This window comes from Balearica regulorum, chromosome 12, assembly GCF_011004875.1.
Source record: "Balearica regulorum gibbericeps isolate bBalReg1 chromosome 12, bBalReg1.pri, whole genome shotgun sequence".
Lineage (NCBI taxonomy): Eukaryota > Metazoa > Chordata > Aves > Gruiformes > Gruidae > Balearica > Balearica regulorum.
The window spans coordinates 23,857,407-24,096,099 of NC_046195.1; the positions used below are offsets into that span (position 1 = coordinate 23,857,407).

The window sequence follows — 238,693 nt, forward strand, 5'->3', positions numbered from 1 at the left end:
TGGTGTCTCTCTGTTTCTGATGCTGACTTGCACAGCAGCGTGTGTGTGCTAGAGCTTGCAGGTGCCGGGGACAGCAAGCCCTGCTCGTTCTCCACCATCCTGGAAGAGGAACTGTGGCTGAAGTCACAACTGAAGCGAGTGCACAGGCATTGGGCTTTGCTCAAGGAGGCCAGATACCTCTTCTTTTCTCCACAGAAGAACTGATCACACTGGGGAAGAGGTCCTGGCTTCCCAGGTCCTAGGGCAGTTTGTGGTAGAACAAAGACACTGGGGCAGCGCGTTGGGCTCCTTTCACTTGGTCCACACCTCCTCCTGAGTTCGAAGCACGTCCTGGGTACTGAGTTCGAAGCACGTCCTGGGTACTGTGTCTCCTTCCTCATGCCTGATAATTCCTAGCTGCCAGTTTGGGTATTTAAGAAAGGTCATTTACTTGCACTTGAAATGCAGCAGTTGTACAGCTGCCTCGAGTGCAGCGCTGTGCTAGGAAGCAGCCTGGCCCCCCTCTCCCAGAGGGCTGGGCCAGCCTGCTCTCTTGAGAATGTGTGCTGGGCTCTGGGAGAAAGGCCTGCCTCGTCCTGGCTGTATGGAAGCCCTCTGGCTTTCAGTGGCAGCTCTGCATTAAAGACCTGAAGAACAGATACCCTGGCTGGTGCCTGCTGGGCCAAGGCTGCGTGCCCCTGCCCTGAGAGCTGGCTGCGGGAACACGGGAGGCAGAGCAGCACTAGATCCTGCTTGTGCCCCTCCAGCAATGCTGGTGTCCCTGATCCCGCCGTCCTGCTGGCACCCTCCCAGGGTCAGCAGAGCATCCACCAGCCCCTGCCAGCACCACTGCTGCAGCAGCAGGGTGCCTGCTGGACACAAGAGCTGCATCTCCTGCCAGAATCTGCCTGTTTCTGTCTGGGGGAGAGAGCACTCACCTCTGCACCCACAGAGCGGAGACTGCGGCCCAGGCCTGGGCAGGGTGGCTGCCATGATGGACCCAGCATTGCCTGCTGCAAGCTGTCACTGCTGAGTGGGGCACAGCTGCTTCAGCGGTGGCACAAGTGGGTCACGGAGCAGGGTCTTGTGGAGTGAGGGCCTGGCTCTCAGGTGCTCACCCCCATACAGCTGTGAGCTCATCCTTTTTAGGGCCCTGGAGCCTGCTGGTGGGATGGCTTTACTGTGTACAAATGCCCAGCAGATCTCCTGCCTGTCTGCTCCCCCTGCGCTGCAAGAAAACAGCCAGGGGATTCTCTCGGTACCAGCTGCCCTCCTGCCATACAGCCAAGCAGCGCAGGAGACAGATTGGACTCTGGGTGCCAGGCCAGCCTGGAGGTGCTTTGTAGTCAAGAACCCTTTCCTCCCAGAGAAAGTGGCTACCGGCTGCAGCGTCCTTGTGCTTGGCAGGGGCAGCACAAGTGCTGCGGTAGCACTGCCCAAGAGCTGCTGCTGCGGCATGTGCCATGTCATTCGAATACAAAAGTGGCCTTTCTTGCAAGGCTCTGAAGGCCACGTTCTGCAAGAAGGGGGGGGCTGAATGCTGCAGTAGTTGAATTCCTGGGTAGATTGCTGCCACTCACAAGAACCACTGTTATTTATAATGTTCCCCAGTCTTCAACCCATTTCTTCACCTGGAAATGAAAAGGGAATGACCCTTGGGAAGCAGCTCGCAGCTGTGACACTGCTGTGGCTCTACAGCTTAGTGAGAGCTCAGACCCAGGAGAGAGGCCGGAAGGGTTTTTGTTCTGAGGAAAAATATGAACCTCCATATTCCTAAATTGAGACTATTTCTACAAATTCTAATTAGTGTCTAATTTTGGCTTCTGAATGTATCTTTTAGTTGCTGGAGTCCTCTAGCCAGAAATTATCTAGCTGCATTGGTACTTTGCATACCTGTAATTCTGTGTTGTTCCGCAGATAGTTTGCAGGATCAGGGCTTCCTGATGCAGGGCAGAGTAACAGGGAGACAGCCTGGTTACTTGTGGCTAGTAGTGCTTATGCTGTGGAAGCAAATGTCCTGAATTCAAAGGTATTGTCCAAGCAGAAAGCTGGGCTGCCTGCAATGGTGCAAGAACTGGGTTCTAGTCTATGTCTGCTCTCTTTGAAACATAGGCCAAGAAGGGATGGTGCCCTTTATTTTAAAAGAGCTGCTTAGTAGCTGCTGCTGTCAAGAAGTTTGTGGTCTTTTATGATGCGCTAACACTTCTAAATCAACACCTGCAGACTGTGTTGTGAAATCTGAGCACTGACTATCTGCTCTTACCTAGTGTCTTTACCGTGGTTTTTTTTGGCTTAGCAGCAGCGATTAATGACAAAGCTCTTTCCAAACAGAAGGGTGGTGTAAGGAAGTGCTGTGAGTCACAGAGGAAAAAAGTCAAGGAGCATTGCACAATTTCTGGATACAATGGCAGGAGCCAATATTTTTGGCTTAATCCTGCCAAAGCCAGTTCTGGCTCCTCAAATCTGTGCTGATGCATAAGCTGCACTTTCAAATGCTTTTTGGGCTGCATAAGTAGTGATAGGCACAAATAGCTGCTGCGTGGTCCTGAGTCTTTGTCTGGGTGTAGCTACAACCTTTGCCTAGTCTAGCAAGGATAGTTTGGATCAGGCTTGTCAAAGCCTTTGCAGATGCAGCCAAGCAAAACTCTTTTTTTTTTCTGAATTGTTGTCACTGTGTGCAATGGGAAAGCAAAATAGAGAAATGGGTCCAGGTTGGTATGGCAGAACAGGCAGGAAACTGTCTGTACCAAGTAGCTAGCGTATGGCAATGTCTTGTGTAGGCTGTGGAGAGTGTCAGGTCCTCTATCAGCATGTACGAGCAATGACCTTGGCGCTGGAGGAACAGTCAGGTTGTACTGTATTTGCAGGTTTTGGGCCTTCAGCGTGGCAAGGTCCAGGCAGCCCTGATTGTTGAAGCAAGACCAAACTCAGTGTTGCTGCTATTGCCTTGGACACTCCTGGCTCATCAGTTTGCAAATACTGAAGGAGCTGATTAAGGGAGGGCCATGTCATTGCCTTACTGAGCCCTGTCTTATCCATTCTGTTTTTTCAGAGCCATGCCACTTCTTCACAAATTACTAACCCTTACCTCCCCAAGTCCTCTGCAGCAAGTGATGGACACAGCTGACCAGCAGAGGACAGCTGGCTTCTGCCCTTGGTGTGAGAGTCCTATTCCCCCCACCCCCACCCCACCCACCTCCCCATGGTCCAGGACTGTTGGCTCCAGTGCTGCCCAGCTGATGCCGGCTCCGCTGTCCATAAGGGGACAACAGGCCCAGGAGTTTGAAGGATTGCTGCTTGCCTCTTCTTGCTTGAGTTAAGTCCAATTGGTCACTGAACTGTAGCCCTGGCAAAGCCAAGGCCTGCTTTGGAGGTCTGGGCTGCTCCAGTTCCTCCTTGCAGACACTTACCCATGGATCACACTAATGCTTCTATGCAAGTTTCAAGGACACTTGAAAGCTTCCCAGTCTCAGTGTACTCTTGCTCATTGCTGGAGGAGCATTGCTTCCTCAGGACATGCTTATGTGACTCAAACCACTTCCCTGCATGCTGCTGCTTGTGTTTTCTGCTACGGTAACCTGATTTTGCCTCCCTTCTCCTGCAGAACAGCCTGTAGTATATGTGTTCACCACAGCCTGCGTGGTCCATCTCAACAGCTGGCCGGGGAGCTCTGCCCTGCAGGATGGTGCTCAACAGGTCCTCAGACTCCCAACACTGTACACCTTTGCAAAATGCATGTATGGTCACAGCCTCTCAGTTAGCAGGAGCATGGCCATATCCGTTATGCTTGTTTAGCTGGAAAGCATCTGTGGAAATTGTTCCTGGTTTATGGTAACGGTTTGTGGTCCCTCCCGTCAGTAACAGCTTTGGCAGCTACCCTGAGCTCTCCATTACATGCGGCACAAGGTGTGGCATGCTCTGTGGCCACACTGACTTCTCTTCTGAGGGTTGTAGCCCAGTACTTGCTTTCCTTTTCTCTTCCATTCAACTGTGCCATTGGTTCCTCCTTGAGGACACTCAGGCAGGAGCAGAGCTGACTGGGCGTCAACCTCTCCTGACTGCTATCCAGCACCAGCAGAGCAGAGGGCTGCTGTCCTAGTTTTCTGCTGAGTAGCTAAAAGAACTGATATAAAGTGACTTCCCCTTCAGAGGTCAGTTTGGAGTTCTGCAGAGGTACAAAGGCCCACTGTTGCAATAGGGATAGGCAGCCTGTGGTGCCTCATCAGTGCCTGGCTGCCCACAGGCCCTGAGCCGAGCCCCTCATGCTGGTGCACTGCCTGGCTGGCTGGCAGCAGGCTCCTGGCCCTGCTCTGCAGTGGTCTGCCTCCCCCAGGACCAGAGATGTTTCCAGTTCAAGGAATAGAGCTGCCATTCCCAAGGAGTGCAGGGACAGGCAGAGGGCCGCAATAGAGAGTGTGATTCAGGAACTGTGAGGAGCTGCGGTGGCAGCAGGACAGGCCGTGCTGGGCTCCACATTGGAGCATCCGGGGCTGCATCCCCACCTGGGCCCTTGGCCAGCTGCGCAAGGGCCCGAAACTTCCTCTGGAGGGGAGGGAGCTGGAACTGTAAATCACCCCGCTGGGGCTGGGAGGGTGGGATGCCTTTCCCAGGTAGGCTCCATGCCCCTGATGTGCGTGTCCCTTCCCTGGGGCCGCAGGAAGTTTCAGCAGCTGTGAGTGGAGGTGTGGTGTTCATGGAACAGCCAGTACTCACCTGAACTCATCGGCTGGGAGGCAGCTGGCCGGGACTGGAGGGAAGGTGTGTTAGCAGTGTCTGTGTGCCCCCTGCCTACAGTATGGACTCACTCAAAGAAGAGTTTGAAACAGCTGGAAGTGCTCTTGTTCGCAATTAATGTGGCTTTATTATTAATGTGTTGGGCTCCTCTCTTGACAGCAGTTAGTTACAGAGTGTTTCACATGGAAATGGGCAAAAGGACAGAACGCAAGGAACTAAATTCAAATAGAAACATGATGCTGAAGAAAAGAATCAGGGCTCTGTTCTTAAAACATTAAGCATAGAAGAAGCTAGGAGCACAAGTTGCCATTTCAATACAGTTAAGACGTTCACTTTTTTTAATTACAGGTTTAAAATAGTATTTTGTACCTATTACATACAGGAAGATTACGCGTTGTTGCCCACATGCAGAAACAAGCAAAAGCAGAGTTTAACTGTTTCTCTCTATACCGTTGTATTACCTCTGGCTCTGGATGGATTCTGCTGGCTCCTGCAGGCTAAGCAGGGTCAGACTCTTTACAAATTGGCATTTTTACAAGTCTTTTTCCCCGTATTTTTTTTTAAGGGGCAGTAGGGAGGGAAGGGAACAAGAGGAGGGAGGACAGGGCCGGGGGGGGGGGGGGGGCACTAAGACAGGGAGGGAGAGAAGCTGAAGGCAGAACAGACTGCCACAAAAGACTAAAAAAAAGTTTGGAGCCTTGAGGACAGGAAAGCGAACTGATGTAGGATAAAGCTGTCTAAGCAGCACAGCTGCGGAATGCAGGAGCACAGCATGTGGAGGGCAGGTGTTTCTACTGGAACACATGCCAATGACCACACTCCTGCCTGGAGGATGCAGGCACCTTGCAAAGCCTTACTATTACTGCTGCTTAGTCAGAATTGCTTCAAGTTTAAAATTGAGAAAACATTCATGTGTGGGTCTATCTAAAGTTAGTGCATTAGCTTTTACATCTAGCCACGCTTAGGGATCCAGGGAGCCAGCAATGTGGGTCCCGTTTGTTCCTCTCATATCTGGCAACCTGCGTCGCACTGGCTGGCAGCCAGTCCCATTGGCAGGTGAGCCAGGATCTCCCCAACGCACTGAAGGCAACACCCCCCCCCCCCAGCAGTATCGGGGGGGCAGGAGCAGGTGTGTTACTGCCTGCAATTGCTTGCCATAACCAACATTCATAGACGCTGACCCCATTGGGTTACAGAGAATGACATTAATTCTTCTGGCAGACACACCATGACTCCATGGTTAAAATGAATACAGCACAGGGCAGGGATTTGCTAAATCCCTGAGTAAGCTCACATGCTCCTAACAAGGGCTGTGTCAAAAAGGCTGGCTGCTCCTAGGGGAGGGGTTGCTAGCCTCAGGCTTTGTCCTGCACCTGCTGGGTTTTAGACACAGCCTTGCAGGCTGCAAGCAGAGACCCCTTTTACTGCCAGCAAGTTCTCTATCATCTTTTTTTATGTTGCTGTTGTTGTTTAAATTGCAGCATCTAGGTATTTGTACTGAGAAACCTCTACACTGACACTAAGAGCACATGGTGTCATGTTAACATGTATAAATTAAAATATTAAATCCACACAAAATGCAGCTTAACATAAAAAAAATAAATATATAAATTAAATGCAAAATAAACCATTTCCCTAGAAACTCCATTTTAGTCCTCGGAGCAGGTTTCTAAGCAGCAGTTGCTTTATGTCAGCTGCCAGAAAATTAGCACTGAGACTGCAGTGTCTCAGGCAAGCACAACACAGGGTCCTAGGATGCTTATTATGGAGTCAGATCTTGGCTCAGGGCCAAGCACAGTGGGTGACACAGCAGATGGAAATACCTTTGAGTTGTATGTCAAGCCTTGCAGCATTGCTTTCTAGCTCACCTCTCCTTCCTCAGAGCACACCCTACTGCCACTCTCTTTGTCTTACAGAAAGATAAAAGCCATCTTTGTGATAAGACCCTCTTGCAATGCTCTCAGATGTAGCAAAGGTTCACCAGTGCTGCAGGCTCAGCACACCTGAGCACTAACATTTCTGAAGCTGCTCTCCCTACAGGGGCTGGGAGCCCACAGCTGGAATGGGTTTGCATGCCAAGGAGGCTCTGGGTGACCGTTCAGTAGCAATGATGCACTCACACCATACAACTACACTTCTGCCAGGATGGCCAGAGAGCAAGGACACACGCCCACAATAGGTGTGCTAGCAATGGGCTGCCAGCTGCAGGGTGTGCACAACACAGCACCTCATCTACGCTGGCAACACCAGTCTGCATGTCCCTGCCATGGGTGTGGAGGAACGAAGAGCAACTATACTTACTAAACTATTTTCCCCAAGTGTTTTTGGAAGGGGGTTCTCTTTCCTAACACCACAGGTTCTGTTCCCCACATCCTGGACACTTTTACAGGGGCAACGAAAAGCTTGAACATAGCTGAGAGGCTTGGACCACCGGCATACAGGCAGCGATGAAACTGCTGCTGCTTGTAGATCTAGCACACATCAGCTTCACCAGCCAGACGCTAGCCTCTCTCAGTATAGCATGCGGGTTCCTCAGCTGCCTCACCACAATCTTCAAGAAAGCCTTTGGTTTACAAGGACAGGGAGGTTTCACGTACAGCTTAGGCCAACGGTGGCCAGGGTTGTTTCAGCCCTTCTGCTTTAGAAGGGGCTGTAGTTGTGCGTTTGGATACTCTTTTTGTGTGACTGTTCATGCAACAGCCCCTCTCTGCCTCCTACTGTCCCACTGCTGACGTGCAGGAGTAAGTTGGCCACTCTGTGTGTGCAAAGCTCAAGTTAGCAGGGTAGGAACGTGCTCTTTGTAGCAAAGAACAACAAGCTGAACCCTCCCCTCCCGCTGCCACCCCCAAACAAACATGTCCTTTATCCCAGCTCCTTAAGCATAGTGAGCAGATGTTGCAGGATGCCACAACCAAATATTGGGACAGAAGCCTGCAGAGCTGGCAAACGGTGGGCCTGCCTAGTTGGAGTACAGGTCTCCTTGCTCAGAACACCACCTGTATGTTCAGGATGGGAGATGGAAGGATGGCCTTCACGGTCATGTTACAGTTGGAGGGTGTCGCCTTCCCTCATCTCCTAGGTGCATTTTTGTTGCAAATTAGTTTTCTTCTCTGCCCCCCCATGCCCCCCATGCACTGTCTACATGCAGCAGCAGCACTTCAGCCCTCACCAGAAAGATGAGGTTCATGGTGCTACAAGTTAAATGGCAAGGCAGCCAGGAAGAGAGTAGAACAAGCTCTCACAGCAGCAAGGCAGCCAAGATAGTCTACAGAAACTGTACAGGCAGCAGAATAAAGCAGGGAAAGTGAAAGTGCCCCTGGCCTGCAACTGCTCTTGCACAAACTCTTAGCTCAGTCCAGAATATTACAGAGCCCTGCACTTCTTTCTCATGGCATCCAGTGCTGAGCTAGATGGATACCCGATTGCCTGACAAATGGGAACCATGTAGAGGACTAAACCAGAGAAGAACTGGACTGTGATTAGATGGTGTCTCTGATGTTGCATTGGTGATTGGAGAGTCAATGGATGAACGCAAAGTGTGGGAGATTTAGAATTCGATCTTACAGGCTGGAAAAGATTCATCCTGCATCACAACAGTGCTGCTGCTTGCCAGTACCATGATGTTTAGCTCCTGCTGTTTCTCATGGGTCTGTTGGTACCATTCTCGTGTCACCTCAGTATCATGTGTTGGGATCAATGTCACCTGGGAAAAGAAAGCAGCAGGGATGATTGTCTGAGAACAACTGCAGTGACAAACAATGCCCATAGGAGCTGAGGCTAAAATTTCCCATTAATTTTGGAACACTGTACCCTTGGTACTGCTTGTTCTATTTAATGTCTTTCAGATGTCAGGTTCTCTATGGCAGAGCTGGTGCTTTATTTTATGCAGTACCAGCACAATGGTGCTCTGAGCTGGCTGCAAACTGGCAGTACTAACACCGTAACGATGAAAATGGCTGCAGTGCAGGGCAGAGCATCTCTCTGTGGAGCTCCGGAAACAGCCTTAGAACGATCCCTCAGTATGAAAAGGAACAATGCTGACAGTGTCACTGTTAATGGCCTGATATTAGACTTTGCATGTCTATTGACCCAATGTGCAACTTGGACACCTTGAAATCTGAGGCTGCTTCATCTGAAAGAACATACACACTTTCCTGTACCTGTCTTCAGAAAGTGTGCCCACCTAGGATGTCCTGCAAACCTGACTTAGCAAACACTATGTGTAAGAACTCTGGTTTAAAAGCACTAATAAAAAATTGCTATTGGAAAGATCTTCAGCAAGCAAGACTAGCAACAAATGCCACTGTGTTTGGGATACTGTGATGAAATTTCAGACTGTGATGGTGCTTGTTTTTGCTTGAGGATAGGCTCGTCCTGCAGCAGATAAGGAGGAGTGTATGATCTCTAAATGCTTCCTCCCCTCAAAAGGATGTGGAAAGGAAGACATATCTGCTTCCACTCACACTATTTTGCAGGTGTCCTCCTCTTCCTCATGGGTGCAAACAGTTACTCTTCTAAGACTGCAGAGCAGTACATGCCCAGTACCATTTGCTTCCTCTTAGTGTACTCCCTGTGGGTATGCTTGTGACATACACCTTCTCCCCAGCACTTGTGACACAAGGAGCATCACACACACACTCCTTGGCATTTCCATGACCTACCTGCAGGTTCTCCCCCCACTGAGACTTCCCTTCCAGGAGCGCATCCAACACTGCACGGCTTGGCTCTCCATTGGCTGCATCATTCCCACTCACAACATAATATGATGCTCGAACCCGCTTGAAGAACTCCGGATCTGTGTTCTTTCCACTGCAATGGTTGGGGATGTATGCCAAGTCCACATAGACAGGCGGACCCATGGGTACAGGCAAACTGCTCTTAGGACTATTGGAAGCTTTGGAAAAAAGAAAACAGAGGCTATCAAAACCCTTCTGGAAAGGACAAACACTCAAATTAACACTGAATTACTTGAATCCCAGAAAGGCTTTTCCCTGCAGCTGCAGCAACAAAGTTAAGATTTATCCAGGCTCTGCTGCTCAGAAGTGACCTGGGTGGATTTCTGGGCCAGACCTGTCACAGCTGTTGGGAGGAAAAGGGAGTTCTGCTGTTCTTTGGGGAGGGACTGGAAGGCTGCAGGCTCAGAAGCCTTTCCTGGGGAAGGAAATAAAAAAAAAAATCTCCATTATTACCTTTTGCAGAGCTGTCATCCCAATCAATATTTAGTCCTAATTTTTGTTGTTTAATAACCTACATTTGCTAAAGAAACCTGTTCTGATGGTCTTTATATGCTATCCTAGGGTATTACAGTAGTCTTTCTGGAAGCTCCACCGTGGCTTTCTGCCATTCCTGTGAATCACTGCTATTCCAAGGACTCTATTGCTCTTTCCTGTCAACCTTTTGTACCTCTTTTTTTCATTTGCTGCTGCTTACATTTATGAGATAAGAGATGGTAAACCAAGAGTTGTTATACTCAGCAATATATATGCATATATACATACACACACACACAAAACCTGTAGAAGGACTGTCCCTTCTCTCCCTTTCCTTACATATACTATCTCTGAGTAGTCTCTTCTGTGACCAAAAAGCCACTAACTGCTGGCACGGACAACTCATTGTGCTGCCTAGCTGCTACACAAACAAACAAAAAAATCCCTACCTGTCTCAGCCAGTGTTACGGATGTCTAGCCCTCATCCCAAGTTTGATTTGGGCAACTCACAGCACTGCTCCACGCACATCTACATTCTATATCTTTGTCTCAGCCCTCCCTTCAGACTGACATATCCAGGCATTGCATCTTGCCAGTCCTTTCTGTGCAGCGCCTCTAAGACACGACTGTTCTGTACAGACACTCTGCTGATACCCTGGTGCAGCTCTCTCTTGACTGTACCGTATTTGCTTGTCAGCTGTTCATGAACATCAACTGGCTCAGTCCCTGTTCAGTCCCCAACCTTTGCAGAACCCTCCCTGGCCTGGCGCTGTGACCACCTCACTGGTCCCTCCACTGCTTTCCTCTCACTCCCTACTACACTGAGCAGACCCTTCATCAACTGCTCGGCCTGTCCATCGCCCTTGCTGTCAGTGACACCAGTTTCCCCCACCTGAGTTGTGTTTGCACTCACCCCCCACCCCCCCCCCCGGGCTCTTTTCAGGTCTTCCCCTTCAGCTGCTCTCACTCAAGAGTTCCCTGTAACACCTCTGCAAACCTTCCCCCACTTCTCCTACACCCTCTCTTTGCCACAATGTCTGCAATGGACATCTGCTGAGACCACATCTGCTGTGTTTCAGCTTTCTCCATTCTCCCTGGCACTACGCACCTGCTGGCTCTTATCTTACACTCCGCATCAATAATCTGGAGCAAAGGATTAGTATTTGCTCTGTGTCTGTAAAGTGAGCTGTACGCACACTTGTGGCCGAGTCCCTCTTTCACACCTTTATTTAGGAAAAAGAGAAGGCCTTAGTTTCCAACAGTCAGACTGCCTTTTCAGTGCCCTGTGTGTGGTACTCAGATGTGGGAGCTGTTCCCATCCATCTCTGCTTAACACTTCAGAGGAAAGCACATACCTGACCATGGTGGTGTCCTGTTATTCTAAATGACAGCTTTAGCTCAGTCTAGTGCAATGCATTTACCCCACTCACAGGCTGAGAGGTTACCACCTCTTTTTAACACACACACATATATTGTCCTTAAATTGCTGGCATTTCTTTGACAGCACCCACCTCTGAATACCTACAGATGTAGCCCCTCCACAGAGGTAGCCCCCTGGGTGGAACTGAATCTTGGCCTATGAAGTTCTGAATTAGGTCTCACAGGTCCGTCTCTCTTCAGAGGTGGTTGCATTTGGCTCTACAGAGGTTGAAAGTTTTCCTCAAGGCTTTGATCTTTTAAAGCGATTTGTGTGACAACCTCTCTACCTATCACTGCTGATAACTTTTTATGCCTGACTGGGAGGTCCTATTCTCTGTTCTGCTACATTTAACTCAGTGCTTTTTCTCTGTGTTGGACCTAAAGAGAAAATGCATGCTTAAGGAAGAATTTCTTACCAGGGTTTGTTTTGATGCCATTAACAAGGCTCTTGCCAGGGTTGCCGTGACTACTCCGGGATAACTCATCCTCTGTGTGAGGAGGCTGCACCAGCGTACTACGTGGTTTGGGCTTCTCTCCTCCATCTCTTTCTTTTTTGGCAGTGACAGATTTTGGCGATTTGTCCGATGGCTGTTTCACAGGAGTGGGTGATCGTTTTCCTTTCACATCTAATTTCCGGACAGGCGAGGAAGATTTGGGTTTGCTCAAAGGCTTCCTCACACCTTTGTTCTTTTCTTTTATGTCTTTCTTGGAAATTTTATCAGTTCTGCTCATGCTTTGCTCATTTACCAACATATCAGGGTCTACCATGCAGACATCAGGGTGAGGAGGATGGGGATGGGGATCTACCATTGGAACAGGCTGAGGATCATGGCTGGACCTAGAACTGGCATGATGAGCATTCCCAACAGCTTTGTCCACTGGGAGGAAATCGGCATCTTCATCCGAGTCCATGTTGGCATCTGCTGTGATAGACGGACATTCTTCTGTCTCAGGCGGGACATCCGAGTCTGACTGGGAGGTTCCAGAATCACTCACTGATGTTGGAGGGGTTTCCTCCACTGTGGCACTTTGCATGGGGCTACTACCAGTGTGGGGTGGTCTTCCTTGCACTGAAGGATGACCATCCTCCTGTGAGAGGTCACTATCTTCAGAGAGCTCATGAGGACTTGGGTTGATGAATGAGGGAGAGAGCTCTCCCTTCCTATGCTTGTAGTCACATGAGGAAAATTTCTGTCCACAATCAAAACTGCCTCCTAAATGTGGCTCCATGTCATGGGAAGCATCTCCATGGTCCTCTGTTTTTGCACCCCTCTGCACATCTGAGAAAAAGGGCTGGAAACTGTGTTCAGGGGACATCAGAGAGGAAGGACGGCTCTGCCTCTCTGTGTCCTCTTTGCCTGCGCATGGAGAAAAACTGCTGTCAGAATCAGGACATGATTTTTCATCCTTTGCCTCTGCTGCATGGTATGTACTTTGGAAAGCTTGCAGACTGGTGCTCACCTCTGTTGGACCATTGGCTGTGGTTTCATCTTCATGCTGATGATGAGGAAATGATGTCAACACATCAGGGAGAGATGTCAGTGTCATCAGCTGTTCTGCAAATGGTGCCTTCTGCTCTGGACTGCTTACACAGGGTTGCTGTTGTTTCTCCACAGAAAATGGTGTGGGCTGTGAGCTCTGGCACTCCTTTCTGCATGGTGAAATGCTGTCACCCATGCCACTTGTGAATGGAGAACCATGTTCTTCAGCAAACACAAAGTCTTTGGTTTCAGCTGTATGCATTTTCACAGCATTATCTGGAATCTGTGGAGACACATCCCAAAGACTCCTGGTACCTGGTTCTGTTCCTGCACCCGTGTATGTGGAAAGCATATGGGAGTAGAAACTTTCTGCTTTAGTCGGTATCACAGGAGTGGTAGCTTCAGATGAAGGTTCCTCTGACAGGCTGGAAGAGTCATCTTTCAGCTGCTGTTGGGGCACAGACTCTCTTTCCACAGCTTTGGAGAACAACTTGTCTTCTTCATATGGACTCAGTGGTGACAATTTAGTAAAAGATGAGTCAAGGCTACTGATTTTCTCAGAAACCTCCAAGTACTCATCTTTCTTCCCCTGGTCTGAGGGCAGAGCACAAGGAACCTTTAAAGGAAGAGAGATATCCCCTAACTGGCTTGCTAAGGTTTGCTGATGTCTGACCATACTGGATGTTTCACTCTTTCCTAGCAGGGAGCATTCAAATCCGGAAGAGCTAGCCATCACTCCACCCTCCATTGTTGGGCCCTTTTCGTATGCCTCTCTCTGTTTTCCAGAAGCAGATTTCAAGTATGTGGCTTGCTCTTGGCACTCTGAGACCACCGCTTCACTTGGATAATCCGTTGCACAGAAATGTGATTCCTTTGTGGATTTTTCAGCAAACTCTCTCTTTTGTGATGAATCATGTCTTAAATGGCACATTTCTGAAGCCTGCTCATCTCTGCCTATGTCTGGCAGGTCACTGTAACCAGCAACATATGTCCCCTCAACAGTGGCTGATGCAATTTTCCTACTTCCATATTCCTCTTTCCACCCTGGATCAGAAGGTGAAGAGGCAGTAGAACTGGGTGAAATGGACTCCTGATGCTTGCTTTGCAGAAGGGGTTCTGTTACATGAAACTTGTCCATTGCTGAGATGTGTGCATAGACTCTGCCTGCAGCTTCAACAGGGCTGTGCAGTTTAGACTCCTTTTCAGATTTCTCCCTAGCACCTTTTTCTAACTCTGAGTCACTCATGCTTTCTTCCCCTCGACCTGCTTTCTCATAGTATGTATCTTTGAGATTTGGACTTTCAGATTTCAGGGACAGAGATATCTGCTCCTGGCTAGACAAAATGATGTTCTCATCTCGACAAGTGGCATCAATATAGGCAGCTGATTTTTCTTGATAAAACATGTCAGTCATGTCTGTGGGAGAGGCAAATGCTGTGCTTGTAGATGATGGGTGCAGTTCAGAATCCAGTTCTTCTGGCAAAGCAGAAGACACCTTCAGTTTTTCCTGTCCATCAGATATCCTAGGCTTATCTGTTTCAGACAAGGGCAAGTATCTTTCATGGATGTCTGTATAGTCAAAGGCTGAATCTGCTTTATCTTTAGGGGATGTGTCTTTAGGGGATGCTGGAGATGACAGCTCCTTCTCAGCAGAGGTATAAAGGCAGGACTCTTCTTCCTTTGCAGAGACATGAAAACTTTGATCTTTTTGAGAGATCAGTGCTGTTGCTGGCACCTTGTCAGTGTCACCTGGCCTGTCTGCACCCCTGGGTGTGAAGGGGGAGGGTCCAACTCCAGACACAATCATCTTCTCATAGATGTCAGCATACTTGAAACTTCTTTCATCAGGGTAGGGAGTTGGTTCTCTTTCTTCTTGCTCTTGTCTTGCAGAACTGTCATCACCTCTGGGTCTGCAAACTCTTTCCTCATAAGAATAAGGCTCGGGGGAGCTCCTAGCATAGTCCTCTGGAGGATATGCCGCTCGGCTGGCAGAACCCACAGCCTCAGCTTGGCCCATGGCAGCACTGCTTTTTTGACAGAGGTCTTGTCCCAGAGGGGAGTGTGCACGCTGTCCTGAGATTGCAGCACTTTCTTCGGAGGACGCTGCTACATATTCATATTCCACTGGTCTTGTAGATTGCAACAGAGTAGATGCTGCTGCTATCTGCTCTTTTCTTCCTGTAGAGTCATAAAGATCTTCAGTGGATTTGCAGTCATCCTCTTGCTTTCTATCTGACTTGTATTTACAGTCTATTTCCTGATAGAAACCACTGATGTCTGATTTCTCCTCTGTGTCCTTCCGTGGGACTTCCTCCTGTAAAGGTGGCTTGCACTGATCTAACTTGTAAGGCCTTTCTGTTTCTGGTGGTGTGTCAATTTCCTTTTCCAAAGTCGTAGCCATTACAGATGGGGGAGATGCCGTCAGTGCTTGGTCTAGTGACTTTGCATAGATATCTAGGACAGCTTTCTCCTCATCATCTAAGTAGGAGTAATCTTGTTTAGATGACAACAACAATTCTTGCTTTTCTTTGTCTCCAGTAAATTCTTTGGCCTGATTTTCTTCACCGGAGACATACTGAGAAGACAGAGGAGAACTTTCCATTTGTGTTCTTTTTGGGAGAGTGACATCAGCAGGAACTATTTCCACTTTCTTTGTTTCTGATATAGGCTTGGCACTCTTCTGTGTGTCGTCTTTGTAATCACATGATTCCATCCTCAAACATTCTGCTTCTGCTTGCAGCAGCACAGGTTTGTCTTCAGCATGACAGAGCTCCTCATCCTCCTCACTGGGTAACTGCCCTCCTCTTCCAGTTTCTCTTCCTTCCTGAGGATACCCATACGCAGAGCCCCATGCTTTACTTTCTGCTCTTCTCCAGGTGTGACTGCCAGGCACTGCTGGAGACAGGATCTCCTCCTCTCCCATTTTAGGAAGGGATTTTGTCTCATATTCTGGTACCTCATCCAAGAATGTGCTCTCTCTCTCCTTATCATATCTCTGCCGCCTTCCCTGAACCGGGATCTCCTCCACCTCTTCTGGAAACCACACTTTCTTCTCATAACTTAAATCTTTCATGTAAAAGTCTTCCATTTCTGGAGATTTTTCTTCCTGAGCTTCCTTGAACCTGCAAGATTTTACACCTTCAGCAGAAATGTGTGAAGATGTTTTATCCTCAGTTGGGCTAGATTCTGTAAAGCGTAAGTCCTTCACATCTGGAGATACTTCCTGAGAGTCCAAGCCTGCAGTTCTTCCCCTAAATGGGCCCTTTTCTGCTGCAGAAAATAAACTGCTGTCATCTGGAGACATTTCTTCACTTGAAGTGTCTCTGGGTGACGTGTCTTTAACTGAGCTACTTTCCGGGGAAGGAAAAGATTTTGACACTTCTTTCGTGAGTTCTTTGGCAGAAATTTTCAGTGATTTTTCACATGTAGCTGCACTCAGCTCTGTGAAATCCATGGATTTCACAGCTTCTGAAGGGAATTTGTCAGCAAAGTCAGATATAGTTTTTTCTTTTGCAGTTATCTCTTCTGTGAAACTAAGAGATTTGATGTCTTCTGGAGAAATTCCTTTAACAAAGAGGTCTGAAGAGATTTCCTTGCTGGGACTCTCAGTGAGAGAAATGGATTTGGTCTCTTCTGGAGAAATGTCTTTAATGGAAGTATGAGAAGATTTTTCTTCTTCAGAGGTGTCTCCTGTGAAATACAGCAGTTTTCTTTCTTCAGCAGTCACTCCCTTAACAGAAATATCTGAGGATTTTTCTTTACCAATACTTTCTTCTGTAAAAGAAAGTGATTTGGTGTCATCTGGTGAAAATTGTGACGATTTGTCACTTTCAGATTTGCTTTGGCTTGTGAACTGTGGAGGATCTACACTTCCTAGAGATGCTTCTGTGGTAGAGAATGGCTCAAAGGACAAGTGTTTTGAAAATCCCATTAAGCTTTCTGTCATGGTTTTAGTTCCTTGTTCTTTTTCTGGCTCTGGAAATACATCTGTGCTGGGATGGGGCAGCACAAGATGCTCCTCCTCCTCCCCTATCACCACTGTGTCCTGCTTGTGGTAGGAGAGCCAGGGCAGCTCCTCCTTCCCCACCGGTGCTTCCTGCACCTCCTCCCCAGGAGACACTGGAACATCACTGCCCAAGACCAGCTTGTGCTGTACAGGTCCAGGCACTTCTTTTTCCTGTCTGTATTTAGCTGCAGATACCTCATCTTCTCTGAGAGGTTCACCCTTGGCTCCCTTCACCACAACAGAAGTTTGGCCTTCCAATTTCTTGACAGCAGCATCTGTTTGTTTTTCAAATAGATCTGAATCTACTGTTTCTAGTTTTTCCTCCACTGGAGACTGGTGGAAAGGTGTGTGTCCTGCACTAGTGGGGCCAGATGGGGTGGGAGAGGCCATTTTGACTGTACTATCATCAGGACTCATGCATCGTTCTTCAACCTCTGCAGAGTCAATCTGGGAAAATGTTGTTTCTTCAGTGGATAATGGCAGACCAGAAGTTTGCATCACTTCTGTGGGAACACTGATTAACACATTATCAGGACATCCTTCATGAGGAAACATGGGGGCATCATAATGCCCTCTGAGTTTCTCAGGCATTTCAATATTTGGAGTCCCATCTTCTTCTTCCTCTTCCTCTTCTGCCTCTTCGTGAAGATCCTTTTTTTGAGCTTCTAGTTTTCTCTCTCCTTCTGCTAATGCATGGAAATCTTCAGGGGGTGGAGATTTAAAACATTTGTCTTCTTCCAAGGATGATGTGGGAGAGATTGTGCCAGCAGAGGGAACATAGTCAAGACCTTGGGTTGCTTCAGTCCGAGAAGAGGGCATGCTGTTTACTGTGTCTAGAAGTAAAGAGCTTTTCCCAGTCTCTTCTGTTTGTGGTGCTGTTATAGATGCAACAGATTGATCTTCTGCTACTGAAGTTGCAAAAGATGAAAGCTTATCACATTCTGTAATGGAGGTAGCAGAGGATATATGTTCCTCCTCAGCTAAAGGTGCTGCCACAATGTTTGTAGGATATGCCAGGATTTCAGACTCCTGGCCAGCATAGCCCTTGGCTGAAAGGTCAGCAGTAGGCATGGCCTGTATTCCATGTATTGCTTCAAAAGAGCCTGGGTGGTCAGGAACAGAAATGTTGTAGGCATTGACATCGTACTTCAAGTGTGGGATCCTCTCTTCCTGTTCATCATGTATTTCTTCATCAGAAATGGTCTGCTCTGTTTCTGAGTAGCCTGGGATAGTTTCATCTTGGATATATGAAACATGTTCTGCTGTTGCTCCTGGTGGGACTGGTAGACTGCTCAGATACGACTCTTCCTTTGTTATGTCCTTTCCAAGTAACTTGTTTGTCTCACCCACATCACTAAATTCTTTTTCCTTTTCTGTAGTGGTAAATATCTTTTCCTCCCTCTCATCCTGATTCAGCTCATAGAAGTCTCTATTCTTTTCCACCTTCTCCTCTGTCTTCATGTGCTGTTCTTCCTTTTCTTCCAGTTCTGCTTTTTCTATCACATCCTCTCTCTTTTCCTTCTCACCCTCTTCCTGTGCCTCTGTCCCCTCGATATGCTTTTCACAAGTCTTTGTTTCTGCTTCCCTCTGCTTTCTGTCCAAAGAGATTTTCTCCTCTTCCTCCTTTTCTTCCTCTCTGAATGCTGATGACCAAACACCTTCTGCTAAGAGGTCTGTCTGTGATGGTACCTGTTCTTTGTCTGGAAACAGCTGAACTTCCTTGTCCTGCTCAGCTTTTCCCTCACAGTATTTCATGTCATGATTTTCATCTATTGTTCTTTCATCATCTATTTTTTCAGCATGACCTGCTCTCACTTCTAGCTGATGGATGGCCTTTTCCTCTGCTGGTGATTCTTTTTCCACATCAGTAGTAGTTATTCCTTGATCAGGAATGTTTGTTTTCAAAACCAGATCCACTTCAAGGCAACTCTGAGCAATCATGTCAGCAGAGTCTTTTATCTCTGTTTCAGGTACTCTCATAATCTTAACACCAACCTCAATATCAGACATTTCTTGAGTCACCTGCAAGGCCCCTTTCTCCTCATGCTTCAGTTCTTCAAAGTCCTTTGTGAGATCTTCTGGTGAAGACAGGACTAACCTCTGTTCAGCTAAGGAAGTCTCTCCTGGCTCCACCTGTACAGGTGCCTTCTCCATTGGTGACGTCTTCAGGTCAGCAGGTACTTCCTTTTCAGGTTTGACTTTGATCTTCTCAGTTTTGAGTCTGCCTGGAACTTTTGCCTTGTATAGTGTTTTTCTTACTTCTGGGGTAAATGGTTTTAAGTCTGGTTTAGAAATTTTTTTGGGCTCTGGTTTGGTTTCTTTCTTTTTATCCTCTTTCTTTGCATCTTTTTTTTCCTCTTTCTTTCCATCATCTTTTTTTAAATCCTTTTTCTCCTTCTTAATCTCTTTCTTTTCTTTGTCTTTCTTCTCCTCCAGTTTGGATACTTTCTCTTTGAGATGCTTTTTTCCAACCTTGTCTTTTGCTAATTTTCTTTTCTCAGCTTTGAGAGCATCACTTTCTGTCTTTATCTTTTCATGTTTAACAGGTTTCTCAGGAATTTTCTCTGAGTGTTCTTTAACCTTTTTCTCAATTTTAGCATCCTTTATGACTTCTGGTTTTACCTCCTTAATCCCCTCCTCAACTGCTTCTTCTTTCTTAGCTTGCTTTGTCACAGATGGCTTGGGGGAAGATTTAAGACTCTCTTTACTGTCAGTTCTTTGTTTAATTTTGGTCTGCTTCAGCACAGGTGGGGGTATTCCAGAAGTGATATCTTTCTGAGTAGCCACTGGGTACCTCAGAAAATCCAGGTGCTTGAGTTTCTCAAGACCTTCCAGTATCTTATTTTGAGGAGCATTTCCAGGAAACAAAACCCGTACAATTTTCTCTGTTGGGCTGGCTGGAAGCCACACCACCAGGGCTGTGATGGATGTGAGATAGGGAACAGAAATTTCACCTTCTTTCCCACTTGAGAGAATTATGCCAGTCTTTGCTTTACTATTACCAGCCCATTTCTGCATTAGAAACTGCATTTCTTTACTGTCCTTGACAGGATTCAGTATATACATGTCCAGCTTACCCACTCCCATTTTGTGGAAAAGTGTGATAGGTTCAATGGTGCTGCTCACCACCCTGTAGAGAGGCTCTGATTTAATGCCCAGTCTGTTGAGATACTGCAGTGTCAGACAGGCTTCTTCAATGCTCCTCTTTACTTTCATGGATGATTCAGGCATCTTCAGTTTTTCAGGAACATTAAAAAAAACCACCCCTAGCTCAGGAGAAATTAGGTTCTTCATCCAGTCACTGTAGTTGGTAGAGCCCTGGGATTGTTCCTCCTCTTGCTCAGCAACTTTCCTCTGCAGCAGTCCATTGATGCCAGGTAGGTTGTCTGCACCAATGTGGGTGAGCAGGATTGAGTCAATCCTATCCAGGTGCCTTACCAGCTTCCAGAAGCAAGATTTCCTGTCAGACCCACCATCCACAAGGATGTTAAACCCATTGACAGCAAAAAGAGCAGAATCACCTCTTCCCCCAGGGAATATGTAGCAGCAGGGTTTAGAAAGCTTCAAAAAGCCCCCTGAGGTGGGTGGCTCTAGGAGATCAAATGGAGATGGCACGTCAACTGTCTCAGAGATGTATTCTGCAAACTCAGACACTCCATCCATTGCTGGCAGAACTGGATCAGGATTCAGTTTCAGATTTATAATTTCCTGAAATCGAGGATGCCCAAGGTTGCTCCAGTCTCCTTCTCCAAAGCACGACACAGTAAGGGAGGCCTTGATATCTGAATCAGCGTTGCTAAGAATCTGGGTGACCTAATGAGACAAGCACAGACAAATAAAGGTCAAATAAAGCTCTGAGACCAATTCAGCACTTAAAAAAAAAAAAAAAAAAAAAGCCAGTTACTGCAGAAATACATGAGCACTTTGCTGACAGGAAACAATGGGGATAGATTAAATAGTCCAAAAGCCTCTTGCAAATAGATGTGTGTGGCTGTGTTCTGCTCTCTTTTCAAATTCTTAATGTTGATGAGCTGTTATGCTTCCTGACTGTTGGGAGTGCATGGTGACAAGATCCCCAGAAAGAAAATGAAAGCAGGAACCACCTTGTCCTCTTTCCTTACTTCTTCCTATTTAACCTGGGATATCAGTCCCTGGCTTGGACACAGAAGTAGCAGTCTTTTTTGATTTATGAATTCTAACCCTGAGACACCCTTTTCAATGCTAAGCATTATTGTCTGAACTTATCCTCACTCATTGGCTAGTGAATGGTCATATAGTACTTTGTGCAGTTTTAGTCCCATAGGACTTTCTTTTTCATTCAGATTCATTTTCTTTCCTGGGCCCTATTTTGAAAGTCACAACTCCATCTCTGATATACATACGGGGCTGGGGACATGCTACATGACTAATAAGTAGAACTAAGGTCAATATAATTTCCAAGGCTCCTTAGAACTATGCTGAACATATCCTGAGCAAAGAAGCATGAAACCTTAGACTTCCTAAGTATCTGGAATGAGATTAGTACACTTCTTTACACTGTGTTCTTTTGCTTAGACAGCCCTTAATCGACTAGTTAGTGTCCAAATAAATGGGTACCAGAAATAAATGAGAACAATCAGTTTAAAATAAATGAAGGCGGGCAGATTTGCTGATGTAATTACAGCAACAATGATATCAATTGTCAAAATATCACCCAGCCGTTCCTGCAGCAACTGTACATTCAATCAGACATAGACATTCTAAACATCTGGCACACAATGATCAGTGGAAGTAGGGCTTATCAAAAACTGATGCAGCATATCTGTATCAGTAATGAGCACCAACAGAAAGAGCCTCTGAGGTTCAGAGATGTCCTATAGGGTTTTCAAGACCCCACTGGACAAAGCCCTGAGCAATCTTGTCTAACTTTGGTGCTGACCCTGGTCTTTGCAGGAGGTTGGGCTACAGATCTCTCAAGTGCCCTTCCAACCTGAATGATTCTGCAATTTTACTATTAAATAATGACATCTGTAGTTATTTAATCATCATGTAGTTACGTCATCAGCATTTAGTCATCCCCTCATCATCATCTTTACACACCCCTAATGAACACTCTGAACCTTGTGAACAGCTTATGCTTGCTGGACTGACTGTGAAATGAAGAGAAATTCCCACATTTACTAGGGTGATGATGGCCTCAGCATTTTTTTGGAAGCTGCCCACAGATATTTTAAGATCTGCTTTAAGAAATTTTGAGTGTCTGCCTGCTGCAGAGCCAGTCTGGAAGGTTATTTCAAGCTGAACACTTAAAGGTGGAATCACCCATGCCTACCACCTTGGAAAACTTAAGCCAGGGAGTTAAAGCAAGATGCCCAAGACTATATTTATGGTGTGCAATTGTTTTGCTGGATTTCAAGCCCATCCCTCTGCAGATCTGCCACCCGAAGGAGCAGCACAGGCTGCATTGCTCTATTATGCACTCTCTTAACAGAAGGGGACATGTTAGCTTACTGTTCACACTCACCTCCGGGTCTGAAAGTATCTCAGCAAACTTCTGGTAAGTGAAGGTTCCCGTCTGCAGGATCAAGTCTCCTTCCTGGTCTGAGCTCTGACCACAGAAGATCAGTAGTTTGTGGGCTGATGAATCACACACCAGTGAGCGGACCTGTTACCATGAGACAGAGTGTTGCAATCAAAAAGTTACCCTCACCAGCACCCAGAAATCCAATCACATGGACAGGTGATACTTACGCATTATTCACAAATAGCCAAAGCATAAGTTTTCTACATACAACAGAGTAGGTCACTGAAGAGGGAAGACATTGCTACTGCCTGTCCAACACAGCTCCATGTCAAATCATAATTCACATTGAGAAACTAGGCCAATGCTAAGAGAAAACATTTGGCATTATACCACCATGTAAGAGGTCAGCACATTTAGACTCTCATCAAACTGGAATGCTCAAGGTTCAGAAGCCCTCCACCTTGTTTGTTAGGAAACTCTGCAAGCTTCTGAGAAGTCCTTAAAATCAGACAATTCTAAGGCACTAACTCTTCCAGTAAGGAGATCATTCCTAAAGGGCTAGCGCACAAGAAACCATACAGTCTTGTGTGTTACTTTGTACAGCATATATCTTGCTGGCATGACCAGAACACCTGGCCACCTGACCACACCTCGCAGCAGACTGGCAGCATGTTCAAACTCTCCAGAAGGTGCAAAGTGTGATGATCAGGACCTCTACGTCAAGCAAGGGCAGGAGACCTGATGTGGAGAAAACCCGCTGGCATCTGGTCCTTACCTCAGATACGATGCTGTCCACATTGGGATTTACCAGGATCACTGTTTCCAGGGTATCACTCCGGTGATGGAGGATTCTTTGGCCTGGGAAGAGGCAAGGGATTAGACAGGATGGGAGAAGCTGATGAGACAGTATCTGCCTACTGATGTTTTAGCCTCAAAAATTCCACTTCAGCATGGTTTTGATTGCAATACTTCCGCTTGCATTCTAGACCTAATTTAATACCTGGATCTCATAGAACAAAGCAAACTCTTTTCAGTAACAGGGAAAGAAAATCCTAGTTCTGGATCAGCACAATTTGCAACTCAACTCCAATGTCTTCTGAAGTCCACAGTGCCAGGCTTATCAAGCTGCCTGCTTGTGCCAGGCAGCTGTGCCTCATAAATGCTGGCACAGATCAATTATCCTCTCCAGACAGAAGTATCTTGCCTTGCCATGCTTGCTTGCAGCTACCATGGAGAGGTATCTCTGGATGTTGTCCAAGCCTTAGTCACCACAGGGCTTTGTGAGCCAGCTGGTGCATGCCAACTCACTCTTCATTAGAGTGGTGCAGTGCTAATAACGGATCTCTCGTCATTCTTGGTAAGTTTTTTTTTCTTACAAAGGGTTTTTCTTTAATCCAAACCTGCACTCCTCGAGGCAAACTGCTGCTATGGGAGCCACCTAGATGTTAAGAATGCTTGCTCTCCTGTCCCCCTCTTGTGAGAGTCAGAAACAGACACCCAGACAGGATTCTGCTCGCTCTATATATTTAGGCAAAAAGGGAAGAGCCAGCAAGAGCCTGGTAGTGCAAAAAAGCAGTCTGTGTGCTCACCTTGGGATGGGCATTACCTGGATATTTGGCAAAATACTGACATAATGCCTGGGCCCTATTAATTTATTAGAAAGAATAGTGGCAAGTGCCTGCCATCCTGAAAAGTGGGGCTAGAGCCATCCTTGTGTACCCACATCAAACTGCTCTGGGAAGTGGGATGATGTACAGGACCTTTCCCTTGACATTGCAAGCAGCACATAATTTTTTTGGATTCTGGTCTTTGCAAATACCTACCTCTGGACATTATATCCACTCTACAAGCCAAGCACTTAGAACTTAATTATTGGAATGTATAATTTATAGGGTTTAAATAATTCATAGGCTTTAACCCCTCATATAGACTGGAGGGCCATAGATCTTCACCGAAAACTGATGTCTATTTCTACTTTTCGTCTTCCAGGCAACTGCTGCTCTCTGACAATGTTGTTCTTTCTACCCTCGCTATTCCACAACCTGCCATCAGCTCTCTTTCTAGGCAGATCTCAATCCTTCTAAATTAGCTTGATCAAACTGGTATTTCAAAGACAGACACCAAAAGGACACAAAAAGAAAGAAGTCAGAGAAAGGTCAATACTCAGTATAGCTTTAATCAAACTCAGTTTACAGGGATATTTTACTCTGGCTGCCAGCAATTAAGTATAAACCAGACAGAAATGCCCAGAAGGCAACTTTCAGACCAAAATGAAAGTGGCTCTACGCTCTCACCAGAACTATTAATACTCTGCATCTCTAGCTGCTTTCTGAACTTGTGTTCTTTCAGTTTGTCTAAAAACAGTCCCTCTGGACTAAAACAAAACCATCACTGTGCAAAGGAAATTCTTGCACTGAGTTCAGTGGCATTTCTGCCACTTGGTGTGGGATGTGGTGCGTGGATGGGAGAGGCTGGGAACCAAGCCTCTGCACAAAGAAGGAATGCTGCAAGTGAGCCTGTGGGCAGCAGTGTGGGAGGGTGGCAGATGGTGCAGATGCAGAGGGCCCAGGAAGCATTCTGGGGCATGCGCTGCAGCCAAAATAAGCAAAACCCCACTCATCTTCAAGGCAATGGTAATTGTAAAGGCATTGCTGATACCTTGGCATTGCTTAGATCCCAGCAGCAAACACAAGGAGTACCTCGTTTCCTCACTGACTGCATTATCCAGTTACCACACAGCTCACCCCACACCAAGACCTCCACTCGCATGCTGCTCAGAGCATGCAGAACAGACGTGATCTGCTCCCATTTTTCAGCAGGTCTGGTACAAAGGGAAACCCAAACAATGCCATTCCCTAGGCTTCATCTTCTGCTACCTTTCTGCCTATACATCCCAGACAGACCTTTGTGGCAGTTGTTACCCACGTCGCCTGGAGAACACAGCTTGATGTACAAAACCAACATCAGCAGTCTCTTCCTTGTGCCATGTGAAAGGAGGGCTCTCAGGCTCAGTCTGGTCACTGGTGCCCAGCACGTGGGCATCCTTCCAGGCACCAGGTGCCAAGATGCTGCAGAGGCAACGCCAGCCTGAGGACTGCAGTCAGTGGACAATGCCAGCTGTACAGGGAAAGGGGCCTGTCTGCAGGACTAACAGGCATGAAAATACTGCTGCTCTTTGCCATTTCTGTGATTCAAGCCCAAGCAGCTGAGCTGTCACTGCTGAGACTGGTAAACAAAGCATGGCTGGTTAGCATTCTGCTTGCATCTTCTCCCCCCCTGGAGGGACTGTCCCCTTCATACTCGAAAGAAAGAGAAGGGTTCGAGCTGTGGGGCCAGCAGCTGCTGGCAGATGGAAGGTAGGAATGGTGAAGTACTGAGTCTTGTGAAGGGCTGAAGATGATTAAGGGACTGAAGCATTTTCATATGAGGCGAGGCTGAGTGTGCTAAGACTGTTTAGGCTGGAAAAGAGAAGGCTTGGGGTGGGGGAGGAATCCTATCAATATGTATCAATACCTGATGGGAGGGAATGAAGAAGAGGAAGTCAGACTCTCTTCTCAGAAGTGCCCAGTGACAGGACAAGAGGCACAAATTAAGTCACATACGATTCCATCTGAACACAAGAAAACACTTTATTTACTGTGCGGGTGGTCAAATACTGGAATAGGTTGTACAAAGAGGTTGTGAAGCATCCATCCTCAGAGGTACTCAAAACCCGACTGGACACATTCCTGGGAAACCTGCTCTAGCTCATTCTGCTTGAGCAGGTGGGATTGGACTAGACAATCTCAAGAGGTACCTTCCAACCTATGACTCGGTGCTTCTGTGATTCTGTGAAGCAGTGCTGTCCTCCAGAGCTTTGCTCCTGACCCGTTGTTGGACAGATTCCCTTTCCTCAGTTGCAGCACTTGGTTCTCAGAAGGATACAAGAGCACAGTCATACATTTCCTGAAACACTGAATCACTGCACACACACGCGCATGCCAAAACCCCAAACTGTTCCTTCAACTTAATTCAGAGATAAAGCAGAACAGCACACAAACTCCAGGCTAAACTGCAAACTGTGAGTGAGATGGCAACGTGGTGACTGAACCCAGCCTGTGAACTCAACAGGGCAAGTGCCCAGCCCCTGTTCACAGCTGGGCTGCTAGCAGCTGCCTCCCCCAGCTCAGTGACAGTAGCACCCATGTATGTGACAGAGCAAAGGCTGGGCTATGCCCAGCTGAGGAAATACTCATCATCCCAAAGTCTCTTTGAATCCAAGTGCTCATTGGGCTAAGAAGCCCTTTGCTGGCTGCTCCCTCTATACTGGCCTGCAGACAAAGGATTTAAACACAGACTGCAGCATCCTTCTTACTAGCAACAATTGCAACAGAAATGAGTTGCGGTGTGACTGACACTGCAGACACACTGATTGCAAGCACACTGCTCAGGTCATTGCCAGATATTTGTCCTTATAGAGCCCTATCACAGTGAAACGCATGCCTGGAAATATCACTGCAAATGACAAAATCCCTTAATTACATTTACCAGTATGAGCAATATCCTTCTCAAGCTCCTGAAGACTGCTGTCTTCAACTTACCTGGAACAAACCTCTGAACGTAGATCTCTGACCACAGATCTCCAGGTGCGTTCTGAACACAGATCCCTGACCCTGCTCAGCCCTCTCAAACTATGTTCACAAACTGCTACATTAAATGAAATCTCTCCCCCAGTAACTGTGGGAGTAAACTTCATTAGTATTGAAATTCTCATTTCGGTCACATCTTCACTTTGTGCGTTCAGGCACATTCTGATTACTGCAGCCACTGCAATGCCTGTGCACTTCCAGAGAACGTTTCCATCCATCATGTCCCCACCAAGACAGAAAGCCCCCTCTCTTTACCACCTGTTCCTTAAGAGGAGAGAATTTTTCTAGTCTCGCATAATCACTGTTGTCTATCCCTGAAACTCTTCTAGTTCTGCTATGGCCATTAGGATGAGTAAGAGCAGAAGTATACAAGATGAGAAGGAACACAGAAGATTCACAGGGTGGCATTACTGTATTTTCTGTATTATTCGCCATCCTATTTTTTTTATGTATCATATCATAACCTGACCTTGGCTTTGCACCAAATAAAGATCTTCATTTAGGGGTATACAGCGACATCCAAATTTCACCCTGCCAAGGCACTGCTAATTGAGCCCTTATAAGGAGTCTGGAAGGTTTAATTTTTCTAGTGTGCTTGATTTTGCATTTTTTGATAGTGAATTAAATGACGTCATGATGACTGTTCAATTTAGTTGCAGAAGTTCCTCACAGTCTTTTCTAGATATAAGTAACTGAGTCATCTACAAATTTAGCCACCTCCATGTTCATTCCAACCCCTTTCCTCGTAATTATGGTATTGATCAACTTTATATTTAGTAGGAAATCATGAAGCCCTTGCATTTTACATCTGGATGCTGCACAAACTTGACCACATATTTGTTTTCTGTCTCTTAGGTAGTTTTTGACTCATGGTATTAGATGCCTTTTACCCACACAAAGTGCTTGCTGCATAACATATGTAAAGATTTAATACAAATGCACCTTATTCATGACTTCACTGAAATTTCAGAAACTAGAGAGGGGCATTCTCTTTCTCCACATGGATCACATTACTTACCACTGTGCAGAAGTAATATCACCTTCATCCTAAAGGACCGCAGAGGGGACACATAAAGCCCTCTTCTACGGGGCAGCCACCTCTTGGATGGTAGTCAGCAAGAACTGAACACGGAGGCATTACACAAAAATGCCCCAGAAGTGATGAACAACAGCTTCTCTAGGCAATGCTAGAGGAACTTCCGGGGCTAATGCTAAGGGGGCATTTCAGGGTGCACAGACTGCACTCATGGATCATTAGTGGGGAGGGAGGAAAAGTCTGATTTATTTTTTTTCGAAGAGCATGTATAGCTTACCTACTAGAAAGGCTGAAGGGTGTCCTCATGGCAGTCCACAGCTTCCTGAAAGGGGGCAATGGAGGGGGAGATGCTGATCCCCTCTCTCTGGTGACCAGTGGTAGAACACGATGAAATGGAATGAAGCTGCACTGGGGGAAGTTCAGACTGGGCATTAGTTTCTTCACTGAGAGGGTGGCTGGTCACTGGAACAGGCTCCCCAGGGAAGCGGTCATGGCACCAAGCCTGTCAGAGTTCAAGGAGCATCTGGACGATGCTCTTAGTCATATGATTTAGTTTTAGGTAGTCCTGCAAGGAGCAGGGAGTTGGACTCGACGATCCTTATGGGTTCCTTCCAACTTGAGATATTCTGATTATATGGCCCACCAAGTGTAGAATTAATCTGGTTATGGTGGAGGATAGCACGTAACAAGCAAAGCCACATAGATTTTGAAGTCAGTGTGAATTAACCATCCAGCGCTGTCTACATGCACAGAGATAGAGGGTGAGAGAATGAAGGCCCAGACACTGTGTTTCTTAGCGATTAGCTGTCAAGCAGAGAGAACTTTGCGGACAGGTCAGTCTAGGCTAATACAAAGGACAGTGCTCTAGGGTAACTACGTGACAAACAGGATGCCCAAGAAAGAGATGATCCTCAAAGCAGATGATGGTTGTGGAGGCAGAAAGGGAGGTTGTGCTGCCAATACAGATCCTTGCATGCAATGTATTTTGCCACTCTAATTGAAAGCACCTAAAAACCCCGTAGCTGAATAATAAATTCTGGGCTGGTCCAAAGGGCTGGCAAGGATAGCTGCAAGAGCTGCTGCTTGTAATTTTTTGTAATCTTTCGGACCATCAGACCTCAGAGACCATATTATTCTGTTGATCAGAACTGGAAGAACCATGGTTACAACTCACTGTGCTGAAATCAGAGACGAGTTGTGAGGGCAGGGGACCCAGGTTCTCATCTTTGTGAAATATGATGATCTAGGCCAGAGCACTAACAAGTCATCTTTGGAAGGAAACTATGCTAAAGCCAGTCATGATGCTCTGATACACCAAATTGTAATGAACATAAGGGCCAGAAAGATGATTAAAGGACTGGCATATCTCTGAGGAGAGGAGAGCTGAGACGTGGGACTGCTTAGCCTGGAAAAGAAAAAGCTCGGGGAGGGATCTTACCAATGTTTGTACGTATCTGATGGCAGGGTGTAAAGTCTGGGCTGCAGAGCTCTCAGGACCTTGCCATACAGAGGATGGAGACTGTTCATTTGACCACTAAGAAACCAATCCTCTCCCCATCCAGCGAGCGTTCTTTAGTCCTAATTACCTCCCTTGTCATTCCCATACCTTTTGCCTCTGTTGTCCCTAAGAATATTTGGGCTTGTCAGGCCAGATTCTACCCATAAAGCAAATATCAATAGTACATTGATAAAAAATACCAGTGTTTCACAGTCTAGACATGTTATCAAGGCACGCAAGCCATAGTGATTAAAAAAATGACTCTTCCTAACTTTCTGATCTCTTACCTGATGTTATGAAGATATCTCTTCAGGGTGGCACTTCTGAAAAGACTCTTCTTACAAGAAGATCCTAGATATTGCTATGGTTCAGTACCTTTTGCTACACTTTAGCGAAGAGCTGAGCCTTGTATTACAAGGTCTTCCCGATGCTCTATTGAAAACAGTCCACCTCTGAAGACAGTCAAGCCATGCATGAGAGTTCTCAGAGTGCATATATTTGCATAATTAATATGAGCTAGTACAAGCTGAGAGACTGCCATTTCCTTTATTCTGAAATGACATCATAATACTGAGATAGTATCTGACACTTTCATTCTGAGGCTGTGAAGTCTCCAACTGTAGCTTCTTCAGTGCCAATGGAAGAAAAAGGATCCAGCCCCAAATGGTGTCCATTCAGAGAAAATGAAACAACGCATTCATTCACAAACACTCCAGGACTGTACCAAGTACAGCAAGCTACAGCTCCTTGGGAGAGAGATTATAAACACCAGAGGAAAGCGAGGAAAGGACCTGCACAGAATTCTGAGCAGGGTCCTGTCTCTTCGACCATTTGTGCAAATACACCTTCCTGTCTTCTACTGCAATATGGACCCACCCCTCTGAAAGACCAAGGAAGCCCTGTGTCGTTTAGCAGTGAGGGAGAGGAGTGAAGGTACTCTTGCTGGAAGCAATATCCTACACCCAGCACCTGAAGGGCACATGGCTGCTGAAGCTCCTTCTTCCAGCATGCAAACTGAACAGTGTACAGCCTGGTAGGACCGGCTCTGGCTGGTGGAGATTTGGAAGCTCTGCCAGCTAGTCAGACAGGCTAAGGAATTAAAAAATAAACACAAAGATTGCTTTGGCAGCCAGTACAGAAGCCAGCAACTGCAAATTTACCATTCAGCTCCTCCTTACCTACATACGCGTGCATCTCAGAAACCTCTCTTAGCTTCTCAGTACCTAGGCATCCTTGCTGTGCCACAAGAGTAACAGCCCTGTTACAATGGGTGAGAGGGATATATCAACCCTTGAGACATACTTAGGCAATTTCATAGCTGTGGGCAACCATCAGCAGTATGAACTGGAACGTGCTACAGAGCAACATGAGGAAAGTTTGCACACAACCTTCCTGCTGTCTGTGTGGTCAAACCATTCAAGAGGAGAATCCTTAATAAATTTAGAAAGAAACCCCTCCACAGAGGGTTGGGCTGAAGAGATTCTGAACAGTGTGTGGGCATTTGTGGTGGGTTCTAGAATGGAAAGATCCTGGGCAAATTCAATTTTAAAGAAATCTGTCATTTCCTTCTCTTGGCAGAGGGATGCAGCTGCCTTAAGCAGAGCACCCGTACAGGGCCAGGCCCTGTGCAAACAGCAGTAGCTGCCACTGCCACAAATGCAGCAGGAGAAGCAAACAGCTATGAATCACTCTGGCTTGACCTTAGAGGATAGCTCAGAGTCTAGAATGTGCTAGCATAGCCTCTGCTCTGACCGAGGGAAGCAGCCTGTCTCCACTTCTGGGAGCTTAGCCATGTAGGAGACAGCCACCATTGCATTCTGAGTTACAGCCACTTCCAAACGAGAGTGCCCAGCACAAGGAAAGCAGCGTGGCCAGTTCTTCAGACTCCAGAGACAGAGGATGACCCACAGTCTCAACTAGTTTCCACAAGCTGTAAATTAGATTCCAAAGCTGATGTAGTGCTTATATTCACTGCAATAGTAAATTGTTTTACTAACGAACTGTCCTTAAAAAAACCACTTATTTTTTATCTCAAAGCAAAATATTAAGGTTTTTAGATTACCACAGGACATCTTTGTTAGAGTGAAATAATGGCTAAAATTATTGATAAAAGCAATTAAAGATTTTTTCTTAAACTTGCAGCAACCCATCAGTTATTTTTACTTCTCTTTCTTTTCCCTAAAAACTTTGATAAAATTATTTTCAGGATACTCTATTTATTACATATACAGAATCCCAGGCTTCTAGTTCTTATTTTTTTTTCAGACAACAATGGCTGTATTGGGTTCAGCACATGTTTTGATTGATATAAGGTCACTGCACTTCCTCAGTTTAAATCTCTTTATTCTTTCTTGCCATGACCACTCTGCTCTTGGGATTATTTCTTCATTCATCTTGACTGTTTGAAACACCTTCTATTTTGTCATCATCCATGGCTATGGATCAACACGCTGTTTACATCCCAATCTTGGTCTGCCTTAAAGGAGTATTAAGGAAACTGGAAGAGTGTATTTCAGAGCAGCTCTCCTGGGAGGCGGAAGGCTTGGCTACCGGCTGCCACACAGCTCTCACGGCCCAGTCGCTGTCTTCTCGAGGATGACAGAGAACCCGAAAGAAGACAGCACAGCGGCCTGCTCATTGGCACGTTCTCTCAGGAGATGGGTGACCTCTAAGTCGCTCCCTGCCAGAGACAGAGCAGGATTGCTCTCAACCCCTCCAGCTGAAGCTTGTCTCTTTAACGTACAATTGAAACACCCACTAGCACAGAGATGTGAACAGGATCTTCACACATCTGCGTCCCAAACACCAGACTGTATAGTAAGTGTCTTTGCTCCCTCCCCCAACCACTCTAGGGAATAATTAGTTAATTATGCAAGCCACAGCTATCTCAACAGGGACACAAAGAAAGCCCTTGGACTGGCAGCGCCCTGTGGTTAGGGAGGCATCTTTGCTTTGATGCAGTCCTAAATCTGCATGTTGGTTCCAGCTCAGGAGTTCAAACATGATCTCTAACACCCCAGCAAACACACTTGGATGCCTTTACCACAACGACGGGACATTTCCCACTCTATTGCTCCTTACCTTTTAATGGTATCATTGCGTCAGATGAGACCTTCAGGCAAGATAAGCAGAGAAACACCAGGTGAGGATTACAGCTGGAGCGTGGTGTAAACTGCCCAGAAAAGACTAAGAGATATTTTGAGTGCTAGGTGGGAGGCTGCAGTGCAGACTGGTGCCTAACTGTTGGGTTCAGGTGCCTGAAGAGATGCAGCGATCCCAGCAATTCTGGGCACATCCAGCTCTTGTTTCTTTTCCAGATATGAGAAGAGCAAAAGGCACAGCCAGCGCACTGGGTGCTCACGGCTGCAAGGGCTGTCCCACAGCCTCCTCCCCCAACTTGTATTTGCAACATGTGACGGCTACTTATTATAATAAAAGCATTATTAGGAAAGTGGTGTAGTTTTAGCTTTCCAGTGTGATTCAACAGCTGAGAATGATGAGGAACTGGCTTCAGGCAGTGCTTTGTGGTCCACCAGCAAGTGTTCTGCCTCTCACGGACTGAAAAAGTCTACAGTAAAGATTTATTTCATATACTTTCTATTTTCAGGTCTTTAAACACTTTGCAAAAATAGATAAATAAGTATCTATTTATCAATGGCTAAATCTAAAGATCTATCTCCTTAGACATTTTCTTTAGTGATTTTCTCTTAGCTAAAAAAGAGAAAATAATTGTGTTCTAGCAAAGGGAATATATATTTTTAGAATATCAGCTGAAAATTGAGAGGCAAGAAGCTGTAGCAAAGCACTGAGAGTACTGAGTCCCTATGAGGGAAGACTAAGGCAGAGCTATGTGCTGTCCTGTGCAGCAATGGAAGGGACCGTACAAGTGATCACCAAACGGGTTACAGATGAAACTACACAGGACATAAAATGAGGGATTTTAAACTGCATCTAGAAAAGATGGGGAAGCCAACAGTGCCTGAGCAGGAAAGTATTCTTGTATGTATAACTTTTTTTATTTTTTACAGAAGTTTCAAAATAGTGTGTGATGACTTTTCATATTGGGATACTGAATCACACAGTTAAAATCATGGCACCACTGAAATAAAGCCCTGTGAATATACAACAGGAGACATGCCTTGTCTGGAGGAAGTGAACAGACAATTACAAAGGACAGGAAAACACAAAGCAGTGTGCAGAGAGAGTGAAGAAAATTCAAATATCTGTAGGAAGCAAAGCTTCCCCTAGGGACTGTAAACCTGAAAGCATACCCACATTGACTTCAGCCTCTGAACAAGGAGAAATCCCCAGGTACTGGTTTTAGCTTTAGTTAACACCCCAGCTACAGACAGATGGGAATTTTGGGTACATGTGGTATATTTACCACTATTACCCATATTCCAGTTAGACTGAATTTTGGGTGCACATGGTATATTTACCACTATTGCCCGTATTCTAGTTAGACTGAAGCTGGGTAGAGGGTAGAAGAGCTCCCACTCAGGAATACAACACCACATACACTAAAGCTCCCTTAAAGAGTTCAAGGGTTTGATGATATGTGGCTCTATACATGGAGAAAAGGGTGTAAGGCATTGCACCCAACCCTGACAGGAGGCTTGGCAGTACAGCACACAGAGGATTGAGTGGAGAAGGATGTAGCACGTACAAGAGCATTAGGTCAGCCAGAGCAGAGCCGGTGATACATTCTGTACTCCTTCAAGGGTTTCAGATAGAGAGTTTTCAACCAGAGTGTCTACCCAGTTATCTTCAGGAGGACAAACAGGACAACTGGTCACAGATATGCTTCCAGCAAACACCAGTACAACCTAACTCTCTCAATGTAAAAGGAGCCGTGAAGTGCTAAGATCAGGAAAGAAGAGAGCAGCTGATTTGGGATAGAATAGGCACTAACTTTAGAACAGCTCGGAGGCAGAGAAAAAGCCTTAAAAGCTGCAGAACTCTGCAAGTAGAGAACTTGGAGTAAAAAGGTACAGAAAGAAGACAGCATCAGCAAGACAACTCCAAGAAGGAGAGAAGTTTATCAACAGGAACAGAGTCAGAGAGTGAAACTGAGAACCACACCAGGCAGGACAGAGAAGGCAAAAACACAGCAGTAACCAGTCATTAGGGTCAAAAGAACAACATTTCTGGGAGGATCAGACAGCAACAGATTTTAAAGAATATGGGAAAGCACAACAGATTAAATTAATTGCTGTCAAACATAGTAGCGTTTGGTGTGGAGACCTACACAAAGCAGGAGGGACACAGAATGGTCTGGGGTGAAGAAAAACAAGGTCTCATTTCCAGAACCATTCCTGAGTTTGTCAGGATGGAGAGGACTGAGGTGTCTGAAGGCATGTTTAGGTTTCCGCTTGTGGATCTAGCTGGAGATATTTACCATATTGTTACAGCATGTCAGGAGAACTGATCGTGCTCTAAGGTAAGAACAGGCTCTGCAAAATGACTGACCACGTCTTGGGGAACTACTACAACGGTGAACCAGCAGCAAGGCAAGAGAAGGAGGTGAAATATTTTTTTAAGGTACGGGAGGTTGTGGGTACTTGCCTCATCGCAGGAGATACTCCTCCTAACCATTTGTCTGTGTCTTCCTATCTTCCCTCCTCCCTGTGATATTTTCATGCCATCTACAGCTCCTCTCCCAGGCAACTTCTATTTCTATACTGTGCCAAGCCTAGCAACCATCTTATTGCTTCCTAATTGCACATACTGTCTCACTTTTATGCTAAAGAGCAATTTGATAGCTCAGCCATTTTAGAACCGCTAATTGAAGACACAGATGTTCACTTTGGAAACAGCTGTATCTATTTCCAGAAGTTACTGTTCCTAACTGTTCATTAAATACCCCTCCAACTGGAAGTTACACCACCACTGAGCTACATTAATGGGTAAGATGAGCACTTCTATCTAGTTCACCAGGTGCAGAATCAGTCACGAGAGATTCTGCTCCCTTCAGCAGCTTTTCTGACTCAAGCTAGCCTTGCATCCTTTTGCTGTGAAACAGTGTATAGCATTCACATGAATCAAGAACACAGCTCTGCACAGGGGCGTTGTCTCCAGCTGGGAGGAGCTAGGGCTGTAACTTCTTAAATGCCTCCAGCTAAACCTACAAAATGAAGCCTAAACACACCTTAAGATACCCTCTTACCTGGTGCCCTCACTCCACCCCAACCCCTGGCAGACTTGTAGATGATCCCTTTGGAAACCAAATGAATCTTTCATGTTTTCCTTGTCAGTAGGACTTCAGCTGTGATTTGCTGCCGGTCCCTGAACAGAGGCTCCCACAAAACTATTCCTGTTGGCATTGAGGCAGATGCCCTCTTCCAGATTCCAGGACTGAAGACTCCTGTAGGTCACAGAGCTGGACAGCTTGTGATTTCTTCATTTTAATAAGAATATGCATCACAGGATACATGTTCTTACAACCAGAACATAGCACAGATTCAAGAAAACTGTGTGTTTCTCATAGTTTTGAAGTATCTGGGTAATGCTGATTTTGACTAACTTGGAGGTACAGCTCATGATCTGTCTTATTTCTCTCTGATTCCCCCTGACAACTGATTAATATGAAATGTGTAAGCAAGCTGCCTCAGGTGGAGAGAACTTAGTTGTATCAAGGAGGGGAGGGCTGTCACAAATAAGGAAATAATTCTGAGATTTCCGCCTGTTTGCCTACTGAGATGCCAAATTTCTGGCAAGAGGCTCCTGCCTCTGATTTCTAGCATCTATCTAGACTTCTCAAACCTCCTTCCTATTCCCTACTGCTAACAGTCTCATTCTAAGTAGCTTTTCTTCCCTCTCACCTGCTTGTTTTGAAGATGACCTGCTGAATAACATGTCTAAGATACAGATATTAAACCAACTGTGGACTCTGTTCTGGGGTGGTAAAGAACAGAAGGACTGTATTCTGCCAGCCCTTGAGAAAAAGCAGCTGTCCTCTGCCAGCATCTTTCTTTGCTACGTTTTGACTTTGCACTCTTGGGTCTAGTTGCCACTTAATATTCTCTGCATGGTCTGGATTACTGAGATTTGATTTACAGCATGGAGTACAGTTGACAATCAATGGGATATAGGAAGTTATTTCAAAGTGCCGGGCTTCAAGGCCTCCTGTCCCTTCTGCTAGCAAATGCAGGCCTTGTCTGTTCAGCATTAAACAGAGAGGTGTTTGGGAGAAGCCAAGGAGGTTTCTAGCAGAGTAGGGACATCATCTTCTCTCAATACTGGTGACAAGTCAGCTCAGCCACTGCCTCTCACCAGTTTGCCTTGCGCTGAGCTCACTGAAGTCTTACTTCATAACAGGAGGCCCTACTTCTCCATGCTACCCAGTCTAGCCAGGTCCCTTTCAGCTTGCAAATTACAGAATGGAATCAGGGACTGAACTTGCTGACTTGGGAGAATAAAAATGACTAGAAGAGGCCTCCACTGCCATGAACACTTTTGTTTCAGGGCTTCTCACTTGTTCAGCTCCCTCGCAGCCATGCAGGCACAGACCCCTTCCACATTCCCATGCCTCCCTCTTGACAATTGTCTTTGCCTTTGAATATGGGCCAACAGCAAGAAAGAAATTCCATAACAATTAAAACTCCCACGCCAATCTAGCAACCAGAAGGGGCCAAAACACATATTGTGCTCATACCTACCAGCCTGCAAGCTGGTTCTTCAAAAAAATGCCACACAGGTCAAAGCCACAGAGAACCACCCTATCCAATGTTTTCCTACCACGGAGTCATATTTGTTTGAAGCAGTTTACTTGTTATATGGCCCGGCCAGTGTTCGCATTTCTGTCCAAGTACTGCACCTTACCCCTCTTAAACCATTTTAGGAAGCTTTTTGGAACATAAATCTAGTCAAACAGAAGGTAAATCACTGGCTTCTTGCCCACTTCTCCTCTAAGATAGCTAGTAGCACCTTGAGTGCCTGATGACAGACTGACATTCCTCAGGCAACATTCAAAAGAGAGATACTAATGGCCTTTTCCTTCCAGTTTTCTCCTTAATTATTTAAGAATTTGGCACTGGAGCTTAATAGACAGTGTCACAGGAGAGATGGTTGGATCCCAGTGAAATAAAGGTTAGCTACTGCAAATGCAAAAACAATTAACTTAATCTCTTAACTTGAAAGTCAATAGAGGAAACAATCCAGACTCACCAGTTATGCTGCCATGCTTTTTTAGCACACTCTGTAGCTATAGCACGTTGTGAAAAACAGCACAAAGCTTTTACAGCCTTCATCTTTTCACTGGAAACCACCAAAAGGACTTTTCTCAAGACTACCAAAATACATGCAAAGCAGACCTAGCAAATGGCAGCCCACCCATGGAGTGGTACTGTGCAGCTTGTGGACAAGTCTCCAGGTAAAAGCTAAGGCTATAGCTTGTGCTGCTTATGTCATGCCAGCTGGTATTTCTATTTTCTTATCACGGCCAGTATTCCAGAGGCAGGAAGGGACTCTCCAACGTTAAAAGAGTTAATGTTTTAACTCTTAAAAAGTTAAAGTTTTAACTCTCTTTAAAAGAGCTACAACAGTTTCAAGTCAGGTATCCTATGAACATAGTCAATAACAACTGTTTATTAAGCCACTGCTGTCTGAGGCATTTAGCTGACTCCCAGGGGAGTCAGAAGAGGCTCAGCCTTTTGCCTGAAACTGTCTTGCTGTGCTTAAGCTCTGTGATTTGTTTTCACCTTTGCTTTGCACTAAAGACAAGGAGACGTGCCTGACTGGTGACTATAGATGAGTTCTCTTACTGTTGCACCTTATTCTCCAGGATCTCCAAAGTTAGTACAAATTTATAAAAGATTCCTTGTTTTGCAGAATGCCAGAGACACAAAGAACATTAAATACCTGGTCAAACTGTGAACCCAGGACCCTGAGGCAGGTTCTAGTAAATTGCCAGAGTCTTTGATGCTTCACAAAAAGGCTCACAAAAGACAATAATATGTGCAAAGAGACACACAAGTTATTCAGTAGGACGTACTGATAAGACATGCATATTAAATCCTACCCCCTCTGTGATTTACATGCCTCCTTTCATTTGAGATTCTCAACCTTCATTCTCTTAGAGGAAATATCCCAGCCTTTACTTTCAAAAGCAAAGAAAGGGCTCACTCATTTCTTTCAAAACACAGAAACTAGGACAATGATGCTTTTCAGAAAAGTAGAAGTGAATCAAAATTGCATTCCCCATTAAAAAAAAAAAAAAATCTGACCCAGTACTATTCTATACATTTGAGAGATTGGTCCAGCAAGACTTGAAGGCCTGTCTCTGGAGAACCAAGAACCTGCTGGGCAAGGACACCAGTGCTCAAGTTCATCTGTGAATAAAGCCTCAGAAGGACAGAGTTTTCCTGAAGAGCTGGATACACAACTAATTGTTACATTAGTACTAACTTTTGAGATCCTGGAGAGGGAAGGTGTGAGAGGAGGAGAACTATCTATAGTCACCAGTCATTGGAGGCAGAAATTTATCTCCATTTCTTTAGAGTGAAGCAAAGGTAAAAACAAGCCACAGAGCTCAGGGACAGCAAGGCATGGAATTAACAAAGAGTGCTTTTTCTGTGTCCACCCTGCACTGTCCCACTGCAATAATCCAAGCTCCCTCCGTGTTCCCTGCAGCCCACTGCAATATCCTCAGTTCCTCTCATCAGTCGTAACTACCAACTGGTCAAGCGGCAGCACGCTCGGAGACAGAAGTGCACTGTCTGTCAGGCGGTGCATAAGTGGTGACCGCCCAGTTGGCAGGCCAAACAAAATGGTGCCTTCACTGGGGCAGTACACAATTCTGATCACTCTACTGCCCCACCAGTTTTCATAAAACTGGGAGAAACTTGTTACTTTTAATGCTTTAGCAGAAGGGAAAGTGTTTATTCCAGACAAACACAAAGCATGTGTGTTTGTCAGAGGAATTCATATGACTCATCCAAGCACCTCTAAGGGGATGGAGAAAAAATTAGTATTACCTGAGAAGTTAGAGGCTCAATACTTTCTTTAGTTTTTCCTGTCAACAGCTACAAGGCTTGTCCTGAAGTCCAGAAAGACAAGGTCCTGTAGCTAATTCAGGATTTTTGAGGGGAAAGAAAAGTAAATCCTCTTTTTCCATCTCAGTAAATTCTCCCCATAATAATTTCTAAGCATTCATTTACACATAACTTACACTCTTTCCTCCCATACACAGTTACTGGGCTGATGGATAGTCTCTATCACCTCCCTTTCTTCCCCAGGTACTTTTGCCTAATGAACGCTTCACAGACTAGCAGATGCACCCTCCATTTTGAGCTAGCTACTACTATCAGGTCCCTGTACGCTAACCAGACAATCTCATCTTCTTTGGCCTCCCGTAGCATCTCCTTTCAAAGGCCTGGAGGTCTCTCTCTTCTACCCATCAATTACTAGTGGAAAGCCTGTGATAATGCACATAGCACACTTGGCTGTGCTAGCCAAGTGGCCAGAAGTAGCACCCACTAGGATCTCTATACTCAGATACCTATCACAAAGATATATTGCTGGATCCTTATTTGGCGCTCAGTTTCTTCTTCTTTTATGAGATGCAACCGTCCCAAGAGTTACCTAGGATGCTCTCTGTATGACATATACAAAGAGCACAAGACCATGTCCCATAGAAACTCATGCTGAGGAACCCCTCTTCCACCCTTACTCTGGTGTCCAGCCTTGCTCCTTTGAATGACATACACTGCACCTCTTGCTCACGTACACAAGGCTTTCTTGCCTTCACCAAAGACAGCATGTGCTGGCTATTGCTTGCCATACTCCAGTGCTCAAGCCCATCATATCTGCTGATGACATGACTCAGGTATGCCAATGACACAGAAATGAGGAAGAGTGGCAAAAAGACATGACAGGACATGGATTGTTTTGTCAGGAAAGAAACTACTGCAAAGCTGCACATCTCTCTGTCTGCAGAATGTGAGCAGGGCGGAGGATCTGACAGCCTGGCCATGTCAGATTGCAGGAAAGGAGGAGAAGAAAAAAACGGTTCCCGGCCTGTATACAATAGCTACTTGCTGGAGAAAATGTAAGGACAGACATGCAGTCTGAATACAGCCAACTAGTATGGAGCCATCAAGGAGACAGGAAGGGTACTGACCTTATGCAGCAAAAGGCCCCCTGCCCCCTCAGAAGAAAGAGGAATCCCTGTCATTCTGGAACAGTGCCCAGCCTGCAGGGCTTTTCACGGTGGAACCAGAGCTACTTGGAATAGAAACAGCCTCGTCTCTGAGATCAGAGAGTTTAAACCGGAGCTTGTTTTTTCTGCAGTCATAAGCCAGCAGGCACCAGCTGCAGAATTTGCCGCAGTGTGTGTGTGTGCGTGTTTCTGCATGTGTGAGTGTGCAGCAGCCACGCTCCTCCCCTCCAAGCTCACTGTGTGATAAATGTGTCCAGCTCCCTCCTTCTTCCCCTCCCTACATCACTGACAGTCCCGGTCTGATCGCTCTCGGCCCCCTCTCTTCTCTATTAAGAAAGCTTTTTTTGGCATCAGTAGTGACTTCTTTTCATTGTTCCCTTGCTGGCTAATGAGGTTTGTCTCTCCTCCTTCTCCCTCTCACCCAAAACACCAGTGTCTGACAGATATTCATCGTCACGTACCCTGGTCTGTGCAACGTGCCAAACCCTGCTCCAGCTCCTCTAGCTCTGGACCCTGGAGATAAAAGACCCTATTTTGAAATACTTCAACACATTTTAGCATTAGCGTATAGATGATTTAACACTTTTAACAAGATGTTTGCTGGTGGCAACACTAAAGGATGTCGAAGGTACGCTATGAAAATAGAACCCCGTGTGTCTCTGGACTGCAAAGGTGTCATCCTCACACTGTACCACTGGCAATGCAGGAGAGCTAATCATAAAGGAAGAGGCTGGCCCCTTATACCTCTGTGCTACATGGGAAATATAGCAGGGTAAGGGATGACAAAGGACCACTGCTAGGAAAAAGAAAGCACTTTGCTATTCTGCTATTCTCATTTCTAAAGCACAAAATCCCTCCCTATAGCTTACTGGGATGAAAGTCAGCTCCAAGCCTGGCTACATCTCCTCTCCTCTGCTGCCCTAGAAAGGCTGCATCACCCATTACAAGAACCTTCCCTTTTTCCTCCCCCACTAACTGGACACATTTGGATGCTTTTTGGCTTTCTGTAGTGGAAGAATGTAGTGTTGAGCAGCCCAAAGCCAGATTTCAGCTACTTCAAGACTACTCATGTGTGGGTGTGCAGCACCAAAGGAAAGAAAAATTGCAAAAGGAGCCCTGTATCTCTCTTCCATCTAATCAGCAGCATGACAGTCCACCTTAACAACCCTTCCCCCTCGTGACTGGCATTAGCCTCATTCCAGCATCAGCACTGAGCTGAACAGTGATACAGACATTAATACTGGCTTTCACCAAGCCTTGCCCAAAGGGAGCGTCTGTGAGATGCCTCGTGCCACCTCCTCCCTTCTCCAGTAGCACACCATCTTCAGGAAAGACTATACTGGGACAAATCATAATGCTGCAGGACGCCTTAAGTGCCTGACAGGCAGAATATCTTCTCCAGATTCTTCTCTAGACCCATCTTCATACATCCTTCTCTATGTCTGAGCTAATGACACAAGTGCAGTAAACAGCTGAGCAGCTAGGGAATTCGGTTTCTGTTCCTATACTCAGGACACAAGCAGCTGAGAAGGGGCGAGGTCCTCAGATCATAAAAAAATAAGCTCCATCTGCAGCCACCTTTCCCTCTTGTCACTAGCCCTTTCCCCCTCAACCACCAGTCCGTCACCACCCCTACTGCAATAGGATCAAATTCCAAGGAAAAAAAACCCGCATCTGCTATAGACCGCTCCGCAAAGATTTCCTCACCTGCTCCTCTGCAAGGACAGAGCAGACCCAGCAACTTGCCCCCTGAGACAAGGCAGAGGAGAGCAAGAGAGCCTGCTCAGGGCTACATCTGCTTGCCAGGTATCTAAATTTATAGTTACCTCCCCCAGAATAACCCATCCTCCCTTGGTCGACCACTTTCTTCAAAGCAACAAACAGCATCAGAACAAGAACAAAGCCAGTTCGGCTTGCCTCAGTCCTGCGTCCACCCCACCCCTCTGAACAGTATTAGGGGCTTGTCATTTCTGACCTCTACCAACACCCTCCACTGTCCGTTCAAAGTCTTGGAGCCTCCAGGTCGGGCTGACAGGGTAGGAAAGGAACGCACACATACCATCCTGTCCTGGGGTGAGCGACCCATGGAGCAGCAGCCGTTACAAGGGGTGCCTGGAGAGCCGCAGATGCACAGGCACAGCCCGGGCTGCAGAGCAGCTGCTGTGTCAACGCGAGCCGAGGGAGGAGCTCCAAGCGCCCCCCCCCCCCGCATCCACAGTGCGCAAGGCTGACTTAACCCTCTCCGGGCTGCAGGGTCCTGGAGCATCCCGGAGACGCGGCCCGTAGAGCATCCCTGCAGGCAAACGTAGCGCGCTCGTGGGCATCCGCCAACTCCCGGTGTACCGCAGCCAGCTCAGGGCTGCTCCCGCACTAAGGCAGGCTGATTTTGACGCAGAGTCTGGGCAACTGTGAACACTAGGACTCTGACCAGCGCTCCCAAATACGTGAAACTGGACAAACTCGGCAAACATATAGGTTCCCATGCTACGCGAACATTTTTTCCCAACACTCTACAGGCCAGAGGGCTACTGCCCATCTCATGAGGGGGACTTTGGTTTAAGTTACTCTTAAACTGGAACCTCATGCCTGGCTCCAACTGCAGAGCAACTCCTCCAATTAAAGAAAAGCAACATGAAATACCAGGCACAGCATCCGCAGCTTGGCTGGGGACAGTTGTGCCTAGTATCACATACCCAGCATCTGGCTGCTAGTAAACAGGGATGTGTCAATGATGATCTCAGATCCCATTAAACAGATAATAGAACTTAAACGAGCAATGCAAGAACACCAGCAACCTGACCTCTGGAGATCTATTTCCAGCACTGTTTTCAGATAAATGTTTAAATAATTTTCTAAGAACCTTGCAACTTGTTTCATAACCAGTATCAAATGTCTGGCTCATTCGACCTCCAAGACACTTGACAGAGGAGCATGCTTCCTTGGTCCTGCTCTGCTGGGCTAAGGCCTGTCAGTCCAATGTTGGAATATGTAGATTACTCCATGACATACTAGTTGCCAATAGTGATCTTTTATCATATCAAGCACTGAAACCACTACTGGTGCCCTGCTTGCCTTACACAAGATCCAAGATTACTTTTAGATTCCAGAATTAACTGTGAAAGCTGGAGATGTCCTGCCTGCCCTACAGTAAGTCTCCCTCTCAGTGATCTTTCAAGGGCTGTCAGAGACAATGGAATGCTCAGGAATAAAAATATCACAGAATTTTCATGAGTTTAAAAAAAAAAAATTGGAACCTTCTCTTCTGTAGTTTTCAGATGATGCCAATCAGTGGCAAATATCTGTGAATCTCAGGGAAAAGCAGCGCACTGGAATCAAACATCTTTGATTTCTGTATGTTTCAAACAGGTAACACATCCTTATCTTGACACCCTATTTAAAAAGGCCAAAGATTAAAAAATTCTCAAGGGACAAACTATTGAAAATAAACAGTTTCATGCTATGGGAGCTGCTGAACTGCTCCATTACATCTGTCACATCCCAGTCTTCTGCTTGACAGTTCCAACACACAGTAACACCAGCGACTTGATGATGCCTACTAACTAGTCTACTGCAGTGCCTGGGAACCACTCCCAATGGGCTGGAGCCTCTGTGGTGAGCACTGGGAGAAAACAGAGCTTTCTGGATTCTGCTTTCACCTCCAATGCAAAAGTCACTGCAGGGACCAGTTCTGTAGATCCACGCCCAGCTATTCACTTGACAGTCAAATCAGACCACTAACAGATGGTGAGGGGGACAGTTCCCTTCCAGTCACCAGAATCATCAGTACAGTATAACCTCCCAGCCACAGGAATACAGCAACAACTCCAATGAAGTGATCGACCGCTTCTTTTTAATATACATCTTTGGATTGTTAAATCCTGGGACAAAGTGTCGGAAAGTTCTCTGAAAGATATGCAGCAAGGCATACTGGCCTTCCAGCGACACAGTAGCTGGTTCTGGTCACCAATATAAACAAACACAGGTACTAGTCAACACTTTCAAGCATGTTACTCAACTGAGATACTTAAAAGGGTTTCTTTTCATCTTTGGAAAGAAAATGAGGGTTCAGCCTGAAGCCAGCTTTTTTTTGGGTGAAAAAGCCTCAGTTCTGAACGGGAGTACAAGGTTCCTGCTGCCTTCTTTGAAAGAGAGCAGACAGATGATATTAACTAAGTAGAGCTGACCTTTTTTCTGTTTTGGTGGAAAGTGAAAGGTTTTTATGAAATGTGTACTACATAATATGGAATGAGAATATATGGATTTACATTTGTTTAATTCAGGAACTAATGGATTGAGTCTACTGGAAACTACAAAGACTTCCTAAAGGTAAAAGCTCCTTTGGATTTATGTCAGTGCTGGGATTACAATAAAGAACAGTTCTATACATGCTGAAGAAGGGGCCGCAGTTGAACGGCTACAGCTACCCATTGACACTAGGATCTTAACATTCAGGTCAGTATCTATTGAGCACTACATGCAACTTCAGCAAAGTCTTGTCATCAAGGAATTAATGGATTCTGACAGTAGCCAGCACTGTGAAACAAACGATCATAGAAATGTGGAAAAGTAAATCACTGCATAGATCAGACTCGGAGTGTCCCATCTTTGGCTGCAGCAAGGCTCAGCTCCCCACCCTGCAGTCAGTCACGCAGAATAGAAGTGAAATTTGGAATTCTTCCATGAAATGTTTGCCTCAAAGAGCAGAAGCAAACCTGCTTGCTGGTCCTAGGCTTTCTCATGCTGCTGCTTCTTGGTGCTGTTACAACTAGTTGTGTTAGTTGTAAGGTAATGATCGATCATTTCAGTCGATTTGGTTTGACAGCTTTAATTAAAACTGTTGTGACAGTAGTCAGAACACAGCCCACTACACCTCCATGTATTCTTTATTCCTGCCTGTAAAGAGTGGAGAAAATCCCATTCCATAGCATACCTGTGCATCCCTACTCCCTCATCTGACAAAGTTTGGCCTCAAAAACCCCCTTATGACCCTTAATCCTTAAGAATTTTAGAATGGGAACGCTGGATCAGGCCATAAGCCCATCTCACCCACAGCCACGAGTGGACAGCTAGGGAAAAAGCATAAAATATATGATAGATTGATTACACCTCTCCGTTCCTGGCAGATGCCCTCACTCACCAACAAAGGTTGTTTCTGGATCTTTATGTAGAAATTTCACGAAAGGAAAGCACTTACTGAGCTTCAAGTCTCTACCAGTGCCTAAAGAGAGGGCACTGAGCTTCTAGTTTCCATTTCCTACAGCAAGGAAGACCTACAGAGCTATGTTCAAAAACATTTCTGTTTCTTCAGTCCTTCAGGAAATCAAGAGATTTGCCTGACAGTTATGGGATGTCACAAACCAAGTACCAGGACCATAGAAAAGGAGTATACAGAGGAAACAAACACCAAACCAACCCATGCCCCACCCCCGCAAACCAACAAAATAACCAAACCCAAGAGAAAAACAGTGCTCTTACCAGTATTGAGGTAAGGCTCCTTGATGTTCAATTCAAAGGACCACTCCAACGTTGATATTTAAAGACACTATTATCCTCTGACGCAAGGATAGATTTATTTCAACTATTGAATTGGAGAAGAGAGATGGAGTTTTTCCCAATTATGCTAACAAAATAAACTCTTCTCCAATTAGTCAAGCAGACAACAGTCACCGAATCACTATGATTTGAAACAAAGATCCTGTCTTTTGGCTGGGGAATTCTGTTCCCTGTCCATGGGGCTTTGAAAAGGCCTCAGAGCTTCCAGGGGTGTTAGGTGTAGTTCCCTTCTGACTATGATATGGAATTAAACATAGAATTAAACTGTTAACAATGTGAGCACTTATTTCATTGCTGCACACTTGAGTCAATATCACACTGACAGGAATGTTCTGGATCATAAATATTAAGCCGCCAGTGTGAACTACTGACTGCATCATAAATATTAAGAAGCCACAGACTGACTATTCCTCCAGACCTGCATAAATAACAATAGAGACTTCATAAAATGTTCTTCTGTTATTTTCAAATTTTAGGATGCAGCCAGGGTCACATCTCCATGCTTTTCTCTACCATGATGTTTAAAGCATTTTTATATAAGTGAAGACTGTGTGTCTTTATGAAATACGAGACCTCCAAGAACTACAGCTAAAGCACAGGGCTTACAATACCCATCGAGTCTGGAAAGGTTGTGCTGCTCTGAACAATAGCTCTGAGTTGCCCACTGTCTTATGCTCAAATACACTTGATTTTCTTTACAACTATAGGCCAAAGGCTTTAATGAGAACAGAGATTCTAATGAACTGTATACTAGTTTCTGAAAAAAGTTGGGACAAAGAATAACCATGGCCTGACCCAGCCACAGCCCTGATAGTGAGTTATATGCTTTTATTAGGAAGGACAGGTATTAGGCATTTATTTCTCTGCACTTCTGCATGAAAAGCATAGAGTTCTCAATGCACAGAACTCTGACCTCTGCATTAGTTCGTTAGTTGTAAGATGTCATTATGTGAGACTGTCAAAGTAATTGCAAGAGAAGAGGTAGCAGGCTATCACCACAGCATGCTGTACAGAGAAGACTGCAGGGAAGCGCAAGGATTTGTTTGCATCCATCCTCTTGGAAGATTTTTTTTTTCTTTGACTATCCAGTTACTGACTTTCACAGGCTATCTGCTTTCAGTAAACCAAAAAAAAGTTATTATTTGTTCAAGTCTTTGGGAAATCACTCCTAAAATCCTGTTGGCTATCCTCATTTCTGTCTAGGTATAGCAATTTTTACTCTTTTCTACAGGCTTTACCGGGATGTTTTCAAAGGATACTTGTTTTTGCTGAATATTTCCGCATCTTTCTGTGCAACTAATTAGTCTTCCCTACTTCCTTTCCCCTTTCTTATTTACAGCTATTTGTACCTTTTTATTCTGTATGGTTGCTTAAATTCTGACTAAAGATTTGTTTTCCACTTTTGTCAAGTTTCCTTATTTTTAAATAACCATTTCTGAAAAGAAGCGACACCTCATCAGTTGTTTGCATACGTCTGCTTCAAGGAACCTTTGATCCCTTAAGTATTTTATTCTTTCAGCTGCTTTTCAGGTCCAATACAGTTATATATTTAGGCTTCTCTTCCTTAATTTGAGAATAATCTTTTCATCTTCAGGGCCTAAGGAATGATTATCTGAGCTATTGAGAATTAGCTTCTCTCAACTTGCTGTGGTATTTGACTAGTTTACAAGTGGATAGCCCAAGTCATCCATTCCATTTAGCTTTTAATCATTTTCTTCACCAAGTAAGGTGTTACTTTTGTGTTAATGGCATCCCTAATGCAGGTCCAGAGAGACTGTCAGCACCTGTTACCAGCCTCTTTTCCAATTCCTACTTTAAACAAATTCATGAACCCTGTGAGTTTTCTGTGGCAACAGTCTGGTCTGTCTTGTCCCAGAAAATAAGGTTTTAAAAATGGTGATCCTAATTTAACTCAGCAACTCAAAAGCTTTAGGGAAAACAACAGAAGATGACCTGTCTAGAACTCTCAGTGGAAAGGATAAAGAGGTTTATAAATCAAGGCTGCGAAACTGGAGCAAACATGAGCAGTACTAAAAGACCAGAATTGAGATTGAGGCAAATACTGGGCCACAGTAAGAACAGCAATGTGTCCCCTGCGTGAATGCGGTATGGCTCCTTAGCACACAAAAGGGCGGCTTAATGCGGCAGAGGGGAAGGAGGGACTAGGATCAAATCCTAGTGATTTCTTAGTGACACTGGGAGCAAACCCTAGCGTTTTCCTAATAACAGTAACACTGAGTTCAAGGAAAGACTTCTCCAAAAGTGTTTCCAATACGCAGCATACCTCTACCTGAAGAAAACCCCATGCCCTCTACACAGTGTTCGGGTTGGCTGTACTCTCTCAGCAGCCTTTGCCAGCATTAGTACCTGAGTAGCACCCACAGGACTGCTCCAGCCAGAGGCACAGCAAAGCTTTCCACATGTCCCAACAGACATACAGAACGAAGGAGAAGGTTTAGCCAAGAAGCCAGGTCTAGCACGGAAAGTAAGAAAGAAATGCAACCACGGCAATGTGAGAGAAGCTACAAGAGCCAAAACATGGTGCAAGATTTTTCTGTAAGCAATGCAAAACAGCTCTGCCACATACCTTGAAGCTCCAGAACCCATAACCTGTCAGGTTCATACAGATTTAACTGGCATTGTATGCAGGCTTCTCTCACAATGAATCTAAGTCTGAAGACAAGCAAAAAATTCTAAGTAAAACCAACAGCCACAGAATCTAGTTGCTACTAAATGCAATGATACCGCAAGAAATAACCATATGCAATGATTACAGAACAGGAACTGTTCTTCCAGGCATATTTTAAATTTAAAGAGATAAAATGTTAGCCCCTCCAAAATAGTGCTAATAAATTGTGTGTATGTTTGGGATATTACAGTTACCAGCCATTTCCTGCTTATAAGGCCTACTAGTCAAGAAACAGAAACAAAAAATGCAAAATAAACACATGTTCTTTAGACATTGATCAAATAGGACATCCGATTTAGGCACTATTCCCTCCTGGGTTTATGCCCTCCTGTAGGATGAGATCAGTGCTGCAGCACATGATTTCTTGCAAGGATGTAGCTCAGATGAAACCAGAGATGAAAAACAAATGGAGGGGAAGAAAAAAAAAAACAACAAACTTTGAATTATTCATCTCCATGAAATAGGAATAAAAATGCTAGCAAAGTCCATCTTTAGAACAGTGATCCCAGGAGAATTTTCTTTACAGGAGTCAAACTGTCTACTGCAGATTTTCCTGCAGAATCATTGGCACTCATTAAATTTCAGAGACAAAGAGGTAGGATTAGGTCGAACCCAGACCATTCACCTACCTGAAGGCAAAGTAACATTGTGAATAGCCATAACCAATTTCCACAATAGCTACTATCAAAGCGAAGGCAGCCAAAATACAGAACAGGCCTCAGTTTACAAAAATATGAGTAAAACTACTGAGAACAGGTCATCTGAAAGACAAATATGGCCTTGTTTAACCATTTTTCCTGTCGTTCTTTTTTAACCACAAGAAATTAAGTCTTATCCAGCTTGTCTGTCCTAGAAAGTTCCACAGATAAAGACCAATATCACTGGGGAAAAAACCCCCACTGTTTTAAATGGATTAAAAATATATTCCACCAAATCCTATTAACAACGGACTGAGAAATCAAAATCATTGAGTTATTCACAAGCTACCATCTCAAGGGCAGACTAGCATAGATTTAGTATTTCTTTTAAAAAGAAAACAAACACAATAATACCCACATCTACCAGGACAGAAAGTACTACAGAAAACAAAACAACAAAATAAACTTCTTTTACTCTGTGTCCTGAAAAGAGGGCCAAACGTTCCCCAATCTCATCATTATTTTCCTTTTCTGTCAAATTAAAGGGTTAATCTTCTCTCAAGGTCCATTCAAACAGATCCTGACAGGTCAAATCTTTATATATGAAAGATAGTACAACGGAATGGTTCAGCACAATGCACTACATCCACTTTCCTTGAAGGATTTAAAAGACTGTTCCAGGACAAACCTAGTTTCTCTTTACTCTTTGCCTCTATATACACTTCAAGAATTTTAATTCCATGAACTGCCAACATCTTTTAACCACAATGTCTGGTTTTAGAAGCAAGAGTAATAATTTAGTAGGGCAAATTCTAACTTTAGAAAATCTACCAGTGACTTCATGACTGCAGTGATTTCAACTCTAGGAGCTTTGATCTAAGAAACTCACAAAATTGGAAAGTTAGTTATCTATGGGGATAAAATGCAGAAAACAAAGGAAAAAACCTCACCAGGCATTACTTTTTGTCTGTGTTTTGTATAAGGACTAATTCTGAGTAGAAAATACCTATATCAGTTTATTTCTAGTTAAATAATTATATCAACTCAATCTGGCTTGTGAAGACTTATTCTCAAATAAGTATGCCTGCACCAGTATTCTACCGCTAGCATTGTACTGACAGTCTCACTACTAGGCTTCCCATATACACCAGTCCTAAGTGATGACTAAAGAAAGGATGAGGAGTGGAGCACAAGTTACCTGTATTGGCTAGTCTTCTATCACAGCAGTGTCTTACTGCCTCTCTGCAGCAAATGAGCCCCACAAATAACACCTATGGCAGACAGCTCGTTCTCTACCATTTTCCCTCCAAGACAGCAGGAATCTTTGGTTGTACTGAACATTTTCTTCTAATGAACATGTATGCTCGTAGTACTCCATTTAGAGACAGGAGGTCAAAGAATCACAGTTACGTAAAAAAACCCAAGAAATGGGCTTGTGGTGACCACTGGGCCATGTAGGAACTCTTACACTACCAAATTTAGCCTCCAGGAAACCACATCTGCATGTGACATTTTTATGCGTGCACCACAGTGCTGCTCCCCATGAAGGTTTTTATTACAAACAATTTTAGGAGCCATCCTATCCCCGAACTCAAGTCATCCACCATCCTGAAGCAAGAATCGAGATCTGGACTATGACTCATGGTTCTGTGGGAAAGCCTATTCAGGCACCAAGGACAGGTCTGATGCATTTGTATTGTCAGGCAGAAAGAAAGCAGTTCCACGTTCTAGAAGACTGTTAGCTTATATTGGGAAGGTTAAAAATCATTTTAAAATGATGGACAGCTGATGAGCAGATATTGTTCAAGATATTTCTAGGGGAATCTCATATAACTGTTGTTATCAAGGAATCAATTACCTGCAAGAAAATACACTAGTTGTTAATGGAAACTCATGATTGGTACCAAAATAATTGATGTGTATACTGGACTAAACACATTACAGACAAGAGCAAGACATTTATACCATACTTGTGCAATGTTGGTTATATTTCAGAAAACAGTAACTTCACAGCTGAGAACAGTGCACATGAGCTCAGCTCAGTGTAGAGAGCTAGCTGTGGAAGTATTGCAGGCTATTTTTAAAGTGATAGAGTGATCAATAATGTGGTAATTACAGACAACACTTCAGGTTTTTTGTTTTCTTTTGGTCTAGGGTTTTAATTTTTGAAAGGCAGATTCTAAGATTCTAAAACTGAAAACATCCTAACAGAGTTACAAGTATTGTTTGAGGTCAAAACACCCCAAATTAGTCTGATTTATACAACTGAATGCATTGTGAGATGGGAAGACAGCGGCAGGTAGTAAGATTTCTTCCAGAAGAGAACTCAGACCTAGTGGACACAGGCAGAATGGAGTATAGCTGCTGGAAACCACAACAAACAAGTTCAACATAGAAGTGAGGTGCAGTTTTAACCACAGGTAATTAACTATTGAAATTAATTACTCATGGTTTATAGCAGACTGCTTGCAACCTAATGCATTCAAATAAAAAACAACACCTCACCTTAAAAAAGTCTGTGTAATACAAAAATCTTAACCACCCCCAAAACCCAAATGATAGTTAAAACATTTGCTCAGTTTAAAATAAAAATAGGACACTGTCTTCAGGCAGTGAATTTATTTTCTTTGTGGTGTTTTTAGTTTTCCAAAGCTTGAACACAGGAATTGACTCATTTTTTCCATTACTGCTTCATACAGGCTAGCAGGATAAAGCAAAAAGTAAAAAAGATTGCAGATGGAATAGGGATCTGGTGTGGATCCCCTGCAGTAGTACATTCACACTAGCAAGAAATCGGAAAAGCTGATTGCTTTTGCATACAATGCCCTAAAGTTTCCAAATCAAGCAGCAAGACATTCCATTACACAGAGTATAAACAAGTTGGTACTTCAAAAGCAAGATGCCTCTAGACACAAGCCCTCAATGATCCCTGTTAACCCCGCTTTAGAATTCATGATTTTATAGCACTAAGTCTATTATACTTTCTCAGTATTAAAGAGAAAGCACGTCATCTCAGATTCCCCAGGAAAGAAGCAACACCAGATCAGGAAAGAAAAACAGTGTCTCCAGTCTGCAGTTTTAGGCTCTTACAGAGGGAGGAAAAAGGCATATGTTCTAGCAATGCCATGGTTAACAGGGCAAGACAAAATCCTGGAAAAGAGCCAGTCAGACTGAGGGACATCTGTTTTCTAAGGAGGTAGGAATTATGGCATTAAAATTACAATAGCACATGACAACAATTAATCTCAAGGCAAAATAGGATTAACAGGCTCCTTCCACACTGTTTTTCACCCTTCTGAATCTGCACCTAGTGGGAGAATTTATTTCCTGAAATAGCAGCTAAGATCCTAGATGAGATGACTTCAGGGAAATTCTGCTCAGTTCCTTCGCCCAAGCTGGATGCAGCAGAGCACCAGAAGCAGTGTTATCTTCCTCAAGGCCGAGGGCCTGCCACCATTTCAGAGTGCTGCACATGCACCTTGGGCACCACTATACGGGAAGCTGATGACATAGCCCGTTTCTCTTGCGTCTAGCGCATTAATGCTGCCAGTTACTCCACTCTACACTGGAGCAGTGAGATAGTGCACATTTGCTGGCTGTAAGTGAAGAGGCTTCCCACTTCATGAGGCCACTCTGGGAAGTACTGCAGAAACTGACAGCCAAACCTTTCTCCGTGTAGCCATGAGCTCCTGCACAGTAACGGCTCAGCCCAGAAAGAGACCGGCACTGGAATACCCAAAGCCACTTACCTACAACTGTTTAAATGCAACACTCGAAGAAACAGGAATTGTGAACAGCTGGTCAGAGACTCCCTCCTCAAGCCCACACCAATACTAGGGATTCTTTAAAAGCAAAGGAAGAGAGTTGGGGAACTGCATTCATAGCACAGTAGAAGGAAGCAGACCAAGAAATCTGGACAGAAAATTATACACAGCTGTTGAAACTGTCACATGTTAAAGATTATTTTCCTACTTAATCCTCCTTCCCCTTTACTCATCTTGTTTGTCTTAGCAAGGTCCAGTTGACAAGGATCGGAAAAGCCTACTCTAAGCCACTGAAGCCAGGGACACTAGAGGAGAAAAGTGTACAGAGCCACAGTGAAATAATGATACACTAATAATACATTAACAAGGCTTTTGTTACCAATCTCTAGATAAGACTGATGCTAGAATCCCAGCAACATTCATTAAAAAAAAGTCACCCAAAGCTTGTATTAGCTTGTAATAAGTATCTCTAGTTTCAACACCTCTGCTAAATATGGAACAACAAGAAGACTCCAGAAGACGTGTGTATTAGAACTAGTTTTATTTACGAGGTCACTGTCATTGCAGCTGCCATGCTTACAATGCACATGACCAAGAGAATGCTGCCTTTGTCAAGTTAAAAAAAATGTCACTGCAACACTAAGAAAAAAGAAAACCAAAAACAAAACCACAAACACCAACACCCAACCCCACCCCCAGTTATTTTGTGTGCAACTCCTGTGATGGACAACATGGAATACTTATCAGAGCACTGCTTAAAGAACTTCTGCATCATACAGATCCTCCACAAGCTGTTATCCAGTAACCAAAAGCTGCTAATTTTACAACAGCTTTTGTTGTTTTTCTGCTGGCATTGAGTGGAACCACATGCCACTTTTTTTTTTTTGTTCTTAACTGGCTTGCTCAGAGCTATTGAACACTTCTTATTTAAAAAAAAAGATAAACAGCTTATCAAAAAAGTAGAGATAAGAGAATAAGGCCAGACAGTCAATGAAAGAAAAGAAAATGCTATTCTAGGCAAAAATTAGAAAGAATTAAAATGTGTTACACACTAAAAGGTGGCAGGTGTCTGCTGAGAAAAAAAAAATCTTATGTAAGGTGCTAAAAACAGTGCCTACAACCCTTGAAATGCCTGAGTTGTCAGAACAATGGAACGAGGTATTCACCAAGGTCATAAAAAGACACTGCTCGATGTACTCAAATGTTGAGTCCTAACAGCCACTTCAGCTTTCCAGCTGAAGTTTGGAGCACAGATAAGAGGGTTTATTTTGTGGTGATGTCAGTCATGAACAACAGCTGAGGGTGAGAATTGGAAATCTTGTATTATTTTCAAGTACTAAAGTAGTAATATAAGGGTCTACAATCATAGACAGGCAGTAACACTGAGTGTTCATTAAAATAGGGAATCTAGTATTTTGCTAAAGTTCTTATGTGATGGACCTTGTTCAAAGGTGATGTGTTTTTTTCATTCTTTAAAAGTACTGCTTCATGAACTATTATCTTTATGAGGGTAAAAGATAATCTGCATGGTGTTGCTGCTTATGAAGATAAGTGTGTGTCTATCAATTCAGGTTTAGCTTAGATAATCAAAATGATTAAGAGGTTTGAACAGTGGCATTATCATAAGAGTCTTTAAAGTCCAGAACTCTTCAATCTAAAAAGGAGGAAGGCTGAGGGTGTGAAATGCAATCAAAGCTTACTTTAAAAAAAAAAAAAAAAAAAGCAGCTAGTAGATCAGGTCATTACTCATCAAAACCTAAAATGGTAGAAACCGGGGAGCACTCAGTTAAGCTAAGTCAACTTAAAACAGAAAAGGAATTTCTTCTTTAGACAGCAGTCAGTGAATTTCAGGAACTTTCTGCTACACGTGACTGTGAAGGCAGACAGCATTTGTAGATTCAAGAGGGATTAAACAACTTTTACTAAAATGAGTTGTTCATGGTGTGTCCTTTAACATCCCTAATCCAAGCATTATGCATAGTGAGGGACCTATGAGGGGGGAAAAAGGGCAATCAAAAGCAGTTAGGCTCAGATACTTCCCTGAATTGCATCTCTTGTTGCTACTTCTGGAGACAATATTGGGCTAGATAGACCACTGATCTGATTCAGTAAGTATTTCCTTTGATCTCATTTGCTTTTAAAAAGCTGAACAGAATTTTCACCTGACTATTCAGTAGAGGAGCTTAACAGAACCAGAGCATCTGTGAAAAATTGTTTCTTTCATAGGAATTATGCTTCACAAAAGTAGATCCTATATAATTTCACTGAAGCCTCAGCAGTTTCAAATGTATAACGAATATGCACAGAAGTGTCAGTTGCAGAGGATCAGTTTAATGCTTACATGAATTTTGGAGAGAAGCACCATTTGCCCTTTCAGTCAGTAATCAACATTTGGACAGAACAGCATGAAAGCAAGAAACTGATGTTAAAGTATCCTCTGCTTAGCTGAACTGCGAACTAGCTTATTGGAGCTCTTATCTTCACCAAATAACATTTTAGGTATCACAGTGAGAACCATAATGTATACCTTATGAACAAAGGAACATTTTGAAATGGAACAAAGGAACAGAAGGAAAACAAAGATTAATTCTGATAATTTCCTAGCCTGGCCTACCAAAGAAGGTTCAGTATGCTGGCTTCAAATGCATAAAATGCAGCCCAATACTGTCAAAGAGAACTCTGAAGATGAGTAGTTTCTAGAGTTGTCTTAACATTAAAAACATCTGTTAAAGATGGTAAAAGCAGCATTTTGAAACAAAGTTTTATATAATCGTACAAGGTGGTTTTTTGTGCTATCTCTTGTTTTAAAGCTTAGCTCTGCAAGTCAAATAGAGCCAGAAATATTCAGTAAATATTTCTGTTCTGTATTTGGCAGAAATTAAGAATATATTTTAGATACAATGAAATTATTTGTATTTCAACAGTAATGGCAGTGGGAGATTACAGCAATCAGACTAAGTCTAAACAAACAGGTAATTTCTGTACAAGATCTAAGAGACTGACTAAGAAGCTCTCAGCTTCCAATCCAAGCTCCAGTGCTCTGGCATTTAAGTCCTAGAAGACTGGGAAACCCATCAGCAGTAAAGATTCAAATCGAGTACAAAATTAATGCCAATCAGCACAGCATTACAGAAAATATGACCTTACTTCTTAATAAAAACCAAATAAGCTTGTCAAAATCTCAAAGGTTCTATTGATATAGTGTAATTATTATTTCATAAGGCATATCATGTAAGCCTACACCAGGACTTGTGCTGTTCACCATATGCATAAACAACCTGAAAAGGAGGAAAGCAGACTGGTGGCAAAGCTTACGGTTATTAGCATGGCTGAGGATAAACTACTGAGGGACACTTCACAATGCTGAATTTCATTTGCCAGTTTGTTTATCAGTATAAATCACACATGAAATGACACTAACTATTGCTAACTAGAGCAAACTATTACCAGCGGGGAGAGATCTTAAGGTTATGATAGTCTTAGTTTTATTCAGAACTCACTGCTCAGCAGCAGTCAGAAAGTGAATAGGTATGTTAGAAATCAGAAAAATGAGAAAAAAATCTTGTAATACTGTGTAAATACATAGCTCTACCCCGCTTTGAACACTACACATTTCTGATCCAAGTGTCTCAAAGAGGTAGATCTGGAAGACAGTAATAAAACAAGAAAGATAAAAGGTATGGAATAGCTTCCCTGTAAGGAACAATTAGGTAAACCAGGCCTCTTAAATCTGGAGAAATAATGAGAAGGCAAACATGCCAAACCTATAACACAACTAGATTGGAGACAATTGTCCAATGTAGGACGGTACATCAAAATGAGAACAGACAGGAATGAGAATCCAAGGAACTAAGAAGAGGTTGCAGGTTGCTTCCTGCAGCACGTCCCTGAACTGTTCTACTCCTCGCCAGATTTTTTTACTTCTAGTAGGGAAGGACTGAAAATCTTTGTGGAAGTTGAAAAGTGCTAGGCGTTACTAAACACGTAGAAAGCATATCTCCCCATGAGCTGGAAAGAGATATGACCTAGGATAGTACAAGGAGGAAGTATTTTACACGCTCATCATACATTTTTGCCCATGCATTAATTTTTTTATCACTATGCTGGGTATACCTTTTGCTTGAACCAGAACAACTACCTATCCTAACATACAGCATTCCTACAGAATACATATTCCTACAAAACGCACAAGTAACTGATTAAGGTATGTCTAACTGCTAGTTCCTGGTGGCGTTTGCAAGTCCCACAGAGGTATTCTTTACCAGTTATCTGGGAGAAAAATCTAAAGCTGTTTGTGACAGAAGTCAGCTGAAAAGAGCAATGCTTGGGATTGCTGCAGACACGTGTAACAAGAAGAAACATGGGCTGCACTTACAGCATAGGAAACTGTATTTTGGGAGACTGCAATTCACGAGATCTTTGAGGTCATGCTCAGTATGGTTACTATGAGACCATACAGCCCTCAATCACATAAGGAAGAAGCACAGAAGCTGACAAGTGTTTGCTTTTATATTTCTTGTCAGAAGTATGTTGGCAGACAAATGGTGCAGGAAAGTAATTGCTTGAGGACTACAAATCACATCTAAATGTCCAAAGAATCATTATAGCATCTGTGAAAAAAAATGTTAACTACTGACTTTGCTACCTAAACATGCAAATTTAGGACATTGTAGTTCTTTTACTAACAGCCAAGAGCTGAACAAAATCCATGACGGATTATCTATGTTACAGAAGTCTCTCTAGCAAGACACCACAGCCATGGGAAATATACACTGTAATATAACTTCCACAAGCAATTGGTCTTTTGCCTCTTGTGTAGAACAGCTTTTCCTTGAACACACAAACTTGTCATCTGTACTATCTGCGAGCTATAATTTGAATAAACAAGGCAGCCTTTTTTACTGTCATGCACTTGAGATTGATCACTGAAAACTAAGCAGTGCAGTGGAAAAAAGTATGTGGCACAAGCTGACACTCAAAGTCATTCCAAGTTCCATGAAGAAGATGAGTCACTTGTACAAGTAAAAGCATTAACCTATGAGACATTTGTTACTGTAAAAGGAGGATCAAATGCAGACTTTGAAACTAAGATGTGCATAGTGGACTCATGCATTTGCCTTTGCTTTTCTTCTCAGGTTTACAGCTTAACATGACCTGATTTGTGCCACTAGTAAAACTCTGTTCTTTAACTGTTGCAAAGTTGAATTCATAGAAGCACAGGCTGGAAGAGACCTCAAAAGATTACCTGGTCCAACTTTTAATGGGAAAAGGAACATAGATACCTAGCACCCTGTCCAATCATATCTTGAAAACCTCTCGAAAACTTGTCAGTGGAGTAAGTGCCCTCTCTGTTCCCACAGAATACTGCAGTTACATTTTGCTTTCAGCTTCAAACTCTAAGCATTAACATAATGCAAATATAGCTTGGAACTAAGTACCGTAACCGAGTGAGAAATTGCAGATAGGAAAGTCTTGAAATATTCCGTTAGGTAGACTGCTTTACGTCATCATATTGTATTACCAGCCTTCATCTTTTGTTTCTTGCCAGTGGTTGTAAAACTTCTACTGGTTGCTATAAGTCTGTAGAGTGAGAAGCCTTTTGCACTAAATAGGTCAAAGAACTACTCTGGCTTTACAGGAACTGCTATGCTCCAGCTGACTTTTCCCTAATCACAGAGTGCAAACATCAACCATTAAGGGAATGATATTCTGAGATTAATGCATATACTTCAGAAAAGAATAATTTTATCCTCCAGAGACACTGCTAAGCATACCAGTGTGGAGGTACATGTCCCTCACACAAGCAAGACTAGGATTTTTCAAGTAGCATGGAATTGTAAAAACAGTAACTGGAAGGGAGTTTTCAGGAGATGTCTAGTACAGCCTTCTGCTCAGAGTAGCCAACACCAAGCTATGAATACTAAAAGGAAAATCAGTTGCAGCCACTCTTCTCTATGCTCACAGCAGGAACAAGAGGGCATGTACAGTGTAGAGTGGAACAACTCCTACTGTTAAAAAGTTTCTAGTTTTATTAATGTCCATCTGGAGCAGAATGGTGATGAACACACATCTTCATAGGGCTGTTACAGGATATGCAACAATGAATTTGCAGCAAGTCACACCAGAAGTTCAAAAATAAATTAGGAGGATTCTTAACCATGAAAGTAATCAGTATAGAATAACTGCTCAAGCAGAAGCAGCGTAGCTAAAAGAGCATTTGTTTAAGACTGCAGCTATCTTCCAAAGGTTATTATCTGATGGTACATATGGAGTGCAGTCAAGACTGTTACCAGTTTACATTTAGAGCCTCTTCTAGATTATATTACCAGTCGTGACCTGAAATTTCTCTTGCAGCAGTCCTTCCCACATCTTCCTCCTGAACCATGCCATAACCATAGCTTCTTGCTAACTGTCATGGGGAGAAACCTGTCTACGCTCAAGATCCACCACCATCAAGTAAATCCTGGGATTATAGCATAACTCCTCAGTTTAAGCCTTTCAGCACTCATCTCTAAGCTACACTATCTCCTGCTGCAATCTTCAGATGTATGGACTGTCATCATTTTGTACAGCTCTTGACAGCTGCTTAGTACATTTTAAATTGTGGCCATTATTCCCATGCTTACTCCTTTTGCCTCAGTATTCGTGAGTCCATGGACCCCTTTCTGAGGGATCACCTTGCTGCATTTCAAGATCCGTGCTTACTGAATCGGTCAACAGGAATATGCAAGTATCTAGTTTGAGGCAAACCTGCCTCTAGACTTTCCTAATCCGAAAGCCAATCTCTGCCTGCCTGGTCTTGCCTTAAGTGCTGCCAGGGGACTCTGTTAGAGAAATGACATATGCCAGCTGTACACAGTTGCCAGAAACCAAGTAGCCACCTATAGTAACTGATCTGCTCCAAAGGCCAATCCATGTTCCCTAGATTACCAGGCCAGAATATCTCACATCTATGCTGCTGACCACACCAGAAGCAGGAACAGCCGAGAGCCAGCTATGCTTTTTCTTTCCCAAAAAATTACTAGAGCAAAGAGATGTTTTGCAGAGTTAGCAGGAACGTGTAGTCCCACAGGAAATTCTGGAGATGTGTAATGATGGGGAGGGGCTCCGAGGAAGAGTGTCAGCATATCTAGTACCACATTGAGCTGCAAACCTCCAATTCAGGATGAAGTCACTATGGACAATTTCAACTCCCTTAGTGAAGTCAGGTGAGATGAATTTGCTCCAGAGAGAGAGTCATGCCAAACTGTTTAATATGGTTATGATCCTTAGTGATACCACAATATGAAAAAAAGTGGCATGGTAAGAAATTTTAGTAGTGTTAGCCACTGCTAGCAGAAAGACTGCAATAGCTCCAAGTCATACTGTCTTTTCTAAGGGAAAAGATTCTGACCACCACCCACTTCTCTCCCTGACTCTTCTCAATCAGGCAGCTTCCAAAGCTATTGAACTACTGAACACATTACTTCTGTTACACAAACTGTCTGCATCATCTTCCAGAAAACAAGCACATCTAGACACTTGTCCAAATAGCCACATTGAACCATCCTGAAGCATAAGGATACCTTTATTCAACAGACCCACAGAACAAACTCAAAGCACAAAGGCAAGACCTGCTAAGGGGCTTAGAGACTTGTCTCTTTGGGGGATGTCTGTGTAAATAAAAGGTGTAAGTTATGACAGAAAAAACAACCTTTTTTGACAGTGTGTCAGTCAAAACTTGCCTGCCTTACTCCAACTGATCAATGACATTAGCATGTCCTGTAGCTGTTGCCTAAGCTGTAACTAACTCATCACAGTGCTGTTCATACTAAATGGGGTTAGGAATTCATGCCAGGGGTTACTTTTACAGTGTATAGGAGAAGAGCCTCCTCCCTCAGATTAGTTTACTAAATTTGATAGAAAATAACTTCTTTGGGGCATCGCTTTTGAAGAGATAACAGTATCTAGGAAATGTCTTACGCTGCAAGAATTACACCTGCATAAACAAAACCTAATCTTGAATTGCAGCACCTCAAGAAGCCATATAAAGAGACTATTCTTCAATATACCCTGCATCAATATTTGCTATAGGATGAACTAGAATTGCACTTGATCCCAGGTAACAAACATTTTGTTGAACAGACACAGGGACAGACTGGTCAGGGACAGACTGGTCAGGGACAGTTTGCAGGCAAGTTTCTCCAGGAGAAGCTGGGAATTCTCCTAGAACACAGAGTGCATCCCACTGGTGTTTAAACTCTGTCACTTTTTCTCCACTGTGTTACTGAAGTACACCAGCACTAGAATCTTAAGGAACAACTTGACTGAGCCAACTCGAGAACTTTCTCCATCACACACTAGTTAATACACAGCAACATGTGAAATCCCTACATCAAGTAAGAGTGTAAACACACGCGTTTCTTCAGCTCTGCCAGATCCCGCAGATAGCTATGGCTGCTTAAAGTCTGCACTGTGGCACTAGAACCGTTACTGTAAAAAGGAGAATAGGTATCAATTTCCTACTTTGCACTATCAGAAGATAGAAAACAGACTTCCAGATCACAAACTGATTGACTAAAGTGAGAGGCTATTGTTCTGCTGCTTAGTTGAGACCACCAATATCTGTCAAATTAAAGTGTAATTATAACAATTAATCTGTGTTTCTATACAGGTGAGATAAAATTACTGCTACTGATCAGCAAGTTTGTCAGAGAAGTATGCAAACAGACCATAGAATTGTTCGTGTTACTGGAATGCTATCCATCCCTATACATGCCTTAGCTCTTTCCTGAGAAAATATTGAACACTTCTTATCACATGCTTGTCTAATGCTAAGGACTGTTGGGGGAAAAAAGGTCATAATCTTTAGACCCTAGTGTGATAAAGCAAGGATTTTTTCAGGTCCAGTGATACCACAGCACTTTTTAAAACAGATTAATGGTAGCCTAGCCATTATCTTACAAATGGAATGTTAGCAGTAAGAACCCAAGTCCTTAAGATCACAATGGGTGAATAGCAAGAAGCTACAATTCTTTAGGCCACATGACTAATATCTCACATTTTCCAGATAATTAGACCTGAGTGAGGAAGCCCACAGGAGGTTTCATGGAACCTTCTAAGACTCAACAGAAATAATTTCTGGGGAGAAGATAGGTAGTATTTGCAAATGTTTAATACATTAAATACTGGCAGTTATAGGGGAAAGCCTTCAGACAAGAAAACCGGCCATGCTTTACAGATAGTCAGAGTCTATCTAATGCAGTTTCCTACTTCACAGCCTGAGTCAAAATAATGCTTCAGGCTCCAGTTACCTTGCTCTAGACTAAGAGCTGTCCTGCCATACACAAATGGAGACGTGGTTGTAATCTTAAGTCACCTTTCAGGTCCTGTTCACCTACGGAACCACAAGGCCACAGCCATGACAGAGGCTTTTACAGAGCAGCTGTTTGCCAACTAATTTACGAAGAGCTTTAAAGTTACAACAGGCACAAAGAGAACTGGTAGCCAGAAGCCCTACAGGATAACACTGAACTGTCTACTATCTCCTACACAAGCGAGAGTCTTGTTATTTCTTGTTTTCAGACCTAAACCTAATGGGATGCAGAAGTCTAACCTGGAGGTGACAAACACACACATCACTGTGATCCCAGATAAAGACTAGATCACAAGAAAAAGCAAAACCAAGACAAAAATCAGAAATTTTATACTTTCAGCTACCAGTGGGTTTTGATTGTCCAAAGTTAGGGTTATGCCAGTCAAGAAAGGCTTCAATAGAAAGGGAGGTTATCGGCTCAGGTCATGGGTTTCTTCTTAACTAGCAATAATTATCATTTGCTCCTTCTAAAAAACCTGCCATCCACAAGCCATTCAACTGTTGCTCTAGTAGTCTCTTCCATACAGATATGAGAGCTTCCAGATCCACGTTATACCTAACAGAAACACAACCCTTCAACAGGAGCTAGTGATTGGTTTCAGTTAGTTATTTTCCTCTCCAGTTAGTTCCTTTCAGATTTGGGGGGTGTGTGTGTGTTGTGGGTTTTTGGTGGTGGTGGTTTTGGGGGTTTTTTTAATGCAAAATAGATCAGATCCGTGTTTGGATGTTGGATTCCTCTTTCAACTACCCCTTGCACTGGTATTCAGCTAGTGACAGCTACAAAATAGAAAACTCTTCATTACTTGCTACAGTAGTATAACATTGTAAAAGTCTGTATCAGACAGTTAGGGGCTGACAGGTTTAAACCCTCAGAATGCTTGCAGAAAACGGGGCATCAAACAAGTCGCTGTTTAACTGGTTGCAACAGCAGGAGACAACTTGAGCGAGATATGATTGCCTCATATATCGCTCTACCCTTTCCCAGTCCCACTAGAAAAGTCAACTAAGTTCTTCCACAAGTCATCTCTGTTTCTCAGAAGTGGCTGTGAATGGCTAGTAACAATAACATCCATGTCTGATGTTCTTCTAGAGATGAGATCAAGTCTGTCAGACCCAGATCATAGAATGGTTTGGGTTGGAAGGGACCTTAAAGATCATCTAGTTCCAACCCCCCCTGCTATAGGCAGGGACACCCTCCACTAGACCACGTTGCCCAAAGCCCCATCCTACCTGGCCTTGAACACTGCCAGGGATGGGGCCTCCACAACCTCTCTGGGCAACCTGTTCCAGTGCCTCACCGCTCTAACAGTAAAGAATTTCTTTCTAACATCTCATCTAAATCGACCCTCCTTCAGCTTAAACCCATTACCCCTTGTCCAGTCACTACACTCCCTCATAAACAGTTCCTCACCATCTTCCCTGTAGGCCCCTTCAGGTACTGGAAAGCCGCAATTAGATCTCCCCAGAGCTGCCTTTTCTCCAGGCTGAACCACCACAACTCTCTCAGCCTGTCCTCATAGCAGAGGTGCTCCATCCCTCTGATCAGCTTCAGGGCCTCCTCTGGACTCGCTCCAACAGCTCCATGTCTCTCCCATACTGGGCGCCCAAAGCTAGACGCAGTACTCCAGGTGGGGTCTCACAAGAGCGGAGCAGAGGGGCAGGATCACCTCCCTCGACCTGCTGGTCACACCTCTTTTGATGCAGCCCAGGACACGGTTGGCTTTCTGGGCTGCAAGCAGATTATAAGTCTGTGTTGGACATGCAACAAGATGCCAGCTGACCTATGTCATTAGCTACAGAAATTAACTAATCAGAACTAAATTTATGTAACTGCACACTGGAGAGACCCATCGATAGCTAAGGAAGGTCTGCGGATGCACAGATGAACAGAAATCTTTCATTTGTACTGTTCACTTCTGTACTTAATGTCTCCTTCTGTTCTGCCTCAGTCAAGATTTAATGGTTTGAAATACGCATCAAGTGTTCTGTAATAGACAGACTTAAGTAAGGCTAAAAGGGACAACAAAGTCTCCCTGGTTTGGCTCATCCATTCAGTAACTCCCCAAAGGGTGCGTCTCAAATATTTACCCAATTTCCTTCCTGAACCACACAAGCTTCTTTCCAAAGGATGTTGTGGAGATAAATTCTACAGCTCTGTTATTGGTTGAATGTGCAATCATGTCACCATATTTTCTTTTGAATGTAACTTCCACCAGTTTCACTTAATTCTCCCTAGTTCTTGTTCATCTCTTTAGTCAATTATTTCCCAAACTGAAGCATCTCAGCTTACATGATAATTTCTTGAAAGAAAGCTACTCCAGACCTCTGACCATCCTCATTACCCTTCTGAGCTTTACTGCAGTGCCACTGCATTTGAGATAAGGGGACCAAAACTGCACAGTATTCAAGATCTGGGATCTAGTATACAGTGCCATGATGCTCCTTGTCTTGTTCTCACCCAATAATTCCTAACATTTTCTCTGTTTTGTTTGCTGCCAAGTACTGAATTGATGTTTCCAGGAACTCTATCATAACTACAGGATTTCATTCCTCCATGATAATGGTCAGTTCAGAACCCACCATTATTTTCAATTTCAAGCTACATTTGGGAGCTGTTTTTGCATATGGGCATTTACCTTACACAACTTAAATCCTTCAGTCAGGACTCAGCACTACTGAGTCCTGAATGACTTTGGATTATCAAAGTTGCCTCACTGCTCACCTTTTAACATTTAAGTAGCTATGTCAAGCAACATGTACTTTGCTGAACCCAACTGGCAATCTACCTCCATTGATGGAGCTGGCTATTTACATCAGAACTTCTGTTTACCCACCCTTCTCTCAGTAACTTCTGCATACCAAAGCCTGGCCCCTAATTCTATCACCAATAGGCTTCCTTAAATAGACTTCATGGACTTAGATTCTAAAAACATATTTGGCTGTTAGACTAAATCACTCCTTTGTATGTTTGCTGATCTTTTCAAAGAACTTCCAAGACATTTGAAAAGCTTGGCTTCCCTTTGCAGAACCAATGGTGACTCTTCCCATATAGACACTAATTCTGCCTTTTATTATAATTACTACTGATTTGCCCAGTAGACCTGACAGTTGGTTAACAGACCTAAAATTCCCCAGATCCCTCACATTTATCACCCTTTGCTCCTCAGGAGCCAAGCAAGGGAAGTGAGGGGGATACATGTTGCTATTAACCCAGATGTTTCAACCCTGAGTTATAAGAATTCTTGGGCAAATGTGATATTCACGGTGACTTGTTAGTGCTTAGTCTATTTGTACCATATACTCTGTTATAGTTGTTTCAAGTTTAGACAGATCTTCCACTGAGTGTTTCAACTGATATGTTTCATACATAGTATTTTAATCCTGTGTGTTTACATACACACACTGCTTTGCAAGGAGGGAGACTTTCTATCTCAATGTTAAAAAGGCACAGGAAAGTTAAGAGACCTCTCAGTCAGGGGCACATTTGAATAGAGTCCAGGTACCTTCTTTCACAGCTATCCATTAGGAGAACAGCTTCCCCAGCTGGAAAATATATTCAGAAGCTTTGACAAGAGTGTAAGGTGTACAGTGAGCTATAAGACAGTCTTACATAAAAAAAAGATTTTGCATCAGTGTCATCTGTGCTTACTATGGCAACTTTAATATACATTACATAAAAGTATTATAAACATCCTAACCAGAGTTCAAGCTTTTCACAAGCTAAGCAAGCACACTTTATAAATGTTAAAAATGTCATTTTTATAATGTTCTTACTCATTGTTCTTCTCAGAAAAGGGAGATAGGCCTTCAAAAAAGGGATTCAGAAAGTCATTTGACTAGTCTTACACACTACTTTTTTGTGCATACAAAAATATATTCTAAAACCCAAGAGACATAATAAATAGCTCATGAAGTAAAACTATATGGACTATATGGCCAAGAAGGCCACCTGGCTTGTATCAAAAATAGTGTGGCCAGCAGGACTAGGTCAGCGATCGTCCCCTTGTACTCAGCACTGGTGAGGCTGCACCTGGAGTACTGCGTACAGTTTTGGGCCCCTCACTACCAGACAGACATTGAGGTGCTGCAGCGTGTCCAGAGAAGGGCAACAAAGCTGGTGCAGGGTCTAGAGAACAAGTCTTATGAGGAGCAGCTGAGGGAACTGAAGTTGCTCAGCCTGGAGAAAAAGGAGGCTGAGGGGAGACCTGATCGCTCTCTACAACTACCTGAAAGGAGGTTGTAGCCAGGTGGGGGTTGGTCTCTTCTCCCAAGTAAGAAGCAATAGAATAAGAGGAAACAGCCTCAAGTTGCACCAGGGGAGGTTTAGATTGCATATTAGGAAAGATTTCTTCACCAAAAGGGTTGTCAAGCACTGGAACAGGCTGCCCAGGGTAGCAGTTGAGCCACCATCCCTGGAGGTATTTAAAAAAGACATGTAGATGTGGTGCCTGGGGACATGGTTTAGTGGTGGACTCAGTAGTACTATGTTAATGGTTAGACTTGATGCTCTTAAAGATGTTTTTCAGCCTAAATGACTCTGATTCTATATTGTGCCACCTGAATAATGTACAGAAGACACATTCTAACTTACTAGCTTAATAGGCTTTTAAGCAGCATGTGTTTCTATTCACTCTATTCTCAGTAGTAAGATAGGTAATTTTAAGTTAAATTCCTTGCATCCAACAGATCCCTTAAGATGTTTTTTCTTCTTTAGCATTCATGTCTGCAGAATCCTGGGCAAACAATTCACTAACTGAATTTGACATTCTAAATCACAATCAGCTTTATTCTGTATATTTTTCAAACCCAAAAGAAAAGTTAAGTTAATGCTGATAAACCAAAAAGCTGACCTTTGACTTCTGAAGAAAACTGAGCCAGGTGACGGGTTACAAAGAGTCGCAGTTGCTGATTCAGGTCACAGGATAGAATGTTAATGTTCCAGGAACGAATTCCTGCCCAACAAGACAAAAACAGAAGAAAGAATAGTGAGCTCTTACTAGATTTACTGCAGAAACAGAAGTGGAGATAGGTAAGTAACAGGACACACAAGGACCAGTGATGCTCTTCCAAAAAAAACATTTAGGATGGAGAAAGTCTTCAGAAACAGAGGGCTGTAAGATACTTACCTACCATAAAAACTTCTCTCTGAAGCACATGCAGCGAGCAAGTCTTCATTCAACTTGGGCTTCATGCAAGTGAAACTAACAAGCTATAAGGGATTGAGGTTAAATAAATTACACTGCCTAACCAAGGAAATGGATTATGTTCAGTTTACATCTTCTGCATTATCCAGCATTGGTCACCAGTAGAGAAGGCCTACTGGATGGTTAAACTACTAAACAGCTCAGACACCAGCTTCTCTGCTCTTATAGCCTGTGCATCCTCCAAGTCACAAAAGCCCCCCTCCCAACTCACTCTGCCTAATCACTCCTTCAAAGCCCCTGATCCCAGTGAGACCCTTTGAGTTTGCTCTTTAATCTATATAATCTTTGAAGCTAACCGCCTTCATATCACAGCAAGAAGCAGCATCTGCTCCCAGAGCAAGTGGCACCATGCCATGCTGGGGAAGTCACCTTCAGACCTCAGTGTGAACAGTTGAACGTTCTGGACAACACCAAACACTACAGATCTTTGCATCCCAGTAAGGAGCAGCCTCTCCTGGATGGTGTGATACTACACTTCAGCACCATGAACAAAACCAGGACATCAGCATGAATCACTACTCCAGCCTCTTGTGCTGCTGTCTGCTGAAGTACAGATGTTGAAGGCCAATGCCACAGACTGCTAAGAGTTAACTGAAACAAGAATTTCAGCCCCAGTGTTTATTGATGGGGTCCTCACTGAGAGTTCTTCCACCATCTTCTGGAGACATGTCATCTCTTACATAATATATAAAGATTTATTGCATCAGATTGCCTTCTTTCAAGTGAAGCATGTTGATTTTTCATGGAAATATTCCCAGTTACTGCCATTCTAGTTCTCCAGCACAGTAATTCCACGTTGTGCAACAGCTTCTGCTGGCCACTGGTGGGAAACAGGATCTTCTAGGATACAAGCTCCAGCTTTCTACATACAACCAAGACAGAGTTAGTAATCATTGCATCATACAGTTCAGTAGTCTCAAGGCCTGTAGAATCTACAGCATCTCAAGAAAACTTTGTTCTTAGTTTCTTCTTCTGGTGGCAGCTGGCAGTAGAGTAATATAGCTTATTTATTACCTGACAGTCTGCACTGCAGAGTGCTCAAAAAATCCTCAGTAAACCCTCTGAGCATCTGGGAGGGGGTGGTGGTGGCAGGGAACAACTTACCACCACCTTCATTGTCACAGAACATCTATTCCTTTCAGTTTGGGCATGGGATAGGAACAAATGAAACGTGTAATAAGAGACAGGGAGCAAGAAGGTGAACAAAATGTTTTCCTATGCTATACTCTTGGAAAGCATGATTGTTTAAACAAATGTCCAATTTAAGTGCATCTTAATGCAGTACTGATGAGCATTCTGACCTGGACAGGAACAAGGAGGCACTCTGCATGGCAAATCCTGCTGACTCTAGCTGCTGTGTCACTGTCAGTGTCCTACTGCAGCAATAAATGCTATTTGAGGTACTGCTACATCCTCTAGGATGCAGAAAGAGGGGATCCTCTTTCAGAGCAAGAAAATGGAAGAGTGAAGTTATCTCTCATCCTACTTGCAACAAATCATTAAACTTTTTTCCCCTCCAGGTAGTCTGAAATTACTCCTAATTTCTCCCCACTTGCCACAATTTCAATTTATCATCACATGGCACAGGAGCCATGTCGCTGCTGATTAAGATCCTGATAGAAGAGCACAAACTATACCATAATAAGGTTTCTAAATATTCATGCTCTCCGCACATGCATAGCTTGGGTAAGGTACCATGTGATCCATCAGTTTTCCATCACTTTCCTTATGCCCTTGTGAACTTTATTTCCTGCTGAGGTAATTTGTGTATAAGATTGGCATTTCCCCCTAACACCAGACCTAGTCTTCCAGATATTGTTTCAAAACTGGACAAAACTCACATAAACAGAAAAATAAGACCAATATTTATTAGACAACATTTTTAGAATAAGTGCTGTGTATCCCACAGATACACAATGCCACTGCCTAAGAAGCACTACACATGGAAACAAGCAGGTCCCTATAATGCCTATATTCACTATTCCATTCTCCTGAACTAAGGTATAGGAAAAAATCTTGGAAGCACACTTTTTAGATCAGCCAGAGCAAGAGATTTGTGCTGAGTTTGAGGTTTGCTTGTTTTGTGCAGACAGGACACCACAGCCAGCAGAAGACAGACAGAAAACAAAACCTAGCTTTTGCACCATTTAGAAAACCCTATATAGATGTATAGTATGTAACACTTAGGACCAACTCTGCTTGACAACTTTATTTGCCAATTTTGTTAATCTAATTGTTATCAGGGCTATAAGCCCCTTACCATGCTTACCAAGATGCAGAAAAATGCTTTTCTGAAGGGCAGAAGTATTTTATTATTTACACTGATTTCTTTCCTAAGGAAATCAAAGCTTCTGCTCAGCAGCCTGTTCTACCCTCACACAAGCCTCATATAAACCCTCTCCAGCAAGCTATCACTTAAGAAATGGGATACCATACTTAAGAATGGGTATACTATTTCCACATTTCTGAACTCCCTGAATCAAGAGTATAGCCATCTCCAACATTATAATATGCTGTCTGTCGACAGATCTCAAGAGTCTGCTGTCATTTTAACTACTTTTACTTTTTATATCCATCTTCCAATTTGCAGATTCTTGTCTCTTTCATGAGGTCATTCTCCCCTTTCACAGTGGGAAAGTCTCCTCTATGATTTGCTGCAGGTCCTGCTCCAAGTCAGTGACAGAGGAAAGTCTGAAATTCAGGTTCCTAGCTCCCTCAGCAGTTAACTTCTACTGTTAGTAACTTACCAATACTGCTTAAATATCTCACACAAAGAAGCCCCTGCTCTTGGCAGAATTTTAGTAGCTTTCTAGTTAGACAAAACTGTAGAACTTCTGCTGTGGCAATTACAATTTATGTTGCAAAATTAGCATTTCTTTTTTCTCTCCAGTGGGAATTTCCAGGTCATTGGCATATGACTGCCGAATCCAAGAACAAAATCCATTAGCTTACAGTCTGATCTGTCACTATTGCAAAGATTCAGAGAATGGATATAAGTATGCAGGTTGGCACACCAGTTCAGTGAAGCACCAAGCAAAGATGATCATCCTGTTGTGCAGAAAGCAGGAACAGTCCCTTTGAAGAAGGGGTTCAGAGGCCAGATGGTTATAATCTGACCTACCCCTACTGGTTAAAGCTGTCCCTTGGAAAAGCTTTCAAAGTAGCTGGTAAATGGTCTGCCGGCAGAGATGGTTAGAAAAAAGGTGCCGAGATTGAGGAGAAATTGGACAAGATTTGACATTTTTATACCCACTCCCTCTCAAATTGCACTGTTCCTCAGTACTGTTGAGGCTTGAGAAGAAAACAGTCACAGAAGTATCTCCAAATAACATAGTTTTACCACTAGCATCTTTTAAACCAACGTGTCTTGGAAATGGGAAGCAGGGTAGAAGCGTATGCAAAGTCAGAAGGCTGTTACTTTATTTCTCAGAGGTGTACTAAACTGCTTATTACAACAGGGATTCCCTTAAGGTCCTGATGTAGCTGACAACCTCTCCTTTCTCTTCTTAGGAGCCATCAGAAACTGCCACAAAGCAAGAACTACCATCCCACCACCTCCTTAACCCTCACTTTTAACAACACTACATCTAACATACAAAGACTAATTCATTGCCAAGGCCTCTGGGTGCTACCACAATAGGGATAACAGAGGAGCAAAACATTATGGCAGGCCTATCTTGCTCCGTGCCACTCCTGAAGCAGTTCGCTTCACTATTGTGGCTCACCCACCCTGAGCCTCTCGTAGGTGCTCCTTCGGCAGGCAGAGGCCATAGCACAAACCCCTGTTTGCAGCTGCCCCTTGCACTGCAGTAAACAGTCGAGCAAGACAAATCCTCCAACTAATGTGACAGAGGTTTGGAGTAAGATGGAAATAAGATGTAATTCACTGACCCACTAATAAAATAGAAACTTGGGGAAATTAGAACCATAAAATGTCTTCAAACTTTAAGACATTCTAAAAGCAGCATTAACTGCATTTCACTAACACAAATAAAGGAATGCTTGGGGGGAATACAGCAGTGTATGGCCTGAGTGCCTGTAAGCACACCAGCCTGCAGGAACAGAGCCAGACTGACTCGTTATCGATGCCATCTGTCAGTGGGCTCGTCCTCGCCGGAGCTGACACCCCGGTCACCTCACCCCTGCGGGCTGCGACACCGGGCGCGAGCCACGCCCTCGCCCGCGAAGCCCGCCCAAGCCCAGCGGAGCTTCTCCCCCCAGCCCCAAGCCCTTCCCAGGATCTGCGGCCCCAGGACGTGCTCACAGCAGCCTCCATCTCCTCCGCCCGCACAGAGCACCAGCCCTTCCCTCAGCCGCCGCCCGTGGGCCTCCTCCTCCTCCTCCGCCCAGACCGGCGGGCCCGCGCCGCCATCCCTCCGGGAGGAGGTGGGCGAAGTCCTGCGGCGGGGGCGGCGGTGCCGCAGGGCAGGGCGGGCACCGGCGGGGACAACGCGGCAGGCGCGGACGGGCTCGCACCCCCGCGGCGCTCGGATGCAAGGAGCGCCCTCGCCTCTCCCCGCCCGCGGGGCCTTCGGCCGCGGCCCCGCTCCTCACCGCGCTCCAGGGCGTTGCGCAGTGCCCCCCGCTCCGGCTCCGTCCCGATCTCCCCGATCACGACGAGCAGCGCGTGCCTCCGCGGCTCCCGGCGCCGCCCGCCCGGCAGCCAGGGCACTGCCGTCTCCATAGCTACTGGCCCGGCCGTGGTCTCCATAGCAACCCCGGCGGCCGCTGCTGCAGCGCGCGGTGACTGGCGCACGGCTCTTAAAGAACCCTGAGCTCCTCCCCGATTGGGCGAGCTGGCACGTGATCCTGCGCTACTGCGGAGGAGGGGGCGGGGCCCCTGGACCCCGCCTCCCCGCTGGCCGCGGGGCCACGCCCTTCCGCTCGCCGCACAGCGGCCGCCCCAGCTCTAGCCGGGCCTGGCGGGCTGCGCCGCCGTCGCGCCCGTGGTCGGTTGCCTGCGCAGGGCCCGGGCAAGACCGACAGAGCCTCGGCTCCAAGGGGCCCCAGTTCTCTGCCGGCTCAGGCAGTCCCCAGCGCGGGCTGTGCTGGCCAGCAGCACCCGGCCTGCCGGCCCGAAGCCGGCCTGTCTGCAGGCGCGGAGCATGGCGCCGTCCCTGACAGGACAGCGGCTGCCGGTGAGCTCCAGCCAGCGTCGGGGAAGCGGGACTCCCCGGTCCCCGGCTGGGCACGGCTGCGCTCCCTTCTTCTGGCACTAGGAGAAAAGCGGTACAGCCGCCAAGCTCAGATGCTCAAAACCGCGTGCTGGGCTCACGAGCTTTAAGTGAATAATTCGGAGGGGAGTTTAGTTTACCTTCATGATTTTAGTGCGAGAGAGTTACTTAAATACAGAAGTCCATGGATGCTTGGTGTTGAGTTGTTGCAGCATCCACAATAAAATCACGGACACCAGCAGTGCTAAAGGATGCCTGGGCTCAGCATCGTCGTTCACGTTCCTTCCTTCTTCTGCATCGCTTGGAAGTAAGCAGAACAGTCAGGTCTTCATCTCTTCCTGGTGGTGGGTCTTCCTGTTCAATTAAAGACAAGTGTAATGGTCTCCAATGGCAAGTGATGGGATTTCCTAGATTCCAGAAAAATGAGATATGAGAAAAATCTCTCTGAACTTTGCTAGCTGCCAGTGTAAAACTGTTGTGAGCTGTCAACTGCTGTGTAGCCAGACAGCTGTGTAGACAGTAGTTCTTAACGTCCAGGATGACCAGAGAGGGCCTTAATTCAGGGCGCAAGTCTGTATCGATAACAGTCAGTTCTAGCTAGCCACATCCTCAAAGCACTTCAATGCAGTATGTAGAAAAGCTGAGCAAACTCAAACTTCTGCATGCTGAATGAGGGAGACCCACCAGAAAGTAGTTTCAGATAGAAAAATCCATGTCTTTTCTAACAAAGAAAGGGAGATGCATCCTGTGCTGATGCGGCCTGGTGGAAAAGCAATCCAGCTATTGTAAAACAAAAGTCAGCAACAATCTGCAGCGTTTCCTAAAACCGTGTCAGGTTCTGCCCCCTGCAGTCTGCAAGATTTCCATAGAGATGAGCTACAGTTTAGGAAGCTCGATGGTTAGATAAATCAGTGTCCTGCCCTGTTTTGTTCCTTAGTACCCACGAAGCCTGCAGTGAGGACACAGTTGAAACCTAAGAAGGTTTGGACACTCGGCATTTTGGCAAGCTTATGTGAATCTATAGTGTCATAAGACTCTGACAGAAGATAATCAGGAAAAAAGTCAATCACAGAAATGGGGAAAAATCCAGAATAATTATCTCTGCAGGCTACAACTGATGTTACTAGCTTACAGTTTTCTCAAATTGACATCTTTAATGTAAAGGTGCTCTAGCTCTCAACAGATAACTTAGGAAATGATGCAATGGGTCTTTTTCATATTAAATTGTGGTGACACCACTGGCTATGATCTTTAGGAAATAAATCTTGTAAACAGAATTAGCGCATCGGAAGGGTTTAATTTATTTCTGTGTGTTGTAACTTGCATAGCAGCATTAATTTAGTTTATCTCAAGGGATTGTACTGCAGCAGGTAAATATGTGAATAAAGCAATAAACCTGCAAATAAACACCAGCGTACAATATATTCTATCATGAAAGTAGGACTGTAGATCATGGAGGGAAAACATGATGACAAAACATGAAGATGAAAGATTTTCAGAGATTTTCACACCAGCTGGTAGAAGTGTCTTCTGTTTTCAGGTGATTCAGTCTTAATACTTGCTGCTTATTTTTGACATGGTAGCTTTCCAGAGCTGCAGCTTTTCACTGCAGTGCAGAGATGCTCCTCCAGCTGGCTTTCTGCCAAGCAGAAAAGAAACGAGACATGCAAACTGGAGTGAAAGCTTAAAAAGCATGGTTCCGTACCAGAGAGACTAGAAGCTCTAGGGAAGACTGTTTACAATTAAGACATGGGCTTTTATGATGTGATCCATTTGCGTTCTTCTACTGTACCATCAAATGACAGAATAATGGTATTTCTCTTGCTTTCTGATGTGAATCAGAGCTGTCTGTGGTCACAGTAGAATTGGGGTGGCTTGAGTCCTAGTGTGTGTCTACTGCATAAGGCAGTGAAATGAGGGATTCCCAGCCTACTAAGTTCTTCCTTTTCCCTGTAAATTCACATTCTGGATCCATAGGATAGATCGGTATAGTAATTATGGTGTAAGTTTCTGCTTTCATGCACTGCAGCAGTAGCTGGCACCCCCATGAAATATCAAAAGCTGACTGGGCTGATTATAGATATTAGAGGTCCTGACAAACATCACAGAATGAGAGGTGGCAGAAGCAGACAAAAGGATTACATCTAAACAGTGAAGGATGATGAATTACAGGTAAATGACCATTATAAAAATGGATTTAGAAAGTCGGCTCAAAATAGCCTGAAAAGGATCTTCATAATATCATGGGAAGAACAATCTACACAATTTCAGATTCTCAGTACTTTAGCCTGGAATGATGACTTCCTGTCCTACCCAGCTAAAAAAGGTCCATATGAATAAAAATATTTCTGGGAACCAGAGATCTATGGCAGTATCTGAAAGAGGATAATGTCTTTAACTGAGGTAAAATATAATGTCATTTTGGTTGTGACATTTCTAAGAAACAAGGAAAAATAGGTGACTGCCTAAAGGCCTTGATCTCTCCTGTGGTGAACACAGCTATCCTTAGGTAGAGCAGAAGAACCCAACTTTGATAATGCTTCCATGTGGAGATGGAGCCATGTGGCCATTTATACTGTCACTTCCAGGATGTGTTATAAGATACAGAAAGAGAAACAGAGGGCTAAGTCCTTCAGTTTGACCAAAGCATGTATATTTTTGCTACTCTTTAACCCCATAGGTGATTTATCGGAGTAGAACTCCTATTCCTCCCACTTTTGTCTTACAGAAGGTGTTGCAAGATACTGAAGTCTTCTTTGCAATTTGGAACAACTGCAGCTCTGATCAAGACTAGGATCTAAGTGCCTATGAAATTATCATGTATATTTATTGTGTCATTTCCAGTGATCCAGAGTTTTGGAATTAAAATAGATGTTTATCAGACCAAGAAAGGTACTAATTCATACTGATGCAGCAATCCCTCTGTGAAGCCAAAGTGATTTTTAATCGATTAAAATACAAATGCAAATTGATTAAATACAAAGTGGCCGGAATTCTTACCTCTTACCTTCATCTTTCCTCATAACTAAAACCAGTTGAAATAATGTAGCTGAAACAGTCAGGCAAAGCACAAGCATAAAAAATTACCACAAATGGAATATTACTAAGATTTTTTGCAGACTGAACTGTATGGGAGGCCAGCAGCCTCACTGAACAGTGCAAAGAAACTGTAACACTACACTTTCCACTATAACTCTGTATATATCTTTCACAACTTCTCTTGCCCAGTAAAGCCATGCAGTGATTTTAAGATTTCTCCAGAAGAAGGTGCAGAGAAATTATGTGAACCTGGCTTATAGTGAAAGAGCTAAATTGCAGTTTTACATGGTGCATTTTGTGTTACTGAATATGTTAGGAGTATTCAAAAGAAGTGATATGCAAGTCAATAAGTAAAATGTATGCTTAGGATGGAAGCTAATTTGCTGTGGCAATCTTAGCTATGTAAGGCTCACATGATTAAATATGTGGGGTTTTTTTTGTTGCATTCATATTGTGAACACTTCTTTGTGGTCAGTCTTTCACAAATTAAGAATGTAGATGCATTGCATTAATGCTAAGAGCCTTTGCCTGAAGGCTACAGAAGAGCAATAAATTGCATTGTCATTCATGGTTGATGCTAGTCCCACTGTATATCTTTCAGTGTTCTACTGCTCCTGGAGCACACAATCTCTGAACACTGGTTAAATGATCAAATAAACCACAAATCTTGTACGTTTGCACAGAAGTTCAACAGCAATGAAAGACTAAGTAAACCAACTTTAAAATGAATATAGAAATATCTGACTAAAATAAAGTTTGACCAAGAAGTGTACGTAGATATGAGAAATAGGGTTTAAGAACACAGTAAGTACAAAAATGCTATTTTGCTGACCCTCTGGGACTGATTTAGAGGGTTGTCTGTCCTGCAGGATTTGGCATTACTGTGACCTAAGGAAGCAGTCCTCGCGTCTGCTGCTTACGGAGTTTCTGATATCACATCAAGAGAAGCAGAGACCTCCACTTTCATGTCTCAAAAGGTAACACAAGCAAATCCATTGTTTAAATGTATTTATCCCACAGCACAGTTCACAGTAATGTCTCTAAATACAAGTAATGTGTCTAAATATCTCTCTTTTAAATGTCTTTAAACTGACGGAGGGTAGATTTAGATTAGCTATTAGGAAGAAATTCTTCTCTGTGGGTGGTGAGGCACTGGAACAGGTTGCCCAGAGAAGCTGTGGCTGCCCCCTCCTTGGAAATGTTCAAGGCCAGGTTGGATGGGGCTTTGGGCAACCTGGTCCAGTGGAGCAGGGGGGTTGGAACTAGGTGGGCTTCCAGGTTCCTTCCAACCCAAACCATTCTAGGATTCTATGAAATCTTGCAGTCGTATGTATTTAAAACTATCTTAGCTTTCCTTCAATGTTTGATTGAAACATAGTGTCAGTTGCCCATACATTACTCTTGGGTCAGCTTAGTGAAGCTTTAGGAAGTGTTTTCTCAGCATCTAGAATTTACCCTTCTCAAAGAGATGCACATCGATGTCAGCAGGGCACCCTCTAGGGACCACTGTGTAATTGGTTGTACACTACTATATTCTGAAAATGATTTAACGTTACTGGGTCTGTGAATAAGAGATGGACAATGCTCGCATGTTCCAGACAGATATTGAGTAAAACCCAAAGCTTTCTGAAGTCCAATAAAAACATAGTGTATATGTATTGTCAGATAGAGATCTAATAGCTGTAGAACCTGTCTGAATTTCCATGTTATCATGCCAACAAAAAATGAGGTAAGGTGCCTGATAAACAAATGTAATGTGCTTGTAAGGTTTAAAAAGTCTTCAAAAATTACTATGCCTGGGTTTTTTTGCTTTCCCTTTTTTAATTCTGCTACTGATTCCCTCTCTTGGCCCAGCTGTTTGTCATGCTTTCTTCAAAACAGGAATTACAACCTTTGCAGATATCCATTCATTCTGTTTTCACTCTGTCCATGTTATAGCTAATGGTCAAAGTTCCAGTTAGTTTGTGGCTGCTAGAAATTATTCCAGTAACTTCATCCATCAGAGCATTACTTCTTACACTAGCAAAATCAAATAGGTATTTATTTTAAGACATAGAGACTGTTGAGATTAGCTTGAAAGGGATACGGAAATAATACAGACAATTCTCCAAAGGTGTTTCTGGTCTAGGGAAAAGTTGTATTCTTACCAGGCTGAGTTACAGTGTCTCAACAGTACAAAGCAAAATCTTAATGAAGATAAAAAATGAAATCCTGCAGTCTATCTTAATGAAGATTTTGCTTCATTTTGCTTGAAGATGGGCAGTTTTAATAAGACTTATCAGGCTGCAGAAATGGCTTTTGGCTCCTGAAAGCTTTGTGACTTCACTTCTGATTTTTTATCCTAAGTACAAGTGATATGCTTTCACTGGGTTTTTACTTCAGGTTATAGCTGTTGTGCGATAAGAATATGGGTACAAATACTACCATTATGGAAGAAAAGGAGCATGCTCTACAGCAAGAACTGAATGATGTTGAGGACTACAAAAATGAAAACAGGATGAAATTTAATATTGCAGAAAGTAAGGTTGTGTATTTGGTGACTGGGAATAAGAATTTTTGTTACCAGTTAGGCACTAATTACCTGAAAGCGATTGAGGAGATTAAAGCCCTAGGTATTTTAGTTGCTCAAAAGCCAGCTGACTTCACAACATGATGGAACCATGAAAAAGCCACAGTTTGTCAGTTCCGGGATGAATCAGATGAAGTATTTCCAGTGGAGATCAGAAGTGCTAATGTCAGCAGGCAGTGCTGGTCTCATCTAGAATACTGCATAGAGTTCTGGTCATACAGGTTGAAGAAATTCAGACCTGAAGAGTGTAGAGAAGGGCCACTAAGGTGAGAGAGGAGAAAGTAAGGTACAAAGTGCTAAGAAAGGTGCTAAGGAGAAACTGTTTTACAGAAGAGAGTGAAAGGACCAAATGGTTCATCTCACCAAAATAAAGACAATATTATAAAGACTATAGATTGCACCTATAAATATATCAGGAAAAATAGCAAGGACAAAAAAAGAACAATGTATGTTGAAGGATAGTGATGGCATGTGAACAAACACATAAACCAGTCATGAGCAAAAGTAGGCAACAAATTAGAATTACAGAACATCCAGAGTTGGAACTGACCCACAAGGATCATCGAGTCCACTCCTGATTCCACACAGGGCAACCTAAAAGTTAAACCATATATCTAAGAGCACTGTCCAAACACTTCTTGAGCACCAAAAGGCTAGGGACTGTGACCACTTCCCTAGAGAGCTTGTCCCAGTGCTCGACCACCCTCAGAACTTTTTCACAATATCCAATCTGAACTTCTCCAGATGCAGCTTTAAGCCATTCACTCACATCCTATCACCAGACACCAGGGAGATCAGCACCTCCCTCTCCGCTTCCTCTCATGAGGAAGTTGTAGACAATGAGGTCACCCCTCAGTCTCCTCTTCTCTAAGCTGAACAAACCTAGTATCCTCAGCTGCTCCTTGTAAGTAATGCCCTCTAGTCCTTTCACCATCTTTGTTGCTCTCCTTTGGAACACATTCTATTATTTTTTTTATATCCTTCTTAGATTATGGAGCCCAAATCTGCACACAGTACTCAAGGTGAGGCTGCACCAGTGCTGAGCATAGTGGGACAATCACTTCTTTTGACTGGTTAGCTATATGGTGCCTAATGCTCCCCAGGAGACAGTTGGCCCTTTGGGCCGCCAGGGCACGTTGTTGACTCATATTGAGCTTACCATCAACCAAAACCCCCAGATCCCTTTCTGCAGGGCTGCACTCCAGCCTCTTGTCCCTCAGTCTATACGTACATCCAGGATTACACCGTCCCAGGAGCAGAATCCATCATTTGTCCTTCTTAAATTTCATACAGTTGGCAATTGCCCAGTGCTCTATTCTATCAAGATCAGGATCGACCATTCTATGATTCTATTTCTGTGTAAGGCCTCTGTGTTGGGTTTGTGTGGCAAGGTTTTGGTAGCGGGTGGGGGCATGGGTTATAGGGGTGGCTCCTGTGAGGAGCTTCTAGAAGCTTCCACAGTGTCTGGTAGAGCCAATGCCAGCCAGCCCCAAGATGGGCCCGCCCCTGGCCAAGGCCAAGCCAATCAGCGCCTCTGTGATAACATATTTAAGAAGATGGGAAGTTTTTTTTACATCCGGAGGGGGAAGTGCGGAGATGTAACATCAAGGTCAGTGCAGGAGGAGGGGGGAGGAGGAGGCGCTCCAGACACCGGAGCAGAGATCCCCCTGCAGCCCGTGGTGAAAACCATGGTGAAGCAGGCTGTTCCCCTGCAGCCCATGGAGGACCGATGAGGGGGTGTAGAGATTCCACCTGCAGCCCGTGGAGGACCCTACGCTGGAGCAGGTGGAGGTACCCGAGGGAGGCTGTGGCCTGTGGGAAGCCTGGGCTGATGCAAGTCCCTGGCCGGACCGGTAGACCCGTGAAGAGGGGAGCCCACGCCAGGGCAGGTTTTGGTGGCAGGACTTGTGACCCCGTGGGAGACCCACGCTGGAACAGTTTTCTCCTAAAGGTCTGCACCCCATGGAAGAGACCACGCCGGAGCAGTTCGGGAAGGACTGTAGCCCGTGGGAGAGACTCCATTTTGGAGCAGGGGAAGGATGAGAGGAGTCCTCCCCCCGAGGACAACGAAGCGGCAGAAACAACGTGCGCTGCACTGACCGCAACCCCCATCCCCCTCCCCCCATTCCCTTCCCCCCCCCCCCCCCCCGCCACTGAGGGGGGGGAGGAGGTTGCAGCCGGGAGTGAAGTTGAGCCCGGGAAGGGGGGAGGGGTGGGGGAGGTGTTTTAAGGCTTGATGTTACTTGTTTTTTTTTCATTGCTCTATTCTGTTTAGTAATAAATTAGATGAATCCCTCTTTCTAAGTTCAGTTTGTTTTGCTCGTGATGATAATTAGCTCTCCCTGTCCTTATCTCGACCCGAGCCTTTTGTTAACTTCTCCTCCCCATCATGCTGGGGAAGGAGTGAGTGAGCGGCCGCGTGGCGCTCAGCTGCTGGCTGGGCCTAAACCACGACAGTCCTTTTTGGCGCCCAACGTGGGGCCCGAGAAAATTGAGATAAGGATACTAATTGGAAGAGGTAACGGGCAAAACATGAACTGAACATAGTTTGAGACTGAAATAGTGGTGAAGAGACGAGGGGTGGACTCTGTATTGGTGTTGTGATGGGGATATTTTTACTTTGGTGTGGGAAAATTCTTTTTTTTTTTTCCCTTTATAGATGTGATTACTGTTTGTGAAGTTTTTGTGTTGAATGTATATTTTAATGATTCTTAAATATGTGATTCACAGAGGCGAGGGGTGGAATGTGTTGGGTTTGTGTGGCAAGGTTTTGGTAGCGGGTGGGGGCATGGGTTATAGGGGTGGCTCCTGTGAGGAGCTTCTAGAAGCTTCCACAGTGTCTGGTAGAGCCAATGCCAGCCAGCCCCAAGATGGGCCCGCCCCTGGCCAAGGCCAAGCCAATCAGCGCCTCTGTGATAACATATTTAAGAAGATGGGAAGTTTTTTTTACATCCGGAGGGGGAAGTGCGGAGATGTAACATCAAGGTCAGTGCAGGAGGAGGGGGGAGGAGGAGGCGCTCCAGACACCGGAGCAGAGATCCCCCTGCAGCCCGTGGTGAAAACCATGGTGAAGCAGGCTGTTCCCCTGCAGCCCATGGAGGACCGATGAGGGGGTGTAGAGATTCCACCTGCAGCCCGTGGAGGACCCTACGCTGGAGCAGGTGGAGGTACCCGAGGGAGGCTGTGGCCTGTGGGAAGCCTGGGCTGATGCAAGTCCCTGGCCGGACCGGTAGACCCGTGAAGAGGGGAGCCCACGCCAGGGCAGGTTTTGGTGGCAGGACTTGTGACCCCGTGGGAGACCCACGCTGGAACAGTTTTCTCCTAAAGGTCTGCACCCCATGGAAGAGACCACGCCGGAGCAGTTCGGGAAGGACTGTAGCCCGTGGGAGAGACTCCATTTTGGAGCAGGGGAAGGATGAGAGGAGTCCTCCCCCCGAGGACAACGAAGCGGCAGAAACAACGTGCGCTGCACTGACCGCAACCCCCATCCCCCTCCCCCCATTCCCTTCCCCCCCCCCCCCCCCCCCCCGCCACTGAGGGGGGGGAGGAGGTTGCAGCCGGGAGTGAAGTTGAGCCCGGGAAGGGGGGAGGGGTGGGGGAGGTGTTTTAAGGCTTGATGTTACTTGTTTTTTTTTCATTGCTCTATTCTGTTTAGTAATAAATTAGATGAATCCCTCTTTCTAAGTTCAGTTTGTTTTGCTCGTGATGATAATTAGCTCTCCCTGTCCTTATCTCGACCCGAGCCTTTTGTTAACTTCTCCTCCCCATCATGCTGGGGAAGGAGTGAGTGAGCGGCCGCGTGGCGCTCAGCTGCTGGCTGGGCCTAAACCACGACAGCCTCTGTACCCTCAAGGGAATCAACGTTTCCTCCTAATTTAGTATTGTCAGCACACTTAATTAGTGTGCACTCAACTCCTGTGTCCAGGTCATTGGTAAAAACATTGAAGAGAACTGGCCCTAAAATTGAGCCCCGGGGAACACCACAGGTGACTGCCCACCAGCCAGATGTTACTCCATTTTCTACAACTCCTTGAGCCCAACCCTTCAGCCAGTTGGTCACTCATTGTACTGTGTAGATGTCATGGAATTCTAGAATGGTTTGGGTTGGAAGGGACCTTAAAGATCATATAGTTCCAATGCCCATGCTATGGGCAGGGACACCCTCCACTAGACCAGGTTGCCCAAAGCCCCATCCAACCTGGCCTTGAGCACTTCCAGAGATGGGACATCCACAACTTCTCTGGTCCAGTGTCTCACCACCCTCACAGGGAAGAATTTATTCCTAATATCTAATCTAAATCTACCCTTTTTCACTTTAAAAGCATTACTCCTTGTCCTATCACTACATGCCCTGATAAAGAGTCCCTCCCCATCTTTCCTGTACCCTTTAGGTACCTGAAGGCTGCTATAAGGTCTCTCTGGAGGCTTCTCTTCTCCAGGCTGAACAACCCCAACTCTCTCAGCCTTTCCTCATAGAAGTGCTCCAGCCCCCTAATCGTCTTCATGGCCTCCTCTGGATCCACTCGAGCAGGTCCGTGTCTTTCCTAGGCTGGGGGCCCCAGAGCTAAACACAGTACTCCAGGGGGGTCTAGCTGTATGCTGGACATTTTGTCCAGAAAGATACTGTGAGAGACAGTATCAAAAGCTTTGCTAAAATAAAACCCCCAAACATATGCACTGCCTTCCCTCCATCAACTAGGCAGGTCATCTTGTCATAAAAGGATATTAAGTTAGTAAGGCATGCTTTTCCCTTCGTGAAGCCATGTTGGCTGTGACCGATGACTGCACTGTCTTTCAAGTGATTTTCAGTAACTCCCAGAATAATCTTCTCCATAATTTTACCAGGCACCAAAGTGAGACTGCCAAGCCTATAATTACCTGTGATTCTTTCTTGCCTTTCTTGAAAATTGGAATAACATTTGCATTCAGTTGCAGCAGAAAATCCTGTACAAGTTCCAAGTCAACTGAGAGCTTATCCCCCCCCCCCAATGACAGTTCTCCAGCCCAGGGTCCATCATTGGTGTTAAAGACAGACGTGAAAAAAGCATTAAATGTCTCTGCTTTATCTTCGTCCCTATTTGTGAGGTGTGCAACTTCACCAAGTAACGGACCAATGTTTTCTTTGTCCTTTTGCTGTTAGCATACTTTAAAAAGCCTTTTTTGTTATCCACCACAGTACTGACCAGCTTCAACTGCAGTTGAGCTTTGGCCATACAAGTTTGCTCCCTACAGTGGCAAACAGCATCTCTATAGTTCTCCTGGGTAGTCTGACCTTGCTTCCAAAGTGCAAGGGCTTTCTTTTTATTCCTAAATTATGAGGAGCTTTCTAGCCACTAGACCAGTCAAGTTCTGTAAGACTCTCTCCGGTGGCCAGACACATACTAAGTCTGAAGGTAGAATTTAACATATTTATGAGGTTTATGTGGTAGGGATACCTGTGATGTTAAAAGCTTGAGCCTCCTGAAGAGGAGATTCCTTTTAGTTATGTTTCTTAAACTTCTTTGTAACACTCTAGTTTTCTTTTACAGCTATGTAAAGTTCAAAATGTCTCACTCTTAGTTGTTTTCACCTGTGAGAGAGAAGCTATGATGTCCCTGACATGTCAAACTCAGGAAAAAATTAATTTTGTGGGTTAATCCTTATCCTTTGCATCCTTAATGCTCATCTAATGAAACTATGGTAGGGGATGGTCTTCTCAGACACCATAACATCCACTGCTCTTTAAGCCAATAATTGAACAGTTTACTAATGAGTCCTGAATCAAACATCTTTAGAAAAGAATGTCAGTAACTTACAAGTTACATGGTCAAATTCAATTATCCTAAAGAAACTAGACTTCTGAAGACACATCTGAATTAGCAAAGTGCTTAAATAAGTGTTTACAGTAAAGAAGCTCTAAAATATTTTAACAGTTTTTTGGTTTACATTAACCATCTTTTTTTCTGGAGTTGCATACTAGAGCAAGAGTTCCCAATCTTTTCGCAGCCAAACCTCATCTAAGAAACTGGTGTTTATTTAAAAACAGAGAGCTGTAAAGGAATATGGACATGTTATAATGTCACAAATAAACCATCACTTGGTGAATGAGATGACTATGTTAAAAATAAAAGCCAACCTAATCATTCTTAATCAACATGTTAGTACCAGCTCTGTGACAGGGTCCTAGAGGAAGGTGAGAACTGTAACAGCTTACAGGAACTCCATGGCAACACATTGTGGAGATGATGTCAAGGCCTTTGGTCACACCCCAAGCAATGAGGATGCAGCTGTGCCTCAGGATGCCCTCCAGAGCCTTGGAGGATAGCACAAGGTCCATACAGCCATGCCCGTGAGCATGTCCAGACCGCTTAGTCTTGCCTGGGCTCTCACACCTCAGGCAGCCTTAAGATAAATGCGGAGTTTGGCCTTCTTCTGCCATCCAGCAGATAATGAAGTAGACTCCAGTGCCATGTCAGGGTGGGGGCCAGCAGCATTGCTGAGGCTCGTGGCAGAGGGACGCTGCCTGTCCTGCCACGATGCCAAGCGGTGCCCTGCGCCAGCAGTGCCAGCCCCTGCTGCCCGCCCGTCCCACGCGTTGGGGTACAGCTCGCCACGGGTCAGGATGCGGGCCGGGCTCCCGCACCTCGGGGGCGTCGGGGTGGGCCTCCGTCCCCGGGGGATCCGAGGCCGGACGGGCCTCCGCCCGCCTCCGCGCTCGGGCACGCTCCGCAGCTCTGCCCGGATCCCCCTCCGCCTCGGAGCCGCCGCTGCCCCTGGGCCCCCGGCGGGGCGCGGCAGCGCTGGAGCCCCAGGCGCGGCGCGGACAGCGGGCGGAGTCCGGCCCGTTGCCGCCCGCCTGATGTCAGCGGGGCGGGCCCGGCCGGGGGCGGCGGTGTGGTTCGAGCGCCTCTGCCTCCGCCCGAAGCGGCGGTACCGGCCCTGCTCGCCGGCTCAGACCAGGTAAAGCGGGCCGGGGCGGCGCCGCGGACTCCCGCTGCCCGCGGCCGCTTTGTCCGTTGTGCTCCGCCCGGTGGAGACCGACCCGGGAAGCGGCCGGGGCAGCTCCCTCGGGCCCGCAGGGAGGGCCTTGGGGACCTTGGGGACGCTGAGGCGCGGCGGGGCCCAGCCAGCCCCTCGGCCCGGCCTCGCCGCTGCGGGCGGGGGCGCCGCGCAGGTCCTGCCCGGGGAGCTCCGGCGGCGGTTCGGGCGGCGGAGGCGGCAGCGGCTCGGGAGGCGCGCTGCGCAGCGGCCGCCTCACCGGTGGGGCGGAGCGGGGCTGCGGCCGCACGTCGCGGGGCAGGAGCACGGCCCGGTCACAGCGCGGACGCGACGCGCCCTGCTCGGGGCGCCCCTGCGAGGCAGGCCGCAGGCGGCCGGCCGGGGTGCCGGGGGTGGCTGGGGTGTTCAGATGTCGCGAGGACGAGGGCTTTCTGGCTCGCTGCAAGCAGCAAAGTTTGGGAGGCGCAAGTGCGGGCGGCTGCGATTGCCCTGCCGCTGCCTCAGGTCAGCTGTAAGCGCAGGCAAGGACAGCTGTTTCCCGGTCACTCTAGACACTTTCGTTTTATAAAGCACATCGGCCCCTTGTGACCTTTAGTCAGCAGCATGCCAGGCATTCTTACTTGCCACTGGACTCACAGACCCCGAGAATGGTAAATACTATGCCGTGTTTATTCCCAGATTAGAAGAGCGGAGGGTAATGCATACAGAAATTGACCAGGTAGTTTTTAGATGTGTCTCCCGTGAAAATAATAATTGCAATAATACAGTACAATTGTTAAACCTAGATTTTCAAAGATAAGCAGCATCCTTATTCCTTTAGTAAGTTTAGCTTTCTTGTTAGGTATCTTAGTTTAGGTATCTAATTTCCACCTGAAATCAGGATCTGGAATTTCGTGGTTTTCATATGAATACTATCCTGTTGTGAAGATGGGGCCTGGGGCTGCACTGAGACACAGAGAAATGGATTCACAGTGGAAGAAATGAGAATGAGTACTAGGAGTCCTGTTTCTCGGTTTCCCGTCCTAATTCGTAGACTTGCATTGGAAAGTATTCAGAACAAAATAAACTATAGCTTCAACTGTCCATTGCAAATTCTGTAAGATACAAGAAATTCAGGAAAAAAATACTGCAAATAGGAAAAATCAGACAGCCTTCATACCTCGTTCATTGAAAGCCTGGTGCTGGACATGTTTTGTTTTGAAGGGAGAGGAAGCAAAGATTAATTTTGCTCTTTCATCCTCTTTCTTAGATAAAGGCGGCCACACCCTATTTGTAATTTATGATAGGTCTCAGAAAAAAGGCAGTCTGCAAATTGAGGGGGGATATTTAGATCAAAGATTTGTATATTATGAAGAAAGCAGGCTGCTTTTTTTCATAGCATAAAAAAGATGGAAAAAATGAGATTACTAATGTAACACAAAAAATGGTAGTCAGCTTTAAAACTCAGATGCAGATTTGGCATTTACTAATTTGACTGCCTGGACTGAGCTTTCAATTTTGTCCTACCCAGCTTCATGCAAGAGTATTGAATTGCAGAAAAATAAGATTGGAAGAGAATCCTGGAGATGATCTAGTCTAGCTTTCTGTTTCAGACCAAGATCAACTATATCTGTTTGTTACTACTTTAAAAAAAATGTTTTAAATCTTAGAGACTGCATAATCTTCAGAGCTTCATTAGCCTTACTTTTTAAACATTTTCGCTTATTTCTGTTTTGTCTTACTTTAATTTAAACCTATTTGCAGTTCATGTAAACAAATTCACAGCTGTCCTCTAAACTGTGAATATGAAAATCAAATTATTTGCCATCAACTTTTTTCTATTTGAAGACTGTTACAATAACCAGTTCCTTTGCCATCTTCTCACTAGACGTAGCGCTTAGCTTAGGCCTTGCCAGTGTAGAGTACAAGAATTAAATCGTGCATCCAACATATATGCATAGTATACATAAGCATAATCCTTGCTGTTTGCATCTTTTTCTGTGGCAGCAGCATGACGCTGACTCATGAGTTTGTCAGGCACTATGACCCCCGATTGCTTTATTTTATAGCAATGCCATGTAGCTTAGCAGCCCTGTCCTGAATTTGTGCAGTCAGTTCTTTCCTTTTGTAGAATATTGTTTTCACCTGCATTGTACTTTGTCCATTTTTGAGACCATTTTTAAAATTTTTTCTTCTTCAGTCCTTCTCAGTTTCAGATTCCTTGTGGGTTTAATAAGTGTACTCCTTATTTTGTGACCAAGGTGATTAAAGAAAACAGTGAACAGAATAGGAATAGCACATTGATGTTTGGACCCTCACTCATACATACTTGTTTTTGGCATAGAACTGATGATGATTACTTTCCAGGGATGGATATTCAACAGGTTATTTTACTTATCTTACAGAAATTTAATCACAGCTATGCTTCCCTTGTTTGCTTACAAGAACCCCATATAGATACTGCTGAAGGTCTTAACTATAGTAAGGTTGTTATTCTGCCACTTTTCCTCTGTCCATAAGGCCTGTTGCTCTGACAGGGGAAGAAACCAGATCAAAGTTATGTGACTTGTCTTTACAGATCTATGTTGGCTGCTAATTCCTCTCCTTATCTTCTAGATACAAACTGGTAATTTGGTTGGTGATTTGTTTTCAAGGATTTGAAGGGAAGATTGAGAAAGAGTGACCGGCACATTTGCCAGTTCTAGCCTTCAGATACCTCATGAGTTTTGAAAGGTAACTGTTAACAGTTCTAAGACAACATTTTTGGGGGAAGTCATCTAGAGTCAACAGTTTCTAAAACATCTGGCTTAGATAAGCACTCTAACCTGTTTCAGCCTTGTTTCCAGGCTGAAATCTTGCCCTTTGTCATTGTTGTTTAACTGAGCTAGATCCCATTTTCTGTTAACCTCTTTAGAGAAGAATAGTAAATGCTTCTGCCTTCTTGACATTAGCCACCCAGTAGTGTTCCTTCAGAACAGCAGATCAACAATTCTTATGATTGTTATTTTCTTACTAGTATGTCTATCGATAATTTTCTCATTGCTGTTGATTATCTCTGGCCTTTTTAATTTTCATCTTTGTATGCCTCTGCCATTGTTTTATACTGATCCTTTAAGAAAGCTGATACAGTTCTGATTTCCTTGTTTCCTTTCCTCTGTTTCCTTGTCATACCTGAGTCAAATCACCTTCTCCTATTACATTTCTTACCCTTTCTTTGCATTAAGATAGTTTGCACTTGTGCCTTTAGTAAAGAAACTGCCATCTCTTTGTAACTTCTTGTGCTGCAAGATCCTACTTGGCAGCTGTTTATTGACATCTGCTCCTCAAAATCCATTCTTTGTTTTTCTGCTCTCTTATTTTCTTCCCAGATATACATTCTGCGTGGCCAATGTCTGCCCACTTGCATGTACTTCTCGTGTTGTTATAAACACAATAATTTTCTTCCCCCCCCCCCAGTTTGTAGTTAGCTGTGTCTATTGTAGAAACACCTTCAGATGACAATCTGAAGTTTCAAGAAGGACTTGGCTTAGTTAAGCTTTTAAAATGCACTGATGAAGAGCATATATTTCCCAGGAGAAGCTAATAAGAGGTGCTGGCAGGATACAAGTGTGAAAGAAGATGATATGAGGAAGAATATAGTTGTTTAATGTTTTGTCGATAAGAAAAGGAGCTTATTCTAAAGGGGAAGACAGTAGCAAGCTTGGAAACCCACTAGTAAGTCCAGCAAGAATCAGTAGTGGAATACCATAAACTTGCTTAAAAAAATGAGAACTTGTGCTATCCTTGTGTTTTTAAGACAGCTTTACTTTCTATTTTGCCAAAAAGAAAAAAAAGAGAAATTTTATATTTTATTTTGAGAGTAGGCATAAAGGAAGACCATCTGAAATGCTTTCATTCTGATGGAAGCAGAATTCTATTTGAAGGGAATTGAACAAACTGCAAGAGCCCATTCTAAAACTTCTGAGACACTTGAGGATCATAGACTGCCAACTGTCCCATCAGGATCCCAGTCTTCTTTTCAGTTCCCGGGGACAAAACATTTTGTGAACATGAAATCTGGCTTCTCTAGATGGCTAACAAAGGCCTATGAACAATGTCATCTTTGAAAAGAAAGATTTAGTAATCATAGGCCTGGTGGTGTTCTTTGGCATTGTGGCAAATTTCAGACAATATCTGAAGTTGTATGTATTTTTGAAACTAGTATACCAGAAAAACTTTTCAATAATGTAGCTTAATGTGTGCTAAAGCAGCATCTTCCGGGAGCTGAACAATCAACCATTAAAGCATCCTTCCTGTGTAGGAACTGTAAATATTTATAGCCTGTTTAATGTTCTTAACATGCATATGCAAAATTGGATTTCACATTACACACAAAAGTTGTTAACACAAACTCGTATTTACAGTGTTTTACTATGTACAACCTTGTGTCTATAACTTTGCATAATAGTTTCTGCCAGGCCAGGTATCATTTTTTTCAGTCTTCTCTGGTTTTGGTTCTACAAGAGGTTTTTAAATAAAATATATAGAGTTCTCATCTATGAAATACAGAGAGGTGCAGAAGTAAAAAAGAGAGCTTGCAAAGGTGGATTTAAATTAGTCTATTCAACCTAACTAGTTTTTAGGCAAAAAGTTTAATGCTGACAGACAACAACGCTGTCACAACTTGTGCCTAAGGCTTCTTTAAAAACTGCCCTTTATTAATATAAACACAGGGAAATCAATCAGATTTCACTTTCCTGTGAAACCTAAAAATGTATGTACACGATTGTGGTTCTCCGGGATGAGCACTATTCCGTGCCGGAGCCGGTTTGTACGTTCCCCGAAAGGGGTCGGTAGGGCGCCGCGCTGAAGCCGCTTGTGCCGAACCTCCTCAGCCCGCCGCCTGCGCCAGTCGGGAAGTCGCTGTATTCGCCCTGGAGCGAGCGCGGCCGCGGCGGCACGACCGAGGCCTCCGGCGCGGGCCGGGCCGGAGCGCAGGGGGCTGTTTTCTGTCTCCCTGGCTCCTCACGGAGGGGCCGAGTGGGCGTTTCCCTTCGCTGAAGGAAACGTGAGGCGGGGCAGCTCCAAATCCGCCGCCGTTACTGCTCCGCGGGCGGCACTGCCGGTGCAGAGCCCGGTCTTATCTCCTGCGCCGCCCCGCGTCCCCCGGCGGCGAGGCTGCCGCCAGCCCCGACCCCTCTCGACTCCCAGGCCGCTCTGCGAACCGCGAGACCCGCCAGGCGGCGCCTGGGCCGGCGTCTCCCTGGTAACGGCGCCGGCGGCGCGGGGCGGGCGGGTCGCGCGTCGCCAATCGGCGCGCTGCAAGATGGCGGCCGCGGGAAGTGTGGCGCGGGGTGGCGGTCCGGCGGCGTAGGGCCGTGGCTGGGCTCTGCCGGGCGGCCCGCTCCCCGCGGCGCGCTGTATGGAGCGCGGCGGCAGCCAGCTGGACCCTGGCTTCTCGCAGCAGGACACGCCCCGCCTGATCGTGGAGGACTCCCAGCCCGAGAGCGCGGGAGCCGAGGAGGACGCGGAGCAGGCCTGTCTCAGCGTGCTGGCCCGCCGGCTGCCGGCCCGGCGGAGCCCGAGCCCCGTTCTGGTGAGAGCCCGGCGCGGGGGCGGGGCGGCCCGGCCCTGTCCTGCCCTGCCCTGACGCGGCCTGTACGTCTGTCTTGCAGGAGATCGTCTGCTGTCCTGCCGGCAGCCGCGCACCCGCGGGTGGCGGGGCGGCCCGAGAGCGATCCGCAGGTAAGAGCGGGGCGCGGGGCTGCGGCGTGCCCGGGGGGCCGCAGCCGCGCTAACGGCGCTGTGCTTGTAGAGCCGATGGAGAGCCCTGCCCACTCGGACGCCGCCGGTTCGCAGGACCGCGTTGCTGAGGCGGTGCCACCGCCCGGCGGAGAGAGCAGGTGCGTGGGCCGGGCTGGGCCGCGGAGGCCGCCATTCCCTGGCACGGCGCGGCGGCTCTCGGCCGCCTCCTCCTGGGCTTCTCCTTCCGCGCGTGGAGGACAGGCTGCGCCAGGGTGCGGGCTTCGGAGGGCTCGGGAGCGCCTGGTCAGGGGCTGCAGCCGCGAAGCTACCCTTCGGAACATAAGTAGGCTGCAGGAAAGCCGACAGCGATGTGTATAAGTCTTTCTGTTGCAGTGCCCTTGGAAAGGCTGGAGCAAGAAGTGAAGGTGATGTTGAGGACTGTACTGCTTCGCCGTGCGTAGAAGGTAACTTCTCTGTTTCAGGTCTCTTCTTGGGGCTGTGAATCTGATCAACCACCTGTGTAGTTTTTAAGTTCAGCTGCCTCACTTGTCTCACGTGGGGTAGTTGTGCTGGTAATAATGGGTCAGAAATTGGTATCTTTTTCTGGAAGTTGATCTGTATGCTTTGGTGCTTGAAAAAAGAAATGGTGATTTCATATAATTGTTAACAAGGATCTTGGGAGACAGGAGAAGTGATGGAGGCATAGTTGCATTGTTACCGTGAGGAGATGGAGCCTTTTTATGGCAGAGTAAAGAACTCCTGGCATAATGGTTGTGCTCATCAAAGGACTTTCAGGCACAGGCTATGTATTATCAGGATTGTTTTCTCATCACAGAATCCAGATCTGCTGCAGTACCTAATGGTGTTACATAAGACCTTGCTGATTAACACTGGTTTTGGAATTAATGGTGACTGTCCCTATTCTGTTACCGCATTTTTAATTAGTACAGCTGAGATCAGAGTCTGTTAGTTTATTCAGAGTTTCAGCAGTAGCCTAAATACTTTTGTTAGAGAGTGTATCTTTTGCTCTTATAAAATGATAGATGGCTCTTTGATTTTTTCTTTTTTTTTAATTTAAATATGTATTATTTATGGATGTTTGGCATTAGATACGGGCATGTCACAGCTGCATTTTGGAGCTCTAGAGCTCTCACAGAGCCAGGACTTGGAGAGTGACTTCGTGCCCAGCGAAGGAGATGCTAGGCATCAGTTTCACCCTGGAGCTGCTGTCCCTTCTTCCAGACTTGTGAAGAGCAATACTGAAGATGGTATGTGAAAATTATTTTAGATGTTCTTTTGTTGCTCTGTTGATTATCTCTAGTTTCTTTAATTTATAGACATTGTGTTTCTGTGACAGGAACTACAGTATTAGTAGTTTTCAGAAATGAATTCACAGTTGGTAGTTGAAAAGAATTTTGCCTTCTCTTTGGGCAACCTTTTGCTAACCTTTGGGCTAGTTTATTTGTTTTCTTGTAGCTGTGCAAGTGCTGCCATTGATTCTTGCACCTCTCTTTCCTAATTTGTTTCCAGAATATTCAGACAATCTGATATTGAATTCCCTCCCTGGTAAAAAACCTTATCTTGTCCTTTTTTGTTATTGTTGCTATCATTGATAGTTCAAGATTAATTTTTTTCATATAAAGCTTGTCTTGATATTTGTGTAACTTACAGAACTAGATGTTTTTCTCTTTTATATATTAATATAGGTGACCCAAGTAACAAATTTTTTTTTTTTTTTTCCTCTTGCTAGAACTGCGTGAGGATAGCACAGAAACTGTCTCCAGCACAGAAGCACATACTGCTTTGGAATGCCAGCCAGAGGAGTCTGAAAGGTAAACCAGTCCATGTTCTTTGTAGGTCTCTTGCTGACATTTTGGAAGTGGATTTGTGTCTTTTTTACTGGACTTTTAGATGTAGGAGGGTTCAGGCTTCTAGGCAAAAGAGAAAAGTGAAGGGAAAGATAAAGTACTGATGAGACCATTTTGCAGCAGTGCTGACTAAGGAGTGCTTGCACCATTCCTAGCTGAGAAGAGAGGTGGTGTCAAAGTCTTGCGCACAAAGATATCAATAGATTTATTTTTAAGGGAGAGTGCACTGGATAATAAAACGTACTAATAATTTTCTTAAAAGTTAAACAACTTGAATATATTAAAAGTAATAATTCAGTTTAAGGCACAGAAGTTATTTCAAAATGACTTAATCACTGCAGCATGGGCTTTAGCCTCACAGAAGAAATCTAGAGCCTAAGTGGTGTCTATTCCAGGATGCTTTTGAGTATTTGCTATTGTAAGATTTATAGTTTAAATTATTTTTAAATGTGAAACTTCAGTTTGTTGAAAACTGTGTATATATCTTTTATGCCTGATACAAGATGAGCTAAATACTATTCTATTGTCATAGTCTGCCACAAAATAATATTAAAGAAGAGGTGAAACAAAATTGCTAGAATCCACATTGAATAGATGTCAGTAGAACAATCTGCATTCCATTTAAGCATCACTTAAATTGGTAGAAAACTTACAAAACAATCCTGAAAATGTATTTTGTGAAGGCTGAACATGTTAATTTGTCAGGAGAGAGAGGTCAGTCTTCCTTCTACTCCTCCCCCCCCCCCCCGTGGTATACACAAATGAATACCTTTCATCTGTGCTGATATATTTTCTTTACAGTCTTGCAGTATTACTTCATTTCTCAGGTCAGTGACTGTGTCTTGCTTTTCCAGAACACTGCACAAAGCAGAAGAGCATACCAGGAAACAAATGCCTGTCTGTGACTCCACTAAAACTGAGAAATCCCTTGATTCTGGTCACGAGGAGTCGGATATCTTGTCAACTCAGGAAGAGATGTTTCCTGAGGATAATGCAACAGGTAACAATAGACAAGCAGAGCCAAAACGTCCGTCCCAGAGATCATCATAATCATCATTCCTACTTGATCTTTTTAGGCATGTAATGTTTTAGGGTACAGAGTGCTGTGAGTCTTTTTTCTTGTAATTTCTGCTAAAACTGAGAATGCTTTGGAAATGAAAGGCCACCATCTCTTTCACTATACTATGGAGCAATGGCTAAATGTCACTTCTTGTTAGAACAGTTACACTGCCTTGTTTAAATACATTTAATTTCCTTTTTTTCTGTGCCCCTTGAAGAACAAAATTTAAAAAAACCCAAATTTTTACCCTCTTCTGAAACTGGCAATAACAATGCTCACCCTTTGTAGTGACACACAATCTAAAGTGTGGATCAGTAATGTAGGCAGATAACTGTAGACTTTCTTATGCTGGGTGATTTTGGCGAAACATTCCACCTTATTCTGCTGTTTGGGATAGGACAGAATTCCTGCAATCAAAACTTCATACCACAATTTTGGTCAGTCTTATTTGTCATCTAGGTTAATGTTCCTTCCCTGTAAGAGAACAGATTACATAAAATAGGATCAGGAGAGAGGTCATCACTGTATGTCTTGCTAGGAGGATGTCTGTGTCTGGTTTTGGTATTCACAACTGAAAGGCTAATAAAGAAATTGAAAGGTTCTTAACAATCTTAATAGTGAAAGGCCTAGAAAATGAAGTTTTGAAAGGCAACTTTGTCACAGTTTATAAAGCATGAGCTAAATGAAGTCTCACTGTGTGCTTTTTATTTAGTTTTAATTTGTGTACGACTGTGTCTATACCAGTATGATCTTGTGCATGAACGTTCTGTATCCAGAAGGTTCAAAACAACCTCCTACTCACACTGAGTCAGTGGTCAATGCACGGTGTCTTTCTTGTAAGAATGTTGCCTGCATTTGCATTCTAGTGCTGGATCAAGTGTGCTGATATTGGAGCCATTGGGGATTATTTTTTTTTAATTCCCAAGTAGGATTACTTCTACAGTGTGGCCTAATAAAAATCTATTGTATGGGTACAAACTTAGATTTTTCACCTTAACTGTATTATATTCACATTTCACATACTGAACTTTCACTTGCGGTCCTTCTTCAACTTTGTGTGAAAATCAGCTTGTCCTTGTCTACTTGAGAAGTAACTGTACCGTAGTGTGAATATCATTCCTCAGAATTTTCTGATCAACTTGGTTATTGGCCATATTTCTAATCTTATTTCCTTTTGTTCAAAACTGCTGCAGGGAGCGGCTGTCCAGTAACCACGGTGGAAGAGAGAAGTTCGCTGGCATGCACCCCTGCACGCAGTCTGCAACTCCTGCAGCTTTCTGGACAGGGATCCCTTGTACAGGAGAATCATCCCACGTAAGCAAAAAAACCCCCAAACTATTGCAATAGCTTAATTGCAATAGTGCATTTCTACCATTCTCATCTTTATTCAAGGACTTGTGCTTTATTTTAAGCAATCAATATTTTAATTTTGCACTATGAGAGGAGCATGGCTTTATCTTGTGATGAAATTGACTAATGATGCCTATGTGGTCAATGGCTATTTCTCAAGTCTCTTGCTAGTGAACGCCTGACACTCTCCAAGACTCATATTGTGACAAGCCGGAGCTACACTTGAGGAGAAGTTAACGCATTTTCTAGTGATGTATGGTCATCTTTTCCATGTTCCCTTTTCTTGGTCTGCAGTGTCTCTTCAGGCTTAGTTATTCCTCCTCCTGTTGCCTTTGGATCCAATGCTCTTGTCCCTAGCAGTCCTACTGAACTGGAGCAAGCAAAAGGTAAAATTTTCTGCATACTGGTCAGTGGTTGTGTTTCTGTGCTCTGTGGTTTAGCCTGAGCATGCAGCCTTTTCAAAACCTGCTAAAATTACGTTTAAAGAGTAAAGCAGGATTGAGAACACTGAAAGAGGTAGATGAAGGTGGATCTGCGTTTGTAACTCAGACAGCTGATGTGCTGTTGATATTTCTTGCATAGCTATCATAATAAAATTAGTATGGTTGGCTAGCTCCCCTTCACTTGAAAGATGGAAAATACTTTGTGTGGGATACAGATTGCTGCTTGTGATTGTCCCTCTTTCTTAGGGACAAGCCATTCGTGCTACAGGCAGATATCTGTATCAAGTGTGTACTGTTAAGGCAGTTGAAAGGGCAGAGGATCGCATCGTAACAGTTATTTTACCTTAACTTGGATGACTTGCACAATATCTTAAAAAGCTTCAGTATGTTGTGTGTGTGTATTCTAGAAGGATTCTTCTGTATGGTGCGGTAATGGGTTTAAGCTGAAGGAGGGTCGATTTAGATTAGGTGTTAGGAAGAAATTCTTTACTGTGAGGGTGGTGAGGCACTGGAACAGGTTGCCCAGAGAGGTTGTGGAGGCCCCATCCCTGGCAGTGTTTAAGGCCAGGTAGGATGGGGCTTTGGGCACCCTGGTCTAGTGGAGGGTGTCCCTGCCCATGGCAGGGGGGTTGGAACTAGATGATCTTTGAGGTCCCTTCCAACCCTAACCATTCTATGATTCTGTTATACCTTGGTTCTTAAACATTTTATCTAAGCACCTGTTCACCGTCAGGGATAAGATAGTCATCCACACAGACTTTTAGTATGATCCAAAATCACCATTCCTTTTTGTGAGATTCTTGTCACAGAATGTGAAATACTTCTAGAACAGATATTTTGTTAGCCGGAGTCTGAATTTGGTTGCAATTTATAAAGATAGAAAAAGGAAAAAAAAAAACCTCCAAGAAATACTTTTTATAAATTTCAGATACTTTTTTCTAATTGTAGAAGTTCTAGACCTGTAGCAAAATAGTTATATGAATTCTGAACAAAACGCTTTCTCCCCCCCTTAAATTTAAGAATATGGATGTTTTTTTTAATCTCTTCCCCCCCCCCCCCCCCCCCAATAATTTACCTGGACATTTTAGATTCACCCATTAAAGTATGAGAAAGTTGCATATGCCAATGAAGACAAGTCTTTTAACGGAATGTTGGAAACTAGGCACAACACAAGAATTTGCTAGTAATGTATTTTCTGCTCTTTCAAACCAGATGAACAGATGGATTTATCTGTCCCTGCAGAAGGAAGAGAGCTGATGCAGAAGCAGAGAGGAGATACGCTAGTGGAGATGGCCATCCCATGTATCCCACCAGGACCTCTTGTCCTGCCACAGGCTTCAACTCCAGTGTCCCAGAATGCCCCAACCTTCTTTCCTGGATCTTTACCCATACCGTCACAACCAGAGTTCTCTCATGTAAGGATTCATGTAGATATCTTTTCATGTAGATATCTTTTTATATGGCTGTTGCAGAAGATGTGTGTGTGAGTCAGCCTCTGTGCTTCTGTTTTGAGCTTCCCTACTAAGCTGGTTCTCATGAGCTTCCGTGTTCCCACCAGTCACAGTTATATGTTGATCATACTGTGCTGCAGTTTATCCTGCAGAAAAAATGCACAACAGCTTAAGAGGGCATAGTGAGTTACTGAACATAAAATTTGTTGTCTTTTAATCTATGCTAGAAACTTTTTTTGTGGTGTTTTTTTTTTCTTTTTTTCTTTTTCTCTTTGAAGGGTTGTTGCTTTGTGATGCTGAACTGGGCATCATGCATCTCAAACTGTGCCATAAATTAGACTTTTATCAGGATAGACCTTAACATCATTTGTCATGGAGAAAGTGCAGCTGTTTTGTAATAAAGCATTTGTATTCTCTTACAAGGCTAGAATTCAATTACTGCATTTTTCAACTTGCTTATTACCTGTTTTTTCCTTTGGGCTTTTTGATTCTGGAAGTTATTACTGTTCAAATGGATTTAACAGACGGTTGGTGGTTTATAGCTTAATATTACAAATTTCATCAATTTAAGGCAGAAAATGAAGGTTGTACTAGAGACTTCAGTAGTCGAAGCAGGGCTTCTCCTTAGCTGAAAGTGGCTTTCATGCTAATGTAATAGATTCCTCAAGAGAATCTTTCCAGAACCCTAGAAAAATAGCTACTAGTTTGCCACACTTGACCATACTTGACCTGTACTTCATGATTTGGTACTGTGAGAGGTGTACCAAGGATTGTGTGTGACTTTACTTTCTAGTATCTCTGTGGCAATGGGTGGTGATAATTTTTCTCAGCAAGAACAGGGCAATTATGGCGCTCATAAATGTGGGGATTTTTTTGGTTTTTTAATCAGTAGTTTTGCACCGAGCTTGCTCTGCTCCATAATCCAGTGTAATGTTCTAGGAAAAACAAATAAACAGTCTTCCTCGGGATGCCCTGATGCTCCATGTCCCACTTTTTCATTTTAGGATATCTTTGTTCCAACTCAGAGCCCAGAGAAGCAGCACGAAGGAGAAGCAAAAGCTGCTCCAGGAGATCTCTCTGGACCCACAGATGCTTTATCAAAGACGCCTACAGGTGACTCTGTGTCACAGCCTTCTGAGTCCTGTAAGCTGATGCTTTCCACAAGTGAATGTAGCCAACCCACAAATACAGAGGTCAGTTCAAGCTCTCTGAACATGGGCCAAGATAGTGAAACTACTCAGGTAGAGATGATGTCTGAATGCAAGGCCTCAGACTTGAGACTCTGTTCTGTGGAGAATGACAACATAAAACTGAGGCTGGATGCAGGTGATCAAGCCCTCTCTGAAAACAGTGAAAAAACAAAAAAGGAGGAGTTACAGACTGCAGGAAAACCTGTAATGCAGTTAGTTAGTGTGGATATAGCAGCAGATGGGTCATTAGCCCCTACAGGTCATCGGGAGATCAAATGTATTTCTGGAAGTCAGTCTGCTGCAGATCAGTCTGGTTTGCCTGAGATTTTGTCATATACTCAGGGTAGAGAAGCACAATCTGAGGATTATCCATTGGAAGAGACTTCTGAACCTGAGGCTGTTCCTGAGACTCAATGTGAAGAACAAGAAGAAAAACTGCAAGTAAAAGAGAAGCAAATAAATGAAGATGGGTCTGTTGTTAATATAATGCTTTCTCAGAGGTTTATTCTTGAAAGCGAAGTACAGTGTCATGAGGATAGGGAAGTGGAATTTGCTGATGGTTCTTGTAAAAATAGCAAAAATTTGTCTAATCAGGCCCAAGAATTAGAAAAGATTGGACCAGAAAGCTGGAGAAAAGAAACTTCAAAAGATTGTACTTCTGACACTGGAGAGGTGAAGAACATGGATAAACTGTCCTTTAAGGCTGCTTTGGAAAACATGCCAAAGCTCAATAAAGTTTTATCTAAGCCTTCTGTAGGGGAGTTACTGGAACAGCACAAGAATTTGTTTCCTAAGTTAAAGAGTGATGTTCCATCGGAAGTGGAGTTGTGTGCCAAAAAACATCCAGGTTGTTCAGAATTAGGACAGATAATAAGGGATCAGCCACCACTTAAAGAGAGAGAGGCTGACATGCTGGTGACTCAGCAGGAGAATCAGGTGTCAAAGAATACGGAGGATATTGTTATGACAGTGGATCTGGAACAAGAAGAGCAGATGCAGCCACGGGAAAAGGCAACTGCTAAATCCCCAAGTCCTTCCAGTGGTAAGTGAATTTAGGTTAGTAGTTCACAAGTGTATATTTTGAATGATGTCAAGGACAGCTGTGTACAATCCTCAGTGTTTTCAGGGAGCACTGGTCTTGGACGTGCATTGAACAGTGTCTCAAGAGGAGCACTACAAGTTACTCTGTTATGTGCATAACATGCCTTTACTTTTTCTTCCCCTTTGTCACACTACTGCAGGCAAGAACGATAAGGTAATTCTTGTTCCTAACACTCTCGCGCAGTATTTTCTGGCAGAAACGCAAAGCAGCTTGGACTACTGAGAATACTGTGACCTTGGCTGTAACTTCCCCACCCCAAGCAACAGCAGTAGTGTCCTTGAAAGGAAAAGGATGTGTCGTAGTCTGCACTTTCCGTCTTGTAGGTCTCCTTACTTTTTTTCCCTTTTTGGCTTTTTTCATTCTCAGCAGAGAATTTTCTTTGTGGGGGTGTATAAAGCAGCTTTGAGATAGAAACTAATACAGCAAATTTATCTTGAGATTATTTTAAGGTAGAATGGCTTTTCACTTGCACATAAGCTGTGGCTTGGCAGGTGGTGTCATGATGCGTTGAAATCCATTTAACATGCTGTTGTGTAGTTATACAAGAAATGTGGGATGCTATACCTGAATTTTGTGGAGCTTTTGCCTCTTAGTTGGCTTCATTTTAAACATAGAGTTCTGTACTCCTCATATGAGAAAGTAATAGAAAACAAAGTTTTACCAGAGCTTTCTCTTGTACGCATTTTTGAGATCTAAGTAATCTTTCATTAAACTGCAGGATCAGGGAGTGAGAGAGTTTACCTTGTCTTATGATGATGGTTAGGTGACTTCCAGCCTCCTGAAGTTGGTGATTATGAAAGTTGAGGGTCTGAAAACATTAGTTGTCAATAGGTGATGGTTGTCTTTACATCTCCTGAACAGACCAGTACTTTAGTAGAGATTTATTTAACTCTTTTTGCTTGGTAGTTAATGCTCTGTGAGTTATCGAAGTCCTTCAGTTAGAGTACAATAGAAGATCAATCTGATAGCCTTCTGTGATGGCATGCCTGGCTGGGTGGACGAGGGGAGAGCAGTGGATGTTGTCTACCTCGACTTCAGCAAGGCTTTTGACACCGTCTCTCATAACATCCTCATAGGTAAGCTTAGGAAGTGTGGGTTAGATGAGTAGACAGGGAGGTGGATTGAGAACCGGCTGAATGGCAGGGCCCAGAGCGTTGTGATAAGCGGCGTAGAGTCTAGTTGGAGGCCTGTAGGTAGCAGTGTGCCCCGGGGGTCAGTATTGGGTCCGGTCTTGTTCAACATGCTCGTCAATGACCTGGATGAGGGGACAGAGTGTACCCTCAGCAAGTTTGCTGACAATACAAAACTGGGAGGAGTGGCTGATACACCAGAAGGCTGTGCTGCCATTCAGGGAGACCTGGACAGGCTAGACAGTTGGGTGGGGAGGAACCTAATGAAGTTCAACAAAGGGCCCTGCACCTAGGGAGGAATAACCGCATGCACCAGTACAGGTTAGGGGTTGATCTGCTGGAAAGCAGTGCTGCAGAGGAGGACCTGGGAGCCCTGGTGGACAACCAGCTCTCCATGAGCCAGCAGTGTGCCCTTGTGGTCAAGAAGGCCAATGGTATCCTGGGGTGCGTTAAGAAGAATGTGGCCAGCAGGTTGAGGGAGGTTATCCTCCCCCTCTCCTCTGTCCTAGTGACACACCTCCCACATCCGGAGTACTGTGTCCAGTTCTGGGCTCCCCAGTTCAAGAAAGACAGGGAACTGCTGGAGAGAGTCCAGCAAAGAGCTACGAGGGTGTTTAGGGGACTGGAGCGTCTCTCATGAAGAAAGGCTGAGAGAACTGGGTCTGTTTAGCCTGGAGAAAAGATTGAGAGGGGATCTGATCAATACTTATAAATAAAGGGCGAGTGTCAAGAGGCTGGGGCCAGACTCTTTTCAGTGGTGCCCAGTGACAGGACAAGGGGCAACGGGCACAAACTGGAACACAGAAGGTTCCATCTCAGTATGAGGAAAAACGTCTTCGCTCTGAGGGTGACCGAGCACTGGAAGAACAGAGAGGTTGTGGAGTCTCCTTCTCTGGAGATACTCGAAACCCACCTTGGATGCAATCCAGTGCAGCCTCCTCTAGGTGAACCTGCTTTAGCAGGGGGGTTGGACCAGATGATCTCCAGAGGTCCCTTCCAACCCCCACCATTCTGTGATTCTGTATTCAATAGAATTGTGCAGTGCTATTAGAGTTAAAAGAGATGTCTAGCAGGGAAGATGTTTGTGAACCATCTGATAGATTCAGATTGACCAATCTGTGATTTTGATTTGTTGAACCTATAAAGGTGTGGGCTAGATAGAATTTCTCTTGCCACTCAAAGGTCATGGTATTGTAGCCCTATAGTCTGTTCTGCAGAGCTTTGTTCAACTTGTAATGTTTTCTAGTTTTTCCATTTGAGAAATTAGTGTAAGATATACTGCTTAAAAAACATTTCCTAACACTCAGCCTTCTTTTTCCCTTTATGTACTCAGTGGATAACCAGTCTCAACAGTTTTCTATTCTTTGTCAGCAAGGGACATCTCTCTTATTTCCTCTGCCAATTTATGTTTGGGGTTTTTTTTGAGAGATGTATGCTGCTTCAAAACTTCTCTCATCAGTCTCATGAGTCCAATATTTTTTTGTTACTGTTTTCTGAACTACTAGTTTAACTTTTCCAGTTACAAACTGATCCTCAGCTGTTATGGCAGCTTTGGCTGTTTCTTCCTGAAAGCCTTTTGAGCTTGTTTTTACATGGTTCCCTCCCCTTTTCTTCAGTTCTTGTGACCTTGAACCGTGCTGACTTCTGGAACATGTGATCCTGTTTGGAAAGGTCAAAATGGCAGATTTCAAAAAGGAGCAAGATGAAGAGCTTTCTTCTTTATGTCTGAACAGAAGTAGGTGAGATGACTTTGAAGTGCTAGATGGAGACGGATGAAAAGGATTGAGTGTAATACTTATGTCTGTTTTTAATACCAAATTTGCTGACACATTTGAGAAAGATAACCATTTAATAGTATGACTGGTGAGAAAGAACTCGAGATGATAAAAAATAGGATGAAGGTAGTGTCTTATGTTGTAAGATAAGAACAACAGGTAAATATTGATACCTGTAGAAGTTAGATTACAGTGAGGGGTGTAAAAGAGATTTGAATGCTTATACAGGTTATCAGTTTTGGAGAGACTTCTAGCAAAACATAATAGCAGTTTTCAAGCTAGACTTTGCTATAAGTATCTGTTGACCTATTTTAAAATAAAATAAAGGTCAAATTATTTTCAAGGAGTATGGATCCTTGTGGCTGCAGATTTTTAACCTCACTGACATCTGAAAACAACTTCTGCAGTGGTTACTTTATTTTGAGCTAAGTATATGTTTAGTCATGTAAAAATTCCCATGCTTTAGAGGTTCTGATATAGTCTTTTTTTAGATTTAAAAACTCCACTATCCCAATAACATAGTCATATGAATTAAGCACTGCTTAATATACCAGCTATCATAACAATTTAATTGATGTAACTTTTGCACCCATTCTTCTGAATGCATTAGGACCAGTCAGATGTTTGGGAGCTTTTTTGGTTTTCCATTCCTTCAACATGCCATAACTAGTGACTATCACTTTCTTTCAGAATGTTATAGCAAACTGCTTCATTGTTGAGCACGAAAGTAGAGTATTTCGGTTGGCCAGAAATGCAATGACTTTTTTAATTTAGTGCATTCTCTGACAGTAATCTTTGTTGACTTAGGGAACTGGTGCTAAGCAAGTAACATGCTGGAGGCAACTCGGTGAGTGGTTTTGTCAATCAAGATGGTAAAGTCATCAATTTCAGATTTAAGGTCTGAATTTGTGGTAATTAGATGTGTCTTAGCAACGTCTTATCCAAAGTTTGGAGGCTGTCTCGCTAATGATATTTAGGGAAAGTTTTGAATATTGCTTATAAGTGGTACAATTGAATCATACTATATTTTTCAAATTAGGGGGGAGGGGAAGCTTCAGTGACAAATTTTGGACACTGCACATAAAATCTGAATCCCCAGGTTTTGAGATACTCTGTGGACAAAGACGACCAGATTCTTTGTTAGTGTTAGAGCATTTAATGCTTTGTTGTTGGGGTGGGGTTTTTTCAGTCTTTCCCATTCAGTGGCTTGCAATAGGTCATTGTGCCTTTGTGATAACTCTGAATTAAAGACTGAAAATCATGGTCTCTGTGAATTGAGATACTACAGCAGTTAGAAGAACAGTTATACTGCATCAATCTAGCTTGGTATACAAGTTCCCCCAGTATTGAGTAGCAGATGCATGTGGATGAATATAAGGGCAAAAATGCAGTGGGGAGATACTTCTGAAGAAGTTTCTCCTTCATCATCAAGAAAAGTGTGGTTTAGGAACATGCTGAGTCTGAAGTGATGTCTTTGTTTTCTGATATCTTCAATAGGTGTTTTTTCTCTCCCACCATGGCATTTCCGTGTGTGTTTTTTCGAACATCTGTAAACTTTTAGGCTGCAAAGCTTACTTCAGTAGGAAGTTTGACAGTTTAAATTATATACTGGGTAAAAAAACAACTCTATTTCACCAGGTGTTAGTTTCATTTGATGCCCCTTAATTCTGAAAACTTTGAAGTCTGAGAACTTAAATTTTATGTAGAAACTTCACATGGCAAGAATGGAGGAAATTGATATTAGTATCAGAAAATCTATTTCCCTTCTATTAATCCTATTAGGGAAGTGCAAAGATTGCTGGAGCTCAACATGAAGTTGAATGATGATGTTTTAGATACAGTATTCTTAATTGCCTTTAAGAAGAAAGAAGAAAAAAGCTTTGTTATATAGAAAATAATGCTTTGAGGGGATCTGGTCAAAATACTGGTCAGGAACTTCAAAGGTGTTCTGATCCCATTGCATTTTGTGATCCCCAATTAACTTTTCTGTGAACAAGTCCAGGGCATTTAGTATGCTGGGACTGCATGTTTCTTAAGACAATTTGGCATAGTCAAGTGAATAGTACTGGTTTTTGAACTTAAGAACAGTATAGATTTTATTAAATAAAATGATACATTTGGCAGTACACTGCTGAGATGATGATAAAATAAAGATGAGTGGCTGTAGTTGCATAACGAGATTGAATGTTATGTTCCGCTTCAGTATAGCCTTTCACAGAGCTCACAATCCAAAACTTCCTTTTTAAGACACCATGAACAAAATTGCATTTAACCTGAGGTGACATTTCCCTTGTTAGCTTTATCTAAGAAAAAACATTTCAAGTACAATATAAGTGAAACTTAAACACATCACAGGTGGCTGGATTTACTAGCGAAAGAGAACAATAAGCCACTGTTTGGAGAAAATTAACTTGGAAATTAATGCTGGTGGTTGTGTTTTGCGCATTTGTATTACACTAAAGGGCTGATTGGTATCAGCAGAGTGTTCAGGCTTTTGAGATGGTTCTGCCTGCTGTCTTCAGACTCATGAAGCATGGTGGAAAAGTATCTAGAATGATGTTTGCTCTTTCACCATCACTCAGTCCTTAAGGCATGAAGAGTTTTAGAGCATCCTTCTTCTCTTAAAGCAGCTTTGTTCTCGTAGTAGTTATTTCCAATAGGAGTCTAATCCCTTATCAACATTAGGAAGCATACATCAGTAAGCACAAACTTTGGGTGAGGACTAGAAGGATCTTGGAGAAGTGTCCAAGAAGCAGTAGAAACTGGATGGTGAGATTTGGGGGGGTGTCTTTTTGGTTTTGAAATTGCCTTGAATAAGATACTAAGTGTTTAGTTACTTTACTAAAAAATGCTCAGAAGCTAGAACACGATTGACTATAGAGATACAGGAAAGATACTTACTCATTGAAGTCTGTTTCTAGGACTCTATGGAGTTTCTAGAAGTTGTGGTTCTGTAAAATCTTTTTTGTAGATGGTACAACTTTGTACATACAAAAACTTAACTCAGAAAGTTATCTCTTTACTGGTAATATAAAATAAAGAAGAAACAGATAAACAGTTAACATAGTTATAAAGTTTAAGCATACCACATTAAATAAAAAGTTAATATTTTTATTAAAATAATGAAGAGTTATGTTGTCAAGCTCTTAAAGCTTTTTAACATTGCCTCAGGCCTGTCTAGAGTGCTGATTCTTAATCTGGAAGACTGTGGAAGTAAAGTTGTTATTTTCTAATGAGGTCCTTTGATATATCACAGCTAGATAGGAATTACCAGTGGAGAAAAATGTATGTAATCAAGCTTTTGTCCTGTCTATTAAATAGTTGTGCTAATGATTTAAGAACAGAGCTAAGAAAGGGCTTTTTAAAAGAGAAAGAAAAAGTTCTTACATAGAAGGCATGGGGTTCCTTGGGGTGGTGGTTTTGGGGTTTTTCCTTCCCTTCTATATGCATAGAAAACAGACTGGCCATCCACTACTGCTAGCCTTCTCTGTAGATCTTCATGTGGCTCACAGCCACAGTACGTGTGCCACAGCTCTTGTAGAGGTGATGAGCAGGAGAGAACTAGAGCAGAGGGAGCTGTGCTTGAACTGCTTGAGAGCTGCAGGCTGGCCATCCATGTAGTAGTAGCGTGCAAGAAGCATCACAATATGCAGAAGAAGTGGTGGGACATCTCTCTTCATCTAGAAGAGAAGAGGATGATAGCTCTGCTTCACTTAGTTTGACACAGTGTTGGGAGATTCCTTTGTCTCCTTCCATTATGAGGGTGCAGTTTTGTGCTACGCAGGTAGTTGCCATCGGCACTGTGCTAGAAACGTCCAGCTCTCCCTGTGAAAGTGTTACCCAAGCAAATTAGTTTGTATAGAAAATTAACCTTTATAACCATTGTTACAACAGTTGATGCAGTTATGTGAAAGCAATTAAGCTTTCAGGCATACACATATTTTACAGGTCTTGTGAGTGTGAAAGCTTGTTTATTTTCTCTGATGGTATCTGTTGGTTTAGTAACTAGGTTATCTCTTATTAAAGTGCAGGCTGATCAGTTCATCCCTGGAAGTGTTCAAGGCCAGGTTGGATGAGGCTTTGGGCAATGTGGTCTAGTGGAGGGTGTTCCTGCCTGCAGCAGGGGGGCTGGAACTAGATGATCTTTGAGGTCCTTTCCAACCCTAGCCATTCTATGATTCTATGATTCATAAATTCTTTTGATTATTTGTTACTAGCCTGCCAAATGTGGATTTGTAGGCTAGAAGGGATTGTGGTACGAAATTGATCAAAATTCAGTAGAGTTTCTAAAGGCTTCCGTTTTTAAATAAAACACTTTTTAAATGGAGATTTGCTATAGGTCATGATATGACAGGCATTCATAAGCTGCTTGTGAGGAATGGTAGTTTCAATACGTGGTGTACCCACAAAGTGTGAGTACCATTGCACTATGAAATACCTGCCCACTGCAAAAATACAGGTTGATTTCAAGGATTTGCAGTTGCTGAACTGTATCTTTAAAACTTGTGACAACAGAGCAAGTGATGGTTTTCAAAGTTTTCAGATCGACAGTAGATAGCTTTTCACTGTTCGGGATTTTTTTCTGTGAGGGGATTATGTCTTTGTCATGTATTTATGGCTTCATTTGCCACAAGGTAGTTGTGTAAATTGTATGTCAGCATATTGTGTAACTGAAGAATGAAGCACTGCATCTGGCTATAACTAAAAGTTGTATCTGAGTATCTAGTGCTAGCTTTTGAATTTAAGTACCTTGAATTTGTATTCTCGTGACCTTAACTAACAATTTTCCAATACTGTTTAGTTTTGGGGTTTTTTTAATACATGCTTCTTAAAATTCAGGAGATATGTAAATTGCACTTTTCAAGTGGTATCTTGAATGAAATCCAAAGAAGAAACACAGTTTTAGGAAAAGGAAGGATGGTGACAAAGGTGATGAAAACCTCTTTTGACCTCAGTGTGGGGAAGAAATGGCTATTCTGTTAGTTTTGTTAAATACTTCTATGCAATTTGGGAAGAATGCAGGCTGCAAATTACTGCTATATGATGTTGAAGGTTTGCAAATAAATGGCATGGGGTGAGGCAAAAGGAGGGAGCATTATGCTAGGTTTTTAATATATTTTATCTGTTAAATCCTGCAAGATCCGCACATGGTTAATCCACCAAGGCGTGGTTTCCCTGATGGGATAGGCTACCTCAGCCCATAGACCATGCAGACCCCAGGGTGTTGTTGGGACAACAAGGGGGGCTGGAACTAGATGATCTTTAAGGTCCAACCCAAACCATTCTATGATTCTATGAAGTATTGGATAGGATAGGAGGATGAGGTCAACTCCTGGTGGCAGCCTGCAGCTGGTTATGAAACTGCAGTACCTGTTATTTCTCTTAAAGCTTACTTTCCAGGCAAGTTTCTGCTGTCATCATCTAACCCTTAATTGACTGCTACTAATTGTTTGGGCTTATACGTGGCTATCTGAAGTGTATCTGCTGACCTTTGATCTAAGGCTGTTTGATGATAAACCATCATTCTGTGTAAGTTTCAGGTTATTAATTCAGGCAACACATAGCTCTGCCAATTCACTTCTGTGCTAACCTTCATTTCTGTTTCTGGCTTCATCTCCCTTTTCTGTGGAAAATCCTGAGCATTTCTGAAGCAAAGCTGCATTCTGTAAAAGTCCTATTCATGTCAGGATATTTACTCTCACTTTTACCTAGTACCTGGGGACAGCTGCATCAAGTTGACCAGATTTTCACAGAGAGAGATTTTCCACACAAAATGTGAGGAAGGTCAGTTAGAGCAGCTGTCCTGAAACCAGTAACTGTTCAGGCGGGTTTTAGTACAGGACAGCACCAGGGTTATGCTTTTCCCCATTTCCACAGCACAGTGAATCTATGTATTTGGTATTTGAACCAAAGTGTTCCCCTGAAATTAGTAATCCTGGTGCTCTCTGTCTCTTAGGAACCCCGTTTCATTTTACTTTGCCAAAGGAGGGTGACGTCATTCAGCCCTTGACCAGCATAACGCCACCTCTTATTGGCCAGCTTAAAATGGGACCCAGAAGACACAGCACACCAATTGGTGAGTTTGACCCGAATGGCTCTGTTCTGCAGTGAAAGCCTGTTTGGAAGCTTTTGATGCAGGATCTGATGGGACAGCTCAAACCTACCTTGGCAAAAAGCATTGCTGTTCTATGGGGACAGCTCATCTCTTCTTCACACTTTCCTTGTTATGTTCTCTAGTGAAGGTGTTTGCTCCCTGAGTATGGGGTGATATGGAACGTGTCTTCCTTGCACTTGTTGCTTTCCTGCATACAACTCCATTAAAGAATGCAAAAGACCCCTCTGAGTAGTGAAGGAGCTTAGACTAAAAGAAGATTGTTCCCAGTATTCATCATCTTTTAGCAGGACTTCCTCTGCTAGGTTCACAGAGCAACCCTGCATTTGCTGGATGAAAGGAAGTGTGTATTGTGTAATAGTAAAGTATTCTGTGGCAAGCTAAGGATGATGCCCGTGCTACAGAACTTTGGTGCTTCAGAACTCTAGATAGGACTTTCCACTACTGCACAACTGCTAGTAAAATGTATGCAGTGAAGCATCTTGAAAATGGAACCAGGACCTGAACCCGAGCAGTGTGAATGACAGTAGCTAGTTTTTGGTTTACTTTTTTGCTTTCCTATTTTCAGTGGATGATAGTTGCCCAGACAGCACTATAGCAACTAGTGATGTTACAGCAGAGGGCTCAATGGGGACCAACAATGTCACCGTGGAAAGTGCAATGGTATCAGCAGATGTGTCAGAAGTGTGCGAGAAAGGAGATTCTCGTGTGGTTCCTGAGGCTGACGCAAAACTCTCTCTGCGAATGAACGTTGTTACCCCTGTGAATGATGGGAGTGAGGAGTCCCTGCCATTCAGCTTGGAAAGTAAGAGGATGAAACCTTGAAACATATACAGGTCCTACTAAATCTCGGCCCTAACTCATATACTCTTTGCGGCATTTCCTGAGACAGTCTCTGAGTCTCTGTGATTTTTCTCATTTTTCTTTTTGAGCAGTATCACTTAAATTTGTTTCTCTGTTTCTGCAATGCTCTAAGCAAGGATGGAGTGACAGGAGAGGCCTCTGTTGTGAGGAAAGGTATTTCCAGCAGACTAAAAATTGTGATGTATAGTGGCAACATCACAGGACGGGAGCTGGAGTTTGATTATATTGGGAGGGAAAAGATTTTAAAAATATAATCTGGACAAAAAAGTTTGATACCCTTTTAATCAGAACAGTGATGTTCAGTCTAGTAGTCTAAAACTTGTAGAAACTCAGGTCTGTGATGAGAAGTTAGGCAGGGAGGCCTGGGCACCCTCTGTTCAGCTTTACTCAACCCCTCTCTTTGTTGAGTGTGGGGGACTTGGAAGGGGCAGGAGAGTCTGTTCAAGTGACACCGAAATCATCCTTCCCTTCCTTCTTGTTTCAGAGCCTACAGCCAGTGACAGGAAAGATGGATCCTCTCCTGCTGCCGGGGCTGCTGCCAGGTAATGGGTCTTGTTGCTGCGCAGAGGGTCTGGGTAGATCCTTTTTTCTGTTCGTCACCAGCAGCAGGGAAAAAAAATTTAAAATGAGACACAGAAGCATGGAATGCTTTTAGCAGTAGCCACGACATTAACTTGTTAGCTCTTGCAGCAGGTTTTAAGTACATAGGCAAGGGTGCCCCGCCTGCTCTTTCACTACGGGGTTTGTGCTTCCTACTAATGTCAGCATTTTGCCTCCATCTGATTGTAGTCAAAGCAGAAATTCGTGTGTTGTGCAGTCTGGAATGCAATTCTGCCCTATCCACCTCTTAAACTTCAAATGTGTGGTTTTCTGCTTTCTTTCCTTATCGTACGATTTTCTGCAAAGAATCCCTGAGGAGTTCTGAAAGAGAATTCTCTTTTTTGATATGAAGCTGATAGAAACATAACCAGGTCACCGATGTACTGAAATCAGTTAACACGTTGACCAGAACATAAGTTATTCCTTTGGTCTTTTGATTTGTATGTATTCATCTTATCTCACATTTGATGCCTACCATTGCTTGATTTTAGCTTTTGGGGAGTACGGTTTGTAAGTACTAATAAGAATCTGAGTCAGAAGAGTGTGACCTGTGGTCATCTGAGTGAAGTATAATGGTTTGAAGCAGTGAGAAAACTTTGAAATAAACTCAGTATCTCTTGTCGCAGGATTGCATGCTGGATGGTAATCATGCCTCAGTGCTGAGTGGCAGTCATTCCTCACTGGTTGAAGGATGGGTTGTCTTTGTGGGTATAGAATGAACTTGATCTCTCAGGGTCTGCTTTATGACTGTCATTACCCATATTTTTGTGGTGTCATGAAAATCCTGAGCAGTAAGCCGTAAATGGTCTGTTTTCCCTTGGTGGGTACCAGAGGTAGTAGATGGTGAAAGTCCTGATGGTGCTGCAGTTTTCTGTACTACATTTTCTGGAATTGTTACATTGCTCTTGGCTGTTAGGGTGTCTGCAGAAATAACAGAAATGCTTATGCAATTGCTGCTTGTTTCTCAACCTTTGAGACTGACCACATCTCACTCATTCTGTGGCTGTGTAGGTCAACAAGCTTAATACCAGTTGTTGCTTTCCCAGGGGGCTAGAGAACTCTTGGTTTGCTTTATAAGAGATTTTCTCATTCCCTGATGCTTTTTTTGTTTGTCTGTTTGTTTTAAATCTGCACTGCTAGCTCCCAGAAAGCATCATCTGTGTTTAGTCGTGTCTGTGAAGTTCGTCGAGAGGATGAGGCCAGAGGTCATGGTCTTTCCACTTCTCCATTTAGGTAACTCCTCACAGTCTTTGCCTGCCAGTCCTGGTTGGATTTATATGCACATGTGCATTTTCTACATCAAAGAAATTGCACAAAGTCACTGTCTTTGGGTGACTTAGAAGGTTGGGGATAACAGGGTAAGTATAGTAAGTACTGAATGTTTGTATCTCACATGGTAATCAGACTTATCTTTTTGACTGAGCAGCGATGTGATTCCACCTGGCTAATATCCTTTGGTAAAATCTGGGGCTTGAGAGAACTGAGATCATACTTACAGCTGTTAAATACCTTTTCTTTCTCCTGTTCCAAGATCTTCTGACCTATTGTGTTTATTATTGTTTCTGCTATTGTCTCCCTTCCAAGTCCATTGATTTTTGCTGTCTCTGGTTGCTTTGGAAAGGACTGTACTGCTGCATATCTTACGGTGATAAGGATGCTGGCTGGAGGACCAGCTGTAGAAATCTCCTTCTTCGGTGTTTTCCATTCTATCTTTTGATGGGGCAGTGAGGTCTTGGTCTATGGAGAGAGAGTAACCTGTATTTCAAGAGCATTGAACAGTTGTACTAAAGACCATAATGAATAGGGAGTTCCAGTACTGGGCGATGTACAGACAGAACGGAAGACAGCCACTCCTCAAAGTCCTCAAGTACATGAGGGAAGCCAAATGTGTACTTAGAGTGAGGCTCAGTATACAGTCCCATATAGTACCTGATGACGCTTCTGACAGGGCAGGCAAATTCTAATGAAGACATCAGACAGCGTTTGTGTTTATGCTCCTGCCTTTTCTCACTAGGTGTGATTATCAGTTTCAAGCCAGTGAAGTCCTGAAGCAGCCTGTAGCAACTTCAAGATGGCATGATGACTTCCAGGAGCATGTTGCATAGTTGGTGCCTGACATGTGGAGTATAGATTGCTTTATTAGTGTTTGGAAAAGCACCTAGTTCTCTACAGGTGTCAGCCATTCTTCTTGCTACCATGTGAATCACTTGAGAAATGTTGAAAGGTTATTTTATAATTTGAGACTCGCTGAATTCTGTGCAATCTTAAGAAGCAATTGAATGACTGCCAGTTGTTTGGTTTTTTTTTATAGTGCTTTCACTTAAGTGGCAGCATATTGGTTCTCTTGCTTTTTTAGTCAATAATTTTGATCTCTATATAACTGGTTTGCAGGGGGAATCTGTTCAGTTTTCCTGGCACACAAGAAGATGCTGAATTACATAAAGATCCCAGTGGTGGACAGGTCCTAATTCCTCAGAGGATGCAGCAGGACTGCCATCAACAACCTTCTGGTGCAGAGGATGAGTCATCTCTGGAGGCTGGTATTGTAAGCACTCAGACAGAGGAAGGGAGAAGAACACAGAAGAAACCAAGTAAGGCTGTTAAAATTGATGAAAGCCGAGAGAGGTGGGCGAACACCAAGAATAAAGGCATTCAAACTACAGCAGACTGTCTTTTTACCCCAACAACCGTTACAACAGCAACACAAACGTCAGAAGAAATCTATAGGCAGGTGGAAGTGGGAACCAGTATGTCTGGGGAAAGACCTGGGCGACAAGATGCGAATGTCCAAACTGAGGAGAGTGGGGAAAAGCTTGTGAATGCCTCTGGAGAGCACGCGGACTCTCTGCACAGTCAGGTGGGATGAAGGCTGCCTGTATTTAATTTTACTGCTTTAGAACAGTAAAGTATCCATTCAGCCAGTAAATTCACTAACAGTAGGTTCTCTGTTGAAAAAAGCCAGAAGACCACTTTAAAATGTTAATGTCTCAAGCTTTCCTGTATCAACTGTACACAACTGCTAAGGTTGGGAAGTAAATGTTTCCATATTTATTTTCTGGAAAGATATGACAAGTTTTGGTTGGTTGGTTTTGTGTGTCCAGATGTAGCTAACACTGTAAAAAAAAAAATTTCAATTTTTGTTGAACGGAGATGGGAGTTGCATGAAATTTTGAATGAAGGATTTGATGCCTTCTCTTTTGCACCAGCTAACTTCTGACAGCTTGTTCTGCCACTCCATCCAATGTCAGTGGATAAACACAGGAGGGGAGAGCTCCTCCAGATGAACATTGTAACTGGATGAATAACTTTGGATTAGTATTTCAGAAAGTATTGCAGACTCAAGAGAAATCACGGCTTTGCAGTTACAACTTGTATATTTTCTTGTGAATACAAAGACTAGAAAAATGCTTTTTTCTGAACTTAAGAATAGTGCGTCCTCTGGGAAACAGGAGATTAACAGGGCCATAAATACGCAGTGCAACATTGATGTGATATGTCTGAGTGTCCGCTGAATGAAAGAGTATCAGAAGCCATGCTAAGCAAGTTTACTGTTTCCTCCTTGGACTGCTATGATTTCCCTTCCTCTACCCATAAGCAAGTCAGCAAAATGTGTTCAGTTCTCCCTTGTTTAGGGTCTTTTATGTTGTTGCATCTAATTTGTAACAAGATGCTGAAAGGTTCCCTGCACCAGTGCTTGAACATGGTATGAAGAAACTGTACTGCAGAGATAGCTCTTCCCAGAAATTATTTGCTTTTCATTGTGGTCTGATTTGTTTTTAATTTGTCCTGTTTATTACAGGGAGAGGAAGAGTTTAACCTTCTTCACCCACCCAAAGGCCGAGTTCAGCATCGCCACGTGCGAACCATTCGAGAAGTGCGCACTGTTGTTACACGTGTTACAACAGATGTTTACTATATAAATGGTGCAGAGGTGGAACGAAAGGTAGTTGAGGTAAGTTCTTGTTTTCAGGGCTAAATGTAATGATATGTTGGCTGAAAAATAAAATTAATTAAAATGAGAATGTGTTGTGGCTGCGGGAAACGAGTTGTGTGAACAAGTCAACATGCTGCGATGACAAACTTTTCTTCATGAGCAAACATGTAGACCATCTAGTGCATGGCGAAAGCTGTGTATTTGTTGCTGGTGTATTTCATGCCCGTTACTGTATTCTGAAGACACACTTTTTTTTTTTGTTCCCAAAGAACTGGACAAATGACTTTACTATGTCTGTCTGACTGTTTTGAAATTCTTGGGATTTTGTCAGAGTAGAGATATTTCAGAATAGGCGGAAATTTTGTTAGTAAGCAAAGATCACTTCTGCCTGTAAAATTGAACTATGTAACGTAGTTTAGCCAGTTTTGCAGCTCAGTGTCATTTTTAACTGCACTCTTTTGAGTCCTGTGGACCAGATTCTGTAAGAGGTTTACAAAAAGCAACTTAAAACAAAAAAATAAACAAGCTTATTGTTAGTACGGTTGTGTTGGTGTATGTCCATTCATTAACTGGAAGATCTTTAGGGAATCTCAAAAGATAGCTGACAAATGCTGACTTAATGTGCACAGTAATCCTATCAGCTTGCTAGCAATAAAATGTTACTGCTATTCTGCTATAAAGGTACATAAGAGTGTTGTGCTGTGTTGTTACGATGAGTAATGACACAAAATTATTAATTAGTTCAGTGCAAAGCTTATACTTTCACACCTCATGCTACGCATGAAATTGCTTATTGTAACATTATAATAGAGAATTAAGTTTCCTAAAATCATAGTATCATAGAATGGTTTGGGTTGGAAGGGACCTCAAAGGTCATCTAGTCCCATGGGCAGGGACACCCTCCACTAGCCCAGGTTGCCCAAAGCCCCATCCAGCCTGGCCTTGAACACTGCCAGGGAGCCAGGGGCATCCACAGCTTCTCTGGGCAATGTACTTACATAGGTTGTGTAATGACAATCATAGAACCATTTTCAATTTATCTACCAACATTTGACATCAGTATTTTGTAGATACATATTTTTATATCCATAAAACTTTAATGACTCCAAGTGACTAGCTGTCTGAAAATGATCTTGGATTATTAGTAACCAAAGGCCGCTAGTGTCTCATGTATTTATTGCACTCTCACACCCTCGAAGGGAGAGAATTACTCAAAGCTAGACTAATTTGATACCAACCAAGCTCTGTCCTGTTGATTGATTTCTTAATGTGACTTCTTTATACAGAGCAGCCACAAGGCTATAGTGAGAGATACACTGTCTACCATTGATCAGTTCAGACTCAAATCTGCATGGCTGTCTTCAGTTTCATGAATGTGGGCTCATCTTGTCTGCACTTTTGCCTGGTGATTGTAGAGCTTCCATGTAGCAAGTGTGTTATCTTTGACAAACCTCTTCTTTTTTCTTTCTTTTTTTTCTCTTCTCTCTTAAGGAAACTGAGGAGCCTGTAGTGGAGTGCCAGGAGTGTGAGACTGACACATCCTCCTCCAGAACTGCAGTGGGCTCATCACTGACCTCGGGAGACCTTGGTGATGTCAGCTCCTTCTCATCTAAGGCCTCAAGCCTTCACCGTACATCCAGTGGAGCAATCAGTGGTCACTCTGCCACACACAGCAGCAGCAGCAGCTCAGGGCAAGGAACTGGAGCTCTCAAAGGGAAAGTATGTGGGACAGAAACTGGAGACTTTGCTTTACCCATTGGCAGAAGCGTCTTAGGAAAATTAAGGTACGTGCAGAGCCTTGGGAAGGGAAGAACAGATATTTTGCAGAAGTGAACAGCTGGCTTGGGTGTAGTCTGAAGCAGGGTAGGCCCTAAACCAAGAACTTCCTGGGAAGGATCTGGCTTGACGAACAGAAATAAGGAGACAGTTTTTACTTTCACATCTGTTCTTCCTAGAGGAAAAGTTTGTTTCCTTGTGAGGCATTGCTTTGCCTAAGCTCTTGCCAGTTTAGCAGCAATGAGGCAAACTTCTTGACCGATTGTGAGATCACAGAGAAAGTGGGGGGGGATCCTAACGATCTGGATTCTCTTTTCAGAACAGCTAACTCATAAATTCTCTAGCCCTAGGAAAGGAGCTGGTCAGCCAGCATCTCCACTCAGAGTTAGCCAGACAGGAGCACTGCCTTGTGAGGAAGAGGAGGACTCTATGCCTGGCACACGTCAGGGTGGCAAAGCACCTGTGACACCTCGTGGGCGAGGAAGAAGAGGCCGCCCACCATCTCGAACAACAGGAACAAGGTACCCTGGAAAAAGGAGACTGTAAATTTAATTTATTGCCAAGGAAGAGAATAGGGAGCTGCTATCTTAATGTGACAGAGAAAAAGGAGCACTGAATTTTTTCAGGAGCTAGTTTTTGGTGATAGCATGTAGCAGCTGCAAGCATCTCACCCAAGTATTCTTTGTTTAGTAACTGTTTCCTGATCCTTCTGGGACTGCTTTTATCTTTTCTACAGAGATTTATCTGGACTGCCAGGTGTGGAGGATCTCTCAACTACAGCATCACCTGAGGAGAAATCATTTACTCATTCAGTTCGCCTGCCAGATGGAGGGGAGAAATCTGACACTTCTGGCTTCTGTGCCTTACGTCGAAGTGATTCTCCAGAAATCCCATTACAAGTGGTGACTGGTACTTCAGACTGTGCAGACTCATCCTCTGGGAGCAGCTTTGTGGGCCTCAGAGTTGTAGCAAAGTGGTCCTCAAATGGATACTTCTATTCTGGGATGATTACCCAAGATGTTGGGGCAGGAAAGTACAAACTGCTCTTTGATGATGGATATGAATGTGATGTGCTAGGAAAAGATATTTTACTCTGTGATCCTATCCCACTGGAGACTGAGGTGACCGCACTCTCAGAGGATGAGTACTTTAGTGCAGGTAAGAGCAGTGCTTGATTGAGCTCCATCCATGGGTTTTCTGAGTTGCTGAATGCAATGGGAGATGGGTACTTGTCCAGGACGATGAGAAGCCTGGGTATAGTTGGTTAACAGGTGTTATTTGATGTCTTGTCAGGTGTGGTGAAGGGACACCGGAAGGAGTCTGGAGAGCTATACTATTGCATTGAAAAGGAAGGCCAAAGGAAGTGGTACAAACGAATGGCTGTTATCCTGTCTCTGGAACAAGGAAATAAGCTCCGGGAGCAGTTTGGGCTAGGTCCTTATGAACCTGTCACCCCCCTGACCAAAGCAGCTGACATCAGTCTCGGTAAGGGGAGGTGCTGTTTAGCTGCTGGCCGTGCTGTTCTGTGTCTTGTGCCTTTGAGATGCTTCTAGTTCCTGATCTGAATTACCCGTGTTTAAATCTTTCTGGGTATTCAACAATGCTTTTGGTACTTAATGGAATCTTTGAGATACTTGTTCTGTGTCTTGTTCAGAGACTTAGTGGTATTGACTGGTTTGTGGGGAGTGGCCTCCTTCTAGGACAGTGATACTTGCTGTACTCATTTACGCTCGGTGGATGGCCGCTATGAACTCTTCTGCAGTACTGGGAGGAAAAGAGACGGGGAGGGTACAGGGCTTGGGAAGAAAGATACACAAGTGAGATTTTTTTTTAAAAAATTTTTTTTTTCTTGCTCTTCTCTGTCAGAGGGTAGTAGTGTGTACCATCTAGGTACTATTGAGTTTAGCCACCTTTATACATATAGGTAAGGGTGAAAGCTTGTGGAGTTAGGTGACACCCAGTGACTAATCTCTGCATTCTGTTTCACAGATAATCTTGTGGAGGGGAAGCGGAAGCGACGTAGTAACCTTGGTTCTCCCAGCACTTCCAGCAGCAGCACAACTCCTACTCGTAAAGGGCAGGAGAGTCCGCGCATACCACCAGTCACACTGTCTGGGAAAAGAAAACTTGTTGCCTCTGAAGATGAGAGATCCCCAGCTAAACGTGGCCGCAAGTCAGCAATGATAAAGCCTGGTGAGAACCTTTTTTTCTGCTCTTAAACTTGCATTCAGCTTCCCCGCCCCCCCCCCCCCCCCGGTATTTCTGTAATTCATCTTTCCACTTCCCATAAGCAAAAAGTAGATGAGATGCTTGTTTGCCTTGCAGGATTTGAGATTGATTCTCCCTGGATGCATTCAGCAGCCAGAAATATTTTTACCTTAGTCTGAGTACTTACCTGCCATTTTTTCAGTTCTGCCTTTTAGAAATGTTGTGACCTTAATGTTGTGATTTGCCTCTCTCCCTTCTTATCTCTTTTCTTACCCCTTTAGCCAGTCCTGAAATGCATAGCTGTTAAAAAGACTCTTCACAACACTAAGTGTTGTTTTAGGATGTTGATAGACTGGCGAACATTGTCCCATTAGTCATTCAGGTTCTGATGTGAAGATTCTTTGCAACCAGAAGGGTAAAAAAAATCCCTACTTATCCTCATGTAATCCTAACCCAGTCCTGCCTCCCTGTGTCTCCTCTAGTAAAATAACTGCACTTGAACATATCCCAAATCTTACCCAGGGTCTTTGTGCTGAACCTGACTTTTGAGACTCATGGTCCTTCTCTCTCTCTGCAGGGGCTGTGAGAGCTGGAGAGCTTGTAAGCACCTGTGAAGGTGTAGATGCTGTAGATCCCCCAGTACTGGAGGACCATCATGGACCCTTGCCCCACAGTAAGACCCTCTTTTTGGGCTATGCCTTTCTCCTCACTATGGCGTCACCCAGTGACAAATTGGTCAATCACCAGAAGCCATCGGATGGTCCCACAGGAAGTAGCGAGGAGGAAGAAGGTGAGGCAAATCTTACCCATTGCATTTCCAAGTGGAATGCTGTGGCTTTAGGAAAACTGCCGGATGCTGTCTGATCAGACATTTGTGTGAATGCTTGTTTTACCCTTTTGTTCTTTAATCCTTTGCAGAAAGCACCTAAGTCTCTATTAGAGAATTTACAGCCTGAAATGTGGCAAACATCAATGATGATCATAGGGCTGTTCAGCAAGTTAAAGGTGTGAAAATTAGTGAGATCAGCAGTCTCAGAATAATATAATATGAGAAGGAAGGTTTTGAGAGATAAGGGATAATGCTGGGAAACATAGTACTTTAAAGCATGAATGCGTTGCTCCAGTTTGCCTTTGCTAGGGTCATGTTTCATGCAATGAATTGCAGCATCGAAAAAGTGCTCACTTGGCTAGTTTTTCCAGTGCTGTGCTTCCCTTTCTGCTGCCCTTTTTTTTTTTTTTTTTTTTTAATTCTTCCAAGGGTTTTTCTAGATATTCTTAGGAGAAAGGCTGGCATCCCTTACTGCCCTTATTGGAGTGGATGAGGGCTCTGTAGACTGAGGAGTATATGGATATAAGCAGATAGGCTATAGCCAAAAATGGAACTTTCTGTTTCTGCTGTAGAATTTTTAGAGATGACTCCATACGACAAACATTACATAGCACAGCAGCTGCGAGCAGGAGCTGGCTATATTCTGGAAGACTTCAATGAAACCCAGGTAAGGGCTTGCTTACTAATCTAGAATGATAGTCACAGAGTGGTTGAGATTGTAAGGAATTGCTATAGCTCATCTTGTCCAACCCCCCTGCCGAAAGCAGTATCAAATAGAGTAGATTTCTTACGTTCTTGTCCAGTTGGGTTTTGAGTATCCTCAGGGATGGAAACTCCACAGCCCCTCTGGGTAACTTGATCCTGTGGTTAACCACTCCCAATTTGGGGGAGAGGGGAGGAAAAAAAAAAGAAAAAGAAAAAAAATAATTTCCTGTATTTCAATTTGTATCTGTTGCTTTTTGTCCTTTTAGTGGATAACACCGAGAAGAGTCTGGCTCCATCTTTTGTATACCCTCCTATCAGTCATGCATATGCATTGATAAGACCACCAAAGCCTTCCCTTCCTGAGTTTAAACCCAGTTCTCTCAGCCTCTTCTTATATGTCAGATGCTCCAATGCTTAGATATCTTAGCGCCCCTCGGCTCGGCCTGCTCCATTATGTCTTGTGGTTTTGTACTGTGGAACCTAGGAGTGGATGCAGTACTCCAGATGTAGTCTCACCACAGGCCTGTGCCTCAGAACACTTAGATGCAGAGTTCTTCACTCTGCACTTACCAGATCTACTTGGACAACTAATTTCATTTAGTGTCACTTTTACTGAAATTTACATTTTTAATAGAGAGGGTAAATTGTTCTTGGAGCATCTTGCCTGAGGATGCAGAGTCTTCTCTAGTGACTCACTGAGTCTCAAACTAAAAGATTAATCTTCTCCTTTGTTTGAACTGGAAGAGATAGTTGTGATACAAAAACTACTAGGCAGAGGTTTTTGCCTGTGAACTGCATAGCTTGGAATAGGTGGTTATTATAGGTACTCCTGATTTCAGAATCTGTTTATCTAATTCACCTTTCACATAATATGGCTGTGAAAATCAGGGTTTCAGTTGTTTTCTTCTTTAAAGTGTTTAGCAGCAGGATAACTTCTGAGTCTTTGCAAGCATTGTCTCCTGTTTACATGTCTTTTTATCTCCCCTGAAGTGTAATGCAGCATATCAGTGTCTTTTAATTGCGGACCAGCATTGTCGAACTCGGAAATACTTGCTGTGCCTTGCCAGAGGGATCCCTTGTGTGTCTCATATCTGGGTTCATGATAGCTGTCATGCTAACCAGCTTCAAAATTATCGGAATTACCTTTTGCCAGCTGGTTATAGCCTCCAGGAGCAAAAATTGCTAGAATGGTAAGTGCTAAATAGCCATGATCTGAGTCCACAGACTGAGGATTTAATCACAGAGAATTGTTATGCTTGGGAAGCTCTTGAATCCTACAAGTACTGAAGGTGTCCCTAGTACTGCTCCCCATGCTTTCCCTTCCATTTAGGAACAGCACTTCCATCTCTTTCCTTGGATTTACAGTGACCTCTAATGCCAAGGTACATTTGGGTGCCATATACACAAAAAAGACAGTCTCCTGGGAAGTAAGAAAGATGTCAGTCTCCTCATGAGGAAGATGGAATTCAGGCAAGGCTTCCCACACACTTGGCTGACTTCTCTAATTGCTCATCAATGGATAAAGGAGAGCAATACTACTGCAATTTCCTTTTCCTTTGGTACGTTTTGAAGCCAGCTTCTGCATTTTCTATGGAGTCTAATCCAGTTGGTCTGTTCTGAGAGATCAAATGTTAGGTGAGACTCCTCAGGCAAGGCGAGGGGTGGACAAAAGCAGTTTGTAAATCTCTGTGGGCTTTTGGGCAGGAGACTGATGCCTGCCTGCTCAGCCCTGTCAAAGGGGAGACATTTTGGATATGCACAGAAAAGTTGGTTCATGATTAAGGAGGAGCTTAGCCTAACTTTGGATTTAAGCCGCTGCACACATAACCCACCAATGTTGTCTGGCTCTTTTACTATCTATAAACAGAGGATAATTGTTCCAAGTATTTCAGGAGGGGTGGTAAGAGAGCAGGTCATTGTATGCAGGATATTCAAAGAACAATATGGAAGCAAATCAGGTGACTAGAAGTAGATAATGGTCCTCAAATAAAGTCTCAGACTACTGGATATTCTTAGCAGTCTGCATTTCTCTTCTTATTCTACAGGCACCCACGAGAAAACCCATTCCATAACTTGAAGGTTCTCCTGGTGTCAGACCAGCAGCAGAACTTCCTGGATTTGTGGTCTGAAGTCCTTATGACTGGGGGAGCAGCATCTGTTAAACAGCATTACTCAAATGCTCACAACAAAGGTACTCATCGGGCAGTTTCTCAGGCCTAGTAGCTGGGAATCCCATGCCACTGTGATCTCTAGTATGGTTTAAAAACCATTTATGATGGCTTACTTGGTTGTCTATAAGCATAAAGGAAGGCAAAGTGCAGACACTAGCTCTCTGCTTGAATGTAATCTAGATTACATCTGCAAGACCCACCTTCCAGAGGAGATGTTGCAGCAATTCAGAGGACAAGCCGTCAGCTTCCAGCCTGTGTTGAAAGGGTGAAATAGGCAGGAGTTGCTCCTGGACCTTGCGTAGGCCACTAAAATTGTGCTGCTTTGTCCTTCTGAACTCAACTGTCTCTTCCTCTCGATAAGGGATGTAGGCCCTACTGCTCACAGCCTGAGGTCAGGACTTAAGGTTTTCTAGTCCTGCCTGTAATGTTGGCTGCTGGTTTTCTGTTAATTTCTATCTCAGCTAGAGGGAATCTTCTCCTTGAAAGGTGCAGTGTTGCTCCAGAGCATGTCTTAACTTTTACAATGAGAATTCAATGGCTAGGAATGAGAGGACATGAAAGAGAGATTCATAGTGAAGCACGCTGATCTTCTGCTACAGGGAAGATCCTTTTTCTTTTTTCACCTGACAGATGCCTGTCTTTCCTCCTGTGCAGATATTGCTTTGGGTGTTTATGATGTGGTGGTGACTGATTTTTCCTGCCCAGCTGGTGTCTTGAAGTGTGCAGAAGCTTTACGGCTGCCTGTTGTCTCGCAAGAGTGGGTGATCCAGAGCCTTATTGCTGGGGAGAGAGTAGGCTACAAGCAGCATCCAAAATATAAACATGACTATGTCCCCCACTAAACTAAAATTTTGCCCTGCTGTCCCACTGTTGTGCAGACTGTGTTTTAATCAGGTTTTAAATGTTTGTGTAATTGGACAGTGTGCATGGATTACTGTATATAGTTTTATCTGCTGGACTTTTACGATGAAATAAATGTTCAATCTCTTGTGGTAGCTGCCGGGACTCCTCATTTATTCCAAGGCTGTCCCTCCAGAGAAGGAGGGCAGAGAGAAAAGAAATGCTTCCATTTCTCTAAGCTGAATAGCACTAATATTCTACTTTCAGTAAAGGTTGACCTCAACACAAAGTCAATTATAAAGGAAGGGAAAGGTGTTCTCAATTGGCAGCCTGTATTTACAGAAGTGAATACCCTATGACCAAGTTCAGGGCAGCAGCAGAAGCAGCACTTCTGTCTGTTGGAAGAATAGCATGTTGTGTACTACTCCAGCTTGCTGTTACTTTCCATTAATTTTGTCAAGTTGCTGAAGTGACTGTTAAGAATTTCTAGGACAAAGTGCTATTTTGTTTTGGCTGCCTTTCTCCCCCCCCCCCCCCCCCCCCCCCCCCCGTTGTGACTATTTGGGTATTAACCAGCCTTAGTGCAGACTACTGAAGTAGAGATATAGACACAGGGACCTAGGACAATTAAACTGCTGGGAGACAGGTGCAGAGCATGTAAGTGTTGTGTATCTTTGTATAAATGGTAATGGGGTAAGTCATCAGCTTCTGAGCTGCTGCATTCACAGCCAGACACTTCATCTTAGTGGTCAACTGCAATAAATACAAAAGCTGAGTTTGACAGCTCTCCACTCAAATAATGCTATAGGCTTGAGATACACACAGGCCTCCATCCAGCCTTGTACACAGTCTTTCAATGCCCTGCTTTGAAAGTGTAAGTTTTTTTCTTGATGCATATTTTTTTACCCTAGCATTTCCTAGCTCAATCACCTTCTGACTGTGTTGGTGTGTAAATTCCACATCCAAACTTCAACACCCTTCACCAGTTTTCTAGCTTTTGTCATGGTTGCAGGATTTTTAACTTTGGAGCAGGCACAGTCCGACCATGAACAGCTGTAATGCATTGAAGATGCCAGGCCTTATACTTGCTGTCTGTTGTTACTGTGTCTTTCTGAGGGAGGAGAGAGGATTTCCACCACCCCCCCCCACCCCCCAACATGTAACTTTGAGAGCTGCAGCTTCAGATACTGTGAAAATACCAACACTTTGAGGCTTTGGGCAATGTGGTCTAGTGGAGGGTGTCCCTGCCCATGGCGGGGGGGGGGGGGGTGTGGGGGTGTGTGTGTGTGGAACTAGATGATCTTTAAGGTCCCTTCCAACCCAAACCATTCTAAGGCTGGTTTCCTGGCAGCCTTTGTGTTCAAATTGGGAAACCTGATACTACACCCTAGTGATGGACTGGAGGGCTCCCTTCTGCCACTCAATTCAAATGGACTTACAGCAAGATTGTTATTGTAAGGCTAGGAAATCAGTAATGTGCTAGAAGTTCCTGCCAGATACTACTTTTCATTGACACAGTGTGGCACAGTAGCCTAATCTCTTGTACTTGGGTGGGGACATTGACAATGTTCTACATAATTGCATGACAAGATTTTTTTTTTTTTAATTTATTATTTTGGTTCAGTAGAATAGTCACTAGTAGCATTCTAAATAGTCTTGAATGAAAACAGTACATTTAGAGCTGGCACCTTAGTTAAGTTTCTTCTTAGTTTTAATTCTAGCATACTTTTCTGCCAGTAGTACTTTTCTGCCTTTGAATAGGGCAAAGCTCCTAGTTCCATCTTAATGCGCATAATTTTAGCACACAAAGTGTATAAAGTTTTATAGAGAAAGCATATGATATCACTAGTGAGCACAGATATGCTAGAACAGTGCACTGTAGGAGAAGAGAGTCTTAAAATCTATTCTTTCTTCCCTCCCCCTTTACCTCAACTGCCATGGCAGTTTCATTTATCTGGAGGTACGTATTTGATTAGCAGACAATGTGTACTGTAAATCAGTTACTACACAAGTGGAACTTCTGAATACAGCCAAAACTTCATTCAGAGGCAAGAACAACAGATTACTTCCTCCATACTCCAACTTGCAAAGGATCATAGTCCAGCTGAAGAGTCAAGACAGTAATTCTTGTTGTTTTTTTCCACTTTCTGAAGAGGCAAAGACTGCCTCCCTAGAAGCATTTATAAGTATATGCAGGGCTGCTGAAAGCATGTTTTTACTAATTCAGCAAAAATGGAGTATCTTTCCACAGTCAGTGGGCAGCCTCACATAAGTGGCGCTTCCTGCCAATGCCTTCTGAAACGCTGGTTCACCAAGCAAGAGCAAAATTCAGTTGAGTGCACCAGTCTCCACTGCTTGACACGTTGGTCACAGCGTGAAGAAAAGGTATTAGTGCTTAAACCCCAAAACTGCAAGAGAAGGGTACAGCATTAAATACATGTTGAAAGGAACTCCCTTTATCACCCCCCCATCAGCATTTTTCAGCCAATATGAACTAGCAGCTAGTTCAAATGCATGCTAAAACAAAAAAATAACTTGTGCTGGTTTGTTACTCTTGCTACAGTATTTAGCAACTCTTTGCTTCTAATTATTTTGGCTTACACAATCAATAAAAAATACTTAGGATCATTCAGATCACTTTGTACTTCAAGCACCTCAGGATAATGCTACAAGTGACCCTGAAGATATTCCTACCTGCCCAATGTTCCTCCAGCCTGGGTATAGTATTTGTTATAATCCAAGCGTAGCAACAGTTGAGCCAGGTCAGAGTTTATCTGATGGTTGCGAACACTAGAGAGAATCTTGAAGAGAAGCGATGACTGACGACTGAATCCCTACAAATTAGAAGCAGTCAGTTCTGGGCACTCTCAAGAAAGCAAGCAAGCCTTTCACCTCTGTTCCTGCCTAAACGATCCTTTACAGCCTGAAGAAAAGAATCACTGCAAGAGAAGTGAGGCTTGTGGTCCAGCGTAAGGTAAGCTGTCAGCCACAAGAATTATTAGGTATGCAAAAGGAGGGGTAGAGCCACAGGCTGATACCCACCTCCTTTCTATTCCAATAGGGTAAGTTCTGCGTATCTGTGCATATTCCTCCTCTCTGTGCACACTGAATTTTCAACTCAAGAAGGTCGATTAATTAAAATCATTGCATGCACTCACATAGAAGGTCTCATCTTAAACTTGCTCCTGTTCTACAGCTGTTAAAGCCAAGATGACTGCCTAGGCAAATGTTTGCATGGGAGAAGAACAGGTCCATATAAACATAGATTCACCTTCACCAAAATACTGAGTTGTGCAGCTCCTCGTTCATCTAATGGGCCCAGATTCTGACTGACCAGAGAACAAAAAACTATGACAAAGATCCAGAATTTCATTTAAGCAGTGGAAAACCTGCATGGGATAAAAAGTAAAAGATAGTAGTTTAAACAGAGTTCAAACCCAGAGAAAGCTGGCCTTAGTACCTGAAATTTGAAGCATTCATAATCAAGATGTTGCTGATACCATGTTTTTCAAGCAGTAAGATGTTAAAGCACCTGTAGCATTTTTGTAAGGTTTTCTATGGAGAAAGGACTTAAATGTTATGCTGCCTCTTTCCCCCCACCCCCAACCTTTTGCAGATATTACTGGGGAAATAAATAGCAATTGGCATGAGCCATCCACATAGGCATAGAAGTTGAACATTGGCTTCCCTATCCAACCAGGAGGCTATCACTGCAGCTTCAGGATTGAGAAGGAAGAATAAAGAAGAGCAAGAGCTGTGGTTCAAGGCATTGGTTTCACTGTTCACAAAACTTAGAATTTATTTTGCATCAGTTGGTCAAGGAAACTTGTATTCAAGGGTGTTAAGCAAGCCTAAATGCCTCACAGACATAAGTGCTGGAACACTGAAAAGTTCCAGACTGCATAAGTCTGGAAAAAATAGTATTTTACCACATTTAGGCTATAGTCTCATAGACTGAAAAAAAAAAATGAAACAGACAAGATGTGCGGTATTACCGTGTTTCACTGATACCAACCTGCTTTGGGAATGTTGTTGTGAGGCTACATGTTCAATAAATATACTGGCAACACTGTAACATACCCTTGAGGTCCACTCAGGAAGGTCTCAACTATTTTTATCCTCTACAGTAAAAGATGGAATTTTTCCTAATCGAGTGCATTTCTAACACATTTTGGAATGAGTCCCTCAGGAATACAGTTCCCAGCACTATGCTAATTAGTACTTCTTTAATACTACTTAATTGCCTGTGAGAAAAATACAGCAACAAAATTTCAGTTAATAAGGTTAACTGAATACTGGAATAATTTTGATTTAAAATTGCCAGGAATGCAGCATCCACACTCACCAACTGTAAAGTAAGTGATCTTAATTCAATTATCTATTCTAGTTTATACCTGCTTTATTCCTAGAATGGTAGTCGGTGCTCTGCAGGAGATTACCACTGATCTGTTTTAAAAGAGATAGTTTGACGTATATGTTCAAAAGGTGTGTTGCTTAGGGCAGCTGGAGACTTTGTAGAAAAAGGTGAAAACAAGACCTACTTACAGGTTTTAGGAGGATGAAAGACTGAGCCAACAGATTACTTAAGAAATGATCATGAGCCAATCGTATACTCTCAAAATCTCGCGTGGCATTTATCTGCTGCAGAAGCTGTGAGAACTGAGATTCCAGTACATCCACCTGACAGATATGTAAAGAAACCTCATTAGTATCTTGAGGAATGGGAGTATCTTGAGCCAGAAGTTTTGTGTAAGAAGGTTTACTTTCCTTATTGCTACTCTTACCTTAGAGGCTAAAGATTACCTTCTCCCTGTGTCCTCAATGGGGGATTATGTACAACAGTAGTACATAACTAGGGGAAACAATTTTTGATGCCTATTATCTAAGTAGAAAGGGACATACATAGTCACTTTCTTTAAGATCAACTACTGAAAAAGTATACAGCTAGCATATAAACAAAGGTATTTGATTGTATCATCTCTGAATTTTACACTGGGAGATACTATCTGGAATCTCAGGGCAAAGGCTGCAGTGCAAAGCTCTGCCAGATTACTCTGGAGAACCTAGAAAGTCAGGCCCCCTCAATTCAGCTGTTATGGCTTATTAACAAAATGGTATGTAATTTCTCACAAAATCATGCTACTAATAACCGGTGTTTACATTTGAAAAGTCTCCTGTTTAACTTCAAATGTTCAGAATATGACTTCTTTCAATTCTTAAAACCCCAACCAAACAAAAGCAAACAAAAACCCCCCAACCAAAACAACTTGTCACTTAACTCAAACTGGAGTTCACTTAAAGGGACAAGGGAAGAAGCCAGGATGGTATTTTAATGATGCTACTTCAGAGATGCCTGTGCTTCTCACAAATGCTTCATAGCGCTACAGAGGCAAAAAAAATCCTGCATTTCCAGTAATACTCACTGAGTCACAAGTCCAAAAACTTTGTAATTGTAGCACTAAGTCCGGGAACTCAGAGAAAGTTCTAGACTTGTTCCAAAGGAAATCCTGATTTCCTTAAGGTACAAAGAATCTGAATCCTGAAAGGACTTCAGTGCTCCCTCCATGAATTTCTGCCAGTTCCTGATTAACTGATACAGTTTACCTTTCTCTATAATCCTGACCTGCAGATAATACTGAAGATTGTCCACAAGGAAAGCCATGTGATCCCTCAGGCGCCACTTGATGGCATCAGTTCTGTTAGATTTCAAGTGTTTGCGTTGCATCTGGAGAGCCCAGCAGTGCTGTAGCTCAGCCTGGACGCGTCGCACACTCAGCAGGTATTTGAACACAACGTTGTACCTATAGTCAAGAAATACAAAATCGTTTCAGGTGAAAATCTTCCTTGGGTGCAGGTACTGGAGAACATAACAATGCAAGACTGGAAAAAAAAACAGGAGGTGGCGAGCCTGCCAACGGACAGGGTAGGTCAGGGGATGCCCCATCCCAGAGTAACAGATTTCTCCTTGTATTGGTTACTGATCTAAAAATTGCAAAGTTAATTTCACTGTAAGGGAGGGAAAGAGCTGACAGTGTTTTGTCAAAGTAGCACTGGTTTGTAAAATAGTGCAGATAGAATCATAGAATGGTTTGAGTTGGAAGGGACCCTAAGGACCGACTAGTTCCAACCCCCCTGCCATGGGCAGGGACAACCCTCCACTGGACCAGGCTGCCCAAAGCCTCATCCAACCTGGCCTTAAACGCTTCCAGGGGAGGGGGCATCCACAGCTTCTCTGGGCAAGCCCATACAGTGCCTCACCACCTCACAGGGAAGAATTTCTGCCTTATATCTAATCTAAATCTACCCTCCTTTAGCTTAAGGGCCATTACCCCTCATCCTATCACTCCATGCCCCTTGTAAACTGTCCCCCTCCAGCTTTCTTGTAGGCCCCTTTAGGTGCTGGAAGGCTGCTCTCAGGTCTCGCCTGGAGCCTTCTCTTCTCTGGGGCTGAACAACCCCAACTCTCTCAGCCTGTCTTCATAGGAGAGGTGCTCCAGCCCTTGGATTATCTTGCAGTCTTACTGTCATTACAAGTACCCTCAATATGAATAAGTGGAAAGAGTATTTTAAGTTTCAAGGAGGCAAGCTAAAGGATTATACCTCTACCTTTCCACAGAGAGGAAAAAAAACCCAACCCATTAGTGAGTGCCTGTGATCAGGGAACCTATAGATGAATATAGAAAGACCATACCTAGTACTTACTTCTCCAGAACAGCCGGAGTAAAGAGAATGTGCAGTGGCCACTGAAACTTGTAAGAAAAGGCCCAGAGCTGCCCATCCAGAGGTGGGGGCTTCACGTGGAGATAACTCCCGGGAAGGGCCCTTCACGACTCTGAGAAGTATCTGAAAACAAATGAGGTGCTGAATTAAGTCATGTTCTCAAGTCAAGACAACCATAGCAAGGAAGAAAAGGGGAAAGAACAGAATAAGAAGAGCCAAAGCAGGCTAGGTCATCACATAGAGCTGCAAAGGGAACCAAGTTACTATTTCTTTAACTTCAGAGAAGGGTAAGTAATAGGACTTGAAAACAAGGCCATCATCGCCCCTCTTAATGCATTACCAAAAATGCACATAGATATACCTTTATGCTCCTTTCCATGATACTCAATGGTCAAGTGAAGCAGAGGAAGAAGGTTGTCATCATCTAACAGTACCTTATGAGCAGACTGCTGAAATGCAACGTTGACATCTGACAAGGAGAGAGCAGATATCAGCACTAGCTGCATCACCTTGTGTTAATTTTGCACCCATTAATTATTTATGCTCAGACCATAAAAGACAACACTGACACGCTATTTCCACTATTTCATTTCATTCCAGTTTCAAATATGGAGACAAACCTGTCATCTGAAAGCTTCTGAGATATTATTTTCACCCCCTCTGTGAGACAATCTAATTCACAAGTGCTGTTCTTTCAAAGCTAACAATAACATCTAGAGGATAAGACAGAGCTCTTCTGTACTGAATGCGGCTAACCATTTTCCTGCTATACGACAGTGAGGACAGTTTGGTAAGTGAATAAGCAACACTCACCATGTTCAGTTACAGCTGTAGGTGGCGTTTTTAACATGTGCTGTGCAGTGTCGATGAAGGCCTGAAACAGCTCACCTCTTCCCAAAAGGTAAAAGTCTTTTATGATCTGTGGAGATAAATTTTTTGTATACAAGCGTATCAAGAACTAAGCAGAAATTTTAACCATCCTAGCTGATAGCATCCATTTTTATTATTGCTTGGACAACTTCTGCCATTTCAAAACACAGCTGGAGAGCTATGAATTTCATCCAGTGCCCAAAAAGTCTACACTGCCTTTGCTTCAAGATGCAAACCACAAAACCACATACACATACCCCTCTAACTCTGTCTCTGACCAAGTTCTATCACTCTGTGCTCATTCTTGAGACCTGGAAAATGAAAAAAGCTTTACCTAAAAGAAGAAAGTGCAGAATCTAAGACAGTACGGTATTTATTGAGAAAGAGCCGAAAGAAAAGAAAGAAAAGAAAGAGCCGAAAGAAAGAAAAGAAAAGAAAGAATTACGTTGCTTTAGCAAAAACAAGCTAGCAGTTATATTACCTTCAGTTGTCCTAGTAAATCTGATTCCTCCACCATCAGTTTCCAAAGATGCTAGTGAGGAAACAAAAAACAAACTAAACAAAATAAAGCTCCCCTCAGATTTATCTAAACCCATTCAGTGAGAAGAGTAGGTCTCTTAAAATGCTTGTGATGCATACAAAAAAAAAAAGCACCTATACAAAATGCCACATAAAGCACACTAGAACACAGTAAGAATCTTCGATGTAGGCAGCCTGTGCTACTATGTAGAACACTCTTGATGTATACCAGCAAGAAACTCTGCCCAAGAAACAGGAAGACCCATGACAAAAAAATAAGCAAATTCTTACAAAATCAGTTCCACCCTAGCTTTGTTCTCACTTCTCTAACCTCCCCATCTTCTCAAGTTTCCCCTCCAACTCAATTAAAAAAATATTAAAAGTTCCCAAAGCAAAGAATTTGTCCAGTGAGATGCCATCTATTATGCCGAAACCATGATGAAAAGTTCTGAAGTCATTGCAAGTGAAATTAAAAAAAAAATTAAAAAAAAAAATCCCTTCTTTCCCCCATGAAAGCGAATAGTATTTGTTAATACCCTTTTGTCATTAGAAGTTAGGGTAACATGAAGCTCTGAGTCCCATAAGAACATGAAAGCTACCTGCAGCATTCACACACTTGTTCAATCACTGGTTTTAAAGAGCCCCCTTCTTCTCCCAGTCATTCACAAAACTGAAGAGCTCCTCAGCCTCCACAGTAGTTATCCTTCCTAGGATCCTTACCTCAGCAACAGTGCTCCGTATCCAGTCAACCACTGATTCAAAGTCCACCAAACTAAAGAGCGGTTGCTGCTTGAGTCGGTGTAGCTCTGCTGCAAAAGTGTCCTCCTGGTTTTTTAGGATGGAGCCTGCACAGCAACAAGAAAAGCGTTATAGACTATAAAAAGGAATACCTTTTGGAGAAGTGCAGACCCTTTCCAGCACAGTAGGACAGAAAGGCTGTCCAGGCAGCGCCATCTTAGGTCTGGTGAGGAACGTGAAGTTGAGGAGGCATCCAAGTACAAGTACCAAGGAACAAGATTACTATTGCAAGTACAGTTACAGTATAGACACTTCACATAGCAGTGCTGTGGTATCAGTAAAAAAAACAAAATATTTTCTATGTAAATGATTGCCACCAACAGCCCTTTTTGCTAGGACTGAGCTCAATCTTTGAACCCACAACTCTTCTGCCACATTAACCTGCTGGTTTGGAACTCCACCTACCGCTGTTTGAAATCTATCCTACTGCTTGAACTTGGGGATTTATTTATTTATTTTTTAACCAACTAAGCTAGAAGACCTATTTCTTTTCACCTCACTTCTCCTAAGGCAAGAAAACAGTCCAATTTAATTTAAATACATAGACAAGCTCAAGATAGAGCCTCCACAGCAGTTCTCCCCAATTGGTATAGGAATACATTTCCAGAAGCATCTCCAGTGTAAACTTATCAGGCTCTCAAAGAGAACCATCAGCTGGAATTGTCTCTTTCTTACTGTCTTAAAGGCTCCATCTTGATCATTTGTCTTTCAAAGCAACCTTTGGGACCACCGTGCAATGAATCTCTTATGTTTATGGATGTGTTTTGATCCTAGGACACCATGCTGCAACATACACACTCAGAGCAAGACATGCCCTTGTATCTGTCTGCATCTTTGACAGACATAGGTGCAAACTGAAAAGAAAACACAGCCTTTGCAATCGCTTTATTTATCCAGAATAAATCACATGGTGACTTCTTGCTGGAAACTTGGAGACTACTTTTGGAAAGTGTTATTATTTACTCATCCTGTTCTTAGCCCTTGGAATCAATCAGAAGCAGAAGACTGGGACCACTACTCTGTCCTGGCACAAGCATCCATATGTTCTGAAGAGTGTCAGCCAATAGTCAGTGACTGTTGAGGAATTCGTTAATACAGCATTTTGGAAGATACCTGTCAGTCACTCATAACTGAGCAAAGGCCGCAAGAAAGATGTTCCTTACCTTTTCTGGTCAGGTTAACATTTTGATTCTCAAACATCTGTACAGATTCTCCCACAAAGAGGATTTTCTCAGCAACCCGCACAGGAATGTATGAAGGCAGCATTTCTACTCGCAGAGAAAACTGTTTTAGAGATGGAGCCAACATGTTCTCCTCCTCAATCAAGCGCTGTCAGAGACCCCAGGGAAAAGAAATCAAGCCAAAAAAGTGTGAGGAAACCAGACAGAAAAGGTGTATAAAGGGGTGTGGGGGGGTGTGTGTACACGCACGGGAGGGGGAATCCAAGTATATTGAAAGTAAGCAGAAAGGCAGCAAACCTGATTTGCATTATTAAAGTAAGCCTGCAAACTTCTTTATACTTCTGGTACACTACCAGATCTCCCTAGAGATGTTGCTTTCATCAGACAGGGGAGCAGAAGCAGGAAAAGGAGAAGCTAAACCTTTGTGAAATAGCAGCAGATTGGCTCCCCCAAAGGATAATGTTACATCAGCAAAGGGAATTTTTGTTGGAACAGCATTACATTAGGTTTTTTTGCAGCCATAACGATGTTAATTAGCACTACCAAAAATAATCCTCCCTTACACTCATTCCTGTATGTTTTAACAGTGCTAGAACACTTGGGATATGGGCCAAATGTAAGCACCTCCACTAGTGATCAAATAGATTAAAGATCTGTAGGCTTGCTAGCATAAATTAGGCAATTTTCTCAGTTCCTGCAAAAGGTGTTGAAAAAAATACAGTAAGCTATTACTTTTTTTCTGAATGCATTAATAAAGAACTCCACGTACAGAGGTAAGACTTTCCTTCAGAGAAGCAATACTGATTATTTCATTCGGCTTTCTTATTAGTAGAGAATTAGGTTCATTAGTCAATAATCCAAAAAACACCATGCTAACAAATTTTTGAGAATGTTTGCCATCTACAGAATTCTTCTTTTTAATAGGAGAGTTCAGTGTGAGTTTGTATACTGATGTTAACAGCTTGGCAATTCTTTTCTTAAGATTCTTCTGACACTTTTAGATGAGGAAATACATCTAAAAGTATTTAGATGTGGGGGTTGGAAGGGACCTCTGGAGATCATCTGGTCCAACCCCCCTGCTAAAGCAGGTTCACCTAGAGGAGGCTGCACTGGATTGCATCCAAGGTGGGTTTCGAGTATCTCCAGAGAAGGAGACTCCACAACCTCTCTGTTCTTCCAGTGCTCGGTCACCCTCAGAGCGAAGACGTTTTTCCTCATACTGAGATGGAACCTTCTGTGTTCCAGTTTGTGCCCGTTGCCCTTGTCCTGTCACTGGGCACCACTGAAAAGAGTCTGGCCCCAGCCTCTTGACACTCGCCCTTTATTTATAAGTATTGATCAGATCCCCTCTCAATCTTTTCTCCAGGCTAAACAGACCCAGTTCTCTCAGCCTTTCTTCATGAGAGACGCTCCAGTCCCCTAAACACCCTCGTAGCTCTTTGCTGGACTCTCTCCAGTAGTTCCCTGTCTTTCTTGAACTGGGGAGCCCAGAACTGGACACAGTACTCCGGATGTGGGAGGTGTGTCACTAGGACAGAGGAGAGGGGGAGGATAACCTCCCTCAACCTGCTGGCCACATTCTTCTTAACGCACCCCAGGATACCATTGGCCTTCTTGACCACAAGGGCACACTGCTGGCTCATGGAGAGCTGGTTGTCCACCAGGGCTCCCAGGTCCTCCTCTGCAGCACTGCTTTCCAGCAGATCAACCCCTAACCTGTACTGGTGCATGCAGTTATTCCTCCCTAGGTGCAGGGCCCTTTGTTGAACTTCATTAGGTTCCTCCCCACCCAACTGTCTAGCCTGTCCAGGTCTCCCTGAATGGCAGCACAGCCTTCTGGTGTATCAGCCACTCCTCCCAGTTTTGTATTGTCAGCAAACTTGCTGAGGGTACACTCTGTCCCCTCATCCAGGTCATTGACGAGCATGTTGAACAAGACCGGACCCAATACTGACCCCCGGGGCACACTGCTACCTACAGGCCTCCAACTAGACTCTACGCCGCTTATCACAACGCTCTGGGCCCTGCCATTCAGCCGGTTCTCAATCCACCTCCCTGTCTACTCATCTAACCCACACTTCCTAAGCTTACCTATGAGGATGTTATGAGAGACGGTGTCAAAAGCCTTGCTGAAGTCGAGGTAGACAACATCCACTGCTCTCCCCTCGTCCACCCAGCCAGGCATGCCATCACAGAAGGCTATCACATTGGTCAGGCATGACTTCCCCTTCGTGAATCCATGTTGACCACTCCTGATAACCTTCTTTTCCTCCACATGCTTATTGATGACCCCCAGAATTAGCTGTTCCATCACCTCTCCGGGGATGGAGGTGAGGCTGACTGCCCTATAGTTTCCTGGGTCCTCTTTCTTGCCCTTTTTGAAGGCCAGAGTGACATACCCAAGTATTTTATTGGTCTATCCCATCAACACTTAGGATTTCTTATTTTACTCTGACTGAAGAATTGCCAAGACTGTTGGTCAATAATACTGAAGAGTTAATTAGGCGCTCTCAGTGTCATCTTCTTAATGCCGACATTTTCCACCACGCATCTAGAAGACTCACCAATTTTCACATTCTTCCTATATTGATATAGTGAAATAATAGATTTTTCACTAACTGCCTTTCCAAGTTTTCCCTTGTTTTTGTCTGTGTGTAGTCTGTCCTCAGCAGAGACCGTACAGGCCAGTTAATTAGTATGCAACTCAGGGTGTTTCAGGGGTGAATCTTCTATGTGTTCACAGTCAAGTTGCATGCAGCACACTGATACCACGGGTGCCCGTGAAATGTTTTCTCACGGTACACTAGAATGTGATTTACAGAGTTGCAGTTGCTCCTCACTGGTCCCTGATGCAGACACTATTCAGATGCACAAAGTGTGGAAGATTACTCCCTTGAGAAAACTGCTTTGCTTAAGGGCACTCTAATGGTATGCCATCTACATGAGGAGTTACTGAATTTGACCAGTATAGTGGCAGATTGCTCCCTTGTTTAACTTAAAAGCCTGGACATGTTCTTAGCAGTCTCTTGACTCTCACATAGCACATTTTTCCCCAGCAATGTCAGTAGTATTACCCTGTTAGGTAACATTTGCACAACAAATGGTTGTGCAAGAAGATACCTGACCCAGCTGCCAATAGAAAGGGTGCAAATCAAGTCAACACCCAAGCTCCCCACACCCTTTCCCTTGCAATTGCTCACACTACCACCAATGTCTATGTTGAGCAGATCAGTGTTGACCATAAGGAATCATGTAAGAGTCAAGATCAGGCTGAGTAGAGCAGTTCCAATTACTTGACATCAGCATCTACGCAGATTCCACCCATAGGGCTTTCTGCCCCGAGATTATCCAACTGTGCCAAACAGTATGTGTCTGTCCCTTATGCCTAGCTGCAACTTATTACAATATTCTGTTGATTTGCCATCCTAGCAGGTCTCAATATATGCCCAGTCTAGCATAGCTCGCACTGAAGCAGAAGACAATGTATTTCTTCTAGTTCCCTAAGGGCCGAAGAATGTCAAGCTATGACTTACAGTCTTACCAGGTCCTGCAGTTCTCGTAGCTGTTTTCCTGTAAGTCCCCCAATTCCTAGGTCATCATCATCTTCTTCTGGTTGGCTAGGGACATTCCCAGAAGAGGGGCCTTGTTTGATAAAGAACTCTTCATGTTGGTCTAGTAGCAATCCATGCAGCATCCAGGCAGAGAGCTGCTTATACATGACTCCATGACACACAGCCAGAATCCTGAAGTCAAGGGAAACAGACGGTGGGGCCTTTGCAAGCAGTAATCAAAACCTCATTGCACATCATCCTGGCAAGTCCAGTTAGTCAACCAGGCAACATGGCAAGTGCTAAATGGCTAACGTGGAATTTTATTTTTTTAATTTTTTTTTTTTTAAACAGAGAAAGGTGGACCAATCACTTGCAAAACTAAACTAACATATCCTCTCAATACGTGGCTTCTTCGCGGAGATCTACTAGTATACTAGAACTATAAGGAAGTTTACAGTGGCTTCCCAGTCCTGCTGTTTCCACTCAATTACCATTTCAGCATGAACACAAATTATATTTTAAGTAGTCAGACTTTCTCCCCAAGGACACACAAACCTAGCAACACTCACGCAGTCACATTTATTCTTTTGAAGGATCAAAAGACAATAACAGGTCTACCATATGCAAAACAGTTCATGCAGACCTCAACAGAAGAAAAAACATAGGGTCTGAACTTTTCTCTGCCCTAAATCCAAAGTATGGAGAAAGCCTTAATTCCTGCCATAAACCTGCTTTAGATAAATAATGGGTACTGTGACTGTTTTCCCTGCATGCAACTCCTACTTCTATGTCCTGCAAGCCTGTTTTGTATATACTGTTTTCACAAGTAAGATAAACACTTTGACACTAACTCCAGTTACTACAGAAGAATGAAATAATAGCTTTACTGTATCTACATACTTTTCAAGAGCACTGCGAACGGGAGGTAACCCCCCACAGCTATGTTTGTGCACTGTCTCCAATATCTGACATCCATGAATCTGCAGAAAGAAAACAGGGTTAGACTAGGTCTGTTATTTGGATCTGTACTGAGCTTTTCAGACATTTAAACATTACACTTTTGGCTAACAAGAAAATGCGTTATCAACCTGCACAAGCCTTAGAGAAAGAAAGATGTAACATATTCCATGTAGTGAAGAAAGAGGTGTTCTATGTGTGGCTCTACACCCAAGCTTCCCTCAAAAGTTTCCCTTAACAAAAAGTAAGCATCTCTGAATTCTGAAAACATTAGCTTCTGGTTTTTGGGGTTTTTTTTTTTTCATTTTTCAGGTAACAGTGGGAGAAAACAGACTCAGAAAAGAAGAAATTCCAACCAGCAGCATCTTGTACCATGAAATGTATCGTGATTATAAAATGGAAGTCGTCAGAGATCATACTGATAATGAAAAAGTCAAATCCAGTGTAAACGAATTTGCAAAATAGTTATTCAATACTTATAGTAGTACTGGGAATAGCGCACCCATTACTGAAACCACATTCTTTCCTAGTATTAAAGGTCTGGGATTGGGGGCAGAAAGAACTTAATCAGCTAAAGCGGAAAATTATTAAGAGAAACTAGCTACAATTTTACTGTACCTTCTGAGTCTTTATCTGTTCCACCATGACCATCACAGAGGGGAAGAGTAACTGAAACTGCAGGAGCAAAATACTGAATTAGGTTGCTATACAAGGGAGACAGAAAAATTATACTTAAGTGTGGACAGCAGCTGACTGCAATAATTTCATGAAAATATCATCTGGCTTTCCCCACAAATTAGAAACATGACATGAAAATCTCTAGGAAGAGTGTCCTCCCTCCACTTGACCAAGATGCATGAAGTTACTATGTTCCAGCTGCAGTTCAGGCTAAACACAGGCAGCGGGGAATATGTGAGGGTCAAGATGGAGGACCTAAGCTTTGTGTCAAAGTGCAAGTGATCCTCTGAGCATGATTAAGGGACTACAAATGTAGAGGCATTAAAAAGAAATGGCATGACATGACAGACTAACCCTTATTTATCCCACCCATTTTCTTATTAGACTCAAGGAGTGATAACAATAACCAAAGAGCACTCCCTGTTTATTAACATGACATACCTGGTCCAAGGAATAATTAACATGTGAGATGGAAAGATGTGGGTCAGCCAGAAACTGTAAGAACAACAAAGCAATTAATGAAAATTAAAATAAGGTACAGACAAATGAAAAAGCATGTTTGGCTCTACCTTCCAAACCTTTAGTTCCCACAGCTTCTTCCCCCCCCCTCCCCCACCCCGATATTTTCGGGTCATGTCCCATTTTAGGCTATAGCAACCACTGGATGGTGACAGTACCCAAGATAAGACAGCTGCTAATCTAGCGGAGATTAATCAAAACCTTTACAACTGAAAACAGAAGTCACAATAGGTTGAGACAGCACTGGGCTCTGAGGCAGATAGGGCACTTACTGAATTGAAGGTAGAGGGGACTTAATACTTATTAGAATGAAGACTCATTTACAATGGCACTTCACAAGAATAATTTGGAAGACATCTCTGATGTGGAAAGGAAAATACCTTGTCTCCTCTTTAGCTACTATTACTTAGCATATTAATTGCAGAAATGACAACTTTCCACAATGTCAGGACAGCCTCTTGTTCCAAGTCTCTCTCCTTTACCTCTTGTTCTAGGTCAAGTAGTGCCTGTCGATACGGCTGCAGCACTGAATCAAGACCTGTGCAGAAGGCTCGCAAATAAATGCCATGTAATCCACTCTGGTTTTGCTGAGATGGGTGATGGTCCTGAAAGCAAACAATAAAATCTACATCAGCTCCCCAGTGCAGGTCTAAAGGGTAATGGAGTTTCTGTGCAGTGTTACCAGCAGCCAGTGGTCCAAACATGTTGAAATGTACCTTAGCCCACCAGAAAGTGCCCAGGAAAAAAAAAAAAAACAGAAGTTTGTCACAAGGAGAGTTACTTGACCAGTTATATTTAGCTCTTCTGTGGACATATGCAAGTGCTGGGAAACACTGGTAACTTCAGTGCTTCTTTGTACGTACACATGCCTGCTGGATCTCAAAGCTCTTCACAAACCATGAGAAGGGCTCACTACAACATAGGGATGAGCATCCTGCACAGTTCACAAACCCTGGCCAGTCTGCAGTGATCAGAAATTATTACAGTATGCTTCCCCAAGAACAGGATTTTACATTAGGTCTGTCTTTCACTGTTCTGCACTCTCCCTTACTTGCAGTGCACAGAGCTTTCTGGGGCTCTGTTCAGAAAAGTGCATTTGTTTGTGCTGGCGCAGATATGCGCTGCGGAGCATCCGCGCATCCGGTGCAGCTTGGCCGGACTGGCATCCACTGCGCTCTGCCCGGGAAATACAGCGATGCGGTGCGGCAGCCCCACCTGCTGCTGTACGTGTCCCGTGTACTGCTCCACGAATTCAGCGAAGCGGATGTAGTCGGTGCCGAGACGGCAGAGCCGGTTCAGGACGCTGGTCTCGCTGGGGTGCAGGAATGGCAGTTCCTGAGACACCTGAGGGGGGAAACAGCCGTGAGGAGCGGTAAGGGCGGTGACGGCAGGGCAGACGGGCCGCGTCGTACCTGCAGGCCGCCGCGCTTGCTCCAGGTGAAGGCCGCCCCCGGGTACCCGCTCAGCGCCAGCAGCAGCTCGTGTATCATCCTGCCGCGCAGCAGCGCGCGGGCTGCTGGGAAGCGCGCAAGGGCCGCCGGGAAAGGCGAGCCTGCGCGGCAGCTTCCGCAGGGCGCGGGCGCGGCAGCTCCCCCCTGTGGGGGTGGCGGAGGCGGTTATACCGCGGGGGCCGTTCCTCGCCGGGCTCGGAGAGGTACGGGGTTAGGGCTGGCGCGTCGGGAGCGACCAGACGGCATTGTGAGGGGTGCCCAGGACCTCGCCCAGGACCTTTGGGCGCCTTTGCTTGCTGCAGGGGGACGGTTGAGTAATGTGGGTGGCTGTGATGGCAAGTGCTGGTCTGGATGGTGTCTTCGAGGACAGCAGCAAGTCCACGGCCTTCTAGGTTGATTTTTGGTTTTGGTATTCCTTACCAGGTTTCTTTAGCAGTTTCTCATATTGTTTGTCAGTGTTTTATCAATGCCAGTTTTACCTTTCTCCATTTATTATATATTGTTTTCCTTCACTTTCTCTTTTAACCCAAGTAGTCTTTTAATTAAAACTGCCCACTTTCAAAATTGTGGAGTTATCTAATAAACTGTTTTTTACCAATCTCCTTTTCATTCTTTTTACTATTTTTGGCAATGTTTTTCTTCATGTGCATTTTTACTCTTCTTCATTTAGAAGAAATTAGTGTTAAGTATCATATAACAGATGCGTGTTATATGTCCAATTTAAACATATATTTGGTTCACGATCAGCTTGTCACAATGAGGTCTGAAATGTAGGAAGAAGAGCTTCTGTTACATTCTTACAGGGATGAATAAGTTCCTAGTACTTTGCCTCATTTTCTAAAGAATGTTTTGGTATGGTCTCCCTGACATGTATGCATTTGCTTTCTGTAGCTATCTTTACATGTAACTTGAGAGCCCCAACGGCATCATTCTATCATGTCTCAGTATAATAAAACTATCCTCTTTATATTGACAAAGCTTCTGTTGTTTGAATAAAGACTGAGGAATTTGACATGGGCCTGTTGGAGCGAGTCCAGAAGAGGGCCGTGAAGATGATCCGAGGGCTGGAGCACCTCTCCTATGAAGACAGGCTGAGAGAGTTGGGGTTGTTCAGCCCGGAGAAGAGAAGGCTCCAGGGAAACCTCATAGCAGCCTTCAGGTACCTAAAGGGGCCTACAGGAAAGCTGGAGAGGGACAGTTTACAAGGGCATGGAGTGATAGGATGAGGGCTCATGGCCTTAAGCTGAAGGAGGGTAGATTTAGATTAGATATAAGGCAGAAATTCTTCCCTGTGAGTGTGGTGAGGCACTGTATGGGCTTGCCCAGAGAAGCTGTGGATGCCCTCTCCCTGGCAGTGTTCAAGGCCAGGTTGGATGGGGCTTTGGGCAGCCTGGTCTAGTGGAGGGTGTCCCTGCCCATGGCAGGGGGGTTGGAACTGAATGGGCTTTAGGGTCCCTTCCAACTCAAACCATTCTATGATTCTATGAATTTGACTAGGCATTTGTTGTTCATGATTGACATAAATATCACAGTATACAATTGGGCCAGGAAAGCTATGTGCCATTCCTGCTTTTAGGAAGCTGTATTTGATACTTAGTACTGTTGGCTTCAATCTGACAGCGCTGAAGTTAGTGGCAGTCCTTCCCCTGTTCGTGAAAAGCTTTGGTTCAATCCCATGCTACTGACCAAAAGTTCTGTGCCAACAGGTGGGCTTTGATTAATGCTGAATTTAAATACTATTTTCAGTAGATTAGAAAGCTAAGCATGCTATAGATAGCTTATAGGTAGTTAAATATGTAGCGATAGCTCAATAATTGACCAAAAAATGTTTAGTATGTAAAGACTAAATATGTAATTTAGTGGTGTCTTTGTACAGTACTATTAATGTAAAGCTTTTATCAACAGAAATACATGTTACATAGTTAATCAATTAGAGAAATCTTGAATCTGAGCACAGTCGTCTTCTGCAGCCAGAAACTGAGCTTACAGCAGCATTCCTTCACAAAAAATGGAAAATCCCAAGAGTCTTCCTTGAGAACAGGGCAGGAGAAAACAGGGTGTAAAATTTATTAGAGCAGAAGGAGCTTTCCTTTATCAAAGGTGGGGGCTGTGGAGGGAGCTAATTTTTGTGGAAGGTAGTGAATTGTTAGAAGTGAATCATACTGGGGATACTGTTATCTACCTGGACTTTAGTAAAGCCTTCGATACTGTCTCCCACAGCATTCTTCTAGAGAAGCTGGCAGCTCATGGCTTAGACAGGTGTACTCTTCGCTGGGTAAAAAACTGGCTGGAAGGCCAAGCCCAGAGTGTTGTGAACAGAGTTAAATCCAGTTGGCGGCCAGTCACAAGCAGTGTTCCCCAGGGCTCAGTTTTGGGGCCAGTCTTGTTTAGTATCTTTATTAATGATCTGGATGAGGGGATCGAATGCACCCTCAGTAAGCTTGCAAATGACACCACATTGGGTGGGAGTGTTGATCTGCTTGAGGGTAGGAAGACTCTGCAGAGGGATCTGGGCAGGCCGGATTGATGGGCCGAGACCAACTGTACGAAGTTTAACAAGGCCAAGTGCCGGGTCCTGCACTTCGGTCACAACCACCCCAGGCAATGCTACAGGCTTGGGGAAGAGTGGCTGGAAAGCTGCCTGGTGGAAAAGGACCTCGGTGTGCTGATTGACAACCAGCTGAACATGAGCCAGCAGTGTGCCCAGGTGGCCAAGAAGGCCAACAGCATCCTGGCTTGTATCAGGAATAGTGTGGCCAGCAGGAGTAGGGAAGTGATTGTGCCCCTGTACTCGGCACTGGTGAGACCACACCTTGAATACTGTGTTCAGTTTTGGGCCCCTCACTACAAGAAGGACATTGAGATGCTGGAGCGTGTCTAGAGAAGGGCAACGAAGCTGGTAAAGGGACTGGAGCACAAGCCTTATGAGGAGCAGCTGAGGGAACTGAGGTTGTTTAGCCTGGAGAAGAGGAGGCCGAAGGGAGACCTTACTGCTTTCTACAGCTACCTCAAAGGAGGTTGTAGTGAGGTGGGTGTTGGTCTCTTCTCCCAAGTAACTAGCGAAAGGACAAGAGGAAATGGACTCAAGTTGCATCAGGGGAGATTTAGATTAGATATTAGGAAAAATTTCTTCACCGAAAGAGTGGTCAGGCATTGGAACAGGCTGCCCAGAGAGGTGGTGGAGTCACCATCCCTGGCGGTGTTCAAAAAACATGTAGACGTGGCACTTGAGGACATGGTTTAGTAGACGTGGTATTGGGTCGATGGTTGGACTTGATGATCTTAGAGGTCTTTTCCAATCTTAAGATTGTATGATTCTGTAAGATTATAATTAACCATGAAAGCAATTTAAATACAGATACGGTGGCTTTTTCATCATTGGAGTCCTTCTTTGATGGTGAAAGTTATGGGTTTGATGCAGGGTGTTTGGTATGCGGCCAGCGTTGCAGAATTGGTCAGACTAGATGTCTCATTGTGTCTTGTCTTTACAATCTGTAAATCTGGCTCATCCCCAGTCACTTGCTTCCAGCTAAATATTGTGGTATGCTCAGGACTTAAATTACTTTCTTGGTTCAGCAAGTGTCTTTTTAGGTAGCCTACATGAGATCAAATAGAGAGGAAACAAGACAGCCTTACTAAGTGGATAAAAAGACAGGGAGCATGTACCACAGACAAAATGAATCTTGAATTACTCAATATTTTTTTTCTGTTCTGTTTTTCCAGGTAGCTGTGGAGCTTCCTTGCACAGGAAAGGTCCTTCGAGAGAAACTGTTCCTGGTGTGTGGTGACAAGTGTACAGTTTTCCAGTTCAAGAAGCCTTTGTGCCAGTACAGAGCTTGCCCATGTTGCACTGTTGTGAGGGGAGAAGGAGATGGGTGCTCAGAGTAAGGATATTGCTAACTTGCCTCCAAAGAATAAGGACTCCTCTGCTATTCCAGCAGCCTGTTGCTGTGCCCTAGCATCATGTCATGACTATCAGCATAACTGAGCAGGATTTAGGCTCCATGCTTTTGTGTCACTTGCTCTCAGTCTTCCACGGGGAGTCCTGTAGACAGTGTGCATGCAGGGCTGTATCCCAGGCAGCTGCTGGGCCATTTGAAGCGAGGTCAGGATGCAAAAGCAGACTCTGGCAGCAGAGGTGATTGAGGAGACCCATTTTTAAAGCCAGACTTCCCTTTTTCCTTCCTGGCTTGTCTGGTGCAGTAGAAGCATGTGGGATGGTGTAGTCTGCATTTTCTTGTCCCAGGTGTGCAGCTGCTTGCTTTCTTTGCAGTTTCTCCAAAGCTTCATGCAAAGTTCCCTGCTGCAAACACGGGCGGATCAAGGCTATGGGAGTGATCTGGGCTAGCACTAAGAGTGCAGTTGTGAACTAGAACTGGGGGCTGTGTGTGCGGAGATGTTTGTGCATATGTCTGTGCATTTGTTTCTTTTAAGACTGGGTCAGTAACTTGTCACATTTGACCACTATGATTTTGATCTGATATTGGGAGCCAAAAGGCAGCTTTTGCTCTTGGCAATCCATAGCCTAACATGCAACCATATACAAAAGAGTATAATCAAGTATATGAGGGATGGGAGTATTTTATACACACCCACACATATTTTTTGATACATGTATATAAAATACATATAGTTAATTGAGACAGCTCCATCTGGATTCCTACAGGGCATTCTGACCCTGTAGACACAGAACATGTAGCTAAGCCGGGTAATTAGGGAAGACAGCGAAAATGAATAGGAATCTAAACTTAGACATAGAGGATAAGAGTTAAACTTATCCGGGATAAATGGGACCAAAAGGGAAAGGTCATGATTGGCTGTACATGATTAAAGTACAAAAATAGTATTAAGAAAAAAACTATTAGTAAGGATGAGATGGATCATCAAAATGAAGGATGCTAAGATGCAGAGAAGCAATAGACGAATGTTACTCCAGCTCTCTGAGAGTTTCATGTGTGCTACAGAGAGAATAAGTGATGGCTTGGAATTCTTAGTGCTAAATGGGACCTAGAGCAGATCCTACTCCATCTTCAGGGTTTGTTTTGCTGGAAATGAGGATACACGTGAACAATTATTCAGTACAAGGTTGTTTGAACATGCTATTATTTTCCAATCTTTTTTGGACTGCAAGACCATAATACTTTGGAAGGGCAGGTGTGATAACTGTACATACTATCCTGTTTGGAGGAGGATTTGAAGAGATTGGAGATTGCTTATGTTTCAGTGGTAGCCTGTGGCTAGGTTATCTTTAAGTGACTGTAGAATCATAGCTTCAGAGTCTCCAGGTGTTCTAGACGTCTTTTTTTCAGCACCGTTCACAGAAATAATCTTTTTCATAAGGGAAGTGGCCAATAAATATCTGCAAAAGAACAGATAACAGTAGTTTAAATAAAGGACTGAATTTTTGACCTGTTGTTTCCCTTGGGAAGCCTGGTGATTAGGCATTAAGGCCTATTTTTTTTTTTTTTACGGAATTGATCACTCAAATTTTGAAACTAGAGAAAAATTGGTACCTCTGCAATGCTCTTTGTAAGGCTATCTGACTAGCGCCTATTCAACATTTAAAAAAAAAAAAAAGATGACAAGAAACAGGAGCGGCAATAAATTAAACACATAGATACACAAACCCTAACAAACAACAGTTAGCAGAGACGGTAACAAAGACCAGAAATCTTAAATCAGGGCAGCTATTACAGGAACCACTGAAATATAACTTTGAAAAAGTTTAGCCAGATTCTTTGATGATGTGTAAGAATCATATTTTATGTTTCTTATCAGAATGGGTCTTATAGGAAAGAGTAAGCTTATGAGGTTTTTTTGAGGGAGGATTGCGGCACTGTGCAAAAAATACTACAGGATTTTTAGGGGGAACAAAACCAGTTCTGTACTGCACAATCTACATATAAACATTATTTTAAATGGCTTCTCATTGCATAACTGCAAAGTGGCCACATGAGAAGTAATGCAAATAAATGTTAATAATTAGAACTATAACTGTTTCTTATAAACCCTTTTGGTTTGTAATTTATGTCTGGCATTCACCTATGTAGTTACTTCCGTAACTGTTGAACTGTACACGTAACCCTTATAATCAACAAAACCAGCTTTCACTTAGTCTCCCTTTCATACAGACCCTTTAAAAATTTTATGTAAATATACCTTTTCATGGACTCACAGAATCATTAGGTTGGAAGGGACCTCTGGAAATCTCTGGTCCGACCTTGCTTCCTCAACGTAGGGTCAACTAGAGCAGGTTGTCCAGAACTGTATCCAGTTAAGTTTGAAGTACCTCCTCAACTTCTCTGGGCAACTTGTTCTAGTGTTTGACCACCCTCAGAGTAAAAATGTTTCTTCTTATCTTTAAGTGGACTTTCTATGAATTTCAGTCTACTTCCCATTGCTTCTTGTCCTGTCCTCTCTCAGCTTCTCTACATATGTCAGATGCTCCAAGCCCTTAATCAGTTGCTCAGTGCTTCACTGAACTTGTTCCGTTATGTCCATGTCTTCCTTGTGCTGGGGAAGCCAGAACTGGACCCAGTACTCCAGATGTGGTTTCACCAGCACCGGTAAGAGGGGAAGGATCACCTCCCTTACCTGTTGATGATGCCCTTCCTAATAGATGGTATTAGTGTTCCTAATTACTTAATTTGTGCTTAAGTAGTAAGCTTATACCCTGGCAGCAAAATTTATGGGACTAATTTAAACGGACATATGATGACATCTTCAGTACTCTGACTCTTGAACTACAACTAGCCAAAGCAACAGTAATAGATGAGCTTAACACGCACTGAGGGAAAGGGAACTTTCAGGGCATAATTATCTCCTGTGGCAGTGCTGCTGAATGTCGCATGTTGTTGCATGCTGATGTTTTGGGCCACCCTGCTTCATTTCAGGTGAGTTACCATGGTGTGGTCAGCAGAGCCGTTTAGATAGAAGGGGAAAACTGTGTCCAGCAAGGCCAGGTTTTGCTGCTGAGGAGGTCTGGGAAGCCTGGCCCAGCAAGGTACGTGGAAGGGTACCAGACTGCCAAGGCTGAGCTGATCTGGCTGCACTGTACGCACAGGGGCTGGCACAGTGGGACTGTTTTTGTAAGGAGGCTGGAAGGGTTGAGAGGGTAGATGTAGGGTCATCACTGGGTTGACCTGGGCTGCGTCCCATGTAACAGGGCTGGCAGAACTTGGGTCAGAGCCTATCTGGGTGTTATGAATGGAGCTGACTGGAAAGCTCATGGCTACAGGTGGGACAGGGCCTGGGTGGGGGCCCTGTGAGGGGGACCCCGGGGAGGGACACAGGGACCTGGACACAGGGCAAGGCGGACAGGCCCGGGGCCGTCGGGGCTAAGGGTTGTGGAACGGGGCCGAGCTATGCCGGGCACCGAGTCCGGCCAGCGCGGCCGGTCAAGTTGTCGCGTTGCCTCTGCAGCGGATGAGGGTGGCAAAGGTGTGGCCTGGGCGGGGAGGGGGGGGGCGCGGAGCAACGGCCCCTCCCCCCGCCACTCCCAGTGTGGCAGGAAGAGGAACAGCCGCGCCCGCGCCCAGCTCCCGGCCGGTCCCGGCCCAGCCCAGCCCAGCGCCATGGCGGCGGAGGAGGTGGACGGGCTGGCTATGTCCCGGCCCCACTATGGCTGTGAGTACTGGGGCGTCCGGGGATACGCGCAGCCTTCGAGCAACGACGTGCCCGGTCCACGCTGTCCGTCCCTTCCAGGGGCTGATGCTGGAGGTGGAGGCTGGGGCGCCGCAGGCGTGGGGGAAGCCGCGGGGCCTTGGCTGTGGGACTCGCCCACGGGCGCACTGGGCCCCGTCAGCTCTCCGCGCGGGCTGCGGGGCGCGGCCCGCCGTGCCTCCTGCGGGGCGGGTGCCGTGCGGTGCGGGAGCTCGTCCAAGCTCGACGTCCATCCCCGGGCGCTGGGAGAAGACGGTGGATGGGCAGCGCAGGGGCATCGTCTGGCTCTCCTGCCGTCACCTCCCGCGGGCGGGCTCCGTGCCTCGCCCAAGATGTCCGCCGCGGGCGGGGGGGGGGAGCGCGGGGCGGAGGGGGGGAGCGCGGGGCGGGGGCGCCCCTAGTGGGAGGGGACGCGGCCGCCGCCCAGCCGCGGGGGCGCCCCGGCAGGAGGGGGGCGCGGGGTCGCGGGTCGCCGCCGCGGCGATTCCTGCCTTCTTTCCCGCGTATTTCGGCGACGACACCTAACGTAGGGGCGAAACGCGCATTCCGATCGGACGCCTCCACCTCCTTGTCATACGCTTGCTGCGGAGAGGGAGGCTTTAGCTCAAGATGTGCGAGATACGTGCTCGCTTGTGCTGCGATACCACGTCAAAAATGAGCAAAGGCGGGGAAGAACGCGGTGCTGTGGATGGGAGATGTCGTAAGCCACAGCCGGAGGCCGCAGGGCCGGGGCGGGCAGGGAGGGCGGCAGCGGGTGGAGTGCTCGTGGAAAGGATGTGTGCTCGACACTCGTTTTAACGTAGGAAGGAAGGATTGAGTTGGGGAGTCAAGATGGGAGGGACTTTTTCCTTACTGATAGGCGTTACCCTGTGGTTTGGGACAGTTTTCAGCTCTTGTAACTTTGGGTGGGGTTGGAGTAATCAGAAAGATGTTTTTGCCGTTCTCCAAGGTGGTTCTAAGAGACCCTTTGCAGTTTGAACCAAGATTTTGTTTGATCCAAGTGCTGTAGTTGATACCTCATCACTTGCATGTATTTGCTGAAGGCATTTTAGGTGTAAGCTAACCTTTGATTAACAATGGTATGAGACATTGCCTATTTGTCAAGTTGGTCTCTAAAATCTAAAAAAAAGTGGGGGTTTTGTGTTGGGGTTTTTTTTGACATGAGAGCATGGATGAGATATTTAGCTGTAAGAGTGGAAAAAGCAGGCTTTATCACTGAGGCTTTAAACACACAGAATCTGAAGATTTAGGCATTATACCCCTATGTCGGTCCTCAGCTTGATCCGAAGATGACACGCAGGTTGTGGATCTGAATGATTCCCTTCCAGATGAAGACTGTGAGTAACGTTTCCATCTTTTGAAGAGATGGACTGTAAAGATACAGAAGAGATTATGACATGTGAATATATATTGTTGTTCTTCCTTAATCTTTGACTGCCAAATCAGAGGATAGAGGGAAGGACGTGTGGTCACTGATGTGCTTTTGAGGAAGAGAAAGGCAAAGCTAGAGGAAAATAAGAAAATGAAGGACTGTTTCTAAGAAATTGGAAGATGGGAAAAGTTGGATCACAGTCAAATTGAGAAATCAGAAAGAGGGAAGGTGAAAAGTTTATGTGACAAGGAAGGAAGGATAAGGAAACAGGATCTGTTCTGTTGCTTGTAAAGGGTATCTTTGGTCCTTCATTTTTCTGAATCAAATAAAACCTGTGATGAGTTTCTATGGGAAAGGTTGGATCTGATTTTTGGTGTGCCTGTTCAGTTATATTAAATCTTCAACCACCTGAGAATGTGTTTTGACTGTTTGCAGCTGTCTTGGATAATGAGAGATTAACAGCAGAGGAAATGGATGAAAGACGACGCCAGAATGTAGCCTATGAATACCTTTGTCATCTAGAGGAAGCAAAGAGGTAAGAATAAGTGGTTTTGAAACTGCTGGTGCTTTAAAAGAAGTTGTGATATCTGGTAAGGGGAATAACTTGGATGTAGCTTACCTCTTTTCTGTGTTTCTTAGTGGCTATATAGATTCATTTAAAAAAAATAAACCCCAAAACCAACTGACACCTGATGTGCTTATCTAACGTGTTCTTAAAGACTTTTCGTGACAAGGACTCCGTAGCTGTTGTGCTGCGCTATTCCTATCACTGGATGGCTTTTCCCTCCCTGTTAGCTACCTTGTATATGTCTTGGTGCAGTATTACCTCACTCTTATCGATGGACATGAAGAACAGGTTATGGTTTTCCTCTTACACTGTTACAATTTAAATTTGTAAAAGGTTACAGTTATTTCCCTTGCACTTATCTTCTTTTAGACTGACAATCCAATTCTTGCATGTTTTTCTGTGGGTCCTATTTAATAGATCTGTAGTACTTTTCCCTGGATTGGTCTGGCTTCTCTCCACTTGCTCCATGTCTTTCTGGAAGTGCACTGCCAAAACAGAGAAAAGTTTTCCCACAGGGGTGTTAGCATGCATACTTATAAAAGCACAAGGATTGGTTTATGTACCCTGATAGATATGCTAGTATCGTACATTATGGCATGGCACCTACGTTTTCATAATAGTATGATGTTGTAGAGTTTTGCTGAGTTGCTACCCTTTTCCTTGAAGGTGTGCTGCTGAAATTTGTTCCTCTTCCTGTCTTTATACAGTCTATTGTGTTTTCCTGAATGTGTTACTTTTCACTTGATCCTGCCAAATTTGATTTTTCCTTATCTTTAATATGTTGAAATAATTTTGAACTTATTCCTGTCCTCCAGCATGTGTGTAGCATGTGTCGTATCCATGTTTAATAAGCATGCTCTATTTCTTCATTCTGACAATTAATGAAAGTGTGATCAGAACACAGTAGATGCTATATATCTATATCTGCTATTAGAGGAAAAAGAACCAATATGAAAAATGAATGCATGAAGTCTTACTGTCGATGTTTTTGAAGTCTTTTGGCAAACATTCAATCCTACATGCTGTACATGGAGAATAGGAATGAGACCGATTTGTCTACTCCTTCACTTCACGACAAGTTGGGTCTTTCATGCCTTTGTATAAATTGAATTTTTACTTGAAATTTAAAATATGTTTTTGAAGCTGAGATTGAGATCAAAGGCAGGTTTTCAAGAACAGAGTTAAAGAGAAAGAGATGAGAGAATGTTTATATTGGTGACTCCCCCTGCCCCCAACACTTTTGAAAGTAAGGCTAGTGTTTCAGTTTGTATTTTGTAATTAGGCAGGAAATGGGTTGTGAGCATTTTGTAATTAGTCAGGAAATCGATTGTGAGCTTAGACTTTCCTTGTTCCCACAAAGATCTAGGCAAACTAGCCAATATGTATGCCACAGAAAATAATTTCTAGAGCAGTAGAAAAGTACGGAGCATGCATAAAAACATGCTGTAGTCAACTGCACATTTTGTCATGGCTCACTGAATACTTCAGTCTACCTTTGTCCTTCAAAAGATGATATGGATCAAGAGTCAGAAAACTTTCTCTTCTGCTGACTGGGTGATGAATTTTGGATAAATCTGTGTAAGTCTTCCCCAGCAATACAGGTATGTTCCACTGTAGTGATTTTGTTGGGGAGGAAATGCTGAGTTTGTACAAGTTCAGTGCTGGCAGAGTATAAAGAAGGACTTTATTCCAGGATTTTAATAGTTTACACTGCCTTACCAAGAATGTATAGTATATTTGTGAAGGTGTGGGGAGCACTCAGTTTATGCTATAGTCTTTTAGGTGCTTCATAGCAATTGTCACTACTGTAGATTCACAGAGGCTGCTTAGTTACTAACAGATAATAATTTTCTGACCATATGGATTTGGATGAGCTTTGAAGCAGTGAGAAAGATCTGATTATATGTCAAGATAACTCCTTCCTTTTGAATCCAAAATCTTTAGGATCAAACACTGGCTGACAAGGAGAGATGGGTTGTCCTGTAGTCACTGTCTGTGCTTGAAGGAGCCCCAGATCCATCACTTTTGGACTCTTTGTCACTGGCCTCGGAGTAAACACTTTCCAAGGTGCTGGTTCTCTGTTCCATTCCATGTCCAGATTTGCAAAAAAAAAAAAAAAAAAACCAGGCAAAAATACCTAACACAGCAACAGCTTTAATGTTTTCATTAAGCCGTTGCTTAATCATGGGACTTACCCTTTAGATAACTCTTCTTTGACTCTAAAGTTTCTTGGCCATCTTCTCTCTGCTTCTGAGTATTGCCTTGGTATTGATGAGGCTGAGCAGCTGGGCTTTTGATTTTGTTGCACCTTGTCAGAAACAAGATGTTTTCACAGTTTTGTCTCAGGAGAAGCCTTGAGATGTTTCAAATACTGCCTGGTGGTTGCCAGTATGTTTTGTGAAGAACGAAGCAACAGCTGTCTTGCTCAAAATGCAGGTAGTGGTGTTACAACTTTCCTTGTACGCACCTTGGCAATCAGAGCACTTGTTAAGTGGAAGGTCTGCTTGGAGAGCTTCAAATACCTCTTTTTCAGCCCTCAACCGATGTTTGCTTAGTGGCCTACACCGGCTGTTCGTGCATATGTGAGTGGCAATTCCTGACTCCTATAGCTGAAGCCATACCACTTTGCATGCGAGTTAAAGATTAAATGACCAGAAGGAGGGGAGCAGACTCCTTAGTTTAATAATTAAGATACATAAGTGAGAGCAGAAAGGCCTGAGTTCATGGTCTGCTCCCAAGATTTGTTTTTTTCCTCACTGAGCAGTCTTTTTGTAAATTGTCCTTTGAAGTTTTTTATTACTACTAGTACAGCCTAAAAGAGGGCTCTTGGCTGCGTTGTTGGAAAGGAGTTTGTTTAACAAAAACAACTAAACCAGAACTGTAAGAGATCATTGTATTTTAAATTAATGGCCTTGGTCTGAGATTTTCTGTATTTGACTTCTTTACCAGTAGTGTAACTGAGACATAAGGTGTGAATTAGATTACAGTGCCTCAGAGCTATGGGTATGGATAGGAGGGTTTATAATCTTTCTTCATAGTGAGAGGCTTTCAGATTGGAAGTTATAAGAAGAGGAGGGTCTAATAGCAGAGGAAAGTATCTGGTGTGCCCTGTGTCACACTCTCAGAAGCTGAAAAGGTGAACGTTGTAAAGTTGATGGCGGCTGAGGCAGGGTGGGAGGTGGTTGAAGAACGATTCTTAGTGGTCCCCCTCCTCAGCTTGTAATCATATTATCATATTACATTCTAATACTGCATTCAGGCACTGTAGTTTATATTCAGTTTTTATGAATGTCAGAGGCTTGCTATCCCTTTAATCAAGCAGCAAATACAGAATCTAGAAGCAGAAGTGTGGGGTTTTTTTTTTTTTTTCATAATTATTAGAAGAAGGTAAGATGAAAATTGGCTAGCACCTAATTTCATACTGAAATGAAAAATCCAGAAAAGTCTGGATTTCTGAATTGTCTGATGTAACAGCACATGTGCAGTAGCTTTAAGTATTTCATGAAGTTGTTTGGAATACCTGTCTGCTAAGGAGCATACATCAGAGGCATTATTAGAGGAGTATTAATAACTTGTATTTATTTAATGGTATTCCAGCCAGTTTTGTTTTTTCTTAAGCTGTCACTGCTGTTCTATTGTTATTTAGCAGTTTTTGACTTCAGCTACTAATGTGCAACAGTCTTGTGAAACAGGCATTATTCTTGCAACTTGGAGAAGGGCAGGGTGTGCAACTGAGTTGCTCAAGATTATGAAAGACATTGAATTGAAAATTGGAGCTAAAATGAAGATTGTGAATAGAGGGATTCTTGTACTATGCTTTGACCAGATACCTCTTTATTGAATAAAAATGGCTTTATGAATAAGTGTTGTTTAATACTTCAAGTTTGGTGTTTTGTGTGGGTGGGTTGTTTTGGTTTTTTTTTTTTGGGGGGGGTGTTTCCTATCTCCAAATCACAGTAGTCTATTCAGAAAAGCTGTGGCAGTGCAGATAAAACTGTAAGAAGTACTCTGTTCTGTTGTGACATGGCAGCTTGTGCTGGTGGAAGGGTAATGGTATACTTACCTGGAATAGAGGGAATCTGAGAAAACTTCTTTTTGTCGTCATTATCTAGAAGTCAGGCAGGTGCACTATAATATTCTTTGCTGTGTTGTGAGAGCCTTTTTTCCTACATGGGTTACTTGTTGGGGTGTTGTGGCATTTTCATGATGAAATTAGCACTTACAAATTTGGCAAAGGCTTTTTCAAGCTTTGTCTTTCACTGTGGAATATTTTAGGTATTCCAAGTTGGAAACTAGAATGTTGTTGGCTCTCATTTCCTTCTCTGGCTTGCTGAGTGATGGGACCATGCTTTTCCCCGGGATGTTTTCGTTTTGGGTTGTGCCTTAGCATGGTGTAAGCATTTTAGTGCCCAGATTATGTGGCTTTCAGTAACTGTGTAACTTCCATTGTGCCTGAGCAGTGTTTCTTTTTTATGCATCAGGATGGAATCTGACCATGTGGGTTTTTTCTCCTTTTTGGGATTTCTTGTAGAAGGTGATCCCTACTGAGCAAGAAAAGGATGCTGCTTACTCTTTATTGCTGATTAAATCTTTTAAGGATTGAAGCATACTGTCTGTGATCTTGTGGTAATCCCCTTCTTTCTGACAGTTTGGAAGATGGCTTAGTGTAAACTGATGATACTTTGAGAGATGTTTTGTGCCTGTGTGGCAAAGTCTGAAGGGTCTTTCTCATTGATTGCTTTTCTATAAGAATGACTTTTCGCTCTCCCTCTTCAAAGTGGGGAGCAATTTTTTTTGACTGAGATGACTTGTCTATGTCTTTAAGTAAAAAAAAAAAACAAAAACAAAACAACAAAAAAAACCCCAACACCCACTAAAACTGTTTGCCAGGTGACCCAGTTAAATTTTGTTTCCTAGAAGAAATCTAATGTTTAAAGAAAAAAATCTGGTCTTCATCTTCTTGGGTTTCCCACTTTTAGTTTGAAAATGTTTGGATGGATATCGTCATCTCTTGGAATTCAGCGTAGTCATCCAAGATCTGCTTAAACAGTTTTCTTTATCTTCAGAGGTGTAGGGTTCCCAGAAGAACAAAGAGGAGAATTATAGAGGACACCGCTTTCTGGACAAATTGAACACATCTAGCGTTAGTGTTAGATGGGAAGCTCTGTAAAGCTTATTCTGTGAGTAACTTGGTAAAGCTGGTTCTTCAGTGTCTGTGAAGGTGTAGATATCAGTTTGCTGAATGTTTGCTCTTGTTTGAAGACAATTTTTAATATAGTACCTACAGCTTAAATCTGCTTGTGAAGGAAATGTGATAGTTGCTCTTTTACACAGAATTAATCTCAAGAGGTGGGTTTCATTGCAAATCAGAAATTTTTCAGAAAGGTGATAATTACATTGGTTCCATTCTCTTATAACCTGAACTTGGAAAAATTGAGGTAGTTTAGTTAAAATAATGTATCTTCTGAGCCTCTGTTAAGAACAAGGGGTTGCGATAGAGAGCTAGGTCCCAGTGAGGTAGTTTGAGAACAGCAGGATTAGGCTTTCTCACTTTGTTTTGCAACAGTTCTCTGTGTGTCTCATAAGCAGTTGTGGGCAGAATATCTTATTTAAATCCTGCTTGAATTAATCTGCAAATTAGATACAGGCAGTTTCCTTGGTTTGAATCCGTAGAGTTAGCGCACTACCTCATGGAGGATTCTGAGGATGAAGTGGTAATAGCAGTCTGTGGAGTACAGCCACACTGATGGTGTGAGGCAGAGCTGCAGCTCAAGAATTTCAAATTTTTTTTGCTTTGTTTTACTGTAAATCTCAAGACAGCAAGAATTGTAATGTAACTCTGGAATCCCTCAAATAAAAGAAAGGTGAGGATTGTTTTGGGTCTACTTCTGAGGCTCATTCTTCTTCCCCCCCCCCCCCCCCAGATTTAGGCAAACCTGACTTTGTGGATGGGGTTTCTCTTAGCTTTTAAAGATATTTCTATTTGCATTCATATTCTAATGTCCAGAGTGTATGCAGCCCAGCTACAGTTAGTGTCCTTCAGTGATTTATGAGCAATTAATTGTGTTACCTCAGAACCATAGGAAATTATTGTAACTTTGGCAAATAACAGAAAAAGAGAGATAATGCAGTGGATCTTAAACTGTTCATAGACTAGATACAAAACATATTTTGTAGTTATGATATGTGAAAAGCTATTTTGCCTTATGCAGGTCAGCCTGCATCTATATTTAAACCATTAAATCATAATGGTCGCCTCTTTAATAATTGCTGGTCAGTATTGCATGCTGGAAAAGATGTAAAGATGAAATTAGTTATGTTTAGAAAACATCTGCGGTAATATAGTCAATAGCCCATAATGTAGAACCTTAGGAAGTGTTCCTCTTGTTGGTGAGGTCTTCAGACTTAGATGAGAGGCCATCTGAGACTTCTGATGATGTTTGTCTGGTTTGCCCATGTTTTATTTCAAATGTATAACTCCATTTTGGAGATACTTTGTTTTATTTCTAACTTTAGAATGAGGCTTTTTTTAAAAAAAAATTGTAATATTGAAGTATGGTTGGATTTTTACAGTTGCAGAGTCAAGAGAGAAAATAAGGTCATTCATAAATTGATGTATTTGTAGATATATTTGTATGTGAGGAGTCCTGATATTTTCGTGTATAATCCAAGTTACGAAATTACTGCATTTGGCTGAAAATGACTTATATATTTCCCAACCAAAAGTGACCCTTCTAGGTCAGTTGAGTGGGTCAGAAGGTTGCTAATTGTCACAGCAGAACTTACTCTTATGTGACATTAATAAGGTTCCTCTTTTTATTCAGGCTAATCAAGACCTTTTTTCTTTATTTCCTTTTATTTCCATTGTATTCCACTTGTAAATTAGGTCAGGGTTGGGTTCTTAGGGTTGATTGTTGGGGGTTTTTTTGTGTGTGTGGTGTGGTTTTGTGGGTGTTTTTGTGTTGTTTTTTTTTTTTGTTTTGCTGTCAGATACGATGCAAGTCCCATGTTAGATTGTAACCATGAATATTCATAGATAATATTTATTACCGATAGTTGTAAGTTTGAAGTAGCTGCTCTTAGCTCTCACCACTTCATCTGGGGCTTCTTATCAGCTCCTGTTTGGACTTGAGAGATTTCTGTACAGTTTCTGTACTGTTCTGTTGATGACTTCACGCGGCTGGCAGGGAGTGGCTGTCTGGACTGGAAGTATCTTGGAATGCACATTCAGAACTATATTTTTTTTCTGCAAAGTGGGTGGAGAGAGGTGGGGGAAGGACAGTGGTGGGGTACCACCATCTTTGCCTCACTCTGAATACTTTTTTTATGACTCACTGGAAATAGTAATGAAAGGCTGGCCAGGAGAAACAGCTGTTTGCACAGAAGTCAGCTCAGAGACCAGCATTTTGCTGTTTGGACAGTGGTTTCTGAAGGAGTATTGTATGTAATGCAAGAAGAGAGCAGTCCAAAATAAAGCAAGTAGTTTGTCACAAAACAGTTTTTTGACTATTGGGTGCCGTGAATGCTGCTTATAACCCTTATTTGCAAAAAATCAACTTAGTTTGAGGTATGATAACTTTAGTGATGCTATACCTTCCAAGCCTATTTACGCCTATTTAGTTTCTAATGGTAAACGATCAAGGCAATTAGTTTTGGCAACAGAATGAATGTGTCTTGAAAAAGATTTTTGTATATGTGATAATTAAGTTCCTCATGACTATGTGCTTGGTACTCGCCTAAAAGCTCTTCGAGACTAATCTTTTTGGCAAACATGGTAAATGTGATAGGATCCTCATCAGCAAGAGCAGCTAAGGTAATTTTTACCAGTTGTTGGCAGTGTTTGCAATGGAACAAAGAGGAACCTTATATTTACTTTCACTGGGGCAAGGGGAAAAGGATTTAAATGCCACATTATTAATACGGTCTTCGATTCAGCTGCACGTTGCCAAGGAAGGTACATCAATCATTGGGAAAAAAATCTGACCTATGTTACTTGCTATCCTTTGCTTTTGGTATCTTTGAACTGAAAATGTCTCTGTGGGTAATAAGAATGTTCTGGGACCTCTTACTTGTTTTCCCAGTTCTTCTTCATTTGAGAGGCCGTGTCTCTGGCCTCTCCTGCACAAACTGTACTGAAACACATTTAAATTTCCACTGACTTCTCTAGAAGAGACACTCTGGTGTGATAAATTTATTTTACTTTGTTGTTGTTAGCTCTCTCAGAGATCTTCTTTCATCTTCCCAGGTGATTCTTTGATTTATTCAGAGTTGGTAGAATGAGTTATTTTAGAGAGAAGTTTTTGGTTTGGGTTTTTGGGCATGGCTGCCTGATACCCTTGCTCAGGTGAATTGGACAAAGAACTGAGGCTGTCTGCAAGTTTTCTCTTCTGATGCTCTGTGAGAATGTGTGGCCAAGTCTGTGACTGTAACTGAACTAAAAATTAATGAGATTCATATGTAGAGGCAATAATCTGCTGAATTTGAGATCCCTCTTCTCTCAATAAGAGAGTAGTATAATTTGTCAAAAAAAATACAATACCTATGGTGTTAGCATACTGAGCAGTGCAAAAGCCTTTAAGCCATAGCTTTGTACATCCTTATGCAGACACTGTTGGGGTGATGGGGGTAAGGGCTGCCCTTTTGCTCTGGCCACTTGTTCCTCTGCTGTGATGCTGCTGTGACCATGCATGTCTTCCTGGGCACACCTGTAGGGAATTGCAGTAGAAGGGCTAAATGGGTGTGAATGGAAGCACCTAGATGTGGAGGTACCACGTGCAACAGGGAAGGGCTGTTGGAATGACCTGTGTTTAAAAATGCCTGGATTAGCAGCTAGTCTTCAAGACTCCAGCATGTTTGTGTTCAGTTTCACGACACCCTTTGAAGGCACAGGGGAACAAACCCTGATGGTCACGGAGGTGGCACAGGACAGAGATAGTCATCACTGTCAGCTACAAAAGGGCACGAAGAGGCCTATTTGTAACCTGTAAAATCTGGTTGTGGTTTCCAACTGAGGAAGAGCCTGGGAGATGTGAGGAGGACTTGCAACTGGTGTCCATTTGCCCTCCATGTCAGGGCAACAGATCCTGGATTTCCTATGCTTATTGTTGGGTCAGTTGTAATGGCCCACTGCTGGGTGGACAGCATGACATCGTTTCTCCTGGTTGCCTGATTGTTGGACAAACTTCTTGGGCATCAAATGCTTTCTGGTGCTTGTGAGTATGAGATTGAGTGAAACCTGTTTTGGTTTCTGGTTTCTGGTCAAAATGCAATCAGCTTCCACCTTCTATAAGGTCTGGCATATTTTGCTACATTGTTGGTACAAAGGTGTAACTGCATTTCCTACTTGTCTGTCACCTTACAGGGTTCAATAGACACTGGCTTTAGACCTACGTTAATCCAAGAGCTTTTCTTTTCTGGGGCAGGTGACAAAGATTTAAATGTCTATTTCAGCTTGTAGATTTCTCAAAACTATTTGAATTGAAATTGAAATTAAGAATGCTGCTTTTGATAGAGAACTAGAGAAGAGAGCTATAAACCAATGGTCAGTCAAAAATTTGCTTTATGAAACAGATCTTGCTCAACAGAATATTTCAAATTACAATTCTGATTGTTTTGTGGTAATTACTGGTATAATTTTAATAGTTGTAAAGGTACCTGACTTAATATGTCATACTGATTTGAGCAAAGCCTTGAGTGTTTACAGGTGTGATTTCAGATTTACCTGCTTTGGAAGACTTTAAAGGACTGCTCTTGAAAACTACATCTCTTGATTATGATCTTGTTTCCCGGGATGTCAACTGTTAACGGATACTGCAGAAGCAACTTGCTCCCCCGTGGATTTGAATGTTTTTGAAGAGTGGAATTCTAAATAAATATTGTTGTGCCTTCCTTTAGCTCAGACACCTGCTGTCTGGAATGTGCTGGTGTCCTTCAGTCTGCTTTTGTGAGCCTTGTTTCTGTAGGATGAGTTGTCAGGCAAAAGATGGTAATGTTTGATATTCTATGTGTCAGTGCAGAATACTACACAAGATGGGGGAAAGCCAATGATATGTTATGCAAACATTGACCCTGAGAGTGAGCAAAACCTGTGGGGAGTTAGGGAAAAGGGAGACAGTTTTTCTTTCTTGAGGTTTTGTTGTTCTGAGTAGAATGCTTGGTATTCTGAAAGTCCTTGTGTGATGTAATTTGTCATTTGTGTAGTATGAATTGAATGGCTGGTTAGCAGTGTTCACTAGTGCATTTCCAGCTTCTGATTGGCAGTTATACTGTGATCACCGAAACTCAGTTTGACAGAGGGTTCTACCCTCTTCTCCTTGCAGTTTTTCTGCCGTCTTACCAGATGCTTGCCAAATTTTCCTGTTAACATCTTATTTATGTGGCGGCTTTATCGCAACCTCTATCGCTTGAGAAGATGATTCTGTTTACTGCTTGTCAGAAATCCTTTGAAATAAACTACTCTCTACTAAAAATGAAAGTCCTTTTTAACACAGGGACAGGTATGTTGTGTTACAGGTCCTTGTGTTTTGAAACATAGGTATCCAGGAATTGTGAAACTAGCTAATTAACTGCCAAAACCTGAAGCATATGAACATTTGTTGGGTCTTTGCTGCTGCAGTCTGTTTTTCATTTTGGCTTTGGTAGATCAGGTGCAAATTTTCCACTTATTTCCGTCTGGACAAAACTGTTATTTTACCTTTCACTTGCCCTCCAAACTACTGAAAGGAGAAGAGAGAAACTTTTTCAGTCTTTCCCTAGGCACTCTTTCAAAGTATTAAAAAGCCTGTGCATCAGCATTACGTGGTGTGACCGCCTTTTTTTTTTCTTTTTTGAACCGAGACTAGACAACGTTACTTTATGTGACTTTTACATCAGCGTTACAACGTTTGACGGAGTTAGACCATAAAGATATCCAACACTGATTTTTTTTTTTTTTTTTTTGAGGCTCCAGGTATCGAGAGTTCAGCCAATATCTAGGTGGATCGTTCCAATGGATTAAAATTTACTTATGTTTTCCTGCTTTGGCTTCTAGCTGTTGTTTCTTACTGTCTTTTTCTAGTTGAGACTCCTGCTCTTGCAAATACTCTTATTTATATTGGTACTGGTTAAGAGTGATTAAATATTCTCTAATAGTCAGTTTGCTGACCTGGCAAAATCATCTGTTCTTTTCCTTGGGATGGAGAGTGGGGATGTTCTTTGTCAGACGACTGGGCTCAATGTGCTTGCTGAGACACATGGGCCTCCAGAATGCGAGGGAGGCAGCTGGAGTCTGTTGCTGCAGTGAGAGAAAGATTGTACTAGGCCCACCTGTACCGATTAAGAGAATTTCTCTCAAAGCTAAATAATTGTTTGCATGTATCCTTGATATGTGGTGTGCGTATGCAGCGTTGCCCTGCTTGGAGGCACAAGGGTTGTCTTGCCTTGGTATAGAGTGCTGAAGACAAAACGGAGAGGCAACATTGGATTCTATTTGTTGTGTGTTGTCTGGAGCAATGCAGGAACTGTGCCGTTCCTCTTCGGAATTACTGTAGTGTACTTCTAGTGAAGTTGCAAACTTCAAGCTTTGCATCCTGTGTGCTGGCTGTCAGTTTCTGGTGAGGTCTAAGACTGTGTGGCTAACTGTTAAAAGAAAGAAGTGAGTATGTTAGTTTATAAAAGACTTTAAAAGACCTTTTTAAAATTTCCTTCAGTTTTGTAATTTATTGCAGTATGTAGAATACTATCTTGGTTTGGAGCGTTTTGTTCAGAGTCGTGTAAATCGTAGAAAGGTGAGGGGGAAAAAAACCCACAAGAATGCTTATTTTATTAAGTCCAGGAGAAAGCATGAGGATTTTTCAGTTGGGGAAAAAAAATTAAGGCTGATGTAGAGCAACAGCTTCAAAGATCTAAAAAGGCCTAATATTACCTAAGAAATGTTCTCGCAGGTTAACAGCTGATCTTCATTGTTTACTGCAGAGGTAGAAAATCGGTGTACATACGTACTTCTGAAAGTTTTGCTAGGTATCTATAGACGTCTCTGGTTATGTGAATACAGTTAAAAGTCTGATTTAGGGGGACTGAAACCAATCTTTTGTGCCTGAGTGTTAAATAAAGCAAAATGTATTTAAGTTCTGTGTACTTTCTGTGTGTGAGATAGAACTAATGAAAGTAAATCTAAAGACCAGTTTAATGCATTTTAATAGTTCTGTGATGCCCAAATACATTTTTGCATGTTAGATAAACTCACAAATGTGACATTCATAAACTTCTGTCAAAGAGTTTCATCAATTAAACCTATGCTATGTGCAATAATTTAGGTACGTATGAATAGATACAGCATATTTAATTGAGCGATCAATTACCTAGCTTAATAAAAGGCTATGTTTATATGCGTCTCTCTTACTGGCAGTTGTCAGAGACAGCGTATTGGGCTATGTGGGGCACGAACTTTTGGTCTGATACCATCAACAGGCATAGGGGCTGCTGTTGTCATCTGTGCCTTCCTTTGTGATAGCTTCCTGGATTAAATATGGTCTAGGTAGCTGGAAGCATTGTCAACGACTGTGCTCACCAGATTGCTAGACTGGATAGTCATAAAGTGCAGGCAGATGCTATAAAAAATACAAAGAGAACAGAAGTAAGCATAGAGCGGTTGCCATGGGGAAATGCAGATGATCCTACAGCAAGGAGGCTTGAATTTTCTAAAGATATTTGTCCCTGCCGCTGTCTGGCATTTGGTTGATATGCTTTCACCTCTGTTTTGTAACTTCTGTTGTGCATTTGGGAATGTGGTGTGACTGGGGGAAAAATAAAATCCTGAGCAGATACACCCCCCACCCCACCCTGAAACGCTCCATGAGCAGGAAAATGTTAAGTTGTAGTTAAGTGCTTGGGTATGCCACCTAACTGCCTTCCTAGTTTTGACTGTCTGGTGTATTTCAGTGCGAGAGAGGAGCCAAACAGTGAAGTCTATTTGTTACGTGGTGGTAGCTGTACTGTTTGAATGAAGTTAAGCTTTGGTAATCTTTATTAGCTAGCTTGAAGATGTAAGCAATAAACTCTTGCAGGAACCTTTTCCTTCAGAGCAGTAAGCAAAAAGATTTCTTATTCTGATAAATGAATTGGGAGAATGCAGTGCTGTAGGTCCAGTGCAAGGGTTTATTTTAAGATGTGGTGTACTGTAATAGTTTGAGGGATGGACTTCCCAGTCTTTCTGTAGATGACTGTGTTTAAAGAACCGTGTTAGTTGCCTGTTAGGTAACAGTATGCCCAGTGATCTCAGCCTTGATGTTCTGGGATTAGCTCATTGAACCATCACTTGAAGGCCTGCTCTCGCAAGAGCTCTTGTAGAATCCCAGCCTGATGTGCAACATTAGGTGAGAGGATCCTGGTGTTTGTGTATCACAATTCCATGCCCTTCCTAGCGACTTGCCTCTACTTAAAATCAAGATGGTTATTTCCTTAGGGAATATGTTGGCAGTCCCTTAGCTGGCTGAGTGCTTGGGCACATTTGGAGTAGGAGCTTCTCTCCGAGGTCAACAGGATGTCACTTCAACAGTGGGATGATGTGGCGGATTGACCCTGGCTGGACACCGCGTGCCCACCAAAGGTGCTCTATCATTCGCCCTCTTCAACTGCAGAGGGGAGAGAAAATATAACAAAAGGCTCATGGGTTGAGGTAAGGACAGGGAGAGATCACTCACCAATTACTATCATGAGCAAAACAAATGCAACTTGGGAAAATTAGTTTCATTTATTACTAATCGTAGAACCATAGAATGGTTTGGGTTGGAAGGGACCTCAAAGATTATCTAGTTCCAACCCCCCTGCCGTCGACAGGGACACCCTCCACTAGAGTAGGTTGGCCCAAAGCCCCATCCAACCTGGCCTTGAACACTTCAGGGAGGGCGCAGCCACAGCTTCTCTGGGCAACCCCATCCAGTGCCTCACCACCCTCACAGGGAAGAATTTCTGTCTTATATCTAATCTAAATCTACCCTCCTTTAGCTTAAGGCCGTTACCCCTCATCCTATCACTCCATGCCCTTGTAAAATCTACCCTCTTTTAGTTTAAACCCATTACCCTTTGTCCTATCACTACACTCCCTAATAAACAGTCCCTCCCCATCTTTCCTGTAGGCTCCCTTTAGATACCAGAAGGCTGCAATTAGGTCTCACCCAGAGCCTTCTCTTCTCCAGGCTGAACAACCCCAACTTTCTCGGCCTGTCCTCATAGGAGAGGTGCTCCAGCCCTCGGATCAACTTCGTGGCCCTCCTCTGGACTCGCTCCAACAGCTCGATGTGTCTCCTGTACTGGGGCCCCCAGAGCTGGACGCAGTACTCCAGGTGGGGTCTCACAAGAGTGGAGTAGGATCACCTCCCTTGACCTGCTGGTCACGCTTCTTTTGATGCAGCCCAGGACGTGGATGGCTTTCTGAGCTGCTAGTGTGCACTGCAGGCTCATGTTGAGCTTCTCATCAATTAATACCCCCAAGTCCTTCTTCTCAGGGCTGCTTTCAATCCATTCCCTGCCCAGCCTGTAGTTGTGCTTGGGATTGGACCTACGTGCAGGACCTTGCACTTGGCCTTGTTGAACTTCATGCGGTTCGCACGGGCCCACCTCTCCAACCTGTCAAGGTCCCTCTGGATGGCATCCCTTCCCTCCAGCATGTCGACCACACCACACAGGTTGGTGTCATCAGCAAACTTGCTGAGGGTGCACTCGATCCCACTGTCCATGTCACTGACAAAGATGTTAAGTCAGAGTAATGAGAAATAAAGCCAAATACTAAAAACACCTTTCCCCATCCCCTCCCTTCTTCCTGGGTATATTGGGTCTGGCTGAGATGGAGTTAATTTTCCCCATAGCAGCCCTCATAGTGCCGTGCTGTGTATTGGTAGCTAGCAAGGCGTTAATAATACACGAGTGTTTTGGCTACTACTGAGCAGTGCTGGCACGTGTCAAGGCTGTCTCTCCAACATTTCTCCCCCCCATCAGCAGTAGGCTGGGGGTGAGCAAGATCTTGGGAGGGGGACAAAGACAGGACAGCTGACCCAAACTGACCAAAGGGAGATTCCATACCATCTGACATCTGCTCAGCAATAACAAGCTGAGAGATAGGGGGAGGCATGGGGGGGGGGGGGCATTTGTTTGTTTTTGTTTTTTTTTTTTACAACGCTTGTCTTCTGGAGCAACCGCTACGCGTGCTGAAGCCCTGCTTGCCAGGAAGCGGCTGGACATCGCCTGCTGATGGGAAGCAGAGAATAATCTTTTGCTTTTTACTTTGCTTCTTGCGTGTGGCCTTTTGCTTTTACTACATTAAACTGCCTTTGTCTTGACCCACAAGTTTGGGATTGGTTTTTTTTCCCATCTTATTTTTCTCCCCTCCCTGTCCTGCTGAGGAGGGGAGTGATAGAGTGGCTTGGTGGACACCTGGTGTCCAGGTGAGGTTAAACCACCACACCGGGCATAACTTCACTCCCAATTTCTCTCCCTCCTCCCCCGCAGCGGCACAGGGGGAATGGGGATTGTGGTCAGTTCATCACATGGTGTCTCTTCCTCTGCTTCCTCCTCAGAGGGAGGACTCCTCACACTCTTTCCCTGCTCCAGCGTGGGGTCCCTCCCATGGGAGACAGTCCTCCACCAACTTCTCCAACATGAGTCCTTCCCACAGGCTGCAAGTTCTTCACGAACTGCTCCAGCGTGGGTCCCTTCCATGGGGTGCAGACCTTCAGGAACAGACTGCTCCAGTGTGAGTCCCCCATGGGGTCACAAGTCCTGCCAGCAAACCTGCTCCGGTGTGGGCTCCTCTCTCCATGGGGCCGCAGGTCCTGCCAGGAGCCTGCTCCAGTGCAGGCTTCCCACGGGCTCACAGCCTCCTTCGGGTGCGTCCACCTGTTCCGGCGTGGGATCTTCCATGGGCTGCAAGTGCACATCTGCTCCACCATCAACCTTCGTGGGCTGCAGGAGGACAGCCTGCCTCACCATAGTCTTCTCCATGGGCTGCAGGGGAATATCTGCTCTGGTGCCTGGATCACTTCCTCCCCCTCCTTCTGCACTGATGTTGGTGTCTGCAGAGTTGTTCCTCTCACATACTCTCACTCCTCTCCCAGGCTGCAATTGCTCCTGGTTGTTCTTTGGGTTTTTTTCTTCTTAAATATGTAATCCTAGAGGCACTACTACTGTCACTGATGGCCTCGGCCTTGGCCAGTGTTGGGTCCGTCATGATGGAGCCGACTGGCATTGGCTCTGTCAGACATGGCGGATACTTCTAGCAGCTTCTCACAGAAGCCACCCCTGTAGCCCCCCCCCCCCCCCCCACCTTGTCACACAAACCCAACACAAATGAGTTGTAAGGCTCTTCCCACTTAGAATCTTTTTTCTGAGCTGTGGGGTTTTTTTGGCATGAAATACTTTTAATTGCTCTTTCTTGAAGTGTATACATTCAGGAGTTATTATAAATAAGTTCATCATCTTGGATACCATGAATGCTTTAGCTTCAACAGGCTGAAGGACTCCGGTGTCATTTCTTGCCTCTTTGCTCTCATAGTAGAGGGCACCTATATTATTTATGTTGATACACAGGTGTTTCTTGCACTCAGTCTTGGACTCTTAAGAACTTTCTACAAGACTGCCAGTATTCATTGTGTTGTGAATACCTTCCGAGAGTACAAATGACTGGTGTTTTTGAGAAAGATCTTTGAAGCTTTGTCAGCAGTTTCGCTAAGCATTGCATGTAGCTTTTGCACAGCTTCCAAGTTTCAGCCTGCTCAATGGTTGAGCAGCTCTTCAGTCACTCTTCTAACGGCATCCAGGTACCTCTCCAGATCCCTGTGTAGGCTGAACAGTGCTGCTGGGAGTTGCCTGCATTTTAAATGTTGGGGAGTGAACACTCGTAACTGGTAGCGACTGGAAATAACTCTTAAGTTCTTCATGGCATTTTCAGTACATCCATTAATATTGCACCTTTTCTTTTCTCTTCCGTTTAATTTTGAGTATTGTGAGATTTGAAGGAACTAAGAGTGTAAGATGCACTTTTTGTCTGTATATGGACATAGCAACAGACAGTGGGTGACTACCAATAGGATTACTTTGAAAGCGCCTCATTTCAAGAGTTTGTACCTACTGTATGAGTGTGGACATGGACATCACATTATGAAGATGTGTTTAAAGAACTTGATTTTGGGCAAATAGCCTGCTTGTTTCATGGTTACCAGGAGGAGATGTGTAAGACAATCTAACTGTGTTAGTAGAGCACAGGTTTAGGCAGGCTTATTTGCTAATTAAAATATATTGGCACAGGATACAGACAGTGTTACAAAGACTGGGGGATATCATCATATGCACCTGGAAAGAGAATCAAGCTCTGTGCCCCTCCAGTCCCTCTCTAGACCTTCAGGAGCATACTCAGCCTTCTTGAAGGAAGAGACAACACCCTTCTGAAACAGTTGGTAGGGGACCACTAGAAGCAAGCAGGGAGTGCTGTGGCGCTGACATGCTTACAAAGAGAAGACTCCTGTGATTCTGACCCATGATCAAGAACTCTGTGGCCAGTGGCTCCCAAACTAGAGGCTCAGTTTGCATTGAGGTTCTGTTTGCAGCTTTCCTGCTAATGAAATTGGGGAGGTGTGCAATAAGCAGAATGTGGTGTGATCCTGTGGACAACTGAGCTTCAGCCAACACTTAGCATTGGTACCAGACTCTGATGTGAGTGGTACTGGTTATCCTTTAGCATGACGTGTTAGTGTTACGTACTTTATCTTACAGTATTTAATGGCTAGAAGAACTGAAGCGTTGCTCTTGAGGCCAACACAGTGGAAGTGACCACCAGATGCAGACCTAGACAGTGTGCTGGGCTGCAGTCTGGTCTCAGGGTTGAAAATGTCACTGGCTAGGTCTGTGTACAAAAGGAAAAATCACTGTCTTGAAATTCTGGGCTAGCTAAAGGTTAGGAAAAGTTATTTCTGGCCTCTGCAACTAATTATTTTTACCTTGAAGTTACTACTACTTAGTGATGGCCGAGAAGTGAGCTTTCCTTATTGGTTGGTAAAGATCACTTTTTTTGACTGTTTCTATGCCATATTCTGTTTTCTTTTTGTGCTGGAACATACTGCATGGTAGTCCTGTCATGAAATGAACAGTGTTCCTTATATGTTTTTCTAGGTTTTTTTATAGTCTGCTGTACTATTTTTGCTGATTAAATTGGCTATTCTTGCAACAATTTCTGGAGAGATGGGTTGCTAGTTGTTCTTCTCAGGCTTATTTAGAATCAGTCCGAGAGGAAGAGTGACTTTTTCTTTTCCACATTTTTTCCATTGTCTCAGGATTAGCCAGACTTTTGACATTTTTGCAAGTGTAAGAGCAAAACATGTGCCGTGTGATCAATGTTAAGTTTCTGCTGGGTCTAAACTCCAGTTCTGGTTAAAATTGGCCTATGATACTGTTGAAAAAATAGGACACCTCTGTGTAACTTGTCACAATCCTTGATAATGCTGTATTGGGGGAGACTAAACAAGTTGGTAGTTGAGATGACTGATGTTCATTTTTTCCAATCCTGGCTAATGGAGCAATGTTTCCTTTAAAAGTTTGAAGACTGCTTTACTTGAGAGACTAGCTGCCTGACAATACCTGATGTTACGTTTTTACTGTCCTGCCTTCTCAGGGAAGGCTTGGCTCTAAATTGCAGCTGATGGTGGTACGTGCATGTAGATATTCAAGGATCTTGTTCTAGGAGGGGGATCTGCATTTCGTAGCAGTAAGACTCACTGATTAGAAAGGTGTAATTACTACTTTAATTTGACCTAGCTTCAGTAAAATTGGAGAGTCCCACATTACCTGTGTGGTCATGTGATGAAATTTGATTGAAAAACGGATTCTGGGTTAAAAATTACCTTTTCCGTGCTGGTGAGAGGGAGGGAGCATTGTGGAAACTGCTGAAGTAGCAAAAAAAGAATTAAAGGTTTCTGTGAAAAGCTTATTGAAAGCATATTGTTCTAATGCCTAATGTCCAAAGTGAGTAGAGGTTGCTGCCCATCAATCAGTTTCCCCCTCTTTTCTGCTCCCCACCCTGCCATGTGGGACTTGAAAAATGCTTTCCTCTTGTTCATCTGGAAATTCTGCGTTTATTTCTGCATTTTAAGGATGCTAGGTGTTAAATTTGAGTATGTGAGCTTTTAAATGTAAAAGGTACTGCATAATGTTTTCTGAAAGCATCACTTTGTCCTCTGGCCTAGCAAATGGTTAAGCAATGCCGTACCAAGCAGGAGTATTATTGTATGTAAATTGCCCTAGTTTTGTAGTTACATTAACACCCGCTTAGGAACCTGTTGAAACAGGTATGAGTATATTGAGACAGCTTATGTTCTAATTATGGGCTATTTATCTTACTTTATGGAGATGCTTAAACAGAACTCACTACCTCTGTGTCCTTGGGTAAGGCTTTAAATAATTCAGTACCATGTCCTTTCTACTTTCATTTTAGGTCTTCTTAGGTTGAACAAATTGGGTGGGGTTTTTTTGTTGCCCCAGTAAGGTTCTTGGGAGGGTATTATGATTCCTATTGCTAGCATTTGGACTCTTCCAGGGTTTGAGTAGCTCTGTGCCCTCTGGGGAGTCTTTGGTTGTAGTGATCTAATGCATGCAAATGACATTACAGAAAGCTCTTGCCCCTCTCAGAAGGAATGGGGAAAAGGGTTGCCCATGAGGGCGGGGAAGAGTTGGACTACATCTCGAGAGATCCCTTCCAGCCTCAGAGATTCTGTAAAGGTTGGGTTGAAGTGGCACAGGAAATGCAGCCATGTGGGACAGGGGAAGAGAATAGTGTTTGATTCGGTTTATGGTATCTTTTGGATAATGGTCCAGAATTTTTAAAATTACGTTGTATTTTCTCTATTACTCAATCAGTTGCTGTCTGCATTTTTCTAGAACTTAAAGTTCAGAACAACTAAGTTTTGAGAGGAAAGCAGCAAACCCCAGGGAAACAGTAGTTTGCAGGAGAATGAGTTTCTTCTTGTAGCTCATGTACAGAAGTTGGGCAGGTGTTCCCAGAAACCTTTTCTTCCTGGTAAACACTACTCCTTATTGCTTTTCCAGGCTCCCCATCCTGCTTTGGGTTGCATGCCCCCCTTTTCTTGGGCTCAGGCTGCACTCCACAGTGTAATGGTGTCTTATTTGGGATTTAAAGTGCTCTCTTGGTTTAACTGTCTATAATCCACAATTCTTCATTTGCAGTAGAGGCTTCTTTGAGAACATTCTGTTGAAGAAGCTGTGGCAACCAGCTTGATTTTTAATCCCTTTAGGAGAGTGTTTGCACTCCTATTTATAAAATTAACCTGAGGAAATATGACAGTCTAAGTCACAAAACACTGTATTTATGTCACATTAGAAAGGAGAGTGTGGTACTAAGTCTCTTACTATAGGAGACTGTTGAGAAGCTTGCAGGAAAGCTAATGTTTTCCAGGCTAAACTTAGCTCAAATTAGCAGCTTCCTATATATACTTTTTCCACTTCAAAATTGTTACTTACTGTTTAAAGGCACTGTATCTGAAGTACTAAATGTAAGGTTATTAACTTATTAGTAACAATGAGGTTGTTAATACTGTTTTCACTTGGACTAGAGGGACTGAGCATCCTTTGGCTTGTGGAAGCTTCTCTAATACGGGGTATTTTGATTTATGTCTTATTTGGAACTCTTCTGACATGTAGCCCCTGCCGTCTATGACTTGTATGTGTCCTGAGTTGATGCCTTCTGCACTCCCATCCCTTTACTGCCTAAGATTTGTAAGCTTTTCACATTGAATACTGAATTCCTATCAAAACTTGTTGAACTGGTTTGCTTTCTGTAACTTGTACTTTGACTCAGTTCCTTACTCCCTTAACATGTCCTTCGGGTTCTATTTGTTTTCTGTACCTTACAGGCTTTGCATAAACAGTCTTCCTATTGTTTTCCTGAGTTAGGTGGCAAGGAGCTCAAAGACAAGATGAGAGAGAACACAGCTGCACATCATCTGGTGTTTGATGGCTAACTGGTGGCTTTCTCATATATGAATAGAGGGTGCAAAGGAGGGCCATAAAGATGATCAAATAACTGAAGAACCTGCCCTATGAGGAAACACTGAGGGAGTTAGGTCTTTTCACCTTGCAGAAGAGAAGGCTCGGGGGGACCTCATCACAGTTGTCCAGTACTTACAGGGCAGTTACAAAGAGGACAGAGGCTCTCTTCACAAGGAGCCACATGGAGAGGATGAGGGGCAATGCCTGCAAGTTGCACCGGGAGAGGTTTCGTCTTGATACAAGAAAGAAACTTTTTTGTAGTCAGAACACTCAACCACTGTAACAACCTCCCCAGGGATGTGGTAGAGTCCCCATCACTGGAGGTTTTCAAGATGCGGCTGGACAGGGTGCTAGATAATCTCATCTAGGCTCCCTTTCCCAAGGGGAGGTTGGAGCAGATGATCTTTCGAGGTCCCTTCCAACTTGGGCTGTTCTGTGATTCTGTGAATAAACCAGGCAGTAAGACTAATTATCATTTCCAGGTAGTCAGGTGCTATCAAAGGGCACATAAATCAGTCCTCTGACTTCTCGAAGCTTTTAGGAAGGTGAGGAGAACCCACAAAGAGTGTGAGACCTGAGGCTTGGAAATGTCATTTTGATATGCCTGTCCAAGTAGTGTTTTAGATGCTTCTCCAGAATGTGAAAGGATACTTTCTAATTTCCGCAGAGCATGGACTCTTTTGAGGATGGGGAACATGACATTTTTCTCCCTCTAACCCCCCCCAAATGTAGTGTTGCAGTGTCCCATTTTAAGTAACACTTTCTTCAGTAGTGCTTGAGCCTAGTCTTTTTTGTGTGAAGTTTGTCTCAGCCATTCCAAACAGCTAAACTTTCAATCAGCAACCAGTAATTTGCTGATTGAAAGTTTCTGCACGCAGCCTTTATAATCTTGTCGTTCAGACCAGAGGCAACAATTGTCATGTTGTACATTTTATGAAGAGTTTTGTGAGATGTTAATAACAAAATTTATTCTAGTTTTAGGGGTTGGGAAAGACCAGAAGTAAGTGAGATGGCATGAGAGGGAGAAGCCAGCAGAAGCTGGAAGAATCTGGTGTGTCCCGTTTCCTGCAGAAAACCACTCCCTGTTGTGGGAGGGCTGTCTAGTAGGAACATAAAATTGTTTCTTGCTGTTGATTTTTCTGAACGCTAGTTCCTGAGAAATGTGTGGTTTTCTTTTTCTCTTCTCCCTCCTTCCAGGCTCTCCAGAAATCTCCATCGCTGTGTCTGCTGGAGACATCTAGTTGCTGACCTGTTTCTGTGATTTGTTATTGTGGTAATCTCATTGAAAAGCTTCACGGCACCTTTGTCTTGTTTGTGTTAGCTTTTCAAAGGTGTCACCTCTGCTTGGAGCTGTAGAGAAGCCAAGTGTGAGGAAAAGGCTTTCCTGGGCAAAGAGGATGGGTCTTAAAATTGAGTAGTTGTTTGCATTTAGATGGAAGAATCAGTAGAACTGAGATTTGGTGACTATAATAGTGGCTGATTTTAAGTACTTTATGATGAGCAGCTGTGGAATGTTGGTGAGTTTTTTTCTTTTGAAGTAACTTCACATTTTTCTATGTTTACCTGGAGAGGAATGCAGATACAGAAAACAATCTGAATAACCAAAGAAACAATGGTGAAATCAAGCTGATTGTAAAACCTGTATTGAATCATGAGTATTTTTTCAACAGTGAGGCTGTAAGCATAGCTGGCTGCTGCAGAATCCGCAAGTAGGAAAACAGCATCAGGAATCTGATCTTTAAAAAAACCCCCTCGAACAGAAGTGCAAGGGATGAATTAAAAATTTGAGGACTTTATGCTGTATTTGCTTTACAGGCAGTTTTTAGATGCTCTTGGGTGTAGGCATTGGAATTGCTACAGCTGACTTTAACTTGTGTTAATAGAAGAGGTGGTCTGAGGATTAGTGGCAGCTGAGCTAAATAGATGTGTTTGAATTGTACCTGTAAGCAGAGTTAGAGCAAAGAACAAAGCACTAGTGTTACACCTTTTTTGTTGTTTTAAGAACACCGACTTGTTTATCTTAAAAGGCATATGGCTACTTTATGTACTGTGAGACTGCATTGTATACTAACATTTCAAGTAGAGAGAGATGGAGAAGTAATAGATTCAGATATGAGAACTTGACTGGCATTCCTCTTGAGTTCGAGTAGTGAAGATATATGTTCATCTGAAATGTATGTTTTAGCAAGCATTCTGTTTATGCTAACAGACATGAAAATGGAGGAGCTGTGGTAGAGAAACAGACCATCTCTGTTGTGGGTTTAAAAAAACTAAACCCTAGAGATAGTTGAAACTGAATACAGGCAAGACAAGAAGATGGTCTAAGACAGCATATCCGCACAAGTCAGTTATCTGTCCTTTGACTGTTAAAATATTGCAGCCTGTGAGATTTTTCATTTTCACTAAGACCTACCTGTCTTCTGTAATTAGAAATGCAGTTTACTGCCTTCTCAGGAGAGATGAAAAACTGGCCGTGGTGAATTTCAATGCATCTCATCTCTGTCATGTACTGCTACAGTGTTCTGTATTTGAGATCAAGAGTAAACTGTGCAAAAATATCCCCAAAATGCAAATTAAATTTTATGTTTATACTACTTTTCTAAATTACTGTAAAAAATCATCATGTATTATTTTCTTGTTAAGGTCAGAAAGAACTGTCACTTACTCTGTCATCATCTCAGATATTGCAGGTTAAATAATATTTAGCTCTTTCCATTAAGCCTTGCATGCTGGGCTGAAAATTGGTGGTTCGGAAGTTGATTCGTGTGTAGTTCATGTGCTTCTGTCTTGGATTTGGTGGTTTATCAGACAAGGTGGAGCAGACTGATGTCAGTGATTACAGTTTCAGTCATCTGATTTCAGTCTGCTACCAAAGGACCATCAGAGGACCAAACTGCTTCTCAGACTTTGTTTCAACAAACAGCATGCACTGCGTTGCTCACTGTGAAGTATTATTTTAGCTAATCAAAAACGTCTTTCCTATCTTATTCCTGCTCTCCAGTTTGAAAAAAATGTGACAAGGTTAGTCTCCTCAGTGTTGTATACAAAAGAATAGTAGTGCCTGACATTACTGCTCCCCTTTGTGTACATCCCACAGTAACATTAGGTCTTACAGCTTTAAACTTCGAATTCATTATGTCTGCTGTACTCATTACCCATTTTTCAGTGTCACGGTTGTCTTTTAGGATGTAATCTCCAGTCTGTAGATAGGCTAGATCAAAATGACCTAATATTTAACCATGTCGAAAGCCTAGGTTATTTGAACAATCCTGTTCTTGCTCAAGCTGTGATCACCTGTGTGCTAGTTATAGGTTACAGTTATCCTCTAATTCTCCAATTTTGTCAGCCTCAATTTTTGTGTTTACTTCCTGGAAAACTGAAAGAGCAAGGCATAGCACGCATCTATGCCAAAATGCATTGTAAACAGCACCAATTCAGTGAATCCCCATGAAAACACTGCTTGGAGATGTCCGTTAGTTCTTAGTATATTTGAGCGGGTTTTTTGTATGTATGTACAGTGCTTGATTTTAATCAGAATATTACAAGGGATGAAGCCTCACAGACATGAAATGTCTGCAGTTTTATTTGGTTACAGTGCCACGTAGTTTTCCCAGGTGTGTTTTACAGGACTGATTTCTGTGAAATTGTCTTAATTTACTACAGTTATTCATTTAATGTGTTATCACTTGCATCCAGTACAGTGTTTTCCGGTTATTTTGCCTGGATTAATATGGAGCTAAATAGTTTACAGTTATGTATGCATCTGAAACAGTATTTAGAATATTAAAATTCTGTTCATTGAAGTTCAAGCAGGGTTTTCTACTTGCCTGTCTTTAAGATCAGTCCAAGTAATGCGGACTCCTCATCCTCATGTGCCAAATTATTAACCTCGCTTATGTTACAATGTCGGCTCTGTTTTCTAATATGGGCTACTGCTATTCTAGGCTACTGTTGTCTTGAAAGCCACTTTTCTGTGATCTTTATTGATTCAAGGTTCATCCGTCCCGTAAGAGCTTTAGAGTTTAGCTGCCAGTGAGGCATGATCTAAGGAAAACACTTTAGAAAGTAGCCCATGGCTGTGCAGCTCCCTTTTCAGGGAAAAAAGAACAGCCAGGGAGTGTGTCAACTATGGAAGAATCTGAGCTTGCTGTATACAGCCTGTGGTAGCTCTGTACAGAAGAAATATCAAGGTGCACCTCTGTTTTGAGAACAGTGACTTTTAAATTATTTGCTGTTGTGATCTTTGTTTTTGTCATGAGGATCTGTGGCACCATTAAATGAGATGGAAGGAAATAAGATAAGGGAAAATGAATTGTTATGAGGATAGGAATGCCCATTCCAGAACTTTTCCCCTGATTTTGAAATGTATAGCAGGGTGGGAGAAAATATATAGGTCAGGAAGGTAGACTTGATGACAACATTGTAGGGTGTCTCTATGAGATCAGCTGAAAGAGCTTGAATAAGTGGTACAAAGTCATGAAACTACTCTAGTCCCGTTAAGTATTTGCTAGTTAAGAAATGCTTGTGAGATAAGCCTGTACTCAAGAGGAAGATTTAAGTCAGTTAAAGGGACAGGTTGGCCACTATGTATAGACCAGTACCAGCTAAATCATGGGCTGAAGGAGAAACATGACGGTGAGTTGGTATCTTAATTACTTGTGAAACTCTGGCTACTGGACTGCATACTTTTTTGTCTCAAGTGTTACTGACTAGCATTTTAATGACACAGATTGTGTGTTAGTGCTATAAACACTTTCAACTCCTAATGCTAAGTAAATGGTATGGTGGAGTACGACAGCAGTAGCAGCATGAAACTTGTTTAGCATGGGGTTGTGTTCATAAATTGGAAATATACTCACGTGACCAACTTTCTTCTTCTTGCACTTCCAGATGGATGGAGGCATGTCTGAATGAGGAGCTGCCTCCCACAACGGAGCTGGAAGAAGGATTGAGAAATGGAGTCTACCTGGCCAAACTGGGAAACTTCTTCTCCCCTAAAGTGGTTTCTGTGAAGAAAATCTATGATAGGGAACAGACTAGATATAAGGTGAGAGCTGTAGGCCATAGATACTGCTTTAGGTAGACAACTAAAATGGGAAAATGCGCACATGGAGATACTCTGAGCAAATAAGCAGAAAGTTAGTTTATATTAGTATTACCTGAGGAACTCCACCTTCACTCTAGAACATTGGTTAAGTGAGGGAGGGTAGACTTTTAGCTTCATGGAATCATAGATTCATAGAATGGTTTGGGTTGGAAGGGACCTAAAAGATCATCTAGTTCTAATTCCACCCTCCACTTGACCAGGTTGCCCAAATCCCCATCCAACCTGGCTTTGAACACTTCCAGGGATGGGGCGCATATATCTGAGCTTGCACTCATGTGAAAGAACTTGTCATAAACAGTCAATATAAATGCATATAGAAGAGTTCTGACTTGTTTTCTGTAAGAGTACTGTTTTCACCATCTGTCTTAATGAACCTCCCTGCTGTTCTTGGCAGCTATGATATCTTGTTTCTTACTGCCCTCCCCCTTGTTCCTGCCTATTTTTATTTCAGGCAACTGGTCTCCACTTCCGGCACACAGATAACGTGATCCAGTGGCTGAATGCCATGGCTGAGATTGGTCTCCCCAAGGTAATTTCTGTGCTGTACGTGCAGATAAATAAATAGTCACAGAAAAGCTTTACATTCTGTGGAAGCATTTGCTGTTGTGCAAAAATCAGCACGCTTAATTTAGTTAATTCTTCATTTTCTGGATTTGTGTCCCTATAGAAATTCTCTCCTAAAACTTGCTGAAAGATTTCATTCTGGTATGTGTGTGGGAATGATTAGGAGCAAAATAATTCCTCCTTCTGTACCGTATCCTCAATATCACTAATCTTGCATAACATCTGCATTACATTGTTCTTGCCATGCATTCTTTTGAGCAATATCTGAGCTACGGTTTGATTGTGGAAGTTTTTTTAGAAATCTATGTTAAAAGAAGCAGCAGCAGCGCAACAGAAAATACTATGTTCTCCATTTCTTCGGATTTCCCTACGAAATTTTCACATCAACTTGAAATGTTCCCAGTGTAGCTTAATCAAATATAAATTATTGGCTTCACTAGGGGAATGGCCAAATAAGCTCCTCTGAGCTAATAAACACTGTTGCCTGAAAATATGTGGAACTGTGGTAGTGTTGTGCAGGTAGTCAAGCTGCATAAATGGATAGTAAGTAAATTTTTTTAACATAGTTTTTTTTTCTTGTAAGCCACGTTATGCTTAGTCTCACCAAAAACAGTGTTGCGTAGTTTAATCTCATGTATGTTTTCTTTGCGTACATGCTTGCAAATTGAACACTTTATTTTCGGCAAAGTTTTTCAAATAACTTGTTGAGATTTACTAGTTGAGCCTTGCTGATATTTATCATGATCTTACAGTAGCAAATTTGGGATTGGGAAATATTGAAATATGCTGTTAACGTTGTTAGGTGAAAATAAATGAGGAGGGAGCTAGACAGAAGTTAAGTGCCAGGTATGAGGACAGATTTTCAAAAAATAAATGTGTGAGGAGATGTTAAAGAAACTGGACGGGGGTCCAGTACATTGACAAAGAGATAATGGTGCTTTAAGTATTTTCCCATGCAGAAGAGCCAGGGAACTGATGTTGTGGAATTGTGGGGGTCCTTCAGTAGCTTTTGCCTTTACAGATAGAGCAGTGCTGTTTTGTGCTCATGGGCAACAGCAAGGAACCTTCCAATAACTAGAAAGTAACGTACCTCGTCAGCACTTCTGAATGAATTGACACTTCCAGTATTAGCCCCTTGTGTTAAACTTTGAAGAGCTTTGCATTTGAGACTGTCTGGAAGCTTTTGGGTCCAGCTAACTGAAAACGTAGTATGCAGAGCACTTCAGTGCTGGTCTCACTTTCTCTTTGTCACCGTCTCTTGCTTCTCAACCCCATTTAGTCCAAACAAAATCCTCTTTTCTCTCTTCTGTTGTGTTTTTTTTCATCTCTCGTTTTTCACCAAAGTCCTTGCTGATACCTCATGACCCAATAACTTGGTGGGCACACGAAAGAAAGGGTGTAGTCATCCATGGAAAAGGGGAGCCCTGGTTTGGGTTAACAAAAGGAAGGATTGGCGCTTTAACTAGGAGAAATGTTGGGCCAGAGCAGAGAAGCTCGGAGAGTTTTGTTCTGTGGGCTGTTTCATTAGCGTACTGCTGAAGAATCGCGCTTATCACAGTTATGCAATTTGGCTATATAGAGTGAGTATAATTCAGATTGCTAACTTTGTTTTATCTTTAGATATTCTACCCAGAAACTACAGATATCTATGATCGCAAGAATATGCCACGCTGTATCTATTGTATTCATGCACTCAGGTAAGGCATGCTAGGCAGAAATCTAATTGCTTCTGAAGTCTTTCTGCAAAGCTGAAAGGCAAGAAGGGAGGTAACTGAACTGAGGGCTGGATGAGGATGAATTTTCTAGCAGAACAGTCTTACCAGGTCAGAGCAAAGATCCGTGAAGCCAGTATTTTGCCTTGGTCAGTGGCCAACAGAGATGCTGAGGGAAAAAGAACCAATCAAGTATGTTGTGATTACTACCTTGTCATCCCGATTCTCACCCTCCCCCTCTGCTGTCTGAGGCAGAGCTACACACTTTGGGGCTTAAAGGAAAGCCTGAAGCCCTAAAAGGTGTTTGTGAGAAAGGAAAATATCAGTTTATCTAGGGATCAGTCAGATCACTGAATGAAAGCCAGTGTGGTCGCGGCATCGTACTGCAGTATGTGTATCTTGATGACCACACTAAGCGATCAAACAGGAACCGTTGTTGGAAGGTCTCTTAAATTTTAAAATCTAGCGTAGACCACATAGGATAATTCCAGTTCTTGAGAAAACTGGGAGGATTCATTTGTTGATGCTTTGCTCTTCAATTTGACAGGATGGCACATTGCATGCATTTTTGTTTTGGGGGCGGGGGGAGGGTTTGTTGTTTGGTTTGGTTTGTTTTTTCCCTGGCTAGCTGGTTGGAATGCAAGTGTGGCTTTTGGAACATGTTGAGATTTTTATTTAAAAATAATTCCTTTTGTAGAATTTACTAGGTGATTGAGTGCTGGATTGTGTACATTTGGGTCTTTATCTGTTGCTTGCTCATTTTCAGATCTCAAGAATGGCTTGTTCTGCTCTTTGATCTGTTGCCAGTGTGAAATCCATAGAGATGGATTGCGTTTATCTGAATGTTATCTGATATTTCAGCTTGCTGTAGATGAAATTATTATTTACAGAAGTGAGCTTGATCCCAACTTTAGATCTAAAATGAGTTATCTCTCTAGAAGAATAAGTCATTTGGAGTTTATAGAACAGTGAGGAGTAGACCTGTGGTGCAGTATACTGCCACTATTGAGACCAATGCTCCTTTTTGTTTAGGTTATGGCAAAGTTCCTCCCTCGCTGGCAGCTTTGTGATAGCTATTGTAGCTACTTTATGTCAGGAGTTGACTGGCATATATTCCTGTTACATGTTTTTTGTTATATCCTGGCTGTTCCCACCCCCTTCCCTCACAGTAGTCTGAATTGTGGACAATTACCAAGCTTCCCAAGAAAATTGAGTTTGCTGTTGCTGTACTCTTTCTAGATCATATATTAGGAAAAGAAAATTAATTCGGGCAGTAAAATTAATAAATGCAAACAGTTACAGTAGTTAAGGCTGTAAAGGTCACAATCTTTCATCTAATAATACCTTTTTCATCTTACTTAATTTTCTCCGATTGTTAACCTTTTTGGCTGTAACGTTCTGTAGCCAATTTCTCTGCAAAGACAGCCTCCTTAAGGTTTTATCATTGAAATAATTTTACTTATCAAGGAAAGAAGAGTAATTCTGACATGTAAATATAAATATGGAAAAGGATGTTTTTCTAAAAACTTGTTCGGTTTTCAGGCTTAGTGCCGAAGTATATTCCAGATGAGAAATAAAGATCTAGAATGCAGTTTTGTTGACGTCCATAGGTCAGAAAAGTTCCTGCCTAGCGTTTGTAGTTTGTTTTTGTAAAAAACAAAACAAAACAAAAAAAACCCCAACTACTTAGACTTATAAAGATTGGAGATTTAGATTTGACATGGTGAGGTCAGGCGAAAAGATAGAATTGCTTACCTTCTGTTTTCTAGTCGCGTTAAAGCTGAGTTTATCAGAGAAGTGAATGTTTACTTTATTAATAGTTCATTTCTAATGTTCCTGTATAATCAGATGTTTTAATAGAGGGTACATTTCCATGATCTGTGCTGAGCTGGCACAACAGGCAAAAAGGAGAGGAATTATTTCTCTTTCCACAGTGCCATTTGTACTTAGATGTATGGATTCATCCCTCCTTTGTAGCAGTTCCATTTCTCATCAGGCTCCAAGTGAATACATAAAAACCATTTTAGTAAGCCGAATCAGCTTAGTGGATATTTCCCTCCTACTCAGCACCGGTGAGGCCACGCCTGCAGTACTGTGCCCAGTTCTGGGCTCCCCAGCACCACCGATACGGACATGCTGGAGAGAGTTGGAGGAGGGGTCACTAAGATGATTAACGGACTGGAGCATCTCTCCTATGAGGAAAGGCTGAAAGAGCTGGGACTGGTCAGCCTAGAGCAGAGAAGGCTCCGGGGGAATCTCAGCAGTGCGTGCAGCTATCTGAGGGAGGGTGCAAAGAAGATGAAGCCAGGCTCTTCTCAGTGGCGCCCCGTGACAGGACAAGAGGCAACTGGCACAAACTGAACCACAGGAGGGTCCCTCTGAACATCCGGAAACACTTTATTTACTGTGAGGGTGACCGAGGAGCGGCACAAATTGCCCAGAGAGGTCATGGAGTCAAAAGCCATCTGGTCGTGATCCTGGGGAACCTGGTCCTATGTGACCTTGTTTGAGGAGGGAGTTTGAACAAGATAAACTTGAGAGCGCCCTTCTATCCTTAACCATTCTGTAATTCTGTGAAGAATTCAGACTGGTGGAACAGAGAGGGGGAAGAGAGGAGTCGGCTCACCCTCTTGGTGATTATGAGCTGTTACATTGGCTTACCTGAGTGGCTCCTTGAATCTATATCTCCTAAAATTATCTGTATCATTGTCAGAACCACAAGGAAGAATTACTAGTTGTAACTATTTGCTTTTTTCTTTTCTAGCCTGTACCTGTTCAAACTGGGTCTCGCCCCCCAGATTCAGGATTTATATGGGAAGGTGGACTTCACAGGTAAAAAAAAACCAACCAACCAAAAAACCCCCAGCAACAAACGACAAACCAACAATAAAAAAGTGCTGATATGTGTGCTGCCTTTATCTCATACTCTACTGGACATTGTATAGATCAGTTACAGGATTGGTACTGTTGATAGCCTAAATGCAAATTAAATTCAAAGTTAATGGCTGTGAGGAATTCTAGTAATTTAAGAAAAAGATTTGATTTGAGTGCCTCTGAGCCAGGCTGTTAAATAGCCATCAGTTCTCTAACCATTACTTTCATGAAAAACAGCCCCTTAACTTTTTGCCACTGTTGTAAGATGCTTAAACCTTGCCTCTATCCCTTTGGGAGTGATTTTAATTTGGAACTTGGTAAACAGTTCTCACCTCCCTTGGCAGTTTAAAGTGGAGGTGCCATCAGCTGAAGAAGAGTTTGCCAGCTGATCTGCTGCAGGAAGTTCTAGAACAAAGGCTCATGTCTACATGCCTCCTGAAGGTTTCAGTTCCTTGATTTTTGCAAAAATGTCAAAATCTGTGTTTTGCATTAGTGAGGTTCCTACCTGAGGGTGCAGATCTGGTTTAAAATGTGTATAAACTTTATTTTCCTGCAAAGCAGTTGTTGATTGTACCCATAAAATGCTAAACTATCAACTCTCATTTTGAGTTGTATGGTACTTAGCAACAGCATGTCTTGATATCTTCCATTTGCTTTTCTCAGCATAGTCTGTCTGGGGGGGGGAAAAGAATGCTAAAATACTGCCTGTGCATTTTCCTGACCTGTTGGCAGCTGTATTTGAGGCAATTCAGAATAATGGAGTTGTTTCCAGCTCCTCGTGAGAGTCGTGTGTTGTTTTCTAGTGAGAAAAACTACAGAATATTTCCACGTGAGTTTCTGGGAGAAATGTAGATTTTAGGAAAGTGTGCAAAATGTCTATCAGTTTATATTTTGTTTCACTTACTGCATTATATTCACAATATTATTAAAACAGTAATTGTAATTTATTGTAGTTAATCTATTTTTTTTTTTTTTTATAGCAGCAGATGGTATAGCAGTGCTGGTTCCTAATGTGTTTAAGCCTGCATAACACTGTTTTCATGTATGTTTCAGAGGAGGAAATCAGTAATATGAGGCTTGAACTGGAGAAGTATGGTATTCAGATGCCTGCCTTCAGCAAGATTGGAGGAATTCTTGCAAATGAACTTTCTGTGGATGAAGCAGCGTGTAAGAAAAAATGGCGTTTAGCTTTATGTGATTATTCAAATCAGCAGATAAGTTCGTGGGGTTTTTGTGGGTTTGGTTTTTTGTTTAAGCGTTAGTTTTAATGTCCCCTGTTCTAAGACAGTACGGTCCTTTTGGTAGGTCTTTTGGAAGACTGGGAAGAGAGTTTTCTTCTTTCCCTTGTGTATTTTTGTTTTATTTCTGGAACATGATGATTTGACTAGCTAGAGTATCATACTAGGAAGTAGGCTGCCATTCTTTGTCAAGAACAGAAAGCCATGATGGAACAAGAGGTATTTTGATAGTTCTTTTCCTGTCCAGTTAATTTCCAGATAATTCTTCTGCTTTTTCCAGTTAAGTTCTCAATTTTGAACAGAGCTGTTGTGTTTGGGACTAACTGGCAGACTGTGACTTGTTTTTCAGTACATGCTGCTGTCATTGCCATTAATGAAGCAATCGACCATCAGGTTCCAGCTGACACACTTACGGCAATGAAGAACCCTAATGCCATGCTAGTAAATCTTGATGATCAACTGGAATCCACTTACCAAGACACACTCTACAGAGCAAAGCAAGATAAGATGGAGAATGCTAGAAATAGGGTAGATCAATTCTTCTTTCAAACCACCTATTTGCTTGTATTGCAGTGTAAACTGTGGGAAATTCACAGAATGTGTGTTTAAAGTCCTATATGTATAGTGTTAGGTTGATTTACTCCTGGTGGTGTTACCCAGTAACCTTTCTTCCTATAGTAGAAGACAGGCAGCAGTTAGCTGTGTTACTCTGTTTAGCAATCTGAAACGTGGGCTGCATAGATACAGAATTCACATCAGCCTTTACATGTTGGGAGTGCTATCCCTCTATTTTCATACAATATAGATACTATTTCCTGACAATGAAATGATGACCAAACCTGATTGATGCTTTCAGAAGGGGTCAATGTTTTAGAATGCCGTATATCAAATGCCTAGCTGTGTACTGCTTTCTACGTTCCGGAGTTCTATTGTGCGTTCGTATAGAGCCATTGCATTGAAAAAAGCCGTTTCTAGGCTGTCTGCATGAGAGAGTGAGTATACTTAACTTTGTATGTATTTACTTCTAGGGCTTCTTTTTGCATGTGTGAAGGTAGCCTATCTATGACCTGTTACGGCTCTGTATACGGTTATCCTCCCTGACCTTTTCAATGAGAAGATCTATGAGGGCAAAGGAAACTGTAGAAACACTGATTAATTTTTATTTCATCTTCAGATTGCCTCAGAAAATTCAGAGAGAGAGAGAGATGTGTATGAAGAACTTCTGACTCAAGCTGAGATTCAGGGAAACATCAATAAAGTGAACGGTAGGTATCATGCTAAAGTAATAGGCTTAACTAAAAGAATACTTAAAAATGATACCGGTACTCCTCCTTGCTTTCTGTAATGCTAACAAAAGTGGAAGGCAGCTCCCTTGGTTTTGTGAATTTTCTTGGTGCTGTGGGGGCTTTTTGGGGTTTTTTTGTTTGGGTTTTGGGGTTTTTTTTCAGTTTGGTGTGGTTGTTTTTTGGTTGGTTCGTTGGGTTTTTTTACTCGTTAGTACATAGTCGTAAGCTGAATTCATTTTGTCTTCTGTTGCCCTTCCTTTAGGAAATGGATTGTCCATGTGACTGCCCCCCTCAATTCTTCATCTTGAGTAATGCATGCTATTTCCAACCTTCAGCCCCTTTTACAAGTACTACTTTGCAGTTGACTTTGGAAGTCTTCTATTCAGATTGCATACCTAACTTGCTATCCATCAGGTCTAAGAGTATTTCTTTCTGAGCAGTAGGTTATATAAACCATGGGACTGCCTCATTTACTGTTTCTCTCAGAACTCTGCTTTACTGTTCCTAGCACATGCAGCCATATCAAAGATTGACCTAGCTTTGGAACGAGGCGATGCATTAGCACTGTACGAAGCTTTGGCAACACCAGCCCTGGGACTCCGAGGATTGCTACGAGAAAATTGTGACTGGTATTTCAAGCAGTTTTTGAGTGATAGACAACGGAAACAGGAGGTATGGAAAAAATCTAGATTACCCTGATTCATACAGTTTTCCCCCGTCCACCCTTGCACCATACCACTGTATACTAATCACTTGCTATATACCTGCATTACAGTTTAGTTTTGGTTTGAAAAAGTTAACACTAAGAGACAGAAATATACAATAAGCATATTTATCATTTAGTTTCCATCTCTGCATATGAAAGGCCAGTATAGTGCTTGTTTGTATGTATCTATAATTAAAATAATTTCACCAAACCTTAAAATACTAACTTGTGTGTGTATAGAACCATTATAATATAGGTGCGTCTTCCTTCTCATTTTACTATTGTCAGTGCCCAAAGAATGTGGATATTTGTGTTTTATAAATACTATCAGATAAGCATACACTGCTTTCACTGTGGAGAATCCCACCATACACCATTTGTAGATGTGGCACTTAGGGACATGGTTTAGTGGTGGGCTTGGCAGTGTTAGGTTTACGGTTGAACTCGATGATCTTAAGGGTCTTTACCAACTTAAATGATTCTATGATTCTGTAACTACGGTTAAACTTAGTTTCTCATTTCAAGCCAACCCTTCAGTTGATTTTTATGTGCAGGCTGCTTATGTATGCTGCTTATAAAACATATGAAATAGCTTTTATAACCAGCATCGTCTCAATTATCACGATGTAATGTATGTTAATAGGGGAAATATACGCTGATACAAAGATGGGTATTACTAGTGCATCTCTTGAATGAGTGATTTTGTTAAAAGCTCCACCAAGGTAGACAAATAAGATACTGCATGCATTTGGATCCAGGAAAAATGCAGACAAGTCAGTTATACAGTTACAACAACCTAGATCTTGGGCACTGTGGTGGATGCATACGCACTTGTATGTCATAGGTAGAAAATGCAATCACATGACCCAGCAGTGCCTGCTGAAAGAGCTGTCGAGGAGGAGGAGATGAGAAGGCTTTTGCACTGTCGGAAGTGTAGAAAGACCTAGAAAAGTTCAGACCGCATAATTACAGGAAGAGGCTGAAGAAACATACCTGTTCTTAGGGCCTTTGAACCACAGTTTGTAGTAGAAGCAGTATATGACAAGTGATCAGAGGGCTGAATCTGTAGTAAGGCCTGGCAGTTTAAATTGAGTCCCTGAATAAATGTCAAGTTTGAATTTCTGTCTAATTTTGGAGAGGGTAGCTATGCATTATCGTAAGGCTTTTAAATCTTATCATTAGGTACTGGAGCAGACCTCATTTTTAGTATAAGTTTTAAATCGCTAGAGCTGGTAGGTGGGAAACAAACGCTCAATGTCAGGCACACAGTAATCATATGTAATTCAGTGTTGTAAAGCCACTGTTTAGCTGAGTATTGCATCGTTCAGCATATTTAATGACAGCAGTTAAAAGCACGGGAGCTAATCAGAGTGTGTTCTCAGTGCTGACAAACCTGAAGCGAGCCTCAATGCCATTCACACTGCTTTACTCACAAAACTGCCCTTTGAATTTTCTGTTGACTCAACAAACGGCAAGCTTCTGGGTGGCGATCAAACCCCCGTACAATTGTTTGTTTCCAAACTGTTGGAGGTATGTGGCCTAATCTTTTGTAGGCATCAACAGGGCAGGGTGACAATGTCTCCAAGTGAGGAAGTGGTCAGCTGGGTTGGCAAGCAAAGGGTGTAGAGCAATGTGGGTGAGAGACACCCTGAAATCAACCAGACAGGGCTGAAGGGGACCTACCTCTAGCATATGTACAGAAGTGATGAGACCAGTGTTATAAGGGAATCTCTTACCCTTTTCCTCAGAAGTCAACATGACCGGGTGCCTCTCTGAAGTGCCTGCGCACTAATGCCTGCAGGGTGGGGAACGAACAGGAGGCATTAGAGGTCTGTATGCAGTGGCAGAGCTGCCAGAACTGGAGTGCTGCCATGAATTGGTACAGGCCTGTTAAGAAGGACAGACCAGGCTGGCGATGAGGGGAATTAGCCCTCTATGTGAGAGAGCGGCTGGAATGTGTGGTGCTCTGCCTTGAGACCCATGATGAACCAGTTGAGAGCTTATGGGTCAGGATTAGCAGGCAGACCAATGTGCGCAATGTTGTGGTGAGTTTTTGCTGCAGACTGCCTGATCAGGCAGAAATAGGTGAGGCCTTCTTCAGGCAGGTGGAAGATACCTTGTATTGACAGGCCTCAGTCCTCCTGGGGGACTCGAACTGCCTGACCTGCTGTAAGGGCAGCGCAGCAGGGCACAAGCAATCCAGGACATTTCTGGAGTGTGCTGGTGATAATTTCTTGGCATATGTAACTGAGGAGTTAATGAGGGAAGGTCCTTTGCTGGACCAATACAGACAAGGAAGAAGTGGCTGGAGATGGGAGAGTCAAGGGCAGCCTTGGGTGCCGTGACTATGAGACAGTGTGATGATAGAATTGAGGATCCTGAGAGGAGGGGACTAGGTAAAAAGTGGGATCACAGCCCTGGCCTTCAGGAGAGCCTGAAGACCTGTTCACAGATCTGTTTGGAAGAATACCTTGGACTATGGTCCTGTAAAAGAGGTCCAGGAGAGCTCATTGACTTATCAAGGATCACCTCCTCAAGCTTGAGAATGGCCTGTCCTGATGAGCAGAAAGTCAGGCAAAAGCAGCAGGAGACCTTCATGGATGAACCAAAGAACTTCCCACAAAGCTCACACAGAGAAAGGAAGTATACAACACGTGAATGGAAACAGGGTCAGGTGACTCAGGAGGAATATAGAGATCCTGTCTGAGTATGTAGGGTGGGGTTAAGAAAGCCTAAGCCCAACTGGAGCTGAATCTGACAGGGACCATGACGGGCAACGAGAATGACTTCTACGTAGATAGATCGGCAGCAAAAGGAAGACTAGGGAAAATCTGGGACTGCTGCTGAATGAGGCAGGGGAGCAGATGACAGGGAACACAAAGGCTGTGGTACTGAATAATTTCCTTGCCTCTTACTTTACTGATAAGATTTTTCCCTTGGGAATCCCAAGTCTCTGAGACCAGTGGGAAAATATAGAACAAGGAAGACTTACCGCTCAGTAAAGGAAGATCAAGTTAGGGACCATTGGGTACTCATGCACAAGTACAGACTGGGGATACATTGGCCGGAAAGCAGCTTTGCCAAGAAGGATATGGGGTCCCAGTGGACAATGACTTCACCAAGAGCCAGGAATGTACCCTTGTGGCAGAGGAAGCCAGCAGTGTCCTGGGATGCATTAGGAAGAACATTGTCAGCAGGCTGAAGGAGGTGATCCTTCCCCCTCTGCTCATGGTGAAGACCACAGCTGGGCAACTGCGCCCAGTTCCAAGGCTCTGCAGGACAAGAGACATGGATATACTGCAGCAAGTCTAGTGAGGGCTGAGAAATCGATTAAGGGCTTGGAGCATCTGACATATTAGGAGAGGCTGAGAAAGCTGGGATTACTGAGTCTTGAGAAAAGAAGGCTCTCAAATAACTGATGGGAGGGAATAAAGAAGATTGAGTGAGATGCTTCTCAGTGGTGCACAGTGACAGCATAAAATGCAATGGCACAGGTTGAAAATTGGGGAAATTCTACTTAAGCATAAGAAAAAACTTTTTTTTTTTACTGAGGCTGATCAAACACTGGAACAAGTTGACCATAGAGCTTGTGGAGTCTCTATCCTCGGATATACTAAATGCTCAACTGAATACAGAATAGTTAAGGCTAGAAGGGACGTCTCCAATTAGCTCATCTTGTCCAACACACTTGCTCAAGCAGGGCCCCCTAGAGCTGCTTGCCCAGGATCACGACCAGATGGCCTTTGACTCCACGACCTCTCTGGGCAATTTGTGCCGCTCCTCGGTCACCCTCACAGTAAATAAAGTGTTTCCAGATGTTCAGAGGGACCCTCCTGTGGTTCAGTTTGTGCCAGTTGCCTCTTGTCCTGTCACGGGGCGCCACTGAGAAGAGCCTGGCTTCATCTTCTTTGCACCCTCCCTCAGATAGCTGCACGCACTGCTGAGATTCCCCCGGAGCCTTCTCTGCTCTAGGCTGACCAGTCCCAGCTCTTTCAGCCTTTCCTCATAGGAGAGATGCTCCAGTCCGTTAATCATCTTAGTGACCCCTCCTCCAACTCTCTCCAGCATGTCCGTATCGGTGGTGCTGGGGAGCCCAGAACTGGGCACAGTACTGCAGGCGTGGCCTCACCGGTGCTGAGTAGGGGGAAGGATCACCTATCTCGACCTGCTGGCAACACGCCTAATGCAGCCTACTACCGTTAGCCCTCTTTGCTACCAAGGCACTTTGCTCCCTCATGTTCAACGTGGTGTCCACCAGGACACTCAGGTACTTTTCTGCAGAGGTCCTGGACAACCTTCACTAGAGCAGGGGTTTGGACTAGACTATTTCCAGAGATTCCTTCTACCATCGACTATTCTGTGTTTCTAAGTGGCCTTGCTTAGAACTTTAACCTTTCTGGGGCTGAAGAAACTCTCAGCCTTAAAGTTTCTGGGACTTGGTTGTAGTACCTAAGTAGGGAGCCGCTTTTAAATAGGGTCCCTGTCCTTTTGTTGTCAGATTTTAGTGCAGCTCATTCAACTCCTCAACCGCTATATAATTTATTATGGAGGAGGACTGAATACAATGGGAGTTGCAATGGTAGCTGCCTGGCTGTATGACTGTACCTGTCTCGTGTGACCCGATATATTCTCCCACTTTGGACAGTCTCTGCATTGGGGTCATTAGGACCTACATGTCTACTAACTTAACATGTCCTCTTCCCTGAACCCCCTCAAAATCTATCTGCATCACTATGTGTTTTAATATATATAGGTATATAATGCCTTTCTTTTGTAGACTGTTAGAGCTTTTTCTGCCAGAGTGCAGCTTTTTTGTGTTCAGAAGGATCCTTCAATCTGAAAGGCATACAGTAGTAATCCAGAGCCATTCTTGATTATTTACTTAATTATTTTTATTTTGGTGGTGATGTTTTTGTTTGTGGGGTGTTTTTTTGTGTGTGTGCGATGCAAGATTTGTTTGGTCAATAACTAAACGATATTCCTTGGAGAATAATTCCTTACAGTGAATGTGCTGTTTGGGGACGCTCTTTCCATCAGCCAGTGTACTGTTATACTTCGTGAATGTTCCTTACCTCGGATTCGGTGTGAATGATAGAGCTGAAGGATGTGCGTATTGCTGTTACACCCTTCTGTGGGGGGTATGAGGACTTCTTCAGCACAGACTTAGCCCCGCAGCTGTTGCTATTCAGAAGATTTGTCGCTTATTTCTGAAGAAAGATCTTCACAAGCTATGTTTCTTGAGACCTACAATTAAGATAAAATAGGAAAAGTGGGGGCTTTTTAAAAAGTCCTGCCGGGCTTTGGTGTGGCAGAAGCTCTCCATAGTTGTCCAGAGATGTCTCTAGGGATGAAATAGGACTGGGAAGATTTTTACCAGGTTTTTTAGTAGCTGCAAAAAATAAATTCAGCCGTTTTCTAAACTCCAAAGTCCAATTGCATGTTCTTCCAGAATGTAACGGAAAGGTCTTGTTACATAAATGTGGTCTGTTGATGCTTTTGGAGATTTATCATTTTTACTGTGTGGATTATACAAAGGGTTGTGACCTGTATAGCTACTACCCAAGTTATTCAAGCCCTCCTGCTCCCCAGTCACTCAGTCTCATTTTCTGTTTGTATTGACATGGTACCATATAGTTCAAGAAGCATGTATTTATAATCCAAAACTGCACGTTGTCCATTTTTAATGTTCTGCTCACTTTTTCCATTCTCAGAGGTAGAATGGAACATTAATTAATGTGTCGCTTCATGGCAAACTACACAAGTACTAGTTTCGCACCAGCATGCTGCTCACGTACAGGGAGTCTTTTCCCACAAAATTGTCTCCTTTGTCTTAAGTGCTTTATAATTTTGGAAGCTGGGTCTTGCCTTTAATTGCTGTGTTCACGGGACTGCACTTCTAATACTGTAAAAGGGATCAGGTTGTACACGTACGGGTGTCTCAACATATGACCTGAGAATTTGGTGAGTAATTTCCATCTTCCTCACATATGTGGCATTCTTTGTTTGCAGAAGCTATGTGGCATTAGAGTGTTGTAAGGAAAATCTGGGGTCTTTTTCCTTTTTATTGAGCTCTTTGAAGTGATTAAGCTGACATCGTTTCACCTTCCCGGTTTCTTTTTTTTTTTCTCAGGCTGGCCTTACAGGTCCTCTGCAGAAGGAAGAGTTGCAATTGGGAGTGGATGCTGCTAACAGGGCAGCACAACAGTATCAGCAAAGTAAGGATCAGCAGAAATTATTGCAGCAAAGTGACTGTGGATGTGATCAAAAGGATAAGACAGCAGAATATTTGGGTCTATGTGGGGATACGTGAGGTCTCTCTCAAACAGTTATGAATGTTAAGTACTTCATGGCTGCTAAGAACATCAAAGACACGGTCGCCCTGGTTATTTGTAGTGTCTTTTACCCAGCTCTTACAATACTGCTGCAGACAACAGCATATCATTTGAAATGTTAAGAAACATTAAGAAATACTAAGGAACTTCTGCATCCACTTTAAATAACCTTGTTTTCTAGAATGTTTGTATGAGTTTTTGTGCTATGGATCTGTGAAGGAAATCTGGGTTGCTCCATGAGGTGTGAAAGCTAGGCTACCTGCTGACCATTGACATAAATCTTACTGGGTTTGAGATACAGAACCATTAAGTATTTCTAAGTACCAGGTAGCAAATAAAATGCAGATCACGATGACTGTTTTGTTTTTTGATTGATTCTTCTGACACTATGCAGAGCTCTCTTCTGGAGAAGAATGTTTAGTTCTGGCTGTGCAGGAGCAATTAGTTCAATTTGTAATGGGTAGAAAGGAGACTACACTAGAGATCTGGGAGAGAGGGTTGAGAATACAAGACGAGAATAGTGAATGCCTAAGAACTAGGAGGCTACCTTTGAAGTACCTTACTGGTTCGGCATGGAGCTCGGCATTTGTTTACCTACTCACGCTATTTCAAAGTTAGCCAATGTGTACCCACTCTAGAGTGCGTGTTACTGCCTTGAGCAGGATAGACGTAGACTGGAAGAAAAAGTTACTACTACTCGTCCATTCAAAAAAATTGCAATTATGAGGCTTCTTACTATCAGAAGACTGAACTGGTGAAGCAATCCTTTGATAACCAGGCAAAAAGGTGAACTGGTTTTAAACATGAGCTTTATTTTAAAGAAGGCATTATGTATTTTAGTTGTCTGCAGTAATAGATGACTAACTGGAGAAGTATGGATCAGAAAGATTCACTTATTCCCTGCAGCTAAGGGAGTTACTCTTTTTCTTCTTAGGTATCTGATTATTGAGTAGAATAAAAGTCCTCTTGTTAACTGGTGTCTCAACTGTCTGCCTTCCTCATTCTTTATGCTACCTCTTTGAAATTCTAGGGCTGGCAGCAGTAGCCAAAATTAATTCTGCAATTCGAATGGGTGATGCTGAGAAGACTGTGGCAGAAATGATGAATCCAGAGGCCCAGTTGCCAGAGGTTTATGCATTTGCTGCAGATCTTTACCAAAGGGAGCTGGCCACCTTGCAGCAACAGAGCCCTGAAGTAAGTACCACGTTCTCTACTATTAGAGAGAAGTTGGTATGGATCACCAGGTCTACCTTGTCTGTTTCGTTAAATGCGTTTTCTGGAACAAACCTGTCTTGAGTCTACATAGAACTGATTTGGTGTTCAGTCTGTTCTGATGTAAAGTTTAATCCCTAAATCTTGAGCGACTTGGCCCTAGCAGATGATTCAACTTTAATCTCTTACTTGGTATTCTAGCTTTGTCTACGATACTCATCTTTCTGCTTCTGTGTCATAAAGGTTGTCCCTTTGCTTTGTTAGGTCTATTCTGACAACTACTCTGTTCTGTATTCTGCGTGCAGCAATAGTTTGTAAAGAGCGAGTGGAATTAATTTGTTGTCCTCTTTGTATGCAGGGTAACCTCACCCATCCAGAATTATCTGTTGCTGTAGAGATGCTGTCTTCTGTGGCCCTGATTAATAGGGCTTTGGATTCAGGGGATGTGAATACGGTATGGAAACAACTGAGCAGTCCTGTTACAGGGCTTACAAACATTGAGGATGAGAACTCTCAGAGGTGGGTATTTCAAGGAATCGTGTCTGTCCTTAACGTTGCTTAGATTCTATGAATTTTTAAAATTTTTTTTCCCCCTCTTACACTTGACGTTCTTTCTACGTTATTTATTACGGTATTGATTTAATCTCAGTGTTGATTGGCTCTCGCATCTTCGTTTTGTGATTACTGTCTCTTACTGGTCTGATTTCTGTGCTGTCTCTCAATGCTTTCTCACGGATTTCACATTAAAGTCGTGTTCTGGTACCATTAGGTTGTCACTAATACTAGGCCAGCTCACCCACCATGTTCTTTACCATGGACCCTCATTCAGTGTGTTAGTGCTTTTGTCGATTGTTTCACATTTGGGCTGACTATCCTGCACACAGCCTTTCCTCTTTCTCTTCTTCCCCTTTTCCTGTTTGCTCCAGTTTCAACCCTCATGCTACCTCTTCCACTTTGTGTACAATTCTCATGCTGTGTTGTGTGTGCCCTAGCCGGCTTGTTGCGATGTTAGTTGGTTTTGGTTTTTGTTCCTTGACAGATATATCGATGATTTGTTGAAACTGAAAGCTCAAACACGTGCAGAAGGAAATGAATTTGTCACGTGGAATGATATCCAGTCGTGTGTTGATCGTGTGAACATAGCTGTGCATGAAGAACATGAAAGTAAGTTTTTCTGCTCAATTCATGCAAGACTCATCCTAGCTCATAAGGAGTGCTAGAATTAGGTGCATGCCAATACAAAAAGTTATTGATTGACTTGTAGTTGTGTCATACGTTTGATATCTAGGAATATCTTAGTTGTGAGCAGGCCTTGGTGGTCTGTAATGTAAAAAAGCTTGATAGCAGGACAGTTGATGGAGAGCTCAGTCAGGAGTGTTTGTGGTATTGAAATCAATTATCTCCACTTTATTAATCTTTCCAATGCAAATTTCAACCCTTTTTGGATAACACAATGTGTTGTCTATGGTCAGTGTCTAGGATTGGTCTAGAATCTTTTCTAATTTTGCTTCAGTCCCTCAAATTTAACAAAAACTAGTATTGGCAAAAATCTCTGAGTTGATCGTAGCCCAGTCTTGGGGTAGTCCATCCTCCTTCCTAATTTGCTGTGTTCAGGAGAAGTTGCTTTTCTTGAAGTCTCGTTCTCTCTTTGCCTGCAATCTCTGCCCTGTTCAGGTTTTCCACTTCTCCCTTTTAGTCCTTCTTTTGAATGTGCTTTGGCCTTTTTACCTTTCCAGTATTAAGTGGAAATTCCGTAGACTCAGTGCAGGATCCACCTCTACTCTTTATCTGTGGGTAATCAGACCTGCAAATGCAAGATAAGCCACCCAGCTTTGTATTCATGACTCTCAGATGTAATGATCTGTCAGATGCATTTCTACAGTGGATGAGGAGCTTGAATGAGCAACAGAGATGAGTTTATTTCCAGGTCTTATTCTCAGTCCTTTAACTCCTGGCTGTGTTAACGCTACTTCCAAATTACAGCTTCTTTGAAGATCAGTAGTGCAAATACGGCATCAAAGAAATAGGCTTTTGCAGTTAGTTTGATTCAGTGATAAATCAATAGAGATGCCCAAAAGGTTTATTCTGAAGTTCAACAGTTATGTATTCAAATGTTTTTGCTTAAAACATCTGATACAGATTTTCTTTTTTCAAAGAACAATTAATGATCTCATCAGTTTGATGCCACTCAAATTCTAAGTTCCAGATACTGGGACCCAATTCTGAAATTAGAGTTGAAATGGAAAGTGCTGATCTTTTAAGAGGTTAATTGCTTTGTGTACAGTTAGATCCATCAGGAAATTAGAAGCTTTTATTTTCAGTTTTAACGCTACGTACGACCACTAGTTGTTAAAACCAGGGTCTATAAAAGCTGAAATGACTGATAACCGACCTGCTGACCAGTAGAAGAAGAATATGCCTGCACAGCCATTGCCTTTTACTACAAAATACTGGTAAAGTGCAAAAAAATTCCCTGATCGGAAAATATGCAAAACCCCACAGAAGTTATAAGTGCACGCAGCAAGTGCGAGTACCAAAACTTAAATACTTGCGAAGGAAGAAATTCCTGTTGCAAGCTGAGAGATGTGAATGGGTGTTAACCTAACCTATTTGCTGTTTCTAGTTCTGCATTGTTTTCATTTCTATTTTTTAGTACTGTTTACGCTAATAAGTGTCTTTTAGCAGTGATAAAAGACTGGGATTGAGCGTAACGATGAAAATTTCAGCAAAACAGAAAATTGGAGTAATTCTCCTTTCTCTAAGATAGAATTAGCTGCCTTAAAATCCAGAGTGGAGATAGAGGAGTCCTTGAAAATAGCACAATGAAGCAAACTTAGCTATATCATCGTGAGGTTCTGTATCACATGGTTTAATTTTCTATTAACTTTTTTTCCAGTTTCATTAAGGGACCATAATTTTTTTAGTTATGGCCAGTGCTGAAAACCTCCTGCATATGCAGGTAGTATGACATTTACTTTCAAGCTATCTTTTTAGTATTTAGCTCAAAGCTTTGCATCGTAAGAGAGGTCTGTCACAAATGTGGAGGTGATGATATTGTACACTGAGACAAACAGATGTCTTCTGCCAGTTCTTGTTGCATAGCTGGTGAGTTGTGTTTCACCTTGAAAATACTTTATAGATACTTTATACTTTAAGAGCCTGCTATCTTGATTAACTTGTTTCCTGGCTCTCCAAATAGACACTGAGTTTCCTGTTTGGGTCACATGAGCAGATTTGTTGAAACCATACAGACCCACAACCGCTGTGTGCAAACACCAAGATGTTAGTTTCATAGTCTCCTTTCTATGTAAGAGGTCACAGCAGAAGTCTAAAAGTTTCTTATAACACTCCTTAACCTGTAAAAAAAGGTGCAGAAAATCCTGTAATTAGATAAGCTGTTCTCACGGGGAATTTCTTAATTCTTTGATCTGCTTCATATACGCCCTATGCGAGGACACTTTTTATCTCCTGTCTATGAAAAAGTAGTCTGAGAAGGACCTCAAGGGATACTAGCATGTATATTTTTCATTTCCACTATCCTTGTAAATAGTTTCAAATTAAAAAATGCTCTCTAGTGACGAGCTGTAACATATTGCTGTTCTGTGTCTTGTCATGCCCATACTAGCAAAAAAGATGTAAAAATCAGTAACAAATTAGTCACCCAGAATTACTACTTACATTCTGTGCCCTTTTCTGAGTCTAACAGTTATCATACCATCTGCTTTTTGACAGAAACCATGCCATCATTTTAGTGATGCTGGTTCTTGCAGTGTCCTCAACATATATTGTTCCCTAATCTCTACTCCATTCAAACACCGCCTCTTCCCTAAGATGTTCTGGTTTTCACATAAACTTTTGTTTTGTGATTCTCTTTCCTCCATAGAAGAAAGTCACAATCTTTGGCTACGTTAACCAAAGTTGAAAATGCCCACACTGAGCTCTTTTCTTTTGTCTAAAAGATCTCTTTTGTTCTGCACTGATCAAACCATGATTTGAATTGATCCTTCTTTAAGCCAGGAATTGAATCAGATGCTCTCAACCTAAGTTATTTTGTGATTCTCAGAAGATGGTTGCTGTAGGTAGGTAGGGCATGTACGATGTAGACTCTTTTCATGCTTAGCTAACTATAAGATATTTATTTTGGGGTTTTTTTTTTATTTAGCTGAATGGTAAATTTTACTGTACATGAATAGCATCTGCAGGTCTGATAATATAGCTAATACTACATACATTCAATAAGAGTTTTCTAAAATATGAAGTTACTGTATTTGCAAATGGTATTCCATGCAAATCTTTAGCTTTATGTAGCCATGAAGCAAATCTTTAGCTTTATGAAGCCAGAACCTTGGAAAACTGTAACCTATGAAATCTGGCCATTTGGGCTTTGATAATTCTCTTCCAGTGGCTCTGAGCTGGATACCTGAGGACTCAATTCTGTCCCTGCATGTGGTCTCCCTGAAAGATTTTTTTTTTTTTTTTTTTTTTTTTTTAAAAATTGCAGTGCCCAGGCATTATGACTACTTTAAGGTGGAGAAATAGTCTTGGTTTCTTTACTAGTAAATAATGTTTTCTGTTAAAAATATTACAGTTCTCAGCCGATACCTGATTTAGGACAGACAAACTGCTCTTTTCTTCTGAAGCAATGCTTATGCACAATGGCAAAATTTTTTTTTGCTCATGCTTACGACCAAAAATTAAACTTTGCATTTCTCCCCCTATGCCTTCCTCCCTAGGGATTTTGGCAATTGGTCTTATCAATGAAGCTCTGGATGAAGGGGACACCAAAAAGACTATTCAAGCCTTACAGATCCCTGCAGCAAAACTGGAGGGTGTAACCCCAAAGGTAGCACAGCATTACCAGGATACACTACTTCGAGCCAAGAGAGAGAAAGCACAGGTGAGTGCAATTAAATGCACCTCTCAAAAACCCTTTACATCTGTGTAATGGGCTTATTACTGGTTCTGAAAGTCAGGAATCAAAACTGGAAGTGGAGAGCTGGGCATTCTGCAGACCATCAACTGATCTTACCCAGTCACTTTGGATCTTTCTGTACGAGAGAAAGAGATTTGCAGCCAGACTGTATGAATCTCTGTGAACTACAGAGATGGGCATAAGGGTATTAACTGCATGAGATGGCTTGCTGCAGCTAATCCTGGGCCCAGAATGAGATATGTGTCTTGTTTGCAGAGAAATAATATGCCTCATCTGTTTTCACTAGGAGACCTTTTTCATTCCGGGAGTTCTGAAGTTCTGAATGCAAATTTCCTGCAAGCTTAAGTATTTTTTTAGTGTTCTTTGTTAAATGTAGTCATAGACATAGTTACATACAGCAAAAAGAAAGTTTCTGAAAGGGGAAAAATCCGTTAAGTGGTAACTTAGAAAAAAGAAATGAAGCAAAATATATGCTACTAGCAAAATGCATACTGATGCCTGTTCACCTGGTGACGCTTTTATTGCTAATGATATTTTGAGCGGTAGTTGTCTGTCTTATTGACCAAGGACTTCTACCTACTTGCACATAGCTGTTCCTTTCACTAAGCGACTAAATGTGAATGTGGGGAGAGGAAGAGCAAGTCTCATGTTGCGGGTGTAGGAAAGGATGAGAGTGCGTGTACACAACCGTTAATTTTGAGTAGTGTGGATGGGATACTGTTTTTTTTTTTTTTCATCTATTTACAAAGAAGTAGCAGACGTCTCTGCTTTCAGTGGCTTGAGAGTGTTTTGTTCTGTTTTTTCTACTGTGGAGCTCATGGCTCTAATACCAATGAAGAATTTTGCATAGAGACTAAGATCTAGATTGTGTTGAATGCTCTTTTTTTTTTTTTTCCCCCTAAAGTAAACCCACGTGATGCAAATAGCTGAAAACTGTAGGCATTTCTGATGAAGATCATTAAGCGGCTTCCTCAAGGGCCCTGAAAGGGTTAATTTTCCTCAGGAACACATTTTGTGCTGAAGCATTTCCTCCCACTGAGTCAGAATGAAATAATGAACTCTTTTTAGTGTGCTCTTCAGCTTGTGCCAGGCTGTGCTGGTAACTTCTCACTTGGTGTGAAATTACCTTATTTAGGCATATGTTCAGTTTAGGGCTTCTCCCAACAGCATGGCAGTAATTTCAGAAATTGAAAGATCATATTATAAAGTAACATTGTGGGGAATAGTCACTATCTGAAGTCAGCTGTTACTAACTAGTGATTTCTGTACCTTGGGGATGAGAGGGATTGTAGTTCACCACCAGACATTGTTCAGTTGCTTATGTGAATGGAGAGTGCTGTATGATGCATGTTTCTCACAAGATGAGGAGAGAGAGAAATGGTAGACTCTGTAGTACGTTACACTGCGTGTACCTTCCAGAAGGCCTGTGACAATAAATCCGTAGACAAGCACGGGTTGATTTCGGTAGTCTTTTTGGGCTGCCTTCTGCAGGTAGAGATGACAGTAGAGGAAGTTGTTTCTTTGATTATTCTCCCACACTCCCTGGGCAGGAATTCAGCTGTTGCTGGTACTCTTGTGGGGGACTGTCTGGGCTTTCAGATGAAATCTGCCTGTGAAAGACATGTTAGTCTCTTGAATGAAATATCATTAAGCGTGTCGATTTCAGACCCACCAAAACAGTGGGAAAAATGTGAAGGGCATGTAAGGAAACGTTCATTTTCAGTCTTGCCCTAAAGCTCTTGGACACTGTAAGTAGTGGCTCTTTTGTGCAATGCGATTATTATTCCATACCAGAAGTAAATGTTTCCTGTGTTCTGTTTGTACGATGATAGTTGTCAGAGGGGTAGCAGTTGTGTCTTGGCATTTCTTTCAGTAGTTACCTACAGGAAGCAACAGTGGGTGGGGAGAAGCTATGCTTGGCAACTGCTGGATCATTGTTCTTTGTGTATATTTTGGGACTAGCTAAACAGCTGTCTCTTCCCTCTTCTTGAATTTCTGCGTGTAACATTAGTTGACCGAATTTCTTCAAATCCCAGCTAAAATACAGCATTCTGTGTGATCACTGCTCCTTGACGAGCAATCTATTAAAACAAAGACTTAAAACATCACTTTAACTATTGTGCGTGTACACCCAGTCACAATATGTACAATCCTTTTTGGTTTGCTAGTTTGTACAGGCTTGTGAACTTGTGTGGACAGAGACAAGAACAGCCTGCTGTGGCATTAATTACCCCTGAGTTTTTAGCTTCTGCATACAGACTTGCATCAGAAGCTTTTTGTTCCAAGAACTCTTTGTAGCCATGTTGCGTTGAAGGACTAACTTGTGTTCTGGAAAGTTGTGTCCTCTTACAAGTACGGCTTTAGGACTAACCGGTACTCAGTCCTTAGCCTCGTGTTCTCTTTGCTTGTCAGAGTGATTCCCATTGACAGAATTTCTTCTTCATTCTGCTTCCTGAAAAGTTTTTGACTGGGAGAAGGTGTCGATTCTGTTAATGCCACAGTATTCTCTGCTAATTACAAATGCACATGATGTCCTTGTGTTGCAGTCAATTAGAAAGACTGAAATGCTTCTTATTCCCTCTGATACGGAAGACTACTGTATTGGCTGTTGTTGAGTACAGGTTATTTTACTTTGCAAAAATACTGATACTCTTCTCCTCACGCAGTGTATATTTTTCTTGTTGTATTCTCTTCAGGACACACAGGATGAAACAGCTGTACTTTGGCTAGATGAAATTCAGGATGGGATTCATAGGGCTAACAAGGACACAGAGGAGTCCGAGAGATGTAAGTATTGTCGCACAATATTGCAGTAATCCCCATTATCAACCAAATACTGGTTACTTAAGGAAAGGTTGGGCTAGAAATGTCATGTAAATGTGGCAAAGGAAATCAAGTGCGCTTATGTGCTTCTGGTGTAGTAGTTTTTCTTTGAAGAGTGAATGTCGCATTCTGCAAATATTAAATTTCTTAGCTTTTGGAGGATATGCCACTTGTCCAGTTTTGCATGCGACCATGTTACCTCATTGGGCCAATCTCTATCAAGTTGTTTGTTATTTGTGACTAATTGTGTGCATCTGTGGGTGGTTAGCTCAGTATGAGAATGTTCACGTGCACAATTTAAATGGTGTTTTCTGGTGTGCATTACCTTTTGTTTGTGTGGCATACTGTTGTCTTGTCTCGGTTCTATTTAGCGTTTCTAGACTACCTTGCATCTTTTTCAAATATGGACAATAACACACATCAGTGAAATCCACCTTTGCTCCATAGCGCAGTTTGCAGGTGGACCGGCCCAGCCGTCATTACATCCTAGTCTTTATAATGATGTCTTTTCTGTCTCCAGAAACAATGTAGTAATTACTACTCTTTGCTTAATTTGTTTGGGGTTTTTTTTTGTGGTTTTTGTTGTTCCTGAAAGAAGCTTTCTTTTTAACAAAACACGAAGGTTTTTAAAGTCTTCTGATATATTCTGATGGCCTGCTCTCTGTATATGCTGTTTGTTTGCCAGGTGTCATGTGCTTCAGAGAGGTTGTGTTTACATATTTTTAAAATACGATATTGTTATATTTGCATTTACTCTAAATATCTTAATTTTCCATTACGTTCAACATTTGCATCCGCCTGCTTGTTTTGCTTGATTGGTACAGTATTAGTAAACTGACTGTTTTCTCTCTTTATAGTCACCTTACATTTTTCTTGATTCTCTTTCATCATCTCTGGTGTGCTGATAAAATGTCTTACTTTCTATTTCCAAAATGTCTAATTTGATGTTAGGATGATACTTAAAGTTATCCAAAGAGGCACAGTCAGTCCTTTCTGATTTTACTTTGCATAGGCCACCATACTGGAAACTGAGAAGTTTATTCTGAGTGTGGAATCTCTTTGGTGCCTTCTGAAACAGGTTGTCCAAAGGCACTGTGGAATCTCTGTCCTTTAAGATTTTCCAAACTCGGTCAGACAGGGCCCTGAAGTTAGCCCAGCTTTGAGAACGGGATTGGACTAGAGTGCCCTCCAACATGAGTTCTTAATGAATCTGTGTATCAGATACGTAGAGTTTCTGGCACGGTGTCCTTGCTCTGTTGGCGCAGAAATGAGCTTGCTTTTATATTTGTGCCTTGTCCATTTGTATTCTTTATTTGTAGATGTTTTAGAAGAGAGAAAAATCAACAGATTCACAAAAAGCTTTCTAATGAAATACACAATGAGTTTGTCCAACTCCATGGCCTAGTTCAGTTGTTTCTAATGACTTTATTTGGTCAGTGAATTCCCCTGTCAATTGGCAGGAGGAGGCAGGGAGAGTAGGGCAGAACTTTACCTGTTCATCTGACTGTTTGTTCCCAGCAGTACCAGTGCAATTTTTTCACCATTTTCCCACCCACCGAGCGCTTTGGCAAGGCAGCAGCATTCAGGCTTGAATGCCATGCCAAGGAACGTTTGGTCAAAAGTGGGATTAAAGTATGTGCCCTCAAGCCTGGAAAACATCTTCAAATACCCTTATCTATCCATATACGAACAAACATTTTTGTAGTCTTACCTAGTGCTGAAAAATACTGTATTTCATTTTTGCTGTGTCAGTGTGATTCCTGTGCTCTTGTGAATATGTCTGTATTTGAGTTGCATTTCTGGAGTAGCCCTGGAATGGCGTGTTGTTACTTGTCTCTTCCTCTGCCCCCTGTTTTTCCCTGATCAGGTTTTTGACTTGTTGACAAACTACTCCGTACTTTTTTCACTGAGGCTTGGATGGTACTAGTTGTTGAAAAGGCCCCTTTTGAGTTGCGACTGGCTCTGCCAGAAGAAACTGCCTTAGGTAAAACGGATGTCAGACTAGAGCTAAAACATTGTGTGTTGTTGAGAAATATTGGTGGTAAATCAGCACCGTACCGGGACTCAGGGCATACGAATTATATGCTGTCAGGTGCAGTACCACATGTGGTTGGACACTCTGTACCAAAGAGGCCTCTATGCTGCAAGTTGTCTGATTGTTTTTTATTTATGTGTTGTATTTATATACACTTAAATATCTATGCGTATACACGAACACCAACTGTAAGTGTGCGTTCATGTTGCATTGCTCTATTCTGTGGTTCTGCGTTTGCTGTGAATCACTGAACCCTGAATGCCGAGATGACCTGCTTCCTTGTGTTATCAAAGTCTCCTTAGGAATTCTGGCCATTAACGAAGCAGTAGACCATGGTGATGTTAGCCAGACTCTGAGCACCTTGCGTTCACCGGATGTTGGGCTATACGGAGTCACTCCAGAATGTGCTGAGACATACCAGCGAGAGCTATCAGAAGTCAAGAGAAGAAAAATGGCAGCAGGTGAACCTCAAGTAGCTAACTGTTAGTGAGATAAAATCAAGATTATTGCATGTGGAATTGGAACCAGAGGTAAAAAAGCCTCTGTGGAGAAGTCTTGTGTTACAGGTGGCAATTGCGGATGCTTTGTGAACTAAGGTTTAAAAAAAAAAACCAAAAAACACAAAACAAAACCGAAAAAAAGTGAATGGTAGAATGTTCTCTGCCTATACAACATGTTGTGTTTAGGTGGTTCTCGTATGAGGTCATTAGGGACTTGGAAACACGCCTTCTCTTGTTTGATGAAGGAGCATCTGTATATGTGGATTTCCTAGTCATAATATTTGTATGTGAGAAAGATAAAACACTTGTCTGGTTTTGAGACTTAAACTGCAGTTTCTGCTCTTAGGGGGCAATGGCAGTGAATGGGTGAAACACTGGGTGAGAGGAGGCTATCATTATTACCATAACCTGCGGACCAAAGAGGGAGGATGGGATGAACCAGCAGAATTTGTGCAAAATGACGTACAGCTGTCACGGGAGGAGATACAGGTAGGGTAGATAAGACACGCTCTTTCTCTGAAAAGTTGACGTTCCAGCCATTCCCATCCTTTATGCAGCTCTAAGAGAGAATGCCTCAATGCCATAGTCACGTTAACAAGCTTAGTGACCCATTTATTTCACTGGGCATCATCAGATTGTGTGTCAAACCTCCTTGTCCCATTTCAGAAGAATTTGTCCTGTTGGTAAAAGTGTACGGGACCGTGGTGTTGCTGTTTATTGAAAGGCAACTTGGAAGTTTCTCGTAAGCACAATAGGGAAAGCTGATGTAACGTCTTGTTTCTTGTATCTCCATTCCCTTTTTCTGGCTGCTCTTCTTACCATAACATTAATCCAGAGCACCATATCTGGAGTCACTGCAGCATACAACCGAGAGCAGTTGTGGCTGGCCAATGAGAACCTGATTACAAAACTTCAGGCTTGCTGTCGAGGATATCTTGTTCGCCAGGAATTCAACTCAAGAATGAATTTTTTGAAGAAACAAGTTCCAGCAATCACTTGCATTCAGGTAATGTTATCCTTTAATTATGTTTGAAGCTTGTACTCTGCAATTGTTTTCTATATGCAAGCTTATTGACAGGTTTTGTTCAATTCAAACAGCACTCAATTGTCTTTACCTCATTTTGCAAATTAGCTAAAGGCATTTCCTTCTCCCAAAGAATTTTGGTGCATTATTTACTTTTCCACATCATACATAATCAAGAAAGTTTTCTCAGGCAGATTTAGAGAGAGAAAAACTTATTTGAGGGAGCTTTATCTGTCATTTTATTATCAGATTCATTGTTTTGGGAATAGGGCAGTATGAAGTGTGTCATATGTATTTATGGTGATGGTAAAATACCATGTGATGAATTACTATTGTGATTCCTCAGAATTGAAGAGAAACAACATAGTTTTCAGTATTCCTGAGTAAGATTATTCTTCTCCTCAAATTTGTTGAGGGATTTGGAGGATTGAGGACCGTCTCTTTCAGATGGTGGGATAATTCAGCGTGAGATTGGGTGCGTTTATAGGAGAACAATGAAAAAAAATCTTCCTCTAGTGTTGTAACTGAAAAGTATGCAAATTAAATAGATGCTTTGCACCCTATTACCACTTTATTATTCAAGCAGTATATGCATGTGTGTTTCTGCTTTAAGTAGCACACGCTCTGCCTATATATTTGAAAAAAAAGTCACGACAAAACCCCCAAACCCACTCCCAGCTCATTTAAATCGCACTCTCTCCCTTTAAGTATAGTCCGAGCCCTTGCCTAACTGCTGTTCCAAGTAGCAGTAGCAGTGAGTCTGCTCTGAAGGCTTATAATATTACAGCACGGTTCTTGCCAGCAGCAGCATCTAACGCACGATCCTCGTATCGAACAGTTTCTGTCAACTTGACCGTTTAGCTATATCCTTGATCTCTAACTGCTTCAGAAGGCCCAGGCTCTTCATGGGGTAATTTCAAGTCAATTGTGATTACAGTTGGTGAAACAATTAATGCTTCACACTGTATATCTCTTGATAAGATAAGCATGTCAACCTCACATTTTACTTAGCGAAAAAGGAGGTCGGAAGCTGAGGAGCAGAGAGAAGCTTGGATTTGTAATGGCTTCTCTTTAATTAGAAAAGTAAAGTCAGTACGCCTGTTTTCTGTTTCCAGTCCCAGTGGCGCGGCTACAAGCAGAGGAAGGCATATCAAATCCGTTTGGATTACCTGCGAGCACAAAAGGATCAAGTAGTGAAGGTAGCAAAGGCTCCCTGCTGACTTTTTAGGTAAACCTTTTGGGTAGTGAACTTTGCAGGAAAGGTTTTTACCTGAGTGTTTTGGTTACCCTTCTATAGATTCAATCAATGACCAGGATGTATCAAGCCAGAAGACGTTACAGAGATCGTCTGCAGTATTTCAGAAACCACGTAAGAGGCTATCTTGTTAAATGGATTCAGTGCTTGACTTTTGTACTCTCTTCCAGAATGAGGTCAAGTGCCTTTTTTTTTTTTTTTAAAATCCTAGATAAATGATGTTGTAAAAATTCAAGCCTTTATCCGAGCAAACAAAGCACGAGAGGACTACAAAACCCTCAGTGAGTATTGTCAAGAGGATAAAACTGATGTGTCTCGAATCTATTCACAAGGGATGACGCTAGTGTGATCTATAACATCAAGACAGTTTTGAAGAGCGAGGGGGGATGAAGTTGGAGAGACTTCCCGTACGGGGGAGAGTAGGTAGCACTAGAGGCTGAAGGAAATCTTAATTCCAGCTGTTGCTTTTCCTACTGAGAAAATAGAACCGTAGCTTTGCGGTTAACTTTGGCGGTGTGGACTACCCTAGACTGATACTGACTTTGTTCTTTACTGTTTGCTTCTCTCGTTATTTACTCAAAACAAGAAATTCAAAATGTCAGAAGCTATTTAGACACGGTGGTGCTAATTTTATTCTGGCTGCTCCTTGATGTGCTGTTTAAACATAGATCAAGCATATGTTTACTTCTGTTTCCCATCCCCTGATGTTATCTTGCCTATTTTTAGTTAATGCTGAAAACCCACCTATGGCTGTGGTTCGGAAATTTGTCCACTTACTCGATCAGAGCGACCAAGATTTTCAGGAGGAGCTTGAGCTAATGAAACTGCGTGAGGAAGTTGTAACCTTGATCCGATCCAATCAGCAACTGGAAAATGACCTCAATCTCATGGACATAAAAATTGGGCTGCTAGTGAAAAACAAAATTACACTGCAGGTAGGAAATGTGCTGATGGGAGACCAATTACAGATTGAACTGAGCCCAGCACTAGTTAGCATGGAGAGCTCCTGGCCTTGGGAGCCAGTTGCTCAGGCCCAGCGGAAAACGTTGCCCCAGACTTGCAGATTTTACTCCCAGTACGTTCTTATTCCGTTCCACTAATTTAGTATGTATCCCTAGAAAGAAAACTGTAGGAGTAGAAGAAACAAGACCTGCAGCTAAAAAAGACAAACCATCACCAGACTATCTTGACCTAATGAATGCAACAGATAGTGTGTTTGAAGGCTTTGAGAATTCTGCTTTGTTCCTCTTTTGCGGTTAAACAAGGGGCATGCCGCAAGCTTGCAACGAGGAGGGTGATTTTGGAGGCAAGCCACATGGTGCTTGTTCATTAAAGGATGTCCCCCTATATCACTTGGCTGACATGATGAATTTGACCAAAAAAAAGGAAAAGAAAAAAAAAAAAAGAAGCTCTTGCTGATACAGCATTGTGCATTGCCTTTTCTTCAAGCTGAAGATCTGGTCAGCTTTGTGTTTGGTGCTGGATGGCATGACACTAGGCTCCTCCCAGTGCAAAATCTCAATTGGTGTAGTGAAATTAATCTTGGAAGGAGGCTGCAGCTTTTGGGCTGGTGCCTGCAGCGAAAAGTGGCATTGCTGTCAGAGTACGTACAGATAGCGAGCTAGCTGAGTAGGAAACGGGGTTTTTAGGTTTTAAGCCCAATTTAAAAAGGAAGATATTTTCAAGCATCTTCAGGATGCTACCAGCTCTGATATTAATTGCTGCCAAGAGTGACTAACCCTTCTAGGGTTTTGGATAAATTCAGGAAGTTGGGGACAAAGCAGAACATGTATTTCCAGTCAGAGAAATTGCTGCCATAGCAAATAATGCTTCACTTTAATAGCCCCAGGCATACCTTGACCCTGCCTTTCCGTGTACAAGAAAAGCGGGCTCTCAGATACATCTGTTTTCCGTATTGCCCGTTATAAAATACTTAGAGTGGAATCTGTCCCTATTTGTTCTTTCCAGGATGTTGTTTCTCATAGCAAAAAACTTACCAAGAAGAACAGGGAACAGCTCTCTGACATGATGATGCTGAACAAACAAAGAGGAGGTTTGAAAGCGTTGAGCAAAGAGAAGAGAGAAAAGCTGGAAGCCTATCAGCATCTGTTCTACTTACTTCAGGTAGGCAGCTTCTAACGCTGCTCGGTAACCTCTTGTCATAGAGGCTTATATGTCTCGGCACAGTATTTGCTTACACGCTGGAGTTTCGAGCCACCGTAGTTCTTAGCGACACTGGCCTGTGTGAACGTGTACACTAAGTAATTTTTCTTGTTGTTGTAGACTAACCCAACCTACTTGGCCAAGCTGATTTTTCAGATGCCTCAAAACAAATCCACAAGGTTCATGGATTCTGTCATCTTCACTCTGTATAATTATGCATCCAATCAAAGAGAGGAATACCTGTTGCTGCGGCTTTTCCAAACAGCTTTGCAGGAAGAGATCAAGTATGTGGTAGCATACGGCCCATTCTTGCTGTTGAATCAGTTTGGCAGTTTCTTGAATTGAGGCTGTTTTCACGTTAGGTCTCATGCTGATATGCAGATAATGCTAACCTGTCCCTTCATTGTCCTCTTCCCGTTTCATATTTGTTCATAACGTAGTCTATAAAGGAAGAGTCGAGTATGTCTGTTGAGGATGAGGGCTTTTTACTTCCGTCAAGATTCTACTGCTCAGCACAGCAGCTACTTTTAATCTGACGCAAAGTCATCCTAAAATTCAGTCTAATCTCAATCCTCCAACAAACTGCAGACTCAGGCTTTACAAGCCTGGGTAGAGAGCTAACACTCTGGATTTCCAAAAGCTGATGAGGAGGCTGAAAATGAGAGGCTTTATTGTTTGGCATTTCCGTGTACTCTCAGTGTTGGGGACTCTGGCTCTCCTCAGCCATGTCTTGCTTGATCGGTTGGGCCTTAGGAGCTCAGTGTTGCATGACTTCAGTTCTTTTCAATGCAGAGCTGCATAACTTGCTGTGAAGAAGGATGCGCAATGATTTTTTTTTTTTTTTTTAGGAACAACTCTTTAAGCATTCTTTGGAATGCTTTTTAAGCATGAAGATGGTATATGCCCTGAAAAAATGACAACTTCTAAAAGGGATTCTTCCCCCCCGCCAAATTCATGCTTGGAATAGTAGTCCAGGGAAATGTAGATACTTTGTTCTCCGCCGCTGTATTTCACAAAGCTGTATGCTAGGAGTGGCTTTGGTTGTCGATAGCTTGTTTTCTTATTTTAAATACTGGAAGAAACCTACTGTTCTTTTTCCTTCTCTACATAAAACATACTCTGTTTCCTTGCTATTTGTGAATCGTGCTCTCAAGTATAACGTACGGTTGGATTTGCATTAATTGTCATTGAGATGACTACTGGCGAGTTGCACTGGAATTCCCAAACAGAGGTCATAAGTTTCTTGCCTCATCTGTCTTGAAAAGCGTTCCAGTATTGTTCTTATATAGTGTAGTACTTTATTGCTGTATCGAGATCTTAGTACAAATCCATCAGCTGTTTCGTGAGGGTGGTGCTTTTTAACAGTTCGGTTTATGCCGAGAAATGTATCTAAAGCTGACGGAATTATGCGTACCTCATATTTCATATAGATTCTTTCTTCTTCAGATCCAAAGTAGACCAAATACAAGAAATTGTCACTGGGAATCCTACTGTTATTAAAATGGTGGTAAGTTTCAACCGTGGTGCCCGAGGTCAGAATGCCCTGAGGCAGATCTTGGGACCGGTTGTGAAGGAAATCATCGATGACAAAGCACTCAATATCAAAACTGATCCAGTGGATATTTACAAGTCTTGGGTTAACCAGATGGAGTCTCAAACTGGGGAGGCCAGGTATGGGAACTGTTACTACTGTATGTTTCTAAACATTGCTCAGCTGCTTTGCGCTGCTCGGTTAATCATTCCAAACCATCTTTGGCTTTGCTGCGTCCATCTGTCCAACTGATACCGGCTTTTCCATCTCCTCAAGAGTGTTTTCATCTGAGAGTTCTAAATATCTGGTGAGGGAGCTGAGGGTCTTGAAAGGTGTTTGACTATGTCCAGTTAGCTATGAGATGCCCTCTAACCTAAAAGAAATCATGGTAAGAAGAAGTATTTGGGAACTGGTTTCGTGTCAATCTCTGTTCACGTCACATACATATAGCCTGTGCAAACTTCGGTACTATCTGCAAGCCAACAAAATCTCTTTTGCTGGAGGAGAAGCATGACATTGCCGTTCTTTAAGTCCTGACATCTTTCCAATTAATATCAGCTGCTGATGACAATTGGATTGTGCTAGAGGTTTTGTGTCATTCTGTTGCACCGAGTCCAGAGGAGGGCCATGAAGATGATCCAAGGGCTGGAGCACCTCTCCTATGAAGACAGGCTGAGAGAATTGGGGTTGTTCAGCCCGGAGAAGAGAAGGCTCCAGGGAGACCTCAGAGCGGCCTTCCAGCACCTAAAGGGGGCCTACAGGAAAGCTGGAGAGGACTGTTTATAAGGACATGGAGTGACAGGACGAGGGGTAATGGCCTTAAGCTGAAGGAGGGTAGATTTAGATTAGATACTAGGAAGAAATTCTTCCCTGTGAGGGTAGTGAGGCACTGGAACATGTTGCCCAGAGAAGCTGTGGATGCCCCCTCCCTGGAAGCGTTTAAGGCCAGGTTGGATGGGGCTTTGGGCAGCCTGGTCCAGTGGAGGGTGTCCCTGCCCATGGCAGGGGTTTGGAACTTTAGGGTCCCTTCCAACCCAAACCATTCTAGGAATCTGTGGTTTCTTTTTCTTCCAGTGCGTGTGATTTGCTAGAACTTGAGGTTTCTATTGTGTTCTGTTGTGTTGTGGGTTTTTTTAAACATATTTTTAAAAAAAAAGCACCACACAGATGAGTGAGTTTCCCCATTCAAAGCAATCTGCAGTCATATATCTTGCCGTACGCCCGGTTCAAAATTCTGGACGTGTTGAAAATGCAGCTGAAGATGTGTGTGCACATCCTTCTCTTTACATGAGATTCAGAAGATGCTTTTACGAATTAGTCACTTTGTTCTGTCTTCACTGAAATACTATGCAGTAATCAGCCAATGGAGAAAATGTAATTACTCATTGGGCACCGCTTCCCACCAATAGCATGTTATATTGATTTTATGGATACTGTTCTGGCTTATGGCTTGTGTCCAAGCTTTTAGCATCTTAACGTTCAAATGTGTAGCTTGCTTTTTCACGAATTTATTTGCAGCCTGAAGTACCGCTACATGTCACAGGTGGCGCTTTTTTGCCTAGTGCGCCTGTGCGCGTGCTGCAAAAAAGACACAGTTTTGCACTAGCTGGGCCTCTTCTCACGATGGCCATTGTAAGGGAGAATAGAAGAAGTAAAAGCAAGAAGTCTCCAGCTCTTCCGGTGCCTAAAAGGTTATTTGAAGGCAATGCACAGCTCTCAGCAGCCAAGTGAATACAAGCTTGTTTCCGTTTCGAGCTAGAAATTCTGGAAGTATGCTAGCCTGAGGAATACTCACCTTCGCATGTTTGACTTTTTTCAAATAGCAAACTGCCGTACGACGTTACGCCTGAACAAGCTCTAAATCACGAAGAGGTGAGGACGCGCCTGGATGCCTCGATCCGAAACATGAGGGCAGTGACAGACAAGTTCCTGTCTGCCATTGTTAGTTCAGTGGACAAGATCCCGTGAGTCTGGTGTACCATAGTTTTATCCCTGAGAAGTCAGTGGTGGGTTCATGCTTGCAGCAGCCTTATTTGCCCTTCTCTTTCTTTTCAAGTTATGGAATGCGTTTCATTGCCAAGGTACTAAAAGACTCCCTCCATGAGAAGTTTCCTGATGCTGGTGAGGATGAGCTTCTGAAGGTGAGGATCTGAACACCTTTGTGAATAATTGTCAGCCAAATTGGCTGTGGCAAGCGCATCTCATTCTTCTCCTTTGTTGGATGTATGTGTGGAGAGGAGTGCATGTAAACCTATATAAAGCTTCTTTATTTACTTCTACGGATAGAAAATGTTTCACATTGGGCTTTTGGTTGTTAGCTTCATTTATGTCACCTGAGATGCATAGTACATGGTTAGATGGAGGTATCCTGTTGTTTCTGCTTTGCTTTTAACATCCTTTAGGTTTCTTGACTTGGGGTACTCTTGCTCCTGGAAATTAAACCTTGGTTTTGCTGGTGTGATCACAGCCAGCTGCTCCTTTCTTAAAGAGACAATGTCAAGTTAATAAGCCTGTGTGCAAAATACTGATGTGCCTAATTCCCCTATCTGAAACACTCCAGGGTATTTTGACAGCAACATGTAGCGTGTCACTTTCCATCATGTCTAGTCAGTTTTGTATTTTGCATTTGGGTAGGTTTGGAGAACTAAAAGGATCCTAATAACAGGCACTCTCAGATGATTGTAGCTTTGGGGTTTTCATTGAAATTTCTTGGGGTTTATGGCTTTTGGGAATTGTGAAGGCCTTTATGTCCATGAATGCTTTGCTTGTTAATAAAACAAAGTTTGGATCCTAGAATACTTGACAACATCTCTTTAAACTTCTCTGCCTCTGCTTCATTACAAAATAATTACCAATCTGAATGCTGTTTTCTTCTCTCTTCTAGTTCTGTGCTTTCCCATTCTGAGACATCGATTCTTTCTATGCAGGTGAATTAATTTCTTCCATCTCTAAATTTAGGTGGAAAACTGCGGTTTTTGTTAATCCTCGTGGAAACAATGTAACTGTCCACATGAAAGTCAAAACTGCAGTTGGGTGCAATGACTACTCGCAGATTCTTTTTAGCAACCAAAGCTATCCTATATAATATGCTGTTCTTCTCTCCTCGCAAATTTGAAAGTTAGTAATACAGTTTCTTTCACAGATGTGTTTTCTTACTACTGGTAGTAAACAGCTTTGACTGTTGTTGATCTGTGAGAGTACAGCAGGGGCTTGCATGAAACAGGTGTCAAAAACATGACCTCACTGAAAGCAGTTCATAATTGCTGGGGCTGCTCAGCCGTGGCTGGATTATGTCTCTCTGTTTTCAGCTGTTTGTTCAAACACCGATCTCTTCCGTGCATTTGAGTCATGTGGCAAGCAGGCGAAGCCAAGATTCAGTGACCTGGCCTTCTGCAAATTTCTGTGAACCCCCAGAAAATACTAGAGCATGCGGTGTGAGAACTACCGCTTTACATCAGCATGTCGGGTTAATTCCTTTTCATTGCCAGAATTACTTTTGGCAAAATATTAAATACAGGTTAGAAGTATATTTGTGAGCATATGGATAATATGATAGCTTTATTTGTGGTTCAAAGTTTATTGCTGCTCACATTTGACTAGGTAAATTGGATTTTGAAGTGTCAAATGCCATTTGTCTCCCTTACTTCTCATTTTCTTACTTCTGGATTAAATGGTTTCTCGGTTACTCTCGCTAACTTTTAACTGGGGGTCTGTGCCTGAAAATGTTGCTGGCTTATCGAAGAATTATTCTGACAGAGAAAAGGGTATCAGAGAAGGAATGGAAAGTAGTTTCCTCAGTTTAGCTCCTTGGTGTGCCATGCTTCCTCACCGTTTTTGCTTTGTCAGAGATGGCAGCCGATTCTGCATGCTTCTCTAAGAATTAGCTCTTGTTCCACATGGAAACTGCATTGCCGGGTTCCTCTATACCATGATCATTCTGCCCTCTGTTAGACTACCTCGATTATATTTACTTTTCCTGATAGATTGTCTCGTGCTCATACGAGTTTTTATAAGTTAAAGTTTTAAATCTTTATGCGTAGGTATAGCTGCTGCTGTATTGTCCTGTGACTAGTAGTGCTCAGTCTTCCTTCTTTGTGTTGACCGTCCTATTGTGTATTAATGTTTTGGGGGTTAGTTTGGTTTGGTTTTTCCCCACTGTAGATTCTTTGGGATAGTATGTGGTTGTATACAGCAGCACAGCAGAACCTTTTTCTTGGAAGGGGCCTCTGGCTTAGAGGAAAATAACTTATCAAAGCACAGTCAGAGTAGTTTCAATAAAATTCAGTTGGGTCCGATACCATTGTTTCTTGACGCATTTCTTCTGAACTTTTCCCAGATTGTTGGCAACTTACTCTATTATCGCTACATGAATCCAGCCATTGTCGCACCGGATGCGTTTGACATCATTGATCTTTCAGCTGGAGGTCAGCTGACCACAGATCAACGCAGAAACCTCGGTTCCATTGCAAAGATGTTGCAGCATGCTGCATCCAATAAGATGTTCATGGGAGACAATGCGCACCTAAGCATCATTAATGAATACCTGTCGCAGTCATACCAGAAATTCAGGTAGAAGGCCTTAGCTAATTAAGTTGGGAAGTTTTGCAGGGGATAACGTTGCAAGTAAAAAAGGGAAAATAATAAATTTTAAATATGATAAATTCTATCTCTGTCGAATATGCCGTCTGTTGAAAATAAGAGATTGCACTCCAGACTGGCATAAGCATCAGTGACAATGGCAGATAAAACGTGTACCTGGAATTTATGAACGATACATTGCATGTTAATGGGATTGCAAAGTCAGGTATTTTAAGAGTTTCCAGAATAAAGGTTGCTTTTTGCACATGTTCATTGTTATACTTTGGATGTGGACACCTAGAACGGACCTACATTCTTCTGTCCCATATGAACCCTGGCTTCACATGAAAACCCAGTGGTGCTCAGGAATAAAGCAGGTTGGCATTTAGCAGTTCATGTAGTTGAAGTAGGCTTTCGGTCAAGAATGCCTTCCACCTCTCGTGTTTTTGAAGAAAGAAAACCAGAGATTGCTGGGAACAAAGGGTGTTACTGCAGCAGAGGCAGGAGGATGTGTGGACAAGGTCGCCGGAGCCGTAGCGAATGCTGAAAATGAGCCAATGTCAACATGGTAGATTTCAACAATTGAATGTGCTAGGTGACTTCTGATGTGTTAAACTAAAGCTGACAAACTGTAGTATGCCGTGATGTACCGTAGTTTAAAGGAGAGAGACTAAGCTTGGGATCGTCTTGGGGAGTTGGTGCTTTCGGTATGTCGTGTGACTGAGTCATACTGATTCTTCTTTTCTTCTCCTTTTTTCTGAAGACGTTTTTTTCAGGCTGCCTGTGAGGTTCCTGAATTGCAGGATAAATTTAATATTGATGAATATTCTGACTTGGTGACGCTCACTAAACCAGTTATTTATATTTCTATTAGTGAAATCATCAATACGCACACTGTAAGTATACATCAGGCACAGCTGCTCATAATAAGCAGCGCTTACAAAGAAAATGCCGCTCCTGCTGAAACGCAGCGTTACCAAATACAAGGCTGAAAGTTGTCTTTTGATTGCAGTGTGCAAGGGCCTGTCGGTTTATAGAATTAAGTAATTTGCCTGTGGCTTCTCTAAGTTTCTTTGGAAAGTATTTGATTGTGTGATAATGGCACAGCTTTGAATGTTGATATAGCTGCTTTGAAGTTCAGTGAAATAAGATATTTTTGTAAAAGATACCAGCTCAAAGTAATGTAATTTTACTGTCTAGAAAAGGATGCACGATTAATGACATAAATGTTCTTTCCGTTCATCTAGTTGCTCTTAGATCATCAAGATGCAATTGCTCCTGAGCACAATGATCCAATTCACGAGCTGCTGGACGATCTCGGAGAGGTTCCTACAATTGAGTCCTTAATAGGTGGTCTAGTTTATTGTACTTAAGAAATATGTCACATTACGTTAAATGATTTGAAGTACAGTAAAGAAACTACGTAAGGGATCATCGCAGGTCATTTGGGAGGACACGCTTTAAAAAGCAGCAGCAGCAGATTTATTCCGAAGTATTCCCTCTGACTGCAGAATTTGGTACCCTGTTTGAAAAAAAACAAATCAGAGGTTCTTTCTCTTCTCCTCCCCGCTTTGCTCACCTCACCCCACGCCAGAAGTTTCTAGAAGACAGACGGATATTTTGACATGTTTTCTTTGTTCCATTACGCTGGGGCCATTTCTGTGTGCGTGTCCCCTTCCCAGCTTGTTTGCAAAGATCTGTCCTCCATTCTCTGTGCACGTTCCTTTCAGAATGCCGTAGTAAGTGTATTAAATGACGTGTGTCTCTGTAGGGATCTTTGCCATATGGACAAATAACTTTTTTCCCCTCCTTTAGGGTTTTTTCTATATCTTAAGAATTTTGTCTTTTTTCTTCTGGCTGGGGGAGGAAGGAACTGACTTTACTAATCTGTGAAAGTTTTCTAAAAACTTGAGCCGTGGTTTCACTGCTGCAGGATATAACAAACACTGGAAAGTTGTGCGTGCCTCTCTCCTTCCTTAGTTTCTATGTTGCAGCTATTTGAAGCCTGATAGCGGGGAGGTGCGGGGGTGTGTGTGTGTGAACAGACACGGTTTCTTGAGAGGATGCTTTGACAGCAAAACGCTTATCTTGAAGTTGCCTAATGAGAGAGGTTGGAACCTTTAAAGGAATGATTGCTAGCCCATTTTCTTCCAAGCACTGGCAAAGTATGGGACATAAGAAGTGTTATCTGAACAAATCTAGACCTTGAGTTTAACTAGAACTTACCTTACTTCCCCATTTCATTTCTCCCATGTGCATTGTATCAAGGTGGTTAATATGTCAGAGTTTAATCTTTCTGAAGCCCTTTGAAAAAGGGGGGTGGGAGGGAAAGCATCCTAACACCTGTTCTGATGGAAGTTCAGACAGAGATAGAGCAAGAAAACGGTCCTTTTGACAGGATAGCTCACTTTGTTTAATAGAAGATTACAAGCTTGTTGGCCAACAACAGCTTTGCTCTTAGCTTGTAAAATTAATTCTAATGAGGACATGGACATAGAGGCACGGTAGTATTTTTATTTATAAAATATGTTTGGCAGGCCGTCTACTCCTCTCAGTAGAGAGTGAGGTGCCGAGATACAGCGTGGAATACACATACAACTTTAAGGCACACAAACTAGTGATTTTGTGATGCCTTTCTGGCCGGTGCATTCTCTCAGTTTTGTGAAGAAAAAGGCTGTAACGTTCACGGTGATGATTTTAAAAGCTGGTTTTGGCTTTTGAAGTGTCCTTTTGACAGTATAGGAAACAGTGTAGTTTTTCTGTGGCCTGTTATATAGGGAGAAATTACAAAGCTGTAGCAGTCAAGAGCATAAAGAATACGATTTAATCTGTAAGCTCTTTCTGCTTGGCAGGGGAAGGGTCTGGCAACGTTAATGACCCCAACAGGGAAATGCTAGCAAAGACTGAGGTTTCTCTCACGCTCACTAATAAATTCGACGTTCCTGGTGATGAGAATGCAGAGATGGATGCAAGGACGATTCTGTTGAAGTAAGTGAGGGGAAACTACCTGGTTTGTTTCTCAAGAATGAGAACAGTTAATCTGCATGTGAAAATAAGAGGACAGAAGTGTAATTTCAACAAACGTGGGACTGTTACTCCAAATACACCGAGCTTGTAGCCATGTCCTTTCAATGCTGCGGCCGTTAAATTTGTTCCTGTTAGTTCTTTGTCACTGTTGAATTTGTCATTCTTTAAAAGTCTATCTGGGATGGTTCTGGAAGGGAAAACTATCAGAAAAGAAAACTGTCTAGATGTGAGCGAGCATGACAGCAGCAGTTGGATCTGCCGGCATGTGAATAGTTTGTAAAGATCATCTTTAATCCGTAGTGTTCATCACAATTGAGTTTTAACTCTGAAGTCTATTAATATAAAATTTAGATGAGTCAATATTTGTGTTGCCTGCATAACGCCCCGTGCAAATGTTTTGAACGGAATACGTGTGACACATGGAAATTCAAGGGTAATTAAATGTATAGCATGTGTGAGTAACGCTCTGTTGCTAAGTTTGCTAGTTCCTGCAGAATTAGCTTCTTCACATGGGCTTTGAGCGGATTCTATCTGTATCCTGTTAGCGAAGCGGGAGAAGATGGTAACTTAGGATACTCTCCCTATAGCTTTCTCCTGTCTGTGAGAAATATTTCCTTAGGATGTTTTTTGCTGTTGCTTCTCTCCTCTTTTGGTTTATGATGCGGTCCCCTTCTCTCTGCACTCGCTGTTCCCCAAACTCTGACTCTTAATAGATGAAGACCAATAGCCTTTTTGGGAAGTAGAGGTGTTATTTGCCTAACGGAAAGCTGTCAGGAATTTCATTATTGCCAGACTCTTTATTCCAGAGGACTTGGTTACTGCTCCGTGCCAGTTTTAGGCAAATACCTGTTGCTGATATGTATAGAGCAGCTACCTGACATTCAGATGCATATTTACCTGCTCTGACGCGTTCCTGCTCAGATGCTAGATAGTTCAGCTGAGAATTCTTTGGGTCAGCTTACATTTGGCCTGACGGACCAGTGATCTTCCAGAAGAAAATCTTGTCTCCAGAAATAACTATAAATTAACTGGACTTCTCAAAAGATACATCAGTATTTTCCTACCTGCCAAAAGAACGTGACATTGATGTCAAAAGTAAAGATTTACCAGACGTGATCTAAGTTGTGGATGATGAGGAAGGGGTGCGTGTGATGCCAGAAATAATTCCAGCCTGACTGCAAAGTACTGAAGTTGCTATTTGGTTTCATTGTATGGCTCAGAAGTGCCTCAGAGTGGGCACTGGCTGTGATTAAATCACAGCTGAGATCAAGGCACGACCCTGTCTATCACCGGATCGGAGTCAGGGGTCTGCTGTGGCTCAATTACCGTACACATTACAAAATAGTTCTGTGGAGTTTTTTGATACCTGTTACAAAGCACTGAAGTGTACTTACGGATGGATAATACGGACTTTTTCTGGCTGCGCAAATTTGCTGTTGCTGCTACCTGCTTTACCTTTTGCCTCAGAATTGCAGCTTCTGTGATCCACATGGCAGTACCGGGGCTGCCCTGGAATATGTGGGGTAACGTCCTTGCTGTTCGAGGGGGTACTGGGGAGCAAATCCTATGTACTACGTAGATGAACCTTTCAGGGAACCAGCTTCTGGTAACACATTGTCAAAAAAGTAAAATGCTTCTCAGGGGTCTGGTCTAGCCTATGACTACCTAAGCACACATCCAGTGATAATCTGACTTTAGGTAAATCAGTAACATTGCTATTATTGCAGAATAGAAGAGTGTTGAAGGTCTTTCAGTTTAAAGTTTTTTTTCTCCTCTTCTCCCTGATTTCTTTGCAGCACAAAACGTTTAATTGTTGATGTAATCCGCTTCCAACCAGGGGATACGCTGACTGAAATCTTGGAAACTCCAGCTACCTCAGAGCAAGTACGAAGTTGTTTACCTGCGTTCTATTTAGACTAGGAAATTGTCATCTATCTAGATATATGTGGGTATGCCTGGGAATCTGCACTTTTGTATTGCAGTGAAGCTGTCTCCGCTGATGTTGGAGTAGTGTGTAACAATAATGAGGAGGGAATATAATGGGAATAAATTGTACGGGTGAATCTTATTCCTCTGGCAGTTGCTAGAAACCATTTATCTAGAAGACCGTTTTAAATGTCAGGTAGGCTTCTGCGGGTTCCCATACGTGGAATGTGTTCATCAAACGTAGATTCATTGGAGTCAGTACGGGAATGATCAAGCAAGACTCCTTATCTTGTGTTTATGCTGGAGGTCAGACAATCTATTTCTGATTCTTTTTCCCCTTAAAATTGATCTGCTGATGAACTGATATTTTTTGCTTTCTTTTTCTAGGAAGCGGAGCATCAAAGAGCTATGCAGAAACGGGCCATTCGTGATGCTAAAACTCCTGATAAGATGAAAAAATCTGTGTCTGTAAAGGAAGATGGCAACTTAAATCTTCAAGAAAAAAAAGATAAAATCAAGACAGGCCTGAAGAAGTTGACAGAACTGGGGACAGTGAATGCAAAAAATAAATACCAGGAGCTAATCAATGACATCGCAAAGGTATGCCAGTCGACGGTTTCCTAGTAATCATAGTGGAGTTTTCCCACAGTTCGCAGCTTCGTGAAACTGGCATGAGCATTCAGGAGGGGTAAGTTTTGTAGTAGCTAATTTACAGACACGACGCCTACCTTTTGCCGCGGCTTTTCCGCCTCTTGGCATTTGGGAAGTCCTTTATTGTTATAGGACACTTGTGTTTTCTTAGATGACTGTGTTGCCAGAATCTCAGGCACTTTAAGGAAGAGCGTTACGGCTTGGAGGGGAAGTCCTGATGTGCGATCTTCTTTCTGCACCTTTTCACTGATTTAAGTAGTGCCCCTACAGACTTATTCACATGAGGAAGTTTTGCCCATAACTTAAAGAGATCCTAACCGTTATTTTTATTTAAATATACCCATTCGAGAACACCTAAATGATAAAGGGGGGGAGCCGAGAAAAACTTGCGAAAGTGCTCTAATACTGTTGTACGTTGTTACAGTGACAATGTATTTTATATGTTTACCAAAAAACTATTTTGGAAATGTTATGTACGTAAAATGAATATATAATTGCCTTTAGGGATCCGATTAGAATTAATCGTACTGTCACGTAGCAAAAATGAAAATAGAAGTCAACTTGAACACTGGATATTTTTTAAGGTAACGTATGCTTAAAGATGGCCGACAGAGAAAGATAAGGAAGTCTGTGCGCTGCTATGGTTACAGTGGTTGATTCGTAAGATACCTTTCCTACCGAGCGGTGGCAAAATTTGCTGCCTTCCTGTAGATCACGTACTGTCGGTGCCCACTCTGGTCGTTGCAACTAGGGCAGCATTGAAGTTTGAGAAAGCAACAAAAGGTTCAAACGAACTGTTGGGTAGAGTTGGTTAGTTCCAAAAATAGTCAAAGCAGAGAAGAAGTGGTGGCTCTTAAACTGGGACAAGTGCAACTGAGGGCTCCAGCTTGTAGCATCAGGCAAGGCTAAGCAAAATCAAATGGTGTGTTTCAAGTACTCTGGGCTTGAGCAACTGGAGAGCTTGAGTGAGTGTTAAGTTTTCTGCCTGTCTTTCTCTGCGGCGTAGGATATCAGAAATCAGCGTAGATACCGTCAGAGAAGAAAGGCGGAGCTGGTGAAGCTGCAGCAGACATACAGTGCCTTGAACTCCAAAGCTACTTTTTATGGGGAACAAGTGGATTATTACAAAAGCTACATCAAAACCTGCCTGGATAACCTGGCCAGCAAGGGCAAGTAAGTATCTCAGAACCATGCCGCACCCCTCGAAGTGCTTCTTACAGAAAGCACGCGTGTAGGTTGTTGGTAAGAAGAATCATAACGCCATCTGCTCAAAGCTCCTCGGCCAAGCTCTTTACCGCAACGATAATTCTAGGGGACAGGGTCCCAGCAGTGGTAGGAAAATATGCGCAGTGCCCCAGATGAGGTCAAAAAGACATACATGAAAGAATTTTGGTCCGGGGTGTGTGTGGGGGGGTGTGTGTGTGAGGGGGGTGGGGCAGCGTATAGAGTCCAGTGGGAATGAAGCAGGTTGCCCAGATAATGCATGTGCTGCTCAGTCAGTCTGTCTTGTCATCCTTTCTAGGAACAGAGAATAGTTACCTACAAGGAAAGCATTGATCATGAATTGTTCTCTTTTTATCCTGAATGGAGTCAGTTGTTTGTCGTAGTGCAAGACAATTCAGATTTTCGGGGGGGGCGGGGAACGGGAGAAAAAGCGTCTTCCTCACCAGTGAGAGGCGGAAAGAGCAACTGCCAGTGAAAACTGAGGCAAGAAAGTTGTCTAATGATAGATAGATGGTACTGCTTTCTATGAAGTACCATGTAGATATGTTTTGGTTGTTTGGGGTTTTTTTGTTGGTTCTTCTGTAGTGTAAATCATCTATCAGCTGCATTAGTCACAGTTGATTAGCTATATTGGTTCTGTCCCCTCATCCAAATAGGATTAAATGTTTGCTGTCTTAAATCTCTTTACTGGTATGACTGATCATCTTGGGGTTTTTTTGTTTGTTTTGTTTTGTTTTTTTGTTTTTTTTTTCAGAGTCTCTAAGAAACCTCGGGAGATGAAAGGCAAAAACAGCAAAAAGATTTCTCTAAAATATACAGCAGCTCGACTTCATGAGAAGGGAGTGCTTTTAGAGATTGAGGACCTGCAAGGTAACCAGTGAGTATCTTTTTTAAAACTCTTCAGAGCTAAATAAACTTCTCAGAGGAGAACAGGTATGTCAAATTCTTGTCTCTTTCTTTGAACTAGTCTAGGTGCTGGCAATTGAGGAACGGAAGCTCTGAGGTTTGTTTGAGATCGTGATAGCTTGTCTTGCGGTTTTGTTCTTGGAATTTAGCACTGTTGGTAGACGTAGCTATTAAAGCTGAAGAAGCTGTTTTGGCGATCTAGACTGGCATCCCTAGGGCCAAGAAGTCTTGCGTAGCGATCGCTTTTCAGTTCTCTCTTTTTTTCTGGTTGAAGCGAAGCAGGTCTCTGATTGAGAAGTGTAACAGGATTTAAACATGACATCCTCTTCCCACCCGCCCCTTCCCTGTCACCCCCACAAGTCATGGAAGGGTACTTCCTCAGGTGAATTGCTACTATGGTTAATTGCTCTCACTGTTGAAAAATCAACTTTATGTTAGCTTGAGTTTGTCCAGCTGCAGTTTGCTAGCCTTGAGAACTTGGTATATCTTCTGTGGAATACAGAGAAGCTGCCTGTTACTAGAATTTTTTTCCAACCCTGACTCATATTTTGTACTTCACACACACTAAATGAGGCATGGATGTGCAACACTAAATTAAGACAGTTTAGACTGCGCGGGCTAAATTACTATATTTTCTGCTACGGTTGCGCGAAGGTGTGATCTACCGGACGTAGAATCTGTTGGGCTTCCATTTATTGTTGTATTGAGTCTGCTCAGCTTTTACGGTCTCATTCCAAATGGGGATATAGAATAAAGCGTTAAGAACAGAATTCTTAGAAATTTCTCTTCAGCTTTTATCTCGTGCATTCTCTCCCTGTTTCATTAGGAATTACATGTTCAGTAATGAACTGTGGGTTTTCATTTCTCAAATTTCATAGGTTTAAAAACGTGATATTTGAAATCAGTCCAACAGAAGAAGTAGGAGATTTCGAGGTAAAAGCAAAATTCATGGGCGTACAGATGGAAACCTTTATCTTACATTATCAGGTAAGAACTGTCCTATTTAAGAGTGGCATATAAGTTACGCTTGCCAGACTCTTCATCAAAATAACGATGACGTGTTTTCTGCCTGAACAGTCTGCAAAGTGCTCTCAAAAACAGCCCATCTGTTGCAGGCGAAACAGATGCAACGGAAACGGGGGATTCAGACTAATTTTGTTTCTTTAGTATGAAACCCTGATGCCAGCCTATGTTCTTAGTTATGCTTACATGTACGCGCACAAAATGAACGCATGCATTTTCAATAACTTCCTGCTACAGCAGAGAGATCGTGAATCTGTGGCGGCGGTCAGCTGGGCTTGGGCGTGGTGGCTTCAGCCGGTCATCACGTATTGGTATTCTTTCTGTCACGCTACACTTAGCGGTTTCTTTAGCCATACAATTCTTAGGAGTCCTCAGTCTTTACTTAGGCCAGGCTACCAGAAGGGGCGTACTGACTGACCTTTTCCCAAACGGTTCCCCATTCTTCCTCCCACGCCAGTACTGGTACGCCTGGTATCTCTGTCCCCTTCTTCTACTTCTGTCCCTGCCCACCCCCCACCCAACTTGGGCGTTGTTAGGTTTGTTAATCGTGGATGCCTCAGGGGTCTTGAATCTGATTGTGCATGGGAGCACCTCACATGGCGGTAAGTCCATGCCACCTAACTGGCCAACGGGAGGGATAGGTGCCTCGTGCACGTCGTTCGTGTGCTCTGAGGACTCCCCCAGTTCACTCTGGCGCCCTAATCCGTCGGAGCCGGTCATGAACTTCTTGGTTTGTGGGGCTACCCGAGGTCACTCGTTCCTCAGGCACGTGTGTTGCTATACCACTATGCCTTTGTAGCACTGCTTGCAGAAAAAGCAGATCTTCTGAGAGGACAGGAACGAGGGAACTGCTGTTGGTCATCCAAATGTAGCATTAACAGTAGCATTGGTTAAAAAAAGACTTGCGTTGCCATTGACAAAATTTTTACGGAAAGCAGCAGAAATAGCTTTATGATTGTTTACTCCAACGTCACCCAGGCTGGACAGCCACAGCGGCCAGATTGGCATTTTGGAACGCACACAGCATTTCCCTGCAGTAGCGCCACTCGAATACATATTGTTCAAGAGCGGGCTTGCTGAAAGAAATTCATTGCTGAGATAAATCAGTGCAGGGAGTCCTATTGCTCTGACAGGTGCAGCACTGAAAAGAGCAAAGCGTAACTAGGAATACTGCCTACAGAAACGCCCGAGAGACTAAATCGGCATCGTGTACGTAGTCGTAACAGATGCCGTTTCTTTCTCTGCCCTAGATTGCAGTGCCCTAAACCACTTCACTGAGACCTGTGGCAGCTAAGATTTTTAGAAAGTGATGCTGTGGAGCATTGTCATGTTTCACGGGTACAGAATACAATTTGGCATATAGGAGACTCTTTCTAAATGTTACAACAACTTTATGGCTACTGTGCGAGTGAAAAGCCTGGAAGATGGCTAGATCTGACATTTGGCTTTCTTAGAATGGTCTTCTCTTTCTGCCCTCTTTGGTTTTTTTTTTTTTTTTTTTTTAATACCGATTAAGAAATTAAGATCTTAAATGCCTTAGAGTGATTTTATTTTTCATGAAGTACGAGCAGATCTTTAAGAAGGCTCTCATTTTTCTATCTTAGTCCATGTACTTTGTGATAGATACTCCTCAAAAACCTACTGTACCACAGGGTCTTGTATATTCTCTGTAAGCTCTCGAGGATTCCTCGCTCATGAAGGTATTCTCTTTGGCAGGATCTTTTGCAGCTGCAGTATGAAGGCGTTGCGGTCATGAAGTTGTTCGACAGAGCAAAAGTGAATGTCAACCTTCTGATCTTTCTCCTGAATAAGAAATTTTATGGGAAGTAACCGACCTCTGCCAGCAAGTCTGTGAAAGGGGAGATGAATAGAAACCTGCGCGTACAACTTTTAATGGCGTAGCTACATATCAGTATATGCTAATGCTGTGCTAAAATATACAAATGTATCATGAAGGAGGACTAAGAACCTCTTGTGAATTGACCACCCTGATTGAGTCTGCAGGGAGTTGGGTTGTTGTTTATTTATGATCTTTATCTTCAACTTTGAGGGTCCCCTGAAAAGCAGTTGATTTAGAATGTATTTTTACATGGCGCTGGGGATTAAATTAATATTAGAGTATACTTAGGGCATCTGGATGCTTTATTTGCCTAATTGCATGCTTTGTGAGGCTTGAATTCTTGTCGCCTGTGCAAAGAGAAAGCCGGCACTGTACAGCGGTCGGTTTGCCTCTTCCCGAAAGCAAAAAAGGGCTGCAGATTGTGTTTGGGCTCCAATTGTTCTCTAACAGCCATGACCAAAATAAAAAATGATCAAGGTCCAGGTTGCCCATTTGTGAGCTTGCGGTGGTGGCGGCCACGGCCGATTCCCAACATGGAACTACTATGGTCTGGGGAATCGGTAAGCGTCATAAAAGGTTGCTGAATTATTTGTGATTATGTACTATAGCCACATAGAAGAGCTTTTCTTGATTTGTTTCTGTTTATCGCAGTGTAATAATTTACAGATGGCCCCTTAAATAGAGGGACTGTAGAATGTATTTACTAGTGCTTACAGATGAAGAGAAGCCTTTAGGGGAAGGGGAGGGGAAACTTACAAAATTGCTTGAGACATGCTAACTTTTGATGTTGCTTGCAAAGCATTTGAAATGTAAAAATAACTTCTTTTCAGTTTAGAGCAATGCTTTATGTATCTGATGCAATAAATGTTAGGCTCTACCTGCAGACTTGTCAAAGGAAGATGACTATCCTGAATAGGTTGGCTTTTTAAAAGTTAAATTTTTCTAGCTATACTCAAGTTCCCATTTCTTGTACTACTGTGTTGGTTTGGGGTTTTTTTTACCGTGGCGGCGGCGGTGGTGGTGCTGGCTGTTCCACTATATCCAATAAAAATGCAGAGACTCTTTTAAAAAAAACATAAAATAATCTGACCTTTAAATTCATCGGTTGCTTCAGCTCTCCCTCTCGATTTTTTTTCTTAACATTTTTGTTTTTTAAAAAAGGGACATATCTCTTAATTTCAAATTTCAAGGTATTCATAGGTCACTTTGTGGTGTTTGTTCACATTACTGACTTTAATTGAACTGCTTTATCTCTGATCTATGCTGAGCTAGTTATTTCAGGTTAGAGTCTTTTTTCTCATTAAAGACACTCGCAGTATTTGAAATGGCTACATCCCTGACGATGACTTTTCTTCAGTCCTCACAGAAGCAGATATTTATTTCAATCTGCTGGTGTCTAGACTGTATCTAAACAGTGTCAGTGCATGCGCGGTCCAACCCAATAACCAAAATTATTTACCAAAACCAAGAAAGATCTTTATGGTCCAGATCATCTGAAACAGAGATACCTCAGAACTGGATATCCACTGAAATCTGACAAAGAGGTCTGAAATGGGATAAAGGTTTTGCCTTGGTTTTTATTCTCTATGTTTTTTTTTGTTTTGGGGTTGGGTTTTTGGGGCGGGGGGGGGGGCAGTTGTTTGGTTTGGTTTTTTTTTTTCCTGCCACTGAATTTGTTATATCGTAGAACTTCTTAAAAAATTAATTCCTTTGATTTGGGGATGATGAGAATAATGGTAGAACATTATAAAATGATTGCTAGGAAAATGCAGCTGTACTCTGCAAGCTCTTGAGCCACAGGGATTAATCTCACACACACACACGCACTTTTTTTTAAATCAATACTTTCAATAGTTTTCAACATCTGTCAGATAAATTTCAACTATAACTCAGCTGGGATTTAGGGATAAGATAATGAGGTGGTGGAGGCCAGCATAGTAGTACCCATGGGGAAAGCATCCTTACTACGTGATTTACAATAATTCCCTTGTTGCCTACACCTATTGAAAAAATGGGGTTTTGGCAAAAATTGAAAAAAAACCCCAACAAATTTCAAAGATTATTTGAAAATAATCTTAAAAATGGGAGTCTACTCATTTTAGCTGAGCCGGAACTGTGGAGGTTTTTTTAAAAAGGAAAAGCTCTATTAAAAGATCCCATCTCAGCACTTAATTTATATGTATGTTATAATTCACCGGTGGTTTAGTTTTGCTTACTCCAGTACACCGCTGTATTTACCATGGGAATAGCTCCACGTACAAAGAGTGTCGTCTTTCTTTCCTGGTAAAATTTGTCTTTGCAACTCATGTCTAAGCAAAAAAGTCATTTGTCCCCACAGGCATTGTGTGAACTCCTGACTGCAGGCAGCAGCCACAACCACGCACCCTGGGCCCCGGGCACACTGTCGCGGCAGCGGGCACTGCCATCGGTGAGCACGGTTAGGCTGTACCAGCACTGGGGGTACCACTGTGACTCCAGAGGTCTCCCACCACCTCTGCGAGTCAGTCCTAGCCTTTCTCATACCTGTGGGGATGGCCGTGGTGTTGAGGAAAGACAACGGATGACATGACACAGCTAGGGTGGAAGTGTGGACCTCGCCCAATCACCGGGGCCCTCTCTGTGGCCATGCAGCACCCTAAGGGACCCACACCTCCCATCCTCTCAGAACGCTCTAGCCCCATTTTACCATAGGACAAGCACATGTCACCCCTCGATGGCGTCTTATTTTCAATTAACGGAAACATCGTTTGGTTCAGCTAGGGTAAATAAAGGCTGTCATAGATGCTCCTGCAACCTGCTTGGTCTCCCTCAAGCCTTGCGCTTTACTGGGGCTCTTCTTGCTATTTGCTATGGCTCTACCGTGTCCTCATGCCCCCGCCCCCCTCCCAAGCTACCTCAAACCCTGCCCAGAACCAGCAAACACTGCCCCAAAACTCTGGCACTACGTGAGTGCCCCCAAAGACCTTTAAGCCTGCCCCCAGGGCCCTGAAACACCCCAAACCCTGCCTGAAGGACTCCAGTGCCCACTTCCAAACATCCCCAAGCAGCAGCCGGCCCCTCTGAGAGCTTTCAGCAAGCTGCTCTCAAGATCTCGGGTGGACGGCTGCTTCGCCAGGAGAGCCGGTTGTACCCAACGTGTCATGTAACACCGTAGCCTCCGTGGATGAGATTAAAATGCGTCCTTCCAGCAAAACCATGTCACAGACCGTTTCTTTCTGAGTCTTTGTGTATGAGTACGAGCCACAAAAGCCACGTTGTTCATCACGGCTTGTACAGCGATCTCTCGTCACGGCTCTGACGGGGATTGTGCCGACAGGAAAACATTTTCAGCTCCTGGGAACCATCTCTAGCTCTTGCATAGAAAGACCGTAGTAATTTCTAGAATGAGACTAACGCTGGTGCGCGCTAGGAGTAAAGCTCTGTAACAGGGGATTCTCTCTTCCACGTGGGAAGAAATGTAACTCTGAACCAGAGCGCCTTCAGGAAGGGGACAGATACTGTAATAAGGAACTGTTGCCTCTTACAACTGGATGGAAATTTTAGTTGATGACTTTTATCACCTGATACTACAGGGCAGCCAGTCCCCTTTCTCCCACCTCGTCTCCTGTCTCCCACAGCCTTCTCTGTTGCTGTTACCGGTATTCTTAAACAGCAACATCAAAGGGACAGCTGAATCCCAGGCCAGGCTCCGTGGTTTGCGAGGCCAGAGGGAGAGCTCGTAGCCCGCGCTGCCTTTTCCCTTGCCGCTTTCCCGCGGGGCGAGCGCTCGCTGGCAGGGTCGAGCTCTCCTCGCAGCCTTTTCCCGGGCAGAAGCATGCTGGAGGCCACCTCCCCCCGAGCCGAGTGAGTGACAGATGTAACACGGAGCTGCGAGAGGTGGGGGGCGGGTCCCTCTGCCGCTGATCCTCGCCCCCGCCGGGCTGGCCCCGGCCCTGCTCCCGCACGCCGAAGCGCCCCGGCAGCGCTGGCAGGTTTCAGGAAAAGCCGGCAAAACGCGGCAGTGAGAAGCGGAGGCCGGAGAAGAAACGCCGCGCCCCGACAGCCCTGCACCAGCCGTCGTCCCAGCCCCAGGAGCCCTGGGCGGGCGGGGCCGCGGGGCGCGGCCGGAGCGGTCCCGCCGCCCAGTAAAAGTCGCCGGGCCGGGCGCGGGCCGAGGGGCAGCGGCTCTTGCTTGTCCGGGAGCGCGGTGCAGCCGAGGCCTCTCGGCCTGCGGGGAGCAGAGTCGCGCCAGAAGCTCCTTCTCCCAGAGTAGCGGGCGCCGCAGGGCTGTCCTGTTCCCTACCGCTCCGCCGGTGCCTCCGCCTCGGCTCAACGCTTCCCGGGCCGCCTCCGCGCCCGGGTGAGCAGCCAGGGCTGGGTCCCGCGGGAGCAGGGGTCGGCTCCGAGTCTAGGGAGCCCACTCCGGGTTGGCAGAACCCTGCCGCGGCCGGATGCGCGGGTCCTGCCGGGAACTCCGGGCCGGTTTCCCGCGGCCGTGACTAGTGCCGCCAAGTGTCGGAGTGCTCTGCTAGAAAAGTAAAGGGGGGCGGCCCCCTCGAGCCCCTGTCCCGCAGGCTGGCGGCTGCCTGCGCCAGAGGGTGGTGCCACGTCTCTTGCTCGGGCTCTGCTCTGCGATGTTCCCCCCCCGTTCCCGCGCTGGGACGGGCTCCCCAGGGCAGCCAACGTTCCCGGTCGGCCTCGATCTGTCCCCAGCAGACAACCCTCGCTGCCGCACCTGCGGGGCACCCACCGGAGGCAGAGCCAGGAGCTTCCAGACACAGGGCTGGCCTCTTACCATCAGTGAGCCTAACAACCGGTAGGCAAGCCTGGCCGGCAGGGTATCTACTGAGCTTACAAGAAGATACCTGAAAAACAAAAATCCCAAATTATATTGCGGCATATTAAAAAAAATAGCACAGAAGAAAGTAGAGGAATTCACTCGGAATAAGGAGGCTTTGGTCTCTCGGGCCCCCATCAGGACTCTTCCGCTCCCTCTGCCGAGCTCTCCTGAGACATCCCCTAGGCCCTGGAGCCCCGTTTTAGCTCTGGAGGGCGCTTTGCACCCCTCTTTTCCCCTCAGAATCCTTCCCGAGTCCCCATCTGCTTGGCGTGCTTCCCTTCGGTCCCCTGAGGATATCTGTACTTTGTTCAAATCCCTTTTGAGCTCATTGCGTCCCCCAGACTTATTTGGTCTCTCCATTCCCTTCGGGATCTCTCTCATCCCTGTGATGATGCTCCTTGTTCTGCCAGAACCTTTTCCGAAGCCACCTTTGTGCTCCAGCGCAGTCTTTTTATTTTCTGTCTTATAGTATGTTTCTACTTGTTTCCTGGTACCCCAAAGATGTCTATCTTTGGTTTACATCTCCTCTTGAGTTTTTTTAGAGAAGGCGCCAGCCTTCATCCATTTTTATCAACACATCTCCCACGGCGGTTTTTTGGAGTGTCTTGCAATTTATTTTAGTTCTAGCGACTTAGGTGTTCATTTGGCTGCTTCACAGGCTTTCTGATACATTTCTTGTATTCCCATGATTTTTGGTGTTTTCTGTCCCTTGGGACTTATCTGATTCTGTTAAGGGAGTCAGTCGGAGACACCAACGAGGTTACTCTGAATCATCAGCAATTTACAGTAAATAATTTACTTTGCAGCCAGAGATATGTTTGAGAAGGGATTTGTCCTGGTTTCAGCTGAGATAGAGTTAATTTTCTTCATAGTCACTAGTATGGGACTACATTTTGGATTTGTGCTGGAAACAGTGCTGATGATGATAGAGAGATGCTTTTGTTAGAGAGGTGGGGTTTTTTGTAATTGTTGAGCCGTGCTTACACACAGTCAAGGCCTTTTCTGCTCTTCACACTGCCCTCCCAGCAAGTAGGCTGGGAGTGCACAAGTTGGGAGGGGAGACAGAATAGCTGACCCAAACTGACCAAAGGGATATTTCTTACCATATGACATCATGCTCAGCTTATAAGCGGCTTGGGAAAGAGAAGGGGGGGGGGGCAGGGCATGGCAGCAGCATTCAGAACAATGGCATTTGTCTTCCCAGGTAACCGTTACACATGATGGAGCCCTGCTTTCCTGAAGATGGCCGAACACCTGCCTGCCAATGGGAAGTAGCGAATGAATTCCTTGCCTTGCTTTGCTCGCTTGTGTGCGTGGCTTTTGCTTTACTTATTAAACTGCCTTTATTTCAACCCGTGAGTTTTCTCACTTTCACTTTCCTGATTCTCTCCACCATCTCACTGGGGAGTGAGCGAGCGCCTGCATGGTGCTTAGCTGACAGCTGGGGTAAAGCCATGACAGGATCCGGTTTTGCTTTGCCACTCAGTCTTACCCAGAATCTAGTTCTGATAAAAGAAGTTAAGCGGTATCCATGGTCTTGCTAGAAATGATGCACAACCCCATAGTGTTTTGGGCTTTTTATCGGAAACTAAAGCATATATTTTGCAAATATTGTTATTGCATTTAATAAACTACTTTCCTACATAGTTTAGTATGACATTGATCTTTATCTACATCCCAGAAAAATTAAGCGTAATTACCTACCTAGTCACATTGCTGATACAATAAATGCAGCTGTAGTAAAAGAGCAGGTATCATCATTTCCAGTAAGGGTGGCTTTCTTCATTTAGTGCTTTGCACACTGTAACCTTAAGACAGATCAGAAAACCTCCCCCTCATCCTCCCGCAGCCACCTTTAAGTCTTCTGGTGGTTGGCGCTTCCCCTTTTCCACGGCATCGTAGGAAGGGTGGTGGGCAGGACCCGGGGTATATGAGCCACAGACTTCCCATTAGGGAGCTCATTCTGCTCCTGGACTTTTCTAGGTGGTGCTCTGCTGTTCCTGCAGTCAAAGGCAGCTTTTGAGCTGTCTCGGTTCTTTGGGCAGGTGCGCTTTGACATTCAAAGAGCAGAGATGTCTGAGGTTAAAGGGTTTCAGGACTAGTCAAGGTTAAGCAGCATATAGAATAGAAAGTACACTTATATACAGGGTTGAGTTTTTTTCAGGTCAGTAGTTTCAAATTGAGTGTTCAGGGATTTGTGAGATGACTTCATAGTATGCTTTTTTTTTTAAAAAAATTCTAGATGCATTGCATTTTACTGGATTTCCTGACTTTATTGCACATGGAACTTTGAGGTTTTTCACTAGTTTTGCTGTATACTGTGTAAGTTGCCGATATCATCTCTCTTAATAGGACTGATGGTGAGATTATCTAGCAGGGGTTAGGGTGAGCATCTTATATGCACCTGTATACAGAGTTTTGGCATGTCTTCAAGAAAACAGCAGGGACTTAAGGCATAGCGCCTTTCAGGGTATGGGACAGTTCACTGCCTTTCCCAGTCACCTATGGAGTACCACGTTGTTGCTAGAACCTTTGCAGCTTGTGGCAGGCCCCTTGTAGATTGTAAGCGTCAGGACTTTGCGTATTTTGTGGACCTGCAGCAGAGCCCAGAGTTTGCAGGAAACCAGAAGAGAGGAGCTGCCTGCAGAACACAGAGCACAGCTCAGAAGAGCAGCTCCCAAGGAGCAGCTGACACAGGGGGTTCAGGGGTGCAAATACAGGGAAGGGGCTGTCAGGAAGCAGCTCTGAGGAAGGAGTGGAGTTCCTTCCTTGAGAGTTCAGGAGAAGAGAAGGGGGTTCTAAAATTTTGGGACTGGATGGCAGTTGGGAAAGGGAGGAGGGGTCATCAGCCTTTCTCGGGTTGGTTTTGCAGTTGAATTTGGATGTCGATGAGGTCTGTTCTGCTTTAGTCTTCCCTGCAGCTGATGGGAGGTACAACAGTCACGAGAGATGCAACGTAAGCCATCCAGGCCTCCGCATCAGCATAGGCCAGCCTGAACATCAGAGGAGTGTTATCTCACGAAGCATGGGGTACATTAAAGTATACCCTTCGGAACTCCGAGGTCTCTGCTTCTCTGTGCCTTTTACTTTCTTCATCCCCTCACTTAATTTTTGCATCCATCCGTTCACTGTCTGTCTGGATGTCACAGTCATTGTTAGAGGTGTCAACTAAGCACTTGTTTCCAGCGCAGGTTTGTGTCTCTGTCTTCCCTGCAATTTCTTGGAGAGGAGGATGTGCATTATTTGTGCTCGTAACAATCTGCAGACGGGAGTCTTTCTTTTCTCGTGGTCCCGGGCGCGCAAGCTTTTTCTTCTGTTCCGGTTTTGCCTTTTTCCTGAAGTGTGCGACGAGGTTTGCTCCAGTGTCAGTCACGGCAGTTACGTTCTCTTGTCCTTGTTTATCTATTGTGTTTTTAGCACCGGTTTCTGTAGTCATAAGGTGTCTGGTTTGCATCTTTGAGTCACTGTGTAGCGATCATTGCGGTTTTTCCCTTGGCTGACGGCCTCTGTAATTCCCTATGGGCTTTGTAGGTAAGGAGGTAGTTTGCGTCACTTGTTTTCTGTGTACTACACCATATCTTACTTGTGTCTTGACGTTCCCATTTTTTTGTGCTAGGCGGGCATATCGGTAGCCGTACAGAGGGTCTCGTGTGCCTCAACTCATCAGCATAATGCTAACCGAGCGCTTCCTTTTTCGCCTCAGATGCTCAATGCACAGATCTGTCTTGCATGTCTCAAAGTTTATGGATGGTCTTCCCTCGCAGCGGCGATCCAGGCACATCTGCTGTCGAGCAGTCTGTAGTCTCAGAGAAGAGCTCCGTGAAAACTTCTTCCCTGCATCCTTATGGTTTTACGTCTTGGAGCCTGGTTTCTCAGCCATATGTTGTCACAGTTGTGGCTGTATCTTTTTGTCATGGGCCGTGGCATTCGACTTCTGGGGCAGCTGTAGATCCTTGCTTGTGGCCCCTTAGGTCTTCTCACCTGAAGTGTTTAGTTACAGACCTCAGTACAGTCTGCCTCAGGGCAACTAGCCCTTGGTAGCAGGCGAGGATGTTGAGGGGATGACTGGAACTGTCTGGGAGAGGCTGCTCGAGTGGTGGTCAAACAGATTGAATCCCAAAGCTGCTAATGCTTGTATGTATGGGGCTTAATGTTGTCTTGTTTTTTTAGTGGCAGGCTGCTGTTGGAAACTAGGTGGCATATCTAAATGGAAATGAGACCTCTGGAATTGTTTTAAAGTTACTGTAGGGGCGAGGTACGCATTTGGGCAGGTAAAGGGAGTGGGTTACTCTTGGCACAATGCTAGTATGTGCCAGGCAGGGCAGTTCCAGCCTGTGTCTATGTTGTTGTGTAGTTTGTGTAGTCTGTCCTCTGAGGAAGGTCTAAGACACAGGCCTCGATGCTCTCTTTGTGCTCAAGGAGCACAGCGTGCATCTCTGGTGCCATCCCTAGGGTCCTGAATGCCCGCACTCATCAGCGTAGCGCCAGTCGGATTTTGTTGTTTTCTTGTGTAACAAGCTCAAAGCGCGGATAGGTCTTGTCTCGGAAGTTTCTGGCAGGTCTGCTTTTGTGGCATCATTCCAGGCTGCATCGGCATCTCTGATCTCAAGTGCCCTGTTTTCAAGGATCTCTTTTCTGGGACTTCTTCCCTGCATCCCCATGTTCTTGGGTCTTTAAGCGAGGCTTCTTGCAAGTCCCAGGTGTGGCCATAGCTTTTTGTCGCAGGCCACGGCGTTCAACTTTTCTCAGGCCACCACAGAGTCTTCCTCACGGTCCCCTAGGTCTTCTCGCCTGACAGCATCTCTGGTCTAGGAGTCATTCTTAGAGCTTTCTTTTGTCTCTGGGTCATGTCATTTGTCTTGTGTGCAGTATTGGTCTGCATGTTTGTATCTGGGTTGGAGCTGCTCTGTCTGGTCTTCTGCTGACTATCACTGCTATGCCTCCAACCTTAAGATTCTATGGTTAACACGTTGATAAGCCTAGACTTTGTAGGCAAAGGCCGTACAGTTCATTTCAGAGCAAGTAGCCATATATGCAGGAGGCGAGGAGAATTATTTCTGCAGCACAATGCAGAGATAGAGGATGACCAGATTTTTATAGTGGCAGGCTGCTGTTGGAATCTAGGTGGTATTTCTAAATGGAAACAAGATCTCTGGGACTGTTAAGCTATTGCTCTGTGATCTTGTTTGATACTGTTTTTGCAGATGCAGGAGGATGATCTGTGCACCAAAGGGTGACGGAGGAGAGGCGAGCAGAACGCTGTAAGAAGGTGTGTCCACGTGTGATGTCGGAGGGAAGATGTGACTGGTGGCTATACAACTAGTTTATAGGTTCTGTGTTTTTCATTTTGAAGGCGCGAAGCAATGAGCGAAGCGAGATATCTGCACCGGAGGTGACTTGGGCAAGGTAAGCAGTGACTAGTGGGCAGAAGTAGCAGTTATTTTTCAGGTGTCTTACTGTTGAATTATAAGCTTCCCTTGTTGTTTGTGTTTATAGGTGGTGCACAAGCCTCAACATAGCAACCTGTAAACAGCAGAGGCAGGGCAGGCGAGTGGCCAAGGTGAAGGAGTGGGAGATAGGAATTGGAGCAGGCAGGTTTCGGGCAGTATTTCAGCATGTGCTATTTGCTTTGATTTTTTTTTTTTTTTTTTTTTTTGCAGGTGATGCACATAAACTCAGAGGGGTGAAGCAGCCTGCTGGCAGGTGGCCCCAGAAGGTGAGGCAGTTGTCAGCTGGGTCAGTGTCCAAGAGCAAGATATCCTGCAGCAACTCGGTGAAGTGTTTCTCTTGGGTTTTGCAGGTGCCCTGTGGACCGCTTTTGAAATTGGATGGGCATTTGAGGTGAGCTGAAATAATAGTGAGGAGGATCATAGGGCTGGTGACTTCTCTGAAGCACAAGAGTAATTTTATGTCTTTCGGTATCTTAGATGCCACAAATGGTGATGTCTGCAATGAGCAGGTGAGTGGAACTCTACAGCCCTTGGCGGGGAGGGATGTGTGTGTGTTGTGGAAGAGGTTGGCATTGACAGGTGTGATGCTTACTTTCAGCACTGTTTGTTTGTTTCTGTCTTTTTTATTATTATTATTGCAGAGGAAGAGGAAGCTGATGACTGCAGGAATATCCCAGTTAGCCAATGTGGGTTTTTTGTCCCAGACGAATTCAGATCCCTGGCCCTCTGAAAGTCGAGGTGAGGGACTAGAGCAGGGGAGGGACCGGGAGGAGGAGGGGGACAAGGTTGCGAGTTGCAGGGAGGGGTTTTAAAGTTCGTGTGGGGGAGAGGGCTGTCCAGGACCAGTTCCCTTTGGGCAGGTAAATGGAGCAGATTACTTTTCAGCATGATGCTAGCGTATGCCAGGCAGGACAGTTCCAGCCTGTGTCTGTGCTGCATTTCTTGTGTAGCCTGTCTTCTGCGTCTCAGACCTTCCTCAGCTCCTGATGTCTTTGTTGCTCTTCGTGCTCAAGAACCACGGCATGCTTCTCAGGCACCATCCCTAGGGTCTCAAATGCCTGTACTCATCGGCGTAGTGCCAATCAGGCTCTTCTTTGCTTGCGTAGCAAGCTTACAGCGAGGATCGGTCTGGCATCTCGGAAGTTTCCGCTGGGTCCTCTTCTTGCGGCCTCTTCCTAGCTTGCGTCGGGAGCTCTGCTCTGCAGCCGTCCCTTTTCAGGGACTGGGGCTTCTTCCCTGCATCCTTACGTTCTTAGGCTTTGAAGACAGGCTTCTTGCCATCCATCATCTCTGTTTTGACAGCAACTTCTTGTAACAACCCCTTAAGTTGAATTCTTTTCTGGGGCTGCCATAGACCCCCCTCGCCTCACCATTGTGGCCCTGTAGGTAGTGTTGCTCGGCAGCATCTCTGGTCCAGGAGTCATTCCTCTTTCTGCGAGTTCTCTCATTTTTGAGTTGCATTGTTTGTAGTGTTGGTCTGAGCGTGTGTATGTTGTTTGACTTGGAGCTGATCTGCCTGGGGTGTAGAGTCAGGGTTAGGTGGAATGGCGATAAGGGTCTATGGTTAATATGTTGATATGCTCAGACCATTTAGGGAAAGGTTGCATAGTCACCTTGGACGGAATTGTCATCGGCTGTCTGTGTGGATGGTCACTTCCATAGTGTTTTATGGAGATGATTGAAGCCACCTGGGACGGGCTGTTCAGCAATAGTGAAGTAGATTGAAGCTCAAAGGTGTTAAGGCTTGTATGTGTGTGGGGTATTTTAATGACAGTCTGTAGTTTGGCTCTAGATTGTGTTCTGAAATGTAAACAAGACCTCTGGAACTGTTTGCTATCACTCAGCATCCAGGTGACTTCTTTAATAAATCTTTTTTTTTCATATGCAGAGACACAAGGCACGCACCAAGGAGCAATGGAGGAGGTGAGCTGAGCGCAGTAAGAAGGTGGGTTGGCACATGGTGTCGAGGGGAATATGTGACTGGTAGCTGTATGACTATAGTAAGATTTGTGGTGGTCTTTTTTTTTTTCTTTTTTTGACTGTGTGAAGCAACGAGCAAAGCAGGATATTGGCCCTGGCGATGACTCAGGCGGGGTGCACAGTGACTAGTGGGATGAAGTAGCAGTTATTTTCCAGGCGTTGTATTGTTGGTGAAGTTTCAAGCACCCCTTGTTTTGCATCTTATAGGTGGTATGCAAGCCTCGGTGTGGCAGCCCAAAATGGAGGCTGAGCAAGTGGTCAAGGAGTGGGAGATAACTGCCACAGGCAGACTGCAGTTTCAGGCAGCATCTCAGCATGTGCCTTTTTGCTTTGTTTTTTTTACGGGTGCCACACGTTGCCTCGGAGGCGTGAAGCCACGTGAAGATGAGCGGTCTGAGAAGGTGAGGCGGTGGTGAGTTTGGTCAGTGTCTAATGGCAAAGTATGATATGGCAACTTGGTTACACATTTACCTCTTTGTTTTGCAGGTGCCATGTGGGCTGCCTTTGGAATGGGATAGACATTTGAGGTGAGCTGAAGTAGTAGTGAGAAGGATTATGGGTCTGGTGACTTCTGAGAAGTGTAACAGTAACTTTGTGTGTCTTGTTTTCTTAGGTACCACAAGCAGTGATGGCTGCAGTGTCTGTTTCTGGAATGAGCAGGTGAGTAGAATGCCACAGCCCTTTTGAGGAGGGGGGTGGTGTGGGAGAGGTTGCTGTTGAATGGTCCAATGCGACTGCCAGCACTGTTTTGTTGCTTGTTTGGTTTTTCTATTGTAGATGATGAAGAATAACATGGTGACTGCAGGAACATCCCAGTTAACTGATGTGTGGCGTGTACATGTTTTTGTTGAGGAGGGATTCAGATCCCCAGCCCTCTGAAAGCTAAGTTGAGGGACCAGGGCTGGGGAGGGAGTGGGATGAAAATGGGACAAGGTTGGGAGTTGCAGGAGGGTGGTTTTAAAGTTAGCAAAGGGGAGAGGGCTGTCTGGGAACAGTCCCCCTTTGGGCAGGCCAAGGGAGCGGGTTACTTGTCAGCACCATGCTAGACTGTGTCGGGCAGGGCAGTTCCAGCCTGTGTCTGTGGTATGTTTGTTGTGTGTCTTGTCTTGTGTGTCTTAGCCCTTCCTCAGGTCTCAATTCCCTCTTTGGGCTCAAGGGGCACGGCGTGCTTCTCAGGCACCATCCCTAGGGCCTCGAATGCGTATACCCATCGTCATAGTACCAATCAGGCACTTTGCTTGCATAGCAATTTTACAGCATGGATAGGTCTTGTGTCTTGGAAGTTTCCAATGGGTCCTCTTTTAGCAGCACAATCCCAGGCTGTGACAGCAGCTCTGCTCTCCAGCCATCCATTTTCAGACTTGCAAAAGGGGCTTCTTCCCTGCATCGTTACATTCATAGGTCTTGAAGACAGGATTTTTGTGCGTCCGTCGTCTCAGTTTTGACAGTAACTTCTTATAATGGGCCATTACAGTGCAGGCCTGTCTGTGTAGGACTTGAAGTTTGGGAGTGGTTTTTTTTTTTTTTAAATGGTGGTCTGTAATTGGACTCTGGATGGTATTCCTAAATGGGAACAAGAGCTCTGGGATGGTTCAGCTGTCACTCAGCATCCAGGTGACTCGTTCAATAAGTTGTTTGTCAGATGCAGACAGACAAGATGCGCACCGAAGAGCGGCAGAGGAGGCGAGCAGAGTGCCGTAAGAAGGTTGGTAGGCCAGAGGTGTCCGAGGGAAGATGTGGCTGGTGACTACATGACTACATTAAAATTGGTGTGTGTGGGGGTGTGTGTGTGTTTCTTTTGAGGGTGCAAGGCTGGATATTGATGCTGTAGGATATTGGCGCTGGAGCTGACTCAGGCCAGGTGAGCAGTGACTAGTGGGCTGAAGTAGCAGTTATTTTTCAGGTGTCGCATTGCTGGCTAAGTTAAAGGTATTCTTTTGTTTGCGTCATCTAGGTGGGGCGCAAGCGTCAGCGTGGCAACACGTAAATGGCAGAGGTGGTGAGGAGGAGCGGCTGAGGTAAAGGAGGGGGATGTAGGAATTGGTGCAGGCAGGCTGTGGTTTTGGGCACTCTCTCAGCACGTGGCTTTCGCTTTGTTTTTGGCAGGTGCCACAGGGAGCCTCAGAGGGGCAAAGCCGCATGCCGATGAGCGGTCCGAGAAGGTGAGGCGGTTGTCTGTGTCTAAAAGCACAGCACTGTATGGCACCTAGTTTGAGCGTTTCCCTCTGCTTTTGCAGGTGCTGTGTGGCCACGTTTGGAACTGGATGCCCGGTTGAGGTGAGCTGGAAGAATAGCGAGGGCAGTCATGGGAGCAGTGGCTCCTCACCAACATAGGAGTAATTTTGTGTCTCTTGGCATCTTAGGTGCCACAAGCGATGGCAGCCGCAGTGTGCGTCTGTGGAACGAGCAGGTGAACGGAAAGCCACGGTGCTTCTGAGGAGGGGGGGTGTTGTGGGCGAGGTTGGCATTGACTGTTGCGATGGTGACTGATGGCACTGTTTGGTTGGTTATTTTGAGGTTTTTTTTACTGTAGGTGATGAAGAGGAACCTGGCAACTGCAGGAATGTCCCAGTTAGCCAACATGTGATGTATACATTGTTTATTGTGGATGGTTCTAGATCCCTGGCCCTCTGCAAGCTAAGTTGAGGGACCATGGCCAGGGACAGAGTGGGCTGAGGAGGGGGCAAGCTTGGGGGTTGCAGGGAGGGGTTTTATGGTTAGTGTAGGAGAGAGGGCTGTCTGGGACCAGTGTCCTTTGGGCGGGTCAAGGGAGCGGGTTACTTGTCAGCACGGTGCTAGACTGGGCAGGGCAGCTCCAGCCTGTGTCTGAGTTGTTGTGTGGCTTGTCTTCTGTGTGTTAGCCCTTCCTCTGGTCTCAATGCTTTCTTTGCTCTCAGGGGGCACGGTGCGCTTCTTGAGTGCCATCCCTAGGCTCTCGCATGCCTGTACTCATCGGTGTAGTCCTGATCGGGCACTTCTTTTCTTGCGTAGCAAGCTTACAGTGAGGATCGGTCTTACATCTTGAAAGTTTCTACTGGGTCCTCTTCTTGCAGCCTCTTCCCAGGCTGCAGCGGGAGATCTGCTCTCCAGCCATCCCTTTTCAGGGACTGGGGCTTCTTCCCTGCATCCTGATGTTTGTAGGTCTTGAAGACCCGCGTCGTGCACATCATCATCTCGGGTTTGACCATAACTTCTTATAACAGGCCATCACACTCCATTCTTTTCTGGGAGTGCCATAGAGCTTCCTCGTCAGGGTGTTGTGTCCTGTAGGTCATCTTGCTCGGCAGCATCTCTGGTACAGGAGTCGTCCTTCTTGCTGAGAGTTTTCTCTCATCCTTGAGTCCTGTGGTTCGATGCGGTCAGTGGAGTTGCCCC

At 43.6% G+C, this 238,693-nt stretch overlaps 4 protein-coding genes and 2 long non-coding RNA genes across 12 annotated transcripts; 4 read left to right on the forward strand and 2 right to left on the reverse strand.

The window, feature by feature from the left end:
- Positions 1 to 4,812: 4,812 nt before the first annotated feature.
- Positions 4,813 to 72,638, reverse strand: MAP1A (microtubule associated protein 1A). 4 transcript variants are annotated; one of them, XM_075764490.1, is made up of 7 exons: positions 72,410 to 72,638; positions 67,502 to 67,603; positions 23,108 to 23,190; positions 22,333 to 22,473; positions 11,759 to 20,642; positions 9,375 to 9,607; positions 4,813 to 8,416 (listed from the first exon to the last, which is right to left on the reverse strand). In XM_075764490.1, exons 1-7 carry the CDS (start codon positions 72,564 to 72,566, stop codon positions 8,261 to 8,263), a joined length of 9,756 nt encoding a protein of 3,251 aa, XP_075620605.1. In that variant the 5' UTR covers positions 72,567 to 72,638; the 3' UTR covers positions 4,813 to 8,260. The 4 variants fall into 4 exon arrangements, with proteins under 4 accessions (XP_075620605.1, XP_075620606.1, XP_075620608.1 ...); XM_075764491.1 differs by lacking the exons at positions 67,502 to 67,603; positions 72,410 to 72,638 and adding an exon at positions 42,712 to 42,988; XM_075764493.1 differs by lacking the exons at positions 67,502 to 67,603; positions 72,410 to 72,638 and adding an exon at positions 40,614 to 40,824.
- Positions 72,639 to 85,551: 12,913 nt separating this feature from the next.
- Positions 85,552 to 122,881, forward strand: TP53BP1 (tumor protein p53 binding protein 1). 2 transcript variants are annotated; one of them, XM_075764498.1, is made up of 28 exons: positions 85,552 to 85,576; positions 91,038 to 91,169; positions 91,249 to 91,318; positions 91,389 to 91,476; positions 91,712 to 91,782; positions 92,428 to 92,586; positions 93,069 to 93,150; positions 94,041 to 94,186; positions 95,440 to 95,560; positions 95,891 to 95,982; positions 97,252 to 97,454; positions 98,495 to 99,722; positions 108,644 to 108,763; positions 109,368 to 109,604; positions 110,148 to 110,205; positions 111,404 to 111,496; positions 112,655 to 113,120; positions 114,063 to 114,215; positions 115,689 to 115,981; positions 116,318 to 116,494; positions 116,710 to 117,131; positions 117,267 to 117,458; positions 117,963 to 118,166; positions 118,759 to 118,971; positions 119,583 to 119,677; positions 120,706 to 120,905; positions 121,761 to 121,906; positions 122,541 to 122,881. In XM_075764498.1, exons 4-28 carry the CDS (start codon positions 91,394 to 91,396, stop codon positions 122,726 to 122,728), a joined length of 5,442 nt encoding a protein of 1,813 aa, XP_075620613.1. In that variant the 5' UTR covers positions 85,552 to 85,576; positions 91,038 to 91,169; positions 91,249 to 91,318; positions 91,389 to 91,393; the 3' UTR covers positions 122,729 to 122,881. The 2 variants fall into 2 exon arrangements, with proteins under 2 accessions (XP_075620613.1, XP_075620612.1); XM_075764497.1 differs by lacking the exon at positions 85,552 to 85,576 and having other exon boundaries at positions 90,889 to 91,169.
- Positions 122,882 to 124,336: 1,455 nt separating this feature from the next.
- On the reverse strand, positions 124,337 to 140,048 carry TUBGCP4 (tubulin gamma complex component 4). The gene is given in 20 exon segments (XM_075764499.1): positions 124,337 to 125,134; positions 125,421 to 125,560; positions 125,998 to 126,072; positions 126,074 to 126,115; positions 127,272 to 127,406; positions 128,350 to 128,527; positions 129,429 to 129,484; positions 129,486 to 129,558; positions 129,798 to 129,915; positions 130,260 to 130,365; positions 130,798 to 130,848; positions 131,556 to 131,680; positions 132,797 to 132,962; positions 136,356 to 136,557; positions 137,266 to 137,345; positions 137,941 to 137,997; positions 138,442 to 138,495; positions 139,002 to 139,124; positions 139,735 to 139,863; positions 139,932 to 140,048. Coding segments are annotated over 20 exon segments (2,001 nt in total). The 5' UTR covers positions 140,010 to 140,048; the 3' UTR covers positions 124,337 to 125,121.
- Positions 140,049 to 147,462: 7,414 nt separating this feature from the next.
- On the forward strand, positions 147,463 to 224,150 carry IQGAP1 (IQ motif containing GTPase activating protein 1). 2 transcript variants are annotated; one of them, XM_075764501.1, is made up of 38 exons: positions 147,463 to 147,596; positions 149,440 to 149,539; positions 175,490 to 175,646; positions 176,158 to 176,235; positions 177,891 to 177,967; positions 180,747 to 180,814; positions 181,910 to 182,023; positions 182,444 to 182,622; positions 183,269 to 183,359; positions 183,889 to 184,052; positions 190,217 to 190,301; positions 191,449 to 191,612; positions 191,989 to 192,149; positions 192,670 to 192,794; positions 196,364 to 196,527; positions 199,260 to 199,350; positions 201,715 to 201,882; positions 202,268 to 202,410; positions 202,757 to 202,927; positions 204,061 to 204,144; positions 204,243 to 204,314; positions 204,412 to 204,481; positions 204,927 to 205,135; positions 206,169 to 206,324; positions 206,484 to 206,647; positions 207,810 to 208,034; positions 209,718 to 209,858; positions 209,951 to 210,035; positions 212,231 to 212,463; positions 213,236 to 213,368; positions 213,720 to 213,822; positions 215,325 to 215,460; positions 217,296 to 217,383; positions 217,813 to 218,025; positions 219,083 to 219,249; positions 220,055 to 220,177; positions 221,085 to 221,193; positions 222,946 to 224,150. In XM_075764501.1, the coding sequence occupies exons 1-38, from the start codon at positions 147,545 to 147,547 to the stop codon at positions 223,057 to 223,059; spliced, it is 4,977 nt and encodes a 1,658-aa protein (XP_075620616.1). In that variant the 5' UTR covers positions 147,463 to 147,544; the 3' UTR covers positions 223,060 to 224,150. The 2 variants fall into 2 exon arrangements, with proteins under 2 accessions (XP_075620616.1, XP_075620615.1); XM_075764500.1 differs by lacking the exon at positions 147,463 to 147,596 and adding an exon at positions 148,227 to 148,332.
- A 9,658-nt stretch (positions 224,151 to 233,808) lies between these two features.
- LOC142603432 (uncharacterized) lies at positions 233,809 to 235,569 on the forward strand. Its single transcript, XR_012837361.1, has 3 exons — positions 233,809 to 233,847; positions 235,227 to 235,283; positions 235,526 to 235,569. It is a non-coding gene; the product is annotated as an uncharacterized LOC142603432 (long non-coding RNA).
- Positions 235,570 to 235,672: 103 nt separating this feature from the next.
- Positions 235,673 to 237,728, forward strand: LOC142603460 (uncharacterized). Of its 2 annotated transcripts, XR_012837388.1 has the most exons (7): positions 235,673 to 235,730; positions 235,805 to 235,845; positions 235,932 to 235,978; positions 236,060 to 236,152; positions 236,961 to 237,023; positions 237,273 to 237,336; positions 237,682 to 237,728. It is a non-coding gene; the product is annotated as an uncharacterized LOC142603460 (long non-coding RNA). The 2 variants fall into 2 exon arrangements; XR_012837387.1 differs by lacking the exons at positions 235,673 to 235,730; positions 235,805 to 235,845; positions 235,932 to 235,978; positions 236,060 to 236,152 and having other exon boundaries at positions 236,839 to 237,023.
- Positions 237,729 to 238,693: the final 965 nt, after the last annotated feature.

What these genes read in the sequence shown, in the direction of transcription:
- MAP1A (XM_075764490.1), bottom strand. Translation starts at nt 72,566, where the DNA reads ATGGAGACCACGGCCGGGCCAGTAGCTATGGAGACGGCAGTGCCCTGG. An exon ending in GTTTTCTTCAGAAGTCAAAG is followed by an intron (nt 23,191 to 67,501) that starts GTCAGCTTTTTG and finishes GCCTCTTCCCAG; the next exon opens with GCCAAAGAATCCTCCATCAC. An exon ending in TGGCATCAAAACAAACCCTG is followed by an intron (nt 9,608 to 11,758) that starts GTAAGAAATTCT and finishes TTTTTTCCAAAG; the next exon opens with CTTCCAATAGTCCTAAGAGC.
- IQGAP1 (XM_075764500.1), top strand. Translation starts at nt 148,242, where the DNA reads ATGTGCGAGATACGTGCTCGCTTGTGCTGCGATACCACGTCAAAAATG. An exon ending in CAGCAATCACTTGCATTCAG is followed by an intron (nt 202,928 to 204,060) that starts GTAATGTTATCC and finishes TTCTGTTTCCAG; the next exon opens with TCCCAGTGGCGCGGCTACAA. An exon ending in CAGTCATACCAGAAATTCAG is followed by an intron (nt 212,464 to 213,235) that starts GTAGAAGGCCTT and finishes TTTTTTCTGAAG; the next exon opens with ACGTTTTTTTCAGGCTGCCT.
- TP53BP1 (XM_075764497.1), top strand. Translation starts at nt 90,996, where the DNA reads ATGGAGCGCGGCGGCAGCCAGCTGGACCCTGGCTTCTCGCAGCAGGAC. An exon ending in CCTGCCATTCAGCTTGGAAA is followed by an intron (nt 109,605 to 110,147) that starts GTAAGAGGATGA and finishes TTCTTGTTTCAG; the next exon opens with AGCCTACAGCCAGTGACAGG. An exon ending in TCTCGAACAACAGGAACAAG is followed by an intron (nt 116,495 to 116,709) that starts GTACCCTGGAAA and finishes TCTTTTCTACAG; the next exon opens with AGATTTATCTGGACTGCCAG.